General features: G+C 39.3%; 2 protein-coding genes across 4 annotated transcripts; one reads left to right on the top strand and one right to left on the bottom strand.

Moving 5' to 3' along the window:
• Positions 1 to 62,805: 62,805 nt before the first annotated feature.
• Positions 62,806 to 85,560, bottom strand: EMB (embigin). 2 transcript variants are annotated; one of them, XM_030969009.1, is made up of 10 exons: positions 85,326 to 85,560; positions 80,423 to 80,506; positions 77,376 to 77,450; positions 75,133 to 75,292; positions 73,782 to 73,870; positions 70,285 to 70,409; positions 69,074 to 69,350; positions 68,365 to 68,398; positions 66,575 to 66,643; positions 62,806 to 63,967 (listed from the first exon to the last, which is right to left on the bottom strand). In XM_030969009.1, exons 1-9 carry the CDS (start codon positions 85,408 to 85,410, stop codon positions 66,607 to 66,609), a joined length of 966 nt encoding a protein of 321 aa, XP_030824869.1. In that variant the 5' UTR covers positions 85,411 to 85,560; the 3' UTR covers positions 62,806 to 63,967; positions 66,575 to 66,606. The 2 variants fall into 2 exon arrangements, with proteins under 2 accessions (XP_030824869.1, XP_030824870.1); XM_030969010.1 differs by lacking the exon at positions 68,365 to 68,398.
• A 33,977-nt stretch (positions 85,561 to 119,537) lies between these two features.
• Positions 119,538 to 239,724, top strand: PARP8 (poly(ADP-ribose) polymerase family member 8). Of its 2 annotated transcripts, XM_030968227.1 has the most exons (27): positions 119,538 to 119,905; positions 120,592 to 120,646; positions 175,099 to 175,136; positions 180,084 to 180,173; positions 181,545 to 181,615; positions 183,976 to 184,053; positions 188,622 to 188,716; positions 191,988 to 192,048; positions 193,097 to 193,187; positions 196,009 to 196,075; positions 197,415 to 197,540; positions 198,067 to 198,171; positions 199,722 to 200,286; positions 202,536 to 202,589; positions 202,693 to 202,788; positions 214,949 to 215,041; positions 220,951 to 221,076; positions 222,700 to 222,765; positions 224,042 to 224,109; positions 224,415 to 224,463; positions 225,178 to 225,290; positions 225,460 to 225,532; positions 226,460 to 226,529; positions 228,555 to 228,631; positions 229,590 to 229,659; positions 233,114 to 233,198; positions 233,827 to 239,724. In XM_030968227.1, exons 1-27 carry the CDS (start codon positions 119,815 to 119,817, stop codon positions 233,927 to 233,929), a joined length of 2,676 nt encoding a protein of 891 aa, XP_030824087.1. In that variant the 5' UTR covers positions 119,538 to 119,814; the 3' UTR covers positions 233,930 to 239,724. The 2 variants fall into 2 exon arrangements, with proteins under 2 accessions (XP_030824087.1, XP_030824088.1); XM_030968228.1 differs by lacking the exon at positions 198,067 to 198,171.
• The last annotated feature ends 48,634 nt before the right edge of the window (positions 239,725 to 288,358 follow it).

Here is a 288,358-nt window from a genome sequence, read left to right as displayed (position 1 = left end):
TTACTTGCCTAAAACATAGTTGTGCACTAGGATAGCAAATAAGAAAATAAGGATGGAAGAATGAGAGATAATAAGGATTCCTGTAATTACCTTAGCCCTTATGTAATGTGGATTAGAATGAAATATTAAATAAGTATATTACCTATAAAACTTTATTATTATCTTATATATCTGACACCAATTATCCTATTTAGAAATAGAATATATATGTAGCATGGAAACATGGCTTTTATTTAGGCTTAAATTTACATATATAATTTATATGAATTAAGTAGAACCTTTTATAGCTGAACAATCATAATTTTTAAAATAGCTGTTTTGTACTGATGAAATTATACTTACTTATTTGCAGGGAGGATGTGGTTCTTGGGGAAATATATGAAATGAGGTAAGGAAAAAATAAAGTGGAATTATAGCAGAGGAAATTGTTCCACTCTTACCCCATTTCTATAGTGTTCATGGAGAAGCTGAATGGATGAGAATATATGTAGCAGATCACCTGAAGGTCGGTCACCTGGTATGCACAGGACAAACAGAGGATTGGATGCAGCCAGATGGGTTTACGAAGGGCAGGTCCTGCCTGACCAACCTGATCTCCCTTTGTGACAGAGGGTCCGGGTTAGAATGTGAGGGAGAGGCTGTGGATGTTGTCTGCCTGGTCTTTAGTAAAGCCTTTGACACTGCGTCCCACAGCATTCACCCAGACAAAACGAGCTGCTCATGGCTTGGACTGGCATGCTCTTTACTTGGTAAAAACTGCCTGGATTGCTGGGCACAGGTAGTGGTAGGGAATGGAGTTACAACCATGTGGTGGCCAGTCATGAGTGGGGCTAGTCATGTTTAATATCTTAATGAATTGTCTGGATCAAGTGCACCCTCAGTCAGTTTACAGATGACAGCAAGCTGAGTGGGAGTGTTGATCTGCTGGAGGGCAGGAAGGCTCTGCAGAGGGATCTGGACAGGCTGGATCATGGGCCAAGGCCAGTGGTGTGAGGTTCAACAAGGCCAAGTGCCAGGTCCTGCCCTTGGGTCACAACAGCCCCAGGCAGTGCCACAGGCTGGGGCAGAGTGGCTGGGAAGGACCTGGGGGTGCTGGTGACAGCAGCTGAACATGAGCCAGGCTGTGCCCAGGTGGCCAAGAAGGCCAATGGCATCCTGGCCTGGATCAGCAATGGTGTGGCCAGCAGGGCCAGGGCAGGGATTGTCCCCCTGTGCTGGGCACTGCTGAGGCCACACCTGCAGTGCTGTGTCCAGCTCTGGGCCCTCACTGCAGGAAAGGCACTGAGGGGCTGCTGAGAGTCCAGAGAAGGGCAATGGAGCTGGGGCAGGGTCTGGAGCACAAGTGCTGTGAGGAGCAGCTGAGGGAGCTGGGGGTGTTTATCCTGGAGAAAAGGAGGCTCAGGGGTGACCTCATCACTTTCTACCACTGCCTGAAAGGAGGCTGTGGCCAGGCGGGGTTGGTCTCTTCTCCCAGGAAACCAGTGATAGAATAAGAGGACACAGCCTAAAGCTGGGAGGCTTAGATTGAACATTAGGAAATATTTCTTCACAGAAATTCTTATCATGCATGGAAACAGGCTGCCTAGGGAATCACCATCCCTGTGGGTATTTAAAAGATGCATAGATGTGGTGCTTAAGGACATGGTTTAGTGGTACACTTGGCAGTTTTAAGTTTACAGTTTGACTTCATGATCCTAAAGGTATTTTCCAATCTAAATGGTTCTATGATCCTGTCATTTGAAGGAAAATTCTGCAGCTTCTGGATTTTGACTGAATAATGGAATCAGCATTCCTAGTTTTAAAATCTAGAACAGGATAGTACAGATTCTAAATACAGAACTGTCCACATCTGCTTCATATAGTCTCCTGAACTTTTTATTTATGAAGAATTTAATACAATAAATTAACATTGCAGTATCATATGATAAATTTAACTTTTTTAACTTAGTAACTAGATGCTTTAATGTGTCAATTAGCTCTCTAGAATCTGAACTACTTTGCAAGGTTCAATTGAAGATTATGCTAGATTTGATATCTTGCCAATTGTGACTGCTTTATATTTTTGAGATTTCACTTTGTTCAAAACAACTCTCAAAACAGTTAGGAAAATCTTTAAGATAATGTTTGAATTTTAATGAGTATTCTGGGAGCCACAACTGTCAGTAAAATCCAGCCTCTGAATATCAATTTCATTTTGATCAAGCATTACACCCTAAGACTGCAATTTATTCCATAACTCTGAAGCAGATGCATCAGTGTGATCACCATCTGCACCAGGCAAGATTTCAAATCAATACTATTCTTTTATACTTTTTTTCTTGAATGGGAGAGGCCTTTGTTAATCTTATATCACATTGGAAAAAAAATAATCTCCTATGCTATGGAGCTTCATCTAGCATAAAAGGAAAACAAAATATGAAGCTCTTGGGATATTGCCTCAATTTCTCTATTGGTGCATTCATAAAACAAACTGTTGCAAGAAGGAGAAATAAAAATGCTGGGAGTCTGTCCTACACTTAGCAATTATCTAGATAACTTATACAAATGCCTCATTTCCATTCAGACTAAAGAACTAGTCTTGAAAGAGTTAACATAATCAGTTAACTGTCACAATTTTTGTAGGACCTGATTCTGAAATTAGCATGTTGCTGAAGACCTAGGGCTGTACAGTTCTGGCATTCTGTATAAATTGCAAGGGTTAGCATGTCAGAGTGAAAGAGATGCTCTTAATGGTAGTAATATTGACAGGTTTTTACTCCAAGGCACTTCTGAAGTAAGTTGAACAAAAGTGCATGATATTAAAAGAATTGATTATGTTTTTTCCAAGTCCTAAACTACAAACCTGACAACCACATTTGAATTTAACCTGTATTGGAATACTTTGTTAGATTTAGTGAACAAACAGAGAGAATTTGTTTAGATGTGGCCTCCATTTGTAGGATTTGGACCCTGATTGACTACTGAAGGAAATCCCTAGCTGACCTTACCCTGTGGGATACAACTACGGGAAGTATGTACACCTTTTTAAGCTGCAGTTTATCTGTTTCAATTTTGTGCCAGCAAAATGAAACTATAAAAACATAGGGGAGGTCACCAATAAACCAGGACAAGCAATCATTCAGCTCAGAACCTTGTTTCTGAAAGTGGACAGATGAGAATTGCTAGAGCAGAACGAAAGAACAAGGGTATTTTTTCCTGCTTTGTCTCCCAGCACTGAAATAAAAATATTTCAAGGGGCTTAGTATCTGTGTGTTTTATAGACTTCTCTTCGGTGGTTGCAGCATCCATGATGTCATGCCACAGCTAATTCCTCCACTCAGCTACACTCTAGGAAAGCAACTTTCTTATGCTTTTCAAATGGAAAAGCTCAAAACTGATAAAAATACTTTTACCCTGTCAATGACAGTAGGTTCTCTAACTGAGAGAATCAATCTCTAACTTGGCTAGGAAAGAGTCTTGAAGGAAATGGGCAGAAAAGTGCAGCTGTTCCCTGCAGTGATGCTTTGGTTTTATTTCATCACTCATGTGGAAAGTTGATCTGTAAGGGAGTAGTGAAAAAAGAAGACATAACTATAGTTCCGATTCATGTTTGGATTTTGTGGAGGGCAGATTTCTTCCTCTATTCTTACAGTATTAACGGGGAAAAAAAAGTCAAAAAAGTCTTGTTTTTGTTAATCTCCAGGCTCCTTTCTTCTCAGGGAAAATACTGTTTTGCTTTTGATTGTGGATGAAAATTTGAGCTCTATCGTATGTGTGTGCTGGATGCCTTCTAAGGGCAATGGTTTCTGTTATCACATGGTATTTTTCAATAAGCTGCACCTCAGAGGTGCTCAGCCTGAGGCATGAAAGTGTTGCACATAACCTGCTGTGACTTGGCTGACCTGTCATGAAGAGCAGGGGAAAGACAGAATTCTGTAATACTTGAGAAACAGGGGAGCTCTTTTACCATAATGTCAGCCTTTATTTCTCAGCACCAGGTGACCAGCTTGGACATCTCTAATATGAATTAATTTAGTCTTATATTAAGAAAAAAGGCACAGACTTTAAACCTGGCACATGCACAAGGCTTAACAAAGATAAATGTAAATATATATATATTTACTGGGGACAAAATAATCCTGATCAGCAATCTAGGTGGGTGCTGTGTCTCAGCAAGCGCTGTGCAGCCCTGGGGTCCTGCGGACAGTGAGATGTACAGGAGCCACCCTGAGGCTGGCAGCAGCAAGGGCCATCCCCATCCAGTGCTTGTAGCAGGGGCACAGGCAGGAGGAGATCGAGGAATGTGATGGTTCCCCTCCACCTGGCCCTTCCTGGAGCTCCACAGAGAAAACTGTGACCAGCTTTGGTCCCCTCCAGCTGTAGAGATACAATTGGAGAGAGTCAAACAGAGCCCCACTGAGGTGGAACATGGTTGCAGTCTTACAGAGACTACAAGGTAGTGGCAGAGACGATGGAGGTACTCTCTTCACAAGAGTACAGGATGACAGGACAAGATGCAGCAGGCATAGGTTGTTTCAGGGATAACTCTGTCTCTATATAAGACTTTTTTTCCCTGTGAGAACAATTAAGCATTGAAATAGACCCCACAAAGTGGAATGGGTGGGTTTAGGCAATGTGAGAAGTAGCCATGAAACAAAATTTTTAGGTTTGATTTGGTTTCTGGTTTTGTTGCAAGCAAAGAGAGAAACTGAAATGAGGCATGAAACCCAAAACCATCTAGGACATGCTAAAGCAAATCTGCGTTTTGTTCTTTAACATGGTCTCCTGAGAGTCTCTTTGTGAAGGAAAGCAGTCAGACTTAGGACTTCTTATACGAGTTCATATGAAGTGGCAGTACAAATAGCTATGTGCAGTGTTAAGCATTCACTACTACAGATTTATTTTATATTTTTGGCTAAGTTTCGTAATGTACTGTTAAAAATCCAGGGTGTTGTTGTTGTTGTTGTTGTTTTGGTGGTGGTGGTTTTGTTTTTATTTTTGGAATTTTTTTGTTTAATTTGGTTTTGTTTCTGTCTTTTAATACTCCACTTCTTGTAGCTTCTCTTCCTTGATTTAATTCTCTTTATCATCACATCCTCAAGTGGACTATAAATGACTATATTAGTGCTTGCCTTGATTATTTATCTATTTTTTTAATTGCCTTAACTATATATTTGTTTGGGTAGAATAGTTATGAACTTTGCATTTTTTTTTAATTTTAGTGCATTTATGTACTCTCTCCCGTACTTAGGGAGAAGTTCAGATTTGTTTACAGCAACCCAATTAAAAAATAAGGTGATATAGTTCCTCTTCTTCCTTGTGTGACATTGATTCACATTTAGTTCATGTGAATAGTGATAAATTGCCAACTTTGAAACAAGCAGATACTTCCCATCAGAACATGTTTAATGTAAAATTTAGCACCACTACTTGACTCAGCAGACTGAGGCTTGAATGTGAGTCACAGTGAACTTACATTTCCATCACTGAGTTTGTCCCCTGGTACCAAGGTTGCATTACTATTTTATTGGGAGAACAATTTCAGACTCTTGGGGTATTAATAACACTGAACTCTCTTTAATGTATTTTCAGATAAAAATTCATTGCTAAAAGACCTCATGACTTTGGCCCGTCACCTGCAAAATGTTCGCTGGATTATTGCTGCGGTACAGTGAACTGTTCCAGTTGAACAGGTAAAAAAATGTCATAATCAAGAAATCAGACTTTTAAGAGGCCTTCTCCACACTGCAGATTACCTGCAGAGCCTGTTAGTCACACTAGCTGAAAAAATGCTGAAAATGGTCTGGCTGTAAGTATGATATTCCTTAATTGTGAAGTGCTGCACCCATTTGTCAGCCATGTATTCCTCAGTTTAATAAATTCATCACCTCATTTGATGTTTCCAAACTTATTCTCTATTCACTATTGTTATCCTCGTCCTTTGAACAGCTGTTGAAAAATTTAGCCTGCCTATTTTTGTTTGTCCTTTTTGCATGCAAATAGCGATCAGTTTGATGTTTGGGGAGAAGGGTGTGTGTCTAACCATTGGAGCAAACACACCTACAACACTCTGAGGTGTATGGAGCAGGAATTAAGACTAAATCTGTTCTCTCTCAAGGCTACATGACTTTTATGTTTGAAGCATGAGTCAACAGGGTAACTATACCTGTTCCATCCAGGGGGAACTGTGTACTGCTAGAAAAGACTACAAAGTGTAGCCAACATCATGGCAGGCTACATTAATCTACCCCTGGTTCATTCTCTAGATGCAATTTTACACATGGAGAAATAATTCCATTTCGTCAAGGTGCATGACAAATCTTATTTTTCAAGTTTCTCGAAGATAAGGCTGCATCCTCCAGGTCGCCCAACAGGACACAATTTGCTCCCTGGTTTTGGTTAAGCATTCTTTCCAATATCAAATCCTTATATTTCTCAGGCTGCCTTCACCACTTACATTTAACCTGCTCTGACATACAGCCTTGTCAAGCAGCCAGAGTGCTGTCTCCAAGAGTGTTCTATGTATTAAATGTTTTCTGAACACTTTCTTGAGCTGTTTCTTTTCTGGGCCTAATGACATTTAAAACTGGATCTGTTTTTACTCATTTCCCTTGCTTCATCTGCTCCGAGGGACTCATCCTTCTGTTTTAGTTTGTTGACAAATGTAAAAATTCATTACATGGGTTCTTGATTATGATTTTTGTCTTCTAATGTCCAGATTACTTGTCCTGTTCTTTTTTGAATTATCTTAAGGCTTTTAAATATCTACTATGGCTGTGACTATTAATTGATCTGCTCTAAAGCGTGTTGATAGCATTATTAGGTACTCCTAATAATCACTCTAGCTGTATCTGGGGCAAGACCAAGAAGCTGAGATCTTTTTAAGCTGGGTTGCAAGTCCCTCAAAAGCAAACTGGAATATTTCTCTTCCTTGCCCTATGGCTATCATCCCAAAGGTTTTAAGTAGTGTTATCTTCTATTTTTAGGTATTGTCTCCAGATTCATAGAGAGAAGAAATGTGGATTACCACCACTTTGGATGACATGCTTTAGAAAATGCTGTGATGTATTAAAGCTTACTAGCCTTCTTTAGGGCTGATTTATCTAAATACCCAGTTGCAAATGTCACATTACTTCGTGGGAAAATTCAGAGGTTCAAAATAAATCTTTCACTTTTTCAGTTCTTTGGCTTTCAAAAAATAAGGTGTGAAAATACAAAATGTGGATCAAATACCACTCCAATGTTAAGTGAAAACTCAAGTGTTTGGTTTTCTTTAATTTCTCCTCTCTCTTTACTATATTTAGAGAGTTCTATCAAACAAATGAACATATATTGAGAGAAGAAATATAAAGGAGTTCAACTTAGTTCTGAATCAAGTCATTCTGACCATTAGAATTAGATAGATTTCCCGCTGTGTTAAAATGAGTTTAATGCCGAATGCTATCTCAACAGATTAGATGGTAACAGACTGAAATTATCTAGGTCTTTCCTAAAAGAAGGGCCCTAATTCTACTGCTGAAATCTTGGCAGTACCCATGGGAATTGTTTCAAGAAGGAGATCTCTGCTTCTATTGATGCTCCTTGCTTTTTGTGTGAAACCTCTCAGACAACCTCTGCGTCTTGCTGACAAACTGCTTCTAATTCTGCCGTGTAACTCCTAACTGGAGCAGGGCAGGAATCATTCTCCCCCACCTCTCTTACTGCAAATACTAAACACTAGATATGCAAATTTTTTCTAGGCTTCTTAGCAGCAGAGATAAGAACAAACCCTCTCCCCTGCTCTCAGCATCCCTAAGGAAGTGGGGTGGAAAATAGATGGGAGGAGAGGATGGGGGCTCTTGGCTCAATTTTTTGCACTACTCCCTGTTTTCCTGGGAGTAGTGACTGCCAAGAGGACAAGTTACTTGTTTCATTAGCACAGTGGGAGCAGTTTGCAGGATGTCTGCTTGCCAGTTTTCTCACGTAGTTGCTGGAGCTGTTATCATTTTGCTGCCCATAGTGACACAGAGTCACCTTACTTGTGCTCCAGGCAGGCTTCAGGGAGAAGCAGACACATAATTTTTTATAGTCACTTTGTTAGGACATCCCACAGGTTGTTAGTGTCAATAGCAGCCCCAATTAACCATGTTTTCTATGGCTGCTGCCCTGAAGGCTGGAGTAGCAGGTGACTTCCCTGCCAGCCCCAGGCTATGATCATAGCTGTGATACAGCTGTATCTCTGGACTATCCCCAGCTTTCTTTCACAGAATTGAACTTATTCCCATACGGTTTGGTTTTTCAGTTTTTAAAATAGTAATGTGTATAATAGCTTAATAAAACTTGACTTCTATATCTAGTTTAGACTTTATCTTCTTTCCTGAGGCTAGTCTACTGTGGGAATCCATAAATCAGAGGGTTTTGGGGAAGCTGCAGGGGACAGGCTTAGAGCTAAGCCGTAGCCATGAGATAGGTCAGCAGAAAAATTATGTAAGTAGAAAAGCAAGGACAAATAGAACAATGGTCTTTGTAGTAACGCTGGTCTAGAATAAGTCCCTAAGCTGCAGAAAAGTTTATCTAGTGAGATGTTAGGAAGTTCTAAGCTTAATAATGGAGCTCTGTGCATTGTGTTTTAAGGCTTACAGGCAAGTATTGTATTCGAAATAAGCAGACATTGTTTTAACCGAAGTACACGTGCTTATAGGTTAGATAGAACTACTGTCAATATGCTTTTGCTTTGTGTGATTGGTCAAAAAACTTATAAACTAAGTTGTAACATCAAGTTCTTTGTCTGCTGCCTGGGATGTGAGCTGATGGCATCTTCCCATTGTCATAACCATGTAATGAGAGTGATGCTGGAAAATAAATCAGCTCAAGATGTGTTCCTAGCAGTGCTGTCCCATTTGTGATTTGTACATAGCCCTCAGCTGGCAATACTTTACAACTAAAAGATTGAATCTCACATGGGTTGTATTTTGGGAAGTATTACTCTGGGTTTGTCCTCTTTCTTATTTTTTTCATAAACATTTCCTGCTGTCAGACATAAAATATTAAGCTAGATGGACCTTCACTGTGACCTTGCATTGCTGTACAAAATGTTAATGAATGAAAAAAGAACATGAGATTTGATTATCAGCCATAAAACAGTGAATTCATTGGAAAATTGATGGAATATAATTGATATTCTAAACACTTTTATGGGTATGCTGTCAGATTGAATATTCTAGTTAAATCTCAGTTTCCATGCATGGAAAATTATGGTAGAAAGTAATATTTATGGAAGCAGTACTTTTTCTTTATTAAGCTAGATGAAAAGACAACTGCAATGTTGTCTTGGATTGTAGTGTCCTATTAAAGGTACCATCTAAATTATAGTCTGGTTCAGAAATTTCATTCCTCTCAAAGAATATAAATCTTTAAAGAGATTTTTAAACTAGGTTCTTAAGCACTCATTTCTTTTTCTGTAGATTGTTATGAAATACAAGAATATAACCTGAAAAGAAAGGACGAATTCAGGTAAAATAAACGCAAGGCAAAGCTGAGTTGTCAAATATTTAATTCCTTACTGTGTAGAAACATTTCCTGACTGAATTCCAGATATTGCACATATAGGTGGCATTTACTGTTGCATCTATATTACACCATATATATTATATGGTCTGTTCACCTACATGCACTCTAAGAAAAATTAATTCTTTAAATATATTATCCTTTAAGTATAGATCATAAAGCGTATAGTTCATAAAGGGTATAGTTCATATGATAGTTAATAAATCTAGTTTAACTAGTCGGTGCTCATTGGTACGCATTTTAAACTGCTCATAAATGCAATGCTGGCTCTGGTAGATAGGCTTTAAATTATTGAGCCTAATAGAGGAAGGTTCAAAAAGTATTTTTAAATTCTTGACTTCTTGCAGGAACTCTCATGTTTTAAATAGTATCAGTTTTCTGATACTTGGTGTCTCCATTAAATGACAGAAATGTCAAAAAAATCTTTAATTCTGCTATTAAATATAATCATCTGGACTTGTCTGATTTCTTACACTGCTGTAACAGCCAGATACATGGTCACTGCTGTTAGGAAATAAAGTGTTAATAGCTGCAGGTGAGCTACAGCTCAGAAAGTGAGTGGAAGTAGTTGAAAACTGTCTGCATTTAACCTGTAATTTTCCTGCGTTAGTAAGTAATGCTTGTAAATCAACTTTTTAGATGCTAATATTAAAGCAACCATAGCCATTGTTTGCACAGTAGAATTAAAGGTTTTTGAACACAAAACTGTAAATCACATATCTCTCTTTCCCCTTTTTCCACAAGTCTGTGATTTTTTGGAATTTCTTCCATACTTTTGCTTAAGTAGTATAAATAATTTTAACATAACTCTCAAAGGATGTTGTGAAGTTATATGAAAGTAACAAGAAACCATAACACTCTTTAGGTACACCACTAAGCAGCCTGCTGCCTGTTGCCATAATCTAGTCAAGACCTCTTTCCTACATGTGTGCAAATGGAATTCTGTGGGAGCACAGTCTCATTTTAACACACTGGAGGTACCTTTAAGGAAAGGATGCTAGCTACTGAAACATTTTTTTGTAGCTAAATAATATTCTCATTTGATTTCTATTGCATGGAAATAAACAGGATTTCAACTAGAACCTGTAGATGGTCTACACAAGTGGAAAATACTTGGTTATGTAGCACAACCTGCTCTCTGCAGGCATTTCATGTGAAAGGGCATTTCATGCCAAAAGAAGTGCAACTTTTCTTGTCTTGGAATTTTTTTCAAGATACCAATATCTCATTTCCCTGTTTCTGGTAAATGTTAATTTCTGCTTGCCATTAAAGAGCAAATACACATGCTTCTGTGAAAAACAGCCATACCTCTTCCTTGCAGCATTCAGGTCATTCACTTTTGTCCCTTAATTTGGTGATCCTGTGCTTGCTCAAGTTGTGTAGCTGGGAATAAAGTATCTTGCCAATAACAGATGGTGGTGAATGGAAATACAGAATGTATTTCACTGAATCATTTGTTCATTAGTTACAGTTTGGATACAATTATTCTTGACTCCAGCATATCTCTTGGGAATCCAGTTTTTCATTTACATATTTTTCACAAAATTCTCCTGGGTTCCTGTTAAAAACAAGACAAAGTACTCTGTAAAAGACATCTACATTCAAGCTTATGTGACAGGCTTTTTTAGATGGTTACTGAGAATGCTTACCTTCTGTTTCTCCATGGTATACACATACTGAATTAATTTTCCCATATCAAAAGAAAGATGAGAGTCATTGATCACGCTTGATGATGTTAGGGAAATCCCCAGGAGATAAGTTACTTCACAGTCAAAATACAGGACTGTTCTACAGATGTTTTGCACAAACTGTGAGTATTTCAACTTCTGAAGTTAACCTTTATTCACATCATCAATGTATCATGAATAAAACATTCTGTATCACTGCTTTGTAACTTTAAAAAACAAAAAAGAAAATAGAAAAACATAAATATTGAATGGTTGCCCAAAACAGCTGATTCCCCCATCTGCTACAGATGTATGAATCCTGCCAGCTCTGTTTTGATTTGTACTGCAGCTCCTGCAGTAACTGAACAACTCCCAAATTAGGAAAACAGTAAGCACATGGAAAAATGCAATGGTGGTAGTTTCTCCAAATACAGACAATTGATACAAATACCTTAGTTTTTAGTATTCTCTCCCTTATTTTGGGCTGATTCAAAAGATTTTTGAGGACTGTTGTTTTTAATCTCCTTTTTCTTCTTTCTTTTTTCCTCATTGTGTCCATCAGTTCTGTATCCTACTGTTGTAAAGTAGCAAATTCAGAAAGAAGAGATTTGTCTTGCAAACAGCTCTGAGATTAGCAATTTTTTTTCAATTTTTGCAATTATATTTTATAATGTTTTTATTTGATTTTTGATATAAAATTAATCTTGCTATATCACAAACAATTTTTTAGGCTGAAAAATTACTGCAGGAACTAATGTTGCTAATGGACATCATCATCATGGCGATGATTTGCTGTGGTTTCATATAACTTTCATGAAGAACCTTGAAAAATTTTTAAAGGAACTTATAAGAAATATTTTATATCTTCTTATATGAGAAAACGGCATTATTAGTTACTGAAGTGCTATCATAAACAATGAGAATATACATTATTGTGTTTGGTAGTACATGTTGGTACACCAAACAACCGCAGGGATGGACACAATTACCACATTTGTCGTTCCATGAAGACTCTGAGGGATGTGAACAGCTGGCAACCACTGGGGCTGTCCAGCTCCACATTTTGGCTAATGTTTGCTTTCCTGTTCTTTGCCTTTCTGTGCTCTTGCATGGTGCACAATAAATCAGATGTCTGGGATGAAGGTGTGTGGTATCTTTAAATTCTCAGTGCCTCCTTAGGCACACAATTGCAAACTGCATAAAGGAACAAAATGCACTGGAGAGCAAGCTTTGATCCTGCCAACTCTCAGGACTTTCTGTAATCCATTAAATTAGTCAGCTGTTCATTCAGATAGTTTATCATAGATTCACTGAATCTTTTAGGTTGGAAAAGACCTTTAAGATCATCAGCTCCAACTCTTAATTTAAGACCGTCAAGCCCAGCATTAAACCACATCCCTAATGCCATATTTCCATGCCATATTTACATTTAAATACCATCATGAGCGATGACTCAACCCTTCCTACAAAATTTTGGAGTATGTGACTCAGTATGAAAGAGAAAACAAAAATGAGTTTGAAAGGGGGATGTACATATTAATGTCCTGGAATTAATATTTTTCAACAAAGCTTCCAATCATCAACAACTTTGCTTCAGAATTTCCATGAGGTCCTTGCTTCTCCTCCATATAAATGAATAGCAGGAGAAGACTACATGGTTTTAGAAAAGGATATAAGAAATATAGAATGCCTTAATTAAATCACAGCTTGTTAAAACACATTTTATGAAGACAATATTTTAAATCTTGAACAATTTTTATGTGCATCTGCAAATAAAATGCTTGCTAATAGATCCTTGGCATATTTAAGTACTTGCTTCTTAGTCTGTGACCCTAAATAGTACTGCTTCAGGTTTCAGTAATTCCTTGGTGAAAATGGCTAAGAGATCATAACACCTCATGTTTTTATTTGTAATATATTATCCTTAAGTATTAGACTGACTCAAATGCTAATTAATTTATTTGTTATTCCATTCTATTACTGTATAACAGCTCCAGCTCATCAGAACATACTAAACTCATGGTAGGCTTACGGTTACAGCTCTGTATGAGACAAAATTTATAGATACATAAACTGCATGAATCTTAACACCAGAAATTTCACATAGCACTAAGCCATGGTTTCTCAAGGATGTAAAAATTATAGGATACAAAGTATATTCATATAGATAAATGCCATGGAAGTATTCTTTTATCATACTTTAATCAATACATTCATCATAATTGAATTAATGTAAAAGCTCAAGTTCTCTTCAAAACTGTCTGAATATTCACATTGCTGTTACTGCAACTGCCCCGTTGCCAAGCTTTTCACCTGGGCAGTGGTCCAGAACAATCTAGAGTGTACCCTGCACCACACAATGTCTGTTCTGTATGTATTTTGCTTAACTTCTTCCTCAGAACAAGTATATGGGTTTATGGGGTTGTCTTGAAAATAGAATGAGAGATAGCTTGAGAGAATGAAAATAACTTGAGAGAACAGAGAAGTAACAGGCAAATTCTGGGCATCACATTCAAATTGTCATATAAAGTCATATAAAAAAATAAAATATTGTTTAAAATTATGTGAAAGACTCCATTTTTAGTACTGATTTTAGAAGTAGATTTTAAACACCATCTCATCTCATCTCATCTCATCTCATGTAGTCAGGCTTTTAAGCAGCATTTTTTGGGGGTAGTGGAAAGACAACAATGTGTAACTGGGACTTTATTGAAGTTCAAGAGACAGACCATAACTCCACAGTAAAAGTCAGACTATGACAAAAGGCCAGCCTGTGGGATATTTTCTGAATGACAAATACAATCTTATTAATAGGTAACAATTTTCAGGTTACAGTTACAACCAAGCGGTAGTTTGACCCCTTCACTAATGACAGAGTGTCTTGTGCTAACTAATAGTGGATGATTACTGATCTTTATCTGAATGACTAAGAAGAAAGTTTACTCAAAATTACCCTATCCTGTCTACCTGAGTATTGTGCCTCATGTCTAAAGTAGTATTTAACATCTCTGTTGCCACACTAAACTTCAACAGATGTGCTGATTGATCTTAAGTACCATGCGTCCTTTTCCTATGATGTGCTGAAATGCGTAATAATACACTGTTTAAGTACACCACATGATCCAATAACATGCAGTCATCTTATCTGAAGTGTCTATTCCCCTAGAAGTCTTCAGCTGGGACAAAGAGCCACCCTTCATCTGAACAGTGAGGCTCAGATTGCACAGGAGAAAGATCCTGGCTCATTAAATTTTTTTTTCATGTATATGTAAATGCTGTATTTTCAGGACCTGAAAATATATGGAATTATTCAGAGCTGTTGGTAGAGGGAATGACTGATGATTTAATTGGTCTCTTCTGTGTCTAATTCTTAAGACTTCATTAATACAGATAAAAATATAAATTAGGAAATATGAAAAAATGTATTTTTCACTCTTGTCTTTTGTTAGTTTTAACTTCTTTGTCAAGGGCATTAAAATTTCCTAATTTTGATAATTAAAAATAGATGTTTTAATCAAGACCTTATGGGCAGAGTGAAGGTGAAAAAAGACTGAATTCATCCTTTAGTCTTTCTCCCCACCTCTACTTCAAACCTGTTTTTTGTATTCACTCTAACTTGCAGATATTTTAAAGTCCAGTAAAGCTTTTCCATATGAAAACCAGCGGAAAAATATTATTTATCTAACTCTGAGACTCAAGCTCAGGAAGGAATGTAATTATTATTCAGTTTTTAGATATAAGAATAATTTTCTTGCTCTTAAGGAGTTTGCTGACAAGTTTAAGAAGTAGAACAGCTACCCAAGTAATGCATTTTCTTAGTAAACTGTCATTACCTGTCTCATGTAGCCAGATACATCATCTACTTTTCAGATTTTTTGAGCATATTTATTCTCTAATTTATCCCAATGAATAAAGCCAGCAGCTATACAATTGTCATTAAAGCCATCCCTTTTTTGTCTTGAGTGTAGCCTCTCCACACAATTCATACACAGGGAGCTACTGGAGAAGCATGCTGTTTGATATAAGGAGTCTGAAAGAATCTGTTGTTCATTTTAAGGAAAACAATTAAGATTTGATTTGTTTGTTTTTCTTGGTGGTTAGACCTCTATGTGTTTATGTGGGGAGTTTTGTCTGCTTTAATTGCATATGTCTGTTTATAGATGACAAGTCAGGACTATCTTTCTGTGTTCTCTGTACTTCACAGTGAAAAATCTTCCTATTATTTTTTTGAGCACCATTGATACTTTTGGGTATTGTAAAACAGGCTTCATGAATCTTATTTTTTATTCTCTTGACACTTGCTTACAATAGAGATGGAATAATACATTCCTCATTTGAAATGGAATGCATGTCCATTACATTTATTTCACTACTTTTGAACACACTATATATTATCCTGGTACTCTTATGTTTTTTGCATATAGAAGATGGAGTCATTATGGATGGCAGTGTCCTTTCTCTGACAACATCACAGAGAAGGCAGCCAGCATGTGCACTGTAAAATTTAGCTTTCACTATCATTTCCTCAGCAGTATGATTACTCTTTGCTTGATGCTTTATTACATATTCTTCAGAAAGAAAGCCATAGCATACTGTAACACTGTAATTTCTATGTAAATGGGAATTATCTTTGCAAATAAAACCAATGTTTTAATGTTTAAATGCTGCATAAGGCACCAAGTAGAAAGTTGGCAGATCCTTCACTATTTTCCCATGTTAAATATTTTCTTTATTCTTTTCATATGGAATTCCTTCAATGCTTAACCACTCAGCTTTTAATTTTATTGATACCTATATGTGCAACTAATTATCCTCGTACATTGTCAAACAGGCCATTACAGTCATGAGTCTGCTACAGTTGTGAGTATTGTTGAGTTGTCAGTGTTCAATCAAACAATCCCTTTCATTTTTAATACCCGAAAGCTCTAATTAATATCTGAAATAGGGCCTGTTAATATGTGCATTAGTGACATATGTGTATATAAAAACATAATATAAACTTAAAATAAAATTCCTGTGAGTTATATAATAACTTCAGATAACTTCAACTATTGAGCCTCACCACCTAGATTTTTGAGCAGTAATTATTATCATGATCTTTCTCTGCTGTTCAAAAGAGGGAAAAAAAGAACTGAGGATCTGTCTCCCATTTCTAAAACAGAACTAAAACAGAGCTTGACAGGTTCAGAACTTCTGTCTGGTTAGGATCTTTTATGTGCTGCTACTTTCTGTGGCAGGAACAGTTCATACTCATTTTTCTTTCCTTTTGCATGTCATCTGCATCTCAGAAAATATTTCTAGCATTTTTTGTCTACATTAATATCACATTTCACAGGCTATTGCAGAACTGTATTCTCTTATAACTGTGATTTAATATGCCATCAGCCTTTTTTGTTCCCATCACATTTTTTCTTCTTCAATGCAACAAACTATTCACTTACAAGGAAAGTGTGGGGGCAGTACATGCCTATTGCTTGTCAAAAAAAGGAAAAGGAAAAGGAAATTAATACTGCCCAGTTAACTAGGAAAAATATGTAGAATTTATTTCCAGGACATTACCTATGGTGAGAGAATCTTAAACTCTACCATATCTATCCTGTCTTCTCATGACTTGTGACATACAGGACAAAATATTCACTCTGGTTTTGCACAAATGCGTACTGCTTTTAAGGTGGTGCTATTCATACACCTATTTCACAGAGCAATACTTAAATATTTCAATCTCCATTTTTAAGCCTAAGAACAAGAGTAACACAATCCTCACTGCTGTGCAAATACTCTTTTATGTGCTGGTCAAGTGTAGTTGATTTATATAGCCCAACCTAGATACTTCACTTGAAGAAAGAGTGAGCACAATCCTTCCTCTCCACCTCCTCAGACATCTGACTGGGACAGTGAGGACCAGCTCTGTACTGCTCTGTTTCTCTTCAGCATCATGGATAAACACCTACTCACACTGGTAAGTAGACAAACAAAAGTACCACAATGAAGTGATGGAAACAGCCAGTTTTTATAAATGCTTCTCTTAGAGCAGAATGTTCTTGCTGTGTCTGAGAATGCAGAGGACAAAGAGGAGTTGTTCTCTTTAGAAACCTGCAGAGCCTACACCCTCTAATGTCTTTGAATAACGTGGAAAATGAAATGGGGCCTTTTGCCCCATTTCAAAACACAGGGTGTTTTGAGCCCAGACAGATATATCAAGTACTACATTGCCAGAGGTCTTTAGACTGCTGCAAAAGCAAAGAGTAACGAGTACAGAGTACTCAATAACCGGAGAGTTTGTAGATGTCCCAATTTTTGTAACATTCAAGGTCAGCCTAGTTGAAGATGTATGTAGCCTGATCTAGTTGAAGATTTCTCTTCTGGTTGCAGAAATATTGGAAAAATAGAAGACGTTTACAGGTCCCTTCCAACACAAACCATTCTAAGACTTCTCAGAAAAGTGAGTTGGAGATGCACTAGATACCCAGAATGTTACCTTGCAATGCACTGACTTGCAGTCTGCAGGTTGTGTGGCATTCCCACCCCTCAGCCAGTGCTCATACCACATCAAGATGTAAAGCCTCAATAAACATGTGAAGTTCTTGCCAGGACTGAGACCCCACCAATCTTGCCTGAAGCTTCCAGTTTTACCAGTTTCAGACTGGCTTAATATGTGAATTACATATTAATATAATTATTTACAGCTTAACGTAATTAATTAGAGCTTAATGTTGTAATTCACTTGAGCTAAATGACTAATTTGCAAGGCTTAGAATGTGCCAGAGCAGCCTGATTATGAAGCCTTAAGCTGTTCTTTCATACAAAAAATGCAAACAGGTACAAACAAGTATTAAATCTATTTTACTGTTATGTCCTGTAAATACTTCTGAAAACATTGAGAACTGTATGAGTATGTAGGCTTCTTGTACAACTTGCAGACTGCTGAGTGATGATTAGTCTCTATGTCATTAAAAAAGCTTGTCTTTTCAAGGATCTGAAAATACTCTGCAGAGCACACGTATAGAACATTAAAAAAAATTATTTCATCAGCCTCTCATGGGATAGCATGTAAGGAATTTTGTATGGAGATTAAAGCATGGTTGTCTTTAGGAGTATGGTGTATTCCTGAAGAGTACCAAAATTCTAAGAGAAATTGTCAAACTTCCTTTGCTCTTGTTTTCAGAGTCGCTGAGTGAGTTCCAATTGCCTGTCTTGCTGCAAAGCCCCTGTGTCTAAGGTAAAGAGTACATGAAAGGCAAGATCATTCCCTAGCCTTCATTTCAGTGTACCCATTCTCACCTGAAACATAATAGTCTTGCCTTGTCTAGGTTATGTGATAATGTATTCTGGTGTTCAGTGGTTTTGTGCTACAGCAATTGCTGCATCAGCTCTTCTAGCCAATTAATTCCAAATAAATTCAAATGTTTGTTTTCTTCCTATCTCACTTCTGTAGCTGGAGAGCACAGCTCTGACAGCCTTCTTGAAATCAGAGCATTGTTCCTTAAATCATAAGAACAAAGCTTTCAGGGAAGAAGATACGCCAGAGCCACAGCAGGGATTCTCTAACCTGAAGTGTTGGTAGCATTAACATAATTGAGCTGTTTCTGAAGTTCACGTGTCTCAGCAGAGATCTGGCAGGCACAGCTGCCTGTGGGCGTCTTGCAGCACTGCTGCTGAGGGAATACATGCCAGCACATGTGTTGTCTTGCCCCGCTGGACCAAAACCAGTTCTTTAGCTTAAGTGAAGGGCTGATGTAATTCTTGCTCTCGGATTTTGAGGAGGCACGTTTGGGTCATTTTCTCAGGTTTTTTCTGAAGTAAACCAGACTAGTCCACTATAAAAACCCTGATTACATCATTAGCTTGCAGCATTTATGGACAGTTACTAAGAATGCACAGTGATACTTTGTAATACTATGTCCTCTCAAGTATTCAAGAAAAGTGAGTCTTTGGGGTAATCTCATGCAATTATCACATACAGTTAATGTGGATCACAGGTGAAACATCAGTCCTCCTTTATCAAGAGTCTCTGCGGTGAGTGTAGGAAGAGAACCATTGCAAATCAGGTACAGCTGATAACCGTGAACATAAATTTCTTCCATCAGCTCTCAGCTGCAATTATGATGACCCTTTAAGTTCATGGAACATACTGGCAAGAGGAATTTGGTAAAACCACATAAGCATCCAGAAGTGGAATACTTGGAATAAGAAGAATCAACATTTGCTACACTTCTTTAGAATGCCTATTTTTTTCCTTTCTGTCTAACAGCAGCTAAAAGGATGAGAGACATAAGGAAAGTGAAGAGAGACTTCAACTTGAGAGACACTAGGGAAAAATTCAAAGGCAACCATGTGTGCAATTTCTTAATACTGCAGTATTAATATTCATATTGGACAGTTGTACATGAAATAACTGTAATGGCCCGCTTGTGTGTCCCATAAGCAGCTAGCCCCTCTCTTTATGCAATCACTGTAAATCAACATGCCAATTAAATCCAGAGCTGCAATCTGTTATTCCATCCTGTCCATCCCTGGTCTCAAATGTCTTCCTGAAAGCTGGTCTGATCTGCTGAAGATAACCAACAACTTTGACCAGGCATTGGAAGGGTATCAGCCATGAACATTTCAGTTCTGATATTTTTAAGGATTGTGTTCATAGTAATGAATATCACATCAGCATTATTGTACTCATTATCAGCTTTATTCACTGACTACTTAAATTTGCTTGAAAGAATCACCTATATTTCTGGGATACATAAGAAAAAGCCTAAGGCTGGATGTAGCCTTTTCAAGTTCTGCCTTTTAAATAAATCCATCATTAACTCACTGCTCTTCTAAAAAATAATAATAACAAAAAAAGAAAATCGAAGTGGAGCTTTCAGAGCTAAGATGATTTTCCTACTGCACAAATATACTGAGTTCAGAACAAAATGAGCTTGTAGGGTCCAACTGAGCTTGTTGAATCAAGCTACATGTATATAATTGTCTTCAGGAGAGTCTTGAATATCACTAAGCCTCAGATCACAAAATACCATTATTTTTATTACAAAATCGATGTAGGAAAACTTGCAATTTTCTATTCTTTCCAGACAAATTCTTTCTGAGATGGAGAAAGCAGTTAGCAAAATCGTGTGGACTCCGAAGATCCTAAAGGTTCCCTGAGCAACTACATATACAGTGGGGAAACCCCTACCCCTAGGTCCTGAAGCATTTACACATGTGATGTGGACTTGGACCTTCTTCTGTAAAGAAATATGTGGCCCAAACAACAGGCACTATTGCTTTTTGGGGGAGAAAGGACTGATGCTCATAAAGAAAGAAGTTCTACTCTGCTCAGCGTAAATAATGGTCTTTGATCTTAAACCAATAACCTTACCCTAATTTTAACAATAAAAGCTTTCAATGCTTTCATTTTTACATATGCAAAGGACATTTTTGTCCTAAAACACTTCTGTCTTACTGCCATTCAAGTAGCAAAAAGTATGAAATAAAATCTTATTTCCAAGCCCTTACAGCTACAGTGCTTGATACAAATGGGAAAAATGCAATTTTCTGCTGATCTTCATGAAACAGTGGGAAGCCCTAGGAAGATCACTTGGTCTGAAATTTTTAACTGGAACTACAGGTGGAAAAGGAGTTTGAAACTTTTAAACTCTTCTGCCTCTGAGTAGCCCCTTTGTCTGACATACCTGCAAGATTTCAGCTCTTCAAGTGAGTTTCAACTGTCTTCTTAATGTTTAATATTTAATTGATCTTTTTAAAGGTAGAAATCTTAGGGTTTTTAAACTGTGAACAACTGTAGGTAAACAAACATATTTATTTGCAATAGTGTTGTAGGATCACAGAATAGCTGAGGCTGGAAGACATGTCTAGAGGTCAGCAAGTTAAATTCCCCTGCTCAGGGCACATTTTACTAGTGAGTCACTCATACTGCATCTCCATTATTTTTTGTTCATTCTGGCTTGATTTTTTCAAGAAAAAAAAATTAAAGGTTTTAAATAGTAGCACTTCTAATGAAACCAGACCCTTGTAAAAAGGATACATGAATTAGAGGAGAATGAGACCCTTATTAATGAGCTCTGCATGTCTTGCTTTTCATTACACTGGACTCTGTTAATGAGATTATTTTGGTATCTTTATTTTGGATTCATGCTACAATGAGTAGTGACAATACTGTACTAATTGTGTGAATAACAGTATCAATATTTATTGTGGTGAGTAGTATCAGCTTTGCAGTTGCTGAATTTACAGCCCAGCAGCTCAAGGACCTGTCTGAGGTTAATTTGAAAGCAAGCTGAGGTTGTTAGGGCTCATATTTAAAGTAAACAGAAGTGATCCTGGACATCTGATATTACCTGTTGTTTGCCTTGTACCTCCTGGCATGAAGAAGTGGACTTTGCCAGAGGATACTCTTCCACTTCTCTGTTCCTGAGGCTTCTCAGGTCACTGATACTGTTGTCAATAACAATGCAATGACATATTTGGTAGGATGAGGATTTTAAATGCCCTTTATTGTCCTCTTCTCATCATAAATGTAAAGATATCTTATGGATCAATTCCATCTCTTTATGACTGTATGGGTTGTCTTTGCTTGTACACGGTATTCCTGGGAAAAACAACAACAACCAAAAAATAAATAAACAACAACAAAACACAAAACCCAACAAGAACAACAAAACAACACAAAAACCCAAACCAAAACAAAAAACAATGAACAAAAACATCCACAAAACCCCAAACAAACAAAGCACCCAAAACCAAGCAAAACCAAACAAAAAACAAACCAACCAAACAAAAACCCACAACAACAGCAACAACAATAACAACAACAAATGAACACCCCCCAAAAAAATCTCAAAAACCCAGTAAGAAATCAACAGAGATGAATCACCCTGGTCTCTGGTTTGGCATAACTCTTGTGATAGATACGAAGGACTGTTTTTAATATTTTCCTCTGTTGGATTCTGAACTTTAAGCTTAGGTAAAGTACAAAACAAGAAAAATTTTCAAATACCTAATAAGGATTGAAGTTTTTAATTTTTATTTCACCTTTGAAAGGTGAACACTATTTCAAACAATTAATGGGGACTGTGAAACATACAGACACTATATGTTTGTTAAAGAAATTCAAACACAGTGACAACATCCATAAGCTTGTTTCCTCAGTTATTTGCTTTCACATTTCTATATGTATAGGATTATATTAAGTAATCTGAGAGTAGAGCTTGGTTTCAGCACTTTATTTTTCCATTTCTTAGCTTTTCAATATATTGGTTTATCTGCTGACTTGATTCAAAAACCAGTTTGTATCTATAGGTGCTACTGTCCAAATTTTTAGGCAATTACACTTTTAGGCAATTACATTCTTAACATTTACTGTGTTCATGATCCTTTGTACTATTTCAGAATGTTCAACCAGTATATGTCCTATTTTTCTTAAAGAAAATGACAAGACATTTTAAGCAACAGCATCATTATATTCGAGTTTGCAGAATTTTACTTAAAAGAAGCTTGAGAGTTTAATACGGGTATAGTTACTCTTTTATAAATAATGGAAAACCAAAAAAGAAATGGAGAATTGAGAATTAAGGGGCAGGAAGAGGCTCACAGTATTGACCAAGATAGTCTCGAAGGTCTCTTCCAACTCAAACTGTTCTATGAATCTATGAACTTGCCCTCCATGGAGGATTTGTCAGGTAGAACCAATTTTTTAATTTTTACGTTTTTTTAAGCCTATCATGTACTGGTGTGTAGGAAAAACTACCCTCTCAGCTAAAATGCAATAATCCCCCCCAGTGGAAAGCAAGGATTACAGAAACTGTTTATAAGTAGTGCAGTTTTAGCTGTATTGTTGAATGTTATCAGTAGTGTGACATTAGAGATTTCCCAACAAGATTGTAAAATATTAATGGTTCGTTAACTGAAGAGCAAACCTTGTTCACCTTGTTCAGAATGTATGTTTTGCCAGATAGGATAAGGTTTAAGTACCAGTATTTGATATTTCAACTTTTTTATGATTACAAAACAAATGAGACAATCTGAGGGGAAAAAAAAAACCACACAAAAAAACCCACAAAAAAACCCCACAAAAAACCCCAAAACAAAACAAAACAAAACAAACAAACAAAAAAAAAAAAAAAAACCAAATTACTGTAAGATGTAGATGTGACAAATCTTTTTAGGCTTGAACACTGCACATGCACGGATGTCTTGTACAACACTACTGAGGTTGTTCCTTACTTAACAACACAAAAGTACTTAATATTTGAGAAAAAATCTCTAGTATCAAGGCACTGGGAAAATGCCTTGGGAAATCTTTAAAAGAAGTTCCAGGCTCTGAATTAAAGAATACTGGAGATAATGTTGAGCCTTTAAATTGAAATCTCTAACATCTTGACAGAAATATCAGAGTGGGTAAATATTTACTTTGAGTAAATCTACATAAGTACACAGCTATGACATGCTTCAAGTAGATGTCACTGATCTAGTTTTCTTTTACCCTGTCTTCCAAATCAGTAAATAAAACATTCTTATGATCTCCACTGAATAGGAAAGGGATAAAAGGGTGAATACTGGTCTCAAGAAAGCCCTGTTCCTTAGGGATTAAAGGCTAACACGTTACGGTGTAAGGGCTGAACAAAGCTTCTTTTTCTCTCTGGGTCCTAAGCCCTTCCAGTTAGGTTATCTGGCATTTAATGAGTAACCTATCAGTTTTCCCCCTGTAGGAGTACTGAAAGATTGTTTTTCACACAATTTTTGTGAGTTCTATACTGTTTCCATCAGCTGTGGCTGAACTTGGCCGGCGTGTTCAAAGGTTGTCACAGGATTTTGGATACACATTTCCACAAAAATAATTCTCATAGGAAAACAAAACAGTAACTTTAATGAGTAAAGAGGTCATTGCACTAGCTATGACACTCCTGGTGATGGAAAACACTGAAAGAAAACCCCCCAAAAACCCAAGTTAAAACACGATAGAATATCTATCTACATACCAGAGTTATTCCAGATGAATTTACATTGGTACTGATAGTACTGGTTATTAAACATTCTTCTTTGGATTGCTAAATTGAACTAATACTATTGGTTATGACAGATTGCAACTGACCAGGACTAAATCTACACAAAATCAAAATACTTCATTAAAAGACATTCTATTGGATAATTCATACTGTATTCACAGTATGAGATTTTTGGTCAAGAATTTCCATCATGTTGGTAGTACATTTTTAATTCATCACATTCAGCCCACCCCTGCAAAAAAAAAATTAAATGTAACAATTAACCACAGAAAATTTTAATTTAGGCAAATTTTAAAGTTAGGTTAAAATGAAAGTCCTCTGGATCTAACCTTAAAAGTGGTGAATGAAGTTAACTATATTCAAAAAATTTTATATATATCTCATCTAGAATGTGATGTCAAAGGATGAACATAAACAGTGCTTAGAAAAGTTGATGATGTGGGACTCGTTGCTGTCAAAAGGAAAACTGAAGCCCTGGGAATTATGCCAGACATGAAGTAAGTGTAAGAGGAGACTGAGTTCTGACTGTCTGTACATCCTGGGATGAAAGAGCTCACATTAACAAACCATGGCTATACCTCTGTAGGACAGCTTTTCCACAATACAAGCATTAGCACCTAATCCTACAGTGAGGAAGATGATGATTTACTACTTTCTTTCTTGCTGGTGTTTTCGTTCTTTCTTTCTTTCTTCCTGCTTCCTTTTAAAGGGTCTCCCTGTTTGTTAAAGTAGGCTGTTATAAGATCTTTGGATTGTACCTGAGGAAATGTGGGTGTTTCTGAACCTGCAAGGCTTGTGGAATGACAGAAAAGACCCAGTTCATCACCTGCCTGACTCTGGTAGAGTGAAATTTTGAGTGCTCTCTTTCAGCAAGAGCCACAGGCTGGAGGCACAAACCTGGCACTGACTCAGTGGACATAATTTGCCACCAGTCTCTCTGATGGCAGCTAGAAAATAGCCTTTTTATCTTGCTACAGCTCTCAATGAACAGTTAAGAACTGACTTCCTGCCCCAGTTTGACATGCCTGTGGATCAACTCTGTAGCTTGATGGTTACTGCTATTCCTACCTATTTACTGTTCTGCTTAAAGACAGTGGAACAAAGGGAGGGAAAGTGCCCCTAATTAATATTAGAGAAGTCTGACTATGAAAATTTTCTAGCTATTTTTCCTTAAATGGTTATATAAAATAGTATATGTGGATAACAAAGTTTTGCAAGACTGAAACCTACCTGTTTCAGTCAATTTTGATGTTGCTATCAATTTTGATGTCTGCCACTTTTAAGAAGGTGGCAGAGGTACAATGTTATTGAGGGAAATCAGTCCATTGGAGCATTGTGGTCTCAGCCATCTTGTTTTCTTCAGGCTTCCTTCATCAGTATGTGCTGTCACTATCACCAGGTCCTGATCTTCTCGCCAGAATTATTTTGTTACTGATCTCATTCAGATTTCCTGACATCTTGAAATATATAATTAAATTCTGTAGGTATGAAAACTAAAAGAAACCCCAATATAGATAAACATGAATATACCAAAATAAATGTAATTCATCAAAAACTTATTTTCAGACTACTATAACGTGCTAAAATGGGCTAAAATGGGCATGTATTTGAAATTGGCATGATATAATTAGCAGGACACTTCAATATAATTGGTGTCCTTATGATTTTTGCTGATTTCATCATAGTAAGTTAAATTTTTATAATTGCCAAGAGTAAATAGAAAATTAATCCTAAAAATTATGATGAAATGCCTCTTGTTCTATTCTTAACCTTCAAAATGTTAAGAGAGAAAGAAGTTATCAATTATGTTAAGGAGGTTCTAGAAGACCACGTATCTGAACACTTGCATTATTTTTGCAGAAACATTTTTATAACAGGTTCTTTCTCACTCTCTCTCTGTATACTTGCCTATGTGTTTCTCATATTCAGGGATTATTCAGAATTAATCCTATAGAGAAATCAGCACTCTGGAGACTGGGTTTGTGCAGGTCAACTTTCAATTTTAAAGAAATTGAGACAGCAACTAATTGTGACAGTACAGTAGCATGTGCTTGGGGCTTTACTAAGCCCTCTTGATGACCTTTTGAAAAGCACCATGTGATTTCTCCTGAATGCATGATGAGTTTATCCTAATTATGTGAGAAATTACTGAACTACTCAAAAAATATTTAAAATATTGTCCTGAAATTGACTGCAGAGAACGCTGATGGGTCCCCAGAAATAAAGCTTTTGAAGTTGTTACTTTAAGAGTAGAGAAATTTGACAGAAAATAAACCCCCTTGTAGATTGCTTGACCTAATTCTCTTAGAATGCCTTTTTTCTAGACATTCTTAAGCAATGAAATAACAAGAGTTCCAAATTAAGATAACTTATTCAGTACAAGGAGGTAACATGCCCACTGGAAAACTGAAGGCTGAGAAAACCAAACAATTTTTGATGAGGTGTGGAAATAAAAGTCACCTCTAACTGAAAGTACTAAATACTCAGATAATGGATATTTTGTTGGTAAGACATCATACTCTATTCTAATTTTACAGAAAAATCTGTCATTTCTTAAAATTTCTCATAAAACTGAATTTTAAAAAATCGTATTAAAACCTCTGAGATATTTAAGTGTAATTTGTTTACATAATCACTTTTGGTATTACATAGAAGAATCCCTTTTTTTAAAGGAGGCCTGAAATTCAAACAGGAATTTTCATATCAAACTAATTTCAGATTCATTGAAGGGATCTTGACTTACTTTACCACTTTTAAGCTTTGAAGGAGATAGTAATGTGTTTGCAAACGAAGTATTTCAGCCTGAAAACTTTAATCCAGTCCTTCTGCAGTTTTTGTTTATATTTCCCCTTCTACCTGCTCTTAATAATGTTTTGAGATTTGCATAACTTTTCACAGCAGCACTGGCTGATAACTGATTTTATTTTTTTTTCCCAGTGATAAGAAATGAATTAGCAAAACTTCTGTGCTGCTTTGAAATAATATTCCATTATATTTTGCTTTGCTACTAATTACAACTGATTGTAATTTCAACTGGATTGAAAAACAGACGTAAAACACTTATTTTTCAATTCTCAGTTTTATGTAATTACTCTTATTTGAAGCAAAGAAATGTAAATTAATTAATCTATATTTTGTTCTTCACAGACTACAAAGAGTAGATAATACATGCCTTGTGCGTATATAGATGTGCAAATGAGAAGAATTCTGTAGACATTTGGAAAGATTACCTGTCCTTCCAATGAAATTTGCATTTACTCAGAAGTCTTGCCTGTGTGGTATGCAGCTTAGCCTTTCTTATGGCTTTATGGTTCAGATATTCAAGAAATAGTATGAAAACATTTACACAAATGCACATATGCAATCTTTTGTTCTGCCTTTTTTTTTAAATCCTACAGCTCTGGGTCTATAATTAATTTCTGGGTCTATAATCATGATGTAGGAGAAACAGTTTCACAAAGGACATGTGAAGAGGTGAGGTTTTTTCCAAGTGAAATCATAGAATCACTCAGGTTGGAAAAGAACTTTAAGATCATTCAAATCCATAACTAATACTTTGAATTTGAGCACAAATTTTTCTATAAAAAATCTAAAAAAAATCTTTAGGCTTTCCCTTGAATCTAATTTTCTTCACTAGAAAACTGCATTGGTATCTAACATACTTCTAATGTGTGTCTGAGTGGAAACTGTATCAGGAAACCATGGAGCTGAATAAAATTTAAGTACTGATTTTAATTTGTTGTATTCCAACACCCTATTTATGTATTCCTTGTCAGATTAACACCTATCTTGTTTATCTTGGGAAGAACACAAGTCTTACAAGATACTGTGGCAAGCAATAATAGCACTTTCTTACATTTATTCATGTGCAGATAATCTGTTCCTCAGCCCCTAAGCTTTTTCATGTTAGACCTGACATTTATGGATGAAAGGTTCCCTTTTCTTTTGGTCAGCTTTCTCTATAACTGTTTTTCCTCTTAGGAATGCTTATATTCTGGTGACATCACTTCTGCTATCTGCCATGCAATCTTTCACAGACATTTTTTAAATGCAGAAAACATGGAAAGATTTTTTTTCTAACTTGGATGAGCAGATTATACAAACAACCATACTAGGAATTTCAACAGTGTTTTAAATTATCTCATTATTTCAGCAGACTTAATGTGAATCTTGCAAAACTGTGTGTCACTTCAAAAACAAAGGTTTCCATGTCTGTTTATACTGTTGCAGAATAATATTGACAAAAGTGAAGCTCATTAATGTACTCCAAAGCTGTCTCCCTGGTGATGTGAACAGATAGCCACCTTCTTTGTCTTCTGCATTGCAAGGTGATGGTTTATTACTCACAGGGAAGTGCTTTTCCCCAGTAGTCTGATGGAGATTGAAGTTCCAAAGCTGGTGGATTAGACTGGAGAGATGCTGCAAACTGCAATGTTTGATGTCTTCTAAGAGGACATGGCACAAAATCTGTTATACTTCTTTAACATTTAGTTCAAAATTTCATTACTCTTTCTGTTCTGGGATAGTAACATTTGGTTAGTCTATCAGCCAGGCTAACCAATTTTCTTTATATTATCTCTCTGAAAATAGTTCCATATTATTCAAGAAGGTACCTGAGAAGCTTTTTCTGTAAGCACTGGGTAAAAATACATTTACAGATTGCTAAGACTGTTTTTTGGGAACTTAAGGAAATGCCTGACATGGGTTGTTAAAAGTAGTATGTGAAAAACACCTGGGTATTTAAATGTGAACTTGTCAAATACAACATGGATCTGAAAAATGAGGGATTCTGTACATTAATGGAGCTAGAAGATAAAATTATCCTACATCAGTGTAGTAATAAAGGAAGACCAACTATGGCCCATAGAGAATGAGATAAAGATAAGATTTTGTTTAAAAAGTTCTGTGAAAAGACCTTCAAAAAGTATGAAATTAAAAATAAAGACACTCCTTCCACCAAAAAAAAAAAAAAAAAAAAAAAAAAAGAGAAAGGAAAAAAAGGGTCAAAGGGTCAAATCTATCCAAACAAAACAGTGGTGCTATGTAGAGTTGGCTCACAGTATCTTCTTCTATCCCCCAAAAATATAATTTAGTTGAGAAAAAGACTGAAGGAAGCAACCCATCCTACTAATCTACAGTGCACTTAAGGAAGAAAATTATTTTTTAGTTCTTTGGAATATTCTATTTGCAACATCTGCTTGGATAAAATCTGGGGGTGAGTGTAAAAACTTTTATTTTAAGGCTCAAATCATCTTCAGGACTCTCAAGACGCTTTAAAAAAAAATAGAGGCACATCCGTCTCTAAATTCTAGCTTGGACTTCTGACACCACTGTCGTGCCAAAGAAATTTAGTGAAAAACAATAAATGACAAGAGCAGGGGAGAAAACATTCTGTTCTTGCTTGCCTGGTATCTCTGTATGTTTTCTGTCACTATGAGAAATAGTATAAGAATCACCTCAGTCTTTCTAATCCCACTTCCTGAGACGGGCTATTGTCTGTTTCATAATAAACTGGTTCTGACCTGAGATGTGGCCTTACATTTATACTGAATGTCTTTTTTCCTTTGAACTTGACAAGATTTCAGGACAACAGTACAGACACTGAGAATCTAGTTCTATATGCCACCTCGTCTGAGAAAATTGATTATTTCCGCTCCCACAGTTAGAGAGACAACACGTAGAGGAGGTGGAGTCCTCCCAAAAATGAAAAAGATCACAGATGAGACCATGAAGCTCTCTTTCCCCCTAAAAAAAAAAAAAAAAAAAAAAAGAAAATAAAAAGAAAAAGTACCATCTTTAGTATGTGGTGATGACTTGAATACATTTGAAACTTGCTTTATAGTTGGCAGAGGAAGACGGGATGCATTGAGGTTCACATTCTGTTTTGTGAAAATACGCATTTACTCCAAATGTGATCCTTTAGAAGACGCTGCACCCAGACTGCTGAGCTGCCAAATGAGAAACAGGTCTTATTGAATAGTATGCAATAATTAAACAGTACGAGGTTCTATATTAATATAACTGAAGGTGACATAAACAACAGTGATAGCAAGTAGAGAGCAAAAAGTAAACTATGTCCTAACAGAAGACTCATGTTCAGCTCATAAGGATATACATCACCTATCACACAGAAGCAATAGATAAAAGCTTCTGAAATTGCATTGTTATTAGATGACAAAAGGAGGATAATGCCAAGAAATCCAGGATAGTGTCTGAAAAAAAAAAAAAAAAGATGGCTTCTATTTGGAAATGTGGTGCTGATGTCAGTTTGAAGCCCTTGATGGGTTGCCAAGGAGAATGACCCAGGACAGAAGACACTGAGAAAGGAATTCAAATTTCCTGGAAACATGAGAGACATACAAGTAGATCTATATGCTGTTGCTACATAGCAAATTGGAAGATTTTTACATGCTTTCTTTCTCAAAACCCTCCTGGGGTTAAGTTCATAAAAATTTAACAATATAAAAGGAAATAGATCAGCTCCTTGGTGTGTGTGTATATGTAACATGAAATATTATATTTCTGGCAGTTCTTATTCATAAAGCAACACTATGTTATGGTGCCACAAAGAACTGTCCTGCTCACTGAAGGAGGTAACTCGTCTATACAGTTGTCTGACATGCAGCATCAGGACACAATAATTTTGCACCTTTCAAATTGCATTGCAGAAACAAGATCTTTTCTTTGAGTGCTTTCTAAGGTGTTCTTTGAATATTATCTGATTGCCTTACAATAAACTAATAGATTTTTCTTCCTAATCTGCCAAAACAATTGGAAAGTGTCATTAATTTCCAGACAAAACCAAAGGTTAAAATGAGTTAATTGCCTGTGACTATATCTGGAAATCAGCAGACAATTCTCTGAACTGCTGAATATCAGTCCAGTGCCTTAGTCATTTTCTTTTCCACAAGAAATTTAAATCTTAGAAAATCTGAGGAATTCTTGTAGATTCTGAAGTCAAGGGAGTTTTCAATGTTATGGAAAAGTCACTTTTCTTTTTCATGGAAAATTAAAAAAAAAAAAAAAAAGAACAGACTCGCCCTTTATAAAAAATTCAGAAAATTCTCACTAAAGCATCTTTAAATCCTAATGTGACTGGATTTGGAGATGCCAGAAAAATCCATAGTTTATCTAAAAATTACCAGGTGCTTGAGCTGAGATAGCAACATCTGAGAAAACTGGCCTAAATATATTTGCACATTGTGTCCAATGTCCCACAGTCAACAGTGCTATGAGCTAGATCTGCCTCTGTGTTCTTCTAATGACCTCCCCAAAGAAAATGAACAGGCATAGAAAAGCAGACAGATCTTTATTAGATCATAAATTAAATTCATTAGCTTTTGTTATAGAGATGGCATAAAGAAAATTCAAAGGGAGTAAATGAGAAAAGAAATCAAAAGACGTTATAAATAACTTCTCCACTGCCCATTCTGTCCTTGCAGGGCAAATACTTGATTTCTGTCAAGGTTTTTAAAACTCAGTAGCTTTCTTTTTTTCCAAGTTCTGCTCTTTTCTCTCTGGTTGTGGACAACTTCCTCCCATGAGGTCTGGCTATTTGCAGCCTATTCCATAGCCCATAGGGTGTGCACCAGCTGCAGGCTCACACGACTTTACAAATGTTCTTGTTTTACTTCTTCTGTTCTAGTACTATCTGAAAAAGAACCATTTCCCTCCCTCCTTTAGGAGGCTCCTAAACTGACCAACTCTTTGATAAATGGCCAACATTAGTTCTGTGCAAGAGGAATGAAAACCATTGCTACCACTCTCTTCATAGTGGTAGCAATGCTGGACAGGTATTTGAATGAACCTTTTCAGACTAACTTCTTACGGAGATCATAATATCGTGGTCCCTTCAGGGCAAAACACAGACTCATGAGAGCTGCTAATCAAACCTAACTATTCCATGCATTAGGCCTGTGAAAAAAATGTGCTTTGCTTGAACAGCATCCAGGACAATCGAAAAAGACTGAAGCTGTCTTTCTTCGACAGGGTAAAGGGTTCAATCAAAAGGGACTCATGGAATGGATTTTAGGAGCCAGTGATGAGACCACGGGTTTGAGGAATGGGGCCTGCTGTTGTAGAGAAGTGTCACAGAAAGGCTCAGAGTGGTGTGCGTGGATGATGGCAGGGGCTGTTTCAGTTCAAGGAATCAGCAAGATGATCCATCAGGATGAGGGCTATCAGCTGGACAGTCTTGTGGTCTCTGGATAAGCAGGATTTCAGGACCATCAGCCCAGCTGCTCTTCAAAGGGCTTGGATTATGTGGCCCTGCAACAGAGAAAGGGGAGGATGAAAGCAGAAATGCCTGCTCTCCTTCACCACTTTGAGGAACATGAAAAAACCCCTGTAAAGAGCTACAGTGTATTTATAAGGGTCTCAGAAAGGAGGCCTGGACGTGCAGCGGAGGCAGTGCCAACACACTAATGTGGAGATGTACTCTGCCCCCAGGGCTGACCACAGATTCCCCTGTGCTCGGGGGTTTTGTGCCAGGAAATCCCGGTCACAGATGCCTGCTGGGCAGAGGTGCTTGAGGAGCCTGCACTTCTGGCACCACTCACTGCTTGGCTGCTCCTCCCAGGCCTCCTCCCCCGGGCTGGGAGGCTGTTCCTCATGACATACGTGGACAGGACCTAGTGCTGCTGAGGGGATCTGCTCTGGGACCTCTTCCTGGCCTCATTTCTCTGGTGGCAGGTGGAAGCTCTGTCCTCTTCTTCCCTGTCATCAGATGGTGGCACCTGCCACATATGATTGGACACATATGAACGACAGCCTGCAGAGAGGGCATGCAGCTCTCTGGGCCATCACTGGACACAGCCAAGGCAGCAATGACGGAACCACAAGCAGGCTGTGTTGGTCCTTTCTCCTGGACAGATGGGGCATGGGTCGTCTTCTGATGCCTCTGACTGCCCTGCCTGCTTCAGCTGGTCCCTGCTGGCCATCACGGCAGAGCACACTCCTCCAGAGCCTCCTCAGCAATAGACACCATAGCTTGCAAAGACAGATATGCCATATATTAGGCTTACATGATACTGAAGGGGAAAGTAGGAAGAACCGAAGCAAGAGGTGGGACAGGGGCATTCCAGGTCTCCCAAAGACTCCTTTCTTCTTGAGAGCTGACAAGCAGCCACAGCAGCAGCAGTCCTGTGGGGAAGACAGCACCAAAGGCTGCTCCCCTCATCTGCTCCCCCAGACATGCTGAAAACCAATCCCAGTTCCCCAGCCTCATTCCCCAGCTTCCAAACAACCACCACGACTTTACCTCGCAGGACCCTTCCTGAAGGAGGCGGTGCTCTGTGAAGACAGAGAAATTTGCTGTCTGCCTTCAATAGGGCTTGTAGCCCTGGGACAGCAGCTCAGGGGGACCCACAGCAGGAAGGGGTGGCCTTAGCACCCAGAGCTGCTGATCTCCCAAAGTCTAGACTCAAGCCCAAGACCAGGGTCTTGCTCAGGTGTGCCCACAGGTGCCCTGAGGACAATGTGCCAGGGCAGTGGTGGGGGCTGCTAAAGAGCTGTGAGGCCATAGGCAGTCACAGGTGCTCAGTGGTGACATTCCACAGGGGCTGCCTCTCAGCTGCTGCCCTTTGCTGGTCACAACAGCTCCAAGGGGAGTCAGTCCTTCCTTCCCATGACTTCTGCTATTGTCACATGGCACTCATTACCTTGTCTCGTGTGAGAGACTTAAAACCTGAAAGGGTTATTGTAGTCTCAGACACTTCTCAGGGGAGAACAGGAATGTTACTATGCCAGTGAGGGGAAAGTGCAGTTAAAAAGATGGTCTTGCAGAGACAGGATAGCACTTTTCTGGGAAAAATTCCTTATCTTGGGTAACTATCTCAAAAACCAAGTTTGAAACAGCATTGCACTTGTGTATCTGACCAGGGAAAGGGAATTGAAACCAAGAGACTCCCCAGCCTCCTTTTGAAATGTTCCAGAATAACAAAATGTGTGTGGGGGTAAAGACTGTTCTACAAATAGCACAACTGAGAGGGGCTGTGTGTGCACCCATCATCCATGCACCTATCATCCAGATGAACCACGCCAGAGATGATGCTGGAACCCTGGGAGGTGACCTAGGTCTTATCTCTGTTTTCCTATCTTTCCTTCTTCTTCTCCCTAAAGTTTAAATCACTGAATCATGGGCTGTTCCGTCTGATTCACACAGTTCAAAGTTTGAATTGCTGCTGCTACAGGCTCTTCCAGAATCATTGCTGCCATGTGCTGTTCAGAAAAGTTTAAATCTCTGCTGCCGCAGGCTGTTCAACAATGTAAATCGTTGCTGACAGAGACCATTCAACCTATCGTAAGGTTTAAAAGTTGAAATCATTGTTGCCATAAACAAAACTTTCTAAGTGATTGTTTGGCATGGTTCTGCCATAACTTCACCTAAAGGTATCCTGAAGGTCAGCTCTCTCAGAAAATGCAGCCCTGGACTGTGCTCTCCAGACCCAACATTTTGGATTGGCATCAGGGTTAGGATACCACTTTTTGTGCTAAGAGTCAAGAGCACCAGGTTCCTTAGCACAACACCTTCTCTGAGAAGACCCGTATCCCAATGAGCAAGAGTACCTGCAGGTTTTGTTAGGGCCTCCCCAGAAGTTCCTACAGTGACAGGCTTTGCACTCCCCAGCTGCAGAGATTAGAGGCTCACCATGCCTGGCCTTCTCCCCTTGTCACGACTCTGTCCTGTAGGTACTGCCATGATTCACGGGCAGTGGCTGAATTTCCATCTACTGAGTGAAGGCTGAGATGGGGAAAAGGAAAACCTTCAGTCTCTGTGGTACTGGAGACTGCCTTAGTCACCATCCAGCAGAAAAAGCTCATGAGCAGGCAGAACAGGCAGAAAGTGGAATGGTTGAGTCATCATCAGACATGGCTAAGGCTTTACGGGAATTACTTGGAAATGAGACAGCCTTTCCCATTGGCTTGCTGCTGAACTGATATGTAGGGACTGCCAGCCACCTTGGTGGAATCATTGGACAGGGGAAAAATACTAAAGGAATAGTTGGAGAGGGCTCATTTCCTCCTTGAGGAGGAGAGAATAGAGTGTCTAACTTAGCATATCCATCTAATGACTTACAAAATATGAAAGAATTACACTCCATGGTGGAAGATGGGGCCTGACTGAGACAGCGACTGCCACGAACAGCGCGGGAGATGTTCAGCAAGCCACCATATGCACCATCCCTTATGCCCCTAGAGATCTAGCTAAAATACAGGAAAAATATTCCCAGGGCCTCCCACGAATCTGAAACCTAATACGTGAGGATGATGCCTCTCACGGTAGGAGACAGCATCCTAGCGAGGCAGGGCTGGGCAGGATGATTAGACCTCGTGGAGAAGGTCTATCCAAACACCTGCGGCAGGCCGTACCCTGGGAAGTGCGCAGAGAGCAGGTGCCTGAGCTGACGGTGACCGAGTGTGTGTCCCGCCATAACGCTCTTTCGGAGCGGGCCCGCAGGGTCCGTACCGCGGGCAGGCCCTGCCCACCGCCTCCGCCCCGCTCGCAGGGCCGGTTCAAGCAGGCGGCGGCGCTGCTCCGCCGCTCGCCCCGCCCGGACCGCGGCCGTGACGGTGTCGGCAGCCCGGAGCGGGGCCGGTGCTCCCGGGCAGGCCCGCCTGGAGCCGATGTCGGCAGCCCCGAGCGGGGCCCGTGCTCCTGGGCAGCCCCGAGCGGGGCCCGTGCTCCTGGGCAGCCCCGGCTGGGTGTCTGGCCGCCTCTCGGCAGCTCCAGTCCGGGCAGCGGGCCTGGCCGCGGGACAGAGCGGGGACGGGAGCGCACGGCGGGCAGAGGGAATTAAAAATGCTGAGCTTCCCGTCCAAAGGTCGCCACAGCCTCTTCGGAACCATCTGCTCGATGATAATTAATTCGTGGAAGAAGCAGTTTCTGATTTGAAAGCACCCACAATACCTTTTGCTGATTCACTTCCACAAATCAGAATAAATTGCCGTGAAAACCTATTGCTTGATGAGTGTTAGTTTCTTTAGTGGGGAAAAACATGTCACGTAGTGTATGTACATTATTCCCCAGAGAAATGAAGGCTTTTTGATTCAAATCCATACAAATCAATTGTATCAAGCATGCACATATTCCTCCATCTGCCAAAGGATATGTGTAAAATGAAACAAAGATAGATAATAAATTCACATTTAATATCTGGGTGCAGTTCCTATAACATATTGTTTTAACTATTTTAAAACCAAGTATTTTGATGGAGACTTCCAACACATCTGTTTCAGTCCATAAACACCAGTTAGGGATCCCAGACCTGGGAATCTTTTGTTCACAGGATTCATTCCTCTCATCAGGAGATATTTCAGCTCTGTGCTGCACTTCCAACTCATCTCTATCTCCTGATTTCTGCCATGGCTGTGACCTTCGTCTTCCCCCATTCTGGTGTTCCCCATAATGCAGGTTTTAGACACACAGCTCCACAGAGTTCTCTCTTCCTTACTATTTGTCTTGCAGGTGAATGTGGAAGGAAGTCAGAAGGAAGTTAAGTAGGAGTGCCATAATGCTGAACACCATTAATGAGTGCCATCCATCAGCCATTGTCTCTATAAATCAGAAACCGTTCTCTGTCCCTCATTGCCCTGATTTTTCAGAGTCTGAAACACCCTCTGAAGTCTGAGAATCAATCAGATGACGCATTCAGCAGTCATTACACTGTTCATATATGTAAGGATTTCATTACTCCAGCCCACAAAAGGGACTCTGTGACAGACTCAGGTATGAACTGATCTTTGCTGTCTAACAGTACTTCAAGGAGTCACAGCCCTAACTAAAGCTGCAAGCAAAATATAAAAGATAGAGCAACTGTGAGGAAGGAGATAGGGAGCATGTCTGGTTCTGAGAGACATCTCTGAATAAGGTCAGAGGAGGTCTGTGTTTCCTCAAATATAGGATCAAAGAATCGCGAAATTGTTGAGATCAAATGGGCTGGACAGTTTACATCTCATGATGATGGTTTGTAAGGAAGACATGTTTGAATAGTTTGTGAATTGATTTTTTTGGAAACTGCTAAGAGTATTTATGCTTAGGGCAACTCAGTACTTCTGCAGCTGTGTCCAAGTTCTGGTGATGACATGACTACTACAGCTGCTTCCTCTGAATTTGCCACTGAATATACCTTCAAAATTGGTTTTCAGGCTTCCTCTTGAGCACAAGATTACAGGTGCTGCGCCTGTGTTTCCTTCACAGCTCCAGCCCATGGCACAAAGCTGTTATACTTCCATAGCAGTCTTCATTCCAGCATACAGTCCAATTTCTGGGCTCTGAAGTTTTGCTGCACAGAATGGACAAGAGAAGGTTGGAAGTCATCAAGTCTAGTCTCCGTGCTCAAGCAGGATCCCCTAGAGCATGTAGTTCATGATTGGATCCAGGCAGCTTTTGAATGAGGGATACTCTATTACTGCTCTGGGCAACCTGTTCCACTGTGTGCTCATCCACACAGTAAAGTTCTTTGTTGTGTTCAGGTAGGACTTCCTGTGTTCCAGCTTCTGCCTGTTACCTCTTGTCCCATTGCTTGGCACCACCAAGCAGAGCCTGGATCCATCCTTTTGATATGATCTTTTCAGATACATATAGGCATTGATGAGGTTCCCTCTCAGCCATCTCTTCTGGAGGCTGAGCAGATGCAAAACCTCAGCCTTCCCTTACAAGGAAAATGTTCCAGTCTCTTATCAACCTATGGGGAATCCACAGGGCCAGCACACCCTCAGCCTGCCAGCTACTCACTTTTGTGCACTTCAGACAGTAAGACACCAACAGTGAGTAAGAGGCCATTGCAGCCTATGGGCATGTATTTTACTAAGCTAATGACTAAAGGTTAGCACAAAAGTTCAAACAAAGTTCTTCTTTGGCCTTCTTAACCATTTTTTGTTGTTATCTCCTCGCTTGGGGAATTTGTGGTGACATTCTCCTCTGATTCTCACTTGTTTGATGAATTTATGATATAATCTTGTTCTCACTTGGCCTCCCTGAGGCCTTGATTCTTAGTTCCTGCTGGCAGTCCTGCAGAGATAGGGTGTATTGTGCATATGACAGAGGGGCTGGGGCGCCTCTCTTGGCACTAATTCCAAGATCTTGCTGGTTTAGGAATGCTTGCAACAGTACCTTGGCATAACAGAAGTTCATCTCAGAGTCTTCTGAGACAGCTTGTTTGGACAGCTTTTGAGGACTTTCAAGGATGAAGATGCCACAACCTTCCTGAGAAACCTGTTTCCATGCTCCTTCATGCCCACAGAGAAAAAAATATTTCCTTCTATTTAGGAGAAACCTGTATTTCAGTTTGTGTTCTATGCATCTTAGCACACTGCAAGGGAAAGAGTCTGGATCTGTTGTCTTTGCACCCTCCCTTCTGTTCCATGGAATTCTCCTAAAACTTATGTGTTGAGCAGTCTGAGCTCTCTCAGCCTTTTCTATTATGAGAGATTTTCTATTCCTTTTATCATCTTAGTGACCATCCTTCAGACTCCATCTCCAAAATGTACATTTCTCTCTTACACTGAATTTCCTGAAACTGAACATGGTGCCCTCACCAATACCAAGGAAAGGGGAAACATCATCTCCTTCAGTCTGCTGGCAACAATCCTCCCAGTCCATTCCAGGACACTGCTAGCCTTGTTTGAAGCAAGAGCACATTGCTGGCTTATGCTCAACTTTGTGTCCACCAGGATCTCAACATCCTTTTCTTCAGAGCCAGGATGAGTCAGCCACAAAAGTTCTGCGCAGGGCTATTGTAGGCTGACAGGGGTCACTGCCTCCAGAACTGGGAGAGACTTTGCAGGATGTGAAGCAAGAGTGTTTGGAGTTGCACAAATGTGATGGAGGGATGTTGTGAAAATTAGTGAGACTCATCCACAAAAATTATTTGGGAAAGAACTGAAGGCAAGAGGAATGGGATGGGGCAGTCTGGATAGGAGAGAAAACAGTGTTGGAAGAGAGGAGTAATTGTAGATTTATAGGAGGTTTCAGACTGGAAATGATGCCAGGAGGTTGCACCCTGTGTAACTATCTGCTCCAACCAGCATCACTGAGGAGGCCACACCATGTGGCTCAGGGATTTTTCAAGTCTGGCGCTGAAAATCTCCAGGGAGGCAGATTGCACAGCCTCTGGGCAGCCTGCACTACTCTGGGCTGTCCCCAGGGGAAAAAAATAGTTTTGTTTTATGTCCAGTCTGAAGCTGTGTTATTTTAACTTTTGCCAGCTGTCTCTTGTGCTGAGAGTTTGGCCTTGCCTTCGCAGCATGCAAGGTTATAGGTAGGAGATGGCTGATCTGAATTTCCCCCAAAGCCCTTCATCTCCAGGCAGAACAGGCTCCAATCCTTTGGCTCTCCTTGCAGAGCAGGTGGTCTAGTTCCCTCAGCATCCTGGTGGGCCTCTGCTGGGCTCCCTTAATCCTGGCACTGTCTTTCCTGAACTGGAGACCCCAGCTCAGAGGACACAGTACCTACATCTGCCTTAAGTTGTGTGGAATTGAAGGGGATCATAATGTCCCTCCTGGAAGCTGTGCTCCTATTCCTCCAGTGCTGGATACTGCTAGCCCTTCCTGCTGGCAGTTTTACAGTGGCTCCTCTGCCACTCCTCTGCAACCCAAATGGGTTCTGGCACCATTTGCAGAACTGTTTTCCAGACTGACAGTGGGCAGTGCTTTACACAGAATAAGCTTATACTGTTGAACTGCTTGAGGAGTTATTTCAAGACCTGGCAATCTTCTCAACAATGTCTTTTAATAAAGCTTTGACCAGAATAATCTTCAGATCTTAACATTTTTTTATGTGTATCTCTGCTATGATATATGTTCACGTTATAATGATCAGATAACTGAGGGATCATTCACAGCCATTTAATCCAACCCTGGTTTACAGCAAGATGTACTTCCTCATGTTAGTATCTATCTTACTAGGGGCCTTGTTCAGATGTGTTTCAGCTATCTCCAATGATGAATTGTCTTTAGTCTTTCCTCTTTTTTTAATTTTTTTTCCTAGGTTTCATCCATCATTGTCTGTTCAGGGCTGCATGCAGAAGCAGCATGGCCAAAAGGTTGAGGGAGGTAATTCTGCCCCTCTCCTCTGCTTTCATGAGACATCACCTGGATTAATGTGTCCAGCTCTTGGCCCTCCAACATAAGAAGGATGTGGAGCTTTAGAGTGGGTCCAGAGGGTCCAGAGGAGGCCAGAAATCACCAGAGGGATGGCACACCTCTCCTCTTAGGAAAGGCTGAGAAAGTTGGGATTTTCAGCCTGGAAAGGAGAAGGCTCCAGGGAGACTTCACTGTGGCCTTTCAGTACTTAAAGGGGGCTGATAAGAAAGATGAGGACATATATCTTATCAGGGCCTGCTTAAATAGGACAAAGAGTAGTGGTTTTAGTTAAAGGGTCACCTCCTTTCCCCTGCTAGCTGTGCTCCTTTTGATGTAGTCCAGGCTTTCTGGGCTGCAAGTGCACCTTGCAAGCTCACGTCGAGTTTTTCATCAACCATCACTGCCAAATCTTTCTCTGCAGGGTGGTTCTCCATCGCCTCTCCTTCCAACCTGTAGATATGTCTGGGATTGCTGCAAACACTTTATCCTGTTTGAAAAATGACTATTGGAAACTTAGTAGTTTCTTTTTTTGAGTTTTTTTTCCCTTATTTTTATTGCTTTGAGAAAATAAGAAGCCTAAGTTAGAAAGACAGCCAGTGAAGACTTACTGCCCCCAGGTGTCCACATGAGGATTCATTTGATTAGGAGGCAGCAGCAATATCCTTTACCAAAATATCTTTCTTTTTCTGCCTAAGAAATCAGATTTTATGCTTTTATCATAGATGTCCAAAGACTTTCACTTTATTTTCAGATGTAAGGTATCACCACAAGGACTAGAAATAGATAAGTTCAGATTTTGGGCACTGAGCAAATACATAAGCTGATTTTTCTCAGGAAAATTTTACTTTCTGTTTCAATTTGGAACAGGCAAACTTTTAATAAATAATTTGCATACAGCTAATGATTTTGGACAAATCAAATTAAAATCTTACCTAGCTTACTTTCAGTAACTAAGACAACAAAATTGGGGATTATTCTCAGAGGAGAGACAGGGTGAAACATAAAAGCAACAATGAAGGAAGCATAGTTTTCATCCCTTGAAGAACCATAGCACAAAAAAAACCCAAAAGAACAAACTAACAAACTGACTAACTAGCTGACTAAACCCCACAGAAATACAGAAAATAAGATATTCTCTAAAGGCTAGAAAGGTGATGTTCCTTAATCTGCATATCCATTGACTTAATTCTCTGGACATGACACTTCACACATTTCCTCTGAGGCACATTGGTCACTGAATAAGGAAGTACTACTGTGTGACCAGAGCAGGTCGACTCCTGGTGGGATCCTGTGCTCTTTGGAAAGCTCATAAAAGTTTGATTTTAATGGCAGCTGCCTGTTAGTACCTCAAGATTCTTTCATCTTCCCGATGTGTGTCCTGTTACGATTCAGTAAGCTGAAGTGCCTTTGCTTGGTCTCATGCAAACTTTCAAAAACTACTTGAATATTTATGGCTTCTGTTCAACTTTGTGCCCACCAAGATCCCCAGGTAGTCTCCTGAAAAGTAATTTTCCAGCTATTAGGTCCCTATCATATAGGAGTGTAGGGAAAGAAAACAAAGAGCTTTTAATTAGAAAGGAAAAGACTATTCAGTCAAGGCACGAAAGATGTAATAATGTTTCTAAAATGTTACAAGTAGCAGAAGCACAGTAGTTTTGCAGAAGAAATTGTTATACAAGCACTTGTCTTAGGGAAAAAAGCTGATGTTGCTATTAGGGAATCGATCATGTATATTATTGGTTAGCAGACAGCTGAACATACCAAACCATTTGTCCTTGGTGTCTTTCCATCAGGAAGCTTGGAAAATGCCCAGTATGCAGTGCATGATTGATGTTTTTGCCCTCTGTACAGAGGCAATAAATTTTTATATTTGGCATGTGTCTTCTACATTTTTATGAGCAAATCAGCATAGATTTTCTGACTGAATTTGAGATTTGCTGGTGATTTTCATGTGTCTGTGTTTGTGTGTGCACTCACATGTGACTTTTTCCTAACCTGTACATGCAAAAGTTAAAAATTATTCTCTTTGCTTTGGCAATTGCTTTGATATGTTAAGGAATCCTGATGTCAGAATTACATAATCTATTGATGCTTTTGTGAAATGGTTTAGAGGACAAACTTGTTCCCAGCAAGATAGCCAAGTAGATTACCAAAATCTTTTTTCAGTGATACAGAAAAATGTAGACAGATTTTAAAATATATATTTAATTATATTTTTACATATTAAATTTATATTGTTCTTTGTTATTAAAAATAGCTTATTCAGTTATGAAAAGGGAGTTAGGGATGAAACAGATAAATATAAAGCAATTCATACACCTATGCAATACATTATCTTAACTTGATCATTTTATTGTTTAACACAATTATGTCTGCAACAAGTACTTCTCTTACACAGTTTGCCTCCAGTACCAATTGCTTGTTGCAATATGTAACACTTTTAGCATAGTTTTGTAAGATTTTTTCTTTTCCTTCAAAATGATTTAAAAATACCTGTATCCTTAGAAAATGTGATTGTAAGATAAAGATGAGTATAATCTAGACACTATGTGAATTTGTGACAAAAGCTCTGTTAATATTTAAGGTGAATATTTCAGAATACTCATGACACTATGTAAAACCTTTTTTTTTTTTTTAATAAGGCCATATCTCCTTATTTCTCTTGAGTGAATCTAACCTGGATTATTCAGAGTTGATCTCTGGCTTTTCTACAGCTTTTTTGTCGCCTGACATCTTTCCTCCTCTTTCTTACATATTTTAGTTCCTATGTGTTCATCTTCACACTTAATATTATAATATTTATGTTATTGCATTTTTAAGTTTGCACAGTTTTTCTGTATTTCAGAAATATTTTTAGTTATGCTGTCTTTCCACAGAAAGCCTTCAGCCTTAACAGTCTATTTCAGTATTGCTTCTTTTAGCAGAAGCTTCAGCCTGTTTATGTTTGAACATTAATCTGTTCAGTGTAAATCATGGTAATTCTATTTCAGTCTATTAAGGGGATACATTGACAATTAATTATATTGTTATTATATTTTCTCCTATCAGACAGAACCTTTCAATATAAATTGCATTGTATGTTATTTATTTTTCTTCAAATAAATAAACAACGACAGTGGTCACACCTAGATTATTTACCTATTGCTGACCCCTGAGAAACTATGGGAGAAGAATTCTTAATTTGATATGACAAATAATTGATATTTTGATATTTTATTTGTCATTTAGCCAAAATTCTTTCTGAAGTGGCCTTCTCTTTGCATTTTTTGTGGTAAGACTATACATGTCTTTGCAAAGACAAGTAATCATCAATAATCTTCCTCTCAGATTTCTTACCTCATAATCTTATGCTTCCAAAGAAAAGACAACATAACAGGACAGTCTTATTAAAATACTTAGTTCTGAAGAACTAAGCACACTCTATCTGTTCCTCAAAAACAAGACAAAAAATATGACTCAGTTTCTATAAATCATAATTCTTTAAACAGGTCTTTCATTTGAAGTAGTTTGCTTCTGCTTTTGAGTTTGAGTCACACAGTAATTCTAAAAGAAAGACAGAAAAAATGTAAATGTCTAGACAATTTGCTGCCCTAGTTGCAGAACTGTAAGGAAAGATAAAATTAAGATTTACCCTTTCTTTGGGTTTTTTTGCAAATAACATCAAAATACTGTCTGCCCCTCAAAGTGTGTAAGTTTAGCCTTCATGCTGAAAGGAATTAAAATTGAAAAAAAGAAATTGAAAAGAAGACTTAAGCGTTATGTTTACAATCCTTATTATATAACTTCTCCACTACCTTTCAATCTGTAAGAACTATCTGGTTACCCAATGATTCAGTAGTGATATATAAAAAGAAAGCTCTGACATAAACCTTTCTAGGGAGGAAAGATCTCCCTCCTACTGAGATAAACTTTATAAGACACAATGTACACTGTAGATAGAACATAATTTTCAACTTATTTGCTTTATTATTATTTCAAATTTATTGATGTTTTTGCCTACCATTCTCAAAAACATGCAAGAAAATTATGATGCATTAGGCCCTGACATTTATGACCCTTGGTAAGTTAATCAGTGCTTTTGCTCCATGCCTGTCTTGGTTTACCCTACTTAGTAATGGAAAACAAGAGAAAATCAGTCAAAATTAATTACTATTTACTAAACTCCTGAGTTGTTCAGAATTATTTGAGGGCCCAAAGAGCCCATAAATGTGAAACACAGGTTATCAAAACGTTTTTCTTTCTTGAAAGAAATAACTGTTTGAGAGAATGAGACAGGCAAATAACCACAGAACATACAAGTTTATGTCTCAGCAACTTCTTCATCTTTTGACAAAGCAATAAATCCTGGCAAATACAGAGGAGAGTGAAGGAGAAAGGAATGAAGACTGTGTAGCAATTCTTTGGGGTATAATCCCAGTGTTCATAACTAAAGGTCCTTCTGTTTCAGATATACCATCTTCATGTATTTTTCTTGGACAAATATTTGTCCGCTTCTTACAGATCCTGCATAAGCTTTTAACATCTGCGGTATCCCGAATCAAGAAATTTGAAAGCTCAAATGCAATTGCCTAAAGTGACCCTGGAAGAAACTACAAACAGTTGTTCTGTATTTGCCTTCTTTGTACCACTCATAATTCAACTTTCACATATAGGTTGCCAGCAAATCCTACTGCCAGCCACTTGTGGGCCTAAGTGTAAATACCTCTCCTGAAAATACTTTCTTACTGGTAGAAATCCAGAATGGGTGTACCAGGAAACAGCTAAGTAGCCTGAAATTCTCCAGCCTGTGGAGAAGCATATGGTGAGTTTGTGCAATCAGGAGAGAGGGTGAATTGTGTGAAAATACAGTACATATTTTCCAATGTACATGCTAGAAAGCATTCAATGAAGCTATTGTGCAAAGGCTGAGAACAAACCAAAGGTGGAGGTATTTCTCATGATGTTCAATTAAACTATGGGACTTTGCTGCCATGAGCTGCTATGGAGGGAGAAAATTTGCATGGATTCAATAATTTTATGATCAAACGATGGGAAGAAAATTGTCTGCAAGTTATTAGTACAGAGGCATTGCTAGTAAGCCCTAGACCTGCATGTTTTTGAAGGTTACAAGGGCATTTGAAAAATCTACAGTATGCTCATTCTGTTCTAATTTTTCTACTTAGGCATCCACTGCAGCCAGGTATTAGAGCGTGTATAATGCATTGGATGGACCACGGATCTATGCAGCCTTTGGGATCTGCACTCTTATGGGCTTGCTTTGTCACTTTAGTTTCTCTGTCTTTACTTTCTCTAAGATATTGCAAAAATGAAGAAAACATAAACACTGAGATTAGCATCATAGTCCTTTATCAGGGACATCTTGGATGATGATTGCCTTCTAAAGGCTGCAGAATTTTTTGGACTGTTGACCTCTAAAGTGGGCATACTCCTCCAGCTGATGCAGGAGCTGCCAGCACAGTTAATTTGAGTTCTCTTAACTGAAAAATCCCTTTAGCAACATGTGCTCCTCTCTCTGCCAGGTCACTTGCTTGTGAAGCATAGATGCTGACAGTAATGTCTTTGAAAAAACCTGCCTTTGGAATTACTGCAGCAAACATTGCCTTTTCTTAAAATGAGAATTTTTCACAGTAGAATGTCTCATCTGGCAAATACAGCTTGCCATTAGTATTATTTCTACCATGATTTTGAAGCAAATGGTAACATTTTAACCTATCTAGCAAGAACTAGAATATGTACAAATCCAGATACAAATGCTGTTTCTCAATATACAGAAAAATCCCTTTTCTTTCTACACACATAATAGTAATACTTCTTAGGTTTTGCTAGATATTTTTGTAGGTATTTGTCCTTTTTTTCACCTTTAGCTTTCTACAGAATTATTTGCCTAGCATTTACAATTCCAGTTGAATTTTTCAGGTAGAAAACTACATTTGTAAAATGCTGTGAAGCCATGAAGCAGATTTTTATGTTATTATATCTTCTGAAGTTTGTATGGTGATTCCTTCAGTCCAATTATTGAACATAACTAAAGAGAATAACATCTGTAAGCATTGTAAGTGTTGTATCATTGTCCATTTAAAATTAGATCTCTGATCCTGTAACTATAGGCACCCTAAGTGTAGTAGATCCAGGCCAGAGAGGAGAGAATGATAATGTGTAGGTACACATGTGTGATCTGATGCCTGAAAGCTTGAAATAAATGTCATTGTTCTAGAAATAAAGGTGCATTTGAAAGACTTGGAGTTTTTGGGGGGTTTTTTGGTTTTTTTTTTTTTTTTTTAATTCTGCTAACCTCACTAATGAGAAGAGGAAGTGGTGTGTGACTATCACAACTGAGGACTGATTTAACCAGCTGCTGTTAAGAAGGGTGCCAACCCCTCCGCATGGGTTTTACCCCCATTACTCAGATTCTTCATCAACTGATTCTGTAATGCAGCAGTCTTCAAAATTTTTGATCACACACTCCATCATTAAAATTATTTTCAGCACACTCCCTATATATTTTTTAATGTTATTCATATTTACTGTTTTACTATTATGCATACTATAATGCATGCACAAAACCAGAGATTTAAAAGGATGAGATTAAGATAAATTTTGAGGTGCTTTTCTAAAATCTCTTTTATTGACAACATAAAAAATCTGCAAACCGGGACTTTCCTGTGCATGCACCTCACCTTAGAGACCAGTGAATCAGTTCAGACACTTTAGAAAACTAATGCTGCAAAAAAAAAAATTGCTGTATGAACTCCCTGACTAATCTTCCTGAGAGCTCACAGGACACCTGAGGGATCAGGAAGTGTCACATTAGAAACAGGGAGTTGTGACCATCCCAATTGTAGCAGCTGGGACAACAGAGCCAGAGCATCATCCCCTATGTAACTGCAGTAGCCCAGAGTCTCAGGCTCCCTTCCATGTTTTTCTCGTTTGCAAACTGGTTGAGTTAACCCTTCTCAGGACAAAATTACCTGTATGGCACCCTATGTTATGATTATTGCAGCCTTAGTCCTTGAACCCTTACTTCAAGGAAGCTTGAATGCAGATTTTTTCAGCCACTTCAAAAACAAATTTACCCTGAGACTAATAAAAGATAACTTTATGTACTGAGCTCCCTAGAGGAAAAAAGTGTGCATTACAGACTAGTTTTAAAAACATATAATAAATATTTTCTATCAAGGTAAAGGTTAAGAACATCATTACTCATTGTAGAACTAGAGTTTAGGGAGGCTCATTTGACTTGTTTCTATCATCTTTATTTTTGTCTTCCTGCACAAAGAAACAGACAGCTCTATATATCATCCTTGAAGCCAGAGCTCCTCTTTCCCTTCTCCCTGTACTTGCACGAGGTTTCTGCCCAGCCCCAGCAGTCAGGGACAGAGACATCACAAACAAATGTCCAGGACATGGCATTTCCTCACAGGAGCACATCATGTCCCAGCATCCCTCCACGACAGCACATCCTGGTGTCACAGCTCCTGCTGCCTTCACAGACAGACGTGCAGGCAGCTTGGACCTGCAGGAGGGTTTAGCACTCACAGCACCGGATACTGCAGCGGCTCCTTTTTGTTGCATGCCTCAAAGAAACTTACAGGAAAATTCATTGTGGTGTGTTGGGAACCACCAATACTTCCATAGGGCACATTAAGGTTTCTGCTAGGAAATACTGAAGACTGATACCTGGAAACTTGCTGCTATCATATCCAAAATGCATAACTGCAAGAGCTGTCAATGAGATGAACTCAGACATCCATTTAAACTAAGTTAATCTGTTTAATTTGGGCAGAAGCAAATAAGGGAAAAAGAGCCTCTGCCTTTGGGAACTGACACTATCCACAGTCTAATTCTTCCTCCTGACCTGTAATAAGACATATCTGTTCTTACTGTCCTATCTACATTGAAATAATATGTTTCCCATGAAGACAAAACTCCATTTTTCATGGACTAGAAAATATAATGGTGAAATGGACGTACGAACAGCAAAAACACAGACAGACAACTTGATCTGGATATTTAGAAGTATTCTAACTGAACCGTTTTTGATGAAATGTATTCTCTCTCAGCTGATCATACTTCTTTGATTCTGCAGTAATAAAATAATGTCCTTGTCCTCATATTTCAACTTCCTGTCACAGCTCATCCTTTTCAGATTCATTTGGATTGAGGAAGTTATCAATCCTGTGGTGTAATCAATGTACCCTCCTCCTTGCATCTGTCAGTGCTACCTGAAGTGAGTCTCATGCATATTAATGCTGAAATTTTATTAAAGCTTTTGTACAGAGAATATGATACCTGGTGGGACACTAAGGAAGAGAATATGAGACATCAGGACTTACAAGAAATAGTGGTGCAAGTGACAGAATGATGGTGAAAGTCCTTTATTCATTGCTCAATTTCTGTTTCTTGATGGAGAGACAACTGAACCAAAAAAAACCCAAAAAACCAAAAACCCAAAAAACCCAAAACCTCAAGTCTGTGAATCACTTCAGCTTCTCTTCAATAAATGATTACCAATTTGATATTTCCCTCTTTAATTGCTAATGAATCATATCAAATATTAATTACCCCTCCTGTATATTAGGCTGGACATCTGTGAATCAGTTACAAACATACTGCTGCAATATTTGATACTGCTGTAAGATCAGGGTCATTTTGAAAAGCGGTCTCTGGGGATGAGGAGGAGTTTTTCTGAACTGCTGGTAAATTGGAGAAGACAGTAGAAATTAGAGTGATTTCATTGGTTAGGTCAACAGAGAGAGGTGGCTTGCAGGCTGCACTCCAATGTCTATGCTGCCTTCAGGTCTGTCAGCTAAAATTAATGATTCACTGCAAACTAGAAAGGACTGTTTTCTGTGAGCTGCTGGGGGATAAAACAGCTTTGCAAGGTCACATTCTGTGCACACTGTTCCTCATTAACCTCCGCCTGGCCTAATCACCAGTGAAAAACAAAATCCTCATGTAGACATATGATAAAAAGCAGTAATATCTGATTATATTTGGGAGACCAACAGGAGGTCAGAGAGCTTATTCTATGAACAATGTATTTAGCAAGATAAGACCTGGCAGAGCAAACCTGGGTTTTACTGGAATTAATGAAAACAAAATATTAATATGTTTCATATCTAAGGACAGAGTATGATATGCATTTCTTTATTTAAAAATACATATTTCATATGCATTTCTTTATTTAATAATACATATTTGATATGCATTTCAGCTTACTTTCTTAATTTTCCACTATTCATCAATATTAGCTACAAAGAAATATTTTCTGTATCTAAAGTGATAGACATCTAAAATATCTAAATCATTAAAACTACCACTTTTTTTGTTCTACTGAGATTACTACAAGAGAGTTTGTAATAGGAGGGAGGAGAGGAAAAGACTCTGGCAGAGACTTTCAATTCTTTGCTAGAAAAGAGTATGTTTTGACCTTTATCCAGGATACTCATCCCAAACCAAATCAAAAGCTGTATTCAAAAAAGTAGACACATTATGTTTTCATTTCTTCCAGAAATTTAGACATGGTCTTTAAGATCTTCAGATAGGAAGGGAATTGTATATCCCTCAAGGGACTGAGAAGAAAGCACATAAAGCAAACTTTAGAAAAAAGTCCATAAATACTTTAGAACTAGAGATCTTGAAGCCTTAAAAAAGCCCAAATAAAGCTAAAATAATCAAGAATTATTTTAAATGCACATGCTTAGTAGAAAATATATTCTGTTCACACACTATAGATTGACATAATGGTATTTCAAATACACATTCTTAGCCAACAAACTAGAAAATGTATATAGCTCACATGATATACATCGGTATAATGATGTTGCCCAGTTGTCAGCAAATTAATCCAGGCACTGAACACACAGTAACAGCCCATTTTCCAGTGAACTCAGACAGCTGCAAAGCGGCCACATTTTTTTTTTTTGGCAGCCCCTGAGTGCTGTCTTTCCCAGAAAGGGAAGAACTTCCTGAGAGCTCATCAGGAACTTCTGGCTTTCTCAGTTTACAGCCTCCCTAGTGGGATGCTCTGGGCTCTAAATATATTTTGATTATGCTGATGGGAATTTTTTATTTAACCTATTGTACCTTATAAAATATATTACCTCATTGTCTCCAGAAAAGTAATGAGAATCTGGTATTTAGTATGACGTGTAAGAGCCATGCCTTCCTTTTATTTTTTACACACATTTTAAGATTTGCATAAAACATTATTTAAGATAGATAGTGAATTACAAGAGGTTCCTGATATCTTTTTAACATAGGTATGAATAAGAGAAATAATCTGCCACTCCTTCTATCACAGTGGAAAGGATCAAACATACTAAATGAACTTTATTGTTGCTCCTAAAATGAAATATAGGGAGCCATTTTGTTGTGATGTATCACAAGTGAAAACATACCAAGCAGTGATTTTCTGCATATATTATTCTTGTTACATATTTCTGCTTTTATAGAATTACTGTGCTTGCCTAATGCTTCATTAACTCCATTCTAGAAGGTCATGTCTTTTGTACTGGCACAGCACGTTGTGTTATAATGTTGGAAGTTATAATGTTGGAATAACACAGCAGTGTTATTCACAGTGATTCTAATAGGATCTGACAGGGAGAGTGTGTGAAGGCTGTGCAGAAGGTGATTATCTAAAAACTGCTACTCCACAGAACATTTGCAAGGATGTTTGCATAGATCTGCTACTCACAGAGTGTTTCTTTTGAATAAAATCTGTGATGCTGGAAAACAGTTGTGGAAACAAGTAGAGCCTTGCCAGGGATAAAGAGATCTATACCTTTTACTGCTGATAAAATCAAATGTTTCAAGCATTGCATCCTTGTCCTTCCTTGTTGAAAAAAGCCAGTGAAGAAGAGGTGGCCCAGATTCATCCTGGTGCTATCTTCCAGCATTTTACTGTGAGGCTGAACTAGGGGGAGTCCTTTAGCCCAGGCTGCTTTACGGACAGAGGGCAGCTTTATGGCTACATTAACTCTGAGTTGCTACTGGACACATCTTTCTCTGTGTCTTCATGAAATCCAGATGGACTAGGATAAATAGAGCTGGGAGGCTGATTGAAGTGCCCAACATTAGGAAAAAAACCATCAGGTCTGAGAATTCACTGCTGTTCTTCCCTCCCACTCACTTCTCAGTAACATTGCTGCCTTTGGTCTCATGCTCTCCTATCATCTATTAATTGTCAGAAGCAGTACTGGCTCTTGCAGTTTAAAACAAAACAAAATAATTCAGAAACTTAATTCTTTGAACTGAAGGCAGTCCTATCTGCCGTGATGAACATGTTGCCAAATGCTGGCAGAAAGAAAACTAATAAATGGTGAAGAAATTCAGGGATATTACCTAATTCTGGGATAGAAAACAGTAACATTCCTTAAAAGCACCAGGAATGAGAATGCTGGGTGCACTTGCAGTATGAGTGCCATTTTGTGTTTGCTGTCAGGAGGCCTAGCTGAGAGCCTCAGATTGGTGGCTGCAGCCACAGTGCTCAGGGCATCCCTGTGCTCAGGGTATTCCTATGTTCAGCACATCCCTGTGTTCAGCATATCCCTGTGCTCAGGGTATCCCTATGCTCAGGACATCCCTGTGCTCAGACATCCCTGTGCTCAGACATCCCTGTGCTCGACATCCCTGTGCTCGGGACATCCCTGTGCTCAGACATCTCTGTGCTCAGACATCTCTGTGCTCGGGACATCCCTGTGCTCAGACATCCCTGTGCTCAGGGTATTCCTGCGCGGCCGCGGCTCTCGAGTCGCGGGGCTCTGCGCACCGACAGCAGGTCGTCCCAAGCCGGCAAACAACGGTGACAAAGCGACACCTTCCGGCCAAAGGTAAGATTTGCAGAACGCCCCAAACACTCCTGTAGTTCGGGTAGTGCAGGCGTGGAGAAAGACCAATTATTGTCTCTCCTGCAGCCTCTGTTTTCTTTTAAAATATTGGTAGCTAATTGCTTTCCACCGATACCATTCAACCGCCTAATGCTGGCAATCGTAATACTCTACGGCTGGTATTTGGCCAGTGATGTTTTCGAATTGGGCTGAACTAAATAAATCAACGTCAATCATTTTTTTAAGTCCCTTATGAATATTCATTTAAAACCTAATGAATATTCATTACTCAGGGGAACGAAGAATGTGAAGCTCTCTGGAGATATGTGGCAATGTATCATCATTACCTTGTGCCTATGTGGCAGGCACAGAAGTGTTCCATGTGACACACACTGAACTTCTCAGGCAATGTGGGCTTCCACAGATTGTGACAGAGGTGCCAAACACCAGCATGCTGTTTCTTTCAGAGTCTGAAAATGGAAGGACAGGTAAGGCTGCTGAGTATCTGCAGCATTACAGGATTAGCTAGTTCATAAAAACCTTCTATTATTCTTTCTATGTACTGAATTTGCTAGAAGTCTTCAGAAAGTCTGCCCTTGGTTGAAATGCTGCCTGTCATCATGGCCATTGATGAATAGAATTGGTGGTGAGAGCAGGGGGAATAGAGCAAGATGGGGTTTTGGTTGGTTGACTCAACTATGTCAGTTCTGTACCTTTAGACCAACTGAGAGCTTATGAACTACCATAACATAAAAATACTATTCTTTTAAGCATGACCTGGAACTTAATAACTCAGCCAAATGGCTTCAACTTGACTTGTAATAAGTCAAGGGGTGAAATAAAATAGACTAGAACCTCATTTTCTCCTAATTAGTGTGGTTGGGCAGGTCAGTAGTTAAAAATATTCCCCAAAAGAAAGCAATCAATGTTAGCAGTATATTGATAACCAAGCAAGAACATGGCCATGTTCTGATTGAATATGTTGATGCTTTGCTATTGTCCATAATTTTAACCAGGCATACCTTACAGATCTTTCCCTTTGGAGATCTTCAATTATTTACCAAACCACTGTATGGAAACCTCACTTCCACTTAGGATTTTTTTCAAATGCTGTTAATATTTCTGCTTGCAACAGAAAAGATTTCTGTTGTATTCTTTTCAGCAGCAATCTCTGTCTGTGGTTGTTCAGTAAAACCACTGCACCATGTCTCATCATAGGCTGCATTTTTGCCTTCTAATCATGTTTCTGTGATCCCTTCCTTTCAGTGGTGATAATCAGTAACTCTTTATAGCTAAGTGATACTGGACTGTTTCAATAAGAAATTGAATGACAGCATGTGCTATCAGCTATTTCTTCATTGTCATTAGAGCTATAGCACTGAGAAGGAAACAGTATTTTTACTTCAGTTATCAAGTTTTGATAAACAGGACATAGAATTTCTTTCATTGGTACTTTTTGTTTAATTGACCAGTAGTTTAAATAAATAATTTCCTGACAAATTCACATCAAGTGTCATATAATGTTTCCTGACTGGCTTCCCACTGTTAAAATAACTTTACAGCTGCCTCACTTGGTCCCTTCATTTTGGGGTACAGAGTTTACCATGTAAACTTTCTGTAGCTTTCAGCATTTTGCTGCAAGAATTTTCTTTTCAGAGGTTGGGAGTCACCTGTTACTCAGGCTCCTGGTGAGCAGGGAGAAGGAATTTTTGTAACCTTTTTACTATTGCAGAAACAGCTCTTCCATTTCTCCATAAGAACAACATCAAGATTTTTTTTTTCTGAGTAAAATAATTTAAATACAGGCTACACTGGTCTGTGAAATCATTGGATTAACAAATGAGTCAACAGAATTACACCACCAAATTCAAGCCTGAATCAGTTTTTTTATATCCAGGTGTTTTTTGATGTCAGCAATGACCAAACATGTTGCACCAAAGCCTTTAGGTGCCTTTACTCTGATCCAACTCTAATCAGATAGGGCATAAATATATACCTAGTTACAAGGTATGCCTTCAAAACAGTGTGCAATGTGAGGTAATTTGCTTTTATGAATAATTTTATTAAAGGAAATTATAATCTTGAATTTCCATTTGTGAAGTACACAATTATGAGAAGTTTATTTTGCTTTATTTCCTCCCACATATATAGATAATTATTTAGCTCTTTTTGTGCAGATTTAGCTCTTTTTTGATTAATAGAGAGGCAATCATGAAAATTTACACTATATGATGGACCAAGGATCAATCTCCCAGCTTGACCTTAAAGTAAAAGATTAGATTTCATCCTCTGCTAAGATTTGTGGAAGAGAGATGAAAAGCAAATAACAATGTAGCATCTTACAATCTTGAATCTGACTATATTGCTGCTTCATCTTGCATGAAAAGTACATACTTCCAGAAACACCCCAAATCTTGAAAATTACCAGTGGCAAATAGGGATTATTTGAAAAACTATAAAATCCCAAAAGAAGCATATTTACCTATTGCCAACTATTGAAGGATATATGCTTTAAAGAATTATATATTTTCCATTCAATGTTTTCAGCAAAGGGGGAGGAATTGTATTGCTTAAATAGTTGTTCTCATTACTTAGGCCTTTGCCTTTTTGACTCCTGCTAGAAATTTACAGTAAATTAACTCAGTGGGCAAGAAGCTCGATAAGTTTATGACAGTTGTATAGTTAAAAAAAAAGATATTTTTGCCCATTTTTCCAGGCCAGTGTTGGAAAGGAGACCCAACCTGGCAAAATGTTGTTGTACTGGGTCTGGATGGGATGAGTCAATGTCCTTCACTGCAGCCCAAACAGTGCTTGCTTCAAAATTGTGGCAGAACAGTGTTGATAACACAGCAGTGTTTTGGGCACAGCTGAACAAAACTTGCACAGTGTCAAGGGTTTATCTTTTGTGCTCTGACTCCCCAGAAAGTAAACCCAGTGTGGGCAGGCATTAGAATGCCACCTAATCAGAACAACTCCCTAACTGACCAAAGGAATTTTCCACCCCAGAGAGCATCTTTATCTCCAAAAAACACTCAGAGAAAATATATGAGATATGGCAGAGGACATGATATTTGTCCTCTCAAGCAGCTGTTACACAAGCTGAGGCCCTGGTTCCCAGGAAGAATTTGGACATCTGCCTACCAAAGGCAGGCTTCCCCTATCATAGTGTCACTGTCCTGATGCTAGAGTGGCTTTGCCTGCCTTCCATTTCCTCCATGTCTCACAGAGAACCAGAGGGAGTGAGCAACTCTGTGGGTTTTTGGCTCTTGGCCAGGGTCAAACCACCCCCACAGCCAGCTACCCAGCAACAGCAAAAGCACAGACCTGGGGCATGTACCCCTAATACAGCTCTTCCAACCTAAAAAATATAATTGAGGAAAAAAAAATATAATTGAGGAGAAGAAAATCAATAGCCTTTCAGTTGTCTGTTCTGAAATATTTATTACTTCTCCCCATATGAAAAAGCCCAAAGTACAAAGCAATAGGGGTGAAGAACCATACTTACACTAATAAAACATTGGTGCCTTATTAAAGTATATAAATTATTCCTAGATCAAGCAGGCTTTTTCTATCATTTGTTGATGCATCAGTAAAAACTAAAATCAGGAGACATGAGTATAGATGGTATATAAAGTAAATATAGAGTATATAAATGGTTTCTAGATAGTATTTTTCACTAGGAAAAATTTAAAAATGGACAAACTGTACCTTAGTTTTTCTCGATCTAAATAGTCTTTTAGTCCTAAGTAGTGACAAACAGTCTTGAAAAAAAAATCTGTATTATGAAGTTTTTTTATAATTATTGCAGCATTAACCCTGAAGTAAGGGAACAAGAAAAATTTAGCATGCTTCTGCTGCCCTTAGCATAGGAAAGGGTATGAGAGTATGGCAGGCATACAGTGATATGCTTCAGGGATATCTGCACGATTTGACCCATCCTTGGATTAGACTGTCCTTGAGACAAAGGCTCTAATCAGTACTTAGTATTGGCAGACTTTTCATTTGTGAATTTACATAATTACTTTTTAAGCTTGTCTAAGCTTTGATATTCATAATATGCTGCACCAGTTAGTTCTCAGTTTAATGACATCTCATGGGAAAACTACAACCTAACAATCTGTACATAAACCATCTATTGTTTTGTTTTTATCAACTTGTTATCTGCCACCTGATCTTGCTTAAAATGTTTTTCTTCTACAACTCTGAGAACTCATTTTCCGATTCATAACTATCAGTGCTCTATGAGCTCACTAAGCACCCTTCTTGATTTTATTACTATGTTGAACATCATGGATCTCAGTGTTGATCCCGGCACTTTATTCACATATTTCTGTTTCTTGTTAAATCAACTGTTGTTCTAGAATAGGTCTGTTGCTTTTTCCCTGTGTATTTTCAGACACTGCTAATATGCGACCTTGTAAAAATATTTTTGGAAGTTGAATACACCATTTCACTCTTTCCATGAGTTTACGGTTTCCTTGAATAACTCCTATACATTTGTGTGGTGACACTACTCCTATACTGACTCTTCCTCAGTGTACCATCTATACTCAAGTCTCCTGATTTTAGTTTTTACTGATGTATCAACAAATGATAGAAAAAGCCTGCTTGATCTAGAAACCATTTATATACCTTAATAAGGCACCAATGTTTTTATTAGTGTAAGGAAGGTTCTTCACCCGTATTGCTTTGTACTTTGGGCTTTTTCATATGGGGAGAAGTAATAAATATTTCAGAAGAGACAATTGAAAGGCTATTGATTTTCTTCTCCTCGATTAAATTTTTTAGGTTGGAAGAGCTGTATTAGGGGTACATGCCCCAGGTCTGTGCTTTTGCTGTTGCTGGGTAGCTGGCTGTGGGGGTGGTTTGACCCTGGCCAAGAGCCAACAACACACGGAGTTGCTCACTCCCTCTGGTTCTCTGTGAGACATGGAGGAAATGGAAGGCAGGCAAAGCCACTCTAGCATCAGGACAGGGACACTCTGATAGGGGAAGCAAAGGCTGTGCATGCAAGCAAAACAAAATCAAAAATTCATTCACTACCTGTTTTCAAAGCCTGCTCTTCTCTTCTCCGCACATTTTTCTTACAAAAAATGCCAGAAAGCCAGAAGCAATGTAAAACGCTTCCAAAGGTAGGGAACTCTGAAAGGTTACAGGAAACAATATTCAGAATACTCACTAGTAGTTCATGTAGTCTGCACTGTCAAAATCTGAGGCATGGTAGAAGCAAAAATCACCTGAACAGCTTTTAAGTATCGTATCTTACTTCCTCATGATGACATCTCAGAGCATACAGACATGTGCAGATCCTTCTGTCTAGCCTGATGGAACAAACTGATCCCACAGCTCTTCTCCAAGGTTAACTGATCTGACAGAAATGCTTTTATTTACTTCTCCAAAAGCAGGCTGTGCTTTTGCATTGCACTGTCTAGGTAGTGTCTACATATACACGGATGCAAAAAGCCCAGAAGAACTTTTTCATATGCTCAATGTATGGGTTAAAAGGGTTAAACCAGATTTGGTGAGGAAAAAGGAATAGCTTTGCTCAAAGTGACCCTGCAGCTGGGAATTCTAAAATTGACAGTGTGAGAAAACTCCCATTTCCTATGCCTACTGTTGCTCATCCTTTGAGAAGCAGAAATCACGGGGAGAGATAAGATATTCAGACATGTGGAAAGCCTTCTGTTATACAGGGGAAGGCAGCAGGGCACCCCCACTGTCCGCTAGGATGAGCTCAGTCTGATGGGGGCTGTGTCCCTGTGTGTCTCTGCTGCCTGGTCTTGTTACCAGGGTAATGAAATAAGTCTGCTCTCTGCTTTTTGTCAGTGGTTTAATGGTTGTCCTTCAGTATTTGTTTCTGTCAATTCACACACTCAGTTTTTCTGAATGTGTGGTTGTGTCTTCTGGGATTTGTATGTTTTTCTTACCGCTTCTTTCCTTCATTCCAGAGTCATAAAAGTTAGTGGTTGCAGAGATTTGTGTGAACTCTCTGAGCAGAACTACTGCACCTGAACCCGTAAGTTCTGACAAAACAATTGCATGCAAGGGCTGAACTATGTGGTAAATTGAGATCAGCCCACCAAGAGAAATACATCACTATAAAAAATGATCCTAATTCCCAAGTTTTAAAGAGTAACTGCATTCCCTTATTTTGTCTGACAATCTTAGAGGGACTGCAAGTAATGCAGAGGTTAATGTATTTAAAAATGTCAGACATGATTACCAGCTCTTTATCCACAGAAACAGAATTAAAGTCAGTAAACAGCAGTTGTTCTGCAATATGGAAAGGCTATTGCTATTTTACTTGCACTGGGGAGATGTTTTCTTTCCAATCCAGAGTATGTGTTTGAGCTGTCAAGAAGTTTGGCGTTTTTAAACAATACTGTTCTACATGTTTTCCTTTATGATTTCTGGAAGTAGTCATGCATTTAGAAGACTCATGACCCTTAACAGCAAAGGATACAAATTCCCTTATTCTCCTCTTTTGGAAGAACTCCAAACTTCATCTCCGTCTGCTATAATTCTCCATTTTCTACATGATGCTTTTTAAATAGCAGATTTTTAAAAAAGAAAATGAAGAAGTATTTAGTACTTCAAACACATAGATTCATTTTTACTCTATTGTAATAACTTATTGACCACATGCTCTTGGCTGCACATCTACCTCTGCTTAGGATTTGACCATTTATTCATAGGGGTTAGCTTTAGTCCTTCCTATTTTTGTATAGACTCGCCCTTCTGTACAGCAAACTCCAAGTGGCAGAAAGGCAGGTAATTGTACTCCGTCCTCTTCCACAGGTCATCCTGCCTGGTAACCGTCCTCTGCTGGGGGGAACAAGCTCACAAACATTCAAAACAGCTGCCAAAAGAGGGACCAAATATACACTTCCCACTGTGCAGATTATTTATCTCATTTGAGCTCTTCTGGCAGAGAGAACAATGAGCAAGGATGTGTTACTTAACACAGCACAAACAGTGAATGTACTTAACAAAATGTCGTATTATGCCTTGGATATCACAGAAGGTGGCAACCTATGAAAAGCCCTTAGGTCTTCCTTCAACTGACAGCTGGAAGGAAAAAATCAGTGTTTAATTCAATTTCCAAGAGCAGAGATTTATCTTCATGGGAAGACAAACACCATGTAAATGTGTTTTGATATCTTGTGCTTCATTAAAGAAATAGGACTGATACAGGGTGATACTCATCCTGCTTCATCCAGATTCTATTTAGGCTGCTATTTTCTGCTGGAAGACACCCTTTAGCACCATCTCCCATTAACAGTGAAACACTAGATGCAACACTAGATGTAATCTGTATGTCCAAGTTACAATCTAGGATGAATCTAGGCCAGATGCAGTGTGTGCATTTAAAAAGGAATTACTTAGATTTTATTTTATCTTTAGGAATTTCCATCTAGAAGGTTACAGATATAAGTAAAGACAGTTGGGTAATCAAGCAAATGTGCAGTCTTGGTCTAAAGATCTGAGGGTATGGAGAAATAAATAAATTTTTAAAAATTTACATAAGAGGGAGTTTGATTTTGTTTCTCTATGACACCAGGCATCAGATCACAATCACTTTATGGTTACATTTATTGAAATTATTTTTAAGTACACTTATCAATTCATACTATTCATAACTACCATCCTCATTATGTCATATATATCAAACAGGGTATTTCCATTTGCTTAAGTAATACAAGGGAACAGTTATGTGAGCACAGAATTTAAAATCAGAATGTAAAGCAAGGCAAGTGTGAAAAAAGCATTAGGCTTAGTAGCCTTTTACTAGACAAACAAATTTTGCTGTCAAGTTTCAGAGGAAAACTTTTAACAAACATACTGTGAAAACCAAAATTTACTATGGTAAACAAAGGTCTTCCCTCAAGGCACTGTTAACTTTTAATATCTATCTGAAAATAATTCAGCAAATTAGTTGATAGAAATATCATAAGTAATAAAAACCCACAAAATCTCTTTGGTTAAATATAAAGCTGAATGCAAAAACAAAGCAGATCAAGTTTCTGTAAGGAAGTTTTTGGGCAGAATTTTGGGTATGACAGAACAAACATTATACAACTACATAAATGAACTCAATTGCCAACAGTAAATTTTGACAAATCAAGACCTTCCATTAGAAGTTGTAAAGTTTGGAACTTGGTGGTTTATTTTTTCACGAATAATTATGCACATTCTAGCATAATGAAGTAACAAGACTACAAAACTGTTAAACTAGCAAAGAAGTATTTTCTAAGCATGTAACTTCTAGTTCTCTTATGAGATATCTCATTTAGCTTTGCGCTTTCATCTGTCCAAGTGTTCAGCAATGGCAGATTCTTTTCAGCTGTTGTACAGAACTTCCTACACAGTCTGAGTGGTACAACTGAAAATATGTTTTCTCCTACAGATTCGCATTCAGTCTTCCCTGAACATGTCTAATTGTAAGTCACCTCAGCTTCTGCTGTCTGTCCCTCAGGACCCTGCACAACACCAAAATGCCATTCCTTCCCATGTCCCTCAGATGTCCTCATCTGGTTGCTTCCTCACTATCCACACCTTCCTGTTTCAGAGGAGCTTCCAGCTAGAACTGAATCATCATGCAGCTAATTGTGGTCAGACAACACGTACTGGGTAGCTCAACACTTAGGGTGCCATGCATCTCAAAAACCACCCCTGCCCTTAACGTACCAATCAGCTTCTTTTCAATATTCATTGCTCAGCAGTCAACTGTTCCAAAGTTCTGAGGCGCAATTTAAAGGCAGAATATAAACCTAACTTTTTCTGGCTGAAAAAGACTTAAGAGGCACACAGATGCTGATTCTAGTAGCAACATCAGTACTGATGAGCTGTCCCTCTCTTCCCCAGGATTATGTGAGTCAAAGGAACCACAGCTAATCAATTTTGCTGAACAACTGCAGGGTAATGCTTAGGTCTCCATACTAAAGAAATATTAATGCAGTTCTATTTGAACCCCCATCTTCACTAGGAATTTGGTCTCACAGCTATTTGTGTCTACTTTGGACCTAAGGGCAGGAAGAATTTGCAGTGTAGCAGCTTGAAGTGTTAGGAAACAGGCCTTCAGGATTCTTTTGCAGATTTCAACCTTTTCCGCTATGAAACTGGTAAGGCTTTTGCTGGTCTAAAATCCAGTAAAATATCCCCTCTTGCAAGGAAAGATTTTAATCTTGGAAGACAAAATTTGCCTAACAGCTGCAGTTAAGATTCAGTCTACGAATGCAATCCTCTTAATGTTTTGTTATTAAAACTAATTTTGTGGATCCTTACACTTAGCTCCAACTGCTGTTTGAAAGAAATTTCACAATTGTTTTGGATCTTATTTGGTATCTCCTGGCTTGAATGAAGTAAAAAAAAAATCACTGCCTAGAGTTTTAAGGTTTTTTAATGTTAGAAAGTTTTGTTCTATTCAATGCTAAGATCATAAAGCAACTACAGCAGGAATGTTTTGAACATACACAACACATACTTCTCAAAAGATAAATTTCAAGATTTCCAGAGCTTCTTGCGGTAATTGGAGCAAGAAAGCAGAGGTTATGCCACTGAAGTTGACCATTAATTATGCCAATTACTTAATATTTACCATTTAATATTATTTGTTCTTTCCCTCCATACGGCAGCCCAAAAGGATTTAAACCTAGGAGAATATGCATAGAGTAAAGCCTCTTATGATGAAAAACTACTCACCAACCTAAAAATAAACACCAATCCCTTAGAAAAAGCAAGGAGAATATGGTAGAAGCAGGTCAAGGCGAAGCCATAGTTTCAGCAGCCAGTCTGACCAAGCTTATATAGTCCTAAAAGATGTAAGATGTGCTGCTTCTAAAATCCATGCTTAATCCAGGTTTTCCCTGCTAATGCAAAAAAATTATCTGTCTGTATAACTTGCCTATACTAGCCAAGACTTTACCGCCCAACTGCAAGATCAGGTAGGAATGCTACATGGAGGCAGAAAGATTAACATTTTTGATTAACTGGCAGGTTTTTTTTTCCAGACAGTATCTAGCCTCATTTCCATTGCAAAATATACTAATACTGCTCTATTCAGAATGTAATTCTTAGCTCTCTAAAGTAAGACTATCTTTTTTACTATTTAACTGCCTACAGGAAACAAATTACTACAAACTCTGAAATGTGCCAAAAAATTTACAAATGTTTACCAGAAGTAAACGTTTTAAAACTGCCCACATTTACTTGCTGCAATAAAAATATCAATTGTATCAATGAGAAATTCATATAAAAAACTGTAGATGCATTCTGGTTTTAATAGTGCATAGAAACTCCAAGGCAAAATACAATAAACACAGTATCTAAGCAAGGGGAATCTTTATCAGTGTTCACTCCTTACAGTCAATCACCCAATGCTTTTATAATTCTCATTGTGTCTTATTTGGACCTTAACTTGTAGTTCTTGAAACTGGAAAATAAATTATGAAAACAAAAAAGCATATGTCAGACTGGATTTTATCTCCTATTTCCAACAAAACAGCCAATGCTAGGATTTCTGATATTTTTCAAACCCCTAAGAACAGTAAAATAGAAAAAAATCAAGGAAGGAAATTAAATTTGGTTTATCTATTTTTTTTTACCTTCCTTTATGTTCAAAGAAAAATGACCAGTACAAAGAAGTTCTGTGTATTTTTTTTCTTCTTTCACTTTCTTATGGAGTCTGCAAGCGCTTCCTTTTTCCTAACATTTTTATGGAGAAAATATATTTTTCTGAAGACTTCTTCCTCTCAAAATTGAAGCTTTAATTATGTCAAGCAAAGTCAACTGATGCAACCAACTGTCCTCTTATTAGATAAACATTTTCAATTGCTGAATGCATAATGTTACTAAACAGTATTATGGCAACACACTCTTCTAAAGTGATAGACTGTAAGTCATTAACAGCAGTGTTAAATTTTTTGTGTAAGAGTAGTAGTGGTATGTATTCATGCTGCTTCATCCCATTATCCTGAAAATATTAGCTGCTCATGACCCACTCTGTGCTTTGCAAGGAGTATAAGAAACAACAGCTTGCTGAAAGAAGCAGAAGTACCAACTAGACAGTGTATGATCGGAAGCTTATATAGGTATATTCCTGAAAATTCAGCACTCCATATAAATTATAATAACCAAACTGATTTTGCAGGTCCAGAGAGTGCAGTAAGTTTTTCAAGCATAAGGAATTATTGCAGTTTTAATCTGAGAAGGTACTGTATCCCCAATACTTCTTTCATCAACTGAAATATCTGAGCTGTATGGTATCTAAATGTTTAGCCTATTGAGGACTACAATATAGAAGAACTAAGAATGAAGCTAAGATAAGTTAGAATGAAGACATTTTACTATTCAGAGTAAACTGCAACTCTCTCAATGTTTCATTTTAGTCCTGATAAAGATTCCCCTTTCACCATTTCTTTGGTAAAAGCAGCTGCATCACATTTGCTTCATCAGCTAGTAAAAGGCATTTTCTTGAGTGGAAATACTTTTTTGATTGTACATATCATCCAGTTTTCTAACAGTCAGATAATATGCCCACTCTATATTAACCATTTTTTCAGTGAATACAAGACTAGCTCCAACTTGGGAGATAAAAATCAAACAGATCAATCATAAACCAACAGCAAGCCTAATCACATAAAAAACACCCTGCTAGTAATAAAATGTTACAGATAAACATCTAAATACAATATATGATATTATCATTGGTATAAAATGAGTAGTTTCAGAGCTATTTTAAAAACACCTTGTTTCGCAAATGTAGAGAATTTTACTTCAAAATATAGTGAATGTTTAAGTAGCTGCATACATCTTCTGTAGCTTGATGATGATTTCCACTTCTATTGGCTTAAATCTCCTGCAATAAAAAAGAACAAACACATTTCATTATAATACAAATTCTGTTATTTTGCTGCTTAGCATTTTCCCATATTGTCTGAAAATAAACTTCATTCTAATCAATACATCCATTTTTTTTCAATGGTCCAATGGGCCATTGCAGAATTGTTTAGGTTAGAAAGACCTCTACGACATCAAATGCGACGATTAACTCAGCACCACCATATCTAGCAGAAATCCATAAACCTAAGTGCCACATCCACACACCTTCTGAGCATGGTTGAGGATTCCATCACTTCCCTGGGCAACATGTTCTCGTGCCTGACCACCCTGTCAGTGAATAAAGCTTTCCTAATACCAAACTAAACCTCCCCTGATACAACTTGGTATTTCCTCCTGTACCACCACTTGTTACTTGAACGAACAGACTCTTCCCCACCTTGCTACAACCTATTTTTAGGGAGTTATAGAGAGCAACTGGAATTTATCATTTAAAGACATTAAAACTTTTGACACTGTATATGAAGACAAAGCAGGTGATTCTCAGAGAGGAACCCTTATTTATTGACTCACTGCTGTGTGTCAAAAGAACTTTGTAAGAATAGAACCTCAAATTCCAAAATAAGATAAATTCTTGTGTGCTGGTTTTGACTGGAATAATTTTTTTCACAGCACATGCTATAGGGCTAGGTTTGGATTTGTGCTGTAAACAGTGTTGATAACACAGTTATGTTTTAGGTATTGCTCTTAGGTGCTTACACTGTCACAAGGCCTTGTCCTCTCCCTCGCCAGCAAGGAGGCTGGGGAATACAAGGAGTTGGGAAGTGACACAGCCAAAGCACCTGCCCCCAGCTGACCACAGGGATTCTCCATCCCATAGGGCATCATGCTCAGCAGGTAAAGCTGGGGGAAGAAGGAGAAATGGGGAAGGGACACACATTTAGAGTCACAGCACTAGTTTTCCTGATTAACCCAAGCAGCTATTACACATGTTCAAACATGATGAAGCCCTTCTTTCCTGGAGACAGATGAACACCTGCCTACCCATAAGAAAGAGTGAATGAAGTCTCTCCTTTGTTTCTGTGTTCAGCTTTTGTTCAGCTGTCTGTATCTCAGCCCCTACGCTCGCCCATTTTTACTCATCTGATTCTTACCCCATCCCACCAGAGAGTAAAGGCAAGTGGCTGCATGGGGCTGAGTTGCCAGCTGGGATTAAACCTAAGAGAACAGAGACCATATAATCTTGGAAAACATTTGTTCTGGATAATTTTCTGAGTTGTAACTCTCTTTATGTGAACTCCACCTGACATGTTTCCTTCTGTTCTTTGGTAGGGCAACAATCTTTACTCAGGTAGATGGCTTCTGGTAAGGATGAACCAGCAGCCACATAAATGCAAAGTCATTCACACCTCTCTTCTACAGATCAAAGGTTGAGGTGCCAGACACAGAAGAGAAACTAGTGTGTATGGGACTGGTCCTCAACTGACAGACTGCTCTGACAAGCACTTTCAGATGGTGTAAGTAGAAACAGCCTATAATCAGACTGTGAAGAGGGCAGAGAATCAGGAAATTCATTATATAGCTTTCATGGCACTACACATTGGAGGCCTGTGAGCCTACCAGGGCTGTGCCCTGGAAGGGTACATCATAGGCTCTGCGAATTCCCCTCAAGTTAGGGTGGGAAGAAAGGAATGGTGGGAGCAATTATGCAGATTAAGTTATTCCATATAAGGTTATGTTATGAACCTTGCTTTCTGATCGGTTAGTCATGTGTTCTATATAAGATACGGTTTCTGTTTCTCTTTATTTATTGGTTCCCTGCCCTCTGTATTTGTGCCTGCCTCATTTTATGGTCTTCTGGACTAGCTCCCTACAGCGTACAGCTTATGTTTTTGCTGTGCATTTATTGTTAGCAGGCCTTTTATTTTTCCTTTATTAAACTTTGATTTTTGAGCACTCCAGTCATATTTGTCCCTGTTTTATTTACTGCCATGCTCACAGCCAATCCCATCCTAGCCTGCACCTGCCACCAGCAATGAGGGTTTGCTCAGCGTGTGTGATGCAATGTACTCACAGGCTGGTTCCTTCTTCTACAACTACAGGTTGCAGTTGTATTACAACTCACAGGCTGGTTTCTTATTCTGCAACTAGTCCTTTCAATCACAATCTATTAAGCCCAGTCTTCTTTCCCAGACTCCTCTATACCTCTCCAGAACTTTCGCACTTCCCAAGTGCTATTACAGAGGATCCTTCCTTCATAAACTCACCTGACACCCAAAATACAGCTGGAAGGACTGGGATTTTGAACACAGCAGTACCTCTTATGCATTTCAGCACCTACCCTCGCATTCATGATCAGGTCAAGCAGGTTTACCTGCGTCCCATTTTGAAGACTGCATGGGTTAACAGAACTAGTAAATCACAATGACAATGACAACACAATTGAGTTAAAATTATTTGGACTTGATTTCTTATTCTACTGTTTCTTACTTCACCTAAGCAATGATTTAATTACTATGCTGCCCCACATTAAAAAAAAGGACTGGGATGGCAAACCAGACTTCTTTGTCCTAGTATTAGGCTGCTCAAGAGAAAAGTAAACGCTGGTCTCTCATCTCTTACTTACCTTTAAAAGGAACCTTCACGCTCTGCATAGAACTACTTGGCTTTCTCAGTTACGTTGTCTCCTGATTTACTGCAAGAAAAAAAGGGTAAATTCCAAAACTGAACAGTAAGACAGCACAATCATTCCCAGTCTCCTTCTAGAATAACTGCAACTAGCTATTATGCTGTACATTACAAAAGAGACTTGAATTAAAAGTTCTCTTGATAAAAAAAAGTTTGTGATTCACTAGGCTCCCACTTAAATACACTGCTGGATGTGACATTTAATTATAGCCTCATCAACCAAATACAGCTGTATTAGTCATCCCCTGACATAACAGACCAGACGTGTTCCTTTGGAGCCACTCTCTGGTACACAAATCCATCTTCTAAACAGCCACAGTTGAAATAGCTTTCAGTTCTTTAGTCAGGGAAGTACATAGTTAAATAAATTTTCCTCGTATGTGTTTATCTAAGAATTACACAATAAAGATTAAGCAGCTGTAGAGAACTACACCCCACATTGACAAAAACATTATTTTAGTGAACTATTCTGTGTTACCATCCTAGTATTTTCAGCATGTTTACGAGAAGCAGGCTGTGCAATAAAGACAATTTTTCAATTTTCAACTCAAGACATATCTCCAAACATTCAGCAGTATAATATAGTATTATATTCCCAAGACATACTCCCACTTTATACTGTAATTTAATTAGAGCTTTAAGTCTGTTCAGATAAGTAGAAAGTAACCAAAATATCTTCTTAGCACTTAAAAAAGGAATGAGAAAGTGAATACAACAAAGGAAAACAAAGATCGTTGCAGAAAAAAAAAAAATCAAGGCAGGAAAGAGATGAAAGAAACGGTCAAAAGAAAAGGGGAGACAAACACAGCAGGAGAAAAGGGAGCAAGATGACAAAAACTAGAGTAGACTGGACACATATAAAATGAGCTGTTGGGCAACTTTCCTCTTTTAAGAGGTAAACAGGTTAAATAAGAGGAACCAGACTTCAGGGGACAGGCAGAGAGACAAGTGTAGCATACTTAAGCAAGCAAGCCTGAAGAAATACATAATCCTAAGGACAGGGGAGCCAGCATGGGAGCACAGACTCTGGAACTGCAGAACAGCAACAGAAGTGCCTACACCTGCTCCTTTGGTTGCAGCAGCACAGCCCAGGAAGCCCAAGGTACCACCATAGTGTGAAATTTCCTGAGAGGTTGGAATTAGCCGCCAAAACAGCCAACCATGCCAGCTCCCAAGATGCCAGCAACTACAGGCTTAGATATGAGAGTCAGGGCTTTGACCACATGCAAAGTAGAGAAATGTACGTTAACATGGACAAATACACTTTGGGGGGAAAAAAACTGCCACAAACTGCCAAAACAAACAAAAAACAAAAACAAAAAACACCCCAAAAAAAACCACAAAAAAAAACCACACAAAAAAACCCAGGGCCACTTCTGATACACCTTCACCTGGAAATTATTTCTATGCAGTTATAGTCTTCTACTTCTAGAATGAGCTAATAATGAGGACACATAGTGCTCTCACAAAAAGAAAACCACAAAAATCCAAAACCAACACAAAACAAACAAACAGAAAACCACCACCAAAAGAAAAAGTAATTTTAAAATCAACTTCCAAGTAGAAAAGAAGTGGAATTAGGAATTCTTAAGGAAAAGAATAAATCAGTCTTTCACATTGACCACCACCCCCCTTGCCAATGGGAGCAACAACAAGGTATAATTTTGTATTACACAAATACACATAAGAACAAATACTGAACTACAGTATAGGAACTTTTTTGCTTACAGTTGCTCAATTTGGTCAAACTCTTTTCCACCTCCTGCAGAACAAAAGAAGTACTATATAGAAGTATCCATTTAATAAACAATACAAAATTTCTTGTTTAGTACCTTTAGTAATTGTTTAATCAGAACAAGATGTTATTTTTTTAGTTTTCTTAAATATTTATTTCAAATTACCTTGTTCATCTATTCAAGGCAATCACCTCCAAAGTGGTGAAAAAGCTTATTTTGATAAGGTTTTATTAGTCTGATTTTAATACAAATCATCATTTTTATATACATAGGTTTATACATTTCTGTATTTCAAAATCTAGATAACATGCATTTATGTCTGTATTATTAGACACATGCATTTCTCCTTCTTACTATATGTCTCTACAGAAACTTCTCCCATCAAGGCTACCAAGAATTGATTCCATTTCTAAGCATTCTCCCAAAAATTACAGCCTCAAAATTCTCTTGTATTGTAAGGGAAAAAAACCCCACAACTATCAAAACTGTTATGGATAAGTATTGCTTAGTGAAAGCTCTTTTCATTGCAGTGTTTTAGATGAAAGAATTTTCAGAAACACAGATGTGAAAATGACTTAACTTCATATATGCTCCACTATAGGTCTTACTTTTCTACCTTTGGCTGTAATTTCAACAGAAAGCTAGGAATTAATTAAAAAAACCCAAACCAACCAACCAAACCGCCCCCCCCCAAAACTTACCTTTTGCTTTCCTTTTTGAATACACCTCATAGAGGCCAATAGTAGTTACAAGAATAGCAACTTCAGCCACAACTGCTATAAAGGGTTTGAGAGGTTCTGCGATGGACAGAACTTCAAATTTAAACTTCGCTTTACTGGGCCCTAATTCAAAAGCAGCTTCACACCAATATACACCAGAATCTGCCCTGGTAAGCCTGTGTATCTCCAAACGGCTTGTACTGCCAGATGTGCTCAGAATTTCATACTTGTCCGCAGGCAAAAGCTTATCAATGGAAGCCTAAAAAAAATACATTGCAAGTCTTAATAATGTAATGAAGAGGTATTTAATCAAACAGTATCATCAACATTCAGTTCTGTATAGATACACACAATGAGTTAGGAATAAAAGGCATTCATGAAGCACCATTACCCCACATTAAAGGGAAGGGTTTATTTTAGCTGGACACCCTAATTCCTTCTAAACTCACTGGAAGAAAATATAAAGTTTCAGTGGGCAAACTGTCTGACCTGTTGTAGTTTATTTAAGATGAGATAAAAGGCACCTTTGGCTCTATTCACTCTCCAATGACAAAGGCATCCTTGGCTGCCAGATCTAATGCATGGATTTCACCACAGCACAAAACATGCAGTTTCAGGAAGAGGGAGCTCTCCTTCACTGGGAAATATACTGATACTCTTAAAAAGGTCAGTGCTAGTCTCCAGCCATATTAAGGAGACAGATCTCTTCACCTTCTCTCAGTTGACAGTGCTGCCCTCAGAAGAGGGCTAAAAGAAAGTGTTTTAGGAAGCTGCGCTTTCTAGATACGTCATAAGGCAAAGAAATAGAATTACTTGTACGTGGAGGAAGTAAAGGATCCTACAACATCTTACATGTGAAAGCATGTCCTGCTGTAAGATTATTTTTGTATCCAGTAGCAAGATTTGAGTAGTACAACTAGTATAAATACAGTAAAAACAAGTCTCTCAAGACTCACCTTATTTGGGAGTATGGCAAAGCCTTTTTCAAAAAGAAACATACAAGCCAGATCACAAAAAAACACATCTCTAACAATGAATACTTGTAAATATTACAGATTTTTTTTCCATTTCCATAAAGATTTCTGCTAAAGTTAATGGAAATGGAATTTGTACAGCTTGCAGTGAACCACGAAGTATCTGTACTTTTTTTTTTTGTCACACTGTTTTGCTTGCCCAACAGAGGGAGATCTTACCAGCTCGGTTCCATTGGTCTTATACCAGTTCCAACCCTTGGCATGGTACTCAGTGTTACAAACCATTACACCTGTATCTCCTATATAAGTGATTATGGGTTTTTCTCTTCCTTCAATGGGTGGTACTAAGAACAAGGAGAAAAAAAAAATCATCAAGTGAGAGATACAGATTTTCATTAGTGTTACAAAGAATATATTTAGGTATTCATTTATAGTACTCCATTCACTTTTTCTACTTAAAGCCCTCATGATTCTATCATTTATGAGAAGTTATTTTGGGCAGCTATTTCAGATATATCATCCGTGCAGAAGACAAGTGGAATCCTGTTTTCAGTTGCTGTGTGATCTTGTGAAGTTGCCAATTAATACCAAACGTCAAGTGAAAAAAAATCAGACTGTGATTTCTACTCTTGCCCATTTCCTCTTTCCCTTCCTTGGCAGCTGCAAGCTACATGCTTCAGTCCTAGTACACTAGAAACAAACATATAATTTTCCTGCAATTTCACTCTTTCTGCAGAAACTGCTAGAAGTCTATTTCAGCCACAATGAGACTACATAATGGCATCTGACAAGTTGTACATACAGAGAATGTTTCTGTAACTGAGAAAAAAAATGCAGATTGATACAGCTTTGTAGTTAAACATTTTCTGAGCTGAAGCAATGACTTTTGGGTGCATGCCAATAAAAAGGACTTTTGGTCCAATCTTACTGAGGACAGAATACAGTCAACAAGAAACAAGGCATCAGTCTTACTTTAGAGCTACTTGTCCTAGCCATTGTCACTGCTTGTGCCCACAAACTTCCAAAAGCATGCGCCCAGAAAGGCTACTGAATATATTAAGACTATCCTACAGATACTGTTAAGAGCTTAGCAGATGCATTATGCTGAAGTATCTATTTCCACTTCCTTCCCCTCTTTATTAGGATGTTTACCAACAGGCCTTCCACAGACTCACTCATTGGAAATTTTACTTCAAGTTTCTTTCGCTGTACTTTTTAAGTACAGATCCAGTACATACTTCAGATTTTATGGATCACGCTAGACTAAATAGGCCAAGTATTTGCTTTCAGCAGTTATAATGAACAATTTGATACAAGCTAAGATTTTTCTTGTCCTCACCCCTTCTTGACTGGTGAGCACAAATTATTTTTTCCCCAAAGAAGTCTGCTTCTCATGTGTATTCAAACTTATGTTTCCTATACAGAAATAGCTATGAAACCAATTTGTTAATAAGAACACTGTTTTCAGAATTCGCTGCATCATACATCAAGACTCTTTACTAGTGAAGTTCTCTCAATGAGCATATTTTAATCATTAAACACTATAATTTTAAAGAGTACTGGCAGTGTATCTTCTCTGCTGCCATTAAAAGGGATGACCTCCCTAATTACTGCTGCAATCCCCCTTGCAATTTAGAGTAGAAGACATACAAGCAGGTCAGGATAAAACAACCCTATATACCCAGCACGACAACCTTATGCGGCAGTCAAAGAGATTTTAGCCACACTGGTGAGTGACAAAGGTCAGCTGCAAGCATGCCAGCAACGTATGTGACCACATTAGCCATGATTAAGGATAGGAATATACACTTCAAATTCTGGGATCTGGCTCTGTAACAGCTAATCCCTGAATGCATGCAAGGCTTGTGACAGGTATTTTTGCAAGTGGATTACACACCAAATTTCATTACAAAATACTTCTGCTGCACACACAAAGCCAACTTTTGAAGAAACAAATATATAGGTGTCAGCACCAGCATGTACACTAGTCAGATTTCCACACAGTGTTAAAAAACCAGAGCTATTTCACGGTGCCCATACCTCAACTGCAGCTTTAAGGATCAACAAAGGGCAAATAAATTAATCTATTAACCCTTTAGAGGCTAGCAGTACTTCACAATGTTTTGTAACACCCATTAATGTCCTCTGTGTTTATTAACTGGAACTTTCTGTAAATATCTCATTATTTTCTGCAAACCTGAGTAAAAACATTACTCCTCAAAATCTGAGGGGTTATGCCAGGCCAGGAATCGGGGGGGGAAGGAGATGTAACACACGCAATAATCCCTGACTGCCTTGTGGAAAAGATATTGCAGTTAGTTACAGCAGTGATGACTGAAGCCACTGAGTCTATACCAACACATTACTCATCTTTCAGTTTGAAAATTGTTCTCCCTGCATTATTGACTGGAAGATTCAAGGACTTCTCTTTCCCATTTCCTGCACTCTTGCCTTGATCTTAAAAGGATTAAGCCAGTACTTTTTATGGCATCAGAAGTGGCAGCATTCAACCATCAGGCAGCAATTTTCTCATCTTCTTATAATAAATCAACCAGTCCTATGCACTGTTCTGGAAACGATGACTTTCCTATTGAGTCATTGCTGCCCTTACTGTAATAGTTATCGTGTACTTAAAAAAAAAATTTCTGTAAAAAATTCTTTGACTTTTTTCCATCTACACTGACTTGGTTAGCTATTTGACTAAACCTTACCCACATGCTGACAAGAAAAACACATAATTATTTTTTAGAGATTAAAAGGCCTGAATAAACTACAACCTCGTCTTTATTCAGCACTGCAATCTAGTCTCTCCTGGCTGAAGGTCTGAAAGCAGGTATCAATGTCTGATATTTGAACCCACGTGAGTTTCCTTAAGTCCTATTACTGGATATCCCACTGAACAAAGGCAGCTTGCAGCTTCAGATTTAGGGAGACCCACTCCCTAAGGTTAGGTAATGATTTGAATAGTTAGGTTTTCTCAGAGCCTGTTTAGGGAAAATGTCTCTATATCCGCCTTTACGGATGCTTGCCTTGCTCTTTGCAAAATCTGGATGGTAGGAATAGAGAAAGGATTAACTCCCATTAGAGATACTCATAAGCTCAGCAGCTTGTATTATCATTTCCACATATCTTCCATTCATCTGAATTTCACCTACTACTGCCAGGGTAACATTATTGGAGAAGAAAACAAAACAGAAGAAAGCGGACTCATACTGCTCACTGAAGTACACTAATTGTTTGTCTAAGTACTATTCTTATAGTATTACAGAATAAAAGCACTAAAGCAATAACGTAGTGTTTCAGAAATACAAATAAAATTTAAAAAATCCTGCCTCCATTTAACCAATCCCTGCTTCACTTTTAACACCTAACCTCATACTCAAATTTCAAATTATTGGCTCTTTTTGAAGAAATTTATCTGAGACACCATCCTGTAATCTCAAGCCCCAGAAAGTTAAGTGCTTTCACATCTGGAGAGGGAAGGGGAAACCAGTTAGTCAAGAAGGGTAAAAAACAGACTTGTATGCTCTTTTGGTTATCAGAATTTTTTTTAAAGGCTTTTAGGTTTTGACGCAAAATTCTTCAATCCATGCTAGAGAAATAACTTTGATAGTTATTCTCACTTAGCCTGACTGTATTAGCCATTACTTATCAAATTACGTTGCAATTTCCATACTGTCCAAAAATGTTAAATAAACACAAATCAATTAAATTACCATGCAAATGAAATGTAGCACTGATTTCTTTTTCAGCCTTCAGAAAACAAGTGTAACTTCCCAGGTGGCTCCTTTCTGAGATGGTCACTCTTAAAAAAAAAAAAAAAAAGAAAAAAGAAAAAAAAGAAAATCACAAATTTTTTGTTGCACTACAAGTGACTACTAATTAGCATTCCAGAGAAAACAGTAAGAATTAGTAATGGAACAGAGAAGATACCACCACTGAGACACAAGGATTCAGGTTTAGTGCAATGCAGAAATGGTGTAATGTTTTTAAGAAAATAGAAGAGCACAAACACACTTTGGATCATAAACAACATTTTCACCCTTCATGCTGACAGAAGGACACCTTTAAGCAGCATTATCTACAAATTACTGAATTAGGATATGCTTCTTAGTTCACATGGTGAACCCATGTCTACATAGGGCCTCAGGAAGAACAAACCATTTAAGCAATCTTTTCAACACTAAATAAATAAATAAATAGTTTTAAAGAGCTTTCATCTAATGAAGTCCAGCATCTTCTCCACCAGCAAACTATACATTTTACTGTCACTTTGAAAAAGATTTATGTGTCTGTGTATATGGATTATCAAGAAACTGACAGTTATATTCTCATCATATTTTCTACAGAAAAAGAATAGAAATAGATAGGTAACAATAGATGAAGATAGATTATAATAGATAACTAATAGACAATAATAGATAAATAGAAATTTTCTCTAAGTATTACTGCTCTTATAGCTATACAGAAATCAAATGGAGACCAGTCAGTTAAAATGTGTAATTGGCCTAATTCTTAAGAACAATAAATTGTATTGATTATAGAAAGGCTTTTACAACATATTTTTGAGTTTCTGTAGAGGTCTGAATGACTTAAGAAAACCTTCAAAATATCTTTACTGGAAATCTCACTTCTACCTTTTGTTACCTATGAAGGAAAGAAAATCACCATTGATGCCTTCCAGACTCTTGCAAAAGCAGCAATGAGGTGGAAAAGAGCATGTGGAAAATGAGGGAGTGGAAAGAGAAATTGCTAAAATATTTTAATCTCAGACTGATTATTATTTCACTTACCAAACAGACTTACTAGAGTTTAAGGAACTGCTTCGTTATTCTATGTTCATTTTTAAAAACAAATTATGTGCACTAGAAGAAAAATAGGAGCTCATCTTCCAGGCTTGAGGTGCCTGCAATCTTTTTCCTTTCTGACAGGAGATTATTCTCTGAATTTTTGATTAACCTCTGCATTTTTCCCTTTTCTAATATACATGTAACTAGTACTGGGCACTGTATATAAGATGGTAACTCATTAGAATCTGCAAATCACAATGTAAAGAATGCTACTTACTGGATGGTCCAGCTGTTCTGAGTTTTACTGGTGTGACTGATTGTTTCACTTCCCTTTTTCCATGTCACTTCAGGATTTTTCAAATTGGAATTCTCATCTAATTTGCATGTAAGATCAACTTGAGTTGGACTGGCCACAGAGATATTTTTTTCAGACACACCTATAAGAAGTTTAAAAACACTTAATGAAAAAATGTATTTCCTCATTCTAGGTAAAGGAACTTCAGAAACTGCATTTACATATGCAGCATTACAGGTGGACACAGGTGCTCTTTACACTCTCCAGGGCAAAAAAGCCCCTGCAAAATCAGAGTTTCACAGCAATTTTCTTAACTAATAACTGAGTTAAAATACATATCCCTTTACAAAATAACACACTCTGAATTTGTAGGTAAACTTCCTGGAAGGCTCTAATATAGAAGCATAAATACTCATTTCACTGAAAGCAAGACAGACTTAAGCTTTTACATGATTTAATCCAAACCAACAAATTTTCAGTATTTAATATATATATATAAAATTATATTAATGTCAAAAAGAGTAAGACATAAGGATCTGTAACTATTTGAATCTTAGCCAGTTGCAGATTTTTATGATACAGTGAGATCACAGATATATCCTATTGCTGAGGAAGCTATTGATGAAATCTGCAATCTTAACACAGTCGGATCAGGCCTTTCATGCCAACAGTTACTCAAGCTGATATCAAACCCTCTTCAAACCCATTTATGGCCGCCTTTGCCTTCCTGGCAAGACAGTAGAATCACAGTAGGAAAATATTACAGTACAGTAGAAAAATCTGTCAGTTTTTTGCTTTTTATGAGTATAGGTTCATAAGCACAAAATAAGCTATCAACAGCAAATATTTCTCTGATCCATAGAAACAGCCTCCTTATAAGAGAACACTCTGGATGTTTTACACATTAGTACTGACATTTTATTTCACAACTGGCCTTTTCATTCATGCCTTCTGGATAGAAGTGTGGTTTGTCATCTAAATACTCCAAGAAAATGTATTCATGCCTCACTTCAATTCTAGATGTACCCTGTAGTATTTGGTGGTCAAAAAACTATAGGTGCTTTGCACAGCTCACATTCCTTCCAAGAGAAAATGAAGTTTTAAGGTACAGCTCACTGACCTAGTAATGAAAGTCATACAAAGCCTTTGCAACAGCAAAGTCTCACTGGAGTGACAGCACGAGATCCAGAGTAAGTGAACTTTGCTGGGTCTGGCAGAGGCATGTACAACCTGAAGAACAGCATATTCAGAACTGCAAGTCCTAGCCAAAACAATTCAAATCTGTCGAACTGGAGATAAACTTAGAAGTGCAACACCTCAGTCTTCCATTGCAGAGCAACATCAGTCACTGAAACTCATTTATTAGGGCAATTAGGCTGAATAAATATGAGCCAAGCATAACTCAGCTTGTGGATGTTGTTTATGATCGTAATTTTACAACTGGAATTGGTTCCGCAGCAGCAGAAGTTTCACAGTCAGCCTAATTACACAAGCTGAAAACAGTATCTGTCCCTTATGAAATGATTTTAAAACGTGAATGAACGAAACATAGAAACGGATGATGTTGAAGATCAACCAATAGCAAGACTGATGCCTGGGGCATCCCTGTTCTAAGAGTGCAGATACCAGAACAGGAAACAGACAGTATTTTAAGTTTCCTGCTAGAAGAAAATGCAGCATAAATGCTGCAAAATTACATCCTTAAAATATCACACCAGTACTTTGCAAATCTTCCAGAAATACTTCAGTTAGATCAGTTTCTTCAGCTATCCAAGAAATTAATTCTAGACTATTGTTTGGCAACTGGGAACTTCATATGTAGTTTAGGAACAGGTTTATTTTTGCTGTTCTTCACACTTCAACTCGTGCAATGTTGCTAAGCTACCAACTGCTGTTCAGCAAGTACTCTTAGTTTACGTGGTCTCTCCACGTGGATTCATTAGTGCAAAAACACTATTGTTTCAATTGATTTGGAGGAAGAATTATGAATTAGTTTTAGTTTTAATAAAAGTAGGAATCTAATTCTCCACTGCAAATTACCAGAACAGAGAAATTAATAGTAACATAAATGTATTACCTTTCACTGGACCCATTACATGCTCACTGTGAACATTTTCACTTTATCGAGAACTTGCCATTCTAGATGCTTCTACAACTCATGTGTAAGTTTGTGAGTAGTCACATTCAATAGAAAATAACTGGAAGACAAAAAGTAACACACTCACCAGGTAGGACTATCACATACTCTGAGAGATCAATGCTCTGCTTGTTTCCTGGCTTGAGCTCTTGTGTGGCAGCACCTGGACATAATAAGGTATGGGTGGAAACAAAGTTAAGTTATCCTATATAAATAATGACACAAGGACATGATATGGTTTGGCAATTATTAGTTATAACAATCTTGAAAGGAGAAAACAGACCTTGTCAAGGGCTAACTACTGTGGCCATCCTTTTATAAGCCTGTCTTGGCAGCGAGGGCTGTGGAGTTGCTGTTACAGCAATTATGCTGTTAGATAAAGGTTTCTAGCTTTATCATAATGTTGTGGTTGTGAATGTCAGTATCTAAAATGTCATCGCTGTTTTACAGCTTGACTCAAAAAGTCACCTGTAGCTTACATACAAGACTACATCAACGTTTAAATAGTTCTTGAAAAAGTAATAAGCTTTAGAAAAATTTTAAAAACCCAAGCCAACCAACCAACACAACTCGCCCAACAAAAAAAGCCCAGAACAACAGAATGCTGCCATTCCCAAAGCTTCTACAATCTAACAACACAGCCAAGAAGTCAGAGGTAGACAATCTAATCTAAGTGCTGCTTTAATGAATTCAGAGGCAAGAACACCTTGTGGTCAACTGCAAAACGGTCAAAGACTGTCACTGCTTCTCAAAACTTCTCATATAGAAGGCAATGCCCTTCTACAAAGAAAGAACACCGATATTAACCATCATATGGATGACCTAACAATGTTCTTCTCCTTTTGTTAGGAAAACCTACATGTACAAGGTGTATGGTCACCAAACTTCCTTTTTGGTGAGGCTGTGGATCACACACCCTTCAGAGAATATGAGATCTTTAATAAAGATCTACAAAGCTTGATAAAGCAACTCTAAGCACAGTCTGTTCCCATCATTTGTTCTCATGCATTTCAAGAACACAGAAAGAAAGCAAATTAATAAGCTGCAGCTCTAACAGATGTAGCCCAGCTACAATAGTCTTGTTTTAAATAAGGTGATGAAAAGAAAGAAATAGATTTCACCACCACCCCAAAAGACACACTAAATGCTTTATGCCACACATGGTTGGAAAGTATTTTTATTGTCAAATATTTCATAATGCATTGCAGAAATATATGAACAGTAGTTAGAGACTGATTCTGCCTCGTCACACAGTATTGTAAGAGAAAATTATTCTGGTTTTCATAGAAGGAAAGGGGCTTGATTGCATCTGCCATTCATGGATTGTAAAGATTCCCAATCACAACTGAGAAGATAGAGGAACTGGGCTACACTTTTAGTCTTCTCACTGAGAGATGCATTGGGTGGCAAAACTGACCACTGTAAAGTAGAAAAAGCATCTCTGAAAGCCTACATCTCATCAGAATGACTCCTTTTCTTCCCTTGCATAAAATGAACTCTCAGGTAAAGATCTTAAATGCATGCTTCTGAGCTACAGCTGAGAGGATCTGGCTGTGCTGAAGGAGGCCCCTGCTAGTGGTTTGCATCTAAAGGTATAAGCAGAGGTACACCTGCCTTTTCAAGTTGTCGGCCAGTTTCAGAAAACATCCTCTCAAGCTCATAGCACAAGGAATTCTGTGCCACTGGCAATAACCCTTCTCCTGGCTTGTTCCACCTGCATTTTCATACTTTCCCTCAAGCTTCAATCAGTTTAATTAAAAATAAACCTGTATATTTAGGTGTTTTGTATGGAAGAACAGAACTTCAGGCTATTTAATTTGGTGTTGTTAACAGTAGGTTGTTGTCAATCTGAACTGACAGTACAAAATGGCCTTTTAAGCAGAGAAATCAAAGCTGTCTTTAGCAGTAGACAATAGTCCTGTTGGCTCTAGACAAGAACAAAACAAGCCTTGATCTCTGCCCCATGGAGAAGTAAACTAGTCCAAGTGTTTGCCCAGGAAATAATAGCAAGGCTGAAAAGTTATGGCAGATCTTAGCCTGCCTGTGTGCACAAACACTCGGACAGCATGCCAGGGTTGTCACAGATCAGCTGAGTTTATGTCAGTCCAGTACACACATCATTTTCACAGAAATCCCTCGCAACGATACATTCAGAAGGCACCAGTGCTAGTTCATATGGTAGATCTAGCCAGAAAAAAAACTAGACAGCCTTTGAAGTGTCTTGCAACAAACAGGATTTTCACAATGACTTTCTTCCTCAATTCACGTATCAAATGAAAATTCTCAGATGAGGTCATACTATATGAAACATTTTCTGTATTTCAAGTATGTCTATGTGTGTTTATGTATGTAGAGAGTTATTGAATCTATTAGCTATTGCACTCCTAGTTCTCACATTGTGCTGAAAAGCTCAAAGATGAACACCAGATAAATACCATTATCTCATTAAAAACCCCAACTTGTAGGTGAAATAACTTGCCAGAAACTGATCGAATTCACACAGAAATATAACTTAGCTCATGTTTGATTTGCACTAATCAACATGAGCTTTGGGACAGTACTGAAATTCTGATTCTCTGATCTTTATGGAGAAATAAATAGAACCAATAATCATTGGTTTCCTGTCCTGCCTGGAACTTATTCTCAGCTCCCTGTTAAAAATACAATTAATGTATAAGGGACAACAGACAGTTTTGACACAGCCATAATTAAGAAAGATGAAGCTAGCAGGCACAGTGATGCAAGGGTCTTTTTTATACCTTTCACTAATACACAGGCATAAGGAGCTCCCATATTAAAAACTTAAAGGCTAGAACAACATCTCCCTGCAGTGGCACAAGCTGGGCACTGCCTGACGTCCAGGGTCACTGCTGCTTTTAAGGCATATATTCCTAAGGGCAACAGGTCACGAAACTGGTAGTTGCATAGCTTTTTCCAGTTCTGGAGACACTTATGACACTCAAGCTCTTGCAGTGGCTTTAAAAGACCTAGCTGCTGTATCTACTTCTGCTTCTTCCAGAAAGTCACAATCTTATTTCAAGAGACTTAAGTGTGAAAATGTTGACTCTGGATGATAAACAAGTATCAATAGGAAAAAGGACTATAGTTTTAAGCGTACTGAAATAAAACAATTACCAGATGATTCATGTCCAGTCACGGACACCTTAGTCACAGAATTCACCTGAGTCTGATTGGAATCTTGTGCTGTCATAGCTGGATCTAAAAGAAACAAAACAAAACACCAGAATAAGTTTAAAGAAACTTTTGAGTTAGAAAAAGCTACTTCAGGAAAATAATCACCTCAGCCTTTTTTCCCCAATTTCTGAGCATACACATTAAAAAATACACAAGAATTGTTTTTTGTTAGCTCACTTAAGGCAAGAGAAGATTAAAGAATGGAGGCAATATTTACTTGATCTCTAATTTCTGTATAGAGTTATTTTCTTGCAGTTAGCTTACAGGCTGGCAAAGCCACTCCTCAGAATGTTCCAGCAACTTCTCAAGCTGTACTCACATCCTTTTTGTTCATAGGCTTAAAACACCACTTATGCCACTGACATTGGTCAATTACTCTTAATACAGATTAGCAGATTTTCCAATAGAGTACGGACTTCATTACAACTTTACAAATCTAGTGTGATGAACAAGCAATGAACATACCTCCTTTGGTTCCACTATCACCACCAGTAAACAAGAGAAAAGACACCTGTATCAAACAGTAACTTCAGCATCTCGTACTAACAATTATTTCCAATTTTCCTCAGTACCACTGCAAATCTGATCCTCCTCCTATAATACAGTTTTTACAAGAGCCATTTAAGACTCTAGTCTGCTTTGTGTTCTTGACTGGAAAAAGAACAGCAACGGAAGAGGCAAAGGACCTGGTTAGTAGCTGTGTCACTCTTTTAAGAAAATCAAGATATCTAGATGTTTTAGAAGAATGGAAGCATGTCCTCATTCCTTTATTCCCACCTTTGGGTGAGAGAGCTAGTGTTTATTTGGTACTAGCTTCGCTGGCAAAAGTATTCCAAAACATATTTTAGTGCCATAGCACTCAGAGAGAGTTGACTCAGTCACATAAAGAAAAGACATGTATCTTGCATTTGTAATTAAAGTCTTTGGCAAGGGGGTGGAATTGGGATCATGATCTCTTCTGGACATCCAAGATAGCAACAAACATGCACAGATCACAAAATCCCAGAACATTCTGAATTGGAAGGCAAGGCTCCAGTCTTAAGTGAACTCTTAAGTGAACAGTAAAAAGCTGTGTCACATTTTAAGTGCATTCAAACTTGAGAACCACAGGCCTTCTGCAGAAGGTGAAGTCAGCACTGTGCCATTTCCTACAAAGGAACATTTGAACTAACACTCCTACCCCATTTCAGCACCTACACGCATAGACAGCCCATAGATTCTCCACTGGCACCTCCAGCACAGTTACTCTATCACAGCCATGGCTGCTTACACCATCTGCTGTCTCAATCTGCCCATACTTCATACTTCAACCACTTTGGACCACAAGTAAAACACAGTAGTCAAAAGATATTAAAAGAATTAAACATTAGTGGTTCTTAACAGCGGCCCACTTTTTTTATCAGTCCACAGGTCCCACAGCCAGCTGTTCCCTCCCAGCCATTCAGTTAAGAAAAGAACTTAAAAGATCTGTTCTGAAGATGTGCTGGCTTATGAGCCAGACACTAAAAAGACTGAGTCTTATTCTTTGCCTGACAGAGGCATTGAGCAGAGAGAGCTATTATTTTTCTGATATTCATAGTACAACTGAAGAAAGATCTCCACAAATTTTTGTATCTGCAGCATCTTGAGGCGTTCTAAATATGTCATGGATCACCTCCACATTAATTAAAATCCCTAAAGATGATAAATTTAGAAGGTGCCAGTGCCAAGCTGTACAGCAGCTCTGTTATCTCTCTGCAATGAAGGCAGATAACCCTCAATGTGGTTTGCATACTAACAGGGTTCTCATCTTGGCTTTCTTCCTTAATTCATGTAGCAAGTGGAAGAAGTCAAGTAGTGTTATTTTTGTCACCCGTGCTTATGTATCGTTCACCTTACCTGTCCACATGTCAAACTACACAGAACAGAGATAACACTGCACCACTCTCTTCCTCTCATATATACTTAGTGAATAGCACTGGAGATCAGCATGGGCCAACACTGCACCTTTAGTGCCATCCAGCCAGGCAGCGATGTAAGCAAGTCGTGTGCAGTAGCTTCTCAAACTATTGAGTCATGGCTGCATGCCTTAGCCTGCAGTAGTTTTGCACTAGATTTAATCAATAGTGTGGTAGCTTGTAGAGGTCTCATTTCCTTGATTTTCATGCAGCAAGGAATAGGAAAGACTATGATATAATGAATTTAGTTTTCCACATTACTTCTGCTTCATATGGCAGTTGGTGTTTTGGGGGCAAAAAGGTACGGATGTACCATGCTTACTATTACCAGAGTAATTTCAGGCTTAATCTACTTGCTCTTTTTCAGCCAGAAAAGTAGTTGAGTAAGAAATGACTGAAATACAATTTGGTTTAATTTAACATCTTTATTTTACTGTTTAATTTAATATCAAGCATATACTTTTTAAGATCACATGCATTCATCAGTAGCATCCAAAACCATCCACCAGATGGTGGATGCCTCATGCCCCAGAGACATCAGAGAATCAACATTAAGGCCTCCCAAATACCCTGATAAAAGCTGCTCCCTCAGGTCAAACCAGAAAAACCCAACTTGGAAGCGAAGTCTGTAAGGAATGAGGTGTTTTCTATACTCATAGCTCCTTGAATTCTTCAGGAGCAGAAACTGACAGATGAAAGTGAGTGGTGGGACTGTTTGTCCTAAATCAATCTGGCAGCACTTGCTGCAACTAAACTAAGACAACCACAAAGGTAACCCACACAATGCAGCAAGCTCTGAACAAGTGTTCTGACGCTTAGTTAGAAATTACCCTTAAATCAATGAAAAATAAAAGCAACAGTTTAGATTTTTCCAAAACAAATAATGAAACAGTTACATGACCAAGATAAGAATAACAAAATAAAGATAATCTTCAAGATATTATCTCAAAATACAAATCTAACAGGGCTTTTGGGGCATCTGCCTGACCAGCTTGCAGACCACGCAATTCACCTTTCTGCAACTCAGTCTCTGAGTGCAAGTGCTCTCTCTGCTTACTTTTACTGTAGGCATTTCTTTTGGATGAAGCTCCCTCACATCTCCAAAACAAACAGTGAAGTTTCTGGACTTCACTGGAAAACAGTTTGAAGTTTTCCTCCCTTCAGGCGTCATGAACTTCCTTTTGCTGCAGCTGTGTAGAGTTCCTGTGCTCAACTAGCTTCATACAGATTTAATTAATAACCAATGAAAGAGTAAACTACCATTTTTTCACTTAAAGAAGTCACAGTATGATGCCTCCCTATCTAGTTCGTACAGCTGTAAAAACATTTAACAGAAGTCTGGAAAACAACACCTTCACTCTATACACATGAAAAGTACTAAAGCTAGTGGCTTATTTCTGAAGTCTGCTCTAAACCACGATACCCCCGACTATAGGAAGATGGTAGATTTGCGCAGTTTTTGGAAACGTAAAGAAGGTTTTGCTGTTTGATTCACTTGTTTATTTTGTTTCTTCCCACGAGAGGCTTTCATTTCATTTCACCAATGGTTTTACATAAACTTAAAACTGCTTCAACCACCATCAGGTATGGGTTTTGGCATTAACAGCTATCAAAATAACTATCTTATGGCAATTAGCCACATGCTAACTCTCATTACATTGCTACAAATATCAGACCATTTGCACTCAAAAAGCTCCTCAAGTAAACTGCTAGAAATGATGTCAAGTTCTGCGTGTACATCAATGCACATGTATTTTAAAGAAGACTTAAGAACTACAAAGTAGATTTTTGTCTGTGTACATACTTAAATACTCATTCAAACAAGACTTGAGAAGTACAAAGTATGTTTCTTCTCACATTATGTGAAACTACTAGAAATTTTAGAAAAGGTAACATCACCTAGCACTACTGGTCTTCTTGGTACAAGGAAGTGCACCAGAGGCAGAAGAAAACATACCTGCTCGTATTTCACACACTGAAAATGCAGCTAAACCACACTGAGTTCAAGTCACAGCATTGATGTTGACATACAAGTATGTACATGCTCAAATACACAGGACAGAACTCTTGGCCATGCCAAGATCTACTGCAAGAATCTCACCCTGGACAGCAAACATCAGCCATCTGATAATTCCTGCTATAATCATTTCCTACTAATCTGCAATGCCTCAAAAAGAAGAAAAAAAATGACAGAAATCCAGTAGTTTTAGGCATAAGATCGTATTTCCTGAGAAAGAACGGGCCTGCTCCTGAACTGCTGAAAGCCTCTCGAGGAGGAACGGGGCCCAGAAAGCTCAAGCCCCTCTTTCTTCATAGATTTTAAATCCTATATTTAAAAACACAAAAACAAATCCCAAGGAGCACCCCTCATAATCCATGAGGCACACTGACACCTTAGTAATGTAATGTACCGATCTGTCCGGGGGTGGGTTGGTTGTTTTGCGTTTTTTTTTTTTTTCATTTAAACACTTTACTCAGTAAGGACACGACAGAATCAAGACACAACACCACACCTTCCCAATCCTGTACCTGTGAGCCAATAAACCCTTCTGTAAGTGAGGGAGAGGGTGCTGAGGCTACGGGACGGCTTATCGCCGATACGGTTCTGCCCATCTGCGGCCGCCCGGTGCTGGGGGACAGCGAGCGCGGATCCCTGCTGTCCCAGGAGAAAGAACCCCTGAGGGAGACAGGGACGCCAGGAAGGGTCGGGGTCGCTAAGAAAAAGAAACGCCTCAGCCGCACACACAGGCAAGGCTGAGAGACGGCTGCCGTATGGGGCAGCGCTACGTCCCCCGAGAGCCGGGGGGGATGCTGCGGAGCAAGGAGGACCTTTGCTCCCAGGCGGTGTCCGGCCCTCCCGACACGGAGGGCGGAGGGGACCTGGCCCGGGGAGAGTTTACAGTTACCTGCAGGGTTCCCGCCCGAGAGGCTGGTGCAGAGCAGCAGCAGCAGCAGGCGCACCAGGCAGCGCCCGGAGAAGGTGGCAGGCATGGTGGCCCCGCCGCGCTCCCCTGCCTCGGCCCGGAGCCGCACCCCGCGGGTTGCGCCACCTGAGGAAGCCTCAAGCGGGCCGGAGCAGCTCTGCGGGAGAGCCGGCTACTACAGCAATGACGGGGGTCAAATGCAAAGCAAAGCTGCTCCAAATTCACTGGGACGAAAAAACAGGAAAAAAAAAACGCCAGGAAGGCGCTGCCGCCACAACCGCTGCTTTCCGCGTGACAACGTGCTCCGCAGCGGGCCCGCCGAGCTTTAAGTGGCGGAGGAAGGGCGGGGGCTCCCACCGGTGGCTAATTGGACCGAGGCCCTGGGGCCTGAGCCGCCCCAGAGACCCCCGGGGCGACAGGAGGCTGGCGGGGTGGGTAGGGACGCAGGATCTACTTTGGCCCAGAGGGGCGGTGGCTGCAGGACCACCTGGGCCGGAGCAACGCTCAGCGGCAAACGGCTCCGTGAGGGCCTGCGCGGGGAAGATTGCTTCGGGCAGAGCCTGTCTGCCCCTGCTCTTTGGCTGGTGATCTTCTGGAGAGCGCAGCTTCGAGGGTCACTGCCTCCAGAACAGCTGGGTTATACTGTATGGGAGCTGCGACTCTTTTGCATCCCTTTTTGTAAATCTCCCAGCTTGTACAGCAGTGATGCGGGAGCACAATTTCTGGCAAGCTCCTCAGGTTTTCGATTAGGGCTAAGTGAAATTGTTTACACTTTTTTCTATATGCGTGTGTGCTTACCTAGTAAGCCCACTCATATGTGTGTATATATATATTTATAGATGTGCGTTATATGCATTTCTGTTTATTGCTTGGTAAATAACTGAATTCTGATAGTGTGAAATGAACTCCAGCAAGGTGGCATTCTCTGAAAGAATAAGTTTGTGATGGGGTACTTTCTGCTTCTTCCTTCTTGTCAAGTTCAGCTAATGCAGAGGTTGAGTTGTGTGAGGTTTGTATCACTACAAAAAGGTCACTGCAAAAAAAAGCCTTTTTGTCATTTTAGCTCGCCATGCTGACAGAGCTGTAAGTGTTTATGCAGAATAAATGCCCTATGTGTTGATTTTCCAGCACTAGACGTGTTCATGCTTCCATCCCTATTTTCCAAAACCAGTACAGTGACCTTCTGAATAAAATTTTCTTTCATAAAGACTCCCAGTAAATACAACTAATGGCAAAAGACAGGGAACAGGACTGTTTCATTAGGCCCTTTGCTGTGTATTCAGGTGTAATCACAATGCAATGTGCTATGAGGAGAGACTGAACCCCCGCCATGACTGTTAATCTGCCAGCCTGCTAAAATGCATGGAGTGATGGGATTCAGAGAGAGAATCCAATTCAGACAAAGCTGTTTAGGAATGGTCGATGATCTTCAGCTTTTAATAGGAAAAAAACTGGCTGGCACTTGAAAGCTTTTTATCTGAACCAGTTAGGACTGAAGAGACTTATCTCTTGGTAGTGGGGGAGGGTGAGGGAAAGGAGAGGAGAGAGAAGGGGAGGAAAAGAGAGGGAGAGGCAGAGGAGAGAGGAGTGTCAACTGCCTAAAGATATGGAAGGACTGGTTTATAGTTCCAGTTAGCTCTCTCTGGAATGGGTGAAAAAAAACCCTTTATATTAACTTTATTTAGTGTTTGGGTATGCAGCACCTTTTGGTAAGACAGATTTTATCCAGCTGCAATCAACATGGATTGGTTGGTGGAAATACATGACTAAACACTAGTGACTGGCACAAATGGATCTGCTAGGGCAGTCCCATCTAGGACATAGCTGTAGCTTTGTCAGCTCTTACTAAACGGAAACTGTGAAGGTTCAGATGGAAACAATTTGTTTTGTGTGACTTGGTGTTTAGTCTTGTATAGGACTGGACTGTTTTTTTCCGCCAAGTTAACTTTGGTGAGCGGTCAGAAGACATGATGAACATCTTTACAGGCTTTCATCTTAGCTCTTCTCATCTGCTAATGGTACATCCCACACTTACTTAATGCTGAATTGAAAGAAAATAATTATTAAACTGCTGCTGAGAGAAATGGTTTTACCTATACTCATGGTATGAGGTACAGAACCCACAAATGAAACAGTTTGAGAATGCAACAGTAAAGAGAAAAGCAAAGGCAAGAGGAAGGATGGCAGAAGGAAGGCAAAAAAGAAGCAGAATTTAGAGGAACTGGTCAAGCAACCAAACAGCCCTCTGAGGGTTTCCATGCTCCAGTGCTTGCTTTAGCATTATAATATGATTAGATTAGACTACCAGATTAGATTACTGACTGAGAACTACAGCTGTATTTGGTTAGATCATTGAACGAGTGAGATGTTTCAGAAATTTTAAGGTTAGTGATAACAATGGTAAAGTAGAATATTTGGGATATTAAAAAAAATCAACTATTAGCTTGCATTTGGAAACATTGTCTGGCCACTAATTAGAAATTTCAGGAAAAGTATTTAAATTTTACATACCAAGGTCTAATCTACTCCATTTATTCATCTGCAGTGTATTTTCCTCATTTCTCACTTGCACAGAGAAACTTTGACTTATTCTTACATGGTAGTTACTTGGCAAATGTGACACTTGTTTTGGAATGAGAATTCAGATGTTGCATCATACTCTGGCACCTTATATTTAATAAAATCTCTGATACAGGGAAATGGCTTGTTTATTCAGCTGATTCAGGAAGATCTTTGCTAAAAATTTTCATGGCAAAAGGAAAGTAAATTAAACTCTGAATACTGATACATGCTGATTATTGGCTGAAAAAAAAAATGTGGATTGTAATTTGTACTTTTACAGCTTGTTTTCAGTAACAACCAAATCCTGTGTTCTCAAAGGCCAGTCTTTGGCATTCATTTATTTGTTTTAAAAACTGAAACAGTAAATTAATGAAAGGATGTATGTGATCCAGCAGTTTTCTTGGTTGGAGGTTTGCTTTTTATAAAATCCACTCAGATTGTGCAAAGGTAACTGATGTGTATGTCAGAAGAACTGTAAAAAAAGAAGGAAACCAGCAAAATGGACTTAAAACCATTTAAGGTGGAAGTTGACTTCAGGGACGGTGCTTAGCAGATTTCAATATCTGAAGCTGAATCATCAAGACCTTATTAGACTTTAGATAGTTTTTATTTTTTTATGGGTATGACATTTTTAATCGTAAAAGCATGAAAATAAACATTAGTTAATAGGAGGCACAATTTAGAATTACTGTAGAAATAAGTCTTGCAGGCTCTCCCGGAAATAATTTTGCATGGCCAGGAGATAATGTGTTACTAAACTGTGGACCACTATCAAAAGGATGTGCTGAAATAGATGTTATGCAACACAAACGTTGGGGAATTAGTTCTCCATTCTGTTGTAACACTTAGATTATAATAAAATTTTTAGAAAACAGTGCAAAATGTGCATGCTTCTAAGGGCCAAAGTAATATACTGAGTGCTAGTACAAGACTACAAAGCAGAATTTTATTGTCTCCTTTAAACATTTATTTTTTGCTTGCTCTCTTTTAAGGATTTAACTAAACAGAGTTCTTGTCTGGATTCAAAATTACAGTTTATGCAATCTGCATACTCTGCAGCTGCCTTCTCTGCACTGTCTGCATCCTTCTGAGCGGCTGTAACTCCAAATATCTCCTGCTACCTCCTTGAAGACAATTTTCAAGATTAAGCATGTAATCTCTAATGAGAATTCTGCCATTTGTCAAATGTTTAATGTTGTGTTCTACGATCAGAGCTGTACAAGAAACAAAAATTGGTGCTATAGTGCTTTAGGATCATATATTTTGAAAATCCTAGGTTGCTGCCAGTACCAATTTTTGAGATTGTTGATACTGATTATCGATACTGTCAATACTCTGTTGTTACTGAGGGTAACAGGGTTACTGTGCAGGGTTGCAGATTAGGCAGTAAAGGCTTTGTCCACATGGCAAACCCACCATCATAAAGAACTGGCATCTAAAAATTCAAACCAGATTTTGGCAAAGAATTCTTTCTGCCTACCCGTCCCCTGCTTTCTGATATCTGAAAAAATTTAATTTTTAAAATGGAAAATATAATGAAAAAACCAGTACTTTGTTGAAAACACAATTTAAATTGCAGCCATTATGTACAGACAAGAAATGTCTACAATCTGTTAGTTTAATATAGAATTAAAGTTCACTGTGATACAAATGGATGCCACCTCATCACAGGGTTTGCTTTGCAAGCTGTGCTTCAAAATTTGCAGAAGATATTTTAAGTGACTCAAACCGGATCAGACTTCAAGAGAGGAAGGGAGGCAGTATCCTTCATTGCAGTAATATACATGTCAAAAGTAAGGCAGCCTCTAATCAGAATGCAAATTGAGAACAATTACTCTAATTGTAATTATGATGAAGGCACACAGGTGAGTCTCACCTACTGCTTTAATATCAGCATGAAGATCACCTTTGATAAGTCTTTCTTTATCACAAACTCTCCATTTTCTAACCTTTCAAACTTTTAAAAACAGCCTGTCTTCTGTGGCAACAATAAAAAATCATGAGAATTTTATATATAATATAAATTATAAATAAAGGTATCCTCCATTCTGCTGCAGTACTTGCTCAATTATCACCAATAAGCAGGAGCACTAAACTGCCTGAAGAGCCAGGCCTTACTTATGTGATTGAATTTGGGTACCTGGGGCTTAGGCTCTGGGGTAGTCAATGTATGAATGCTTTCTGTTTTTTGAGGGTATGGTGACAGAGTGTAGACTTTTTCTCATCCAAATTATGTGTTTTATGGTTTTCCTGGGCTGGGGAGATTTTGTGACTTGTTTGGGGTTTTTTTGTTTGTTTGTTTGTTTTTTTAAGTTTACAGAAACTCAGTTTCATCTTTTGTTTTATTTTTTTTCCTTCTTTTTTTTTTTAATTTGGAAATATGTTTGTAATTCTGAAGATAAAATCTGAAGATAAGGCAGCATAAAATAAGTAACAAGTTAAGTGGCATAAGCCTCCCTGGTGGAGAAAAGTAATCAAGTTAAATGCCAGTCCATTTATTTATGAACAAACTTCAGTAAACTTTAGAAAGTCTGACAGCATCCTTTTATTTAGAACATCTTTTCCTTTAGTTTTTATGTATTACTTTAGAAGGGGAAAAGAGGGCTTCAGTGAAAAAAAGTGAAGAAAGCTATGTATCTAGAAGTATTATTTGTAATTCCAAAACCCTGAGATTTTAAGCAGATTCTATTAGTCTTTTGCCATTTAATTATTTTGTCTATTAAATGAAAGCTATGCTTTTTTTTATGCTCTAATGACAGGACTTCTACTCCCAATAAGGGAGCAGAAATAAGAAAGATGAAAAAGGTTTGAAAACCATAAGACAATCTTCAGCACTTTTACTGACGATGGAGACATCACAACCAAAACCAAAGAACTGAAGTTAAAACTTTGCAGAAGGCAGGTAAGAAATGCTCCTGTCCTCATCAGCACAGAGGCACAGCTCTCAGCCTGTGTGCATTGGACATACCTAATAGTAGAGAATCTCAATGAATGTGCATATTCACTGTCCTAAATTTTAAGAATACATATACATGATGGTAGAACAACACCATCCAAGACAGCATAAGCAAATGTACCCTGGATTTTCCATGTTACAGGAATATATCCATGCTTATTGTACCATACTCTTCCTGTTAAAGAGAAAATTCAGTTTTGAGGCTTGCTAGAATGATAATTCAGGTAGGTTTTAGTTCACCCAAATTCAACATTTGTGTAACAGATATAGAACTATTGAAATACTCACTGAAATGATGCATACTTAGAACTGAATAGTAGTATTATGTACAGTTCAGAACTGTAGCAGTACTGTACAGTTCAGAACTTAGTACTTTTAATAAAAAGAAGTATGTTGGTTCAGAGAGAGGTGGTCTTGGATAATTATCTTCATGTGAGAAGGAAAGCATGATTTTAACACAAAACTGTCTGCAAACATTTCTAATTCTTTGCATATGGGCTGTTTTCCAGTCTGCAAATATCTTGTTTGGGTTAGTAGAAAAATACCATGCAGCAGAGTTCAGACGAAAGAAAGCCATCTGAGCCTCAATATTAAGGAAATTACTTGCCTGCTGCTGTAAGAGTGGTTATCAGGACTCAGGTTTTGCATGCCAAGAATCTGTGGAATACTTATTTTTCCCTTGTTTGTTTTTGCAGTCTGAATATACATCAAAATCCTACTGTTTTTCTGGTGCCTAAAGTGATATGTACTCTGTACTTCTGCAGGGGAATAATTTTCATCCAGAGGTGTAAACCACTTCATTAGAAGCATCCAGTGGGATCAATGAGAGGAGCTCCTCCACTATGAGTCATCTCATGTATCTTTTTAGTCCTCTAATTACATCAATTTTATTTGGTAATATTAGAGTTAAAATGGATTTTTCAGCTGAGATTATGTCACACCAAAAGAGTTCAAAGATGAACTTCTGAGTGTGACTTTTTAACAGCAGATTTGTTCTGCAAGGCATTTCCACAAAAGATTCATCAGGGTTATATTACAACTTGGGTAATATTTCCAGAGGCAAAACACATACATACATTTAGAAGTGAAAGTAGCCTAAAATATATTGGTGTATAGAATGTGAATTTCAAAGTGAAAAAGAATAATCATAAGTAGTTTTTAATTTTAGTTATGATTCAGCAATTGTTAATGTATTTCCAAATACTTCTGGTCTTTGTAAACTGTGGGAGAATTATACAAAGATAACTTATCCTAATTGAATTTTACCTTTCAATATAAAAATAATTTAAAAATTATTAATGAATAGAAGAATGTGCACAGCATATCAGTAGTGAAAAATCTACAGAGCTAATATAAATTTTTCCAACAATAACTGAGACCAACTTATCCTGGCTGATCTATGAATTTTATTTCCAGTTTTGTAAACCTCAGAAATGCTAGGGGGAAAAAATGGCATATTTTCATTTTTCATTGTTCCTACTTCCTCTGTAGTGTGTTTTGCCTTCTTTTGGTTGTGAGAGTTACTGGAACCAATACTTAGAGTAGTATTTCAATTTCTAGTGTAAGAATTAATGTACTTTAATTATTGAATTTTGATTGATTTAGCCACAAATTAGAGTTAGTACCACGAAGACAGTCTTCTATAAGAAAAAAAAATTATTTGATATTTAAATAACTCATATAAGAACAATAAATTGTATCTGACAGTGGTAGGGCTTTAGAAAACATACTGCTAAGGGTTGCATAGTTACTTACTGAAAAATTGTGTTTCAGATAAAAATGCTAAACATTCTACTTTGATGATATTGGGTCATTCTGACTTATCTTTACTTATATTCCTCACGGGGTTAAAACAAGTCTGTCAGACGGAAATGTGATCTCTCCATGTGGAGCCTGTTCCCATGCTTGACAACATTTAATGTGTTTGTCCTTACATCAGCCTCGTGAGTAGTGTGAAGTCCAGTGAAACTCAAAGTGGCTCACCCGAGATAACCCAGGAAAAAGGTTACATTTAACTATTCTTTTTAGTTTTTTCTGCACCGTGCCAGGTTATTTTTGATTCCAAGGATAAAGCTGAGTAGATAGAAAAGGCTACTTAGGGTGCACTGAAAAAGTCAGAGACATTCCCTGCTGACCTTTATTAGTCTTCTTTCTTTTAGGAGAGAGCACACCATGCCCTTCGTACAGACAGCATGTTTGGACTTGGTTTGGGAAGGATGAGAGCTGCAGTCTGCAGCAGGTGAGCACCTGTAGCAGCAGACAGCTCTGTGAACACAGCCATTTTGATGAAAACAAATGTTTGAGCACTTTTATACATTGGCATTGTTGGAAATTAGATTCCAAGTATGAGTGATCCAAAAATTGCTGTTCAATTTTTTTTATATGCTAGGACTTTTGTAAAGAATTTTATTGTTTGTAGATCTCTAGGGGCTTTGTGGTTACAGATCTCGATTTGTAGCTAGTGTATCAACTACAAAAACTGCTTTCCTTTTAAGGAAAAACTTCTTACAGAGGTGTCTTTTCTAGGTTTACGAAAAATACTGTCCAGCTTTACTGTAAAAGTGGTGTGCCCACTTCTACATTTTAACTGTCTTGGGATTTTCAGACCAGAAATAAAATTTCAGTTATAGTTTCGCATTGATACACACTTCTTTTAAATATGCTTGAAAGTTTCATAAAATTATTTCAAGCTTTTCATAAAGTTGTAAAGACAAAGCTTATTAATTCTAAATTACATTGAGTCTTTTTCTTCTCTCAGTTATACCCTCTTGAGGATGGTGGAGCTTCACAAGTATGATGCATCAAGCCAGGGGCAGTGCAGGTGTTAATTACATTTTAAAAAGTAATAATTAAATAGTTTTTACTTCACACAGAGACCACGAACTCCATGCAAAAAATTAATTTAATTTAGGAGTAGGAAAGTGAGAGAATAAATCTGGATTGCAGAAGGCACTGCCAGAAATCTGTGACTAGAGTGGTTGGAAAATAAATGATACTCTTTTCACACACCTTTTTTAATCACTGTTTCATTTAATCTTGATAAGGAAGGTTGGACTAGATGTACTTTTAAAATTCTCTTCCAAACCAACCCATTTTGTGATGATTCTGTATAGGCATGGATAAGCCTGCATCATCTAGTACATATCAGTTTTATCAGTGCAGTATAATTCATCACTATTCTACAGCTCCTCTGCAGCCTTATCCTTGAACAGTGAAAGAGAAAACAGTTCTCAGGTAGTTCTCATGACAGTGCACTAATTTTTCCAGCTGTTTTGTACTGCAGAAGTTGCTCTGCCCACTGAAACTCTGTGAATCATGTATTTCCCTCCTAGTGGGAAAAAAAATGACCCATCCATGGCCCATGAAAATCTTTGCACTATTTAACAGACCCTCAAAGCATGCTGTGTAACATCTGAGGTAGAAGCAGTACAGGTGTTAGTTACTACTGGAGAAACAGAGAACCTTGCAAGGAAAGGGCATCTCTATATGGGATTGTAACAAGGAATATAATGTGGTCCATAAGGCACTTAGTTTTATTTTACTGGCCGAACGAGTGATGAATATGCTGGTTTTCACTGCAATAAAGTTAAGTTTTTTCACAGTAGCTGGTATGGGACTGTGTTTCAGATTTACTGAAAACAGTACTGATAATACACAGATGTTTTAGTTATCACTGAACAGTTCTTATACAGTATCAAGGCCTTTTCTGCACCTTACCTCATCCCACAAGCCATCCTAAGGATGTCTGAATGTCTGCCTGCCAATGGAAAGCGGTGAATGAATCTTTGTTTTGCTGTGCCTGTGTGCATGGCTTTTGCTTTCCCTATTAAACTGCTTTTATCTTGAATCACGAGTTTTCTCACTTGTATTCCTCTGATTCACTCCCCCATTCTGCTGTTGGGGTAGGAATGAGCAAGCAGCTCTGGAGCTGAGTTGCCAGCTGGGGTTACACCATGACATAACCTTTCAGGTACCTTATTTCACTTCTTTTTATTTTTTTATGAAAAAAGTACTTTTTTCATTAAAAAAAAGATACCAGAATAAAGGGAGAGGGTATTGCTATCTATGTTTTCCTAAAACACATACTGTCTAACATTGTGAACATTCAAAAAATCCACACTTGGAGATTTTCAGAAGAGAAACTTTTCAAAAAGAGACAGGATCTTGTAATGGCAACCTGAAGCCAGAAGCATCACACTTTCCAATTCTTTGTCTGCCAAGTATGCAGCTTATCTGATTCACAGTATGACTGTCCACATTTAGTCCTAAACAGAAATCCTCTGTAGTTCAAAAAAATTAAAATTCTGGGCTTTTAAAAAAGGAAGTAAAGTACGAAAGGGAGATCTCTCACAAAAGGGCTGAATTTCTCTGGGAACTGAGCAAGCATTTCTCTAGAAGATTTCTACTGAGAACAGCAGGGCTATCAAATAGCAGTTTTATGTCTCTTATTCAGATAAGGCCTTTGTTCAGTGTTTGCTACATTTTCCCTCTTAAAACAGAAGCTAGAGAAGGTTTCTAAACTGTACATTTGTTTATTTCACTCTTGGTGTTATCTATCTGCAATGGCTTTTGCCATCTTTTATGTGTGTGCATGTAAATATTATCTGAATGAACAAGTACAGTCATCAGTTCTAGTTCTTATTGGAAAAGATGAGATAGGAAATGTGAATATCATCCCTAATGCTAAGTTTATACCGTGGGGTTTTTTTTTAATCACTCTTCTTCCTTTACAGACCTAGAGGGAAAATGCTATCAGTAGAATACATTTAGAATGTGAACTACAGGCACAAAAAACTGCCTTGTTGGAAATGTGCACAGTTTTTCACAGAGTGAGGTAGCAGTTTTCCTGTCAGTAGGCACTGATTAGAGACCAGGCAGGAATGTACTTGGGGTCATACTGAACAGTGGTTTGTGATTTGCTGTCCTATTAGCAATGGTTGAGTCTTGCCCAAAGTCCATGTACTTTTGGCATGGATGAACTTGGACTTGTGTGCAGGTTTGGATTTGTATCTGGAAAACAGTGTAGACATATCTAAACGAGTCACGTTTGTATAAACCCCAGCTAGCAACAAATATGCAAAACAGGCTTAAATTGAAACAAAAATCCTTTATCCAATGCAAGATTATCTTTTTGAATGATAATGACAAGTCATTCGTTTTCTTTCACTGATACCACTAACTGCCCTGGGGCACAACTCTGCAGGAAAGCAAACCTCCTTTTTCAGGTTCTGCCTCATTATCCCTAGATAACTTCACTGCTGATAGGGATATACTGACATGCAGGCATGCAGGATTCAGTGACGAGAGAGAGTACACGGATATTTAATTTTGGAAGGAAGGTCATCTCAATTCATCTGGAAGATAAATTGATTTTTATCACAGTCATCCAGTAAACATTTTTAAATCAGTCTTTATTTTTTAATTCAGTAAGCTCTGTCAAACTAACAAGAAGTTTACATAGCTGCAGCAAATCAGTAGTGGGTTAAATTTGTGTATAATAGATATCCTTTTTTTTTTTTTTTTTTTTTTTTTTTTTTTTTTTTTTTTTTTTTTTTTTTTTTTTTTTTTTTTTTTTTTTTTTTTTTTTTTTTTTTTTTTTTTTTTTTTGCATTTCTGAACCTCAGTTCTTTCTAATGAGCTAGCAGAATACCCTATTCATAGATTAACAGAATCCTTTAGGTTGGAAAAGACCTCTGAGATCATCAAGTCCAGGCCTTGACTGATCACTGCATTGTCAACTAGGCTGTGGCACTGAGTGACACTTCCAGTCATTTGTTGAACACTGCCAGGGATGATCACTCCCTGAACAATCCATTAACAAACTCTCTGTGAAGCAATTTCTCCTAATGTCTCAATTCCTTTTGATGTCCAAAACTGGCACACCATCTTGCCTTCTCTGTTTATGACACAAATGCATATTGGAAAAGAGTCAGCCCACTTGGGATAACTTGATCTCCCCCTGATACTTGTAAATTGTGTCTCTCCTGAATTCCAGCTCCAAGCAACATCGCAGTGCCTGACTGCAAACATCCCTACAGCCAGGCTGTGTTTGGACATGACATACCAGCAGGTTAGGATCCTGGCACTCATAGCTGGTTGGATCATACTTACAGGCACTGGGAACACACTTTTAAACTGTAGTTCCCTTGTTTGTGTTTGTCTTTGAAACTGAACAGAAATTCCTGGGACTACAATGTATGGTACTATTTTAAACAGATGAGGATCTGATGGTGTTACAATAAATAATGTACTTTTTGTGCGTAGTTTTCAACCATGTTTGGAATCCTGTTGTTATTACATTGGACACTCACATATTTAGTCACTGCATCCTTTCATTCTAGAAGCTATCTTCCTCCAGTAATAGATTTTAAAGGCATCCTTCTTCAAAAACAGATCAGCAGCCCAGGATAGCTTTATTTATTCTGAGTGGCTTCTTCTTTTACGTGGGACCTGTTTTTAAAAGTGCTAAAATTGTCCCTATAGACTGCAGTGTGCTTGCACTCCATATACTGCAATAAAGTTTTGGCAAAAGAGCTCAGAATGCAATAAGAATTTGTAGTGCCCTGTATAAAGTACTGAATACTTCCATGAAGATAACAGCATTCACTTATGCTTAGACAAGCTCATTTTGACTGCTGACTTGTAAGATGAAAGGAGAGGTCCTCATTCTCTGTTGACACCTAAAGAACTGTATAGTTTCAAATGTAAAAAAGTGTTCTTGATCCTTGTTGGCAGATACTATATGCCTGGGTTTTTTTGAAGATTTGTTTTTTTTGAGTGAAAGATTTATCTCTGGTTGAGGTAAATCATACATACATTTAGTAAAATGCCATAGTTATACTATCAGTGTTACTAGTAACTCAATTTTACTGACAGTATTGAATCATAGAATGGTTTGGGTTGGAAGGGACCTTATAGATCACCTAGTTCCAAACCTGCCATGGGCAGGGACACCTTGCTCTGGACCAAAGCCCCATCCAACCTGGCCTTGAACACTTCCAGAGGTAGGGAATCCACAGCTTCTCTACCCAATCTGTTCCAGTGCCTTCTCAGCCTCACGGTAAAAAATTTCTTTCTACTATCTAGTCTGAACCTACTCTGTTTCAGTTTGAAGCCATTCACGTTTGTTCTGTCACTGCACACCCATGTCAAAAGTCCCTCATCAGTTCTCTTGGATTCCTTCACCAGGAACTGAAAGACCACAATAAGGTTTCTGCAAAACTTTCCCCTCTCCAGGCTGAACAGCCTTATCTCTTGGATACCTTCACCAGGAACTGAAAGACCACAATAAGGTTTCTGCAAAACTTTCCCCTCTCCAGGCTGAACAGCCTTATCTCTTGGATACCTTCACCAGGAACTGAAAGACCACAGTAAGGTTTCTGCAAAACTTTCCCTTCTCCAGGCTGAACAACCTCACCTCTTGGCCTGTCTTCATAGGAGAGGGGCTCCAGCACACTGATAACCTTGGTGGCTCTCCTCTGCTCACTCCTGCAGGTCTGCATCCTTTGTGGGCTGTGGACCCCAGAGTGGATGCAGTGCTCCAGGGGGGCACTTGCAAGGGTAGAGCAGAGGGGCAGAATCACCTCTTAGCCTACTGCTGCTTTTGATGCAGCCAGGCTGGTTCTCTGGGCTGTGAATAGACATTTCCTCCTGACAGCAGGATGCAAGATGATGAGCGACAGTTGTGTGACTAGATCAAGAAGTTGGAATGTTTTAACATGATCTGTGTGATTTTTTGCTGTTATTTCTGATTATGGTTATATCAACTCAACTTTTGAAACCATTATTCCTCTCTCATGCCTATTATAATAGTAGGTTAGATGTAACTGTGTTAGGTGAATTTAAAACACTTAGAAATCTGAGAGAATGCTGAATACTGAATGTGGCAAAGAGGTCTTTTTGTTGCAGTCAATACAAAATGAGATGGCCTTAAAAACAATGTCTTTATTCTTCCTTGTAAAGATTAAAGTGCATTATTTCAAACTCTTGAGTGCTACAGTTAATCCTAGCATATGTACTTAAATGCTACTGAGGATGTTCCTGTAATCTAGTAATTAGTAAAGCAAAGCCTTAGTTGTCTAATTTTAGTTGATAATTCCAGAGTTCTAATGATAGTGATAAATGCATTGTGATAAATTGCAATACAGGGGCTCTTGGGAGCTTTCATTTCTTTTAAGGAGGAAAAAAATGCAAAAGTCTGGGTCAGATGTTTAAAGTTTGCTTGGTACAGCATCTTGAAGTTCTGGATGCTTCATGTTGTATACAGCATCTAACAAAAAGGATATAGTGGGAAAGGTAGGGAAACCATTTTTGGGGAAAAAAGTAGTTGTGTATCTCAGTATTTCTTGGTGTGCCTAATTATTTCTCTTTTTTTTTTTTTTCTCTCTCTTGCTGTGTCTGCCCAAACCACCCTGAATTAAATGTTATCCACGTATCTCTTCATGGTGAGAAAGGCTGAGACTTGATAAAATTGTTCCTTAAGATAGGAGTCATGTCTTTTCTCCTGTTTTTCTTCGACTACATTCTCTCTCTGTTTACAATCCAATTGTTATTTTAGATTTTGCCTCAGTTGTTTATTTCTTAAAAGCAAGGAATTTATGCACTCCCACACATAAACATCTGCTCATCTATCATTATGCTGAATTCAGTACTAGAGTCAGCAGTTTGCATATGCTTTTATGCTTGTAGTCTCATAATTTTTATCCGCTCAGGTCTCACATTCCCTCTCTCAGGGATTGTCTTTATTCTTCCCTATTCCTCATGTTTGTTACGAGACTCTTCAGTTTTGTGTTTTTAATAGAGTTCTGGCTGTCCTAGGTTCAGAATGCTTTTATTTTTGTACTGTCTGGTTTTGTGAATTTTTTTCATTGTTTTGGTAGCTATGCTTTTACAGACACTTTAGAATATTTTTCTTAAGGAAAAAGCTAAAACAAACCTGCCTTTGTCTCCCTAATATGCTACTTAAAATACATAATCAGATAATGCATGCTCAAGGTAGGAGTTATTGATACCAACATCACAACTAAACACTTTCCACATTTATAATTAGAGCAGATACAGAGATGTGTCCGAGGGATTGACCCTAACCTGAGTTGCTTGATAAGTGAGAAACTGGGAAATGACATCTTCTCAATGTCCAAAGTGGAATAAAATCCCAAAGTTGGATGGCACTGAAATGGTACTGGTTCTTGCACCACGTCAGGCTCCAACCCCACTCCTGTCTCTCCACCTCTTCTGAAGTAGCTTTCACGTTTGTTACAGTATAATTAAAGATTAATTGGGTGGAAGAGGCAGACTGAAAAATGGCATGAATCTGCGGCCACATGGTCACTGGAGAGTAACTGGAAATACTCTAAATCCCAATTGCTGGTGTTAGTCCCCAAATTTCCCGGCTGGCGGGGACAGCACACGGCCAGCAGTCCTCGGGGGCAGCGGTCGGCGGCAGCGAGCAGCGGCTCAGAGGGAGAGACAGGCTCGGCTGGACCGCAGCCTAAGGCAGCGACCCCCCACGGCACTGGTGGGAGGCTTCGCGCCTTGACCCTCAGAAAGAGGGAAAACCTGGCCACCAGAGATGTCGACGGACGAGAAAGAAGCAGCAGGCGACTCTCTGTGGGGAAGGGTAGGGTTTATTCCAAGGTGCAAGGGAACAACTGATGGAAAGGAAGCAGGGAGCGTCTGCCAACAATTGCTGGGCGCAGCCAGCTTAAATAGTAGAGGGAGGAACCAAGGGGTACATTGCCGATTGGGCAGGCAGATAGACAGGCAGAGCATGAGACCACCGAGCTCCCGAGATGGGAGGGAAATGGGTGTGGTTAGGGTCTGGGAACCAGTCACAGCCCAGCCAGAGAAGAACCCTCTGGAAACTGGGCCGGGCTGGGTGATGAGAGACAGGTATGGAGGGGAGGAGGGAGGGAGGGCTGACAGGGCAAAGTGAACTGTGGTTGGCCCCTGTGGAGGAGAGAGAGGGAGATTGACAGCCTGGTCTTGGGCGCCCAGGGGAGGGACCAACTGGGGACAGAACCGTCAAAAATGAAATAGGGGGGTGGAACATACCAAACAAACATACATATAACTGAACCCGTACAATCATCATGAACATAAAAACGCACACACCGCAACACCCAATAATGTACTTTGTTCAGTAACAGTTCTTTAAACAGCACCAGGTATCAATTTTTTTATTTTATTTCATATTTTAAGTTTTATTTTTAGAATGAAACTATTATCAGTGGATGTCAACTCATGTGTTTCCTGTGGTGGAAACATTTTTCAGCCCTTTGATGGGAAGCAAAAGAAGCCCCATAGCAGGGGAAGATGCTGAGCCCATGCCCTGAGGTGTTCAAGGCACTCTGGGTAACTCCAGCACCTCTGAGTGCTCCAGTCATTACATAAGCATTTCATCCAGTGACACTTTAATTAATTACAGACCGTGAAATACAGACCAGAAGAAGGGCCTTGTGACATTAAATCCCTTTGATGTTCCAGCCCCTGAATCTCAGGTGTTGAACAGGGACTTGGCAGTGGTGAGTCCTCACCACTGAGGTGAGACCCGCTCACTGGGCTTCACTGGGGGAGGAGAACCCGGAGCAGTGTCTGTGCCTCACAGGAGGGTCCTACCTGCTGATCCTTACCTCTGGCTCCTGGGGCTCACTGCAGGGCTGTTCCCCAGCTGTCCTGCATGGAGCTGGTGTTAGCAGACTGGCTGCCCTCGGGAAGGGAGCTGGTTCCTAACAGCGCTAAAATCCCACCCTGGAACACAGAGGCATGTGCAGGAGGATTATGGTGCAGTCTGACTGGGGACACTGAGAACCTCGGCACCATCAGAATGAACGGGTGATACACAGAACCCTTTTGAGTGATGCCTATCAAATGCACAGCCCGTGGCACTTCGTGGCATTTGGCTGACTGCAAGGTAAGGTGCCAGTTTAGACAGTGCTAAACACTGTTTTCAGGCTAAGTAGATAATTCCTCTCTAAACACCTACACAAAGGACCTCTCTCTTCCCTGGATCTGGCCCAGGTTTATATTAGCTGTTGTTTGATGGCTACATACTTCCTAAGGGTTACATTTTCTCTAAAGGAGACACACACTAATTTATTCAGAAAAAGTAATCTTCCATTGCCTCAATACAGGCACACTCTTTTATTATTGTCCCTGTGAATCTCCTCAAAACTGAAGTGCTTTTAAGTAGTTCAGTCTTTATCCTCTTTTATTCTCATTCAAGAAATTCTGGTTTTGATAACAGTCAAGAATTTTAGTTTTTCATTTCAGCTAAAAAAAAAAAAGGTCAAAGGAGAGATATAGTAGTTTTTATTCCTTTAATTATGGAGGTATTTCCTGACATGGAACAGTGAAATCTGGCTAAAAACATATAATCAAAGAAAATTAATTTTATCTTTTATTTTACTGTTTTAGCGATTCTTGAAGTAAAAATACACCTCTGTGTACGATTTTGCTCACCCACTACTTTTAAGCCTCAGTAGGAGTTGCTCATGTTGTACAATCATCAGCATTTTGCCTATATTTTTATGCATGCAATTTGTCACCAGTTTATGCCTCTTAAGGCTTGGCAGTGATTTCTTAAAAAGTCTCTTCTAATTGCAGTGTTCAAAGATTACTTTTTTCTTCCTGAGGCTCCTTGGTAAAAGACAGAAGAAAGCATAGTGGCAGAAGTATTATAAACTAAAGCAGATGGGATTTTGGTTTTGTAGACTATAATGAAGCTTGCACATAAAGTTAATTGTCCCATAGCCAAGCACATTTCTTGAACTATGATGAAAATCAACCAGATATTTCCAGGAGGAAGGATTTTCACATAATTTAAGAAAGTGTCAGTAAATAACATGCAAATAAATAGAATCATTCCAAGCTGGGAAGAATTGGGGAACTCAACAAATAAGCTAATGCAAGGAGTTTGGCTGGCTGATGCTTTTGAAGATGTCTAGTCCTTTCTGATGACCATGTTTAAAATACTCATGTAAGTCAGAAACTTAAGTAAGTAATGCCAAGTACTGAAACATCAAGATTAAGAGAAGCATTGAATGGACTCATCCTCAGTCACTTCTTTTGGGAGCTGTCAGTAGCTCAGATTTGACAAATATATCATGTAAATCAGATTTGAAAAATATATTGTGGTCATTTGAGATTTCTCCATTGAAGGTGAAATAAGCTTTATCAGTGCAAAAATGTAAATGCCTTTTCAGATCAAAAAGTAGTTTGAGCAGGGTTTTTTAAATGATATCTAGTGTAGTCTTCTGTTCTTATTTGAATAGAGAAAACTGTTTATAGCTCACTATGGAGAAGTAATAAAATATGTGCTACCGTGACAGACTAAATGGTGGTAAACTTACTACTTACCATAATTGGCTGTAATTTTAGGGATTAAAAAGATGCTATTAGACCTGAGAGGTTCTGAACAGGCATCAGAGAATATTACTATAAACTACAGAGGCAAAATCAGTGTCTTTGGTGTAAAACAATAAGCATGCAAGACCTCTCTTGCTTGTTTTTATTAATTTTTTTATGTTCTTACTAGTCTCTGGACTGTCTTATCTCTTTCCCGTTTTTTTTCTGTCAACATGTTCTTAGATTATAACTCTTTGCCATGATATGTATTTAAAACCTAGTATTTTTTTATTGATTCTTTAGGTATGCGCTGTAAAATTGTATGCAACATGTACCATGAACCTTATATAAAATATAGAAAGAGTTGCCAGCCGTAAGTCTTGCATGTGCAAGGAGATAAAGTGTTCATATCTGATTATGCTGCCCTTCATCAATATTAGTGGAACTCTTATTATAACCCAGTAGTCTACAGTCTGTATATACAGATGGCTCTTTATTAACCACAAAACAGTAGTTTACAACAAATCCACCTACTTGGTTTTGCTTAAACTACAAGTGGTCATGTTTATGTTTTTTTCAAATACTCAGGAATGTTTTTTAGTTTTCCCCAATACAGAAAATAACACTGAGTAGTAATGATCTAATTCTGTGGGAAGAATTTTTTGAAAGAGGAAATCTCGTGTGCATATGGGATAGTAAAGTAATATCTGGAAGATATGTACAGGATCTGGAATCTATATGGGGGGAAGAGGGCAGTTCCCAAAGGTGTTTCCTTAAACTGAGATATGCAATCATACTGTTTTTGAAAGGTAATATCCTTTTATCAAGAAAATACTATTGAACTAGAGGAGATTCAGATTCCATATGGTCCTCCATTGTCTATAGGAGGCTTTGCTTCCTTAATCTCAAAGCACAGATTTAGGCTGTAGCCATACAGAGTATTTGTAGGTTCTTTCTGCAACAATTCATCCAATGTATTTTCTACCAGCCTGGACATTGTGTAACTGAATTTTCTAGGCCCTTGTTTTACTGTATACTTCAGCTGTATGAACTTCATGCCTTTCAAAGGAAATCTGTCATTGCTTTTTGTTCCCTGTTCCCCATCCCTACTCCCACTGTTGAAGGAAATCTCCGCACGATGGAGTCCAAGTCTCCTGTATGACTGGTGCAGAGCTCACAGCCTGGCAGACAGCAGCAACAGAAGAATGCACAGAACTGAGGGTGTGGCAGGCAGAAACAAACAGGTAGTCTGGGGACACCTCCAGCCCACAGCAGTGAAGGAAGCTCTGGGTACCTCATGACTTTTGCAACTAGTCTGAAAGGGGAGATTTGGTTTCAGAACATTGGCACGCACTTTAGTAGGACAGGCATTTTGCCTCCAGCTATAGAGAGAGTAGCTATGGGAGTCTACAGGAGCCTTATCTCTACAGTTACTTATCCCCAACTCTACCCAAATTTTTGTCATGTGGTATTACCTACAGGAGTGATCAGCAAACTGCTGAAGAGACTAGGGGAGTGCTTCTTGTCAGAAATTTTCTAGAACTCAAATTTCTGCTATAAAAGTACAGTTGCTTAGGGAAAAAAAAAAAGTGAGGTGACTTTTAAATTAAAACTAAATCATCAGCTTCTGCTGTCTACTTGGTTTATGTACCTGCCACATTTCCTTTCTTGTTCACCTGTTGTGTTGAACCCCAAACACACACTTCCCAAAGCCCTCAAGTTCCCCCATGTCTTAGAAGACTCCAAGAAAAACAAAATTGTACCAATCAACCTGATGTGCAGTCCTAGAACTGAAAGAAGATGTACAGCCCAAAAGCAATTTCTAGCTTTCAAAAATAATGAATGTAAAAGGCCTCAGATATCTAACTGAATAGTACTGATTACATACAATTAAAGGGCTTACTCAGATGTCTGTTATTTGCTATGATCTCAGAGACAGATAGTGAGGTGGGATTTAGCAAATCTTTTAGTAATGGGATGAAGTTATGAAGCACAAACTTTTCTACCAGCTATGTCTGTGTTGCGGTGCGATGTAATAGCTGTCTGGATGTAAATGAGAAAGTAAACACAGAGAATAATTAGAGAAAGCTGCAAACAGCCACATAAAGAGTTTATTCTTTGTACTCACAGTGTGAAGCTTGATGCCAGTACACTGTCTTTACTGTTAAAAAATATTTCAGGATAATGTGGATAAATTGACTAAATTCTATAGCTGAATACTGCAGCAACCAAAGAATGAATACAAGTGCACAGGTCTCCACACTCATTTATTCCTGAAGAATTAGGAATGCTACATTACTTCCTTAAAATGTAATAAGGCCATAGGACAATATATAATTTTAAAATGTGAAGAATTTAATGGGGCATTTGCTGCTAAAGAATTTTAGTTTCTGAACTTGTGATAAAATGCTTTATAGCAAGTATAGCAAGTAACTATGCCTCTTTTCTCCTGCAATATTTCTTCTGAAACTATATTCTTCACAAATGATGTTTAGAACCATTTAATTGGGTAGTGTTGCCACTCCTCTGTAGATAGGAAGACAAGTGAGTGACAGTCTTAACAATGTTTGCTTCCATGGATCATCCAGTGGGAAGCTCATGTAATCAAAACAGCTGGTACCTATTTAGGTGAGACAGTGATATTTGTTATTCCAGACTGAAAGGAGGCTAGACTCAAGGATCTGTGCCCTCATAAACTGGAACACACGACTCAAGGATCTGTGCCCTTATAAACTGGAACACACGGATCTGTTCCCAGACTATCTGAAAAATACAGACTGATGTTTACATTATGAGGACCATTCCTTCCTGGGTAGTTTGTGTCCTTTCCCACTTGGCTGCCTACCCATCTCCAGAGTCTAGCTGGTCTGATCACCTGTGTGTTAAGGAGGTAACTAGGCAAGTTACATGGCCGCCTGTTTTCTAAAACCTCACTTTGTGATGAGTTAGTTTGTCATCACATCAAATGTTTCAGCAGTACAGCTCAGCTGGTGTTTTTTAGGACTGAGGTGAAGTGACATATTCTGTGCTTCAGTAGAAGGTTTATATTTTAGACCACAATGTTTATGTTCTTGTGCAACGGGTCAGTAGACTGCTTGGCTCTTATCAATGTATGCACAATGACATTTGGACTTGGGAAGTGTCGTGGTTTGACACTGGCCCAGCGCCAGGCACCCACAAGAGCCGCTCATTCACCTTCCCCTGCTACAGCTGGGCAAAGGAGGGAGAAGGGAAAAAATTATCAAAGGCTTCCTGAGTGAGACAAGGACTGGGAGAAATATATCAAAGGCAAAACAGGGTCAACTTTAGTTGCAAAGTGAAATTTATTACTAACAGAACCAGGGGAGGATAATGAGAAGTAAAATAAGCCCATAAAACACCATTTCCCCCCAGCTCCTTCCCGCTGCCAGGGATACAGGGCAGGGGAGTTTTGGTCAGTTCATCACCAAGACTTTCTTCCACTGCTCTGGTAAAGGAATCCTTTCCCTGTGAGGCCATGGAGTCCCTCCCATGGGAACAGTTCTCTGTGAACTTCTCCACTGTGGGTTCACTCCCAGGAGCAGCAGCCAAACCACACCTGCTGCACTGTGAGTCCCTCACACGGAGTGAAACTCCTCCCAAAACTGCTGTGGTGTGGCCACTCTTCCAGGGGGTGCTGTCCCTCAAGGACAGGCTGCTCCAGCCTGGAAGCTGGGCCCTTTCTCTCCACTGGGTCTCCCATGGATCACAGCCTCCTCCATGCATCCACCTGCTCCTGCATGCGCACCTCCCCCATGGGCTGCAGGTGGATCTCTGCATCCCCCATGGATTCCCACAGGTTGTGCATGGATCTCTGCATCCCTATGGATCCCCATGGGCTGGGGTTGGATCTCTGCATCCCTATGGATCCTCGTGGACTGGGGTTGGATCTCTGCATCCCTATGGATCCCCATGGACTGGGGTTGGATCTCTGCATCCCTTATGGATCCCCACGGGCTGCAGCTGGATCTCTGCATCCTTTGTGGATCCCCACAGGCTGCAGAGGCACAACTGCTTTGCCATGGTCTCACCTCACTCACCTGGCCTGCAGAGGAATCTTGGCACCTCCTCCCCCTCCTTCTCCACTGACCTTGGTGTTTTCCAGGTTGTTTCCCTCACATGTTCTCACTTCCTTTTTGCTGACTAGAAGCTGAAACGTTATGACTTTGTTTTGATTTTCTTGACATCAGGGTTTGGCTCTGCTGGACACAGTGAAAGCTTCCAGCAGCTTCTCACAGGAACCACTTTTGTGGTCCCCCCACTACGAAAAACCAGGCTGTGCCAACCAATACAGGAAACTTCTCAGGGTAGCTACAACTGATTGGTGTGGTTTGCTCCATCCAGCCTGTCCCCTCTCTTGAATCAGCATGTTACTTTGTGTACAGCTTTGCAAAAACCCATTTCAAGAGTTGATCTAGTTGAAAATCGCTTTTTATGTATATTTGATTTTTGGTTTCATTCTCTGCTTCAGCTCACTCTTTGCACAAGGTCAAATGGTACACATAGGCAAAGGTAGAAGATAAGTGGACAGTGGAAGCTTGACCTGAACTGGTGAAATTTCATCATCATTTCAGGAGAGGAAGTGGGGAGGGAAAGGAAGAAACTGCCTTCTATACTATGTTGTAGTGGCTGTTGTTGACATTCACATTCAAAGTTTAGTCTAGATTGGTTTTGGGTTTTTCTTTTATCTCTTTATTATCTTTTTGCATTTGCTTAAAAATAATGCTTAAAAATTTTGTATTTTACAGTGATTTTGATTGATCATATTTTGCCCCGCTGGATGTTCTAGTTCAAGCAACATGGCCTTGAGAATACTAATAACTATGTCAATCAACAAGTTTCTGAAAATTAAGGATTTCCAAATTCCAAAGGTGCTCAAATTATGCCTAATTTTCCTGGACATTTTTCTTACTTATTCCTTCTCAGTAGAGTATCAAAGTGGTATATGAACAATTGCTCTTTCTATCAAGTAACAGAAATGCCTTCTAAGGGAGACTTTATTCTGGTTAAATGCATGAATAGGTTATTTTTTTCCCAGCACAACATAATCTTCTCCTTCATTGAATAATGTGGCTTGTGCATTCACTCCACATATGGGAAAGTAGATCTGAGTTCCTTCCTCTTCAGGAGACAGATTTATGGTCCTGAAAAGAGTGGCATAAATACACAGCTCTCAGATGAGTGCATTTGCTCTGAACTTGTGAAGTTGTCTCTCTTTGTCTAAACCAAAACATTGAGCAAGGGCCTCAGGTCCTCCTGGGGGATTTCAAAACAGTGGAGCTGAAGGTTCGCTGCTTCTCTGTTCCAGTCAAGACAGAAAGAAAACCAAACCTGGATTCTGCCAAGTATTCCAGCTAGGAGCTGATGGAGTTTTCTAGAGCTGGGGTCCTTTGTTGAAGCTATTTCATCTTCTGTAAAATATTTACACGCATGTCAATAGGCATTTCATAAATGCGAGGCATTGACATGAGGTCTCCTAAGGCCTTGTAATCCTGTATAAAATTATGTTACTTCATAGGGCAATGTTATGAACTTTAGTTTTTCCTCAAATGCGTGTCCCAAAACAAAACTTTTTGTTTCAGGCTTAAAAGATCAATTTTTTGTTAAATGGATCAGAACTTCTCTATATCCTTTTTCAGTCTCAAGAAGGCGTGACAAAAATAAGTTTAGCTTGATAAAACCCAAATATGATTTACCTTTTTTATTGATTGAACAGCAAAAGTCTCAGATGAAATGACCCCAGAATACCAAAAACCATTGCCCTGTCATTTTCATGAATATATGTGTTCTTCATTTAATCACCTTTCTGTGGACATCCGTTGAGTACTACATTGCTTAAAAATAGTTCACTTTAATATTTTTAATAATTTATTTATGGTATTTTTTTGTGATTATGTTACATAATACTGTGTCTTTCTAGACTATGTAAACAGAAAAGAATAATTTGCTGTCTCAATGTAAATGCTAATACTGGTACCAGAATTATCATGTCTATGCATTAGATGATATGTATTCATATCCTCTAATACAACAATCCTGCTGAATATTTTCTAAGATAAGCAAGTATAAGGGGTAGGATTATAGTCAAGGGAGGAATTTGTAAATGTCTCCATGAAGATTTTTTCCCACTATTTATTCAGCACTGTTCTTGTGGCCATGCTTAATGAAATGCAGAAATCAGACCTGAATATTTTAGAAGTCTATCCATCTGTATTTCTCTTTTAACATTCTCTTTTCAGTATGAAATACTGTGCCAAGAGCTACATTTGTGTAGTTTACGGAATTCAGGTTATGTAGGAAGATGAAAATCTAATTTAATAAGGGAAAAGAAAAAACCAAAAAAGCTGATAGTATAGAAGTGTCCATAGTGGCATAGAATAAATTCACAAAGATAAGAAAACCAAGGTAAATCTCCTTATGTAACATTTTATCACTATTTTACACACCAGACCTCATACAGCATATATAAAAAACTAAAATAAAGACAACAATGAGCATATTAGTAATTAATGCACGCAGATGCAAATGCAAAAAGAAAATAGGCTGACACATTATCAGCCGATTATTTTCACCCTTGAAATATTTCACAAATGTATATGTTTTCAAGATTTGAAAGAAAAAGAAAACAAATAAGAAAAAATGTATTTTTATATAAAAATATAAAACCCCTGAAGTTTACACCTGGAAATCATTAATAATGACCTAGTACAAATTGTGGCTGCTTTTCTATACTACTCCCACATAGCAAGAATAGTATAATTCAGTTAGACTGTTTAGACAACTATATACTTTATGTTGTGAATGTTAAAATAAATTGGTCTTATTCTATGCAAGCTTTAGTATAAACACACTGTAAGCTCTGTAAAACAACCTTGTCAGTCACAAGACAGCTCATCTGCATTTTATAATATATTTAATTAGTGCTTATGGGTTTTAGATGGGACAAAGTAAAGACAAAGTTCAACCAAAACAGATGGAGCTACAATAGGATTTGTAAAATGGGTTACTTCACTGCTGGCAGCCTAGATCTCATTTAAGAGAAAGAATCAAAGCAGAGCTGAAAAAGAAAAGGAAAGCTGAAAAGGTCACATAGAAGACCTGAAAACACATTTAATCCAGAAACTTTTTTTGCATGTTTTTCCTCAATACTTTTGTGGTTTTGAATTAATATGATGCCCCTCTCTCTGAGCTAAGGTAGAGAAACTGCCTACAAGAGTGTATCTTTACTTTTAAGATATAACCATGGTCTTACTGCATGTTTTGTACATCAGGGAAATAATGGAGAAGGTAGATAGTACATACCCTGCTGTAGGCTTTTCTTCATTAGTGGTTGTGCCATAGAATCAGAACCATAGAATGGTTTGGGTTGGTAGAGACCTTAAAGCTCATCCAGTTTCAACCTGCCTGCTACGGGACATTTTCCACTAGACCAGGTAGCTCAGAGCCCCATCCAGCCTGGCCTTAAACACTTTCAAGGATGGGGCATCCACAGCTTCTCTTGGCAACCTGGGCCACTGCCTCACCACCCTCACAGTAATGAATTTCTTCATAAAATCTTATATAAACCTAGTCTCCTTTTCCTGTCACTACATGCTCTTGTAAGTAGTCTCTCTCCATCTTTCTTGTAGGCTCTCTTCAGGTACTGGAAGGACACAATTAAGTCACCTTCTTATCTTCAGGCTGAATATTCCCAGTTCTCTCAGCTCTTCCTCACAGGAAAGGAGCTCAATCTCTTCAACCATCTTCGTGTTCCTCTTCTGGATTGTCTTCAACAGGTCCCTGTTCCTCCTGTGCTGGGAGCCCAGGGCTGGCTGCAGTGCTCCAGGTGGGTCTCAGCAGAGCAGAGCAGAGGGGCAGAATCCCCTCCCTGCCCTGCTGCCCACAGGCTCTGGATGCAGCCCAGGACACGTTTGGCTCTCTGGGCTGTGAGTGCCATGGCTGGGCCATCTGCAGCCTCTCACCCACAGCACCCCCAAGCCCTTCATATCCCAACTTCCTTCCCAAAGATATTAATGAATCTTTACAATAAGCACACTAAATTATTTTGGAATCCTTTTCAAGAATGTATTGTATTTATGAGGGCTTGCTTTTAGTATTAATTTAAATTAGATAGATAGATAGATAGATAGATAGATAGATAGATAGATAGATAGATAGATAGATAGATAGATAGACAGATAGATAGATCTATACATACTATTACTGGAACAGGCAAAGCATCACTAGATTTACAGAAAATGCCACCTTTTTTCATACGCTTTTTCTTAAAAAAAGAAACAAAGTATGGATGTGGCACAACTACGACTTGTGTTAAAAACCTAATTAACAATTTAATTTTAATTCATAACTTATCTTGCTTGCATCAATGGGACTACTCATTGTGAAAGCTCAGATATGCTTTGCAAAAGCCTGGTCTTCATTAATAGTTAATACCCATGGGCATTATAGAAGCAAAAATACTGATTTTATGACCATTAAAAAACCTGAATTACCTAAATATTTCTTCTTTTCCAAGTAGAAGCCATCCCACTCATTTTCTTCCAGTTATTAAATTTTTATTAATTTTGGTTTTTACCTCCCCTTCTTCTCTTTCCCCTTCAACATTGTACATTTCCTTGGGACAGATCTTTTTGTTTTAAATATTCCACATTTTCTTTTTATATTTGCTATACTTGTGGCAATCATGAGCATGGCTTCCAGACAAATTGTCTGCATAACTACCAAAAGACATGGTCAATGTGAAGAATACTTTACATGTTTGGCTGTGTTTCCTAACAGCTACAGAAATAAGCAAAACCCCACACAATGCACTCTCTTCGTTATTTTAATATAATTGGCTGAGCTATTATTTATAAAGGAGAAAAAGCAATCTTAGCTCCTGCCACATGACGTAACTGTTCTACCAGATGAGAAACAACCATAAAAGACGGCCTGTAAACAGCTGAAAAGATAAAACCCTTAGCTGTTGAGGCACTGGATGGAGGACTGTGGGAAAGTGACCAAGGAAGTCACCCTTATGGAGTCTGAAAGTTTGGCTGTTGTATACAAGCTTGGGATGCTTTTGGTAAGAGTTAGATGAGACAGTTGCATACGCTCATTAATTATTGTAAATGTCACTTTCTTTTATGTTTAGTTCCTTAAGATTAAAGAGAGCCTTGGTTTAAGAAGACTGACTGAACATTGCATTAACTCCTGGTTCCAATCTTCTGAAGGGAACAAATGCAGGCACCCAAATCTAATTATGTCTGTGAAGTTAAGCAAGGTTGTGCAGCAGTGGTTGAGCAAACATTATATGACTTTGCTTGGGTACAGGAAAGAGTATAGCTGCAGCAGCACAGAGGCTAATCTTCCCTCTTCTTCAGCCTCTCATTAGAGTTGGTCAGAGATCAGTACCCCACAGCCTGCAGTGTAAATGTGACACGGTCTACTGATGGAATTAGTCCTCAGTTTCTAAGGGTTAATCTTGCAAGGTGCTGAATGCTTCCCACCCTATCAATTCCATCTAAATAGGAAATACCTGACAATCTTTTTAATTTGGGGTTACAGATTCTTAGTTAAGGTGAAGCACAGGTTGTCTGCAATGGAGTTGTTACAGAAGGAAAGCATCAGTACCTGATAATAGAGGGTGACTTGGTGAATGATATTTACTATATCAGAAAATGGACTTGTTATTTTTAGCGAGGTATTTTATGGTTTGAGTACTTTCTGGCATGACTATCTGCTATTAAGAAATTGCAATCTGGATAAGAGAACAGAGTAGATTGTTTTAAGGTTTTTAACCATGTGTTTGCTCAGAAATTGAGAAATTTACAATGTAGTAAATGCTTAATGCTGCACTTAATGACACCAGAAATAGTACAAATTTCAGGAATTGTGTACTCTTGAGCCATTCACTAAACTTCTGGGACCAGTGTGTCCCTGGGAGCAGTGTGTGAACTGGGAGCAGTGTTTACAGGTCTCAGGGTCATAAATTCAGCTATTCTGTGTGCATAGCAAAGCCATCCAGGTTCCCTGTGAAGTGACTGGAAGCAGTAAAGCTCTTGGGAAGGTTATTTAGAAGAGTTGTAAAGAGGCATAGCCTGTAGCCAGGTAAGGAAGGGACCTGAAATTCTGCCTCTCCCCTGGGTTTATCTGCACCCCTGGAGACAGGTGCCTCAGATTGATGGGAAGGCTTTGTTATGCTCAGGCAGGAGGGCAGACCTTCAGCACTGATCACTGCTCGGCCTTAGGCTGTAACTGATAAGAGGCACAGTAAGCTCAACTTAATGACAGTCTATTACACACTCAGGACTCTCAAATTCTAGAGAAATATGCTACCTACCCTGCTGCAGAGTAATCGAGAATTGAGGCCCCATCACTTCCATTAGAGAGCATTGCCTTTGTGCAGCCAGGAATGCCCACGACTTGTAGAAACAGCAAGGTTACTGGAAAAAGGCAAATCTGTTTAGGAACTGGCAGGTACTTAAGGGCTTCCCTCTGGACTTGACGGTGACTGACATCACAAAGTTGCGTATATAAGGTTTTGAAACATTCCTGCTTGCCTTTCTTTTAAAACTCCAGTTTCTGTAAAAAATGTTCCATTTCAGCCCTTCTAATGCGAGCTGGTTATGCAGTGAGATACCAAGAGTGGGCTGCAAGAAGGATATTGAATGGATGCACAGAAGTTCAGAGTTGAAAAAAGGGAACAATGAGATGCACTAGGAAAAGAAGGGTCCTAATTGTGTAAGAGTTAGTGAGGAAAGGAAAAATAAATAGGGGAAGTGAGGCAAACAAGCAAAGACTGAAAGCTGAGCTGATAATAGTGAAGGAGGAAAAAAAGAAGAACAAGTTAAAATCATCATTACAAAGTATAAAACTAAGAGTTACAATGAAATGTGGTGTCATTTGGGACTCTAATTGCATGCTTTACTAAACATTGCTAGGAGCATTTATCATGCCAGAAGCCATAGGTTTAGCTACTGTGGGCCTCGGTGCCATCTGGAAGGACAAGCACTCATTCGAATGGAATGTTAGCGATCATTGCCATAGCAATTCAGAGCAATCCACACTACATCTGTGTGTAGGACCTGTACAAGTTTATGGTTTTTTTGAGGTGACTATTCCGGCTGTTTAATATACACTTTTTAAAATTAAAAATAAATACAGTTGTTTTGGACTAATTGAAAAAATAAGGCTTAGTCCTCTATCACTTCAATGCTTTTCCCCCCTCTATTATTACTGAAATTTTAAAAAAAGTAATGTGAGAGTTTTTACTCCCTAAGGTATGAGACAGCTTAAAATAATTCCTAAAAACTTACTATGTGGATGCCATGGGACAGAGAAACGGCAAGCGCTTCTCACAGCGGCTTGTGAGAATTTTTAGGGAGTTGTAAGGACGTGATATATATGTAAAGTTTTGTTTCATATTGTAATTGAAGACATTACTTTTTAGAATCAAAAATATTTGAAGTTTTTATTAAGAATTAAACCAATACTTTAGGTCATGTTATTAATTACATTTTAATTTTTTTTAAAGGAAATTACTTTCATCAATGAATCAGTGCTAGCTCACTCCAAAACTCAGTGAAGATGCTTTACTTACAGTAAAATTCAGTCTGAAATCCTATTAAGTTCACTGTGTTAGTGTGTTTTAAGCCAAGTATCACAGACTTGCAGTGATGACCCAAAGAAGTCAATATATTTATAGCTTCACCAGGAAAACATCACTAAGGATTGTATATACATAGAGTGCCATTGACTTCTTGGATGGACAGCAGTAATGGTATTAAGCACAGCTCACTTCATATCTCTCTTAAAACTCATACAGGCTTAAAGAAAATTACATAAACTCTGAGTATTATTACATCATTACATCTATTACATCAGAATATTAAAATGTAGTTGCTAATAATGGGTGGCTAGTGAAAATTATACCAGAGATGCTTTTATGCCATGTGTCACTTCTCTGTTGGCATGAACAGGTAAGTGTTGCCCCCACATCTCTCACACCTCAGTGCTATGTTTTCAGGATAATCACAGAACCAGAGCATGGGTCAGGCTGGAAGGGCCCATAGCAAGTCATCTGGTCCTCCCTGCCCAAGCAGGGCCATCCTAGACCACATGGTACAGGATTGCACCCAGATGGTTTTTTAACATCCCCAGTGAGGGAGACTCCACAACCTCTCTGGGAAATCAGACTGCATTTCTTCCTCATGTTCAGGTGGAACTTCTTGGGCATCAGTTTCTGCCCATTGCCTCTTGTCCTATTGCTTGGAACTGCCGAGCAGAGCCCGGTCCCTGCTCTGACCCCTCCCTGAAGCCACTGACATTGATGGAGTCCCCTCACTTGTCTCCTCTCGAGGCTGAACAGGCCCAGCTCCCTCAGCCTGTCCTCAAATCCCTAGGGAATTCGATAGCCCTGAGCTGGATGTGGTGCCCGGGCTCCATGTCCTTCTTGTCCTGAGGAGCCCTGAACTGGGCACAGGTCTCCAGATGTGCCTCACCAGAGCTGAGCAGAGGGGCAGGATGGCCTCCCGGACCTGCAGGCACTGCTCTTCCTAACACAGCCCAGGATACCACTGGCCTTCTGGGTCACAAGGGCACACTGCTGGCTCATGGACGGCTTGCTTTAGAAATTATCATCACTTTATTGTGTTTTATGCCTTAAGAGTGGAATGGTTTTGATCCTTTAAAAGTTCTACCCCTGGAAGTCACTGTCTTCGGACACCTCTGAGTTTCACTCTACTGGTGACTGGCAGGTATTCCTGGACCTTGGAGAAAAATTAGAGGTTTGGTTTGGTTTGTACTACAGCTTTATTTGGAGCCTACAAAAGTGGAGAAAAATATTTTTTGCTCTTTTGGAGTGTCGATGGCCATTTTGTGGTTTTGGATTCTTTTTCTAGCCTCTGCCCTTTTGAATGCTCTCCTGCACTAGAGATATTAGACAGATGACAAATACCTCTGCCCTGAGTTGTATATATTCCCTACAATGGCAAGCTTTCAAGTTTGGGTTTTTTTTAGTTTTCCTTAAGACTTCTAGTGTGTGTTTATATGTCACATGAACATGTTTAGAAAAACATGTAAAGAAGAGATGTGGGGAAAGAATAGGGTGTCCTGATCCTTACTGAAATATTTCTAACAGCTTTACTAATAGGTGGGAAGGGGAGTTATTTCTGGCATAAAATGAAAGATATCTACTTAGTCTAAAAAAGGCAAAATGCATTTATGAGCAGAATTTGTCTGACCTATGCATTTCCTCTCAGTCACTGTTCACACATTACTCAAAACACATTCACTGTGTTGACTGTGTTGCTTCTCTTTTATTTTCCTGTGTTACATTTTGGACCAGTCTTGTCACATAAGTTTTCTAATCATGTACCTCCATTAATTTAATTTCTTTTCACTTCATTTACACCTCTGTAAATATTTTCAGGTTTCCAGGAGCACTAACATAAAAGTTATTTGTGTTTCTTTTTTACTTAATCAGTTCAGTACAATATAACTGAGCTGAGCTGAGCTGAACTTGGGACAAAACTAGAAATGACATGAACCAGTTTTTAAGACTGAAAGCAACTAGAAAGACACATCCTGAATTCACTTGAGCCATGACCATTACTTTCAAGGCCAACTGTTCTATTGCTCATGAAACTACTTGTAAAGCTCTCCAGGAAGTTTCTTCATGGCTGTATGTTTCTGCTCCAGCCAAAACCAGCACAGGGGGTACATCCCCTGTAGAGAGATTAAAGCATGCACACAGATACCTTTGCAATAACACTTAAGGCACCCGTATGCCAACATCTTGTCAATCTTTACAAATTTAGGGATCAATTCTATGGATTCACCTTGACTTTCCAACACCTGATTTTCAGTATTTTAATAAATGGAATGATCTCATGCTATGATCAAGCTTTTCCTCACTGAAATCAGCAATTGCTGCCATAACTGCTGAAGTAATCAGGTAAATCAATGGCCAAATTGACTTAAGAAAATAGGAACTTAAGAGCCACTAACAACAACAGCAACAACAACAACAAAAATAGAATAAATAACTGTACTTGCAGACTTCTTGTTCAATCCAGTTGATGCAGTCAAGCCAAACATACGAACTTTCTTGAACATGGTGTTTTTAGTTCATAGATGACTTTTCAATTCACTGTTACCAAACCTATGAAAACAGTCTGAGGCTTAAAAAGGCCATCAAGAATTGTGCTAATTGACATGACACTGAGAAGAACCCTGTGGTTAGAATAAACTGTAAGCAGAATTGTCAGCATAAATATCCTGCAACTGGCTAATAACCTCTCCCTTTCCTGATCCACCTGGGAGGGATAACAGAGACCTTTCACTACAAGGTTCAGGACCAAAATCCCACCAGAATAAATCAAATTCTGATTTAGTCTTTAAACTGTGATGAAGGGGAAGGCAGCAAACATGGCTGCTGATATCCTAGATGGAAGATCTAGAAAGACACCTCAAGAAACAGCACTTCTTAACCAATATTGCATCACCTGACAGAATGACAGTGTCTTACCATATTATACTGTATTTTGGACTATGGTGACAATTTCTGTATGCCTTGGAAAAGTCTTGCTGAGTAAAATCATAGAACACATAGAATGGGGTGGCTTAAAAGGGACCTTGAAGATCATCTAGCTCCAAACCTGTCATGGGTTCCAGAAAAACTTTCTCATATAAATGTCCTGCAGAAATGCATTATCCTGGTGCTCTATCTGCTTTACCAAAGCAAAAGTTAAAAAGTATAAGCTTTTATGGTAAGAAAATCGATTCCTAACTGTATGTAAGTTTTATTCAAGGACAGACTCACATGAAAAGCAATATTGTACAGTTTCCACACTGAAACTCATCTGGAAGTCTCCCTTCAAGATAAATTATTTTATTAAGAGGCAGGAAGTCATATCACAAGATGGATTTAAAGTTCCCTTCTACTCCCTCCTATAGATAGAAAAAAATATGGAGTTAATTTTTCATAAAATACTGCTTGTGTTCTGTGTTTGAAATCAATAATACAAGATTAATTCAGACTTCCTAAATGAGAAAGAAAACCCCACCCACTATGAATGAATAATCCATAGGAGCTGTTTAGAGCAGGGTGAACATAAAACCTGAATTTTGTGAATATTCTTTCAATTTTATATCAAACCCGTTTCTACTACTTTCAGACTTGATTTTATTAATCGTATGTATTTCACTGGGGTGGAAGAATACCCATTTTTGGGGACTTGATGATTCCTTCCAAGTTATATTATGGTCATTACTTGTTCTGGACTAGAGCCCCAAGCCTAACTTGGATGAGCGCCCACTGCTAGGGACTGTACTACCCGAGCCCTCTCCCGAAGCCCTTAGGTCTGCGAGACAGTTTTGCTGGAGAATGAAGGGAAAGGAGCGCAATTAACATCGCGGTGGTCACAGAGATCCTCCTTTTACTGTTTCCATGGGCACGCACACCCGTCGACAGGTCGGAAGGGGAGGCTGGCAGGGGACGGCACCCGGCCGAGATGGGCTGCCGGGCTGTCCTGCCGGGAACGGGAACGGCGGGGCACAGCCCTGCCCTCGGCCGCGGGAGAGGAGCGGGGCCCGGCGGCGGGAGAGCCGCAGCCCCGGCAGCGCAGCCCGGCCTCTCCCGGGAAGGGCGGCGCGGGTCGGCATTCCGGCCGGGAGCCCCAAGGGCAGCGGGCCCCGCGGGCCGCAGCCGCCCTTCTCGTCCGCCCCGCCGCCGGCCTTGCGCAACACGGCACTGCCCGCTTCCTCCCGGTGCGGCCGGGGAGCCGCCCCGCCGCCCGCAGAACTCCTCCTGGCGTTTCCCCATTGCTCGGGAGGCGGCGGCAGAATGTGCCCGGGGCCCGGGCGGGCGGAGGCGAGCGCCGGCGGCAGGGCCGGGACCATCGCGCCCGCCGCCGCCTCCCGGGGCGCCCGCACGGCTCTGTGCATCCGCCTCTTCCTCCCCCCGCGCCGCCTCCGCCGGGGGAGCCGGCGGGGGCCGTACGTGCCGGGCCGGGAGCGAGGGGAGGGTCTGCGGCTCGGCGTCGCTGCAGCAAGCGCCGGCCCCGCCGCGCCGCCAGGGACCGAGTGCGGGTGCTGCCGCCGGCTCTCCGCGCTGTGCTGCTGCTGCGCGGCGATCGCCGCTGCTGGCGGGAGGGGCAGGGATGTGAGCGGCAGCGGCCGGGTCGGCTTGGCCCCCCCGCCCTTTCTTTAAATTTTTTTTCCTCCTTTTTTTTTTTTTTTCTTTCGCCTCCAAAAAAGACCAAACCAGCCAACCAACCCCAAAAACCCAGAGGGCGTGGGGGGTGGGGGGTTGGGGGATCCCGTGTCGCCGCCGCCACCCTCCGCTGGATCCATTGTGAGGAAATTGCCATTCGCGGCAGCGGCGGCACATCTGGGCGGGCGCATCTGGGCAAACAACATCGGCTCCCGCCGACAGCCTCCAACGTCCTCCAACCGGCCGAACGGATCTCACCGGGCCGCCGGAGAGGCTCCTGCTCGTCAGCCCCGGGCTCCTTCTTTCGGGCTGAATCTTAAAAAAACCCTGGCAGCGCGGGGGGTGGGGTGGGGTGGAAATAAAGGCTGCTATTTTTTTCCCCTGGGATTTATTTCATGGGGATGTGTTCAAGACAAGAGAGGATTCAGAAGGATATTGACGTTGTGATCCAAAAGTGCAAGGCGGAAAAGGACTGCCTGTTTGCAGGTGAGTTTGTCCCCGGGCGCCAGGTTGGCGGCGCGGAGGCTCCCGTCGCCGCCGCCGCGCCCGCCCCGGACCGCGCTCCCGCCGCGCCCGTGCCCTTCGCCGCCGTTCCCGGCCGCGGGGCCGCTCTCAGATCCCGTCTTCCTGCTCTCCTTCCGAGGGCATATGAGGGCAGAGGAGACCGGGCGCCGGCCGGGAAGGGGCGGGCGGGGGGGGGGGCGGCATCCCGAGCCGGGGAGCGGAGCGGCGGCCGCACGCAGCAGCCCCGGAGCGCTGGGGCGAGCCCGAGCCCGGCGCAGCCCGCGCAGTTCCGCTTCGCGGCTGCTCCCGGGCGGCCGCCCCCGGTGCCCGGCCCCAGGCCGGGGCACGCCCAGCCGCACACGGGGCCCTGTCCGTGCCAGCGGCCCCGCGGGGATCGGCGGTGCCGGTGCGGTGCCGGCGGCCGCGAGCCGTCGCAGGAGCCCGGCTGTCGGCTGCCTGTTGCCGTGTGTGACAATGGAATTCCCTGCCGTTGCCATAGCACCGGGCACTTGTTGCGAGGGGCTGGGGGGAGATGCTGCATTTCCTCTGGCTCACCCGACTCCCTGTCCACCGCCCCCGTGTCGGGAGCTGAACGCTGCTCCGTAAAACCTCGGCTACTTCAGCCGAAATAAAGACAAGTTGTAATAAAGCAGGTCTTTGTCTTTCAGATTTCAGGTACTCAGATTCCACCTTTACCTTCACCTATACTGGAGGCTCCAAAAGGTACTTTTTTTTACAGTAATGACTCCATTTCCTGCTGGCAGTAAAATGCAGTGGTTCAATAACGTGGCAGGTTTTTTTGTTTCCTTATCTTTTGCAAGGATTATTAAATCATCAGCCTTCGTGCAAACGTAAACTGAGGAAGAGGTGTGGAGGGAGGTGATGAGATAGGTGATCCTAGTCGTCAAAGGCTCCTTCCTTAGAGTCCAGCTCTGTGAAGTTTTTGTCTTTGTTTTTTTCCTCAATTTATGTAGAGACATAGAATTCCTGCCATATGTAAACCTAATAGAAACATTGCAAAGGCATCAATGTATGGTGTAAAGTTAATTCATGTTAAAAAACTGGGAAAAGTTAAGATTGTGATAACAAATAGGCCATATTTCACATCAGCAGCTTACTTCAATGCATGAGAGCCATATTTGGTCCCATGGCAGATGCAAGGCTGTCTGCAGTTGACCAAATTAAATTCCTGAGACATTAAATGAAATGTCAGTATAATCTAGAAGGCTAAAAAAATGTTGTATTGAATGTTTAAATACTATTTTTAAGTGGATCCCAGCTTGTGGTCATAAATTGGATTGTATCTGTACACGTTTTCAAAATATATTTCACCATTCATTCGTTGTGCTTGTCAGTTTTCAAAAGGAAATGTATGTAGAAACTTGAACACATTTTTCTGCTTTCCCTGATTGTTAGTTATAAGGTGCTAAAATAAAAGTGAATGGTAAGTTGGTCTCTTTTAGATAGATTTTTAAAATTTGATGTAGCAAGAAGTTTTGCTTTTATTTTTTGGTTCTTTTTTTTTTTAAGATAATTCAGTTTCTCTGGTATCTTTGTCATTTATTTTTCTTTTGCAGGGTTAATCACATTAAAGTACTGCATTTTTTCATATTCTTTGCAAGTGAACCTGTCAGTGGAGGCAGCACTCCCACAGCCATCGATGCTCCCTCTGTGCATACTTTGGGATCTGGCTGTAGGACCAGGCTCCCAGATGGTCCCCAGGCCCCCAGTGTTGCTCAGAAAAATGTTTTCCCACCTCACTACCCTACCACTTCCTACTAAAGGAAAGGACAACTTCTTTCATTTTCAGTGAGGTAGAATATTTCACCCAGTATTTGAGAGAACCAATATATTTTTGGGTTGGTCATAGCATACTTTTACCTTCAGTATTTTAATATATGCTTTGTTTTGGTGTGGTTTTAAGACAGTTTTGAAAGGATTGATACTGAAACACAGGCCTCACGTGACATAAGCACCTTAGCATAGGTATGAACTCACAAAACCTGAAAGGTGTGGCTGCTCACTTTTGCAAGCAGGGCCTAGCTCTGGTGGGCTAAGGTGGTAAGGAGGGAGAGGCATGTTGGTTGTCATGAAAGGCAAGAAAAATGCAAAATCATAAGTTTTGTTTCAATAGATAGAAAAGAGAAGAACATAATCAATAAAGCACTGTCATAGCAAAGCGTAGTATCAGTTGGATAAATGTGATGAATATGATAGGAACTATCTGCCATGTTTGTAACCCTAAGATAATGAAACCACAAGTTATGTAAGATCCCAGCCCTTAAAACTGTACCTTTCAGATAAGGAAACAAAAAAGGGCGGATGCCAGAATTGTAAAAGTATAAAAGCCAGTGTAAAATGAACCACAGTCAGACATGCATATGGAGGTGCTAACCCCTGCATGTTCTCTTGGCATCAATAAAGATGTGTGCTTTTCTTTACACAGCAGTACCTGCTGTGGAGTAGATTCCTTGGAATCAATACAGTAAAAACTACTTAACAGAGAGACCATTTATCATTTCACTAAAATGACTGAATTTGAAAGTTGCTTTGAACTGTTCTCTAAACCAAAGATCATAGAAGAAAACAGGAAGTTAAACCCGTCTATTGTTTCCATTTTCTGAGCTGAATAAAGTGAAAAGCCTAAGGGCATAACTGATGGCAAACAAACTGGTTTATCAATGTTGAAATAAAGTGTTGGCACTTGCTCAATGAGAAACGGAAGAGGGCCTTACATTCCTCAGCCTTGAATTTAAACAGGGGTCAGCATTTGCTTAGGAAATTGATGGCTGAAAAACAGTCTCAGGACCTTGATGATTCAAACAGAATTGAGAAACAATGATAATGCTTACAGAAATTGGTTGAAGTGGGTTGTTACTTAGAGCACACTCAAATTCCACTTTCCTCTTCACATTTTAAGCACATTAAGAAAGTGTCCTTTTAGAGGAGGGTTTCGTGTTCTCTGTGTTCCCTCCTTGTTTGTATTGTGATTTAGGAAGTTGTTCTGTTGTATTACTGGTGTACAGTGGTGTGCTGAGTGGCAGGTTTACGCCATAAGCTCTCATACATATGTGTAAAATGAAGTGTGGAAAATGAAAGCTGTTCAGGAAAAAAACTTCAGCTTCGTACATCAAAGGTGTGTGAGTGGTTTCTTCTTAGAGGAGGCTCTCATGGAGCAGCAGCAGCTCTACTGCAACACGTGCAGCATTTGGGCAAGTCTCCAGTACAGGGTCAGCAGCAATGGCTTATACATGGTGACAGTTTAGGAGAGCGCAAGGTCATCCTAGGACCTTCTTTTTGGCCTTTGGGTATGAGCTTTTTCTTGCTGACACTGCTGCAGCTGTGCTCTTCCTGGGTGGTAACACCATCTTCTGGTTTTTGCACTCAGGAGTTGTCCCAAAATGATAAAGCCTCTTTAAGATCATGATCATCAGCCAGTGGGCCCAGTGACTTTTGTTTTTCCAGTCCACAGGAGCCACAAGCATTAGAGTAATGGGCAGAGGAGTGGGTGTTCACTGAATGGATGTTCAAACCAAGAAAAGGTCTGAATGAATAAGAGTAGAAGTGGTGTGTGGGAAAGATTAAAGTACTTTAGTGGAGGCAGCACTCATTATTAGCCATGCCTGTAACTAAGAATTTTTCACGCTTTGTTTCCTTTAAATATTTTTTTTTTAGGTCAGTGTGTAATACGGCCTTGGTTTAGCCATGGTGGTTACATGGAAGAGCTGCAGTCCTTGAAAAAAGGCAGTTTGTTTGAGAAGCAGGATTCTTTGGCAAATGATGATACTAGCAAGTTTAATATCTCTCTGGGTTTTCCTCAGCATACTGTAGTTGCCTCTAGTGTCCATTATGTTTGTTTATCAATGATCTTAAATTTATAAACCCAGAGCTAGATTAACAGTACATCAGGGTAAGTCCATGGAAGTCCGTGTACCAGTATTATTTCAGTTATTATCAGGACCTAAGATTTATTTGTGCTTTTTTTCCTTCAAACTGCTGAGTTTATCTGTGTGAGATTTTTTTTCTTGGGACCAGCTTTTCAGGTTTTATCAGATTTTTCCCTTGTTGCTTGGATTGACTGAACAGCCTCTTCCTGCTATTTGAAATATTAAGGTAGTACATAAGCATGCTGCAGATCCATCCAAATAGATGTCTAATGCAGAGGACATTTATTATTGCTTATGTGGACTTAACTTGTAATCCCATAGTAAATTAGTAGTAGTTCAGACAGTCCTTTTAGAGTGTATTCCTTAATGCACTGTGTTCACACTTCCAAATTACTAGATCTGTTTGTCACTGCAGAGATGTGACCTGTTTCAGGAAGGTTGTAATTAGCAATTTATTAGTAAAAGCATGTCTTCATGCATAATGTGGGCACTAAGTAGAGGGCAGATTGTTTATCAATTTAATATGTTTTTATTTCATTGTCAGAAAGCAATAAGTAGCTTGATTTCTTATAAAAAGAGGTGTTCAGCCAGGTGCTGTGACTGTGCAAGATTTACTCTCCTTTAACTATATCTAGAAGAAAATTTAAAAATTAGTATTTTTTTTCTGCAGGATCTAAAACAGATATTAAATTGTGAACATGTGGAGTTGTCAATTTTAAAAGAATCTCTAGTTTCCTTTTTCTGTCCCTGTATGAAACACTGTTCCTCCAGAAACCAAGCAGACTGAACAGATCTGCTGATCTGTCATCTTTCAGATAAAAATGCATGCTGCCCTGAAGTTGTTTTCAGTTTATATGTCATTTGACATGCTTTACATAGAAACAGTGCTTGGTTGTCCTGAAAAAAGATATTTTCTCTTTACTATTTTTTCCACCCTGCTCTTTTTTTTCCCTGAGGCTAAACAAGGACATCGTATCAGTCCTGAAATATTTCTTCATTCAAATACGTTCTTAACTCTCATTGGCAGTGAAGGACAATGACGATAAGGTTGTGCATGAGAACTAATAATGAGATCTCATACTGCAGCATATTGCAACTAGGTAACACCTGAACATGCAGAATAATTTTGCCAGCAAAGTACTCATCTCCTATTCCTGCAGTGGACTTACGTTCTGCCTTCTGTACTTCAGCACAGTGATTGTAACAGTGGCAGTTCTGAAAAAACAAGGAAATTCTGGTCTGGAGTACTTGTTTATTTTTGCTTAAAATAATGACAGTTTGTTATCTTACATGGTTTTCATTTTGAATATTTGGCCTTTTGTGTTTTATTCAGGAAGTTATTGTAGTATCAGACACTCTCATGTAAAATGAGGAGTTACTTTCCATTTCACGGTAGTAGTGGAGCATTTGACAGGTAGGGAGCTGTGCCACTGAAAGAGTGACTAAATTGCTTGTAACTTTATAGCTAGAGATGAAACCGCTGTCTGAAGTCCTAGCACATTACATCCACAAGATGTTTAAACCACTTGACAATACATAGGTGCAGATAACCTTTTCCCCCTCTTTTATGGTATGCTCTATTGATGCTTCTGTGGATTTATAAAACTGCCTACATGAGAGATTCCATTTGGTGAATAATTTTGAAATTGTGGTGTAATTCTGATAACACTGAAGTCTTTGGTACACAAAGTTGTAAAGAAAAGCATGTTTGGGATAAATAATACATATCTTAATATTGATGTTCACTTTATGTAAAACACAGGAAAAAAGAGACAACCGAAAAACAGTTTTTAAACTAAAACATAAAATTGTGTCCATCAGAAAATCCCCAAATGAAGGACATTTGTTTGGTTGCTTTTCTTTATTTCCAAAATCACGTAGTTTTTCCAAAATCAGTGTCTTTTGGGTTGGGGTCAGCTCCTCTGTCAGGTTTGTTACATGGCAGTGTGCGTACTGGCTGTGCCAGGATTGGAAGGGCAAGGTTGGACTGTTCCTTTTGGAAACAGTGGTAGCTTACATAAGATGAAAGTATGGCTTACGAAAGTGGGAACTTGATTTTAATGGAATCCATTGCCCTGACTGGTCTTAGTTTAGATGTAATTAGTTTTATGCAGAGCCTAGGAAGGGCTGGTGCAGGCACAGTTCATCTCCTGGTGCTGATGGCTGTGTATGACTTTTGTGTTCAGGTTATTAAGTAGGTAATTACATTCATAAAATCTACTCTTGCAGTAAGAGAGGGGTGAAAACTAGATACACACCTTTTACCTAGCCATCTGTTAGTGGCTGATTCAAAATACCTGGAAATTTCTACATCTTTCAGTTTTAAATTTCCTAAGAAATATGGCTTAAAATTTTTTGCTATTACTACACCATTTCCTACACTGTTTCCATGAGAGAGAAGTCTGTGGTATGAGATGGGAGTCTAGTTTAGCTATAACATGTCAAGAATTTTGATTTTCATTTTTTCACTAAAGATTCTTTAGATCGGGTAATCTTGAATACAGCCTTTGGTACTCGAAAATAGCAGTTTTGGGTCAGGCATTACTAAAACTTCAGTTTTTAAATCTCTCTCTAAGACAAGTGTTTTCCATTCTATGAGCTTCTGTTAATACACCTTCATTCTAACTTTATACTACTTCTAATATTGTCTGCGTGCAGTATGTACGTGAAACCTGTCCATACATTCCTGTAGACAGTTTTTTGTTACATGCTGCAAGAAGTTCAGTAGATGTGATTTAACAAATTACTCATCCTAGAAAGAGATCTAGTAGACACAATAGTAAGAGTGCATCATTAAGGCCAATGCTAAAAGGTTGTGAAGAGCAAAATTGCCACTGCCATTCCATTCATGTGATACTGAGCCGCCTGTTTTGCTGGGTTTGTGTCTGACAGCTCCTTCTTACCTTGCTGTTAAAAAATCTGTCTGAAATTAACTTTGTCCCCATCACTGCATCATGTAAGAAACATATACTTCAGGGAGAGCATGATCTTATGGAGATCCTGTTCAGGTCTGGTGAAGCAAATTGCTGACCTCTTTCAGCTGCCTAACTGTACTGATACTAAGAACAACTGCTTTAAATTGTGAACCCCTTCATTTCCATGAGAAAAATGTGGTTTTAGGCATTTAAATTAATGGTCTAGTTTTCAGAAGTGTCAAGCTGCCACACCACATAGCAGTCTTGGTATTAACATGGGTTGTTTAGCATGTTTTAAAAGCATCACCATTTTTATTGCAGGTGTTTTTGCCATAGAGATGTATGCACTGTTTTTTGAATGGTTTTCCAGCATGGAGTTGGGGGAAGTGCTTGAACGTCTTTACAGAAAACAATTTCAGTGGCTTCTTGCTCTACTTTCATCACATATTTTAACATATTAGTACCTAAAAATAAACCTGTAGGCTGTCACTGTTAAAGTGTTAATGTGGTACGACAAATAAATTTGAAAGCAGAGTTCACTCTGCCAAAATTAATTTAGATCATTTTCCTCTATATTGGGACTAATGCCATTTCTGCCTTTTCCTGTTAGTCTCTACTAATTTCCCATATATTTCATTGCTCGTAAATAAAGATCTGAAGATACCTGTTGGTGTACTTTTTTCCATGGATTACTTAGTGTGTAGAACGTGAATTCTCATTTGAGTCAGCGTTGAACCACTCCTGAGTCAAAATTGTTTCAGCAGCAAGAGTGAAAGTAAATTTAAACTTGCTGGGAGAGTTCACTTAAAACTAGGAAAGGGATGAAATGTGAGTAAATCTAAAAAATGTCCAATGTATAATTCTGTTTCAACATTAAATAAATCCTGTGGAAGAGGACAATTTATGTCCTCCTTGCTATGGGAGGGTAAAGATTTTTACAGGTATTTCATGGAATATGCCTCACCTGAGGAAAAGGAGCTCCTTTTAAATGACATAAAATTGACTCATAAGGGTAAACCTATTGTCCCATGTAGCAGTAGCTAGAAAGTCTTACTGAAAGAAGAGAGCCCTAACAAGGTACAGAATTAACATCTCCTTCCCCTCAGAGCCCCCTGCATGCTCACACTAGGTAGCATCCATCCCACTTCTGTGGGCAGAAGAGCAAGAAAGTGCCTTGAGTAAGGAAAGGGGGCAGTTGGTTCTTTCATAAGTCAGAGTCCTCTGGGAGTTTTGCATCAGAAATTGTATTCCCCTACTGCTAGGGCAACCAAGTTAGCCATGGTCTTGCACATGCTCATGCAAGGCAGCAGGCAGAAAACAGCCTTGGTCCAGTGCTTTGAGCACCTTTCTGTAGCTTGCTGGAAGGCAGAGGATCTGTGTGAGCCTGCCTTGTCTGCTCCTGTCTGTCACAGAAGATGGTGGCATATCCTGGCAATTAGGATGGAGCTGAATTGTTCTGAGGGAGAGGTCTGTAATGCTTAGTGGGAGCCTGTCTGGAGCCAGGAATTAAGGGCAAAGAGGAAGCTCAAAGAATCTAGCTAACCCTTCAGATGTTTCCTTCCAGCCTCAAGGCATTGATCAGAAATAAAAAGAGCAACAGCATGTCACCTGGATAATGAAATATACTGTTTGCCAAAACAGAGTGCAAAAAATGGTCACATACCATTTGTGGAAAGGAGTGTGTAATTAAAGGATAAATTCCTTTCAGATTGTGTAGCATTCTGCATTTCATCTTGTGCAGGCTCCTATCTTCACATCTTGTTGCTTTAAATAAGTGTTCCATTTTAAGATTGTAGAGAAGAATTTTTTCACATTAAGAGCCAAGCTAGAAGAGAGCATTGCTTTGCACCATTAAGATGTCATGCTTCTGCCCAAAAAGGTGTTTGTGACAGACACTGGTTTCTCTCAAGTAGAAAAAAAAGTCTGTGGATTAGACATAGTATTTCAGGTAATTTTAGCTTTTCAGCAAATGACTTTTTTTTTTTGTGAGTGTGTGTGTGTGTGTGTGTATGTGTGTGTAATCAATCCCTCATTCTTGCTTATTCTTCCTTAATGCTGAAAAAGTCATCTTGGATAGGGAATTCTCACCCCAGAATACTCACACACACAGTAAAATATTAAAATAATTAGGATGCTCTTCTGTCAGTCTGGAGTTGATAAAGGTGTTGAAACCAGGAAGAATTTCATTGTAATAAAAGTACCTCTTGATAGTCAACTTCTTGATCTGATTTCCAGCTATGAGTCTACAGTAGTTCTGCTGATGTGATGAGGCTCACTTGTGTGCACAGTGATACTGCTGAATATTTGGCTTTGTGCTGACTACTCCTAGTGAACAGTGATTTTTTTTTTGTATGAGTGGGGGAAATTCTGAAGACCAGAATTCTGTTTTCTGTCACCTTTGCAGGTGTTTTCTCATTTTTGAGTACTTTTGTGGGTTGGAGAGCTGCAGTCTGTCCATGGAAAAAACTCTGTTTCATGCATGCTTACCAGGTTGCTGATGTTGCTGAGGGCATGGACAGATGGGCAGTTGTCAAACTTGTGCTCCTCCTCTGTCTTTCCAGCCTTAGCATCTGAAAACCTGGTTGTCATAGAGTCATCTTTTTAAGAATGTAATCTTCTGGGACACATGAAAAGCCTCTTTATCATTCAGTAAGAATCAGTATCAATTGTTAAGCTGAGTCTGGAAATGGTTCAAGATGTTTTTGTAGGTATAACCCATTAGTTGAAAGAGAATTGATGAATTCTTCTCAAGAAATTCAGTGAAACAAGTTCGGTGAAAAAAACTAAAAGGATCATACTGGTTTTGTCTATACTGAAAGTGTGAAATCTGGTCATTTCAATATATATTTTTGCTACAATGGAAACATAGGAAAAAAAAGTTTTACAGTATTTCAGACCAAAAAAACGTGATGTTCAGGTATTAAAATCTTCTGGAAAACCTACTTGGTTTATATTGTAGAGCAGAAGTTATGGGCACTATCAGTAGTCTTCTGTTACAGACAGGGACTTACATGAAGTAGTTTACTGTTTTGATGCAGTTCTATGAATTTTTCATGAACTCTTTCATACATGGTTGTAGCTGTAGTAGAGTTACAGCTGAAAACTGAACATGCTAATTCTGCTCTTTCAAGAAAGTATAGTGTTAAAGAATTATTTTGCTGTGAAGACTTTTAACCATTCTGTAGAGAAAGCTTTTTAGACTTTGCATAAAATTTCAGTGCTAGGATTTTGTAGGCTCATGCTGAAGGAGGACTACTGTTTTATCAGTGGGTGACAGGAATAGTGAAGTTGGATATGTTTAAGTGGCAGCAGGGGAAAAATAACCTTTGCCTTTGGTATGCAATCCTGCTTTCTACATGTTCTCTGCACCAGATTTAGCTGTTGATGGAATTTTTACAGAAAACTTCAGTGTTGATTAAAGCATTAATAAAATAACATGGGGTTAGCACCTACCAGTTCAGTTTCTGTTAAACTATTTTGGTGTGTAATCTGAGGACATTTACAGTTCCATGTTTTAGCTGTTCCATTTTATTTGTTCACTCTGGTATTCTATTTTTAAATGATGAGTTGTGAGTGGTTCTAATGCTTCCTTGGTTTTAGCTAGATACAGTGAATTAGAAGAATTGCATTCTCCCTGTGAATCACAGATGGGGAGGAGGCAAGTACAGGGAGACTCCAGGCTCTTTTTGTACCTGAATTTACATCTCATTCATAATCATTTACTTGCTATGGTTTGTCCCTCTTATGATGAATAATTGCTTATTATGCTGTTTCTGTGTTTAATTATCAATGATTAGGTATTAAAAAATATTACTTCACTAAAATGTATGCCTTTATTTAAGACATGAAGAAACACATTCATTCTGCAGTTCAGCAGAAAACTGACCTTTGCCAAGGGCAGCAAACATAAAGAGATATGTTGGGTAAATATATATCTTCTATATCTAGCTCTGTCTGGCTTCAAGGCAGACATGGATGTGTGGAAGATGCTGGCCTCCCAGGGGGCTCCTAAGTATTAGGCATTGCTGTCCGTGAAGAGAACAGGAGTTGTAGTTAAATGAGTCAGGATGAAAATTACAAAAGCTATGTTTTTATGGAGCACATAAATCGATCACCATTTGGGGTCAAGAAAAGCTGGCTAACAGTCTTTACTTATTTCACCTATTAAAAAGTCACGATCAGCCAGCAGCACAGTGAGTCAAGTCTTTGACTGGAAGATCACTGTGAAAGGTTGCCTGTCCTGTGTGGCATGGTGATTTCTAAAGCACATTTCCAGCATACCTCAGTGTGTGTGAGTTGCAGAGCTTTTGTCATAAGTACTGAGCAGATCGTCATATATTGCTGGCATTAATGAGCGTTTTGTCCTTCTTGTTACTGCTTACAACATATTCCTGTCTTTATTTTATTGCAAGTTAACTTCTCTGTTGTACTTTTTGTGATGTAACATTATTACCATATTCTCAGCTAATTTAAATTGCCAAATTGCCATGGAATTTGGTGAAGTCATGCCAATTTACAGCGTTGCGGACCTGTCTATAATTGTATTCGTCTAGTTAAGGAAGTGTAAGTAGAGCAAAGCTAAATATAAATGTTATCTTCTTTGACTTCTAATAGAAAAGTTTAGTATATGCATGATTAGTTACATACTAAAGTGAAATTACACATTATTTGTGTTTGCATTTAGGTGACAAGTAAGGACAAGTTGCATCGAGGCTGATAAAGTGAGATACAAAGTATGTTTTTTAGGAATGGCTTGTATTGAAGAGGGGACAACCAAAATGGTGCCGAGATGCCTGAAGTGATAGGGACTTGAGATGTTCTCCCACAAAGCAAACAAGTGTTCCCAGCAGTGTGGCATTTGAGTCTCAGATTTGCATGTGGTGCAACTCGTAGGCAAAGTCCAGGACACCACAGTGGTCTCTTTGTCTCTTTTTTGGTTTTTAGTGCTAAGGTGAACTTGGCAAAGCACTGACCAGTTTGTTTATAATGTTGGTGGTCCCATGGGATACCCCTGGCACAAGGAAGAGTTTATCCCGCAGAAAATACCCTCTCTGCACTCCCCCTTGGGCAATAATGATGACTTCAGTCTGCAGAAGTTAGAGAAAGTTTGACACGAACTCTGGCTATTTTCATTTTGTCTGTGCCACTGGGGAGCATAATCTCCTTGCAATTGTCTTCCTATTTCTTCCCAACGTGTAATTTTCCACCTTCTTTCTTACAGCCTTTTGTTTTCCAGAAGTGATTTATTCTAACATATATATATATAGCATACTGATTACTGATTTATTCTAACAAAAACTTCTGGTTGTTGTGTTCATATTGTTGAAACAGACAGACAAAACAGACATGAAACGGTTACACAAGTGTGCTGTGAATGTTAACAGCACAGAGCAGCTCTAGACCACTCATCTCCCAGTTCTTTTCAGTTTAGATGTAGATTCTGAAACGCTTGTTTCAGTTCTTCGGAAGTTTCACCAGAATAACGGATGTTAGTTGCTGTGTGGCTAGGAAAAAATCCCCCAGAAATCACTGCTGAAGTAATTTCAGCTGCTGCCTGAGTTGTTTGCTGGTTTAGGTTTAAAAGTCCTTTTAAGCTGGGGTGTATTTGTGATTTCTGTTGCACCTAAGTAAGTCTAAACTTAGATGTTCAGCAGTGGTACGTATTTCAGATCTTTAACTGTAGATGCTGCACAGGTGTTAGAGTGAATTTTAGCTTGAACCAGTAGAAGTTGCATGCTCTTATCATGATGGAAATTGTAAAATAGAATGGCAAAGGAAATGAACCCAATGTTGCTGACATGGTTTTCCATTTTTCATATTACAGGCTCCTTATGCTTTAACAAGCAACCTCTGTAGACCTTTGTGAGTCTCTCTCCAGTAACTATTTTTTAATTCTGTTCCCCTAAATAAAGGCAATTTGATATTTTGATCAGTAACAATGTATGCTTCATTAGGTACATGGTGCTCTTAATTGTCGCTTTGGATACTGAAGGTGTTCACTCACAGTACTCACTTTGGTGATCATGACAAATGTTATTTTCTTGTATTTGGTCAGTAATAGGACTGCTTGATAGTTTCTTTTTATTCACTGTAATGTTTGAGCTTTTCCTTGGTTGGATTCTGATTTGATTTATAATAGTGTAAGTCACAGATGAATTACATGTCCTGTAAGTGGAGGCCTGATAGTGGAGTTTCACTAGTGTGAACTGCATGCCTTGGGTATATCTTCTTTAAGGGTCAGGCTTGAAAACCAGGTTTGCCTGTTGTGCAGATCACCAGCCCCAAAGGCAGAAGGTGGATGAGGTGTGCCCTCCACACACAGGACGTGTAGTGGCCAGGAGATCGGCTGGAGGGTGTAGCAGTGTGTACAGCTGGAGGGGTGAGCTGTGGAAATGGTGAGAGCGTGAAACTCCTTCCTGGGCGTGCGCCCTCCCCGAAGGCTGCTCTGTCACACCTCCCTTAGGGCACTGCCATCCACCTGCAGGGACTGTCTTTTTCAGAGCTTTCAGAGCAGGACAGAGAGCTGCCCCAGGTGAGCCCTGCTGTCTGTGGAACAGAGCCTGGCAGTCTGCCACAGGAGCCCGCACTTCCAAAAGACTGCTCTCCTCCATTCCATCAGGGCAAGAGGTGTCAGGATCTCTAGCTGGTCAGAGTGACCCCGAGAAAAGTTCGAAAGTCTCTTTTCCCAGCCCGGCGCTTGAAGAAGGAGTCAAGGCTCTTCATTTCTCGGTCTCAAGGTTGTTTATTTTATCTTATCTATAAAAAAATTTCTCCTGCCCTGCCGAGGTCAGCTCAGCAAGACAGTTTCAGGCACTCTCCGCCCGCTCCCAAGGCCGCGTCGTCTTTTGTACTACAAATTACGTATATCATATTTACTTTTACCTTCCAATACCTATCACCCATGTTAGACAGTGCACCTATATTCTAAACCAATCCCCAAGTGCCAACATCACAGCAGAAGATGGAGGCCAAGAAGAAGAAGGAGAAAGGCTGGACACACCCAGTTCCCTCCATCTTGCCTCCTGAACCCCCATACCAAAAAACCCAAAATCTTCTTTTCCAGCCCGTGATAATTTCACTATTATTCTACCTAAACTGTTGTGGCTTGCTGATCTTCATATAAGGTTGGTAATTTGCTCCATGGGTCATAATCAAAACCACAGGTGTCTTGGGCTCCGTGACAGGGTCTCTGAGACCCCTAGCAGGGGTCCTGGTGTCCTGGACAGCCAGAGGTGTGTCCTGGGTCCTGACAAGAGGGACTTGAGGACTAGTGGCAGGCTGGCAGATAGCAAAACCCTGCAGGGCTGTTTGGTGGAAGTTGGGTCAAGTAAAGTAAAAATTAACTTCTAAACAATAGTATTGAGGCTGGGGGAAATGTTTTGTTGTCAGCAAAAAGCTTGCCAGGCAAATAGAAGGAATTCTGTAAGTTCAGTATCAGTGAAATCTGGGAAGAAAGGAGTTGAAGAAGGATCACAGACTCTTTTTATTGTCTGTTTCCCAGAGGTCTTGGAGTCCTTCAAGTTAAGCATAAAATATTTGCTACTGAAGAGGAACTATGCAGAAGGTATCTCTTTGGCATTGCTAATCTTATGCAATATCTAGCGTGAACCAACCTGCAGCACATGCAGCCACTCCAGACCATATCCAGTGTGTGCATACACATTGATTTTTGCAAGTGGTGTCAGCTTTCTTGTTAGCATTCTGTCCTTTCTCAGAGGATTTATAGATCTGAATACATCTGAGCTCTTCATAATAAGTATTTTTCCCCTTTCATTTTTCTTTTCTGGTTCCAATGTGTGTGGTTTTTTTTAAATACTCATGTAAATGAGTTTTGCCCTTCATTTCCCTGGTAAGTTGTCACAGTGGCCCTGAGGCTGGCAGAGGTTCTGCAACATTGCTCAGGGTGTTGCTAATGTGTGGCTGAAAGTAGAAGATCCTTGTCACAGGAAGAGGTTCACTGTTTCCTCTTTGTTGCTGCTGCTGTTGCATGAAGGACTACAGAAGTGAAATCAGGAGGAAGTAGAGCGAAGAAAGACCACAGGTCGATATTCAGCTCTGTTACACCAGTTTAAGGTGCAAGCCTGCCTGTGTGGGGAAGGCATCTTTATTAAAGAGATTGTGTTACACAGCAAAGACAGAGTAAGATGTACTTTCCTCTTCAATTAATCTATGCTAAAGGACAATAAGGACAATGAAAATATCTGTTTTCTGATTATCTGTTTACCTCTTATTTTCTTTGAGTTATTTTAAATTTACTTTTAATGGCAGTAAATAATTCTGGCAGGAGTTTGAAGCTGGATGTATTACGTGCTATAGCTGTGTTATTTCCTTAAGAGATACAATGCCAGGCTTTGTATTAATTTAATCTGAAGAGCTGGGCATGACTAATACCACACTTCGTTCAAACTTTCTACCTAAAATTCAAAAAGTAATATTTTATGCATCAGACTGATGTGTATTCAAGGCTCAGACAGATAAAACAGTTGAGCTGTTCTACCTCTAGTATCCTTAAGCTCCTTGTTGGGTGCAGCCCATAGCTCTGCAGTGGCACATTATGCCAGTGATGGAGACATTAGCTGCTACTGAGTGAGAATCCTTTACAGCTCTCAAACTTCAGTGATTTCAATGTCTAATGATTGCAATATGCTTATGATGAACTAACTACATAATATACTGTACTGAAAAAATGCTTGGTTGGTGAAGTGAAGGCTGAGTGGGCTGGGGTGATGTTGGAACTTTCCTACCTAGATTGTTTCAATTTTGAAGTCAATTGGTCAGAACTGCTGAGGTTTTTATTATTGTACTTGATAAGTTTCAGGAGATTATCACAGAAACATTTTCATTTTGCTGCTGATCAGTATGTTGATTGAAACAGAATATATAAAAGGCTTCTTCATTTAGCCTGATCCTCTCCACCTCTGGACTATGAAAGGAAACTGATAAGATGACATAAGTTTAACTAAAGAGAAAGCACAGTTTAGTTTCTTTTATATGGTCATTTTTTACCTTTACTATTCAATTTTTTTCAGTTAAAGTTTATTGCAGTAATTGAGGAAAATATTTAACTTCTGGCCAAATTTAATTTAGAAATAATCTCATTTATAGTTTAAATTGCTTTGATTATTTCTGTAGCTGCAATCAGCTGCATAAAGTTGAAGCAATGATACTGTCTTTATTTACACTTCAAGAACCTAACCCAGTGTATCTATGTGTGGATCTTGGCCATCTATCTAGCTAACCACCCCCCACCCTGCCTTATGTTTAAGCGTAACACGTATGTGTTTACAGAGGCTCAAAGTACTCTCTGATTCCTTAGTATAATTTTCATCAAGATTGACCATATCACATGGTCAATGCCATCAATAGCATTTTGAGTAACTCAGTTCGCATTATTTCATAACCAGCTGCTTATTTCATAACCAGTTCTGTTTAGTAAAGTGGCAAATGAGCCTGCAGCGGTGTCTTACAAAACAGCATGGTAGAAACATCCACCTTTTAAAATAAAATCTAAAACTTTATTTTCCACTGACAGTGAAGATGGATGAACATGCCAAGCAAGTGCCCGTGTACTAGTAAGAAGGCAGTGGGACATTTGGATCAGAGAAACTTACACTTGTCGGTCTTTTGAATAATTTGAAAAGTAACTTACTCAGGTCTTAGAGCACCTGTCTCGTAAGGTGTACTGGAAATCTTCCTCTGGTTTCCTGTGCCTGGAGCTGGCAGTACAGGCACCCAGCTCTGGCTGGCACTGTCGGGGTGCTGAGGAGAGGCTTTGCAAAGTTGTCCAGTAGGAAAAGCTGACAGGCTTGTGTCAGGACTTGCACTCCCAGGGAATTTAGGTAGGTACTTAGCTCCTGTCTAGAGTCATGTTGTGTTGATGCCATGGGACAGAGAGAGAGAAATGGCAAGCGCTTCTCACAGCGGCTTGTGAGAACTTTTAGGGAGTTGTAGGGACGTGATAAGTTGTCAAGTATAAACAATCTGCAGGTAGTGTTTTTCTACTTTGTCTCTCTGTTCTTTTCAAGGACAGTGTGTGAGGGAGGTGTTTTTGTTAGTTAGCTAATCAAATAGAATGTATCATATCACTAAATAAACCGCGTGGTTATCTTGAATAAAGCCTTCTTTGCTCTTTCTACAAAACTGCCTCCCTCCTGTTCCTGCGGTGTTCTCACTGCAAGAGTGACAATGTAGCATTAGGTATCTGTGCAGGCCTTTTTTGTTTCAAAATATGTCTAAATGTTTTGTCCTAGTGGTTGCCCTCCATTCACTGGTGTATCTGATCAGTTCCCAGGGTAGAGGTGTCAGGGTGCTCAACTGTGAGACAACACAATCCAGCTCCACAATTAGGCTGTACCAGCATGAAAATAGAGCCTAAAACTTTCTTAAAACCTCTGCATTGTCAGGCCCTTTCTCATTTTTTACCTTTTACTATTTCTGAACTTTGGTCTCAGGATCCTAAATCCTTCTGTAAGGATTTTTGGGTGTGAATAATTGTGCGGGGCTGCTTGGATGCTGGCAGCTTGGATGAATGCTTTGGAACAGCAACATAGGTGCTTGGTGGAGACAGCTGGTTAGGAATGGAGATGTCAAAGACATCTTTTTAATGAGCATTCAGTCTTTTGTCTCCTGGGTCGTCTCAAGAGTTCTCTTGGTGAAGTGAAACTCAGCTGAGTCAGTCAACATAGGTTCCTGTATTTTTCAGTGGGATTTTGCTCTAAGTCCATCTTTTAATACAAAGCAGTTGTGAGATTTGTGCCTTACTGTGGTGTTTTGGGTAAAATGACAGTGCATGTCCAGCATATTCTCTGTGTGAGATTCAAGTGCCCCTGAATTGTGACACCAGGCCTTTGACATCCCAAGATATATTTCACAGATGACAGAATTTTCTGGGTTGAAAGGGACGACCCACAAACATGGTAGAAACATGCTTGATCCACAAGGATCATCAAGTCCAGCTCATAAGTGAATGGCCCATATGATGATTGTATTTAATCATTAAAGAAAAATAAGAGTTGATTTCCACCCCCTCCCACCAGTAAAGTCTGTGCATTGTGATCTCCAAATCTATATATCTCATTCTACAGCTTCACCTTAGGCTGCCTTGGTACAGTGTGGTTTATAACCTGTTTCTGCTCTTTTGTATTCTGCTCTTCTGATAGTATGTTTTAAAAAGATTAGAGATAATGGAAGAGAAGGTCTGGACGAGCTTGTCTTTCACAGCTGGGTATTGCACTGAGGACATAATGGAGCTTATGAACTCAATCATCTATACTGTATGAATGCATATAGTTGCATTCAGGTATTTGAAATTAATGTTTAAAGTGGTGTCTAGTGGAACGGGGAAAAGTGACATACCATTGCATCAGCATGAATGTCTGTGGCTCTTGATGAGAAGTGCTGTTCTACCAATTTTAAAACAATATGATTATGCGGGTCTTGTCCTAATGTAGCTTTGGTGAATGTCTCATGGCTCAGTGAATGCTGTTGTCTTGTTACAGAATCTACAGATGAAAAGGTTTAGCGACATTAGGGGGGTGTCCCTGGCTTTACTGGAATGCTTTGGGATATTTCAGGAATAATGATCTTTCGTTGCCTTTCATGTCCTTACACCTTTTGGCAGCTAGGCAGATTGGAAATCTGACGTGGCAGCATGGCTCAGGCTAGACACACAAAACCACACAAAAAGTGCTCAGGTGGGTGTGCTGGAGCTGCCTTACTGACTGGGAGCCAGGTATGGGTGCATAGAAAGGGTTAATCAGGAGACAGCCCTGGAGAAACCGAGGGAAGGAAGATGCTGGCTATTAGTAGAAAGGGCAGGGGGAGTGACAAGGAGATAAGCATGTGATTTGGAAGGGGAAATGGAAGGATAGGTGTGAGAGCTTGAGTCAGAGAGAAAATGACGCCAGTGTGAGCATGTGAAGAAAGACGGTGTCTCAGGGAAAAAGAAAAGTAACACCCTTGAGAAAAAAGGAGAGGAATGTATTATATTCCAAGAAAATGTACCATTCCATATTGATAGGCTAGGAATAAAGGGAAGAATAAACTTTGATGCTTTAGGGAGAAAATGGACTACACAACAAGAAAACAGAGTAAAAATCAGAATCTGTAAGTGCGTATGTATTTAGTGCTGCTCTGTAGGATAAGACAGGTTTTATCAGCATGTATAATGGAGAGAAGTCTGTATGGATAGATACCTGGAACATCATCTTTCTCTTAATGTCATGTTCTTGATCTCAAGCTTGAGGCCTCCAGGTCTGGCAAATAAGTATATATTTTTTCCATGTGAGTAAAAGGAAAGTCTTAATTAGTCTCATTCTTAGAAATAATTGGCCCATTTAAGATTTTGCTTTTTTAAAAAAAGAAAACTAAAGATAATCTGTGGGAGGATGTGCCTCCTAAACATTACAGTTTGATAAAATTGTAGGATATTTTTAATGGTGGCCATGATCAGATTCAAAATTGGATTTAATTTAATTTGTGTCCCTATAACTTGTAAGTGTGATTGCAAACTGTAATATAATCACTAGATCTAACTCCTGGCTGAACTAACATTTTCATTTCAGGCAAACAAAATTGAGTTAATTATACAAAGCCATTTGGATGTATATAGTGTAGGTTTCTTATTAAAATACTTTACTTTCTTGTCTTCGGTCTGAAAACAAAATACTTGCATATTTGCATGCATAAAGTTGAAGCATTTGTAGTGTTTGTAACATCTGTCAGTGGGATTTTAAATAAGGACTGTAATCTAGATTCACATAAATTTACTCATATAACAGGTTACTGCAGGGAATGATCAGATAATGGTTTGCAATGAGGCCTGTGGTGATGCCTTAGGATTTTAGCTTTTATATTTTTCCTGTGTTTGTTATGCTCCAATTCTTTAGTGTATAACACTAAAATCCATATCAAGTGTTAGCTACTGCTTTCCCATTTTGGTCAGACAAAACAACTCCTCTCTAGGCCTGGGAATCAAGGACTCTTCACTCTCTCAGGCCCTGAGAAATGCAAACAAAAATGACTTGGTGGGGGGGAGCAAACTTGAAGTAAATTACTGCATTACCTGAAGCTGTAATTGGAAAATTAACTCCCAATATGCAAATGGACTGAATTTATAAAAGTGTGAAAACCTGTGACCCACCATCCATTTTTGGGTGTAGCCCCTGGGTGGGCTCTCTCTGCCCTAAATGTACCTAAAGGCACTTCAATAAGTATTACTGCTTTTTATGCTCTTAATTTTGTCTGGCCTCTGGTTTTAGGTAGTCCCAAGAAGGCACCAGCAGTAGTACATGGGAAATTTGGTGAACCACATGGGGTGTGGGTCTGTTGCTGGTCTGTTATGTGTATTTTAAAAGAAGCTATCACAGTATTCCAAAAGTAACACCTGAAACAAGCCTGGTTATCATTAAAAAGATGTTATCCTTAGTGGTTTTCAAAGTTCCTTCAAAGCTGGAGATGCACGGTCATTCTCGGACCTGCATGAGTTAAAATGGAGAAGGGAGATAAGAAAAGCACATCTGGATGTATTTGAAATTTTACATAAGTACTTGAAGAGCTGCTGTATGAAGTGATGCTGTATGAAATCCAAGCTCACAGCATATACTGTTAGGAGCATCCTCCTTTTGGTGTCCCAGCGAATACCATGGAGCAGCTCAGCCCCACAGGGCGCTGCAGTCACTTGCTGGCCCCAGCCAGAGTGACTTGGGGTTGGCTATGCTGGCTATGCCCTCTCCTAGACTCTTGCCCACCCCCACCACTTTCTTGGTGCTGTATAAGCTCTGCACGGCAATACCTAGAAGAGCCCTGTGTTACCAGCACTGGCTATAACAGAATCATGGAATGGTTTGGGCTGGAATGGACCTTAAACAGCATCTTGTTGCAAGATGGGTAGGGACACTTCCCTCTACATCAGGTTGCTCAAAGCCACACCCAGCCTGGTGTTGAACACTGCCAGGGATGGGGCATCCACCACCTCTCTAGGCAACCTGTGCCAGTGCCTTACCACTCTCCTAGTGAAGAATTTCTTCCCAGTAACTAATCTAAACCCACTATCTTTTAGTTTGAAGGCATTCTCCCTGTCCTGTCCCTATCTGACCATGTGAAAAGTCACTTTCTGTCTTCTTCATAGACCCCCTTCAGATACTGGAAGGTTACAGTGGGTCTCCCCAGAGCCTTCTCTTCTCCAGGCTGACCTCTCAAATCCCTCAGACCCTACTCATATGAGAGGTTGAGAGGTGCTCCTAGCCCTTCTCTGGACCCAGTGCAGCAAGTCCAGATCTTTCTTGTGCAAATGGGTCTTCAACATCTTTCCAAGGGACATGAATTCCCTGTTGATATTTTGCCATCTCCTTGTTGCAGTCTCCTTCAACCCTACATGAAAGAGTTGTACTGGTCTCTGGTCACATACCCAAAACAGCATTGTACAAGCTATTGTGAAGAAAATTAACTCAAGCCCAGCCAAAATCTGTACAATGCCATACTTTCATATGTACAATTCAAGGAATAGGTAACACATAAGCTAATAGGATATGTGTCGGTCTGCACTGACACTGGCATTTCTGGGAGTTTCTCTTCCTCCAGGAAGAAGGAAATAATTTGGTAATTATTCACAGCTCAGCAAGTCCCTTTCTGTCCTCACTAACGGCATGTGAATTGTGAACTTTTTCCTTGGAAATCAATAAAGTTTGGAGGAATTATAACAAAGCAAAAAAAATAAACTTCTTTCACCTTCTGTGCTTTCTTTCCCACATCTTAGACTGCAGATCAGTGATGCTTAATTGGAACCATTGCTACATATCTATTTTTGCATAAAATCCTTAAAATGTTTTAAAGTGCAATTGAAGCATATTAAAGAAATTCTTGTATCTGCTCCTAAGATTGCTTTAATTTCTATCCCTCATGTTTCATATAGGTCTAGCCACTAAATCTGCATGAACTTAAACTCTGGTGAAATGAGACACCAAGTGCGCTTCTCTGGGTTCAGGGAAATCAAGTCAGGTTGGGACATCATTGTGCATTTTATTCTTCAGAGGATTTGTACACGTGACCAAGAGCTATTTTCCTTTACTGATTCACTTTAAATTAAATGTTACATAATTTCTGTTCAATAGACATAGGAAAGGATATGTCTGAGGGAGAATATTATTTAATTCAGATCTTCTTTCTTACTTCAAGACTTCTGGTAGAAGCAACCCAGAGATACATAGTACACTTGAAGGAAAGATGATTGACATTTTTATGTCATATATTTCATCCATCAGTGCTGAGACACTTCAGAATTAAAATACATGGTCCCATTATCTGTTTATGTTTCCTAAAGAAAAGAAGAGTGTCTGATATGCATCTTTAGAGCATTGACAGGCTGTGGGTTAGAGACAGCATCTGTCTCTGAAGGTAGTGTTGGGAATATCAACCCCCAGCTCCCATCCTTTGAAGAGTTTGCTGTTTTCTGCAAGAGGAATAAGGTGTATGCAAGTGGCAGCTGCCAGTGCTTTTCTTAACAGCATCCCTTCCAAATGGTTAAAAATCTGCTGCTGAAACTGCATGATCGGTGAGGTCTGTAGGTAGTCACATTTGCAGGCAGAGCAGCAGCTCTGTTCCAGCTGTGCAGAATGCTGTATCTGAAGGGGAGGGAGGGTGTAATGGTCATGCTCGTAGTGTGCTCTTTGCTTGCATAGGAATCCCAGATGTATATTTCCTGTACCAAATGTTAAATTCCTAACGTTTCTCCCATTTAACCATAAGTGCTCAAATTCTGCTGGGAATGTGGCCTCTGTCTATCTGTAGATAGATATATGTTACCAAGTCTTTGGGTTTATAAAATACTGCACATATTTGGCTACTCTTCCTGTGGAAGCTGAGACCCTTCTTCACAAAGTAGTTCTCAATATTGGATACTTCTCCTTTCATGAAAACTGTTTCTACTGCCATGTTTTCTGCATAGAAGGCATTTTGTATTGTAAATGTTATTTTGGATAGAAATAGAAAATAGCGTTAGAAATACTTTGACAGGAACAGATTATTGTATATCCTAGAGATGCTCAGAATATGGATTCAGTTGATCTTCCTTAAAGAAGTGAAATGTTCCCAAGTTATTATTTTTTCCTTTCATAAAGAAGTCTACCTGGTCATCCGTGGTGGTTTTGAAATGCACTATTGTCTCACCTTTGACCCAGCAGTGTCTGACAAGTCTCCCTAGCTAGATCAGGATCTTTCAGACACGCAGTTTCTTGGCCATGTGCTTTAATTCAGAAGAGGCCTTTTAGAAACAGGTCAGATGTGGTACTAGCTTCAGCTCTTGACTGGTGTGAGTCCTCTTCCAAAAACAAGGTAGTGGGGGTGGCAGTGAGAAAATGGTAAACCAGGACAGTGAGTTGGATTCCAGGACAAAACAAGGAAAGCAGCAGGGCTGCTGTTACCTCTGCTTGGTACTGTACAGACAGTAGGAGATGGTGCTTGGGTCATATAATAGTAGCTTCTGCCTTTCTTTGGGTTTTGTAGAGGCTGCCACTCGTTTTTTCATTTCCTGTGTTCCCTGGGAATGGCCACTCTGTTGTGACCCTTCCACATTTGGAACCAGCTAGTCTACAGGTCATGGAGCACCTGCTGATGCCTCAGACTCTGCACTGCTGATTAACATCTGTTTCCAGACCTTCATTACCAGGGAATTTTTATGCTTTAATAGGTAGCTGTCAAGTGAGAGGTGAAGAAAGCAAGTAGAAGGTAGGTTCAACATGGGTTTCTTGTCTCAGTTTTGCTTAATTTAGCCCATATGATACACAGGGGGTCACTGTCTTGTTTTCTTTGCTGCTGTGAACATCCTGTGGCCTCGAATCAGGGTCAGGCTCTTTGCTGATGTATAAACCACCTTCCCAGATTCCAGGCTGATCTTGAAACTTGGAGCTTGCTGGCTTGCTGGAAAACCCTACTTCAGCCTGTTTTTGGCTTGGCACTTCTGTCCGTGTGTCCTTCCCCTCAGTCCCCAGAGAACGCAGAACACAACATTGGAGCCTGGACTCTTTATGCTGTTTGCAAATTATTTATTTCCAGACTTAACACTTTTCCCAGAGAAATCAGAAAAGCCATTGTATGTTGAAGCAACCATGCTCATTACTTACTAGCTCTTAATTACTGTGTTGGCTATTTTTTCTCCCTGACAAATTAGTAGTTGTTATTTCTCTTCTTGTAGTGGAAGAAGCACAGGTCAGTGTATTTTGAGAGTGAAAAGCAGCTGTTAGACATAAAAATCAAGGCAGTTCATAAAGGCAGAACAGAATTCTTATATTTTATGCACACAGATTCACCCACAGCACTGCAGACAGCATTTTCAATTTTCACTTGTGCCCTCTCCTTCTTTCTTTACCATTTTTGCCAAGCTTTCAGTTTTTGTGCATTTTTTTTTATCTGTAAAAAACTACAGGCTTAAGATGCCCAGTGCAGATACTCCTTTTTTCTCACACTGTCTCTCTTGCATGTTGTTTCTGCAGTCTTGTCCTCCTTTGGATTTTATGTGCCTACATGGAGACTGTAAATTTGGATGGGGGTACTCTACAGTGCTCACTTCCTCTAGCTGCAATAATTGTCACCCACACAGCAAACCCCACTCAGAATCACAGAGGTCCTGGGTCTGTAGGCTAAAAGAGAGGCTGAAACACTTGTTGGGGAAGATGATAGCTCTGTGTAGCAGTTTTGAGGAAGGCAACTATCAGTTTCAAAGGCGTGTATGGGCAGGACCTGTGTTGCCAGAATTAATGTGATGAGCACAGAGGATGTGTAGTTGTTTACATGGTGACTTCACAACTGAGATTTGGCTGAAAGATTACTATGTTCTAAGCAGCAGAGTTCCTGTTTTGTAGCACATGAAGTACAACTGTGTGGGTAAAATACTACTTCTCTTTTTTTTGTGCCTCTCTGCTGTCATATCGTTAACATTTGTGTGGTCACACACCAAATGATCAGTCTGGTGAATTCAGTTTGTTGCAGAAAATATTTGTTCTCCCAAAAGGAAGACTAGACTATATGCCTGGTGGACAGGCATGTTTTAAGTATCAATTAGTACCTCAATTTCATCAGTATTGCATGGGAATAATTGGATTTTACTTCATAGTACTATTCTGAGATTAATTAGTTCATTTTGTTAATACAAAACTGTTATAACTAGTCATTGTTATGATATCTGAGGTTCAGGCAGCAAAAGCAGTTGCAATTTCAGCACCAGATGATCTCAGCTTCTCAAGCTGAACTCTGTACTTGTGTGCTGTGGCTATTGTGAGAATTGTAAGGTAGTCAATTTATTTGTCTAGCAAACTGTTTCTTTTTCTTTTTCTTTTTCTTTTTCTTTTTCTTTTTCTTTTTCTTTTTCTTTTTCTTTTTCTTTTTTTTTCTTTTTCTTTTTTTTTCTTTTTCTTTTTCTTTTTCTTTTTCTTTTTCTTTTTCTTTTTTTCTTTTTTTTCTTTTTTGTCTTTCCTTGCGCAAGATTTGCACTCCTTTTTTTCTTCAGGAATATCTACGAACTACATATACAGTTGGTACTTTAAATCTCTGTGGAGATGTTCCTTAGGACCTGACATTTCAGGGCTTAGATTTTGATGACTTATAAGGAGAAAATTTCACAGTTCATGCTTGTGGCCATGCAAGTTATTCTCTCAGGGGTTGTGACATTCCTTGATACATCTGAAAGCTTTTTGTTGCAGTTTTGATACCAGATGGGGAAAACATCTTCATAACCAAGATGGTGTCTTATGTGTACAGCTCCCCAGATTGGAAAATTTAAGGCAGATAATGCAAATACAAGGTTGAAAGGAACGAAGTATTTAGGGAAATGTGGGTGCAGAGTCTTGCAGTTCCAGAGTGTGGTTTCTCAGTGTGTGCAATCCAGCCTAACCCCAGACTGCTGCCCAAAGGGAGCTTTTTCATTATCTGCTGGTAAAGAGGGGTATGCAGCTATATTAATTCTCCTTCACTTCCACAGTGCCTTGATTTGCTAGAGAACTGGTGATTATGGCTGCACAGTTGTTATATGCAGTACAAGGGAGAGATTAAATAGGTTGCTGGTTCTTGGGAACAGTGAGAGTGATGAAGGGAGAGAAGGGAGACTCTCTTGTTGGTGGCAGCCCAGTGTTTAGGTCAAATTAACCACAGTACAAAACTGCTCTCTTGGGTGTCTAATATTTAATAATATGTGAGATGTTTTAGTAGCACTGTAACTCGCTGCCCTTGCTTGCTTATGTCCCCTGTCAGTCCGACCATTTCATTCTCCCTTGGTTTCAGCTTGCTTTGCCTCGTCTGTTATATTTATATATTTGTCACTGCAGACACAGCTGTATGCCGTACACATTCTCATGGAGAAAGCCATGAGCCTCTTGCCTTGCTGCCCTGTGGTCTGGTTTGGATTTCATTAGGCATACACCTTCTGGTCCCTCCGATGCCCGGGATGTGATGCCCGCTGTAACATCTGCTCCTTCAGACTCGTGTCTTTGTGCAGAGAGCACGTTCAGACAATCTCTCACTGTCATGCTGCAGCAGCAGGACCAGGCACGTCCTTGCAGCACACAGACCAGTTAAGGATTCAGGAGCGGTGCTCCCACTAGGCTCTGGTTATAGCTGTTGGGGTGAGAATTAGCTATCAGAAAATTTTCATACGCTTCATATTAGTCACTGTAGGGCAGCAGTGCTGGTATTACGATTTCCAGCTATTTGTTTGTGTTTGTAAGGCAGGTAATTGTGATAACTAGGCAGGCATATGAAGAGAGAACTGGGAAAGAGAAGGCATATTTTATTGATGTGCTTTGGATTTGCCTACTTATAATACTGCTGAGAATGGGATGGACTTCCTGAATATAATGTGTACTGGTGAGAGATCTGTCTGGAGCTTTGAATATAAGATTGAAAAGATTCTATAACACTGAATCCAGCCTATTTCTGAGCAACTCTTTTGTGGTAATCCACTTGGTAAATGTATAAATCTCCAGAGAGAAATTGGTGACATTGGGATATAGTTTTAGACACCTTCCTTTTAATATTAGATTATTTTCCAATTTCTGACCACAATGTAGATAGTGAACCAGCATCTCTCTTGTTCTTGCAAAAACATATTCCTTTGCATTAAATAGTTGCTCTTCTTTTTGCAATTTTGTCAGACACAAGCTACACTCATCACTGCTTTGTTTTTGCTTGGTCTCCCTGGTTAGATCCCTCTACATCATTGTTCAGTTTGGAAATGGCTGTGAAGAGCCTGGTACTTGACATCTTATTTCAGACTGAAAAATAAACTCTGATCTTTGTCTTTGTACTTTGGGTTAGTGTGTTTTTTGCTTTGGGTTATTGTGTTAGGGCCTGTTAAATCAGTAGTAAATGTTTGTTAACTGCACCTTTGACGAGTGTATATGATTAAATGAAAGTGACTCCTAAATGAGAGGGTTGTAACTGAAAGACATAGCTCCTTGTTCATGGCTGCTTTTAATTTATTCTGCTCAGTTTGAAAGAATTCAGCAGTTTAAAAAGTGGCAGCCGTTAATGCTGTGGCATCTTAGTGTTTGCATTTTCTGTTGAACCATCCATTCTTAGTATAAGCAAACAGTGTAAATGCAGGAACTTGGTGTTCCTATATATGTATATATGTGTATATATATATATATATATATATATAATGTAACATTGTGTAACATTATTGTTTGTTGGACCTGGTTGTTCCATTCTGAGAGCTAATTTATAATACAGTTTAATGTATTGTACATCCACATACAGTAGGAGTGGAAGCAGGAGCCTGTGGAGAGAAGTTTCTCAGTACTTTAAAGAAAGTATGTCTTGCACAGGGTTCTGCTAATAAAAATTGGATGAAAAATTTATTGTGGTGATTAAGGGCATGGCTGTCCTTTTAGTTAAAAAATGGAAATGTTAGGATAAAATTAAAACAAGTGTAAGTATGTAAGAATACTTGATAATCTGTTTTTTTAGTTGGTTAGTTTTTCAGACATTGGTGGAAAGTCTCAATACATGGAATGTAGACACAGCTCCAAAATGGCTGTAGAAGTGCTTCCTTTTATCACAAGGAAAAAAAAAAAAAAAAAAGCTGCACTGGCATTTTTTTTTCCTTGGTGTCTATTTTGTACTTGCTTCTGATACACTATGCCTGATAGACCTATAGTTGAATTTATATTTGAATTTATATTTACAGGTTACCAGCTTCTCCTTTGCATATTAAAGAGCGCAGTGTACCCAGCTGCAGACTGGGCCCTTAGCCAAGACTCTTTTCACATGTGTGTGACTTTCTGCAAGGGCGTGCCTTCATTTCTCAATGCACATCTTCAGATTAGGGTTTCTGTATAACACAGATGTAATTCTTTCTAACGTCAGCTACTTGCTTAGAGCAGATGCTCCAATGAGTGGAATTGATTGAAAGGTGTATTATTTAATATAACTCCCTCAATATAGTATTTTATTCTTTCCTGTATTTCCTGTCTCATAATTGAGGCTGTGATGTTTGATTATGGGAACAGTGAGTGTTCAGAATAAGCTGTTTTTCTCCATGCATTCTCTTCTCAACTGTTCTGTTTTACTCATGGAAAAATAACCTGTTTTGCATCTCTGTGCATTTTAGAGAAAGCAAGGATTACAAATCTCTTTTGTGTCTTTCAGATACCTGTATTAAATCAATAGGTGCTCTTGCCTTTGAAATCCATTATTTCTGGACTGTTTATTGAAGTGGGACCATTTAGACTGCCATACTCTATCATGTGGTGCACTGCTGTAGTTTTTCTTTCAGTTATGCATTGCTGTGAAGATAATTTAGCATTGTTGACATAGTCTATACTTCTGTTTGAATTTTGTCAGTAAAATATTTCCATGTGTAGAAAAATTCATTAAGAAAGGAATTTTAATAATGCATGGAAAAGGTAGGGGTTCTGCTAATGAACAGACTCCAAAGCAACAAAACCAATTATTCAGCTAGGATCCATTTAAATGTATCTGTAAGCAGGCAAAATGTTAAAGTTGTTTGGAACTCTGGGATGATAGTATTAAATAGCCTTAATAGCTTTGCTCTAATATAATTCAGTTATTATGGAGACAGTGGGATTTGAGTTGTGTGCTTGATTTCCTTCTTTGACCAATATAACCTGTGTTCAAAGTCTTAGGGGATATACCCTCTGTATCCTTAGGTTGTGGTGAGATTCCTCTGCTTGCACTAGCATCATCATCATCATCATCATCGTTATTATTATTATTATTATTATTATCAACAACAACAACAGCAACAACAGTAATCACTGGCACTTAAATGGGAATTGTTAATTCAGTGTCCTAATATGAATTAGGAAAAGAGGGAGAATATTCATTTCATACAGAAGTCTGTGTGTTCTCTAATGAGGCTCGTGCGTCTCATCCCTGTTGGTGCTTGCGTGTAAAGACTCTCAAGCACTTGGAAGTATAGCCCAGGGAGGATTTTAATTGTCAAGTGCAGTTTTCAGCCAAATTTTGTTTTTGTTCTCCTGTGAAGAGGCAAAGAAGTCCCCTGTTATAGTGATGCTGATGTCAATCTTAGAGGGACTGACTAAACTGAGGGGATGGAGCGCTACTAGGTCTCCCTCACAACTCAGGTCAGTCCTGCTTTGCCAAATACCTTGTTTTGTTTTTCAGTCATTGGCATTGACTGAAAACTTTTGCAGGTCTGATCTTACTTGCCTGTCAGTTTTTGTTGTACAGAAATAGTCATGCAAAGCCATTGCACTTCTTTTCACTGTTTAGTAGATGATTATAGCTGCTGTAGTGAAGCTTTATCAGTGATTATCTGCAGGAGTTTGAAAAGATTGTCTTAGTGCCTCCTACCAGAGCATAGCATATGACTGCTGAATTTTATGTCTGTCACCTCTAGGTCATGTATCCTAGCAGGATGGAAAATAATTGAAAGGTCCAGATCAGTTATCTGTCCAGTGTATGTAGGCGAACCTACATTAAGGTCAGAAAAGGCACGTCATTATATGCCTTGTGTATTTGCCACAATATTGTGTAAGTCCTGGTATGGCTATTCCCTTCCTGTTTGCCTTCAGTAACTCACATCTAAATCCACACATTTTAGTCCAGTTTTTCTGTGTATTTGTGTGTTCAAATAGTAAGAGACCTTGATTGAATGAAGGTGTACTTTGCTTGGATAGATAGTCTTGAAATATGTATCTATGAAAGACACAGGGAGCCCCATTTTTGCCTGAGTTAGTTATTGCTGAAGTGTTTAATTTAGACTCTTCATAATAAAACTCACTTAAAGTGATTTTTAATAAAAAAATGTGTAATCATAAAAGTTTGTAAACGTTTCAGTTCAGATACTGGCCTAATATTATGCCTTTTCTTCCTTACTGTGTTGTTGGTAAGGAAATGACAAAGCAAACAAATGTCACTGTTCTGGTGACCCCATGACTTTTACTGCTGCACCCTTTGCGCTTGGTCTACCTGGCAGCTGAAGGCAGAAAAGTTTAAATTTCTTATTTCAGCCCAAGACATTTTGCACTTAGTCTCCTGTGAGGCTTCTGTGCCTTTTGTCCCTCTAGTGCTCCTTTTATTATCTCTTTGCAATGAAATGTGGGGTTGGTTGGTTGGTTGTTTGCCTGGGGTGATGGATCATGTGCAAGAGAGACTGACACTGTGTTAAATGTGGGATGCTTACTCTGTTCAGGCCACAAAGGACATAAGGTTTCTCAGCTCCAGTTTCCAGAATTCACTAAGGCTATATAAATGCATTTCAGCTGTAAGATATTTGCCATTTTGATTAAAAACTCATCTGTGTGGAGGGTGTGTTTCTCACAGAATTTTTTGTTCTTCTGGAGACATGATTTTCTATGGTTAAATAAATGATGGGGAGTTTTAAAATCCATTCCATTTTGCATGATAAACTACAGCCCTTTTACAGCTCTGTGCAGATCACGAGAAAAGAAATGGATGTAAAGAGAAGGTGAGAAAATAAAATGCAGAAGAAAATTGGAAAGAAGTGGAGAATCTGATATGCAAATCAGGAAGAAAGATTTCATAGAGGAGTGAGGGAAAGGAGAACTTGATAATGTCATTATAGTAGAATGAAATGAAGTTTGTATGTATGTTATTAAGTGATTAACATAATATAACAAAGAGAAAAAATGACTAAGTAATATTAAAGCAATGCAATTTTAAGTGCACAAATCCTTAGCAAAATTAGTTTCGGTAATTTAATAAGTAAATGTGTACTTTAAAATTATAAATGTGAACTATTAAAAAAAAATGCATTGGAAATCTTCATTTTCTACAAAACCGGTAAACTTCTATTTGCATGGCCAGCAATGGTTTCCTAATGTTATTTTGTATTTGAAATTCAGTCTTTAGAAGCTGTCAAATTAATGCTACCAGATTATATTTTTATGCTGAAAATATAGTAACTTACACATTTTTAAGTTAAAATTAGTTAGTCCTGAATTTATTGCCACTTTATGGGGATTTTTTACAATATAGAGAAGCAAATTGGCATGGAATATGAATAGTATTTTTTTGGGCTGCTCAGTCCTGAGAATTAAATTGGTAGGTGAAGTGACAAACAAGTATTCTTCTATATGCTGGCTGTGGGTGGCAGAAGCCGCAAGTTGCCCAGGCAAAGCCCAACTGGAATTCTTCTCATTGAACCAAGTATTGCACTTCATCTAAACATCATGTTTGAACTGAGGGAGAGGGACAAGAACTTTTTTCTTTATTCTTATTTTTATTCTTAAAAATAATCTCCAACACCCTGACAGGATTGTGTGCCGTGTTTGCCATTGGGTTCTTCTGGTTTTCTTTCTAATGACTTCCCCCTTTTCCTCCTATTAATCATTGTGAAATACACGTCAGCAGAGATGTTTCTGCCTGACTTCTGACCTCACCACATCTAAATGGGGTGTCAAGGGTGAAAAGTTTATTTCTCTGCAAAGGAGATAAAAAGCTATCACTGAAAGTACAGGATTGTCATCCTGATCAGTTTGAAATGGAGGGGATGAGAAATCAGCTATTCTCCATTCTTATTTGTGTGGGGTGTAGGGGCATGAACGGATTAAAAAACCCCTCTGAGATACAGACGTGAGGATCTTTCATATTCAGCAGGAGGGTTCTGTTCTGACCTGCTCTTAAAAGAAATAAGTATAATACAATACCTTGAAAGAATGATAAATCTTTAAACCCTGTGCAGACAAATAGTGTTCTTCAGTGATAAATTGTTTTGGAAGTTCTCAGCTAAGGAGAGATTTGTTATGCCTGCAAGTATTTCAGATGAGTTATGACTACTCATGACTAATACAAAATCTGGACCCCAAATGAAGACATAGTTGGTCCAGTGATGCCAAGTTCTACCAATCTTCAGAAAATAGTTGTCTCTTATCTCTTGTTTAGCAGAGGGTAAGTGTTTAATTATTGTTTCTGTACTACAAATTCAAACAGATACAGTCTGTGTTTATAGCTGCAGATTTACATGGTGGATGTGTTCCATTTATTGTGGCTTTATTCCTAATCCTGGGAGATACACGAAGGGTAATTTCTTCTGTAAGGTCAATATAGAATAGTAAGTCAAACTACATTTTCTTGGTTTAGCACCTGCATTTGTCAAGATTTCAGAAATTAAAAGGTTCACCAGGAGTGATAAGTGATAAGCCTCCATATATAACAGCTGTCAGTGCTTTGACTGTGTCAGGAGTTTCAAGAACATCATGGATGTGTTGGAAATGCAGTGAACTTAGAAAGACTTAGTACTTCTGGTTTATATTGACTTACAAAGCATAGGACCCTTTGGGGTAATCTGAATTTGGATAGCCTGCTCTGTGGAGAGAGTAGTATTGCCTGTTGCCACACCCAGAAGTATTTATTTTCAATGCTTGCTCCTTCCATGGTGACAAAGAACAAAGTATACTGGCCTGCCCCTTGTCTAGCCTTATCCTCTCTTGTCTGTGGCAGCCTTAGTACTTCTGATGCACTGTTTTGCAGTTTGGAACTTCTCATGTGCCTCTGTTGTTTCTTTACTGCTGTTGTTTGTTTGTTTGTTTAGTTTTGTTTAGTTCCTTCATCATATCACACACAGACATTAGTCTGTTTGGTGTTACCCACTTTGAGGACTGCATATAGTAAGAAGTCCCTAGCTTATTCTCATGTTGGGAAGTCTGGGAAGTAATCTATGGATGTGTATTTGGTAGTGATGTGAGAGACAAAGAGTACAAAAATGCATCTTGAGATCTGTGCTCAGATCAGCAGTCACTAGGCTGAGGAGTTTATGCACACAGGACACTGATTATTCTGATTATTCTGTCTGCATTTTTAGGGCTGCTCACGCAACTGCTCCCTCAAAGCACTGCTCTTTTGGGTGTACCTGTGCTTGCTTCTGAACATTTTTGTCTCTGCCTGAAAGCACCTGTCCTCTCTCTTTGAATGATTGGACTTTGATCTTTCCCCCTTATAAGTGTAAAATCTCAGGCTGGAAGACTGTACTATCTCAGAGAAAGATCTATGAACCATGTCAAATATTTATTATCAAACAGGTTTAGCTGGACGCCTGTTGTTTTCAGTGGTTCTAACAGAGAATGGACTTGGTGCTCTGTAATGTTTAAACTTGAATAAATAAATAAGTTTATCTAGTAAGTAAAGAGAGAACATGGGAAGGAATTCCTGCATTGTCACAGACACCCTTAAAAAGTAGTGACTTTGCAACACAGTAAAGCACTAGAGAAAATTGTCTCAAAGTAGTAAGAGGTACTTCAGTAAAATTAATGTATATTCTTATTGCATTGAAAATGAGCATATGTGGCTTCCCTCTTAAGCTAAGTATAAGGCAGATCTTGATTTATCAAGAAGTGTAGGACCCCTTGGGGTAATCTGAATTTGGATAGCCTGCTGTATGAAGAGCTTAACTTTGCCTCTTGCCACGCCCAGAAGTATTTCTGTTTGATGCTTGCTCCTTCCACAGTGGCAGGGAGCAAAGTGTACTGGCCTGCCCATTGTCTAGCCTTGTCCTCTCCTGTCTGTGGCAGCAGGGAGGCACCCCGGGTGATGGCAGAAGGGATGCTAGGAGTGCAGGATGCAGCGTGGCTCTCCAGGTTCTGCTGCAGGGATTACTGCATTCTGGAGGTGTTTAATAACAGGGGTACTGGAGAGCAAGATGTGCCCAGTCCCTCTTATTAACTACCATCTGATGAGCTTTCTGATCCGCCTTGAGACAAGCTCCTTCTGCACCCCTTCCAGACAAGCTTCTTCTGCACCTTTTGAAACAGAGGTTTCAAAAAACCTCTGTTTTTCTGTCACCCTTTACAACTCACTAGAATTTCATTATAGTCACTGCAGAATGCTTTGCCATTGCTGGGAAAGACTCTGAGCCTGTGCTGCTGAGAAACCATGAGTCAGCTTCCTCAAGGGAAGGAGGAGGAGGCAAGGAAATCTCCTTTTATGATGAATCTTCCCACACTTCCTGCTGTTTCTGTTTTGGGCACCCTGGTTCAGAAGCTGTGGGCTGTTTTCTGCCTGGCTCTCAGTGTGTGAAAATTGTTCCTTCCCTAAGAGGGATCACCTACTTGTCCTGATATGAGGTGACAGTATCCCACGCCTTTCCGCATCTAGAACAAAAGGGATAATCTTTCATCTCCACTCGAAGTGAAGCGCAGTGTCATGGGGGAACTAGGGCAGGAGAAAGCCCTTGCTGAGCTCTGTAGAGTTTCAGAGTCCAGCAATGTTAGAGAGGTTTTCTGAGTCACTCTTTACTCTGAGAGGCTGTTGTTTAGTCTAATCCTGTGGGATAAATATATTCTCATTAAATTCACAGGGACTCACATCGTAACTTAACTAAGGTGTGACTGGATTTACAACACTTAACAGCAAAGAGTATTTTTACAAATTACATACCATACATTTGTGTAGGTTATTCAGTAAAAAGCCCCACTTCTGCCTCTTTGCTTGGAAGGTCATATTCTGAGGGTGAGCACAACAGTGCTGAAATGGTCTTAATATAATATAATTCTGGATAAAAATGATGACAAAGAGGTAACAAAACAGTGCAGTTCACTTGCTGGAAACATCTTGCAAGTGCTTCAATTATATTTCATGCTCGAGTTGAGAGCTGCTACAATAGTGACAGGAGGAGAAAAAAAGAGTTGCTTCATTTCTTTTCTCCCACCCACAGACATTTCTCAGTGTGGAAAATGAGTCATCAAGAAGAGGTATTTTTATTTTGCAACAGACATTAGAGAAATGTTGATCTTCAGACAAACTGTGTGTCAATTGATGTACTAGGCAAGAGGTCTGATCCTGCTTGCACAGATTTTATTTCTGTTGGAACCACTGCGAAGTCACAGCAAGAAGCAGCCAGCAGAGACTCGCCAGGATTCACAGTCAGCTCAGGTGTGGCTCCCGCTGTGGCAGCAGTGTGGCATGGCTGATCTGAGGACTGGGCCAAGTTGCTGGGGTGTGAGTCTGCTTTGACAAAACTGGGGCAGATCCTCAGCAGAGGCTGAGGTCCCAGGCCCCTCTGCAAGCACTGCCCCAGCCCATTGGTAGTGGCATGGTGGGTCTGCCAGCACAGTGCCTGCTTGCCAGCTCTGCCTCAGCTCTGTCAGGCCAGGGACATCTGTTACTTGTGGAGATGCAGACTGACATATCACAGCTTTCAAGAAGTTTTTTAGAAGTCTCCTGTTCCTGTCATAAGTGAAAAGTTAGCATCAACTAAATCATGACGTGGCCTCTTGGTTTGAGAATATAATAATCTGGGATGTCTGGGCATGCTGCTGTTTGCCATCTGAGAATTTGAGCACTTAATCTGCGTTTAACTTGTGTTTTATTTTGGAGTGGAAGGTTTCAATATAATGTGTAACAAACATAGGGATTTTATCTGTCATTGTCAAAGCATTTTGCAGAAGGGGAAGAGGAAACTTGAGGCTCAAAGCCATGTAAAGGAGTTAATCAAAGTGATCTGCAAAGCGTAGACCTCATCCTCATAGTTTCTCACTAGACCACACTTTGATTCCTCTAAGCTCTTCAGAGATGCTGGTGGCTCACAGGAATGTAAAGCAACAAACCTGCAACCACAAACTAGTATTTCTCACACCCAAACTAGTATTTATCACCCAAAACATGTTTTTCTGGCAAGCTAGTGTTACTGTTGAATTAATGTTTTTCCCTTTTACTGCCTTGTACTTTGGTTAGTATTTACTCTCAGATACCAAGTTTGCACATGTCTGGAGAGCTTTCTGTGTACTTCTGTCTGGGGTTTGCACAGCCAGGTTTTGGTAGCAGGCAGACTACTGGGGGGGCTTCTGTGAGAAGCTGGCAGCAGTCCAAGATGAATGCGCTGCTGGTGTATGCTGGGCTTATCAGAAAAGGTATTAACACCTCTATGATATTTAAGAAGGGAAAAAAAAGTTATTGCACAGATGTAATTGCAGCCAGAGAAGAGAGGAGTAAGAAGATGTGAGAGGAACAGCTCTGCAGGCCAAGGTCAGTGGAGAAGGAGGGGCAGGAGGTGCTCCAGGTGCCAGAGCTGAGATTCCCCTGCAGCCCCTGGTACAGACAGTGGTGAGGCTGCTGTGCCCCTGCAGCCCATGAAGGAATCCAGGTATTCAGAGATCCACCTGCAGCCTGTGAAAAAGACCTGCAGTGAAGGAAGTGGGTGCTTGGGAGAGGAGGAGGCTGTGACCCCATGGGGAAGCTCTGCAGGAGCAGGGTCTAGGCAGACCTATGGAGAGAGGAGCCCATGCTGGAGCAGGTAGGATTTATGACCTGTGGGGGACCAACTCTGGAGCAGCCTGTCCTTGAAGGACTGCACCCCATGGAAGAGAACTGTTGCCCATGGGATGGACTCATGTTAAAGAAGTTCATGGACAATTATCTACCATGGGAGGGACCCATGCTGGACCAGGGGAAGGACTCCTCTCCCTGAGCAGTGGCAGGAGCAATGTATGATAAACTGATTGTAATTCCCATTTCCCCCTGCATCACTGTGGTGGAGGAGGTAGACCCTTCCTCCTAAGAGGAGGGAGAGGTGGAGGAAAGGTGTTCTTAATTTTATTTTAATTATCGTGGTCTGATTTTGATTAATAATGGAATTCAGTTAATTTCCCCAATGTGAATCTGTTTTGCCCGTGATGGTATTTGGTGAGTGATCACTCTCCCTGTACTTATCTCATGAATCTTTCCGTACATTTTCTCTCCTCTCTTGTGGAGGGGAGCGATGGAGAGGTGTTGGTGGGTACCTGGCATCCAGCCGGTGCTAACTCACCATGATAACAGATTTTTGGAAGTTTGTGAGCTATGTGAGCTGTGAGGATTATAGTTAGGATATCCTTAACCATGCTTTGGTGGCTATATAGTTCTTTTTTGGGTATCACATAAGGAGTTGACACTTACTTGTGTAAATCTACTGTGTCTGCTAGTAGCTGTCAATGGTGGTAGCCTGCCAAAGGTGAGGCTGACACAGCTTGGTGTCACTAAGTCCAGCAGATAGTGGGGTTGGGCATGTATTCCCAATAGGCATTGGTGCAGGTCTACATCTCTGTATGACTGCCCCCCATCCTGCTCACCAGCCAGGCCAGCTTGCTGTTCATGAGAAGCTTGCTGCTCATGCTTACCCAGTGCAGGGCAGGAAAACAACAGTTCTGGTGGCACAGGGCCACCCTCTTTTATTCCCTTGTCCCTCTGTTTCCCCATGCTTGTTGCTATTGCCCTGTTGATGTTTTGTTGCCTTCCTTTGGTCCTTACCATTGCAGGAGTTCAGGAGTTCCCAAGTGCATTTCCCAGGAGCCTGGTGAAGTGTCCCCTGCCCTGGCAGTAACCTTGCAGTTTGGAAGATGCTGCAGGAAACACCTCCGAGTGACCCCTGGTGCTGGGTGTCAGCCCCCAGCCATGGAGCCAGCAAGCCCTGGCTCAGCTGTGGCTGCCCTGGGACTGCCCTGGTCAGAGCAGGCTGCTGGCCTGCCTTCCCTGACTGGTGTCGCTGTGAATGGACATGGTCACTCGACTGGCCAGCAGCCTGAGCCCATTTCCAGTACCTCTGTTCAGAGCTCCCCCAGGGAGCTGCTTGTTGCCACCAGTGGCTTCAGCTCTAGATCTTGTCATAGGCGTCCATGGTGTATGAAAGCTGTGGAGATTTCCCTCAGCTGCCGAGTTATACTGACTCATTAGGCTGTTTCCATATGTTTTTGTCAGTCTATTAATAACTTTTATAATAACTTCTATTAATAACTTTCATTTTTTCCTAGGCAGAACTGAACTCCTTGAACCCTTGCGTTAGTGTATTTAAATTGTGATTTGAGTGCAAACTGAATTTTTTTCCTCCTTTTTTTTTAAAAATTTTCTTCTTCTTTGGCTAGATCTCTTAATGGATTGTAGGGGAAACAGCTCGCTTGCATTTCTTTTCACTTACTGAGACATCCCCTTGCCTGATCCTCTGTGCAGCTTTGTAACCACATGGAAGCAGTTCTTCCCTGTGGAAATGGATGTCAGGGCTCCCATTGGGTTTAGGAAGAGCTCTATTTAGAAATGTAATTGCTAGGCGTTCCCAGTTCGTATTACTCTCCATGTCTTTTCAGTCTCACATGTTCTCTGGGTTAAAGCATACCCTCTCCTTGCCCTCCTGTTACAGAAGAGGGGCCATCAGGGTGTTCTCAGTTCTGTCTTTAAGAAAGGAGGTTAATTTGTCTCTGTGGATTTGAAAGAAGAGGTGCAAATAGAGAGACAAAACAACTTTTGCCTTAGAATTCTGTTTTTCTGGGGTCACTGTAGGGATTGCATGACCCTGAAGAGAAGAATGGAGTCCTGTTAAATACTTCATATGCCTAGACATCCAGTTGCCTGAATCAGCTGTACCCTTTTTTTCATATTCAGATTTAGGTTTAGACTGTAGTTTCTGCTTGCACAAATACTTTGATGAGAACAAATACAGCTCAGTGGAAATGCATTGTGAGAGTAGTTGTTGCCTATGTTTGCTTACTTTATTAGGCACATTTACAGTATGCTGCATTTTTGTTTCTCTTCTGATCTAATAAAGTAAAAATAGTACATCAAATTAAATTAGCTTCATTCTATACTTAGTAGTAGATGTAGTGTCTTGCAGGATCTGCTTTTTATTTTTAAAACAAATCAAACAAATGAAATGCAGTTATTTCCCAGTAATTTCATTTCTTTCTAATTATAATTTTCAGAGGCAAGTGGTTTTGATATTAGAAAGATTATGCTGATGTTCATTAGGTTAGAATAACATGGTGAATTCACAGAAGGGGAGGAACAACAAATTGTTTGAAAGATTGAATTTGAATTACCGTAATTTCTCATTAAAGCCTGGATTCATTAGTGAAGTATATCAAACAAGAGCAATTTTCTTTCTCAAATTTCAGTGTGATCTGTGTTGCAAAGAATGTTTACAAAATAAATGGAAGTAATTCTATAAAGCAAAGGATTTGTTTTTCTTTAGATTAAAGTCACATAGTCACTCTGTATGATCTTTTTCTTTCAGTTTTGCTTACCAGTTTTCTATAGCATTGCTAGATCTGTGAGCTCTGCATTGGCTTTGCTGCTGCTGCAGAGCATTTGGCAACGTTGGGATGGTGGCTGGGGAAGTGTGCTCATATTCAGTAAAGTTTTGTGTGATTGCATTGTCCCAATTGCAAGAGAGGTATAGCTATACCTCTTCTCCCAGTGGAATTGTTCCCATTGTCTCTTATGCTATTTACAGACATAACGTTAGTAAAATTTCAATCTTTTAAAAAATCAAACTGGTTAGTACACATTTGGCTCTCTTTGCAGTTTAGCAAATGTGAGGACAGTAATATCCCCTTGCTCTGAGAAGTAGTGGCAGTTGCATGATCAGCTGCCATGACCTGATGTTTAGTGGAAGTTTGGTAAAAATGTACAGGGAGTGTTCCAAAGGTAAAGCTCAAAGTCTTTATTTTATTGAAAATGCAGTTGCTTCTTTGTGAGCCTTTTCATTCTTCAGAAAAATGGAAGTGGCAGGGTTTTGCAGCATGTGGAGGAGCAAAGATGTATTGTCTGCATTATGTGGATTTTCATTGCATAATGTACTCATGGGTGGATACACCTAGCTGAAGTAGGCAAGTGGTAGATGTAACGTTCTGGTTGGGTGTCTGATGACTTCAAAAACTGTAGCAAAAAGTCAGTCAACCTACCTATTGGGAAATGGGTAGTAAATCACCTACTGGCATTGAAAGTATCTGTGTTTGGCAGGAGACTATCAATGTGAAAGACTGGTACCCTGTGGATAACAATAGTTTTGGGGTCATTGAAGAATGTGCTGTGAGGAAGGATGGTTTCTATCTTGTAGAAGAGATCTTTTGTAATCTATCACAGACTGTCTGTGGAGCTTACACGATTCAGTGTCATTGCTGAGTATTTGTTTCCCACTCAGAAAACAGAACCATCAAGGAAAACACCTCCAGTATCAAGACCAGCCAACAACACAGCGCTGAGAAGCTTACAGCCAGACCACATCCCATGTGCCACATCCATGTGCACCCTACATCTCCCCAGAGATGGCAGCCCCACCACCCCACAGGGCAGCCGTGGCTTTCCCATCGAGGTGTTGTCCCAACACCTTTGACAGTGGTGTCCCAACACGTTTGATAGTGTTTCCCCAAGGGCAGAGGCCCAGAGAGAATGCAGCTGAGAGCAAGAACAAGAGCTGTGTCCTCTGGTGGTCCACCAGCTACTGAAGTTGGGAGGAGGAGGGGAGGAGGAAAAGTTTATTTCTGTTCCCTTTGGCTCAGAGTTTTGAATCTGAGTAACTCGGGGTGAAATAGTCAGGGGTTTGTGTGGTGGTGGTTGTAGTTTGGGTTTTTGGGGTTTTTTTGTAAACCTTGAAATTTATTTGCATTTACTACTAACTCCATTGTTATTGAATGTTGTTAAATAAAGCTTTTTGATCTGATTGAGTAATTTAGGCTAAATTTTGTTTGACTTTTCCTTTGAGCACTGAGGATCTTACCCTGGAAGGTGCTAAATAACTTTATGCTCCCACAGCCTTCTCAGTAGGAGCTGAGAGCACTGCATTGCCCCAGGAGGTGGCTGGATCTTCATGAGGCCAGGTCACACACAGTCTAGCATAATTTAAGAATAGGATGAAGGTTTTCAAATGTGTTTTAGTTAATACGTCATGGCCCTCCTACAGTAATAGTTCCTGTGGCTTAATATATCACCGTAAGTATTTTGTTTAATAGTAAAATCTTGCTAAATTTTTCAGGCCCTTTGTTACTCATGTTCTTTTGTGAAAGAAGGCTGCTATTTTTCCTTTTAATTTTGCTGGTGCAAATAAGTGGTACTGCTTTACTCTGTTCCATTTCACCACAGGCAATAATTTCAAATGGTTACACCACTTCTTTTGGGCTTAATGACACTATCGGATGATGGAAAGTGAGTGACCTTTCAAAATGGAGTGAACTATAATCACTCTGCCACTGAGTTCCTGATTTTCTGTTCTGGAAGGAACAGCCCCCACAGTAACCTTCTAGCACCTGAGGGGGCTGTAGGAGAGAGGAGGGAGTTTATTGATCAGGGGCTCGCGTGACTCACATCACCAGTGCCTCTGTAATAAACAGTCCTGTAAGCAGGTGAGCAGTTTTGACCCATGCATGTCTGCTTGTCAGTTTTCCAGGGGAATTCATTGGAGATGAAAATGTGGTGTACCCACCCACAGGTGCCAGTATACTTGACACTATATTAACAATACTTGTGCCAGTATTACCTGGAGGTTTTTTCATGTGAATTCTCTTTCCTCAGGACCCCAAGCCTCAGATTTGAAAAACAGCCTTCACATGTGCTGATACTTATGTTATTTGGGCTCTTCCTACTTTCAACTACTTGCATTTGGGTGTTTGTATGTTTTGTGTGTCCTGACGTGCCTGAGATGACACTCTGTATCTTGGTAAAACTGACCCAGATTTTAAGATGTACGTGTCTGAATCAGATTTTTTTAATCTCTATATTTGGGGTTCTCTGTACAATGGCCTCAGTAAAAACAGGATGACGAGCACTTAAAGCTGCATTACTGTTTCCACTGATGCTTTCTGTGGAGTCTGGGCCACTGCTAGCTGAGCAGTGTGTGTGGTGTCAGTGAGACATCCATCTTCGGTGTCTGATCCTTTCTTCTTTCATTCTGTTGGTTAATTGGTTTTGTTCTCTTCAAGCCATCTAATTTTTCTTTACATTAAGTCTTCATAGCTCTGTCTTTATTAAAGGCTCTGAGGAGATCTTCAGATTAAGAGCTCTGTATTAGTGAAAGGCTTACTGGTCTTAATCTCACATTAGTAGAAGACTGACATTTTCTGGCTGTGTTTGCTTTCATTCTCTAAACTTACTAGAAACATTAATAATAGAATGCCTGATTGCAAAACTTACATTTTGCAGGTTGTTTCTCATCTTCTGGATGCTTTTCATGCTTTGGTGATAATTTTGGTGGGTGAACATGCTAACTAGAGCAAAGAGTAAGGAAGAGATTAAGGGAGAGCATCATATTTGACAATTTTAAATTGCAAATTTGCTCATGAAGAAGCAGACAGAAGGATAAACCTTCACTTTTTTCCTGGGAGTTTTGCCTATGAAGTTTCATGGGACCAGGACTTCATTGTGTGTTTTAAAAAGCATGTACAAATTTTAAATACCTTAGCATGAGTCCTGTTTTGCCATTTTCTCAAAGGTATTTAAATGCTGGCCTCATAAAAGGTGCTTAGGTAGCCATATCCCTTTTCAGATACCTAAATTTCTTCTGAAATCTGCAACAGAATGGAAATTTTTGTACCTTAGTGAGTACATTGCATTATCTAAAATGGTGGGTATGTACTGATGGTATTTTCAAGGGAATATGAAGTTTAGTTTTCTAACTGCCTTTTCTGCACAATTATTGTTGACCAATTATTTTTAAAATCTGGACTCTAAGCCCCTTTTTTCAAAACTGCTGATGGTTCCTGCTGATTTCTCTTGGAAGTGTAGTGGTTCAGCACACATGAAAGGTAAATCAATGACTATAAGGCTTTGTAGTTACAGATCGCTTTTTGAGAAAGTGTGCATTTTTTCTTGCTGGGAGGCATACAACAAGACACAGCTGGGAATAGAACTAGCTCTGCCTTTGCAAGAATACAGGGGCTTCCTAAACCAGTGCTTCCTCTGGCATGTAATTAGTTTTTTGAGAAGGCAGGGATCTAATTAAGACTGGTAGAGAGTTTTTTTAATTTTATCTTTACAAATTAAAATGGTATTTAAAATCTTAACTACATGTTTGGGTAGGGTGCCAGTGTTACCTGTTGTTTTTTGTTCTATAGTTTGCTTAGCATTTTCTGTAGGAATGTCTGCCAGGCAATATTAAAAAATGGTGTGTTTGGATATAGTGTAAAATTAATATTCTATGAACAGTCATGCATCTTGAAGCATTCTTTGGCTCAAGAACAGCCCATATATTTAAAATTGTTCTTTATTAGATGAGCTGCTACTAAATATAGCTACATTAAAAAAGAAAAAAGTTCAGTATGCTTCCTATTGCTGTCAGGAAGAAGAAACAGATTGTGTGATATTCAGGATTAGCTAAAATTTGTGAGAAGGTGGAAGAAGTGTTTCAGATCCTCGCCAATGCTGCCACTTCAAATGTATAAAAAGCTCTTGAACTGAAATTCCCTGCTGCTGTTATTCGGCACCCTATTGAAATATAGTACTGGGTTATACTTTGAATTTTTTCCCTGAGTCACATTGAGAGTTGTCAATGTCGTGTTCAACCTACAACTTTGCTCTCTGAGCTACTAGCGAGAAAGGGAGGTAACGTTTTGATCATCAACATTTTACTCATGGAAATTAGCAAAGGAAACACCGTTGTTAGTAACCTTGCCATTGCAAAATTTTTCCATTAATTTTACTTAAACTCCATCTCCATCCTGGCTTTAAATGGTTATGTGATTTTCCCTCTACCCATTCCCTGGAAGACTAACCCAAAGTTTAATGGGGTTCTCCATTTCTGATACTCAGTCAAGTTATACCTTCTCCCCTAATTTCACATGGATATGGCTTGCCATTTTTCCCTGGGCCGTTGTATAAAAATTACACCCATCTTCATACTGGCATACTGCAGAAGGTGCTGCAGCAGTCATCACATTTCCTACCATGCTTGCTCAGTTATTTGCCACACTCTGTACACCTGGCTGTCTGGACCCACATAAATATTTTTGATCACTGTCCGTTCTTCCAGATTTGTGGTTGTTTCTTGATGATGGCTGTATTCCCCTCAATTTACTGACATCTTTCTAATTTTAAGGACACCAGGATAGAATATTGTGTTAGAAGTGTATCTGTGCCCTCAGACTGAAACCCTCATACCTGAAAAGAAAGAAGTAAAAAAAAATGTTTTCTTATAATCTCCTACTGAATTTTCATTTTATTTGCTGTTTGTGAGAGCATGCTCTTCCACAACCATGGTGTAGTGGCAGAGATAGGTATCCCAGTGAGGCTCCAAGTGTGAGGAATGGCCTACTCTGCTTTTCATGTCGCACCTTTCATCCCTGTAATTCTTGGGTGTTTTGGGCAGAGGAGACAAACTCCATTGGCATTGCCCCAGCCTTGTAGCCCATCCTTTTGTGTCTCTAACCACAGAAAACAGAAAGGTTTTGACCATGTTAGTGTAATGGGACAGGAGGATGAGCCAACGCTTCAAGTTTGTAAGCAGTCCTTGCATCTGTGAGCAGGAGCAGCAGCTGTTGCCTTGGATTTAAATGTGTGCAGGATATGGGTCAGTGCTGTACCACAATCTAGTCATTTTCAGAGGTGCCGGACTTCACCTTAATGATCTGAAGATGGGACTCTGTGTAACTGTAAGCAACAGATAAATAACTGGCTGTGGGTATGCCAGTGGTCCTGAATTATGTGAATGGATTATATTGGCATAAATGAATTACTATGGACAATTCCACAGGTAACATGTATTAAAAATCTTGCTCTGTTGGATTTTGTCACGTTGAATGTGTGCACTTTTGGTTTAGAATGGTTTTAAAAGCAATAGTTTGACATTCAAGTAATATGTTTGGAAGTTAAATATTAAATTTGTGCTAATGATAATGGAACCTGAAAGTATGGAAAATAGAGAAAAGAATAATTTTAGTTCATAAATACAGTATTTCAGCTGTACTAAGTATTCAGGGCTGACTTTAGGGGGAAGGGGAAAAGTTTGAGTTCTGTGAGATATATCAAAGAATGGGTAAGAAAGAGTATGTAAATTTGTTACTTTTTCCCTGCAAGCAGTGCCTACTGCACACTTCATTAGATAAACGAGCAAAATGCCAACTAATTAATGAATGTGTAGAGTGTTCAAAGAACAATGCCTTAGACTTTCCTCCTTTTCTGAGCACTGCATGCAAAGGAAAGGAGCCCTTCTGCTTGTCAGGGATATAATGAAGTTAAACAGTGAATATCTCCAGGGATTTTTATGTGGGCTTAATTTTTGGTTTTCATTACTGCTAAGATGCTGAAAATATAAAATTATCAGGTAAAATTTCTTATGTCAAGATTCTGTCTTCTTGGATAGCTGTAACCTGTTCAGTTTGTTGTTTGCCTTGTGCTTTGGGTTTGTGGTCATTTCGTTTTTGTGTCCTTTTATTTTAGTTTTGAAAAACAACAACACAAAGGCTTTGTACAGGGGCCGGACAGGGTGTTACTCTTCAACTGATCTGAATTGAAAATGTGATTATTTGAATTACAGCCATAGGACCCTCAAAACAGGTTTCTAGTAGGAACAATGTGGATTAAGCCCTTATGGCTTTAAAATAACTCTTAAATGGCTTCAAAAAGAGCATATCACAGTGTCTTCTGACACAGGGCTCTAAAATTAAAACGTGGAAGCTCAAAAGAGAAAAAAACTTTCTTCTCAAAAACCACTCCCAAAAAACCACCCACAAAACCATGAACGGCAGCAAAAAAAACCCTGAAACCCCCCAAAAACCCAAACTAAAATAAAATCAACCTCTGGAAAGCACATGGTGGAAGAAAATGGACCCCATGACGTAAATAAGGTGGTCAAAGGCACATGATGCTATGTGATGCTCTGGCTGCTGCTGAGCTGGGCCAAGAATTTACTGTCCTGAGGTGTTTTTAGTGCTCTGTTTCCTGAGGAAGACTGAAATTGGATGAAGAGCTAATGGGGAATACGCAGGGAGAATTCAAACCCACAGGATCAGCAGAGAGAAAGAATACAGACCGGAAGTACAAAATGTGCCCATGTTGGGAGGAGGGAGCTGCACCTGGTCAAACAGGGCAACTTGACAAACAGGAGGCTTTAGTAGTTGTCAGTGAAATGGTCAGATTCTGGTACAGTCTGATTGTGGGGAGCCTGGTTTTGCACATGTAGACATACTTGTGTCACTGTAGGACATGAAACAACACAACGCAGACACAGGACTCTTGAAGGTAAAAATAAGAGCATTTAATTTTGGACTCCAACATTTATAGATTTCTGAAAGTGACAGTGGATTGGAGGATGACGGTGCCACCTCTCCAATGACACTGGACAAACTAACAGACCATCAAATTTCTCCTGCTCCATAAAAGAATGCAAAACAATAAGTTATTTACATAAAGTACGTGAGAAAGTTCGTTACAAGAATGCAAACATCAGAATGCTTAGAAAAACTTAAAAAACCAGAGCAACATACTTGAATGTAACTCCTTCCAGAATGACACACAGCACATACTTTTCTCCCCCCCTCCCAAATGTTCCTGATTTGTTAATTTTACTTTTGAAAGTCCCCTCATGTTTGCTAAAGTAATGATCAATCATGTAGACTTTGATGTAGTTACTAGAAGATTTTATGCCCTCTTCATCGGAGGCTTTGCTAAAGGAGAATGTTGAAGCTGCAGTTTTCTGTGCCCCCTTTATTTGAATGACATGCTAAATCCAGCAGGGCTTTGTGAGTAACATTCCCCATTTGATTCAGGTGCAATTCAGTTTCATGAGAAGACCACTAGCTCAATTATTCTTAGTGACAAATGCAAACTATAATAATTTTGACTCACTGACACTGCTCATCTCTCTTTGGAGTAGTTCTGATCTGTCATCAGTAGATGTGCCTGGGACTTTTCATATGTCACCACACACGCATATTCTCCATCATCCAGAGGAAAAGATTACTCAGAATCACTTGTTATTCTTTTCTGTATAATTGCTGGTGCATCATGGGGAGTTACAATGTGTGGTGAAAGGGGTTTGTGCACAAATTTCAATTCTTTATGGATATCTGTCTACATCTAGCAGCAAAAAATAGCTGTGACTAATGCTGGGTCATCAGCTGTTGGATCACAAGGAATACAGAAACTCACTGAACTGAGGTGTTTCAGGAGATCTAAAGTGGCCTGAACATCTGTAAAAAAATTTGCTGAGATGCAGACATGTACATTCAAAACATTTTAAAGGGTACTTCAAAAGGTGTTTAGAAATCCATGAAGATTGTTTCAATAAAGAATCTAGAAAATGGTATGGATGTGAAATAGTTGGCAGTCCAGTTGTGTAGCAATATGCAAATATTAAGGAAAAAATAAAAAAGGAAAAAAGTGCTCAAAAAGATTTGCATCCTTTGGAGTACATACTGAAATTTTTAGTAAAGCAAGGAGGTACTTGTTTCTAGAAAATTACAGAAGTGTGGTAGGGGACCAGAAGTCTTTTATTTTCTGTGCAACTTGCCTGTAATCTTCTTTGACAAGTACTATAGTCTCCCTTGGACTTCAGTGGGATTTAGTTCAAGTTCTAAATTCTGTAAAAGAAAATAAACCAATCTTTAATATTGTGAGATTATTCTTGCTGTGCTTGACTGACAGTCACTTTTTTCATAGCTGTGCAAATATATGCATGAAAACCCAAGTCCACCTCCTTTTAATTTTTGTCTCATTTGTGGCTTCTGGTGCTTTCTCCCAGAATATAAAGTTGGTTTTCGCTAATCATTAGTCTATTTAATGGAATTAGTTTTAAAGTCACTGCTTTAAAAAAAGGTGGAAGTCCTGCACTTTGGTAGCTATTTCCCCATGTGAAAGAGCAAAAACCTGTATAATTATTTGTATTTAAAAAAAAACTTCTGCAAATTTTTATTTCCAGAAGCACGTTATGAGATAGGCTCTCTTGTATATTTCTAACTGTCATGATTCTAACACTGTTTGTCTGTCAGTGTGTTTGGAGATACACGTCACTTTGTAGTTAGTGTTTTATGCAACTGAAATATTTACTTAGTGCTGTTTATGGTTTTGTCACATTACTGAGAGTGTATTGTAAGGGCATCGTGAGTGAGTGGAGTGCAGCACACACTGATTTGTACTGCCTAAGAGTATTCATTGATTCACTAAGTTTTGTGAACTTTTTTTATTGTTTCCCTCAACTTTAGAAAGGCTTTGGCCACTGTCTCTCCCAATACCTTCATGGCAAGCTCAGGGAGTGTGGACTGGATGGGAGAACAGTGAGGCTGATTGAGAGCTGCCTGAACAGCTGATCCCAGAGGGTTGTGATCAGTGTCACAGTATCTTGTCACCAGTGTGTACTCCAGGGGTCAGTACAGGGCCCAGTAGTGTTTAATGTCATCAGGGGCTTGGAGGAGGAGTAGATGCCTCCCCAGGGAGTTTGCTGATGACACAAAGCTGGGAGAAGTGGCTGATACCCCAGAGAGCTCTGCAGCCCTTCAGAGGGATCTCAACAGGTTGGAGAGGTAGGCAGAGAAGAACAATCCAAAATTCAGCAGAGACAAATGCAGGGTCCTGCACCTGGGGGAGGAATAACCCAGTATCAGTACAGGCTCAGGGCTGACCTGCTGGTCAGCCTCGTCTCCTGTGGAGAAGGACCTGGGGGCCTGGTGTTCATGAGACAAGACAGTAGTGTCTTCTTGTAGCCAAAAATGACAATGGTAACCTAGGGTGCATTAGGAAAAACACTGTCAGCAGATTAGGGAGGTGATTCTGCCCCTCTTCTCAGCCCTGGTGAAGCACATCTGGAGAGCTGTGCCGAGTTCTATGGTCTTCAGGACAAGAGAGACATGGAATTCCTGGGGCAGGTCCAGTGGAAGATGACAAAGGGACTGGAGTATCTCTGTTATAAGGACAGGCTGTGGGAGCTGGGCCTGTTCAGCCTTGAGAAGAGGCAACTGAGAGGGGACCCCATCAGTGTCTGTCAGTGTCTGCAGGGAGGGGTCAGAGCAGGGACCGGGCTCTGCCAAAGGACAAGAGACAACGGGGCAGGAACTGATGCACAGGAAATTCCACTTGAACATGTGAAAGGTCTTCTTTTCTGTGATGGTGACCAGGCACTGGAACAGGTTGCTCAGAGAGGCTATGTAGTCTCCTATAAAGGAGATGTTCAAGGACCATTTGGACACAGTCCTGTGCCATTTACTTTGGGGTGGTCCTGCTTGGCCAGGGAGGTTGGACCAGATGACCCACTGTGGTCGCCTCTGGTCTGACCCCTGCTGTGATTCTGGGATATGTAACAGAATAATAGCACAGCTGAGGTTTGAAAAGGCCTCTAAAATCATAAAGCTCAACTCTTAACACATTACCACCATGTTCACCAGTAAACCATATCCCCAAGTGCCATATCCGTACACCTTTTGAATACTTCCAAGGATGGTTGATGATTCCAACATTTGCCTGGGAAGTCTGTTCCAATGCCTAATCACTCTCTTAATGAAGAAGCAGAACAAAACTTGTGTTATATAATTGTAAATGTACATTTATAAACGCATTCTAAAAGTCTCCATATTTTTTTTTCTGGAGACAAAAGTGAATGCCAGCAAGTGTTGCTTACAAAATCTGCCAGGTAAGAAAATGCAGAATGCTGCCAGGGTTCTGCTTTTGAATATGAGCTTCAGTAGACCACTTCCTCAGCTGATGTGTGCTGAGTGAGATACAATCTTTTAAAAGCTCCAGAGTGGAAATCAAGATTATTTTTCTATTGTTTTTTTAAGAGCTCCACTGAAATGTAATGAAGTGTTTCTCAGCACAGCACTCATACATACCAAGTGATGGAGTATCTTGCTAATTTACTTGTTCATAATCTATTGAAAAACCTAACATTTATCATTCACTCATACTTGTGGCAGTTGAACACACCACATGGAGAGATTTCATTAAGTTTCTTTGTCACAGCTGTAGTATTTTTTGCTTATTTATCAGTTGTTGTTAGTTATTTTGTTCGTTCTGTTTTCAACATAAAATGAAATGGTTGTCTCCAACCATTTGGTGGTGTCCATCAAACAGGAGATACTTTTTTGCCATAGAAAATTGGTGCTTCTGTCTCTTCTGCTGTTATTTGCATGCATGTAATCTACATACAAATTGGAAGAAAGACTTGACACTGGTGTCTTTTGCAGTGTGTTTAAACACTAGTTTTGAATTTTACTTCTCTTCACATAGTCTAATTCACGTGAGGTCAGTTACAAAAAAAAAGGTTTTTTTTTTCTTTTAACTAATCTAGTTTTTTGTGTAAATAGTGTATCTAGATTTTCATCTGGTCAATTCCTTAATGCCTTCATCTACCAGTTCTCAAGGCACTTCTTCAAAGGTCGTTTATTTCAGAAATGCAATTTGAAAGTTTTGTTTGGGTGCAATCCCACAGTTTGTCTTCTGAAAATCATAATTTCTACCCTGTATTTGTAATGTGATTTATTGTCAGGTTATAAGATTTCAAAGTGGATCTCAGAATAGAGTGTTGAGAGTGGCTTGTGTTCATGGTGAAAGGCTGGTCGGAAGTAAAGCAATATGAATGGTCTGGTTTCAGGATCAAATGCTGGTCTTACTGAACATTCATGAAATGTTGATCTGCTGTGGCATGTTGTGTGCAGATACTAAAAATGTAAGAATGTTGTCAGTTTATAGCTAGTAAGCAGTGAAAGACTACAATCCCACTTGCATCTTCTCAGCTGGATCTTATTCCTTTCTACAGTTTCGCCTAGAAAAGAGTAAAAGCATGATGTGTATATGATGTTGTACTTTTAAAAATATTATGTAGATCGTTAAAGAGGTCCTTTGGCTCAAAGCTGTCACCAGCATAATTTATTTTTTCTTTTTGTATCAAAGTTTCCATCATATTTTTTTATTTCACCAACTTGTTCAAAAGCTGACCCTGGCGTATAATCAATACCACAGCAGCATTGCATATTTCAAGTTTATCCATAGCTTGCTTTGCTGAGTTTTAGTATCCTTCTTTAGGTATAAAATTTTGCGCTGATTGCATTACATCATTGATGAGCTAGATCTGAGACCTTGATGCATCATAAACAAAATCTCTTCTGAATTCTGTAGCTTTGGATGTATTATGGTTAAGTCCTATTTACTCTTTCTTTTGTATTTTGTTATAGATTGGCATTACCATCAGATTCCACATGAAAAAAAATCTTGTTTTCTTTCTTCATCAAGTTTGCAAAAAACAACATTAGGACATAGAGATCTGGCTCTAATAGAGATGACTAAAACTGGAATAGAAACTAGATCACAATTTCCACACTTAATAAGGCAGTAAGTCAGTTGTTGCCATGGGACAGAGCTGGTTCAATTGTCATAACTACTCCATAGGCATAAATCTTAGACTTGCACCAGATGCTTCACACTATTCCTGCTGTGCAAAACAGCTGGAAGTTCAGCTTAAAGGATTTCTTTCTTAGAGAGAAACAATGGGTAGCATGGAGCTGAGATAACCCGAAACTGACGGGAAGCTGCATCCCAGAGACAGCATCACTGTTATGGCTTTAGGATGTGTATCTGATTATGGGATTCATATCATGATGGGTAAAACTGCAGTTCAAGGCTCAGGAAGCAATCTTACAGATGGATATAGGGAGGTGAAGCTGGTTGGTTTCCTTTTTATGAATGTGCTTTGCTGCAGTAACTTTTGCTTTGCTGTCTTTTTCAGTTCTCATGAGTATTTTCCTTTGCCCTGGAGATGCAGTTTTGGGGTAACATTTTGCCTGGTAGTATAATCAGTTAAGACTTTCTACTCCTTTTTAACTAGCTTTGAGAAATTGTAGTAATGTCAGATGAAGATGAATCTGCTTATTTTGTATTCAGTTGGGAAAGATTAATTTAAAAAATAGCAATTACATGGTGCATACCCATCTGGTTGATGAATTAGTTCTCCAATGGAGATGAACTCTTGCATAATAATTTTTCCGTAGAAGAAATAGATATGGTTAAAACACATTGGAAGATTCTTGCAATGAGACCCCTGTGAGTAAAATTGTTACTAAGCCAAGGCTGTCGATGTTAATATTATTTCAAGCAATGAGAAGCTTACATTAAAAACATGAAAGATGACAGTTCCCACTAATTTCTCATGTAGTACTTTACTATTTGTTAAATAAAAAAAAAAAAATTACTAGGCCATTTCGAGTATGAAGCTTGTTCTAAGCTTAAGGGTTCAGAAATACATGTATTGCAGGACGTCTTCTGTAGAGGGTCAGAGTAAAACAGAAACAGCACCATCATGGAGGCTTTGTTTACACCCAGGAGTTTAACTGTTCCTGTAGCTAAAGCAATATAACTGAACGAGCAATGGTGAACGTGTTTATGGGAACGGGAATAAATTATACTGCTGTAAGCTGTATTTAGTAACTGCAATAAGGGTGTGCTGAGGAGCTGCATTGCCAGAAGGAAAAATCATTTCCCTCACTGGAATAATCATGTTGTACTTCTATGTGAGGGCCAGGCCTAAATTAATTCCAGTTGCATTTCTGAGTTCTTAAATGAAAAAGCTGCTTCAAGAAAGGCTTTCTTTGGATCTGGGGGGATTTGACGCTGGGAGGTGTTGAACATCTGCATCTTCACTGAAGTCTGTGCTGTTTAAGGTGCTGTAAGTCATCACGGTCGTGTGTTTGTGGCTTGGCTATAAATCTTGTTAAAGTCAGTGGGAAAATGCTTGGGTGGCTGGAGGACAGGAACCCTTGGGAGACCTTTGTTTGCCTGGCATATCTTGTTCTCTGCCAAATCAGGTGTGCAGGCAGTAGGAAGCAGTTTATCCTGAGAGCAGAAAAATGTGCTGAAGGGTGACCGTGTGTGACAATCACAGAGGAGAGCTCAGATAAAAATCCAAGTTTTGTTTTGTTCAGTAGTTTCATTTCCACTTTTTGCTTCCATGATCCACACATAACTAACATGAGCTGACAAGCTGAAGCAAAGCACTACCACCTCTCTCTGGGGGAGGTGGAGTGGATTTATTCTCCCCGTTGCTGGATTCACTGGGCTCTGGATCAGATCCCAAGTTTGAACAGTCAGGTCTGAGACTATTTCTATCTTGCATTTTCCTTAACCTTTTAATTTATTCCGCCTCACAAGACAAACAGTATGTTGTTTGGTTACTAGTTTCCGTTTGGCAGCACCACAGTTGCTGCTGGCAGAGCTAACCACATGATGAAGAAAAAGGAAGAGAAAACTCAGTTCCGTCAGGCTTCTGCACATGAACACATTGACCAAGCAGAAGTTAGCTTTGAAATCAAATCCTGCTTCAAAGTTAGGTTAGGTTGCTGATGTCTTTTCCCAGCTGAATTTTGAGTATCTGCACTCAAGAGGTTGGGAAATCCTTCAGTCCCTGTTCTTGTTCTCAATATGGGAACAAACCCATACCCAGAAATTCTGGAGGCAGCAAAGAGGTGTACAAGCAGCCAGGCTAAAAAAGTAAGGCTCTTTCAGTACCTCTTTCAGTAGTAGAAGGAAGAAGTTATGGTTACAAATGTTTCTAAAAAATGGGGTTTGCTGAGAACAAGCATGCAGTCAAGTTCTTAGTAATTTTGGGGGATATTCTGGTTTTTTTTCTTTATCATAGAGCAAAATTCTCTATATATGACTGCACTGAGATATAACATTTCCTTATTTTGGAACATTTCCTTATTTAAAATAGTGATACTATACATGGTGACAGATTAATTAGATTTAAATAACCCAGTCCTTACGAAAAAGGCTCCAAGATGAGGGGATACAGATGCTGCCTATTCAAAATATCTAAAACATAATTAAACCAGAGAAGTAATAAAATGTTGAAATTTTACAGTGATGGGATTTTAATCAGCAGTTGTGTGGCAAAATCCATGGTCAGCTGTAATAAATGCTCCTTCTGCTTCAATTTATGAGAACATTTGCAGCTGTTGAAGAAACAGGCATCTTTGTGTCTCAGTCAAACAATACATAAAATATTCTAGAATAGATGGTGTGCAGAAACAGGTGAGAGAGCTGTGTGTTAATAGATTGACTTGCAGAAGGAAATGTGAGGGAATTTATTGCCTCTTACGGTCACTGGATTGTGAAAGTGGAACTCATTTAATGGAAATCCTTGAGAGAGAAACATAAAAAATCATATCTGGCTTCAGTTTCTTGTCTACGTGGAAGCTGTATTCATGTCATTTAGAAAGATTGTATGAACCAATTTTCAACAATTTTTCAGCAAGTGCAATCCATACCAAACTTTCTTAAGAGCACTGTACTATCCTGCTTGCTTAACTCACTACGGACATGAGCCCACACCATATATTATTTAAATGTGTAAGTTGACACAGTATATAGGATTTAGAATTGGAGAGAATATGAATTATACAACAGAAACCTTTCAGTGTGCTTCATAGTTGAATGTTTTTAATCTAAAAATTAAGATGAACACTAAACTTAAAACCAGACGGACTTGGTGGGTAGTTAGATAACTGAGCAGCCCATCACGCCTATTTGTCCTGCTCTCAGTAGTGACTTTAGTGAAGATCTCCCTGGAACATAGGGAAAGCAGATGTGACTGAGCTGCAGAATCAGGATGGTGGTTTTGAGTGGCTGTTTTCTGATGAAACAGGTTCAGGGAATCCACGTAGTGAAGCTGCTCTTCAGTGTGACTGTGGCTCTCTCAAATTTTAATTTGAAGACAAATTGATGAAAAAGTACAGATACTATGTAAAATACAGAGTTTTGATGGAAGGAAGGAGCCCAAGACATCCAGATCCTTTGGTGAAACTAACAGAAATGTCCAACAATGAGAAAGGCCTCCTTCTGAGTCTTGAGTCAAATACAGAAACCAGATAGAGGAAAAACTGGGCTTTACTAGTTCTCTAGTTCTGATGTTCAAAGAGTGACCTTTTTTTTTGAATCAGAAGTGAAGTGTTACTCTAAAGGGAATATAATGCAGCCTTGATACTTCTTTTAAGAACACTGAAATCAGGATATGCCAATTTAGCAAAGTAAGCTTTCAAAATGGGCATGATGTTTTTTATTTTCAGCTGAGCACTTCAAAAGCCATCAAAATAGATGTTACCTTCTGTTCTGGAAACTGTCAGGAAGCTATAAATAAGCATAAAATAATACAGGAGCAGGAAAAAGTGTTGTGCCAGCAGTTAATGTTGTTGTTTCTAATTTTGTTGTTGTTTTTTTTCCTTTTTTACAGTGTGTCCTATTCAGTACATGTCTCTGAGGACTACCCAGGTACAGTGCAACATCCTTGCCTATGACACATGTATATATATACATGTTACCACAGTTTGCTATATTCAAATGGGAATATCTGAAAGGGTGTTGATGTCTTCCAGGTGCATCTTGTACTAATCATTTTCCATTAGTTAAGATCATTTTCACAGTCACTTCTCCTTTTCAGGTGTCATTTATCATCTGGGTCAGGGTGAGAACACAGCTTCACAGGTTGTAGCTTGGGGTGCTGGTGCCAACAGGGATAGGAGTGAGAAAGTGCCCAGCTTCTCTTTGGCGTGCTGGATAAAGCTGGATCTTTGAGGAGCCTGAGGAGGCTGGCGCAGGGCCAGCAGAGCGCTTCTGCTGGAGGCGTTAGCGAGGCTGCTGGAGCTCTCCAGGTTAAGCCTGCAGGCTCTGTGCCTCTCGGGGTCAGCCGGAGCCAAGCACTCGTGTGCAGCAGCTCTGTGGTAGTGCTGGCTCCCAGAGGGGCTCCCAGCTGCTCAGCACAGCCTCCCCTCAGTGCTTTGAGCTGGGCTGGCAAAGGTGTTTGTGTAACCATGTGGCCAGTCTTGATGTGGCGTGTTATTCATAGGAAACAGAAGCAGGTGAGGACAAAAGCAAGTTTTCAGAGAGCCTATTTCCCCAATTTCCTTCACAAAGACACTGCACAGGTTCTTCAGGCAGCACAGGCTATCAGAAGCAGAAGAGCGAAGTGGGGATGACAGGTGCTATGCAAATAAAGGTTTATGGTAGTACTATTGGACTGCACCACATTGTGCACCTGTGATTATTTAACACTGTAAGTACCGTGAATGATGTGAAACCCTCTGCCCTTTTTTGATCTTTATCGGTAGCTTTTCTGAAATGTTTCTCAAAGAAGTATTGTTTCTTTTAGAAACTCTAAAGAAGTGTGACTTTGATCTTCTTCACTGATAAGCAGCAGATTATGTGTCATCAAAACACCAGTGTTTGAAGCAGATAGTGAAAGAAATCAACAGTGGTGCCAAAAAAATGGGTTCTGTGAAAGAATGCTAAAACCTCTATTAGATTTATTTTTTTACCAGTAAAAACTGTGGAGGGGAATATTATTAGTCTATTCAACATTTAGAAATGGGAGAAACTGAGATTCATAAAATGCACAGTCATACCAGTGATAAATGGATTTACAGTCACTGCATTGAGCTGACGATGAACAGAGGGACAAATAGTTGAAAAAAATCTTCACCATGTGTTTCTTCCATTAAATATCACAAAATTTGACCTCTGGGAACTTCTAAGTAAATGGTAAGCTGAAGCACTGAACCAGCAGCAGTTACTTGCACAGCACATGGGAGCTCATTTCCTGGCCAACTCTTCTGTCTGATAGACCTCAAAATTTCCTTCTGAGTGTTATTTGCAGCATGTCCTGGTAGCCTACAAGCTTGAGTGGCTTTAGTGTCCCTGAAACCTGATGAATATTCTGTGCCATCACGCCCTATATTTTAAAGGCAGATAGCAATTGAACATTTCGCACTGTGGTTAGCTTGGAGCAGAGAGTAAATCAGTACATGTTTACTGATTAAAATCCAGCCCTTCAGGCCTTTAGAAGAGCTGATTTCATTCACATCTCAAGCTTTGGCAGGATATATGTGTGCTTTATGATGATGATATGTTCAGTGTGTTGGGAGCAATAAGGACTTTCTGCCATTTTGCAGCTTTGATCATAAAACACTCATTTTGACTCAGTAAGCCCAATTATTTGTCACCTGTTTTTGTCCTAAATTTCTAACCTAATGTTATTGCTGACTGTGTCTTCCTTCTCTGACATGTGTCTTAAGGAAGGTTTCAGGGACATGTCAGGGTGTGATGGTGTCAAGTCTGGGAAGCTCTGTGCTGATGTCCTCAGCTGGAAGGTGTTCTTCAAGTACTGCTGCAAGGTGATAGAGTTCAGAGCAGCATGTGCTCTTAAATTAAATTTCTCACAGGATAAACCTTTACAGATTAAGGTTTAAGTCCATTAGTGCATAGCTACAGCAAACTTTTATCCTGTGTTGATTAAGACTGTGTAATACAAGAGTGGATCAGATTTGTAAGTCCGAGACAAGGCTGTCAGGGTTGATCATCAGATAAACTGCTAATGTGTGCAATAAATATATGAAAATAGGTGACATTAGGCCACGATACAAGTGATGTAATTCAGCTAAATGCTACCACCAAAAGTAAATTTTGGATACTAAATGAAGAGCCTTGGGTAGTATACACACTCCCACAGCCTGCTTTGCTGTAATGTATGCAGCATCACCACTTTGGTACTGACAACAGTGTGTAGCTGTTGCTGAAGTACTTATTGAAGCATCAAATAGAAGCAGCTGGGTTTTAAATTGTACCTATGGAAGCCGTAATGTGATGTGACAACTTTCAATAATGGAAGGTGTTTGAAGGTTTCATATTTAAGAGTGGAAGCTAAAAATGTGCTTACAAAGGCAGACTGAGGACTTAACAGTAACAGTGTTGAGACAGTATTGTCTGAAAGTTACATATCCATTGCTGGAGTTGTGAAAACATAAAAGTTTAGAGCCAGGTAATAACAAAGTATCACTGTAACAATTTTCTCGTACCATTGACACAACTGGAGAAAATAATCCTTCTAAGGAGCAGTTATAGAATATAATGTCCATGAGTAGACTGAAGTCCCACTTACATGAGTGTATCATGACTCCTGTGGGAACCAGCAGAACAGCGAGCATTTTGCTAATGAATTTATGTTCAGAATGATTTGTGTTGGCTGAGAGAAACTTGTAGAACTGCTGTAGTCTTTTATCTCAGTGATTTGTAGGTTACACACCTTTTTAGATCTCAATAGATTGCAGCAGAGATGGAGAGAACCATCGCAGTTTGCTGCATCCCTCTGCTAGGTCCAGGCACTATGTCCCCCAGTGAAGAGGATAAGTAGTCCTAGGTGACAAGTGTTAGAAACAGGTTGTTGAAGAAAACAAATCAAGCCATTGTCTTAATTTCAAGTCTCATCATATCGATGGAAGGAAAAAAAAAACCAAATAGCTGCCGAATAGCAAAAGAACAAAACCAACTTGGCAGTGAAAGTCATATTATCCAGCTGCCAAGAAAGAATGACAATGGACATAAAAATGTAGTTAAATCTATAAAACCTGTAGCTGAGCAATCCTTTTTCCGTATATGTATGTCTGTTCTGTACAGAACACACTCTGTTCCTAGTTTTCTATACAGCAATAGGCTGTAGCACAAGGATTTCCTCTCTCCTTTGCATGTATGTGGTGTTAGGTCTATTTAGAGCCAAATGATGGCCTCAGTTATCTCAGCTCATTAGACTCCATAGCAGTAACTTACACTCCCAAAACTGGAAACAGATGTGCTTGTGTTGTATGTGCAAGGTGGACACAGAAGTGATGGTGTCAAGGTGGAGAATGCAAACAGAGTCAAGGCAGAGCTTCTTGCAGAGGGCAAGCTGCAGCTGTCCTGTGGCTGTAGCTCACAGGCCCTGCTGCCAATAGACAAAAGTGGGAGAAGGAATGAATGCTGACACAAGGGACCCCGCTTAGTTCACACGATGCCATGGCTGTAAAACACGTCCCCGTGGCCGGTGTGTAGCTGAGCAGCCCCAGACTGATGTTCTGCTGTGCCCCAAGGAGTGCAGGGCTTGGGCATCTGTGGTGTTGGCCTCCTGCAGCATTTCCTGCACACAGCCTGTGTGTGTGGAGCCAGCCCCAGATCCCTCAGATTGCCTTGCTGGACAGCACAGGAGAGGGAGTAGGCAAAGGTGTGGGGCAGAGTCAGACCTGGCAGATGTGTGTGTGTGGCAGAATGGCTGTTTTGCAAGTGGCAGCCAGGAAAACCCATCTGTGTGTGGGGTGCAGCTGCTGCCCTGCCCAGCCTGGCACACCGTGCGTGGAACAGCCCCATGCTCCCTCTTGATAAAGGTGGCCAAGAACTGCTGTGATACAAAGGATGATAATATTGTACTTTCCTCCCAGTTAATGTTAACACCTGCAACATTTCACTGGGAGCACTCAAAGGCTTTGAGGCTGCAGCAGTATGCCTAAAATTGCGTGTGAGTTCATGCATGTTGCTGGTGTGGGACACGAGTGTTTAAAATTATAATACGTAAGTCACTTTATTTGTGATTATCCTAATTGTTGGCCTTTCTGCTCTAGAGCATAGGTTTCAATTCAGCCCAGACCATTAGAAAACAAAGTATCATTGCTTTCATAAGCAGTTCAGCAGTACATGCAAAATTAACTCCTGCTGCTTCTTGGTTTTTGTTAGGAAACATTAAGTTGGAAAGAGAAAAAAGAAACCAAACCAAAAAAACCCACCAAAAAACCCAACAGACACACTCCTTGGTCTAATCCCTACATTTTAAAAGAAAATTTGGTGAAATAGTTATAATATTCATACATACCAATGTTTAGGTTAAGTGGGAGGGATTTCTTTTCTCCCTGAATCAGGTGATAGAAAGGTTTGAAGACACTTCAAATAACATTGTTGTGACTAGGCAAGGCAAAATGAGGCACAGGTATTTGGCATAATTGGCAGGTCAACACCCTGCTCTCAGTGCAGCTTTCAGTCTGCTTATCAGATCTAGCTTTGAGTTTTGGTCAAACATAGCAAAAAACACAACAAGTATTGGCTTTGGGAAAGGCTGGCCACCCTAAGCCCTGTGGGTTGGTTCAGAGCAGAGCTTGGTGTGACTCACAAAAGCTATGACATCACACTCCATGGTTTTGCTTTATAAAGTTTGGGTCTGAATCTCCTGTACTTATAATATTTTTTCTTTTTGTTAACAATTTCAAGGGATGAAATCCAAACACACCAGGAAGGTGGTAGTGCTCAGCTTCCCTAAGCACCTGGGAAGTGGTTCCTTGTGACAAAAATCTGGGATAGGAAACATTGGAAGGGGCTGACAAAGCACAATGGAACTTCACCATGCAAAGTGTTTTTCTTTCGTAGATAACACTTATGTTTCCAGTTCTGATAACGATGAAGATGTGTTAGTTACAACAGAGCCAATTCCAGTAATTTTCCACCAAATTGCTACAGGTAATCCTATATCCACGGAGTTTTATCAAATTCATAATTTTGGAGGAAAGCAAGGATGTTGTCTGAACTTAGAGGGAGATATGATGTTAAAGGGTTCAGCTGTACGGTTTGCTATTTTCTCTGGGCTTGTTTTAGTAAATTCTCCAACATTTCAGAATAGAAGAAATTAAAATATTTCTTCTGGGGATCACTACAATTGTGTGCAGAATGTATTTTTTGCTTTTAATGTCTTGCAGCCTGTGCTAGAGCAATTCCCCTTGAATACAGCTAGGGATGCTTAATACTTTCCAATTATGAGTTTTCATGATCACTTGCTTGAAACTTCACTAAATCTTCACCACTGCGGATGAAACAGTCTGTAACTACTGCTGCCCCTGGTGAATTATTTCAGGAAATGGTTTAGCTGTTTCACTAAATTCCACTATAGAAAAATGATTTGTTTTTTCCCAATGATTTTGGGGGCCCTTTCATTATAAATTATTTCCTTATTTTCAAAAAGTACTTGATACATGAAAGGGTATGATTGTCAGACATACAGACACGCTTATATTGTATTTAATAAAGATTTGTTTATTAACAAATCCACTTAATGGAGACAGTTTAGATTCTAGTAGACAAATTCTCTGATTATTTCAGGCTGCAGAATAAACTGCACAGAGCACTCTTAATTCTGGCAGGTCTTCAGATGGGAACACTTGACTTTGTATATTATTATTATTATTATTATTATTATTATTATTATTATTATTATTATTATTATTATTATTATTATTATTATTATTATTCTTGACTTTTTTTGCATAACAGAGAATTATTTTGAATTCTACTGGGGGACCAGTATGATCTTCACTCACTATCTCATTAATACAGATGTGAATCAAGAATAATCTTACTGAAGTTATTTCAGGGGCACACAAACACAATCTTGCTGTTATCATCAGAAGTTTGTGATAAATTTTACTTGCAAATATTTCTTTACTTTGAAAAGAAATTAAGCCTGTAATTTACAATACAGTAAAAACCTATCTTTTATATGGAAGATTTTGTTTTCCTGAGGGGTTTGATTTTTCATTCTTTTATAAATTATATTAAATTAATGAATGACACTAAATTGTAAATCACTAATTGGGAAAAAAAAAGTCCTAGATGGATCAGCTGAGTTTCTATTCACACTTTAAAAAAGTCTTCTGGGAAGTAGAGGCTTCCTAATTTTAGATTGTTGCATTGTAAACTCTTTGATACATTTCATATCTGTAACTTTTTGTTCCTTATTTGCTATACTACTGCAACTAAGAATTCCAAATCTGCATATGCAAAACTAATTTCATTTTTTATCCACACTATGTTCCTTATTTTCCTTTTTTTTTTAAGAATTAAGAAAAACCAATGATGTCAACTATTGCTTATCCATAAAGTCAAAATTACAGAGGGAGAATGGAGAGGTATGTATTTCTTGTATGCATATTTTAACAGAAATTATTTTAAGGAACAAAAGAAAATAATAGAATATGAATGTTTAACATAGACTTCCTATCAAAATGTACTTATTCAATCTGTGCATGTTTACGTGTTTTAGAAGATTACCATATTTCTCTGGGTTTCATAAATGGTTTAATCAGCGATTCACTTAGTTGGGATAGAGATTCTCCTCCTACCCTAGGAAATATGTTTTTAGTGTTTCATTTTTTGTCCAACAGTATTATAGACTCTTTTGGCCCTAAATATATGGCTCTCCTGGAAAAGTAGACACTGATTCCATTACCTTTCAACCTACTCTGGCACATAAGACCTCATCTCAATTACTTCCTCCTGAGTGCTCCTTCATATATCCCCCAGCAATCCCACTGCAGACTCTAGGCCTGTGTGGGACTCTTCTCACCATGAGCAGGGTCTTGAGTGTTAGGGTCTTCCAGGCATGGTGGCATTTGCCCTGTGCCTCTTGCGCAGCTCTCTGACCAATCTCACTGAGGAGGAGGAGGCACAAAGGTGAAACCCACTCTTGGTGCTTGGCCGTGTCATGGCCTCAAAGAAGGCACCCAAAGGCTCCTGCCTCAAGTGGGGGATTGGGCATTGTCAGGACTTCAGGTGCTTCACCTAAAGTCTTCCTTTGGTCAGGGTGGGTGCTGAGTTTCTTAGCCTGGAAATGGGAGGTAAGCATGCCTGGATGCTATGTGTATCGGGTTTCTTAGTGAATGAAATGTCATTTGACGTGAAAAGCTGCACTGAAAATACTTTGTTTCTTCTGCCTTATCATTGTATTCAGTGCTCTGTGAACATAAGAAAAACAAGTGTGGGAAGAATTTACCCATTTCCTCAAAAGCCTGAAACATAGCTTCTGTGGGATTGAGTTTGAGCTTCTGTTTTGTTTGTAGTTGAATCAGGTACTTAAATGCAAAAGTACTGAGAAAAACCCCTTTATAAAAAAATTTGTTAATACTGATGATTTCTGTTGGCTAGACAGTTCAAGGTTTGGTTAGGATATGATGGGCTTGTCACTATTTTAATGTGAGAGTTCTGTGTGGGATTTTTGTTCAGTTGATTTCTGTTTTGAAACATACTTCCCTCTGAAGTAATTTTATTATAAAACAAAGAAGGCTATAGTTATTTTATCTATTTTTAGTGAAGCAGAAATTATTTTTCATATCTTGACAGAAGTTGCCATGAGGTTGGGTAAATACACCTTTGCTCTGTATGTATACATACAGTGAATAGAACAGGAATATAGAGGCAGAGGTAGAAAAATGGGATTACAATATCTGACCACAGAAATTGGTGATGTGTGTATACATACTGACTGATTTATGGCTGTGGAACTTAAGGGTAGCTTCTGCTTTTTTGATTCATATTTCTGATTTCTATTCCATTATGGTATGTCCATGTAGAACACGAATAAGAAAAAAGGGATTAAATATGTTACGTTCAGGTTGAAGTGAAGAATGATGATTTTACTAGGTGTTCTTTAGGGGCTACTAGTCACCATAGGGCATAGAAATAACATATGCATTGTGGGAAACAAGAATTACTCTCTCAAGCAATTACATAATTATAAGTAAAGGTTCTAGTGGTGGGAATCAGAATATAGCATTTTATCTCATGCTGAGTTGCAGTCAGTACCAGGATCAGATCAGTTTACTTGACATTATTCACAAAGCAGCCTATTTGGAGGGGGTTTTACTCAGGTAAACATAGGACTCTCTAATCCTTAATTTTTACTGTCTCAGAGAAGAGCTACTCAGAAAATTAAGTTTGAAACTTTCCCAGCACCAGGATGGAACTTCTGTTAAAAATAATAATTAAGCAGCAGAGTGTCAGGTTTTCACGGAAGGAACATAAGATTTTCCATGTTTGGACTTGTTTCCTGAAACTATTAGGATTTAATTATAAGGATAAAGTAAAATAAAATTGTAGTAGATTGCTGACACACCAAAAGATCTATGTCCAGAACCAGTCTTGGTGAGAAAGTTAGTCTTTGTTTAGCAAAAGCACAGAGTGAAGTATCCCCACAAAGTCTGCTGAATTTTCCAGTTCTTTAAAATACCATGCTGTGTTTCTAACCACACAAGTATTATTTCTCCAACATGTATTCAAGGTGTTTTTATGTACCCTGTATTAGGTGTTTTTTTCATGTGATAATTCATTATTCTTAAAATGAGTGCTCTGAAAAAATTATACTAAAAGATCTCTTAAGAAAGGATGCTATGAGCTTATTCATAAAAGCATAATTCCTGTAGTTACATTCAGATCTGTACATGCAAGGTCAACATATTGTTTCTATCATTGTTAACTTTCCTTTTCCATTAAGGAGTCACGACACAGCAGCACAGTTGAAGAAGACTCTGAAGGAGATAATGACTCTGAGGAATTTTATTATGGAGGACAGGTAATGCAGGAAATTTTTTGCACAAGTTCCAGGAAAGTAATATTTGAGAGTTCTTATGTTCACTCCATTACACATTTATAATATTTATTTTCTTATGTTTTTTTTCAGTGTTGAGTAGAGTGGCATGTGTATGTATGTACATAGCATTTTATGGCATAAATATTGAATGTGTTCAAAGTTATAATTGCAACATTTTCAAAATAACATCACTTTGCTTGCTTTTGCAAAGCTATAAAAATGGAAAAAGCAAATACCCCTCAGCTTGAAAATAGAAGCTACTTGCTTACTTCCAGGAAACAGATAACCTGACTCTGTAAAGCTTTTACCCCATTATTAATACAAATGGGAAGTCAGACTGGATCCAGATCTGTTTCCTTTCTGGAGAATTGCCATTTTTTAAAGTAAAGAGCACTGCATTTTTATGGTGAAAATCATTATTACAAAACAATTTTGGTCTAGGCAATAGTCCATTCTTTTTCTGAGCTCTAGAGTAAAATTCACCTTGAAAAATGCTGCATATTTTAGATGATTGCACTGCTCTGTGTCTTTCCTTCTTGTTCCCTCAGCAGAATTAATTCTTACATTCTCTTGTGTATTGGGCAATAAAATCTTTTCATGCCTTTTTCTTTTGCAGTGTGCTTTGTGCTGCTAGTCTCTTTATTCAGATTTCTCTTGTTTTTTAGCTTCAATGTTGCCCCAAGGAGTCATTCCTCGCTTTTGTTTATTAGAAGTGTTTATTTCAATGAACACTTTAGTGAATTACTGTCGCTGTCTGTGAAGGTTGTCCCTTACCTCAGCCTTGAGGCTGAAGCCATCCGTGCCCTGGGTGCAGAGCCAAGGCTGCAGGAGCACGGCAGCAGTGCCAGCAGGGTGGGTCGGTGCAGAGAGCGTGGGATGCTGATGAGCAGGACATCGCTGAGCCTCCTCTCCTGCAGAGCCAACAGTGCGGTGGGGCTAGCACACAGAATCCATGTTGAGGTGCTGTACAGTTAAAAAAAAACCAAACCAACAAAACCCCACAAACAAACAAACAGTGCTATGCCCCTGAAAAGCTATTAAAAGTTATATTGGAGCTTGAACTGAAATTATTTATTTTCATTGTTTGAAATAGCCAACATGGGGAATTGACTCATGTTCACTTTAGAAACGACTGCAGGAATTGCCTCCCTTCAGCTGCTGACTCCTACAGTCCCATGCTGGGGAGTGCTGGGGAGGACCATACACATAATTCACTGCAAAGAGAGATGTTTTATTGTAGTCTGCCTGAGAGGAAAAAGCTTCTGATCTTGTCCTGTAGTGATGAGTTGTGTGTACTTGCTTCATTTTTCAGCTCTGAAGGAAGGGCAGTAACCTCAAGGTGAAGGAAAAGGCAGAAAACAGCTGGGAGTGCTTATTTCTTGAACCAGGGCTGATACATTTGTTGAAGGATGCCTGGCAGTGCCTGAATGAATTAATAAATATTAGCACTGCCTGTGAGATACAAACACAGATAGCAGTACAGCATTTTGCAAGGTGTAAAAGACCTGTGTAATAAACAAGACTGGTTAGAATTTAAGTGCCTGATATTAAAATGGAAACTAGATTATATTGCATTGTCTTCACTATGAGGTAGGACATTTAATTGAAGGAATAGTAACTGGCAAAAAAAATTAAGACTGCAATAAAAATATAATATCAGTTGATTATTACAGTTTTGTCTATAAAATATCCATAAACAAAATACGGAAAAAAAAACAAGAAAAGAAAAAAGAAGGCATCACAGAAAGTATATTTAAAAAGAGGAAAAAAGGACATATCTAATTTAAAATTTCATGGTCAAAAAGATAAAATCTAATGAAGATATTTAGAGTTAAAAAATAACACTGAGGACTCAGAAAATAAATAGGAAATCAGGTAATGAGCAAAGTCTGTTGAAAGACCAAAAAGAACAACCCGTTTTCAAGCAGAGGCATTGTAGGAGTTGTCAAGTGAGCACCAGGTGTATTGGGAGACAAAAGATTTGGCCATATGCGTGGGGAACACACAAGACAAGCTCGTTCCTGTGAGACAAGTGCCCACAGAGAGAGGGGGCAGAAATACTGACTTTAACAAATAGAGGGGAGAGATGCCAGTGCAATTGTGTGCAGTACAGTTGGGAAGGATGGAGGTCAGGATAATTCTTAGCATTTCTAAGTGGCTGCAGCTGGAAAGGCAGGAGAGCTGCTGCTGATGAAACAAGGCCCATGGAAGATGGGAAGTGGCATTTGATGGGCAGTGTAAAGAAGATGCAACCTTTTGCTTGTAAATTAAATGTTTGTATCCACTTCCTAAGCACCTGCTTGTAATCCTCCCTAAGGATTTAATGGATAAATACTTTAAAGTAGCTAAGTGGTTCAATAGTCTAAGGCCTATTGATTTTCAATGGGATTTAGGTTTGTAAATCGCTTAATCTCCTTCTAAAAAGCAACCTTTTGTAAAATAATCTGAATAAGGTCTCAGATAAAAAACAGAGACTTTCTGAACATAGACCTTTCAGTCACAGCAAAATTACCAGATTTTTTTAGCTTTTATATTCACTTTTTCTGCAACTCTGCTAATTCTTTCTTTGAATCACTATCTTCTACATTTGCAAATAAGAACAGAAGATGAAAACAGAAATACTACTGCCTTTGGCTCTCTCTCTGCATGTCTCTTATGCTTCTGCTACAAGACATACTTGAAAATGCAGAAATACAAAACCCTGACAGCCTCCTCTGTGTACATCAATATGTCTGTGGCACTAATTCAGGGGTGGGAAGTACCATACTGTGGTCTTAAAATTTGCCAGAACACTGTTTTATTTCCTTTTTGAGTTCATAGCCTCTTACCATGAGAAAATAGATTAGAAAAAACATTATTTTAAGCAGTGTGGTGTTCTGCATAATGTTCCTTTTGTATTTTACTATTATTGAAACATAAGACTGATTTAAAAATCTGGTTTAGGACCAACAAAGGTGGCAAGTGCACCGCTGCTGCGATTTGTGAAATGATTGCTGTGCTTTCTTTGGAAGCAGGACAGCAATTATTTACGCATCTTTAAAGAATTCTTCTTTCAGTAATGGGCATGGAAAAAGGATTGGTTTCCCCCTACCTAAAGTGAAAAAAATTGCAATAACAATTTTCTTCCCATGCTCTTCTACTTGGAAAATTATTCTGACATGCCTGCCCAAACCAAGGAAGGATACTTTTTTATAATCTTCTGGTTATGGATAACATTTATATCTCTGACAAATACATGTTCATGCCATGCTGATGAATTTTGTGCCTCATACTTAAAGAATTCTAGGTTTAAGTCCAATCAAATTACTTTCTGCTGATTTTCAAACGTAAAAAGGTGATAATCTGATTATTATTTTAATACTACTGACATTTAATTAAATTGAAAAACACATCTCTAAGTATCAGAGCTGTAAGTGTCATAGAACTGGTTTCCCATAGATTTGAGTGTACAAATGGAAGAAATAGTACTGCATATGGATGTGGCTCTGCAATAACAAGAATTCTCTGCAGGATTCCTGTATAAGGTTATCTATATGTGTCGGTCTAAAGGGATAAATTGCATTCTGCTGCTTTGCTTTCTGAATTTGTCAAAGCTACAGACCAAATCCTATGGTCATTTCTGAATCTGTTCAAATCTAGGCAGTTCATTGACTTCTGTGGAATTACTGTCATTCTAATTGCTCTAAAGACATAGATTTAAGTTCACACAATCAGGATCATTTTGCTTGAGAAGAAGGTAATAATAGACAGATAATGAATAGATTGTTACATGCCCAAAGAGGTATTTTGGACCTTGTAGAAGGTAGAAGTATATTAATTATTCTGACTTCATACAGTCCAACCAAACTATTTCACAAGTTTTGCTTTTTGGTGTAAGCACAAACATAACTTTTTCCATTTTTCATGTAGAGTTTGAAAAAAAGGGGGGGTTGGTGTCTAGATGTATACTTCTTTATACCTGCTCTGGTGTAATACTTAACACAGGAAAATGCTCTTTTAATTTTATTTTTTTCATCTGATATTATTGCACTGGTGGGCAGAATGTAGCCGGTGAGTAAGCTAAAAATGTAATTTAGATGCTGGGGTGCTGGGTATGGAGAATAGTTTCACGCTTCTCTTGTGCCCAAGCCTTTCTGTGTCTAGTATATATGAGAGTGTGACAACAAAGCAAGAGTGAGCAAACCCTTGTGCTGCAGTGGTTGGACTAGGATGGCAAGACTGGGAACTTCTGGTTCTTACCCTACTTAACATTTTTAAAATACACAAGTGTCCCAGAACAAACCCTGGGACAAAATAGGACAGATGGATGAGTCCTTTGCAACTTCTCTTCCCGCAAACAGGAAGAGAACCCTCCAAACACTTCAAGGCAGAGGTGCCTGCTTTGAAAATCTTACTGCTTTAGCAGATGAGGTGGCCTCGGGGCTTCAACTTGTCTTTCTGAGTGTGGCATTAAAGAATCTTAATGCAACGTATTTTACAGAGAGTAAATAGTCCAAATCGGGTGCCAGAAATGAAATACAGAACTCCCAATATTTTTCTTTCCCCAACAGGTTAGCTATGATGGAGAACTTCACAAGCACCCACAGCTGGAAGCTGATTTAACAGCAGTGAGAGAGATCTATGGACCTAATGCAGTATCTCTCAGGTATGGCACTGGCCTTTCTGTATTGTGGAATCTTGAATGTTTTGGACTTTGAGTTCTCTATGGACCTTCCCTGACTGCCGAAGCACAAGTCTTTTCTGGTCATCTCTGCATGTTGTGTGACAAAAGGAGGGAGCATTGCAAACCAGCATCAGTGCTGGGTTTTTGGGGGTTCTTTTGTTGTTCAGCATGGTTGCAAGTAGCTGTGCTGAGAACGGCCCTCTTCTAAAACATCATTGTCTTTAGCAGTTCTAGTCAGGCAGCTGTGTTTTGTTGTAAATTACTATTCAACATTTCTCTAAACCCTTGTTAAACTCTTTTTCTGTCATATTCTATATTTTGCCCTGGAGGGATGGATGCCGAGAGGAATGATAAGAGATTTAATAAATACCTTCCCTAGGGAACGACTGAAGGAATTGGATTTGTCTGGTCTAGGAGAAAAAGAGAGAGAGAGAAGACACAATAACAGTTTTTCTTCTTCAGAAAAGCTGTTTGTAGGTAGAATGAGTGATCAAATACTCTGTATTGTCATCATGAGAGAGACAGTAAGAAGCTAGGGTTTGATCAGAGATTAGGGAAGTTTTTAGATTGTGGGGACCTAAAGTATCCTACACAGGGAAGCAGTAGAACCTTGGTCAGATGTGAATTGCTAAGAATAATTACACACTACTTTTGTTGGGCAGATATGAATGTGCATGATTCTGTCATAGGCATGTCACATATATATTTTAATAAGCATCAGGTATTTTATAACTTCATTTTCCATCAATGTAATCTTAATCATTCCATAAAAATAACAGGTAGGTAAGATGTAACAGACCTGTCCTGCATTGCAAGGAAAATATCAAAGTTGTCCTACAAAACAAGTAAGAAGAAGAGAGAACATACCTACAGCTGGGGTGTACTCTACCTTTTCAAATTAAATGGAAATTTATCACACGTCAAGAACCTGGGGAATCGAAATCTAAATAGCTGTATATAGGTTTAGGAAATGAATAAATGTTTATTCACTAAACTGATAACTATGAAATTACTTCAAGCTCCTAAAATGGAAACATTATGTGTAACCTTTTGGAAACTTAAATGCATATAGTTTATTGAATCAGCTGTTTCACTGGAAACACTGTGGTTCCCTTGAGCTCACTCTATAGAAAGTGGCACCCGTGGCTACTTTTGGCATGTGTAAAACTTTCATGCTTTGTCCACTCTATTGCAGCTGAAAATATTTACAAATTCTTGGAAATACACCCTACAGCTTTAAGTGTTCATTTTCATCCTCCTGGTGCAGCTCCACTTCTCTAAGAAGAGACAAATTTGTCCGACAAGGGTATCCACTGAGAGTGGATATTTCCTAGACAGTGTACCCTCCTTTCAGTAACCTTTTCCTGTCACAGAGTCAGTTTTACATGTAAGAGTGAAGTTTCTGTATCTGCATGCTTTTCACCACTGCCCTTAGAAATCTGGCCACAAAAGCCCGAGAAAGTGATCCATCCAGCTGATCTCTTTACAGTGCTTATTCATTTATGGGCAGAGGACCCCTGGGAGCTTCAAACTCAAGATGTGTTGATGAAGCTATTGTAGACAGCAGATCATAAGATGCAGGTGTTGGAATAAAACATGATTTCCTCCTCACGTCAGCTTGGGAAATTAAAACTAGACTTAGCATCATGTGCCTAAAATCCATCTTCTAGGATAGTAGTGGAGTGCAGGCAAAGGGATTTCAAGTGAATATGGAAATGTCACAGTTAAAACTAATTTTTATCTTATTCATTCTTGACTAATCTTTCTATTCCATTAGTTTAAACATTCCTTAATTTTATTTATAAAATTATTCTTTTTTACAGCCTTTTGAATCTCAGTTTTGTGAGTAACACCAGCCTGCATTCATAAAAAATTACTTCAGATAGCATAACAATGTTTGGATCTCCTGGAAAGTGAACAAAAATGATGCCACTGATGGGTAGGGTAGTGGCTAAGCCATTCAGTATCTGGAGAGCTTCCCTGTTTCAAAGCCAGGTTTTCAGTGAGCTGTAGGAGGTCACCTCTGGGTGAGGTGACACTGGAGCAGCACTAAAGGTGGCTGGGAAGTCTCCTGTAATACAGGAGGTCCTGTCCTGCTGTTCACCTGCCCTGTGTGTGCAATGTGTGGGCAGACCTGATCTAGAGAGTGGACTTGACTTTCCCCTGACCAGAGAGAACCACTGGGTTGCTGAATTTTGGTGGAAGGGGCTCCCTTCATCAAACTGTGGAAGAGCTCAAGCGATTTCCAGTGCAAACTCAGCCCTACCCCAGCTAAGAGGTCACTTCGGCAGGAAACAATTACATTTTACTGTTTCAAAACTGCCTTATTGACTGATTTATGCACTAACTGCTGCTCTGCACTTAGTCAAGTTTAATAGAAAAGCATGGAAGTCACTGTGACAAGAAGCAGAAAAATGGGGTTTTAAAGTTAAAAACATCCTATTGGCTGGCAACTAATCTGCGAAAATTTGAGAGTACTTCTACAACATTGTCCACTTAAGTAATGTAAATGAAAAGGAAAACAGATTTTTGTTTAGGTGTGTGAATATGTATTTTCTAGCTCTGTTTTTCAGAAGTCTTCAAGTGCATTGAGGGAGAGCAATCAGAGTGAGTCAGAAAATAAGAGGCAGAAAAGTTGCAGTTTAAATGTAAGATTGCAGATGGCAATGAAATACCTGTTAAATCTGAATCTTGCAATACTACACATAACAGATAAAAAAGGTAACTATTGCCTGTAGCACATTACAGGGCAGTCTTTATTTTTGACAAACAAATGCTTGAATATATGTAGCAATTCCCCAGGTATATCATGCCATCCTCTAGGCTATGTTGTATTTGTCTACAGTGGTTTATCTGAAGCCTATTCTTAGGTTACTGGCTGTTAATCTGAAATACTTCTGAAAATTATCAAGGGTTTTCTTGTGTCATAAGTGGGAGTAGCGTGCGACTATTAATTTTTCTTCGTTTATCTGTGCAATAAGTGAGACAGAAATACATAGCAGCAATGGAGAGATATTTTGGGGAATCAGTGGAAAAGCAAGCCTGTTTAAGCAAGATCCTCTGAAAAAAGCTTTTAAGTGCAGGAGACGGTCACCCACTGGGAATATTGATCTAATCTATGTAAATGTGTATTTTATAACTATTCTGATTTTACAGATAAGATAATCCTTTATAAAATCTTCCATGTTGTAAGTACTCCTGGATTGAGGAGTATCTTAAAGAGCTCTAATGTAATGTAATTATTTCCTTTCAGGGAATATGGAGCCATTGATGATGTAGATATTGATCTACATATTGATGTTAGCTTTCTTGATGTAAGTAATCTAATCACAGAATTACATAATGAACATTCATACCCATTTAATTTCGCTACACATCAGACTTTCTAGACAACCACTGATACTGTCCCTTTTTTTTGGAAACTTGATCTTCACAAGTGGGTGTCACATTATTGATTGATACACGGTGGAAAGGTTTTCTTCCCTTTTATGACCACATTGTTAAAATGCTGTGTTAGGCTTTTACTTGCCATATGTGTATTTCCTTCCAGACATTTTTTGTGAATGGTAAATGTTTTAATAAATATAAACGAAACACCATTATTTGTATGTTAACCTAGCATGAGTCAGGAGAAAGCACTTTTTACATCCTGAAGGGAGGAGGACTCTGTCAGGAGCGCCCTTGTACAGTGATTAGAGAGAGGGTTGACTGGCAAAGGGACAGTACTGCTGTTTCTTGCTGGCAACGTGGCTTCTCTAGCTGTTGTGCTGTCATTCAGCTTCACACTTCCTCACCTCATCTGTGCAGCAACTTCCTGGCCTCTATATAAAGAACAAAAATGAGAACTTTTAAGGTCATCATTAGCTTCTGCGCAGATATGTCTTATTTTCAGACCCACACAGCACACAAGACAGTTACTGAGCCTTACTAAATTTTTAAGAAAATCTGTTCATAGCTTTAATTATTTAGACCAGTTTTAAGAGGCTAAAGTTTCCTTAGCCCTTAGTTATGGGGCTAGTTTCTATTCTGGTTTTTTTTTTTTGCTCCTTTACTTCTCAGCTTTGAAGCAGTACCTGTTGGTAGATGGGGATGTCTCTGCCTGTACATGCAGTGCTGTGTATAAATCTCTGCTTGGTTTAAATGAGCTCAGCCAAGAACTGGAAGTAGTCTGACACTGCTCTTCGGGGGGTGTTGATGTGCCATAATTTGTCCTGAGTCTAATGTGTTATGTTGGAGTAGATGCTAAACAACTGGGTGAATGGATGGATGGTGTTTATGGCAACCCTAAGGTAGACTGACAAAAAGCAGTAGTTCCTCACAATGGCTAATGTTGTCTGTTGTTTTCTTTTTGTCTTATGCTAGGAGGAGATTGCTGTGGCCTGGGATGTAATTCGCACAGAGCCTATAATAGTGCGACTGCACTGCTCACTCACACAGTACCTAAATGGTCCAGGTTGGTCAATTTTGTATTATTCTTGTGCCCTGTGTGGTGTCCAGTCAGAGCCATGGGGCAGACACTTATTCACTACCAAATCTTTGATCCTGCTTGTGCTCACTTCTACTGCTGAGAGGAGTCCTATTGATTTGAAATTAGGCTTACATGTATTTGCATGGCTGGGCCCTTCCTAGTGACACAGGCATCTAATTTAAAGTTTCATAGGTTGATTTTCGGAACTTGTTTTCCTGACATCCTTTGAGATGCAACTGCTTCCCCTAGGAACCAGGGTTAAGTAATAAAGATTGAGAGTTTCTAATATGTGATTTCCTCATTTTTGAAATCAAGCATCATCTGCACCGATAAGATATGACTGATAATGAAGGCATACACAGACCTGTGCAGCACATTAACATGCCCTTCTTCATGCAGCTTTAGAGAGTCAGGCCATGGTAATTGCCCTTTCAGCTTCTGGTTTCTACATGAGTATGTGAACTCTGGAAATCTTCAGATTTGAAAGAATTTTTAAGTGAGTAAAGTTTTCACATTAGAGAAAAATGGCCAAGCTCATGAAGAATCAACTGATTTTGAAGATTTGGAAGCATTCATAAACGAGTCAACTTCAGATATATGTTTACAGTGCAAGTCAGGCTCAGTTTGGATAATAGCTTGCCCAGCCTTGGAGACTTGCAGTACAGGCTGTCAGTTCATGCTTTTATCTGTGGGAGAGCTCTGCCTCTGGAAAATGAATAGATATTTCAAGTCCTGTTTAGCAAAATCTGTCCCAATGAGCTATTTCTATAGGATATGTTGTCCAACAGTTCTAACTATAAGCTATATTCTGTTCATTCAAATAAGCATTTCATTATACCAATCTTTTTTTTCCCCTTGACTGTGGTCTTTCTGTCTGTGGTTTATTACTTCAATCATTTTTGTTAATATACAGATCTTAAACTATGCATTTGCAGTAGCAGGAAGCAGTGTTAATGTTCAGAACATTCCTATCAAAATGTAATTTAAGAAATAAAGAGGTGCAGCAAATATGAGCAGGTGAGGTATATAGAGCAGCGTGCAGTGAGAAATGAGAAGTAACAAGAATATATATATTCTGGATCACTGGCAAGGTTGAGGTGCAAGCACCGTTCCCAGTGCTGCAGCTGGCTGCTTGTGGGAGTGCCAGAGTTCTGAGAGAGGCAGGAGCAGGGCCACAGGCAAGAACTTTGCTGACGTTGGCTTTATGAGTTCAGCTGCTGTTGCAGCCATGTCTCTTTATTTACTAGCAAAGCACAGTGAGATCCACCATCTTTTGTGTTAATTTTGTGAATTCCTCTTCTGTTTTCTTGAGAATACAGAGCCAAAATTTTGTACTGTATCTGTTTCTGCTGTACTACATTCTATTGATTGAGAAACAGGAGCACATTACATTGCAAAGCACACTGGGGGATATGAGCACCACCCTGTAGCTGTGTAATGTACTGATTTTAGGTAGTTCTTCTAGTTAATAGCTTGTCTCAGTAGCGTCTGCGTGGGCAGTTTGTCCCTCATGCCTTAGAAACTTGTCTTAGAGAGGATGAATCAGCCAGTGGAGGTATTGGCATGTCTCAGCTGATTGTGGAGTCTAGACAAAAATTTTGGTCTAGATGTCAGATTTTAAGATTGCTGATTGTAGGTGTAATAATACTTAAAGTATTCCCCATCCCACCAGCCCCCTGTAGTGTGTCTGAAATTTGACAATCCAAAGATGTTGCTATACTTAATGAAATCATTCATCCCTTTTGAAAAAAAATCATTGGTTTGTTTTTAAAAGATGAGTTTATGTTTGATGTTATTTGATTAATAACATTAGAGGAGAACTAACTACTGACCTTTGAACTAAGTAAAATTGCATGGCAAACTTAGATATATTGTATTTTATTATCAAATTTAATCTATTAAAGCAAAATTTGAGTACAACTTGGATATTCTGAATAAAATTCTGCTGAATGGTCAAATTAACATCAAAATATTGATTTTCCATTTCTGATAAAATTTGAACAAACCCCATTTTTTTTTGTTTTAATTTCTTTTTGATTTTACCTTGGTCATTATCACCTTATGCAATACAAAGTATGCAGTCTGTTTATGCGTGTAATATGCTTTGGTTGTTGTCCTGCCTTGAGGCCCTGTGGCTGTCCACAAGTACTGGCTTCCATCTGCCACTTCTATCTAACAAATGTTATTGAAGGACTTTAGCAATGCCACTAGTTAATTTCCATCCTTTACCCTGTATGTTTGCAATTTCTGACATGAATATGGATATACCAGTGTTAGGACAGGCCTTGAGGAAATTTCAGGATGATCCTTAGCCACTGGAATTCGCGTATCAGGCACTTAGATGATGGGTTTTGATCTTGTATTAAAACACCCTCAGGAACAAAATCCAGATACAAATGAGTTCAGTTTCAGTCTGGACTTCCTTTGTAGCCACAGGAACTCTAGTGTGTATAGACTACTTACTTGGGCAAAAGTTTAAAATATTAGGTGAGATGAACTCTCAGTCCAGATACATTTAATCTGATGCTGCTCATTACTTGCATAATGTATATGTATAAAAAGACATATTTTTGTAAATAAAATAAGTGGGAAGAGATACATTTGGGAGAATTCCATGTGTAAAATTGTAAATTGTATTGGCTGAGGTTTCAAAAAGGGCCATTCCTTTCTTAATCCTTACCATTGCTTCAATTTAATTGTCTGTAGTCAAGCTCCACAAAGAAGAGGGTCCTGAAATAAGACTTACGTGGTCATGAGTTTGTCATTACTGCTGTAAGTTCACGTGTCAAATGTCCTTTTTCCCTAGTGCCAACTGTGGATGTATTTCAGATCTCTACTAAGGAAAGATTTGGGCTGGGACATCAGCTGAAAAAGTAAGTCTAGAATAGTACAAACCTATATTTATAGGCAAATATTGCACTCTCTTAGTTACTGGACCATGTCAAGTAGAGTAAAATTCATGTTGTCAGGTTTGTTGTTGGATTAAAGTATCTTGAAGTTGTTTATCTTTAAATAAAAGTCAATATTTGCTATTTTAAGTTTGGATTTGACAGCTGTTGATGAGAACCTGATTTGTGTTACTTGGCAGAGTTTTCTGTCACTTTGGTACCTTTTAGGAAGTAAGCTATAAAAGGTATAAAGACCATATCTAGGAATGTTCAATTTCATGTTCTTGCTTAGATGGTGAAGCCTCTGAAATAGGAGTCTTTTTGAGCCCCATGCATACCCTGAGGGGGCTATGCTTTCATGGTTGCCTCTAGGATATACCACAGAAATTAGGCCATCCATGTTTGAGGACAGTCAAAAAACCTGGCAGTTTCATGTGGTCATAGTACAACTCTTTTTAATACAATTTTGCTGAGTCATCTCTTTGCATATGCTTTTATACATGTGATAAATTTTTAAGTATATAGGCTTTAGTATCTCACCATTACAACATTAAGAAACCCCTGAGGAAAAAAAAATCTTGTTTAGTGTTTTAAGAAATTCAGTGCAGCTTTCTTATATTCTTACAAATGAAGCAAGTTATTAAAATCTCTATGGTACATGACTTTGAAGGGAAAAAAACCAGAAATGCTCCCTCAAAATGTTCTCTTAAAATGTTTTGCTATTTACGCTGTCTGTGATTTTTGCACCAGGTAATTACTAAAGGTTCCCATATGACATTTTCAAGAACATAGCTGCACAGTTCACAACTGAGCAGGACTAAAAATTCCCATGGGCCCAGTGGTCCCTCATGGCTATGGCAATGGGATATTTCTTTTTTTCACCAAATTCAGCCTTGATTTTATCACTATTAAGACCCCCACTGCCAGATTAGTCAGAGAACAAGGTTCTGCTTAGCCATGCAGATGCAGTAGCCTGTGGTCATGTGAGAGGTAGACCTCTGTAGCTGGATTTGGTGCCCTTGACTCAGTTTGTCTCTAGACCTCCATGATAGGGATAGTCTGCATAAGTTTTGCAGTTGCAGTGGTTCTTCACACAGACTGTATTCTCATTAGAAGTCTCATATTAAATTAGTTCTATGTGGGAAAAAAAGGGTTTTTGAGGAGCTGGGGCAGCCAGTCACTAATCCACATACATGACAGAAAATTTCAGCTGTAGAGTGAGAACAGTGCATTGTCACCTGTGTGTGACCACCGAGAGCATAGTATTAAAATGAGTATGTCCTGGCTGGATAGGAATACCTTTCTTTTCTATCTTAATTTGCAGAATCATGCAGACATTTGTTACACAACAGTGGAAGAACAGTAAAGAAAAATCTAACTGTACGCACAATAAGAAGGTGTCTGACAAAAAGGTGAAATCCCCTCTGCACATCTTTTCTACATTGCGCAGGTAATAGCAAGAAAAATGGGCTGTTATTACCATAAACTGTTCAAAATCCACAGCAGACCTCACAAGGTGAAATCTTGACTTTTCTCCACAGAGAAGTTCTCTATTTATATCTTACCTCATGGGTTTCCTGTCCTGATGTCCTTTACATGACATCAGGAGTGAACTAGGTACTGTTGCAGCTTCTAAGATTATTAGAAGCCAGAGCATTTCAGTGCCCTGCTCTCTGAAACAGCCTTGTTACAACTGGAACTGGAAATAAGTAGTTTTATTTTAACTTATGTTGGTATTTTTATTTTATCTTTACTTGAATAGCAAGAATAAAAATTCAAGTCATACATATGTATAGCATATGTTATGTATATTTTTAAAAACTTTGTTTTTGCAGCTCTTCTTTATACAGTAGTTTGGATATTTAGTTTTTTTAAACTGGAATGATCATAATTGAAAGAATGATTTTTAAAGATGCTGAGCACCCTCCCCTCTCCAGTATTTGACTACATTAATGTTTTCCACTTCTGAAATGCAGGCACAGAATTTCAAAGAGAAAAGGCATTAGAAAGCGTAAGAAAGAGTTAATGAATAGTTTGAATGAATTTGAATTTAATACGATTTCTGCCAGTTGCTCATACTCGTAAGTATATGTAGAATCAGGCTCTGATTTTACCTCTTTCAGGTTTGTGACTATTTACTTTAGTGTGTTTTCCTGATTATGGAGGGTTGACAGATCACTCCTTCGATTCAGTTACTGAATTTGAATTGAATGCTTCTTTGAATATTACTTCTTTTTGATGAATTTTACCTTTCTAAATTCAGAGTATGAAAAAGAGATAGAATACAGCAATTGCTCAGATTGAAAAAGGAGGGAATGCCAAAAATGACAAAACATTATTTGTTCAAAGGTAGAGGAGGAAAGACAGTGTTTTGAGTAGAAGTCTTATCCATTCCCTACCAAGCAATACACTACTGCCAAACACAGGCTGTAGCTTGGGGCTTGTTTTTATTCAGAATACAAAATCAGCCCATTCTTTTTCCTCTTGGTTTGGGAGCTTAAGTCCAGAGATGGCTCAGCCCAAGTGCAGGGACCCTCTCTGTCCCCGGGGCACCAGTCCTACCTCCCATCTGCAGGAGGGTGATAGTGAGCCAGCTGCTTACAGTGAATCAGCAGCCTCCACCTGCATCCTCCACTGTCAACACTTGCTAATGGGGTGGGGAAACCTGCCAGCCTCTCCCCTTGGGTTTTTACTTCTCTATTTGATGCAAAAAAAACCCCACCAAAAAAAACCCAACAATAACAACAAAAAAGCCACCCAACAAAACAAAAAAACCAAAGCAAAGCAAAACAAAACAAAAACAACAACAAAAAAACCAAAACAAAGGAAAAAACCTCCAAAGATTGGTGTTGCTTATAAAACATAGGAAAATGATTCAGCATACCTGTTACAGGTTCTTTGCAAGGACAGGGGAATGTGAACCTTACAGAAATGTGACAGTTTGTGTGAATGTTGTTTCATAAAAACCTTTTGTTCTTTACTTCCTGCGTTTGTAATTTCGGTCTCTCACATTCTCATTTCTCGTGGTACAGGGTTAGAATTTGTCTATAACCAGAAAGAAGGGTAAATTTGTCTTTCACAAAATGCCCAGATTATTAGGATGATTTTAAAATAATATCCTTTTCATCTGAATTAAATTTAATGTCTCCAAGTTTCACTGGTACTTCATTGTATTTTCCATTGGATCTGAGCATAGAATTTCTTATGCTGCTTCCAGAATACAATAACTTTCATGGGATCATGCTGTGATCATTACATAGAAAATACAGATTTTGATAAGGAAAATCTGTTATAAGAGGTGGATTTCATTTTGAAGATAATTTCTTGAATAATTGGTTTGTTTTGAGACACAGAAGACCTTACAAAAAGCTGTAAGGTCACAGGTCTAACTTCTACTTGAGTAGTTGATTGTCTTTTTGATTGATGAGCTCATGTGTAAATAGAAGTTGTTTGTTTTGATATTGGAAGATGTTTTGTATTATATTTGTTTATTAGAAGGCTGGGTTGCTTTTATCACTAGTGAAAAATATAAACCCAGGTGACTCTTAGGAGTCTTTACATCTGTGTGATCTTGCTTGATTTGCCCAGGATTTTGATTATTCTCCACCTTTTCCATGTTCTTTATGCTAAGGTCGCCAAGTTATCCTCCACCTGGCTGTGGTAAGAATAAATCAAAACTGAAGTCAGAGCAGGACGGCATCTCCAAGACCCACAAACTGCTGAGAAGGACTTGCTCTAGCACAGTGAAGGCGGAGGATGTGTGTGCCACAAAATCCCACAGAACCTTTGGCCGCTCGTTATCGAGCGACCCGAGGGCTGAACAGACAATGGCTCTCAGATCGCACAAACTGCTGAGCCGAGCTTGCTCTGCAGCTGTCAAGCAGGAGGAGTGTATCTCTTTAAAGCCCCATAAGGTGTTAAATAGGTCGTGCTCTGGGGATCCTCGATGCGAGCACAACAGCACCTTGAAGCCCCACAAACTTTTAAGCAGATCCTGCTCCAGTAACCTTAGAATGGAAGAATTGGATGGATTGAAGAACCACAAGTTGCTCAGCAAGACTTACTCCAATGCCCCTAAATCATCCAAAATGGAGCCTTTCAAGGAGTCCACCATGGCAGAGAGCAGGAGGCTCTCTCTTACCTCAGGGCTTATTGGTATCTTAACACCATCCTCATCATCACCTTCACAAGCTGCTGTGCGTAATATTTTTTTTGTATTCTGCTCATTTTCCTCCTATTATTTTCCAAATGTGCTATTATGCTTTTTGTGTGAAGGCATTAATACTTAGGATATATGATAGTGACTATATTAGATATACTAGGGGACAAGAGCAATGAAGTCAGCTTTTTAAGGAGGATTCAAACAACTGTGCATACACATAAACTTAAGTTATAAAATCAGAATTTGCTGGGGTCAGGACAGAGATTGTATGTGTCATGTTGAAATGCAGCTCAACACACAGCTGCTGGCCATGGGAAAAATTCAGTCACCCACTTCTTCCCGGCATACTTCCTACAGGAAGAAGGGAGAGTGTGCACTTCTGTGCTGCAAAATTAGGTTGGTTGCAGAGGACTTCTATAATTTCCCTGCTTGTTTTGTGGGGGAAACAACTGTCCATTAGATGGTTTGAGTGCCATGTCACCTCTCCTTCTAGTCTTTGCATCTGCCATCATCATCATCATCATCACCATCATATTGGAATGAGCTCACCCCTTGCACATTTGTGAAGGGTTAAACTTGAACCTGCAAATGTGTTTGGAGACATTGGAGGCCACACAAGGAACTGGGCTCATGCTGGCCCTCTTACTCTCCTCTGAGACATGATCAATTGGGAAGACAAAGGGCAGCATATACTCTTGCATTTAAGAGCTTTCAAAATCAATTCTTCTGCCTATACCTCCTTGAAGATGGCTTTTTACTTTAGAAGGAAGAGTGGGTTTGTTTGCAGTCTTTCAAGACAACAGCCTGTTTTTTGTGTTTGATGTGGGGAGAAGTGTTTAGAAAATAGTTCTCTCTACTCCCTTTGCCTGGTGGTACCTTGGAAGCTGATTCTTCCTTCAGATGCCATGCATATGTTTAAAATAGTTCATTCTAAATAATGAAATTATATTGAGTGCACTATGTTTCATGGTAATTTAGTTTAATAAGATTTAAGCTGTGCTCTTCAGATCTAAAGGCAGAGATACACTATCATAAGATCATTTATATGTATGCTGTGTGGTTGACTTATGTGATGTGCACAGCAAAATTAATTTAAGATGAGCCATCAGACTTTATTCTTGTTGCAGTTTAGAGGTGCACTTTTTTTCTGATTCAGCAGAGAATGTATTACCATAGCAAGACTTTTCTCTCCTGACATTAATAGGAAAAGTCCCTCTGGTTTTTTAAGATAATGAAGAGCTGACCAGGTTTCATTACTGATGTTATCACCTGATGATGAAAAAAGGCAAGCCCTGTTTGGCAGCCTATAAAACCTACCCATAATTTATTGCTTCAATGCACTTACTTTGAGAGGAGATCATCACATACATGGTCAGATGTAGTTTGACTTTAGTGGAAGGGCATCAAGAGTCTTATTTCGCATTTTATATGCAGGCATCAGATATATGGGTAACCTAGGTGCCTAACTGCAGTTTGAAGTCAGTGGAATGTAGAAGTGATGAATTAAGATACTGAGTTCCCTTCAATTCTCAGCTAAAATATGGGAGTCTCATATATGAATACAAGTAGGATTGTTTCCCAGAAGAAAAATGAAAAAGCAGTTAAGCAATTAAACAGGAGAAAAATGAAAGGAAATAACCCTATTAAAAAAACTGCCAAAGCACTGTAAATGAAGCTGATGTAACTCTACTCAAAACAATGTTTGATTGAAACAGATGTCAATCTGGAGGGAAGTCTGAACCTCACTGACTCTTGTTAACAGAAGTTACTTCTAATGTATGTTGTTGTGTGCTGAAAGAAAAATAATTTGAGTAGTACTGAGCATAAAGATCTGTTAGTGCAGTGTTGCAGAAGTGAGACCTTAGTACATATAAAATAAAAAGGTTTTCAGCCTTACTGAGAGTTATGGTAGTCTTTCAAGCCTTAACATGCAGCCCATATTTGGATAGGCAATATGTAGTGAAAACGCAATGGAAATTACCAAACTTCAGTTTATTAGGATGGAGTGAAGGCACTGTGTTTTCATTTGAGATTAAAGTTTCTCAGATGCTGAGATACAAATCTTCATCAGATTTCAGAACTAGGAAGAAATACTAGAAACCTACGCCATACTCAGTAAACAGTAAAGGGATTGATTATTTGTAATGCCTGGTTCACACAAGTGAGAGATCTCTTTAGATGGAAATTGTTTACATATTTACATGCAAAAACCTACAGATGCTTTTACCATTTCCTTATAATTAGTCTGCCAACACTGAAGTTGCCTCAACTTTTCCCCTGCAGCAAAATTATGGTGCAAAATGCATTCCAGTGCGAGACCGTGGCTTTCTTGTGCAGGTAGGATGTCATATCCTATTCATATATGAAACACTGTGGAGCATGAGCTGACTTTTAATTATTTTTAAGCAGATGCTGTTATTCTCATTTTCATTGTTCTCAGACTATTGAATTTGCTGAGCAGCGGATACCAGTACTGAATGAATACTGTGTAGTTTGTGATGAACCTCATGTGTTCCAGAATGGCCCTATGCTGAGGGTAAGTGGTGTGCTGGTAAAACAATGCATGTTATAGTGCCTTGAATAGCTGTAGACATAAAAACCTGTTGGAAAACCATTAAATTATTTCAGACGCGTTTCATCCTTATACTCTTTTGAGATGCAAAAATATGAAGCATATTAACTAGACTTTGCTGTAAATTTGGAAACAAAAAAGTCTTACAAGGAAGGGAGAGAGAAATTAGGCTTGTATCATATCACAGAAATGAAAAGGGGCATGTATTTCACTGAACACTATTGTGCTGCAGTAGTCACAGCCAGATGACAGAGAGAAATGCATTAGAGTGTTTTCCCAGTGCATTGGCATTCTTCTGAAAGCTTAGGGCACCTCATCCCTGAGCTTTTATCAAGCCATGACCACGGTATTTGCATACACTGGTGTTAATGCCAGCACTCTGCAAAATTCTTCTGACCTTGTTTTGCTCACAGGCTGCTGGAATGAGCCATTCTCAAACATGATAAAAAAGGCAGTAGAAGGAGCTGTTCTGTGAAGTGCCTGATCAGTGACCCAGTGCCTAGCAGTGACCCAGTCTAGGAGTCTAGGAGCACTGTTGTGGCTCAGTATCTCCAAAGTTAGGCAGCTCTTCCTTTCATTCCTCTATGATTTGGAACAGAATTTTGCCTGCTGATCATTGTAGCCTCTCTCATGCTGTTGGTGGAACAGTGGAAAAGAGTAAGATTGGTCATGAGAGACACACTGCCTGGAGCTGCTGGATCAGTGCAGCTTTGTGAAAGAGTATATTAACAGAATACAGTTCTTAGCTTTAGGGCTGGTCTTGCAGTTTAGAATCCTCTTGTTTCACCTGCCCTTCATCCAGTAGTGAAACAGGAGTAACCTAAAAAGATTAAAGCCGTGGAAAACTAACTCCAGTGAATAAATGGTTTGATAACAGGCAATTTCTCCACAGCATGGCCAGCGACTGCCCATAAGCTGAAGCAGATCTTGTCTGTGATAGTTCCATGGAAGTAAATTCAGGAGGACTATTGCTCTACCTGGTAGCAGAAGTCACCTCAGTGTCACTCCCCATGGCAATGACTGGCACCAGGGTCAGGCATTCTGACTGCATTCGGGATGTGCAAATGGGCTGTTGGCAGAATTTGAAAAAGCATATACATACCATACAAACAGTTAACACTGTTTAAGTCATGGTTAAACCCCTATAGTTTTGGATATCTAATCAGAGTTATTTTTGCCTCTTCAAGCTCATATCTATCTTTTAAAAGAAAGGTTTTCTGACAGGTTTATCAGTAGCCAAAACTGATTAGAAGCCTGTAAAAAGGCATCAGTTCCTCACTGTTTGTCTTTGAATACACTACTATGTATATTACCCGTTACAGAAAGAGATAAGACAAAATCAGTAATGTTGGAAGAGTGATTAAAGTTTGAAAAACATAATTATTTAAGTTATTGGAATTTATCTATTATCTATAGGTCAAAGCAAACAGTAGGATTTATTCTACTAAAAAGAACCAGAATGTAAAGTTATCTACTCTAAATGAAAAAAAAATCTAAATTCCTTCTTTCCCACCATAAAGATTAAAATCTCTCAGAATTACTCTTTTGTGTCTTCAGTTTAAAGGATCATTTTATAGCTATCTGTTTAAGAGTTTGTCAGCATTTCACGACAGAAGAAGCTGCAACCATCTTTGCTTCTGAACGTATATTCATCAGTTCCTTTGAAGTAGCATAACCTGACAAGCTTGGCAAAAACGAAAGAGTGTCTATTATATAACCTAGGAAAAATTAGATACCAGGAAGAAATCTAGCATACTCTGTGTATGCTTGAATGGCTCAATAAGCAATATAGAGCCATTAATGAGTTTGCACTTTTGTAGAAGGTGAGAAAGGATCTCAGTGTGAATTGAGCATTAGCTTGCCCTGGAGTGTGTTAAGGAAATTTATGTTTCATTCTACTGAGAGCTCTGGCCAGGGGCAGCTTGAAGAAGTCAGTTTGTGGGGTTTATATATACATGCTTCAGCTGAACACACACATACATGCATACATATATATGTGTATATAAATAACATGTGTGAGGAGAAAGAGCATTTTCTCTTTAGTACTGCTGCCAGAGTGTATCTCAGAAATTGAGTACTTTTGTTACAAGAATGCAGCAAGCTTTCATTTAAGTCAAGGCTGCATGCAGTGTGGCCTTATTGAGGATCCCTGACCTTTTTGTAAAGATTTCTCTCTTTGGGTACCACAGTAAACTCACCAGGTTTTGGAATGGTGGGTGCCTTGCCAGGGTGCGCTTTGCAAGAGTATCCAGATCTCATTTTCTACAGATGCCTGCATCCCAAAGGCATCACATGAAAGATTCTCTCTGCAGCAGGTTGTGTCACAAGACATGCCACAGGCTGTATAGTTCTGGGTCATTCACCAGTTTCCCCCATTAAAATTTAGCTCCTCCATACTGATACACGGGAGTTCTTGTCTAGGTGTGGGTATTCTTAATGGTGATTTTCCCTTCTACATTTTGGACCTTTTTTTTCAACAGCAAAGACCTATGAAATTATAAAAGCATAATACAGTTACTGCTTGAAAAGTTACTTTAATATGTGTATAGGTTTGATTTTCTGATCTTTTATGGAGTTTTATGCAGTTATAAAGAAGCCGCAGAGAAATTTGATTCTCTGATCCTCCCAAATGTCAGCCCGGTGCCTTTCCTGAACTATCATGTAGTTTATTAATTGTCTTAAATGCAGTTTAAAAAATTGAGCAATTGCCATCACACAACAATTACAGTCTTTTAAAACTGTGAAGTGCTAGGCCTGTTCACAAACTCTGACACTGTACATAGTTTTTTGTGCTAGTTGTTACTGACTTGGGAAATTCAGATGTCTTATCCTCACAACAGCTGAAGAAACCATCTGAAACTGAGAGATAAAGCTTTTTTCTTTCTGCAGGCTATCATTTTATCTTAGTTGTAAAGTATCTTTCAATCAATCTCTCTCAGCAAGCTTTCTTCTCAGTATTGTTTCATTTGCATAAATAACCTTTTCTGGGGGAGTAGTCTGGCTTTAATATCTATTTCAATTTAAGTTACTTTTTAAAAATCCTGACATCTTTTTTCCCATAAGATAACAACCACTTGATAGCAACAAGATGTTTCAATTTGTATGGCTTTATTTAGGCACTAGATCCACATGGCAGACGTATAAGGCTATGGAAGATTCTGTTGCAGAACAGCTGCATGACACGATTGAATATGTTTGACCTGATGATTTTAGAGTGGACATCTGTCTTGATGTCCAGAGCCCTCAATCTGATCATGCAAATGTTCCCTACTGGTTCAGGAATCCTCGTTGTACATTGAAATCTTGAGGTGTTTTTAGGCCTTCTTAGTCCTTTATTGAGGATAAATAAAGGGGCTGCTTTCTTGGCTTACTGAAGACGAATAAGTAAGAAATTCTTATATTTCTCTTAGGAATTTCTTTACAGAGCAAAATGAGTAACCAGCTTTCTTTTGAGCTCCAAAATTCCCCGAAATTCAGAAGACCAGACTTAAATACTGAGTTCCTCTGTGTACTCCACAAGTTTGTGTGTGTGGAAAACAAAACAGATTTGGTAGATGGCGTGATCTTAGTACATGCCCGAACCTAATACCCTCATGAGGAACTGCACCTGTATTACTGTGAAGGCGAAGAACAAAGGTTCTCTTGAATGGAAGAAGGAGTCTTGGAAAAGTACTACAACACATCATGGAGGTGTAGCACTCTTCTTTATAAAGGCTGATGGCCCACTGCTTCACTCCATCCACTTAAAAAAACCCAGTAGTAAAGTAGGTAATGTTTTCCCATAAGTATTCATACCTTCCCCGGATAAGATGGGGATGAATGAAAGTTCTCATCATAGCATGTTTCTTTTGTATTTATTTCAAAAGCACAGTGAGATCTAAGTATTATTTGCAGTGCACCAGAAGTTATAAAAGCCAAATTGGATGTTTAGAGATACACACTTATATAGAGTACCACCAAAATTGGAAAATTATTTGAAATCACTGCGTGGAATGATTTGCAGTTGTTCTGCAAAGCAGAAGAAAAATGCAGTGAATACACGGATCCTAAGAATAAAAAATATAATTTAAGCTCTTACGTAACATGGACCAATGCTATTTCATGCAGTCATTTCTAATGATGATCAGAATCCTGCATGTTTCACTTTTCACAGAAAGATTAAGAAACAGTTTTGAAATCATTAGCAAGTGTTGGGACTGCAGTCTGTACATCCAAACAGCTCCCTTAACTCATATGAAGAATCACACTGCATCTTCCTGCAAGGCGGCCTGGGCTACAGAGCTCTCAGGAGCTCTGCCATCTTCCGGAGTAGCTCCTTGCTCTGTTTTGAAAAAGGGGAAAGTTAAAGGTCAAACACAGGTTTGATGGAGGAGACACACAGAAGGCAGACATGGCAAATCTACTGAAAAAAGTAAGGGTCTCGTCATTTGAATTATTAGCGTCATGTTCCCTTTGTTTTCAACAGAGAAGCTGTTTAGATGAGTGAGAATGGACTATTATGTGTTTGTAAAAAATGGCTAGGTTTGGATTGTCTCAATAGCATTGTGGAATGCTTTGAAACCTAACATTTTCAAACAGTTGGTATTTCATTCACATCTGTGTTGTTTAAATAGTTACATAAATTATCCTGATTTCTGTCAAACTACAATATTAGATTAAATATTAAAAACTAACCTAGGAAAGTTGAATGACTTACACAAAACACATTATGAAATACTGACAGATTCTTGCATGGGGCATGTGTCTCTAGTGAAAAATTCCTGAAACTGGAATTTGTTTCATCCACTGCCTTACACTGGCTTTTGAAGATCTCCAAGAATGGAAACTACACAGCCGCTCTGAGCAACCTGTTACAATGCTTGATAAAGCTTTAGGAAAAACTTATTTTAGCTTTATCTAAAATTTTGGAAACGTTTAGATAAAGTTAGTCCTGTATGAGAGAATAAAAGTACTGACTGACCTCTAAAGGTCCTTTTCAACCATCTGATTTGGCTCATCTATCTCAAAAATGTATTTTCCAAAGCAGATTTAAGAATGTAATAAAGAAACCTAAGGATTATTTGGTTCAATGTTAGAAGGCTATTAACTTCTTTTAATGCTGTATGAAAGTCTTCCTTTTATTATTACTAGAATATTCTAGGGAAGGACTAAGTTGCATTTTAATAATGCAACAGTTTTGCTGCTGTAACAGTAGAGAAATAAGTTGTTTTAGGAATTCACCATATACTTCTATTACAAACATTTCATATAATGAGATCACAAGTCATTAACAAAAGTGGTTATTATATTCAAGGATCTGATTAAAAGAAGTGCAATAAAAATATGATATCATATTTGAAGACTAGAGTTAAGAAAATGTCAGTCCTCTCTTTAAGAAGGGCAAGAAGGAGAGGATCCAGAGAACTCCACCCTGGTCACCCTCACCTTGGTCCGTAGGAAGGTGATGAAGCAGCTGACCCTCAAAACCATTTCCAGGCACATTAAGGTCAAGAAAATCTTCACAAAGAGTCAGCATGGTTTCACCACTGGGAATTCATACCTGACTGACTTGATTAAACTTCTTTGAGGAAACGACTGGTCAGGTAGATGAGGGGAGAGCAGTGGATTTTGTGGATATTATCTGCCTGAATGTGAGTAAGGCCTTTGGCAGTGTCTGCCATAAGATCCTTTTAGACAAGTTGTTGATGTGTGGCCTAAATGAGGAGATGGTGAGTTGGGATTGTCTGGGCCTCGAGTGTGATGTTCAGGGTGAATTTTACTTAGGGGTCAGCAACTCACGGTGTACCCCAGGGATCAGTAGTGGGTCCAATCCTGTTTAGTACCTTCATTAATCACCTAGATGATGGTGCAGAGTGTATCCTCAGAGAGTTTGCAGATGATGGAAAAAATTGAAAGTGTGCAGTACTCCTGAGCAATGTCTGCCGTTCAGAGGGACCTCAACAGGCTGGAGCAGTGGAATGCCAGGAATATCATGCAGTTCAGCAAAGAGAATGCAAAGTCCTCAAGCTGGGGAGGAACAAACCCAGTCACCAGTGTATGCTGAGGGCAACCCAGCTGAAAGCAACTTGGATTGGGCAGGAAAGGGCACCAGCTTGGACAGGAGAAAGCAATGTGCACTTGTGGCATGGAAGGCTAACGGTGTTCTGGGCTACATTGAACAGTAGAATTGTCCATGTGTGTGGAGAGATGTGATCCTACCCCTGCACACAGCCCTGGTGAGGCCACACTGTGCATGCTCTGTGCTCCTGAGCACAAGAAGGGGTGGTGCTACTGGAGAAAGTGAAGTGTCACTGAGATGATTAAAGGGGCTGGAGCACATCACATAGGAGGAAAGGCTGATTGCCTGGAAGAAAGAAGGCACAGAAGGGATTAATATTTATATCCTGTAAATATTTGAAGGAAGGGTGCAAAAAGGATGGGGCCAGGCCCTTTAGGGTGGTGTTCAGTGGTAAGACAAGGGGCAGAGGATATAACCTGAAACACAGGAGGTTTCAGTGGAAATGCTTTTTACCTTTTTCACCTTTCCTGAAGGTGAGCATGGAAATAAGTTGTCCAGAAAGGCTGTGGTGTTCACATCCGTGGAGAAATTAAAAAGCTGTCTGTTCAGGGCAGCTGGCTCCAGGTGACCGTGCTTGAGCAGGGATGTTGGACTAGATGACCTGTGGAGATCATTGCCAACCTCAATCTTTCTGTAATTCTTTGATCTTATTCAGCTTTTGCATAGTGTAATTTGTAAAGCTAATGTCTATCTTGCTGTTCTGTGCCTTCCCAAATTCCTCATCTGCAAATACTAAGGCCATTGACAGAACAGTGTGACTGAATGAGTTTTAAAGACCTGTGAGACAATTATACAGGACAAAATAATCTTAGAATATATTCAATAAGGTAAATAAAAGACCATCTGTGTACCAGCTTTGTTTTTTTTAGTAAAGAAGTCTCTGTAGAGTGCCATCTTGTGTTGAAAGCTCAGACTGAGACCTCCTTTGAACAAAGAAAGGATTAGTAAAAAAAAATCAACAAAATTAAATATTACAACTACTTTCTTTGAAATTTGTACTGTGGTGCATACCTTCTGCTGTTTAATGTTTTTCCGATAAAATATGAACAGTAAAATGCCATACAGTAATATATGAAATACCTGTTCATATTATTTAGCTGTAAAAATAAGCACAGTCTGTAATTCTGATACATTTCTTCCATTAGTAAGCTTGAATTTTTTTTAATGTTTTTCGTCCCAAAGTGCTCTCAGTTATGTTTTATTTACTATGGGTGAAATCTTGACCTTGGACGATTTTGTTGGCTTGAAGAGGTCTTGGATTTCTTTGTGCTTTGAATACAAGAGTCTTAGATGCTACTGAAAACACAGGAGCATTGAGTATGCTGCTTAATCATGGGAAATTTCTTGAACAGAATAAACATCACTGAACTGTGGAGAAAAGTGTAGGTGTACAAATATGTTTAGTCAGACTGGAGTTAAGCCAAGATGCTTATGGAATTCCAAGATTTTTGTGGAATAACACTGTGGTCTTGCTAATTCTTATGCTACAAAATAGGCTAGTTTTATCTCTTTTTATGAAAAAAACTTCCAGCTACAATCTGTGTTTTAATAGAATAGATTTCAATTAATTTATATTTTACTGACAGAGTAAAATGACTGCAGTATAGCTTTTCCTGTTGCCAACAAGTTACCAAGTGCATCATGCCCATCTAGCATTCTATAAAGCTTGTTTGTTCACCATTTTTTTCTGTATCTGTGAAGTAAAAATATATTTTTTGAAAGAGTGTAAGATGCAGAAAAAAAAACCCAAAAAGCCCAGAAAATAAAATTTAAATCACACAAAACAAAGCCAAACAGAACAAGTGGCATTTCTTACTCAGCTGCAGACTACTCTCATCTTTCTTCAGGTTGTATCTGATCACCACTGTGGTATCTCCCATGTCTTTGAGCAGTGTGTTCCATGTAACACATGAATATTGAGAGACTATTCAGAGATTTTACCTTACAGTAAAACTAAGACTTGGCATGGTGAAAAGTAGGAAGCAGAACAGAGATTTGAAGTTCCATTTTTTCTCCTTGTCTGTTGCTTTCATTAAGAAAAGTAGGATGATCACTAATGGTTTCACCATCACCATTTATTACATTTGCTGTATGTCAGGCAGTGAGCCTTGCCTGAAGCATCTCATGTTAGATCTATAGTTTTTAGGTGTGTCAGTCATGTTACAGCCTCCTTAGTGTCTGTGTGATATCCCTGAGACCGCAGGAAAGGGTGACACGTTGCTCTGAGCACAGCTGCAGCACACATTAGAAAGTTGATAGATGGATACAGACGATGAAAGTTTCAGCTTTCAGCTTTTTCAAATGGAAAGAATGTCTAGAAAACATTTTAGGTAGTGTATTAGTCCAGGAACCAGAATATGTCATAGTGTGTAAGTAGTTTGTGTGTCTGCCAGTCTCAGTCGCTGCAGAAAGAAACCACATTTGCATTGTAACACACGAGAACCCTGTACTACTTCCACCACAGCAGCAGTTGGGTGGGAGCTACTGAACATGCAAAGAATGGGGGTGGCTAAAGGAGCAATCTGAAAACTTCAAGCATTCAGAAGATGCTCTCTGGTTCTGTCATTGTCTTCTGCTTCCAAGCATTTGCAGTCTCAGGTTAACTGCCCATGTCTTATTTTTTTCTGTTTTTTCCCCACTGGAATAATGATCCTTGTAACAGTGTTTCAGCACCCAGTGATCTTCACTTAACTAATAGTTCTGTGAAGACCAATGGCTTTATGTTAAGATTCTATTTTCAAGAGAAAAAATAAAGTCTGTGTGAGACCCTAGTAGCTGCTGTTTCTGAGAGGAATTACAGTTGCCTTGTTCAGGAAGCAACAAAGTCCCCCAGCCAGTCAGCTCCTATCCTCAAGGTGGTTGTTGTAATCTGTGGAACTGCGTGCACCTAGGATGAAATTCATATTCAGAAAAAAATGTTTAAGTGTTTAAGCCCTATTTTGTTGTGTATTTTCCCCTTGGATACAATGGGAGATAGTAATCCAAGAAGAGGTGATTAATCTGTACATATGTGGCTGTGAATCCCGCATCAGTAAGAACATAATCATTGAACATTTCATGTACAGACACAAAGATTTCTACTAAAGTTTAGCTTGTTGAGTGTTACATATAAATGAACCAAAGTGAGAGTATCCAAAGATGACATTTTAACAACATAGCTTTTATAATTGTGTTGGCGATATTCTTGTTTGTTTAGTGTGGCTAGGGACATTTTTCATATTTATGATCTGAGAAGATCTGAGATTAAGTCAGAACAATACTGTTCTCATCCCAAAGGCTTACATCCTGCGACAAGAGAAGAGTGGACACCATATAAAGGGAAACACACTATCAATATGCAAAACATTGACAGCAGAGTAGGAACAGCCTTGAATCCCAGTTTCCCCGTTAAGCTTGTGTTTTCTTTAAACTCTGCCTTCTAGAATTGATTTATTTACTTAGTTTTCATATGTTTTCATTGGTTCTAGCATGCACAATTGCAGGCAAAACTTAAGTAAGGAAATGTAACACTGAATAGGTAAGTCACAGAGTGCGACAAACGAGTCCCTGAAACATTTGCTTCCTAATTGCAAGCTGGTATTTTCATTTTGTAGGGATTTAAACAATGCAAATGATTGAGCTTAACTAGTGCCTGGAGTAGAGGACACTGAAATGGCCATACCAATGTCTCTTGGAATACATTTCTAACACCTGTGGGAAATTTAAGTTAAAAAGATCTTATTTTAATAAATTGAGACAGTTCCAGAAACAGAATTCAAAAGTACTTTTAAAATGACTGTAGGGTGGGCTAATAGGCAGCCAGATTAGATAAATGAAGACAGACAGTTAAAGTGTCCCTTTAGCTGCAGGGTTGGGATTCTTTTCCCCATTTTATTGTATTGATAAAATACATAGTGGACAGAAATCTTCATCAAAATGAGAAGAATTGTATAGATCCTAACAGAAGTATCTGTTCCACTTCAGGGCTGGAATTGTGCTGTCTTGCTTGTTGTTATATCTAGAGTTGTCCAGTGTCAGCCTGAGTTTAAAAAACGCAACCAGTGCCCCCCCACCAAAAAAAAACAAAAACAAAACAACAACAAAAAAATCACCAACCCCCCCTCCAAAAAAAAAAGGAAAAACCAAAACAAACACCTGCCAAAAAGACACAAAAAAATTTCCAATTTCCAAGTCACGCATAAAAGCAATGTCTGTTTTCCTGATTTCCTTCTCCAGATGCTCAGACACTTCTGGGATCATAACAGAGGGGCAGGAAAAAGAGAAATGGTGACAAATTGTGTGTTCCTTTACCATCATTAAGTTTCGGGATAAATTACTTTGCTGAGACTGTAAACAAAATTTCAAAAATAAATATCTTCTTACAAGTTTTCTTTATTACAAGCATGGCCAAATTTAGATTGCTCAGCTATTTCAGAGTTATTCCTTGTTTAGCAATAAAGAAAGTCTGTGTATTCTGTTGATTATGATAGTTGCCCCACTGAACAAATGATTTAACCATCTTCTAAATGTGGAAAACCCAAGAATAATGATGACAATAGATACCTCTTGTCCAGCTTGCCATGGCACAATGAATTTGATCATGTTTGGCTTCATCTGCTGCCTAATGCAATGTAACATGACAGATAAACTAAATCAAATGGGTGACATTATCAGATTTGAAAGATGATAGCTCTTGTAAAGCAAATGAAGTAAGACTGTATCAGTCCAGAAGATTTGAGATGTTTATTGAGGTCTTGAATCTTTGAAACACAGCAAATGAATGTTTTAAGTTCTGCAAAGCAAGTGACTGCAAGGATAACAGTATGCTTATTACTGGCAAAGATGTTGCCTGAAACAGAATTCGGCTAAATTTTAGGTTTTCTTTGTGTGTTTAATTAATTTTTTCATTTCTGCAAGTGCTTTGTAGAGGCAGTGGCTTGAACTTCAAAGCATACTACTACAAATGTTTTTGTGCTTGTTATGATCACTAGACTCAGAACTTTCAGTTACAAAGATGAGTTTTAAGTTTCAGTGAGCTGGGATTTAATACTATGCATTCAAATAAATAGTATCCAGGAAGTATTTTTTATTGCTTTTAGCATTGTCATAACAGGTTGTGTTTATTGGGTAGTTTTAAGGAAGGTTTTAATTCATATTTCTTTTAACTATTCGTTCATTTTGAATACTTGTAACAATTCATGATGTGATATTACTTGAGTCTTTATAAAGCTGGTCTGCTAATTATCTTTCAGTAAATAATATGGAGTTGCTGTAAGGATTGTAAACAGTTAGGAAGCCCATGAGGACATACCTATTTTCATTACCTAAAGCTGTGTTCCTACTTGTTTCTGCTTTGTTTGCCTTATGAAGTCAAAATGTTCCATTCTCACTCAATACGCAGTTTTCATAATTTTTTTTATTTGTGATGACATCATGAATTACTTTTTAATAGGCAAAAGCTGGTTCAACAAGAAGGGGGTTTTATTATTTAATACCTGAAAAAAGACTTGAAGTATCTTTATTTCTTGAAGTAAGTAGGTTTCAAAATACAGTGTTTTTGCTGTAAAAATGTAATGGATTTTCTTATAGTCTACCAATAATTTGTTTAATTGTCAAAAATTAAAAATAGCCTCTTCAAAAATTTATTTTCCAGATCAGATTTTTATGTGTGTTCTGAACAGCAGTGTAAGAAGCTTTGAAAAATAAACCTGCTCCCATTAGCTTCAGGATTTGTTCTCCATGAAGTTTAATTATGTAGGAAGTTTTCAGATAGATAGTTTTAAGAACATTTGAGTACTATGCCTGTAATTTTGGTTTTGTAACAGTGCTGGGATTTCTTTTAAATTTAGCCTTCTGAGTACTTATGACTTTTAGGGTTCTTCACTTTTGCTCTTCAGGTTATTAAAATGTTTCTCTAATGTATCTTCTTCAATAATTGATATGTATTAATTATTTAAAATTAACGTTGCAGTTAAAATATGAAGAATTAGAATTAATTGTGTTTGGGTTTTGTTGTAGCTCATGACATGCTAAAAGCAAGAATTCAAATTAGAACAGAAGTAAAATTAACTTTCTTTCTTTGTATAGCCCACTGTTTGTGAACGGGAACTCTGTGTATTTGCTTTCCAAACATTAGGAGTGATGAACGAAGCTGCTGATGAAATTGCAACTGGGGCACAGGTAGGATTATCTAATGTTTTTTGTAGTTTACTCAGTCCTCTCTGTCTCTTCCAGTACATGTTTTGACTTGTATGCACGATATGAGTACTGTTTGGTAAGTATTATTTATTTGTCCACTGTTACAGCTGTAAATGCACTGGGTTTATGCACGGTGTATTCAAATAGTACTAATGAGGTGTTTCCATTGTTTTGCTTCCATGTAATTAGAGTAACTGTGGTTTTGTGCCCTGTTGTATTCAATTAGGTCACCTGGGTTGTTAATAAAGGCAGCCATTGTAATTTGGAGATAATTCACATTTATTTTCACCTAATGAGCCATTACTACTCTCATGCAATTAATAAGTTACTTCCTGTTCATGGTCTTGGGATGCAGGGATCCACTGAGCATCTGTTGTTTCCATCATTACATAGCAGTGGGAAAGTCCTTACTGATATTGCCACATAGGGTTCTTTCTTCTTCTCAAGGATCAGGAATTTAATATAAGCCTGCTTCCTAACTCTAAATTCAGTTATTGATGTAGTTACAACCCTATCAGTATTTTCTTAAAGTATTTTAAATTACGCTTCCAAATCACAAACCTAATGTTTCATTAGCAAAAAAAAGTTAAAAGATCTTACGTTTAAGTTCCCTTTAAGATCTCATGGGAAAAACCTGCGCATCTTAAGGAAAATGCATTTGTGTCCAGTTTTCTGGTTACTGTTATTCTACATAGTAAGCAGCATGGGCTTTTTGGAAGAACAAACCTTCAGTTTATTTAACTTTAACTAGCACTAGTGAGTATAGTCACTGGAAATAAACTATTCAGGTAGGTGTCTGAATACAACCATGAGCATATCCTCAAAGGTAGAAAGTTGCAGCAATGTAGATCACCTTCTTCACTTGAGAATATGACTGGGGAATCAGAACAGCAGCTCTTCATCTGATGTCTGAAGACCACTGGATTTGTAATATCTAGATACTGAATATTGGGATAACAGTTTAGGTTTGTAAGAAATGGAAGGAGGTATGCAGATGAAGCCCCAGCTCTTCCGCAGCCTGAAGTCCTGTGAGCATTTAATTTTTTTAATTCAGGCACATGTTACATTGCGTGTACATTTAGAATCATAGAATCATAGAATAATTGGAGTTGTAAGGGACCTGTGAAGGTCATGTAGTCCTGTGCCCTGCCATGAGCCAGGACAACTTCAACTAGATCAGAGCCCTGTCTGACTTGACCTTGAATGTTTCCAAGGATGGGGCGTCTACCATGTGTCAGTGTTTTATCACCCGCAATGTAAAAGTCTTCTTTATAGCTAGTCTGTATCTCCCTCCTTTAGTATGAAAGCTTTACCTCTGGTCCTATCACAGCAGATTCTGCTAAAAAGATTTTCCCTATCTTGTCATCCTGCTTTAAGTACTGAAAGGCTGCAGTAAGGCTTCCCAAAAGCCTTCTCGTCTACAGGCTGAACACGCCCAGCTGTTTCAGCCTGTCTTCGTCAGGAGGGCATTCCAGTCTCCTGATCATTTTTGTGGCCCTCCTCCAGACTTGCTCCAACAGATGTTGGAGCTCTTTCTTATGTTGGGGACCCTAGAGCTGGACACAGTGCTCAGGTGGATTCTCATGAGGGCAGAGGGGCAGAATCCCCTCCCTGCCCTGCTGCCCACAGGCTCTGGATGCAGCCCAGGACACGTTTGGCTCTCTGGGCTGTGAGTGCCATGGCTGGGCCATCTGCAGCCTCTCACCCACAGCACCCCCAAGCCCTTCTGGGCAGGGCTGCTCTGGGGCTGTTCATGCCCAGCCTGTGCTGATAGCAGGGGTTATCATGACCCAGGTGCAGCACCTCGCCCTTGTATTTGTTGAAGTTGGCGAGATTCCCATGGGCCAGTTTCTCCAGCTTGTACAGGTCCCTCTGGATGGTTTCCTGTCCTTCAGGCACATCAGCTGCGCCACTCAGCTTGTGTAATGTGCAAATCTGCAGAGAGAGGACTTGAACTCACTCTCTATGTCATTAAATAGCACTGGTCCCTGTATAGTATTATTCCCACAATAGTATTGCTCCCTGGGGGACACCAGTCATCATCAGTGGCCATCAGGACATTGACCTCTACCATCTGGATGCAACTAGGCAACCAGTTCCTTATCCACAGAACTGTCCATCCATCTAATTGATCTCTCTCCAATTTAGAGATAAGGATACTGGGAGAGACTGTTTTAAATAATTTAAATGACATCTGTAGCCCTTCCCTTGTCAACTGTTGTGGTCACTCCATCACAGAAGGCCACTGGGTTGGTTAGGCAGGGCTTGCCCTCAGTGAAGCTGTGCTGGCTGTCATGAATCTCCTCCCTGTCCTCCACGTGCCTTAGCACAGCTTCCAGGAGGAGCTGTTCTATGATCTTCCCAGGCACAGAGGTGAGGCTGACAGGTTGGTAGTTTCTAGAGCCCTCTTTTCTACCCTTTTTAAAAATAGGTGCAATATTTCCCTTTTTCCAGGCACCTGTGACTTCACCTGACTGCCATGCCTTTTGAGTTAGTATGGAGAGTAGCTTGGCAACTTTATCAGCCAGTTCCCTCAGGATTCTGGGATGCATCTTATCAGGTCCCATAGACCTTTCTATGTTCACATTCCTCAGGGACTCTCAAATGTAATCTTTGCTGACAATGGGAAGCACTTTGCTTCCCTGCTTTCGGTCTTGAGTTTCATCAACTCAAGAGGTGTGTGAAGGGGAGACTGCCAGTGAAGACAAGCAAAGAGCTGTCAAGTTCCTTGCCCTTCTCATTGTCTGCAGTTACCATTTTCCCAGTTGTGTTCAAAGAGGGGTGCGCTTTCTTTGACCTTCCTTTTCTGTCTCATATGCCTTCAGAAATCTCTTCATAATTCTTTGCATCTCTTGTTGAGTTCATCTCCAGTTGCACCTTGGCCTCCCTCACCCCATCCTGACAAAAGCTGGCTACATTCCTATACTCTTCCTAGAATATCTGTCCCTGCATCCCTTGCCTGGGCATTTCATTCTTTCCTTTTAGTCTTACCAGCAGGTCTAGAATCATCCATGCTGACATCTTGTCTTCCTTTCCTGATTTCCGACACATGGGGATTGAGAGCTCCTGCACTCTATGGAAGACATTCTTAAAGATCTGACAGCTCTGATCTGCTCCCTCCTCCTTGAAAACAGTTGTCCAGGGGATCCTATTGAATAACTTTGAACAGCTGGAAGGTTGCTTTCCTAAAATGAGTAAAGAATTAGGTATGAGCTTTTTAAAGTTGAGCTGACTAAGCAGAGGAGAGGTGGCCCTGGCTAGCTCTCACTCTGTTTTATTTAAGTATCAGTGTTGCAGGCATGTGCAGAGCTTGCTGTAGATCTCTGAAGTACCTCTACATTTACAGAGCTTTACTGTAAAATTCTGAAGCGATTACAGCCTTAAGAGTGCTGAAAAGAGTTAGATAAGGGGTTTTGTCTGTTGTCCCATTGGACCTAGGTAGCTAAATTATGCTAAGTTTCTAGTGATAGCATTGCAGCCAGCTCACTATATGGGATCTGATTGAGCCCCCCATTCCTGTTCTCAGAAAAAAAAAAATCATCAATTCTAGAGTATGAATCACAGCATAGACTCAGCACAGTGGTTATTTCTCCAAGAGTCTAGCAAGCTTAGGCTGACTAGTAAAAGGTAGGTGTTCACATTTTGTCTGATTAATCCTCCTCCAAACCATTTTGTCTAATGAAGAAGCCTAAATACAGGTTCCCATCATTAGAAATCATATCCTGTTTTGTCTTTTGTGCTTTCAGCTAGTTTCCTGAGGTGCACAACCCTACTTTGTCACTCCGAATAATCCAGTGGCTTCTCCTTAATAATAAGTGCTTGTATTCTCTAAAACTTTCCATCCTGAACTCAGGTTGCCTTGTGTTAGTCATGTAGGCAAAATGCTTGAAAATTAGATGACTGATTTCTTGATAGTTCTTACTCGCTCTAAAGAGTCTCTTGAGAGTGAGAGGCCCTGTCTGAGGGATTGATATCAGAAGAGGAATTGTCATCAGCAAGTGTTGTCTTGTCCTTCACACAGCTATTTTAATCCTTACTTATTCAGTACCTCCGATTGAGGAGTTCACACCCAGTTTTGAGGACATCTGCTAGATCCACAGCATTTCCTATTCCCAAGGAATGCATATGCAAGGCTCTATTATAGGGTTTCTATTAGATTTACCTCCCAGTTTAAGTTGTTTTGCATTGCATCAACTCAAAACAATGATCTCAGGGGAAATCAGGTGTAAAAAAAAAAAAAAGCAGAGTTGGAAACAATCTAGGAGTCAACAGTTTGTTTAAAGGAGGACTTAGGGATGATGTCTGAGTAGAACTGTGCCAGTTTTAAGGCAGTGTCCCATAATGCAAATCATAAGGCAAGACAGCTTTGAGTCTCTGCATTAAAGGATCTGGGGACTCAAACAGCTCTTCCCTAGGAGTGTTTTGTGACAGCAGACTAAGAAGTGCTTCTCAGAAGCAGGGTGAACTCATGCTCAGTTCCACAGTAATACATTTACACAGGGGCAAGTCTGCTGCCTGATCTGGCTGCTGATCTCCTTTGTAAATGCTGGTGCATATGCCCTATTTCTAAACATTCATCTCACATACAGATTGTATGAACTGGAAAGTAATCAGAGAACAATTGGGGAAGGGATCATTATTTAAGTAATTTCATTTTTCAATATATGTGAGATATTTAGTAACTGGAACTAACAGAATATATTAAAACTGATGGAGAAAATTGTCCATTAATACTGAAGGAGCAGAGAAGGAGAATGGCAGCTATATGACTCACCACAGCACAGTTCTTTTTCCCCTTTCATCATTATTCTTATTTTCATTCTGGTTCTCTAAAGGACCGTAATTTTTTTCCATCCAAATGATCAGATACAATGACAGATGTAGAAAATCGTCTAGATGAATGTGAGCTGTGAGATGAGATCTGATCCATGTGGACTTGTGGGAGGAACCAGGAATACCTATTAACTCCAGCTTGTCTCAGCTTTTCCTTTCTTTTGTGGAAAAGTCATTTTCACACAGGAATGTCTTCAGAAGGCACAGAAAAAACACAAGGAAATGAGTTAATCTGCAGCTACTTTTTAATGTAGCAATTTTGGATTTCATTATGAGCTGAATTTACATTTCACAGCTGCCAGAGAGCTGCATTCTCTTGTTTTTGTTATTGCTGTATTCTATTTTTAACCTCTGAATTACATATTTTGAAACAATTACATGGGAATCTGTGTCTAAGTGGTGTATTTACTTATGTACACATGTCTATGTGCACATTACATGCACAATCCTGTGGGGAAATTGTGAAAATCAAAGATAATCAAAGAAGTGTTGTAATTTTGTATAGCAGGATGGAAAGAAGAGAATGCCCCAGTGTGAGCTGTGCAGATGACTGTTAAAGCATTGCAGTATTATGGGTTTAGCAGAAGCAATGTTTTCAAGTGTTTCTGTGATTACAGTCTTCAGGAGAAGAGCAGAAAGTGGTACAAATTTGACAGACTATTCCTTGTTCTTGAGCAAAGTTTTTACTGGCGTGTCTATACAGAGATACACTAATTTCACTTCCTTGGTGAATAAATTTGATACAGGAATTCACATGTGTGCACAAGATAAAGCAACACTTCAAGCAATATATTTGAAGTTACAATACTTTTAGGACCAGATACTGGTCCTATGTATATACACATGGAATAATAAGCCATGGCTGACCCCAAACTCTGTTGAAGTCAGTGAAAAAATTTGGTCCTGAACTATCTCCTGTGGATAACAGAGTTTGGGCAATATAGGTAACAATGAAATACAATATATCTATAAGGTGTAAAAAAAGGTGGACTGGAAGATACACTATAAAAATATTTATTTTGAATAAACATAATAAATATGTCTTTCTTTATCCCCAGGTAGTTGATCTGTTAGTATCTATGTGTCGGTCTGCATTAGAATCACCTAGGAAAGTTGTCATTTTTGAGCCATACCCTTCTGTAGTTGATCCTAATGATCCTCAGATGCTGGCCTTTAACCCCAGGGTAAGTAGCTACCTTTAATTATGTCATCACTTGGTTTTAGTCATACATGAGATTTCAAAGCAAAGACTTCTCATGAAGGAGTCTCCTTTATTATGTGATAGAGCTCCAGAATATAGCACAAGTGTGTTTTCAAAACATTGCATCTTTTATTATTGTCTCTGAGAAAGTACTTGAATATAGACTTGTCCTGGTTCTGGCCAGGACAGTGTTAATTTTTACAGTAGCCAGAATGGGGTATGGCTAAGACCCAGAGGTTATTCTGTACCACCTCACATCATTTCTTGGAGCAGGGGGACAGGAGTCTCTTCCAGGGAAAAGAGGGAAAAGAGTTACCATTTTACTTGGCAGAGGGAGCAGTTGGATGTTGTTTGTGGCTAGTTTTCTTATCTCATTGCTGTTTCCAGCTGACTGTTTTTACCTTGACCTGTGATCTTTTTCTTTGTGCCTCCCAATTCTCTCTCCCACAGCAGGTGGGGAGTGTAAGGAGGAGTGGGAAGAGGACAGGAGCAGTGCTAGTTCTCAATGGGAACTGTATATTGGAGAATACCATCCTTAAACCATGACAAAAGTGTAGGTTATGTTAAAGCCAATAAACTCTTCTAAGGAACAAATTCTGGATGCAAAATTTTATATTCTAAGTGTTTTTCTCTCAGTGTGCACATTGGACACAAAAAGAAAGATGGCCTTTGAGAGATAGAGGTCATGTAAGCCAGGGGATTTCCAGTCCATCTTTTCATTCTTAGAAGTGTCATTGCTGTCATCTCATTTTCTCATGGCAAACAGTTATTTCCTTGTATGTAATTTTATGAGATGTTAATAGGTGAGTTTTGTACAAGCATCAGTTTTGAAATAAAGAGAATTGTGCTTGCCTTACTTGCTCCTTGGGCTCCAAATGCTGCCTTTTAGGAATGCCCTCCAGCTGTGAATATTCCATCTCCCTAAAGCCATCTCCCCAAAGGCATAGAGGAGAACTCGTCATGTCCTGCGCTGGGATGCATCTCTCTCTTTCTGAAAAAGGCCAGCTAGCTAGAGTTCTTTGTCAGGAGAGGCTGAGGTGTTCAGTAATGTGTTGGCAAGACCCAAAGATGGGGAGCAGTGGAGCTGCTGTGGAGTGGTGGAGCATGGACTGCTCAGAGCCTGTTCACTCAGTTCACTCAGGTAGTGGCTCCCAAGCAGCAGGTCAGCAAAGATCAGGGTGAGACAGAGGGACCACTGAAGGATCTATGAAGTTTTATAGACCTGCTAGCAAAGGAAACACAGCTGTTTATATGCATTTTATTTAAAATCTGTTTGGGTCACTGCATTATTTGCCTCAAGAGCATGTTGTCCAAATAACTGCATTTAGTTACAAGTATTTGTTTAAAAATAATCTGATTTTTGGAGTGTTTTGGAGATCCCAGTGAAATTCAAAGAAGAAAGATCATAACAATATTTTTTCAAGGAATTTTTCTGGATGATAAATGACAGTCTGTTGAAGAAAGTTAATGGTTTGATATGTTTGAAAGAATTGTTTTGCCCAACATTTCTCCTCGCTTTAGTTTATACACACTCAAAGAATTCAGGTTTTTTAGAGCCAAATACTAATTCTCTTTGAACTTTTTTGTGTATTTTATGCCACATCAGAAGAAGAACTATGACCGAGTCATGAAAGCATTGGACAGTATCACTTCCATCAGAGAGATGACACAGGTAAATGTAAAAATATTTACCTAATTAATCACTGTTTCTAAAACTTGAAAGATGTTTATATTGCCTGCCAATGATGGGTTGGGAAGTCAATAGTATCATCTCTTTCCTATATAACTGTAATGATATTGAAATGTTTGTTCAAAATAACAAAACCTATCCCTAATGCCAATTAAATAAAAGTAATGAAGTAGAACTCAGATCTTTTGAAGTTTAAATGAGAGATAATAACAACAGAATGAGACATTGTAGTGAGGTACAATTACCAATCACTACCTTTCTGGAAATGTCAAAGCCAGAGACTTCACTTCCAAAGCAAAAGAAATTGATCTTGTGTCAATGTTCTGAGTAGTATTCTAAATGACATGATATTTATTTCTATTATAGCAAAATTCTCTATCAACTAAGTATAGTTGGGGACTTGGAGGGTTGGGTCTCTTGGGTTAACTGTCATTATTTCTCATGGTATATCTGGTGGTTGTATTTCTGTTTATTTTTATGTTCCTTTTCCAAACAACCCAGCTGATTATAAATTGTTGTTTAAATCTCTTCCATATATCTTGCTTTTCCAACTGCTATATAAATGCATCCTCAGAACAGTTTTTAATCTTGCTCTATGTATTAACAAAATACTTTGGGATTCTTGAGTGAAGAATATATAGAGAGGAATAAAATAAATTGAAAATTAAAACTCACTTTTTTTGTTAATTTATGTAACATTTTGTAAAAATTTTAAAAATCAGGTGTTTCTGTGATTTATTATGATGACTTTTAAAAATAAAAAATAATTACAGTTCTGCTTTTTCAAATGTTAAAATAATTCTTGACTAATGAATTTTAAAGGGATGCTTTGCATTGTGATCAAAATCAAGAACAGTTTTTAAAGAAATTATAATATGACATGGCACTTACACCTTGAAACAGTTGAAAACACCAAATGGACTATTTTGGGTTTCTTTGAGAGCCTTAATTTGGTAAAGTCCCAATTCCTTAATCAAGAGCCACACAAAAATAGATGTCTTCTTCTGTTCTTCCTATGATCACCAATGTTTGCTATAATATAGTCATTTTGATGCTAATTATATGCTTATTATCTTACTCTAGGGAAAATAATCGCTATATTAATTCTTGTTGTCAAAACACATTTATAACTCTACTATGCTGCATATCAGTAAAGCTGTGATTTCAGACTAATAATGTATTCATTTTAATAGATGAAATCATGGGCAATGTAACATAAAAAATTCAATGTAGAAATAACATAATTTCTCTTTTCTAGGCACCTTACTTGGAAATAAAGAAGCAGATGGATAAACAGGACCCGCTTGCACATCCTCTTCTACAATGGTATAAAGTTGATTCACATGAGATAATAATTATTAAATTATCATTTGTAATGAATAATCACTTGACCAGTGTAATGTGGTATAAGGTCAGCCTAATAATTAACATTGGTATTTTCAACTGCAGCTATTCTGAACTGTTTCTGGACCTCATCTGGGTCATCTGATCTCATTTTCTAGTTAATTTTTGGCCTACTTCCATCTGATAGGTTTAGAGGCCTGCAGCTGGGTGCTTTGTGATGGCCATTCATAACATATTTTTAAGTTTGGTTTGGTTACTACGTCTAATACATCTGTTTCTTATTTTAGGGTTATATCTAGTAATAGATCACATATTGTGAAGCTACCAGTGAATAGAGTAAGTGTCTGTGGGTTTTATTATTATTTTCTGATCTTTTTTATGCATTAGCATTTTAGGTGGGAGTTTACTAGCAAAATGTAGGTGTATGCATTCAAACGGATTGCATGGACTCCTTTAACAGACAAGGCAGTTTTAGGTCCTGATTTTTAGAAGCATGTGAATATCTGAAACAAGTCAAGGGAATAATGTTCATAAAAAACCTATTTGAGGTGCATACCTCAAATTCAGGTGTCTACCTTGTAATCATCTGGGCTTAGGTGAGAAAAACACCACTTTTTGGTTTTTTTACCATATAGAATATTAGATGCAGAATTGTACAGAAAGCAGTGCACACAAACATGCTGTATCAGGAGATCCACATATAAGTAACTTCTGATTAAGGGCGCAGTAATATGCAACCTTCCAAATAACCTTAATTCAAAGTCAGCTCTGATAGAATACTATGATGAAATGGTTCAGTTTAATTACTAAAGCCATTTTAAATTTTCCAAAAACTTCCATATGTTTCATAAACTGAAAGTCACTCTCTACTATTTGATTTCAGCTTGAAACTGTGGGAGTGAGACCAGTTTCAACTTAGTTCATGTAGTTATTTAGATGCAGTCATGTATTGTGTGGAAAAGCATGATACCTTAAGGATTGCCATCAGAGAATTACAATACTTTCATATTAATCAACTTCTATTCACATGTGCACTCTTATATTTGACAGCAACTGAAGTTTATGCACACTCCCCACCAGTTCCTTCTTCTCAGCAGTCCACCAGCCAAAGAATCCAATTTCCGAGCTGCTAAAAATCTCTACGGAAGTACCTTTGCATTTCAGTGAGTACATATATTCCTAATAACCAAAGGTTATTGAAATGCCATGCTATATTTTTTACTTCTGGCATTTGAGGTTTGCAGCTGTGAATCTACTGTTTTAAAAGGTTTCTGATGTAATTTTTGCATTTTATGCTGTGAATTTTATTGCTTTCTTTTTCATTTTATTCAGTGGTTCACACATTGAAAATTGGCATTCCATCCTGAGGAACGGCTTAGTTGTTGCTTCCAATACGAGGCTGCAGGTAAATAAACAAAAGAGATTTTAGCTAACCTGTGCACATTTGGTTACATACTACCTTTGGCAAGTTTTCAGGGGGTTTCATTCTGGTTGCCCTATATAGCTAGAAGAAGGGATAATTTCAAATATCATCTTGTTTCCTGTGAAAATTACTTTTCTGATGCAATTAAGATGAAGTAATGTTCTGCTAAAACGTCTAGAAAATCTCTTTGTGGGAATCAGTATTTCAGTTTTATGTTGCAGAGCAGCACCTCTAGGAGGCTTCGCTTGGTACTGCTTAAAAGCAGTTGCAAGTGAAAGTCAGAGCTGCCTAAACTGTCTTGGTGTCTTAGGATCCAGAAACATGCTAGAGTTACAGGAGTTGGGCTTGCAGCACTTTGTCTGCCTCTCTGATTTCTTTGGCAATGGAAGCATGAAGTGTGCTGGCCATAAGGGATCTAATGCAAATTTCTCAGACTGAATCATCAGGACACAATTATTGCAGAGCAAAGTAGGCACTACAGAGGGACTGGGGAGCTCTAATGCAGAGTATTTTAGCATTGTGGTTAGCAGCTCTCCCCAGAGCTGAGTCCATGTACCTTGGAAGAGGATCCCAGGGCATATTTGGTCAAGTACAGAAACACTCCTTGTAGACATCCTCCATAGTAATATTAGATTTAAAAACAGAAACCACAATTTTATGTATAAGTCTTATGTAAAATTTTGTGTGGGCATCTGGTTTTTTGTTTGGACATAATTTCCAGGTTATATATATAAAATAGTTTTATACTCTGGGCATGATTTTTAAAAACACTTCTTTGAACACTGTTAATTACCCGAAATAAATTAGTAAGGTGGGTAAGCATGTTAAGATATGATCTGTTCCTGTAATTATTACTATTTTATCCAGGTAACCAAATTAATGCTAAGTAATCACTCTGCTCTTTTTCAGCTCCACGGTGCAATGTTTGGAAGTGGAATCTACCTTAGTCCATTGTCAAGCATATCATTTGGTTACTCAGGTGATATTTATAGATCACTCTAAAGTTGAACAAATATAGGGGCGTATTTTATTCTGCTGTTTCTTCTTATAGCTTCGCTGTTTAAAACATTATATTCAATTTAATCTTCATTGACCATGATTCAATTTATTCCAAAAAGAGAATTATTCTTTTTTATAAATAATAAGAAAATGGAAAATTACTGTGTTAAACGCTGTCCTTATTTTTCAATGTGCTTAGAATTCTTAAGCTGTGCTTGAAGTAAATATTAGCTAATACTGAATGCTATATGTAGTAGGTATTGATGATTCAGCTGAAATCCAACTTTTGATTTTTGATTTTTGTCAATACCTGCCTAAGTTCCATCTAACTTTACCCATGAGTTCATGGTCTTTTATGACTTCATCTGACAAAACAAGTATTGATCAATAATGTTCAAAACTGTATATTTAAGAGTATTCCCAAGTATCACCATGTCAAGATTACATTAGAAAGTACAGTTTAGTGTGTTTATTTTAGCCTGAGAAGGAACATAATTTGTTCTACTATTGAATCCTAAAGTGAGTTGTGCAGAGTTTTCCATGTAAGAATTAAATAATAAACAAAAGCATATTAAAAACCAGACAGTGGATATGTACATTGAGAAATCAAAGGGATTTTAAAATACCATGACTTTCTTCTTTAGGTGTGTAGCATTTACCATTTCCTCACATATGAAAGTGCAGGTATATAGTTTAATGTGTGTTCATGTGCGTGTAGATGATTCCGAGAGTTTTGGTTTGCTTTCTGATACTCAGGGTTTCTAGCTCATGTTTTAGGAGCTCAGCTTTTTGAGCTACTATTTGAGGAACTTCAACATCAGTTATATCTAGATGCACTTTTAGCTTGTCAGAGATTACATGAGTATGAAGGATTCTTAGGTCTCACTAAATGTGCTGGTTGAAGTATCCTTATTTAACAAAGTGTCTTTCCTTTTGGACAATACTGCTCTGTCAACTTCAATGTGCTATTGCTCCTCTCTCTGCCTGTCTTGGCCTCTTCCATCCTGTCTCCTCCAGAAAGGAGGCTTGTGTTCCACTGAAGTGTATAATCCTTGATGCCAGTAAAAACCATGAGGGAGGCCTGCACATTCACATTGATGAAGGAGTCCTACACATTCCTTCAAAGAGTTAAGCTTTGCCATAATTCAGTCATATTTGCAAAGCACCAAATAGTGGAAGTGTTCAAGTTCAGGTTAGATGGGGCTCAGAGCTACCAGGTCTAGCAGAAGATGGGTGTCCTTACCCATGGCAGAGGGGTTGGAATGAGATGATCTTTCAGAACCCCTCCCAGCCCAAACTATTCCATGATTTTGTGAAATACAGGATGCTGGAAACTCATAGGGAAGCCCATAGTATCATGCAAAACAGGAATTTTATATAAACCAACATGAGCAATATGAATGAAATCTGAGGCAAATGTAGATGTTTCAGTTTCTGAGATGGAATTGGATCAATTGTGACTGACTAATAATTTAATATTTTGTGTGTAGATAAGGAGATCAAACCAAGGTAGATTTCAGAACTTAAATTGCCTATTCATACAAATTAATTAGACTTTTAATAAAATTCCATAAAGTGCTAAAGATGTATATCTAAAGTTCTTTCTTTCATGATTTTTGCCTTCACACCCACAGTAATCAGATTTTTACTTCAGCCTGAATAGGGTCAAGTGGACTGAGGACATGCTGACCTACAGCCCCATTAAGTCACCACATAAGAATATTCCTGATCTGAATTCAGTAGCATTTAAGCTCAGGTTTATCTGCTTTTGCACCTACTTAATGCTAACTTGACTTTGCTAAAGTCTTTGCAATACATGCAGAGGCACCTGTAATTTACAGGATTTATATTGTGATATTCTGTGACAGAGTTAACCAGCTTTTTGAGTGCCATGCAAAAGACAGACTGTGATTCTCACTGTACTACCTCTTCCATTCTCATACTGAACTCTGCTTTTTATGGTATTTACAGGCCAAGGTATCTTACATGATTTTAATATTCCTAGGGATGAACAAGAAGCAGCAGAAGGTGTCAGCTAAAGATGAACCAGCTTCAGGCAGTAAGGGCAGTAATACATCGCAGGTATGGTACATCAACCGTCTCTAGAAGACTTGTGGGATTTATTATTGGGAACTCAGTAGCTGAAAGAGAGGTAATATTTCCTTTCTGCAACTTACCACTATTATTGCATTGAATGAAATCAACAACTTCAGAGACTGCAAATATCAAATACAGTTCACCTGCTCTAGTAAAAATTTATGGAGCGTATTGCAGACCTTGTGCCGTTCTTTTCCAAGAAGAATTTAGGAAGAGAATGAAGATGAAATACAGGTTGCATTACGGCCCCTAGCAACCCCTTCCCTTCTGAATTTTAGACTTCCAGAACAATGATGCAAAAGAAATTGAGAATGATTATTGCTGGGAAATGAGCAGAATTTAACTTATAGCAAGTAATTCTTTTCTTTCTCACAAATTTTACGTGTTGAACCATTACAATTCTGCTGTATCTAAAGCAAACTCACAGCATCTGTGCACAGGGCTAAATTTCAAGAAACTATCTTATATCTGTCTCCATGATTAGTACATACAAATTACAGAATAATCTGCCTTTGAAGGTAGTTGGCATGTCCCAATAGAAGCTCTCAGAAGTAGGAAGGAAAATAAAATATCAGGGTAGTGACCAAAGAATTAGTGACTAAATTTACCTTTCTTTTCCTTTTTTTTTCCTGATGTTAATTTGTTTTTCAGTAACACTGATATTTCTGATAATATTTTTAATTTTTTAATAATTAGGCACTTTTGGATATTGTTTTTCTGGATAAAGGAGTTCAAATATCTCCTACAATAATGCAAATAAATAATAGGGGCTTTTTTTTATAAATTCTTTTACATTTAGAAATAAAATAGAGACATTTTAGGAAGAGTGCCTCTACATTTTTCATTAATAAATCACTGAAAATAGCAGCTGTCACCTTTGTTGCTTTTTGTCTCTGTTTGTTTTACTGCGCTAATTCTATTTTCTCACTTTTTTACATCTCAGTCCCAGAAGAAAGGACAGCAGTCGCAATTTTTGCAAAGCCGTAACTTAAAATGCATAGCCTTATGTGAAGGTAAGCTGAAAGCTCTTGTGAAGCTGCTTTAGTCATGGCCACAGGATGCACAGGTTACAGGCTGCAAATCAGTGGGTGCTTTAGTTGGTTGTTTAGGTAAGAAAATACTGGTAGGTGTAGGAGTACCTGCTCAACAGCTGACCTTTATGCTTCAGTAAGAACATTTCCCCTCTTTGAACAGAACCTGTAGCAGATGCTGAATTGTCATGGAATATCATATACATATAGTGACTGATCATCAGGTCTGTGTTTCAAATGTGATCCTCTTCCTAAACCATCAAGAAAACCAAAGTCATGTCCTTTATTTGTAGCACTGACTTCTTGCAAGCTCTTGACAAATGCTTTAAACACATGAAAGTCAAGAAAAAACACCTTTAATACAGAATTTCCAAAAAATTTTCACTGTTCAAACAAGCATATAGATAATCTGGCAACCAGTATTTTCTCTTTGTTTGCTTCAGAAATTTTGGGAAGTTAAAATCTAATGCTTGAGTACAGTCATTCTTGAAAGAATTGGCTATTCTGTTAATAATAGTGAAATTCTGTTAATAATAGTGAATTGGCTATTCTGTTAATAATAGTGAAACCTCAGCAGGTTTTAAGAACAAATTTGACATTTGAATAAGAAGTATGCCTGTAGTTAAGGGCTAGTCTTAGAAATTACATTAACCCAATTTGCCTATCATTTTGAGCATTTGTTTGTTTTAAAAAGCGAAAATTAAGAATGTGGAAAATGTAGTATTTAAAAATAGAATCTTTCAGCTTTATAGAAGTAAGGATGTGTCAGTCAACATGAAAATGCAATTTGAACTGTACAGAAAATACAGAATTTTAGTTCTAAAACTTACGTATGGAACAATATTAATTAATTGGCCTTTAATGCCTGAATTTTTAAATGTAAATTACATCTTTCACAAGGACTTTTCATCCATGTTTTTCTTTCCTTGCACTTATTAATGGATTACCAATTTTATAAGAGTCAATTTCAAATATTTGGTAAAATACATTTTGCAGCTTTCATATTCATTTCTCTGTGTAAGAAGGTGGTTTAGGGGAGATGATTAATAAAGATTTTATGTAAAATTAATTGCAAGAAATGTTTGTTAAAAATTGCAATTTATGAAAGAAATAGTATAAAAATTGAATATACATGCACTTACATTAATGTTAGAATAAAATAAACCAGGATGTTTCAGTACCAACTCAGAGCTGCCCAAACTTTAAGGCATATCATTAAGAGCATTGTTTAAATGCCTCTTAAACACTGACAGGTTGGGCACACCAACCACTCTGTAGGAAGCCAGAGTTTGACCAGCTGTTACGGTTCAACCCCAGCCAGCATCCAAGCCCCATAGCCACTCACTTTCCCCCAGCAGGGCTGGGGAGAGTCCAAAGGGTAGAAGCCTGAAAGCTCATGGCTTGAGATAAAGACGTGTTAAAAGGGAAAGCAAAAGCCCTGCAGGCAAGCAAAGCAAAACAAGAAATTAATTCACTGCTTCCAACAGAGCTGTTCAGCCATCTCCAGGAGAGCCTGGCCCCATCACATGTAGAGGTTGCTTGGGAAGACCAACACCATCTCTCCCCTTTCCTCCTTCTTTCCCTCACTTTGTATGCTGAGCATGATGTTGCATGGTCTGGAATATCCCTTTGGTCAGCTTGGGTCACCTGTCCCAGCTGTGTCTCCCCCCAGCCTCCCAGTAATCCCCAGCTTTCCTGGAGTGTGGCAGAATGAGAATCAGAAAAGGCCTTGGCTGGCTCTGTGTGAGACCTGTTCAGCAATAACAAAAACATCTCTATACTGTCAACACTGTGTTCTGCACAAATCCAAAACCTGCCCCCTGCCAGTCACTGGGAAGAAAATTAATTCTACCCCAGTCCAACCCAGCATACCACCCTCTCAATTAAGAAGTACTTTGAAATGTCCAGTCCCAACCTCCTCCAACACAGCTTTGAATCATTCCCACACATCCTGTCCCTGCATACCAGGCAGAGGTGCTCAGCACCTCCCTGTGCCCTTGCCCTCCTCAGGAAGCTGCAGAGTGGTGAGGTCACCCCTCAGCCTCCTTTTCTCCAAACCAGACAAGCCAAACCCCTCCATTAGTGTCCAGGACATGTTTTCCAGCCCTCCCACCAGCTGTTTCCCTCCTCAGGAAGCACTGAAGGATGTTCCCATCCTTCTCCACCTGCAGGGCCCAGCAGGCCCCAGGCGAGGCCGCCCCGTGGCTCAGCCCAGCGGGCCCATCCCCTCCCTGGGCCAGCTGTGCCCTGCTCGGTGCTCTGGGCTGGGCTTTGGCCGTGCCCTGCTCGGTGCTCTGGGATGGGCTTTGGCCTCAGGGCTGCCTGGGCACTGCTGACCCACCCTGAGCCACCCCTCTTCCATTTCACCCCTGTGCTTGGTGTCACTCCTTCCCAGGTGCACAATCCACCATTTGGACTTGACAAATTTCACTCCATTTAAGATTGCTCACTGCTCCAATCTATCTAGACCCCTCTGCAAGGCCTCTTGTACCTCAAAATTATCCACAGCGCCTCCCAGTCTGCATCATCAGCAAACCTGCTACTGGTGCACTCACCTCCAGCACTGATACAGAACTGGCCCTGGAATGGAGCCCTGAGGAGCACCTGTGGCACTGGTGAGGCCACACCTTGAGTATTGCGTCCAGTTCTGGGCCCCTCAGTTTAGGAAGGACGTTGAGATGCTTGAGCGTGTCCAAAGAAGAGCAACAAGGCTGGTGAGGGGCTTGGAACACAAGCTGTATGAAGAACGACTGAGGGAGCTGGGGTTGTTCAGCCTGGAGAAAAGGAGACTCAGAGGTGACCTTATCACTCTCTTCAGCTTCCTGAAGGGTGGCTGTGGTGAGCTGGGCGTCGGTCTCTTTCTCCGGGCAACAACAGGCAGAACAAGAGGACACGGTCTCAAGCTGCGCCAAGGGAGATACAGGCTAGAATTAAGGAGGAAGTTTTTCACAGAAAGAGTGATCAAATACTGGAATCATCTACCCAGGGAGGTGGTGGAGTCACAGTCCCTCGATGTGTTTAAAAAAAGGCTGGATCTGGCACTTGGTTCCATGATCTAGTTGAGGTGTTAGAACACGGGTTGGACTTGATGATCTTAAAGGTCTCTTCCAACCTAGAAATTCTGTGATTCTGTGATTCTATGGCTTTTTAAGTTCAGGTTTTAATAAGTGCATTTTTAAGCTTTCATTCAATTTAACAATTTTCTCCCATACATCAAACATCTGTGTTTTCGGAAAAGTATATTTTGGAAACAAGAATCAAGTTCATCTCCGTTTTTGTACTAGCAGCCAACTCAAAATCTGCACTGCAGCACAGACATGTAGAGGAAAGCTGCAAGTTCCCAAAAGACAATTTAAGATATATAAAACTCAAAATCTTTTAGAGCAGTGTTTTCCAGACATTTTCATCACTAGGAAATTTGTTCTTTCTCTGATAGTGATAACCTCACCTGATCTGCACAAACATGGGGAGATATGGGTAGTTCCCAACACGGATCACGTGTGTACAAGATTTTTCTTTGTGTGAGTACAAAGCTTTTCTTAACATTTAACTTCATACTAGACCTTTTTCTTGTGTTTCCTTCCACAGTTGTAATTAAAGTAGATAAAAGACATTTCTTCCTAATTCTATTCAGTATACCTTCATTTTTTATCTTTTATTGTACTTACTTGTGCTAGAAATGTACGAATAAGCTAGTGTCAGAAGTTTAGTAAGTTTAGTAAATGTCTTTAATACAAATGAACAGAGAGTTCATTATTTTTCCTGTTCAATGGCATTACTTCATGTTATAGTAAGTCTGTCCATGTATCATGAAGCACAATTTCTGTTTGGCTGTGCATATTTAGGCTGAGAAATTCATTAAAGGCTTCTTGTCTGTGCTGTGAGCATTTCCCTCTTTCACCTAATATTTGTCCCCTTAGGGTCCTAGTGGCTAATTCAGCCTCAGGGTTTCAGTGACAATGGCAGCCTTACCACCTCCTAAACTCTCCAGAGTTTAGGGTCTGCATATAAAGATGAAGCATAGCAGAGCACCTCAGTAGAAACATGTGAACATACAGAATAAGCACTTAGAGAATGAGATTTTTTTGATGTTTTACATAGATTAATTAAACACTAATGTGATATTATTTTCTGTACCTTTTTTTTTAGTTATGAAGATGGTCAAGTGGGTGATACAAGTATAAATACACAGGAACCAAACATTCATAAAGAGATTCTTCGAGTCATTGGCAATCAAACTGCTACTGGTTAAAAGGACCACTCTTATTTAATTGATGTGAAGCCTTCCTCAGTCTCAAAGCTGGATTTTGAACTGAAGAAGATGCAAAAAACTAATTTATTATTACTACACTAAGCAAATTAACCATTTGAATACTTACTGTTTTCTTACTTAGTATTTCGTATCTCATCAAAATACCTGAGATGATATCAATTAGCAACTGTAGGGGTGCAAAGTCTATTATTATACTAAAACAATTAATAATTAAATAGGCATTTGGGTTGCTCACAATAAGCAGACATTAAAAAGGACTTTTGTGCTGATATTTTTATACTAAACTTCAATTGGAAGTTTTAGTACTGCATACTGGTATTTTAAATTTAGAATGACTGAATTACAAGTAAGAGAGAAGATTTTATAGCGGAGCACCTGTATTATGCAGGATACTTTGCAATAAGTAAAATATTCTCGTATCAAAACACAATAAAAGGTTGTCTGGAATATGTAAAATTGAAGAGATTGGTTACCTGCAGCTGTCTTTGATTCTTTTTATTTTACTCAAATGCAGTTAGAATTTAGACTCAAAGGTGAAAACAACAATGCATTTTTTATTTACTGGGTGCAACAAAGCAAAATGAATGTGATGGTATATGTTCAGCTTTCTTTATTTTCTCTGGAACACTGTCTTACCCATTAAGCATCTCAGTTGTATTTTTTGAACTGTACAAGCCTCAGAAACACCTAAAGCTTTTAATTTTCTTTTTAGAATTTTTGGTTTTATATACTAAATTTTACAATTTCATTAGATCAACAAGGTTTTTTAATGTTTGCATCTTAACTTCAGTGAAATTGCTCTGTGATGAAATTTATCCACAAATTTTCAAGTATGTGCTGAGTTAAGGCTTTTATGGTTGAATTGATTGTTGGTACATAAGAAAATATATACAAATGCAAAATTCTACTGATTTTTGTCTTGGTAAATTAGTTTTATTAGTTAATTTCTAAGCTATAAGAAATCAATTTAAATATCTCTGTCTTTTAAATTAATTACTGTTTTTTCCAAGTAAGTAGGATGGCAACACAGATAGAGAAGGGTCCAGTCTCCAAGACAAAAAGCATATCCTGTGCCCTGATGAATGCCTTTGGCAGCCCTCATGGTGGTTATCCTGAAGCATCAATCACACCCTTGAATATGGAGAGCAGTTGAACTTTCCCATCTGTGCAACTTCTGTGAGCCACCTCAGAAAGCAAAAATAGACTGAAACCTCTCTTATGTTACTTTCATAATAAAGATACTAAAGCACCAAATAACAGCACAAGAGAGCACAGCTGTGTTTGTTTCTTTTAAAGAGAACTGAATTAGATATGCTGTAATGGATGATTCCTTCTTTCTAGTTCATGCTACACTCCTGTATTACTTGCTGCAGTTGAAGTGCCCTACAAGTTAACAGTGGTATTTGGCCTAGGAGCATACATGGGATGTATTTTAGCATTCTACACTTATTTGCTTTAGTGTTAATTTTTCTAAGTTATCCAGACTTGTAAAGCAAATTCTGTTTGCATATCCCCATTTTGGTGTTAGTTCTATTGACTTGCGCTCTCATTTGGTGGACCTCTAAATTAGAGAAACACTACTCCAGTTGTTGTCTTTCATGCTGGGACACAGGTTAACTTCTTGAAACAAAGAGGTTTCCAGAAATTTGTCTGTCTGCGTAACGACTGACATAGGTTGTGTGACTGCAAAAAGTCAATATAATTCAGAAATGGAGCTGAAACCCTGGCGTGACCATCTCTGTAATGGTGCTACCTTGTGTGTCTGAATCACTCTGTTTTGCCTAACAAAAAGAAACTGGGAAGCAAGTCCACAAAGATGTTCTATGATTATTTCCTGAGCTGGTAGCCCACCACTCTGGGATGCCTCTTGTAAAAAAGAACAGGAGAAAAGAGAGTTGAGAATGAGTGAACTGGAGAAGCCAAGTAAACAGTCATCTTCCCCGTCTCCTCAAGTTTATAGCAGGGTCAGAAATTAAACCCTTGAAGAAAGGAATCTGAAATGTAGCTAATGAATTGACCTCTGTTTGCATTGTGGGGTTGTGATCCTGGTCATGCATGGTGCCATCATAAGTACAACCCCAGGAAAGGGAAGAGAAAAATACATTGCTGCCAAATTTTAAGACTGCTCAGAGGTTTGCTTTAAATGGATAAGCCACAGCAAGGGACAATGTGGGGGAAAGCAGGACTCCAAGTTGTATTGAGGCCTTGCTGTTGTGCCTGTCTCAGGGAGAACTTTGGTGACTGACTTAAGAGGGGAGAAGGATAGTGAACAAGAGTAAAAGGTAGAATGTGACAAGCACAGGGGTTACAAACCAGTTGAAGAGGGCAAAACCTTTCAGGGAGAAAGGTAGTTCTGAAGGGACAAGATGGCATTAGCAGCTCAGGTCCCACGTGGTGCATGGCAGGAAAAGGGACTGGCAGAACCAAGCTGCAGTGTGGGGATACACAGCCCATAGCAGTATGGAGCAGTCCAAGCATGCCCCAGCATCATGCTTGGGGCAACTGGGCCACTTGAAAAGCTGTCACTAGGCTATAGTGCGGAGACATAAGCCTGGTGTCACACATAAACAGCAATTGAGCTAGAACAAAATTCTTTGGCCAGAAACTCAGTCACATTTTTCTTTACCCAGTATATTAATGAGAAACTTCCAAGGCTTTGTATTATTTGCAGGGGAATTTGAATCTTCAGATCATTTAACAAAGTATTAGTTCTCATTATTTTCAAAAGATGAGGGGAAGGAGGCATGTTCATTTGGCACCTGTTACTCCTTATATAGGAAACGCGAAAGCCAAAAGACTTTTATCACCAAGAACTGGAATGAAAAAGCCTGAGGATAAGATTTTCTTTGAAGGATTTTCTTTTGAGGTTTTATGCAAAGGTGGCAGTTGCATGTAGCCAAATGCTTCCAAATAACTTGCATTAACATGGAGTCCAGGGGATGAAAAATAAAAATCCCAGAGCAAGACCCTGCATTATGCCCAGAGCCCTTCCATTTTCCTTCCTTGCTTACCATGCTCACATAGTAGTGACAGACCAGTCATTGTAACTCCTGCTGTAAAAGATGCAGGCTTTCCAAAGATGGCTTTTAATCAAAGCAAATAGACTCCCAGGCTCTGCCATCTCTCTTGATAGAAATTTCCATGAAGTCATTGCTGTCACCATACCCAATGTGGAGCAACCAAGGGAGTTATAGGTAAATAACTTTCTAACTTCTTGCTACATCCTACAACCAAATGCAAGCCCTCCTCACAGTGGAAAGGTTTGACAAAAAAATTGTGTTAGTCCTTTGATGTTGCACCCTAATTATGAATTGCTGTATTTATGCTGCTGAGTATTTAAATATTGTGAAAGGAATCCAGAAAGATGCTTTTTAATCTTCCATGAGGTCCAGGCAAGTATTGAGCATTCAAGGGCTGAATTAAGCAATTTGAGGTATCTTCTTCTATGATATGAATCAACATGGCCCTGTTGTCTTCAACAGTACTACACTGCTTTGATAAATGAATCTTTGGCTTCCTATTACTTACCATAAAGTGGCCAGGTTGTGTAATATTTTGGTTAATGTTTTACAGGAACTAGTCAATGACACTGGAAATTTTTAAGATTAATTTTTTTCCTCTACAGCCCTTGAAAAAATTCTTAATGAAGCGGAATGATTTTAACATAATAGCTGTTGGTACTAAAAAAGCATCTGATGAGTTATGCTAAGATTGTCCTTTGTTAATAAAAATATAAAGTCACTCCAGATTAAGACTTCATGCATAGATCAATTAAACTTTGCTTATAATCACTTACTACTGTGAAAACAATTATCATAATTTCTACAAGGATAAATACAAAATAGAAAAAAAATCCAAAAGGGAACAACTGAATTAAGAGATTCATGGTTAAGAAGGAGATACTAAAAAAAACCCAAACCATAGGCAAATGCAAAAGTACTATCTATTACTTAAGAATTATAATAATTTAGACAAATTTTTTTCTTGGCTCTGGGAAATGAAAGTGAGATACAAAGAATATGAGCCATGACTCACCACATGCAGCCTCTGCTGGCAATGCTGCTGCAGCTGGAATGGCCTTGGCCACCCATTCTCTTCTCTCCTGTGGCACACAGCATCCTGTGGTGTTTTATTTGCAAAATTCAGGTGTTAATCTGGTGTCCGTGCAATTTCTTCATTACAAACACCACCTCAAGGTGAAGGATGAGCCTGTTGAGTAAACTGAGCAAGGTCTGTTGCTTGTAGAGCAGTTAGCATTCTGTGAAGCACCTGAAGTTGTTCAGAAATGATCTTGAATGCAGTCAGATGAATTTATTCCTTTAAAAAATTCCACTCAGGAGTGTAGTGACATGTGCTTCAGAAGGGGATAAATAAACGGGGATAAATAAAAGGGGATAAATAAAAATGGGAAAGTTTTGCTCCAAGCAGAGCGTCATTCTGTGTGAAGTGCACAAGGATGTCGCCCGGAGTTTGAATTTCCCAATTTGTGTTTGGAAACAGGTCTGAAAGCACTGACCTCCTCTGTCTGTCCTGCCATGTCAGTGTTGTACTCCTGCTCACTGGCTTCAGCAACAGCCACTGACAAGAGCTGAAGGAATAAGGCAGCTTGAACTGCTGTTCCATAGTGTTTTGATTGCATGCTCCTGCTAAGTTTCAGTCTGACACAGAATAGCTAGGATGTAAATTACTGCCCATTACACTTTGTGTTGGGATTTTGTACATGTACTAGGCATAAGGCTTTTGTAAAGGGGAAAAAAAATTAGTTTTTAGATGAACATATCTACTGTGTTAAAAACCTGTTGAGAAGATTGCGTTGATCATTTATCAAAAAGTCAGTAAAAATATTCCTTATACATAGACATTTAATTTAATGTTCTAAAAATAATTTTTGAACTTACCTAGTATATATTGTATCTTTGAAGTTTAACAAACAGCCAGTCTTTTATGTAAACATAAAATATGCCAATGTTTCTTTTTAACACCATAGCCTTTTTTTTCTCCAAATAAGTTTATTAAATTCTGTGCACAAAATCATACTGCAGCCTGCTATTTAGCCTATGGTGCCTTAGAGTTACTCAAATATTTAACAAAATGGAGATAATGTAAATACTGCCAGAAGATCACTAAGGCCAAATATTTTCTCTATTCACTTTTTACTGCACTTGCTTTCTATTGCTATTTAAGCCTCTTTTATTCAGCTTTGTAACAGCTATAGCATTGTAGCCAATGTAAATGTTTACCTTCAATAAATCAGAATTTGTTCAACAAGCACTGGGCATTTGGGCACTATTTTGAGAACTCTGTTGGAAGTTAAAACAGCCATCTAAGAATTAAACTGCATCTGAAGCAGTTTCTTGACTTTTGCTAATCTCAATGACATCTAAAAGTTATGCCATGCTTTTACACATTTTTGAAGTAAATTTTTTTTCATTGATCTTTTTAAAAACACTTAGATGAACAGTAAAACTAGCTTTTCTTGCTGTGTTTAGCTGAATGGGTTACCCAACTATAATAAAAGCATTATTTTGCATGTACAGTATCATAAAATGCATAAAGATGTCTCAAGATGCTTTTTATAATTGCTTTTAAAGAAGTTCTCTGTTTTTCTGTAGAGCTGTTTTTGTCATGAAAACACAGCAAATATATGACAAACTGTGTCATACTTTAATGTGGCTATGTTTAAAGTATAAATACACATCTGCAACTCATAAAATATGCAGATGTTCGTGGGACTGGTTATTAATTCAGTGAGTGCACTGTTTTTTTCACTGCCTGTGAGCTCATTTAATTATATGGGTGGATGTAGCTTGAAACTTTTGAAAGTTTTACCTTTTGTTTGTTAAATTTGTTATTTTGTGATTGCAGATTTTGGATTGAAAGAGTCAAAGTGGTACTTACTATTATTTTGACTGCTGTGAAGTGTGTTACACAAATATGACTGTCAGAGAGACAAAAAGACACATCATTGCTACTCTAAATGACTGATAGTTTGCCTTTGATTTAAGTGTAGAGGCTGGAGCTTGAATTCTCTAATAGAAGAGATATTCCAAATTTTGGGGATCTTGAATTTGGAAGCAGTAACCTCCAAACTCAAAAAAGAAGAGCTGAATCAGTGGGGAAGTCTCAGACCTCTCTAGAATTGGTACCATAGAGAGCACGAGGGACAGAATTTATATTTGCTTTGGTTTAATTTACTTCTTTTCCAAATGGCTACATCACAAGTTCTCTCCATATGCACCAATATTAAGTTTTCTGCTGTGAAGGTCTTTGGTATATTTTATTAACCTGTTGAAAAGTTCTGTGTGGGACCCAAGGGATTAGTAATCCAAACGGTAATTGACAGCAGTAAAAAAATTATTGCAATGGATAAGAGCTACAAATGCACACATTGCATTTTTAACAGGAGGAAGATCAGAGTCTCTTCTAAGAAAATATCACCATTGCAAAAAGGGACTTTAAAGGATATTAAGCCGTGTTTGCACACTTGACCAACTTCTCTATTTTGGAATTAGTGTGCAGTGCAGATTGAAATAAGTAATTTTGCACAGGGGTCACAGCCTAGGCCCCCTCCAAGAGGGATTTGTCCTCCTGAGGCAACTTAGATAGAGCTGCGTCAATTGAATGAAGCCAGCAGTAGCTGAGGGACAGCGCTCAGCACAGTGCAAACACTTTAAGAGAAGAAAACTTAAGGAATGAAGCAAAGGGCTCAGTGCCTTGCAAAAATCTAGTGTCAAAACAGATGAAAAAAAGAACAGCGCTTGGAAAAAATATTAAATTGGCATTTTTATTAAAGAATTCTTAAATGTTGCAAACATTTTCCATTCACAGTTAAGGGAGAGAAGTGTAATTCAACACACAGAAATTGAAGCCTCTGAACAGGGCAAAAGACCCTTTTAGCGTCAGCAGTTTGTAGCAAGCCCATGTGCAAGGCGTCAGCTATTGGATTCCAGCCAGTTCCAGAAAACTGGCATTTTGTGAGATGCTGAAGCTGTGGGAATTACACTAGCAGCAGGAACAGTGACTGCTGCAGAAGCAAGAACAGCACAAGTCTCCAGGGATTGGGTCTGGAGCAAAATACAGGAACTCCTGGCTTATGGTTTTCTCAACAAAAGCCAGAGCTTATCATCAGCAAAGCAATTCTAATTCATAACTTTTAAAGAGAAAGCTTTCCATTGTTTGGGAGAAATGAGAAGGAAAAAAAAGAGTAGTTTTCTTCAACCTGCTGTACTGTAGCTGGATAGTTCAGTCTAGTAGCATGTCTGGGGCAGTGTCCCACTGTACTTGCATGTAGCAGGTTTACTTACAGCGCTAGTTAGCAATTTTCTTAGAGATCTCAGGCAGCAGGAGGAATGTCTCAATTAGCTGACAGTTTCTTGGAGCCAGTCGTATATTTTATGTATATTCTAATGGAGTCTGTACAGGTAACATATTCCAGAAAAGGAATAGGTGGCTGATACTGTCCTTGATGGTTTTCAAGTCTGATCAGATTCTTCTTCCCATGAGCTGCTGAAAAAACAAATTTGCTGATTGTTTAAAAAAACCCCTTAATCTCTCCTGATATTTCCATCTCTCCTAGACAATAGCTTGGAGTTTTGGTGCATTTCTGTTCACAAACATCTACCAAGATTTATTCAGTATGAAGAGTTTCAAAGATGAGAGGAGTCAGAGGCCAAACTAATCGGGATAGGTATAAATGTAATTTGAATGTATATAGATGAAAATATGTAAGTATATATTTAAAATTTTGCATATATTTGTAGGAACGTACAGAACTTTTGACTCAAAACTAAGGATCAAAATTTCACAGTTTACAACACTTCTGAAAAATGCAGTGTATTACAAACAAGTTTTAACTTGTTTTTAACTAATGTGATAGGTTTTGGTAGATCTGACTTGTTGACTTTGTCAAGAACATGTTTTGCTAGAGGCTTTTAAATTTTTGCCTGTGGGGAATTCAGTCACTCCTCCTCTGTATGTGTTATCACGTAGCTGGCATGCTGTGCTTCATACGGTATTCCATATGTGTGAAATTGTATTATTCCACTCTGGCTTTTTATTGTCTTACGCAAACTTTGATTTCATGCTTGCCATTCTGGTCAGTAGTACATGAGTATCAAAAATCCCAAGATCTTCTAGCACCAGTCTCATTTCAGATTCCTCCTGATACTTTATGCTTTGGAACTTTGCAGCTTTTTTTTCAGCTGCATCTCTCCATTTTATGCCCTGGTTACAAAAGTTTTTGGGTAGTTGCTAAACACCTTGCTAAACCTGAGAGGTGGCACTTCTGTCTCTCTGAGAGTTGATTTATATTTTTTGCAAAGATCTCCTTTTTTTTTAAGCCTTCAGTGGTCTTCTCCACTACCAAAAATTACAAAAAAATTACAGGACTTGTTGGGGAGATGATTTTACTGTTTGTTATGTTGTTCAATGACTTCACATTCTGTATATCTATGCTAAGATGAGCTGAATTTCTGATTCTTTCCTGTTGCTTTAATTGCTCACAGAGCTAGCCTTTTGAAGAGCATCAGATATGAACACTAAAGGACAATACTGAGTATATTTCAGTTAAAATGGAAAAATATGCAGCCATGAGTAGTAAAAAAAGTATTGAAATTATGGTCCTTCGAAATACGAAAAGCATGTGTACAAACTATTAACTTGCACATGAAAACAAGAATGTGTGGCCAGATAGGTATGCCAAAAAGGATGCTATTAAAAGCTAAAGAGTTTTATAAATACTATTTCCTGTCATAATTTCCTTTAATCTAAGCACATTTGGCAATGTAAGTTCAAAATACTCCCTACCTGTACTTCTGGCTCTGTCTTTAAACAGGGTTCAAATTGATCTGCTGGTCTTTCCTTCACAGATTCTTCTTTTCCCATGCTTTTATGAGGAAAGCTTACTGGGATCTTAATTACTTTAAAGAGTGTTACTGATCTCCTAAATTAATCTGCCTGAAAAATTTCCATAGATTGGTTTGAAATGGGCTTTTTCATCAATAAGCTACCATAGGCATTTGCTTCCTTTCCATGGAGATATTTCTTTTATGTTTGTAAACCTCAAGTCTTGAGTTTTTACTTGAACAAATCTTTTCTTAAGGGGATTGAAAGACTTGATGGTATGTGTGCATGAGATTTATTATGAAAATTTTACTTTTGTCTTTGTAAGTGGTGTCTCAGTGGCCTGGGCAGCAGATTCTTGGTGTAGTGCAGCAATTTATGAATTGATCCCAGTGAGGACAGATTTTGATTTTGGCTTTTAGGGTATCATTGACCCATTGGATAAAGCTAAAATTCTGACTATTCTTATCAAATTCTGTTGTCTGTAAATTATGTTACTTTGTGTAAACTGTTCCTTTACATTATCTGCTCTGTGAATCTCTATTCATATATATTCCTGCCAACTCTACTATGCATGAATGCAAAGAAAGAAACAAAGGTACAATAAAGATGTGGTTCATGGTCTCTGCTGACTGGAAATTGTGTGTGGGTTCATGTAGGGTAAAATATTGCAAGGGGTCACTCTAGCAGTTCTGTGAGTTGATCAGTTGCCTTTCATGCCCATCAGTGTTCTTGGGCCTGTTCATTTTGCTTGTATAGGCACAGCCATTCTGGTCAGACTTGATCTGTTTGTTTGTCTGGATCAAGATCTTTGCTCTGAAGTGACAAAGGTGTTCCTTGGTAGAGGGTTACATTTGTTTGGGCACTACTGTGCTTGCTTTTCACTTTGTACAGTCTTCTGTGACAAAAGCAAATGCAAGATGGATAAAGGATACTATTATTTTGATTTGTGGCATTATTCCTACCTCATGAGTAAGTAAAAGTTATTCCACAGCATTCAGGCCTCTACATACACTTCAGTATCCACAATAATAGACTTAGATCAACAAGATTTTTCTCTGACTAGATAATATATATATATATATACATGCTTGTATCCTTTTTAATTTTGATATTTTCATTGCCAAGTAGGTCTTTGAATACAAGAATACAAGAAAGTGGGCACCATTGTTTTATATAGACAGAGATTGTCTAGACTTGCTAAGAAAGCTGAGCAAGTAGAACTCAGTTATGAACAACAATTTATTTCAGTGCTCTGCTAAGCAGAGACTACTGAATCTTGTGGGTGGTTTTATGAAAAAATGTGAGCAAACATCTACTGGAAAACTAATTCACTCTAATCAGAACAGATTCGGAACAAAGCTTCTTGAGGTGCAAGGCTTGTTGTTCAATATATTCCATCCCACCAGCCCCAAAACGAGGATTTGATTAAATACTTGTACTTGCTCCTTTTTTTTTTTTTTTCCCTTCCCTTTCCTTTTTTTTCCTCCCCACCAGAAACTTTCTCTGGGCAAATAACTATATCCAAAAACTTTTCTAACTGTAAAAGCCATTGCTGGCTATGTCAGTTTTAGGATGTGATTTCCACAAGTTAGACCCCTAGATTTATGGTGCTCTCTATGATTTTTATTTCCCCCCCACATTATGAATGTCTCATTCCTCTTGAGAGTCATAAAAACTTGAAAGGTATAGTAGCAATATACAATGCAGACTTCCTTGCACCCTCTTGCTGGTCTGCATAAAACCTGAATTGGGGTACTCATTTCCTGCAGTGATTAATCAACATAATGTGATCACTCGATGAAAATCAGGTTACAATAGTTAGATACTTTGAAGAGGAATGTTGGGCTTCAGGTTTTGGTTTCACAGAGCCCTTTCAGCATTTAGTGAAATTTATTCTTTCTCTTGTGATTTGAGCTCATCTCTATGTCTTTAATTTGATTTTATTTCTTTAGGTAAGCATGTTGAGTCAGTCGACTGGGGGCTACATAACTGAGGAAGCAATTTTGCTTATAGCATTGTTCCTTCAATGTCCATACTAGACCAAACTGCTGGTATGCAATGCCTTCCCAGTGTGTTTCTTGGTGGGCAGGGTTTGTCTTCTGCAGGGTGTACCAGGCAGTGTGCCTTAAAATTTGTCCATTCCTACAAATTCCCTCTGAACTGAGTGCTATCTTAGTTGCACCAGAAAGATGGCATCCTCTACCTTCTCCAACTAGCCCAAATGTATTTTACTTGTCTTGTGGAGAGAGACAAACAAAAACTTTTTCTTTTTTGTTTATCAGCTCCAGCGGCTCCAAAGGCTCACTTACAGTAGAACACATATTCTTGCTCAAGAAAACACTTAGTTCTGTTCTCATATTTTAAGCATTTGCATAAATTCTGTCTTGGAGCTATACTCTATTGTTGCCACAAAAAGTATCGGAGGGTCAGAGAACCCCTCCCATGAGGACAGGCCGAGAGAGCCTGGGGACGGTTCTGTCTGGAAAAGAGAAGGATCTAGAGAGACTTCATTGCAGTTTTCCAGTACCTGTAGGAGACTTAAAAGGAAGATAGGGAAAAACTTTTTTTATTTGGGCCTGTTGCAATAGGACAGTGATTAAGGGTCTTAAAATAGAAGAGGATTGATTCAGACTAGATATAAGGAAGAAATTATCTACAATGAGGACATTGAAACTCTGCAACAGGTTGTCCAGAGAGGTAGTGAATTCACATCCCTGGGAACATTCCAGAGTGGATGGAGCTCTGAGAAACGATCTAGTTGAGGCTGATTGCAAGGAGTTGGACTAGACAGCCTTAACAGATCCCCTCCAACACAAATCATTCTATGATTTTGTGGAGAACCTTTACCAGAATGTAATCACCTGGCTATCTCCTGGCCAATCTCTGAAGGCTGGAAGTCTGTCTCCTCTCTTTTCCCACTACTGGCTAGACAGTATTGCCTCTGTCTTTATTGTATACACGTACAGGAATCTCCCAGGAAAAGTGGCCATGGCCCTGGACCAGCATCAGAAAATCTGGCTTTTCTACTGGCTGTGTTTGCCATGTTACCAGACACACACATTTGTTCAAGTGATTCTTCTCCTGTGTAAGCAAGGTCAGCTGGTAGAAAAAGAAAACAAAATGTGTGAAGTCCCTGATGGACTTAGGGAGTGATACTTTTGAGATCTAATGCCAGTGTTGCAGTAGCAAAACTATAACAGCCTGAGCTTTCAAACACTTGTCAAACTCTGCTCACCTCAGTATGATCAGATTTGGATTCTCATCAGTGCAATGTGAGACGAATGCACTGTACCCTTTCCTCCACAATTCCATTAATGGGTGTGCATGCTAAATTCAAGTCAGAGCCTGTCTTCTACACAGCAGTCCTGAGAGAGATCAGCCGTAAAAAGTACAGAAAAGCATACAGTGTGTCATACCTAAGGGGAAATAGTGCTAAGAATCTGTAACTGTGAGGGTAGAAACTTCTTTCTGAACAGGAAAAAAAAAAGCCTTGTGTCAAAGACGTAGGAACAGATGGTAGTGATTTATCCTAAGTAGGATGTGGGATTTGGGTTCTTCCCTCTGTTCCAAGAACCCCTTTTCCATTATCCTCCTTGTGGTGCAGGGCAGCAGTTCTCAGTTCATAACTCATGGAAAACCAGGCACACCCAGCACACAACAACAAAAGAAGAAGAGGACAGTGGCATAAAACCACACATGTAATATACACCGAAAACAACTGAGACCACAAAGAGTGCAACTTTTACAAAATGCAATGTGTTCTTCAGCTTATAACACTAGTACAACAAAAGCAAATATTTTCTGAGTTATGTCATTGGTTGCATGGGCAGAGGGAGGAAAGTTCTTCCTCAGCAACACTGACAGTGCAAGCATTCCCTGAGGAAATCTGGCTCAAGCACTATGCTGACGTCCCATTCCTTCAGCCCTTCACTGTGGACTCGGGACTGAAAATCTCAGCCAACACCAGCTGTCAGTAGAAAAGTCCGGGAGAGAGGGAGGTTAATCTGTAAAAGGTAAAACCATAATTTAACAGAACAAGATCTGCAGAAAAGTGGGTGTGTGGGCAACGTGTTTGCTACCAGAAATACCAGCGAACAAATGGATTCCTGGTAGTGTTCAGCAGGTAGAGAAATGTGTGTGCCATGTTATTTTCCCACTCATTTTCCATATAAACAACAGGGCTATCTTTATTGTTGTCCTTTTCTCATAAAACTAACTCAAATGGATCATTCTCATAGGACTTTCTTTAGTCCTGCTTCTAAAATTTGTAAGTATCCTAAACTGAGAAAACTGGCTGCTCGAATTTCTATAGAAGACTGGATAGCAAGACATTTCCCAAAGCTCGGAGAAGAAATCAGTCATGTCAAAGAAAGGGTGATACAGCAGAGTGTGTCCCGCACAACTGGGTCTCTTCTTTCTGGTGGAGTAGATATGAAATTTGATTATCTCAATCTAAGTAAGCAAATCATAGAACTGAGTTTTCTACAAGTGATAAACTATATTTTTCTTTCATAAAAGCCAATGCCTTCTTTGGCAATCATTAATAGGGAAAAGAAGATGAAAAATCTCTGTTTTTTCTAAAAGAATATATAATTCACTTGCCTTCTCTGCTAATTGTTCGTAGAAGTATTTGCCTGCAGCCGCCCAGCAGGTATCTAATCTCTATAAAATGCTATCTAGTTCATGTTTTCTAAAGTTTATGTTAATATTGGCTTGAATAGGGATTTGTACTGTCATGGGCAAAACAGACTCATCTTCAGGATATTGATTGAATTTATTATTAACAAAATGAGAGCAGGGCAATGAGAAATAAAATAAACCTTAAAAAACACCTTTCCCACCCCTCCATCCTTCCCAACTCTACCTCCTCCCCCACAGCAGCACAGGGACACAGGGAATGGGGATTACAGTCAGTTTATCACACATTGCTCCTGCCACTGCTCAGGGAGAGGAGTCCTTCCCCTGGTGCAGCATGGGTCCCTCCCATGGGAGATAATTGTCCATGGACTTCTTTAACATGAGTCCATTCCATGGGCAACAGTTCTCCTCCATGGGGTGCAGTCCTTCAAGGACAGGCTGCTCCAGGTTGTAAATCCTACCAGGAAACCTGCTCCAGTGTGGGCTCTTCTCTCCATGGGTCTGCAGGTCCCTGTGAGGACCCTGCTCCAGCAGAGTTTTCCCATGGGGCCACAGCCTCCTCCCAGGCATCCCCTTGCTCTGGCATGGGTCTCCTCCAGGGGCTGCAGGTGGGTATTTGCCCCTCCTTGCACCTTCATGGGCTGCAGGGGCACAGCTGCCTCACCACAGTCTGCAGCAGGGGCTGCAGGGGAATCTTGGCTCTGGAGCCTGGAACATCTCCTGCCCCTCCTTCTCCACCGACCTTGGTGCCTGCAGAGCTGTTCCTCTCTCACATTCTCATCCCTCTCTTCTCTGGCTACAGTTACAACTGTGCAATAAATTTTTTACCTTCTCTAAATACATTATCCCAGAGAAGTTACTACAGTTCCTGATAGTGCTTGGCTTTGGCCAGCATCAAGTCCGTCTTGGAATTGTCTGGGATTGGCTCTGTTGGACATGGAGTAAGCTTCTGGCAGCTTCTCACAGAAGCCACCCCTGTAGACCTCTCACTACCAAGACCTGGCCAGGCACTAGACACACCCAATAATCAATACATCTTCTTGATTAGAGTAGGATAAAATAATTTATCTCTGTGAATAGCTGAATATTTATGTTTTTGTCTGTGAAATGTGCAGTTCAAAAATATGTAATGTTTCTACATATTCCTTCAGCATGAGACTTAAGTGATTTGATTCGCTTGGAATATGATATGGTTTTCTTTCCATGTTCTTTTGGTGTAAAAATAAGGGTTGTCTTTTCACTGAGATGTCATCTAGAGTAGGACTGCAGAAATATACCAGTTAAGGTTCACAACCTGGCCTATAACTTTCACATTTGTTTTTTATATTATTTACACTTTAGAATAAGGATTACTTTATAAGATTTTTTTAGAAATTTATTTTACTTGGAAAGAGCACTAGCAACAGTTTTTAAAAAATAAAGGTGTATATTGGCATGCCAGCAAATCTTAAATGAGTACACATTTATATATATTGAATCCTGGCAAAGAAGAGCAAGGGTTTTGCCATGGAAAGATTGGCCCTGACATCAGCATGAGAAGTACACATGAGATACACATACAAACCTGACTTGCCAAAATGTACTAACATCTCATGGGGTGACTAAAAGGTAGTGATATAAAATACAGCTGCTTCCAAGCACTCTCTGGATGGTCCTACCCCTGTGTTTCCTCTGATTTATTGTTTTTCTTGTCACACATACATAGGTGAAGTGATACATATACCAAAGGATAGGAAAGCTAGACTGACAGCAAAAGTGACTAAAACCAAAAATTATCTTTAGCTGCTGGGAACTGATATCCAAGGCATAAGAGTAGATATACCTGTTCATTTTAAACATTTGCTTGTCTGGAGCTTTTGCAGAGACCATGTACTTCCTTCTGCAGGTTTCCAAGGATGCTGATTTAGCCAGGTGTTCTTGTTGGAATGGTGGTAATAAAAATTATTTCCAAACACAGTGACTGTGGTATGTTAAGTACTTTGTATAAATAGGTGAGGGAAATCCCTAACATATATTTGTCTCTCATCTGTTTAAATTAGAAATGGTTGCTGCCTACTAGGATGGCCTCATTATGGCAATGCTTTGATTAACTGTAATGTCTTGTTCATGAATGAATATTCTTTTACTTAAATCTCATAGCTACTAATTGTGTCGGCTACATTAAAATTTTCTTACAATTCTTCTAAGGAAACTATTATTGTGTCTTTCAGAAAGGACAACTGAGGCAGAGGGGAGTAAAATTTCCTCTGGTGTGAAAATTCCAGCATATATGCTGTTTCACAGAAGGACAGTACATTCAGGCAAAAAATGTGATTAGTGCAAAGGTGGAGGTAGCAGTAGGCTGGTAGGAGGGACACCAAAGGAGGGTGCAGTGGCCAGCTTGTGGTTCAGGGCATCTGCCATGTCTGACACAATAATGTTTCATTTGTGGCAGAGATTTCTGTATGCTGGCACTGGGCAATTAAATGGCATAATTATATAGCCTAGCAAAATTCCAGTGTTTTCTCCTGCCTCCAGACTGAGCAGCAAGGGACCTTCAGAGTTTCTCTACTGGGGCACTGGCATTTGGGCCAGAGCTCCTTACCATTTATGAAAAGATACGATGCAGGTTCATGCAGCAGAATAGACTTTTCTGGCACATCACAGCAAATTTAGGTCCTTCACTAAAACATGTATTTAAATAATCTTTGAAATGACACTAAGGTCATCAGTTCTCATTTATTACTTTATTCCTAAATAAGGTATTGAATTCACAGAAAAGTGAGGGAATGAAAGAGAAAAGCCAGCAAGGTTTGTCCTTCCCCTCTTTTTTTTTTTTTTTTTTCCTGATAATGACCCGAAGGAACCATTTCCTCAGAAAAAGAGCCAAAAAGTCAGGGTTTGCCATGCAGTGGGTAGGTGCTGCCACCCGGTGAGTGGGCTTAGCTGCCTAGCAGTTGGCTCTGTGGGAGGGGCAGCGTATCACACTACTTAGGACTGCTTGCAAAGCGCATTTTCTGGTTATGCAGATAGAATGAAATGGAGGCAGCAACATTTCATCTTGAAAAGTGTGCTGAGAAGCAGCAGGAGACCCTAATGGAAGATGTGCAAACACAGGAAGAGGGCATTTCTTAGACTTGTTTTTCAGCTTAATTTATATATCAAAATAGTGTTCTCCTCTTGGCGGCACAGCGAGCCCCATGCACTGCCTGAATATCCATGTCCAGGCATAGACTGCTTCCAACTCCTTCTTTAGCAAGAAAAGATCTGCAGTCTGTCCAAAGATCAAGGGTGAAGTTTCGTAAGCATTTGATGAGTAGGAACCTTAAATTCCATGTTAAAACCCTTTTTGCTTAGAGTACTTCTGTAACTGCTTTACTACTTCAGCATATTGATTTCCAGCAGAACTGGATTTTTAAACTTTTATCATTTCTGGGTGCAAACATGGACCTCTGCAGCCAGTTAGGTGCTGATGTACATCATGATATCTGATTTCTTTTTGCCCCAGAAACAAGACTGCGCAGGAATATTTGAAAGAAAAAGCAACTTTGTTGGGAAGTAGCAGTTCAGTAAAGTTTAAGAATGCTTTCTGGATGCCCCATCAATGGAAATGTACAAGGCCAGGCTGATGGGGCTTTGGGCAACCTGGTTTAGTGGAAGGTGGCCCTGCCCATGGTAATTCAGTTCTATGAGTCTGTGCTCCTACGAATTGTCTTCTGTGAATTAATATTAAATAGAGACAAGCAGTACTGCCAATGCACAGCTGAGGAGGCTATGTTCCCAAATTTCTGTCTGCTGGGCAGTCAGCCAGCCCCCAGCAGTGTTAAGGATCTCTGCTTCCAAGGATACTCAAGGATTCCTGGGACTCTGTCAGGGCATTAGGAAAATAAGAGCTGGGGAGGATTTCAGGATGCAGATGGTCAGTGTCCTAGAATTGTACTACAGCACGTTGAGCTACCCTTGAGAATCATTGAAACTGCTCACCTTTAATGTTTTATTTTAGAGCTTTTTTGTGTCAGATTTTCCACTCTCATAGCAGTTCTGAAATGCTTTTATTTCAGTCTATGAAACAGGACTTCTCCTCAAAGAGCTTAGTGCTGAGTGCAAGCTCAGACTTTGAACCAGAAACTATTCTTGAGTTTGGTATGTGCCCATAAAAATGTTGGACCAAACTTGACCATCTAGGGTGCAGCTCAGAGCTTTATGAGAAGGACACTCAAGCACTGTAATGGCTCTGTTACTGCCACTTTTACAGCCAATACTCATGAGAGTTAAACTTGTGCCTCTGGTATTTCATACCTGATTAATATTGCACTCAGGGTGTTTTATTTTCTCTTCCTGCCTGCTCAGGTCTTCTGAGGATTAATTATACTAATCTTCATAGACCAATTAATATACCATGTTCTCATGCCACCAAAAGTCACTTTTTCTTTGGTTTTTCTGCCCCAATAGTAGTGTAAGTTAATATAATGTACCACCACCAAACTCCTCTGGAGCTAATCTAATTTGTGTTGCATTCATTCATAAGCATATTTCTAGCCTACGAAAAACACATTTCTTCTCCTACTACAAACCTCTTATTTTAAAAATATATTGTTTTTCTGGGAACAAAATAAAAACAACTACTCTGAGCTTACAGCTGTTTTTTGCACTGCAGGTTATTTCAACTCATATTAAAAGAAAAATATCTCCAAACTTAGTGAGTTGTGATCTGAGTCTCTGTTACCTCCTCTTCCATAGTCATCCATGCATTGTTTTGTATTCACCTTCTGTCCTGTACCTGATCTGCATGTGACAGCATGAAAAACATGTGGTATAGGTGAGAACTATTAAAAAAAATAAATTTGGAGTTACTGTTGTTGGACAAAATTTTTTCAGCTGCATTGCAGAGAGAGGCCTATTCTATTTACAGTGTTGACTAAATTAGTTAGGAGATAAATTGAGGTGACATAAAGCTGGTTTTGAAAAATTTCTTAGGAACAAAACCAGTAATTCTTGTAATAGATTTTAAACTCTGGTCCCTTTTCTCCCTCTAGACATTCTTACCACTGTTTCCTGCATAGTTCCATTTTGAAATCTGTGCTGATTTTTGAAGGCTTTTGTAAAATATAGCTGCTAACTCCACATGGTTCCATAACATCAGCTGCAACATGTTTGAAAGCAGTAATTGGACAAGTAATCCTTCTGGGGAAAAACAAATCATGTCTGGTTGTAATGGTCTGAATAGCTCTTATTTCCCATTCTGTGTAGTGTTTGTAATATTTTGTGGAAACAGGGAAGTAGATCTTCAAAAAAAAAAAAACAAACTGAGGAGTCTGGTAGGGAAAGATCAAGACAATTTTACCCCTAGAAGATGAACAGGATACAACATTACACTCATTTTTTAGCAGATGTAACCAATGGGAATGGGTTGAAGTTATCTGTAGTTTTAATCCAAAGGATATATGCTTTCCTAAAAGACAGCTCTAGGGCTTAAAAGACTTACAAGGGGAAACATAATGAGTTGTCCTGTGCAGGAACTGAGATAAGATAGCTATGTCTATTTTTCACAGTATTAATTATATAAAACTCTTCATTAGCCTTTCCCTCTTCTTATCTGGTTAGACAAGTAGTAAAATTGCTATCTCACAAATTTACTACCACAGACATCTGGATAAAAGTAATTGATACCTATTCAAATGTACAAAAACTTGCCCACTAGGGCCATTCCAAGTCCATTGACTATAAAGCAGAATCTTTAGGGGGACTGCAGGTATGGTAATACCAAAATTAACAAAAATATTCCCATATATATTTCCATACATGGCTAATTTCCATAGGTAACAAATTCTATAAAAGTAACTTAATTTGTTTTTCACAGGAGAATTTACACTTAATGAGACAAGGTTTTCCTCAAATATGAAAAAAAGGTGAGAAAATAAGCCATTATTTGCAAATTATTTTCAACAAGAAAGAAACTATGGGGTAATTGTGGATAGTCTTTTGAGAATATGAGGGCTGTATTCAGGGTCCACAAGACAAATTGAATTTTAGGAGTTACTAGGGAGGAGTTTCAGAGTGAAATCTGTAGTCTGTATACTGTTCAGATACTTAGCTCTACATATTTTACAATATAAGAATATAATTATATATAATTATAATTAGATATTGCAGGAGGATGGATATGTGGCTAGGTACTCCAAACAAAACAGGTTTTAACTCTTCAGCTTGTGGAAAAAGTATCCTTAAGGACAAAAGCTAGGTAAAGTTGGCACCGTAGAGAAGGTGAATAAAATGATTCATCATTATTATAAAACAAGAACCACAAGGCACACAATAAAGTATACAAAATCAAATGTAAAAAATGAGGTGCTTTCCTCATGACTCACAATGACATTATGAAGTGCATTGCCACAGGGTGTGGTAGAGGCTAAAAAAATAAATAGGATTAGATAGTTAAGAGAGGGTGAATCCATCAAACAATATGATCCTACTTCAATCTGTAGTTCATCAGATCATTGTTGTTGTAACCAGAAGTCAGTGGGGGTAAATCGGGAAAGAATCACAAATCTCTTTTCAATATAGGTGCTACCAGACTTTGCTATACAGACAGTCAACTGATAAAAACATGAACTTGTGTCAGGTCACACTTTTCTTACCAAGCTATACATTTGCTTTCAAATGCATCTAACTTTCTGGTGATAATCAGTCTTTACAATTATTTTCTTTTCATACTGGAGTCATAGCAGGAAGAACTATTTTCAATACACATGATATATCTAAGTTTTTCTGAGTTGTTTCAGAGTTGTGCTTTTATTTATAAATCTATATTTTACTTGTTACATAGTTTTTGAATGGAATGTAGAGAGGGAAACCTAACAGGTAAATGAAGGAAGCAGGTAGCTGCTGCCTTGATAAATTGATCTGGCTTTATTAGAAATGCTGGGTCCTGTGCACTCTTTGAAAACAATTATTTTATATGTTGGCTCAAAGTTTCATTTGATTTTAAATTGTAAAATAAAAAGAAAACAGATAGTATATTTCAGAGAAAATGAGTTCCTGAAGTATCATGTAGATATATCAGGTGTGCATCCATTAGGAGCAGGCTTCTTGGCAACTGTATGAATACAATTCCTTTGCTCATGTTTTTTATAATAATCTTTTTACAATAAAATAACCAGTCAGTTTCCAGTTCCTGCCTTTTAATTCTCCTTCCAGGTCTAATGTTGCTAACAGAAAGCAAGATCCTGACTGATTCACATCCAAATTTGATGTCTTCCTCCATCCTTTCATCTACTCTAATTCACTTCTTTCCCTTGTTTTATTTCTCTTTCCCTCTCTTCCCTGCTCTGTACTCTTTCAATCTCAAAACATAACTTGATCAAGTAAAGATACCATCATGGTATGCTTAAGGAAACTGTAAATATAGAAGTGTACACAAACCTAGGGGCTGCTTATCTGATGAAGTTCCAGTCCTTCTGCTCAGCAACACAGTGCCTGGTACTTGTTTTCAGCATTGTGTAAAAACCAAGCAGGCTTTGATATGCCTTATCAAATAACTGTTTTGAAAGAGCAAGCTCACATGTCTTCTAAAGACACTAATCCCACATTCACATTAAATCATGGGATGAGAGAGGGAAATTCAGACTGTAATTTGATATCAATTATATAGAGTATGTCTCAGTTGCACTTGGAGATAAGAATGTAGGTAGAGGAGGAGTTTGCAAATGATCAGGAAAATGGTTCAGGGTTTTAAGCCAATATTAGAGGAAGAGTGAAAAAACGTATTCTAAAACAACAGAAAACATGAAACAGGCATCATTATAAATTGAAAAAAACCTGATTCTAAATCTCCACATGAACATGCACAAACTGGATCCCAGCAGACCAAAATGAAATGTCTAAATCAGCAATGTACTCCTGGGTTTTCATAATACATACACAGAGAATATGCAACAGCAGGGTGATTTCAAAACTCTGTCCAGTCAAAACAATGGAAAATATTGTGAATGCTCCTAAGTAGCTGTTGCTCAGCTACTGCCAAACACCTGAGACACATTACAAAAAGGACTAGACATTCTCTGTTAAAACATGGAAAATATGAATGATTAAGATGGCAGAGTGCATTTGATCTCTGTAGCCTCAGCTGAAGTGCCCCAAGCACTGCCTGAAGTCTTGCAGGGCAGGAAGAGCTGCAGCATGCTGGTAGCTGCCAAGTCCTTGCCTTTGCAGAATTGTTTGTACAGTAGCTAGCACAATAAGATAGTTGTTGAGAGATGGAACAGTATATAATAACAGCATGACAATAAAATAATTGTAGTGTGCTTAAGTTTCAGAAGTAGTCCTTAAAGCCAGGAACAAAAATACTTACAGTTAGTATCAAATAATACCTATAGTAGTACAAATAGTATCATCAGTTTCCAATTCTCCTCAGAACACACTTATGCCTTGAGGATTTTAAAAATATCCACCAAAACACACAGTGACAAAATAATAAATAGCCCTGACAACCTAAAACAGAAATGGAGAGTTCTAATATTATAGTATGTGTCTTCCTTTGCTTTGGTAAGGACAATCACTTAAAGGATTGGGGTAATGATACTATGAACTTCAGTTCACATAAGACAGACCCTGAATAGTGTCCAATAAAAAATCAAGAATTGCACTACAAATTTCCTCCTAGACCACTGGAGTTCTAGAACAATAAGCTTTGCAGGTGGTGATGACTTCAGTAGTGATAGTAGATTTACCCACGAAGCCCCAAGCAGCTGCCCTAAGTACTACCATGACTGCTAGCACTTTACCTTCTAAGTTGCTGCACAGTCTATAATCTTGGAAAATACAGGAGTTTTCAGTGTCATTTCTGTGTCTTTTTAAAACAGTTGAATTTTCTTTAGAGAAAAGTAGATAATTCTGATAATAATCCCAAAAAATCTCATACTTTAGAAACACTGTTTCAAATTTTTTTTTCCATATTAATTGTGATTAGCTGCATTCATATCTGCACTACCTGGATATTTTTTAACTGTCAAAATAAGTTGCTAGTATAAAGACTCTAGCACTTCTTCTTTCTTTATATTTTTGTATTTCAGTCTAGCTGGGATGGACCAGCTAAATTGAAGTACAAATGCAACACTTCTGCAGGAAAATTGACAGTAGAAGAGAAATGCTGATAATACTGTCTCAGTGTTGACTGTATTCTGTAGTGCTGTTTCCTGTGTGGACCTCAGCTACAAATACTACAGACTTTTTTTTCTTCCATGTGGCCCACCAAATCTGCTTGGATTATGTTTTTAGTCCCTTAGGGTAAGAAGAAGCTTCTTCATAAAACCAGACAACCCAGCCCTGTAGGTTCCCCCTCTATTATTCCTACCCAGCAGTTTGCATCTGTGTATTTAACACACATCTAAGGCAAGCAAGCATAATTCTGCCAACATGAATAGCTGCTGATATTTTGTGATTCAATGTTATTATATGAGTCATTGTAAAATATCCCATTTTTCAGAAATCATCAAATTCCACTATCAAAGACAATATGATCTGCTTTTGTATTTATATATACATCCTTTGATAAAGCATTTACGAAACATCTCTCTAGCTCGGCTCATTCACTTTTGCAGAGTAGTCCATGCTCTATAAATCAGGTTTTATAAATCATTCTTATGTTCTGTCAACACCACTCACACAACAAATCTGGATGTGTCTGTAGTGACCTCCAGATCCTTGCTTTCAGCTGCTTTGGTTCCATAGGCCTGCAATGGGTAAGTGCCACAAGCCAGTAGAGGTTATTTGGCACACAGATGTTCTGAAATCTGTAACTGATAGAATTTTTATTAGTTTTTTACAGATGCTTTTGTCACAATGTTTTTTGTTAACACGTGCTCTGTTATTATCTTCTAACCGTGACACAATGTTCTGAGATGGTTTGATATGACTGTTTAGATACAGTTTATTCTCTGCCTAATACTTTTTGTACTATCATTTCTGTAATACTGATCATCACATTTGCTTTGCTTTCTATCCTGTCTTCCACAAGATTTAGGCTGTTTTGGCACTACTGATGTTTTGCCATTAACTCTGGGTGAGGCATACATTATGTGCAGCTTGGAAAGGAATCTAATGCTGTCCATTTTGAATTTTAGATTCTCTTACTGTGGGAGACCTGCAGCTTTCTGGAGTCTATTTCACTATAGAAGAAATGTTACAAGGCAAAATTCTAATTGACAAGTCTGGAAAATGTTGTATGAGACAAGAAGGTTTTTACCAGATGCAGGAGTCAAAGACTAACTTCTCAGATATTGAAGGTTGTGTGCACTGTCTTCATTGTATTTTCAAATCTTTACTTGGAACATATTGACTAACTTATTAATATACTAATAGGGTTTGCTGCACTTTTAGGCCTAAAATCTCTTGCCTAAAGGATTCTGCACAAATTTCTATCCTTTTAAAATACTATTATAACAGCAATGTAAGGTGTCATGGAATGCTGAAATGGTTTGGGTTGGAAGGGACTTTATAAATCCATTAAAGATCTAATAGTGAATAATTGCACAAAACATTCATTTTGGAACATTTGCAACAGTTAAACTACTTCCACTCTTTTAAGCTGTTTGTTAAAATGTGGACCCTTGAAAAATTAGTTTGGTTATGTCTGTCAATATGAGTTAAACTAACACATACAAAACATGTGCTTGTTGCTACGGAGAAAAGGAAGTCAATTTCACTATTCTGCTATGGGAGATGTTGCTTCTGTAATTTTCTTGAACACCTAAACATTTTGGAAGACTGCACTGCTCTGAATGGTCATGTGATGGTGTTCAAGCGTGACAGAACTGGAACCTGACCAAATTTGCAATGATCTATTGCCACCAGAAAACATCTACTACCCCATTGCATGGGGACTTAAACAAGAAGGTTTCTGGATCATTGAAAGCAGGTCATGCAAAAAGAAATTTTGCTGGCTGAGGCAAGTCAGGACTTGCTGAGTATGGTAATGTTCACAGTGTGGCCTCTTTGGTGGATCCCATGTTGACAAGTCTTGGAGTAACATGTCAATCACTTCTGCAGGAAACGGGCAAAATCTAACTTTGTGGGCTACTTCAAATGTTGACGATATTCATGGCATTTATTTTGGACGTCCTGTGTAACAAGCTCCAAAAATCTCTGCTGAGGGGGTCCTTTTTGTTTGCTCATTTTCATAAACTTATTACTGAGATATTTTGAGATTGATTTTTAGAAACACAGCATCACAGTTATAGTGTGATAACAAATCCTGACATTACTCTGTAATATTTCAGCTACTCAAGCTAGCAGTCACATATATGTCATTCTCTCAAAGAGTGCTTTCTACACTGCAAATGAATTGTCTAAAGTTATTCTGATGTCATGATATCCCTTCATTGCTCACAGCCACAAAGAGAAATTTCCATAGATTGATCTCTGTTCTTGTCAAGAAAATCAATTTCTGTGATTATGCAATGTAGTTTACTACCATCAGAGAGACTTTAGTGAAGTTATTTATGGCCCTGATGTGCCAGTAGATAAATATAAACTATTAAGTTCTGTGAACTGAAAATTGACCCAATTCCTTCCTCTTTTGCCATGAATTACCCTTCCCAAATGAAACTGGTTGTGGAAACCATTGCTTTTGACAAGTGAATTCAGAAAAGTGCGTTAATTTATTTTGCTTGTGTTTCTGGGTGTTACATGTCTGTAGTTAAAACTCTAGCAATTTAGTGTGAGGAAGTAGTTTCAGCTCTTTGCAAGATGTCACACCACTGCAAATGTGTGTGTCTTTTTCACCCTTATGACTTTTAGTGCTGGAGATGTTACATTTATAGCAGTTTGGAAGATGGCAGCCACCACTCCCAAATATTCCTCACTTCATAGTGGTGTCATCAGTAATTTTAAAAGTCATTCCCAAGGCTGCCAGTGACAAAAGTACCAACTGAGAGTCTAAGGAGGCATATAAGAGTATCTTCTGAAGAAAAAGCTGACACAAACCTGCCAAGAAATCAGGGCTGAAGGCTTTCCTTGCATAAAGAATAAACATTGTACTTGGTCATGGGGTTGTTTGTTCATTTTGGAGCATGAAGGAAATGTTGACATGTTCCCATGGAGTAGAGAAACTGAATTATGACTAGTGCCATCAAAACCAAAGGATTCTAAGAGCAAGGATGGAAAGATTTTCCTATAAATTGAGCAATCATTTTAAGAGGCAGTAAAGAGTGAGACAGTGTGGTGCCATTTCATGCCTCTAGAGGCTGCATTTAAATCTTTTATTTCAGTTTTAATTGCATTATTTCATGCATAATTTGCCTCTAAGAGGCTAGGACATTTCTAGAACAAATACTAAAATTTAGATTGCTTTGTGACAGAAAGGAAAAAATAGTCCTATAGCTGGTTATTTATTTCTTTGTTTAGTACTTCACATAATACATCACTTTTCATCTGCATCTGCAGTATATTATAAAGTAAAAGCTTTCTTTTTTATTTTTCAGAAAATGCCCTTGGTAGATGGTCCCGTGTCGTAAGAGACCTCCTTAAATAACAAAGATGTTGTCATCTGTCAGGTGCTCTGACTACTCACAAGATTATTGATCGAGATAAAAGTGTAAGACAGTTATCAGAAAATGGGAAACTGAATCAGAGGATGGGGAAAAAAGGGAAAATTAATTTACAATTCTTAAACTGAATCATTAGGACTTTTCTATAACATATCAATCTGGGGACCTGTGACCTATTCAAGGTTATTCCTAGTGTCAGCAATGAAAATAGCAGAACTGATTAATGGCACCAGGTGCTGTCCTGTAGTCTGGATTAGGTCTGAGGAAGAGTATTTTCAGATACCTTTTTAAAAAAATGCATCAATGCACATATCAAGTTGTTATTCTTCTCTGCTAAAATTTTAACATAAATTGGACCAAATTTTCAGTGTTTTTAGTCCTCTTTGTCCAGCAGTCAGAACAAAACCCTGCCTGTCACTCCTGCTCTTTGCCTCTCCTTGCCTCAGCATGGGAGATGAGCCTGAGGACTGAGGCTGTGCAGAGCCATGCACACAGACATCTCTGCCATGACCATAGAATTTTGAAATTTTTGTGACAATAAAATCTAAGTAATTTATACAATTTTTTCTTCTTGTCTTTTGCATTTGGATCTGTTCTGCCTTTCCAGAAGAGTATCCCCCTGAAGAATATTCTTTCTTAGGGTCTGACATAATCTGTATAGCTCCTGAGGACATCCAGGAAATCATCTAGTACTAGAATTCTGGTAATGAGTAGTCAGATTAATTTTTAGGTTAGTATGATTCCTGAGGCAATTTTTGAGGGTGTGGAGTAGTTATATGAGGTCATTTAATGTGAGTGGCATGTTAAGAGTTTATGTAATTACCTACTTTCTTCTGTTAGGGTAAAAAGGTAAGAACCTCTATAGAACAGAAGAACCTACTTTCTTCTGTTAGGGTAAAAAGGTAAGAACCTCTATAGAATAATCCTAAGCTACACACATTTAAGGGAATGAATCAGCATCTGGAGGTGCTGTTTGCAGGTAGGAATCATGTTGAATTCCAGGTGGGAGTTGGATGCTCAGCTGAGTAGTCAAAGATTTCAGCTGTATCTAGGCACCTTAATAGCATAAATAAAAACAATTAAAAGAAATTCAAAAGAAGTTGGGATCCAAGTCTGACTTTCCTCTCTTGAACCCACTGTGTACTTTGGTGTGCCTGGAGGCTTTTTAAGTTCTCCCTTTGACTTTGCAAATTTTATCTTACAGTTTATTTTTAGGAGTGAGCTGGACATTTTGACCTAATTTTTTTAATGCATTTGAACATCTTTCTACGAAGGCATGACAGAGAATAAGAAGCATTTTCCAAACCCCCAGCTAAGTTCAAGTAGCTTCATTAATGTTGTAAATCCAGTGCACTGGTGTTCTAAGCGCTTAGCTAGTTCTAGGTGCTTAGCTAGTTCTAGGTCTCCAGCCAGTAGAGAGCACTTGGGTCATGGAAAGTGCAGAACAAGCTTCTTAGAGTCTTAGAATCATAGAAGCATTACGGCTGAAAAAGGCCTCCAAGATCAATGAGTCCCACCTTTGAATTTTCATCAACTTGTCAACTAAAATTAAACACTTAGTGCCACGTCTAGTCTTTTCTCAAATATATCCAGGTATGGTGACTCCACCACTTCCATGGGCAGTCCATTCCAATGCTTTTCAAGACTTTTGGAAAAGAAAATCTTCCTGGAGACCAAGACGAACCTCCCCTGGCACAGCTTGAGGCCATGTCCTGTTGTCCTGTCACTGGTTGCTGGAGAAGAGGCCAACCCCACTTGGCCACAGCCTCCTTTCAGGCAGTTGTGGAGAGTGATAAGGTCTCCCCTGAGCCTCCTTTTCTCCAGGCTAAACACCCCCACCTCCCTCATTTGGCTGCTGCTCCTCATTTGACTTATTTTCTAGACCCCCTAGGTCACTATGTCCTCTGGTTCTTTGAGTCGTAGGGGTCAGTAGCTTTTATGCAGACTGAAAGAAACATTTTTGTTGTTGTTCATTTGTTGGGCTGGGGGTTTTTAAACTACAAGTTGGAACTTATGTTTAGTTTGGGAGTTCCTCATGATAAAATCAGAAATTATTATAAATCCTTCAGTATGGATGCACAGTTTGCCTGAGAAACGCTTGCTGGTTTGGAAGGGAGTTGGTGACAGAGGGGTTCTGTGAGGGAGGAGCAGCTGTACCAGTTTCTGGGAGCGGTGTCTCTGGGGGCGCTCAGGGCTGCAGCTCACGGCGGTGTCAGGCTCGCACCACCCCGCAGCAGCAGAGCCACAGCAAGGGGGAGCTTATCCTCGCGGGCAAGGGCGGTTGGGATGATTTGTTGTTCACTCTATAATCTTTCCAAATTCATTCACTCTTTCCCTTGGTTGGTTCACATGTTATACTTTGTCAGGCTTGCTCTGGCTTTACAAAGCAGTAACAGTTTTCTGGTCCCTCTTTTTAAAAAAAAAAAAAATATCGTTTTTACAGGGGATGTTATTGTAAATCAACGGCGACTCAGAGTATCTAAACTGAATCTGCCATGCACCCACTCGTGCTCACAACTGCTCACACTGCACTCATCTCTGATTCTCTCGTGACTGTCCTGTGGCAGTCCGACACACACACACACTTCTTGGCCCTGATAGGCCAAGGAAACAAAACATCTTCACTCTGGGTAAACAATCTCCATATTGCATTCTACTTTAGCACAACACAGGCACAGTAAGCGAGATAAGAATTGTGTTCTCCTTCTTCTCTGCTTGTCTCACTGCTTCTCTTCTCAGAGGATATGTGAATACCACAGGATGCCCCATACACAGAGGGTGAAAAATGTGCAGAGACGTGCCTTGATTTTATTTTTTATTCCAAATATAGTAAATTAGTATAATGCACCTCTCATCTGGCTATTTGCAGACAACCCCCCTTTCTCAAAATTCCTTTTTTGAGTTCCAGACCATCAATTTCCCTCATTTTCTTGGCTGTCATACACCTTCTCATACAAGAATAGCAAAAATTTGGAAAGATCCTGTGGAATGCTCCTTGCTGTGTCCAGCTCTAGCCGCACAGGACCTCAATGAATCTACTTGCTACTAGGCACAATTAAGTATATACATATGTGCTTTGCTTGTTCGTGAGTGTAGCATGATTTCAGTGATCACAGTGGAGTAATGAATGTAATTGTTTGAGAAAGCCTATTTTAAAATTAGCCGACAGATAACAGTGCAGATATAAAGAAAGAAATTATATATGGAGTGGAGCTAAATGTTGAAATCTAGGATGCCTTAAAGCATTTAAGCCAGTGCTCTTTATAAATGCCCTATATATTATGCCAGGCAGTGTGCAAATGCATTTATTTTGGTGAATATTTAGTATTATACATATCTCTGGGTTAAACAGCCATGTTAGAAGACACCCTGTATATACATATTTTGTTTATGAAATCACAAGGCCTTTCAAAGTTTATTTCCATTTTTTATGTTACTTTCAGAACTGATACAGTAAAAGAGAGTCAATACTTGACCAGAGCTTAAATAAGATTTTAATTTTTTTAAATACTGCATTTTAAATTAACTTCGACTTCCCCTTGTCTTTGTGTTTATTTGGTAAAGCTCACACTGTCATGACAGTGGTTGACAATAATAGATAAAGTGCTGTAGATAAAAATGAGGTTGATACATTTTACATGAAAGCCCTAAAGCAACCGGGTTTTTAAATCAACTATCTAGCTGGGATTGCTTTCACTTTCCTTTTTAGCACCTCATTAGGCTTACTGCAATTTTCCTGCAGTACTGAGCTACTGCCCCAGTCACAGTTCATTTTCCTCCTCTAATGTCCAATTACTCTGTTTACTGAAAATTATCATATTTTAATTACACAATAATTGAATTAAAATATTTCATTCTAGAATATAAATCAGCAACACAGAGCAGTGTCATGCTGCATTCTTTCTGTTACAGCTCTGTGGCATCCTGGGAAACAGCACAGCTGTCACAGCTTGCAGGGAACACCAGGAGAGTTTTGTGCCATCCCCTTCTTGTTTTTAAATATCACTGAGCGCCCTACAACATTCTTAGGCTTCTAATGTCCCAGGGCAGTAGCAGCACCTCTGCAGTGTGCCCTGAAATCCTGGATGAACATCCAGTTTCTTCTCACTGACACTGCTTTTGTACTGGGCTTCCTTTAGAATTGTGGTGCCTCTCTTTAGCACAGCCTCTCAGCGTTCTGCTTCCTACCTGTCTTCCCCAGCTCCAGACACCAAGGAAAAAGGAGTTTCAGCAATCTTCAGTACAAATTCCTGGGTTTTGCAAACGCCTACTAGCATACTGAAATGGAGAAAGATGTGAAATTATTAAGCCATTGAGAGCTACCTTACAAAAAGTAATGGACGTTCTTGTGTAAAAATTTCAGCGCAGTAATATTTGTGGAATGAGGACAGCTACCACATTTTTTTTCTTCCTCAAGGAGGAATATAATTATTCCTGTCTGGAACAATTTTCCTTGACATTAAAAAATGACCCCTGTCCCTTGGGATAAAGAACAATTTAAAAACTGGGATGAGCTACCAAGCCAAGGCCAGGGGTTGCACACCCTGATGAGGTAGAATGTGCGGTCAGTTCGCAGACTTCTACACCACTAAGTTTCATAGGCACAAAATGAACAGCTTACATTTGTAAGGCCTCTGAAAAAAAGCTAAAATGAAAGCTTTTGAAAAAAAAGTACTTAGGAGAAGCTCAATACCAGAGTATTTCAATGATTTTTTTTTTTTTTGGTAAGGAAAAAGAAAATGTGAACTAGAATGTTAAGTCCCTCATAGGAATCTCCACCCACTAAGAGCTTCAGTACTTGGATATACAAGATTCTGAGGAATCTCATTGTACTTTCAAGTTATCCCAGCCTTAGGCAAGACATGAACTATCACATCTAGATAACCCTTTCAAACTAGACTCATATTATGATTTGGTGAATAGGTAAAGTGTGTTATGTTTCATAATACCACTAGGCCTGACCAGGTTGTGTTCTGATTTTTCTACTCTTATATTCTTCAGTAAGGTAATTGTCTTTCTTTTTCCATATATTTGAATTAAATATAGGACAGAAATCCACCCCCCTTCAGAACAGATATACTTTCATTTGTGAATTTGCCCTCATTCATTTAAAATATTTGCCTTACTCAAAAGGATGTTGCCCTGCAGGACAGTACTCTTGACTTTATAGACACTAACTTTGGCTTGGGCAGACACCCTCAGGCTGCTAAGACAGCTAACTCAGAGCTAGGATACACCTGGGGTACGGCCAAAGATGCAAGATCTGCACAGTATGACAAGTATTTTTCTTAGAAGTGAGCAAATTCTTTGAAATCTCTGTTTCTTGTTGTAATCCAATCAAGTTTTTTTCCTTCAAATATGGCTGGGATGTAGAGGCCAGTAAGAATGAAGCAATTTACTGGCAGCAATCCATTAGGAAGGAAAATGCTCCTGTTTCCAGGTGCTCCCAGTAATCACAATACAGTCTGATAAGATAGAACAAGATTCACTAAAGAAGGAAAAGTCTTCCCATGTTACATGAATATCAGATCTCCTCAGGGCAGCTCCGAAACCAAGGTTAACTAGGGAAAATGATACTTTGTGGGAGGCAGTTACTATGGAGAAATGGGGTGGAATGCTGTTTCTGAATCTATAGTCTTCTTACATATACTTTTTACATATATATGACTCTATATATTCTTGCCTAATATGTACTTATTTATTAAACATACCTATTATTTCTTGTCAAAAGTAGGTGAGATATTCACAAAAGAATGCGAGAGCATTTGTGTATCAGAACCTCAATGCTTTTGTTGAACATATTTATAAAATTGTTTTTTATAATATGAGTAGGTGTTCTTTGACACTGGAAATAACTTAAGCTATAATCAGAGTAACTCTGCTGGTTCTTAATCACAGTAACAATGAGTAAGGATAAGAACTAAAGTTCTGTATGCAAAGTTCATTTCTGTACAGGATGTCAATACATAAAAAATATAAATTTTCCATCCATTAATGCCTTTGAAGAAAGAAAACCATTTTTTCTAATAAGTAGAGATTTTTTTTTCAGAAAGAAACCTATTTTATAAAACCAGATTACATCATCTATTCATACTATATATTTATTCATAATCCAGGGGATCTTTTTTGGGGGGAATATATGCTCTTTTTTATGTAGGTTAATGTAAGGTTCCACATTTATTAATTTCAGTTTGTGTAGAATACTTTTAATTTGCGATATAAATTTTGATGATTTTTGTCCTCTTTTCCCTTATTTTTAATCTAGGTGTCCATGATGGAAACAAATCCATAAGAATAGGTAGGTGATGAATAGAACTGCTCAGTGATTGACCAAGGCAGAGGTCAAAATCCAGAGTACCAAATCAGGACACTGCAGGGATGATTAGCACGCTATAAAAATGTTGACTGATGAGCCCCTTCTATTCTTAGACTCCAGCACAACACGACATTTCCTTAAACTGGGGTAATTGAAATAGGAGACTGTAGAGTGAACTTGGCATGTAGGGGAAGGTGCATGCAGGAAAGAATGGAACAGAAAGAAGTAACCAGGAGTGTTGTGATTAGGTGCATGAGAGGTATAGTGCATGATACAGGTAGTGGTTATTTTCTGGTACCCAGAACTGAAGTTAACAGGAGACAATCTGAACCTTAGTAGCTGCTAAGCTTCCAGTTGCATACATGACAGAAGATCTCCATACAAAAAAGAGTCTGTAGTCCTCTCTAGTGTAACATTTTAAGTCCCCCATGTACTCAAACTCACAAAAGCCATGGTTTCATAACTGATTTTTCAAAGGATTTTGAACTTCCACTGTACCAAGCAGCTCAGCTTCAGCCTTGAACTGCCCAGTAGCAGCCCCAAAAGCACAAGACGGGCAGGTGGTTCCCTTTTGGAAGGTAAAACCCATGTCACTAGCAATCCTGCACCTTGCTACCATTTCACTTGACTTCCTAGGTTTGTACGGCCACCAAAATCACCTCAGCAAAAATTACAGCTCTGGAAAAATTACTGTGAATTGCATTATGTATTCAGTTACTTTCAGGTTAAATAACATTATTAGTAAGTGGGTGGAATTACAGGAACCCCATGACTCTGATATTGATAATAAGGCAGAGACCACAAAGAAATCTCCGTACTAAGCTACATAAAAATCTGTCAAGAACTAGAACTTTCCAGTGCTACTGAGCTGGAAATCTCATTCATGACTGTAAGCATTGCTGCATCTTGAATTGACATTAAATTAAATAATACTTCACATGGCTGAGGTATTTATTCATAAAACAGAAGTTTTTGGTTGAATGTTTAATGAAGTCTTTACAGCGCTCTAGTCCTTCCTCTTGCTTTTTGGCACATAAGCCTAGTTTAAAAAGCAAAACTGTTTTGGTTAACCAGCATGTTATTTTGCCAAAGAGATGTATGGGTAGAAACAAAAAACCTTACACAAAAATTGCTGCAAAGAGAAAGATCTGTATTGTGTGGCTTTTGACAGATGGCAAGGGCATATTCAAGTATACTAATAACTAAAGGAAACTGGAAACTGTGCCTATGAAAAATATTGGCCTGCTACTGAAAGGAGCAGAGGTTGCAGAGAAGACTGAACACTCATTTTGCTTCAGTCTTCACTGATGTGGCCAGTCCTCTTGAATCCCTAGCTCAGGAGACCAGGAAGAAGTTCTGGAGAAAAGTAGACCCCACCTATGGATTGCATTTATTGTAATTTTTCTATTAATTTGTAACTCTGAAATCTCTCTCAGAGATAATGTGTGGGACTCATTTCTCCTGATGGTTTACCTTCAAACCAGCATGATTACTATTCCATCAGGCTATTCCATCTGTTCCCTTGGGTCAAGGTGCTAGTCCTCTTGCAGTTCAGTAGTTTTTTTTATTGATACCTATCCTGTAATCTTTAATTATTTATGCAAAGTGAAGCTAAACCATCTAAAATTCCTCAAAGATGGGATGAGAGAGGTCCATGTACAACTTTTCTTTGTGTCAAAGGAGATAATTCCATTTTTTAACTTCAGAAGTATGACTCAGTCTTTAAGTCACAGATTTCAGACTGTGTAATTGCATTCTGGACATATAACTGCAGCTGTTATGCTCAAGAGGCAGATACACATATGTAAGTGTATTACAAGCGCAAATATGTCTCCTGTAAAACTCCAATCCGGTAGAAATTTGTTTCCAGGGCTTTGCTAGGCAAAATTTCTCCTTCTATCCTTTGATTTGTGTTTTAAAATTTGGCAGAAAGCATTTGAAATTATGGTACAGAGAAGGCAAGATTAGAAGTGTTTGACAAATCCTCTACCATTTGGAGAGAAAAGGTATTTTCTGAGCCAAGATGGCTCTCAAGAAGAAAAAATTTATAGTTCTGTACTTGATTTGCTTTCTGTAAAGTATCATCCAAGCACACACACTTAGGTACAATAATCTGCAATGTAATGTACTGTTTTGTTTAGCAGCAAATAAAATGTGACCTCTTCACTTTAATGAAGAGACATCTGGAAAACTTCCCATAAATGCATCTTTTCTTGTAGACAAATGTAAGGAGAATACAGTACCTAGCTAATCAAGAACCTTAAGCAATAATTCAAAGCTCCTGGTTTTTAAATCATTACTACTGCTCTTCTAGTGACATAAAAAGAAAATGCTGCCAACATCACTCCTTAGCAGATAATAAAAAACCCTTAACAGTGGAAAATTTTGGACACAGTGGATGCTAACCAACATCTTTTAAGCAGGTGCCTGTCCCACTTGTGAAAATTACTCTCAGTGGGAGGTTTGGAGGTGCTGCTGCTTTGAACAGCCTCAAGAATGTTGTAATTGGATGACCAAAAACCTAGAACCAAATATCCTGACTGAGGATCCTTATGGCTCATATGCAGAGAAGAATCTTGTTTTGAGGTTTATATCTTGGTCTTCAAAAAATACAAAGGATAAAAACCTCCCAAAACAAACCAAAAATTGTTCAGAGTTCTCTGAAATGTGTTGGGATAGGAAAAGTTTCAACGTTTGGATCAATTTCTGACTCTACCCAAGACAATTTTTTGCCTTCCCATTTATTAAAATCCCAATGAAGCACGAAAAATTGTCAACTGTTTGACAGGTGGTGTGGTTTACCCCCAGCCAGCAATGAAGGCCCGCACAGCCGCTCACTCAGTCTCCCACCATTGGGCTGGGGAAGAGAATCAGAGGGGTAAAAGCTGGAAAACTTGTGGTTCAGCTAAGGGCAGTTAATATAGCAGGCAAAAGCTGCACACACAAGGAAAGCAAAGCAAAGGATTGATTCACTACTTCCCATGTTTTGGTGGGCATTGAGCCATCTTCGGGATAGTCGGGCCTCACCACAGTTAACTTGGGAAGACAAATTCCAACAATCCAAATGTCCCCTCCTATCTCCTTCTTCCCTCTGCTGTAAATACTGACCATGATGTCATATCTTTGGAATATCCCTTGGGTCAGTTCTATTAGTGTTGGTGTACTTATTTTACCTCAAAAAATGATGGAGAAAGAATAGGGGCAGGAATTCACTTCCTGGATCAAGACTGCGAAGTTCGTATGCAGGCAAGGTGTCACTCAGAATTAAGATTCTGTTCAGGGGCAAGCATACAGGAAAATGAATTTAAGTTGGTCCCAGGGCCAGGCAAGGTGGGTCAGTGATGGAGGAATAGGGTGGTGCAACCAGAGATTTATTATACAGGATGGGGACTTCCAGACTTGCACCAAGCAGCAAGGAAAGGAGAAACACGGTTCTGCTTCCAGCCAAACCCTGGCACTCTCCCTGACTGTTACTGACTTAATACCAGGTTCTCACGTACTCTGCCTTCAGCAGAGGCCCAGGTTTGATTTTCTCCCCACAGCCCCTGCAGGCAGCTTGTTTCCATGTTTTCCCCTCAACTGACCAGGCCTGTGCTGCCAGAGCTCAGTTCCCTTTTTCCTCACCTGCCTCCTTTTTAACCTTGGGAACGTCACAAAGGAAAGTGATGCTGATCCTCAGGTTTAGGAGGCTAATTCTCACTCTCTCTGTTTCTTTACATGTCCTAAAGTCTGTCAGTCTTGTCAATACAGACCAGCTTGGTCTCATGCCAAGGCCAGGAACACTAGGTGCCTTGTAATGAGCCTCACACATGCCAAGCGGATGGGTGGAGGATCAAAGTGAAGTGCTGATGTCAGGGGTGTTATATGTCTGACTCAAAGGCTTCAGCACTCAGCTCTGGGATGGTCACAAGCTAAAACACTAAACCACACATTATTTATTCTGCAATTTCTCAGAGCACCACTTTGTGTGAGAACATCCCTTTTGTACTTTGAAAGGGATGAAAGAAATATTAAAGGAGTTGTCCTTAGGATTCTTATTGGTGAGACAGACTCTTAAGGTAACTAGAATTCAATTATGTTTCAATGGTGGCTGTTTGTCTGGAGAAGATAGTGTTGATGCTGGCTATATGAAGTCTTAAGGTATAAGGGAGACTGAGTTGGCTCTTAGGCTGAGTTGGCATCTAGGCAATCTAGTTGACATCTAGTAGAATGCAGACAACTAGACAAGCAGAAAGAAAGTGCTGTAGCTTTTTGTATTTCTATTCATGGTAGAAATGGTGATGGGGTTGTCAGTTCTTTCACATATTCTGGAGATTGCCTAGGGTACATGACTTCCAAACAAAGCTTATTAGCTATTTACCACTCACAGCTGGTTTGATGCTGTGGTCAAATTTTTACTATAATCTTCTGCTTGTATTCATAAAAACCTTTTATCTGGGATACATATGGTACTTCGCAGTCTGAATATTTTAACATGTTGCTTTTAAAGATGCTGCTTGGTCTCAGTGCTCTCTGTAGCCCAAATTGTGTTTCTGGACTGCGATTCCAGAGCACTGCCTTCTCGTGTTGGTGCTTTTTTATGTCCTGCATAGACTTTGACTTGAATTTATACTGTTCAAGAGTTCTGGAAAGTTTTCCACTCAGATATACCATTTTGCAGCCCTTTTAGTTACTTTCTTCAAGGATTCAATAGTAATTTACCTTGAAATGCACATTTAGTGACTTGACCAAAAGGAACAGCTCTTTTCCTTCCAGGAAAATGGTTGCTTGGAAATACAACATACGGAATCAATTTGTATTAGTTGGAAGAGTTACTAAGAAATTGTGAGTTTTTTTTTTTTTTTAACACCATAACCACTCTGCACTAAACAGCTTTAACAGGCACACTTAGTGATTACCCCACATTTAAGGCTGATGAATACAAACTGTATTTAGGCATAGTTTTTTTACACTTTGTGCGAGTTTCACTAGGTCTGCTGTTTTTATGTACTTTTTGTGAGGGGAGGACTCACTTAGCCTTAAAGCAGCTCTCTGCAAATGTTGGAGTGCTGTGAAATTCAGCACAAGACAAAAAACCTCCTGTGGACAAACACTAGGACAGTCAGAGTGTCCTGTGCAATTTTAGCACCTGGTCTATCTGTAATTGGCACCAAAGCACAGACATTACTTACTAACTCAGTGGTGATGCTGTCAGCTCTCTCCTGTCTTCCTCCTAGAGACAAATTTGTAGTAATTGAATTTTCTCTTGGGTTCATAAGATCCTGCTCATATATGCATAAAACAAATCAAGCCTTACCTCACAGGTAATTCAGTGTTAAGACAGTCTATGAAAAAGCTACAGTTGGTGGAGGTACCATGGGTTTCCTTCTTTGCACAGCAACTCTTTTATACAGCAGTAACCTCCATCACAAGCATGTTGCAGCTATTAATGGTTTAATTTATATGCAAATATAGAGTTACATAATTGATTCTCTTCATGGATACATCTAGACAACAAAAAATGGGTGTTTTTCTCATTTTATTCTACCTGTGTCTCAGTTATCCTGCTGGTTGAGAAGTACGTCACTGGGCATAAAGCAATAAAGCAGGAACATTTCGACTTTTTAATCATCTTAAGACTGTAATATTCTGATTTTTTTTGTTGTTGTTTTGTTTTGCTTTTTTGTTATTTATTCATATGGGCAATGCGCTGATTTTGTTCGGGCTTATTTAAACTCCATAAGGAAGCTAAAAATAGAGTTTTTATGATGTAATTGTTATATCTCTAGAAATACCCTACCTGAGCAAATGCCACATGACAGGGATCCCTATTACCTTCTGTAACTCCCCACTTCATAGTTCTCCTTAGTTATTGACTCTAGATTTGGAATTACAAGAAATGCCAAGGTCTGCCCCAACATTGTCAAAAAGAGAAAGCTCAAAAAAGCCCATGAAGACACAAGAGACTTAATATGTCAATTATGATAATTAACTACAGGGGATCAAGTGGTTCTCAAAAAAGGTGTTTTTCATGCAGTTGTGATGCTATGCATAAGGCCTAAGACTTTTGCAGTTTTTGATGTCTTTTATCCTGAAATAAGAACCTGTTTTGTTACCCCCAACAGTCCCCAGGCAGGCTCCACACCTGCACAAACACAGGTGGCACTTGCCTCAGAAACTTTGTAATGTAACGAAACGTCCATAGCACTGTTGGAGGATACAAATGCAGACACTGCCATGTACTAAGCTGAGGTTTGATATTTTATGCAGAATAGCTTTGCTTCTTGGTAAAGGAAGTCTTTTTCTTTTCTCCTCATCTTTGCATATTTCATGGAGAGCAGATGCTCTGGGCTTGCGTGCACACTGCTTCCTTCTAACTGGCCTGATCCCAAGCACTCTTGATTTTTATGAAACCACATCCTTCTCAGTCTCTCCATTATGAGAGTGCTCTTGTCACTTCCTCCCTGTTCAGTAGTGGTTATCCTGCTGCACTTAGCTCCTGCCCCCACCTGTGGAAAGGTTGTCTCTTCATGATATGCTCTCTCTAAGTCTTGTTCAGGGAATTGTCTCAGGAGCAGAACTGACAAGACAGCAATGGAAAGCGGGTAGGAACCCCTGTGAGGATTCTCCCACAACCCTCTATCCCAGGATAAAAAAAGAGCGTGGATAAAAGTAAATGATGTAATAGCCCCTTCTGCCACAGAGCACAAGGTGTAACTAAGCCCTAGAGACATAAAATGTTGAAAATGCTAATGTCTTAGTGGACTTTTGAGACATCTTGATAAAAATTAGTGGTTAAAAGAGAAACGTTGCAGAGTGGAAATGTTGGTGATATGGGGCAATCCAAGTGTAAAGAGAGCAGGTAAGGCACAAGCTTGCACTTGACTTAAGCAGGTGTGTATGCTGAATTAATTTCTGCTGGAATAGCATACAAAACATCAGCTCTCCAGCTGCTGAATTTGTGAGGTATTTCAGATTGCAACAGATATGAAGCAAAGAGACATATTAATGGTTATTACGATTGTTAGTATACATGTGAAAGGTGTTTTTTAGAGATTTTATTAATATTTAATTTGTGAATTAATGAATAAGCCAAGGATGTATAATGCAAAGCATGGAAAAAAAGTTTGTTATTTCCATTGTAGTTGTGGTAGATGTGGCACCAACAGCTTTTACTGTCAAAATTTCGTCTCTATTATAATATCTAATAGTTAACAATCTGGTCACTTTAATTAACAATTTACCCATAGCCTAAATAGATTAATATATTATATAACTTTTAAACATTTACAAACAAATTTTATATAGACACATAAATGTATATGTGCACATATGTGTGATAGGCACATATATATTATATATACTCTATTTTCTTTTTCTCCTAGGGAACTGATGAAATGATCATACAAATAGTTTCACAGTGTAATTTTTCTTCAACAGCAGTTTCAACAGAAGGAAAGGAAGAAGTAGTAATGGAAAGAAAAGGGTCTGTTTTACATTTAATTTGATTGCTGGGAAATGACGAGTGAAATTTCTGTAGCTAATTAATTTTGTTACAGATGTTTCTAGTTCATATAGCCACATTCTGAGCAGGGGCAATTGCCCTAGTGCCATTGACTTCCCAGTTCCTTGTCCCCAATGAGTCAAATAAATGACTCCAATTTAAACGTGATTAGCAGCGACTCCTGCAGTGATACATTCCAAGAATCAAGGAATACATTCAAGATTTCCTAGACTTCTGCAATAATAATGAAGAAAACATTCACTTCATTGTTTTGTCAGCCGGGATCCTTGTCTTGCCTGTGGAAAGAATCTGTGTGGAATTTCTGGGGTCAATAAAATTCTTTATTTAAAAAGGGATGATGAGGGATGTAACAGGATGGATAAAAGAGCTATCAGTCTTTGAAGCACAGAATGTCATTTGCACTCATCTTGGTGACTTATTGGCAGTCAGTATGGCTCTGTGTGCAATTTACATGTCAGACACAAATTTTGCAGTACTTCAATGTAAGAATATTTGATCCATAAGTCCCCATGACCCATGGATTTCTAATAGTATCTGGAAATAAATATAAATGTTATGAGCATGCTTTGTCCCTATTTATGTATGAATCCCCCATCTAAGATTTTAGCAAAGGGTTAATGAAAGGACACAAATATATTTACTTAGTAGAGGAAGGCATGGCCTAAACTCAAAGTCCGCTGGATATGTACAGTGGATTGGTGACTAGTGAGTACTTCAGATATACCATCAGTTAGAACGGGTTGTGTCCTTTGCTTACACACTAATGGAAGTAAGAATTATGGCTTTTTGTTCTGCCACAGAAAGTAACCTTCTCAGGTTGGATTATACCAAGCTAATGATAACTAACCCTATCAAACTAATTATTAGGCAAGACAATCACAAGATTGTGCTGCAAATGTACTTAGGATACCAGTTGTGGTCTGGGATCCATTGAGACCTGGTTGCCATCAGGATCTGCACGGTTGCACAGTGATGCGTCTGGCAGGTGAGCTATAGCTTAAACTCAGCGATTTACCAGATATCCATCTTGGGCCCTGCTGGAAGTGACCAGTGACTCCTTATTAGCTTAAATGGCTCATAAAATGGGCTTGTGTTCAGGTCCTGGATTGGTAATTGCTGAGGAATTCTATCCTGGTACACATTCAGCACAACAGAATGGGATGAGCTTATGCACAGATGGACCCCTGGCTTGGCTGTGGTCTACAACTGGTTCTTCTGAAAGGACCAGCTCAGGGAAAGATTTAAGAAGCAGAAATAACTAATCTCAGACTAGTACAGATTCTATGGGTGAAGAGGCAGTAGGGGTGATGCTCCCTCTGCTCTTGTCCCTATCTTGAACTCTGCCCTTCATCAGAGTCGCATTTCATAACGCGATGCTGTGTGTTCCTCCAAAACCATGAAGGAGAAAACACAGCCTTGGACAAATGCTCCACTTGGTAGTAAGCACGATGTGCCAAATCTGGTCACCGAAAACGGAGGCAGAACAAAACAGCTTGCACTACACCTCCTGAAACAGAGGCTGTCGCGTTACGCCTCTCTTTTGTTTACACCGCTGCGCAGGGCCTCCAGGACCTACTCCAAAGAGACAGGCTGCCCTCAAGAGCCCTGCGACCGCCCGCTAAATCACGCCCCAGTCTCGGGCCGGGCAGCGGAAGCTCCCCGGGGAGCGGGAGGGGCGCGCAGCCGGCGGCGCTCGGCGGGGCTCGGTGGCGGCCCGCCAGGTGGCAGCAGGACCCCGCGGGACGGGCTGGGCCGGGCTGGGCCGGGCCGGGCTGTGCGGGCTGTGCCCGCCGCCGCCGCGGGGCCGCGCTGCTGCTCCGCCGCCCGCCCCGGGCACGGCGCTCCCCCGGGCGCCGCGGCACGGCCTGACCGACCGCGGGGGCTCCGCGGCGGGGGCACAGCCCGGAGCTGCTCGGGGAAACCGGGCTCAGGGGCGCGGTGGAGGGCGAGGCGCCCGGTAGTGCGGCGCAATTAGCGGTGTAACCTGCGCCCGAGCAGCCCGCGGTAAAGACAAAGCTGTATGCAAATCGCCCTCCCCTTCCCCATCTCCCGCTCCCGGGGGCTGACACCGTTCCCCGGACTGTTTTTAATGATACGGTACGCGGAGTAACTTGAAATTAATTACAAGGTTCCTGACTAAAAGGCGGGGGGAGGCGGTGTCATCCGATGGGCTCGGTACTCGGGGCTTTGGCCACCTGCTCGTGGCAGCGGTGGCCGCGCTGAGGAGGCTCCGCAGCCCCGCTCGTCGAGCAGCCCCGGGCCGAGAGCCCGCCGCGGAGAGCGGCCACAGCTTCGCCCGGCGGAGGTACGGCCCGGGGCGGCAGGGGCGAGGGCAGGGGGATGGGGGGCAAGGGGATGGATGGTTGCGGGCTGGGCAAAACCCGAGTGGGGGCGGTCTCTGCCTCTTTCCTAATCTGGAGAAGCGCTTTTTGGTGCGGAGTGCGTGTGTGTGTGTGTGTGTGTGTGTGTGTGTGTGTGTGTGTGTGTGTGTGTGTGTGTGTGTGTGTGTGTGTGTGTGTGTGTGTGTGTGTGTGTTTGTCTGTGTCTCTGTGGGGGGTTTGTAGGTGTTCTGGCTGGGGCTCCGAATTTTCGTCTGCAGGCTCTACTTTTTCTGAAGACCTACATGATTTCTTCCCCTAGAAGGTGGCTTGTTGCTTTCTGGCATATACTTATCTAACTCCCACCCAAGAAGATAAATGTTTCAAAATACTGAGAAGACATGACCACAAAAATCGCTGTGATGTCGGGAGGACTGGAGGATTTGAGGGCTAGGGAAATTCTTAAAAATACGGTAACTGGCATGAATGTTAGTTTCTGTAAATATATATGCTAAATACATATATAATACGGAGTTCTGTGTAAGCTAGTAACAGGAAAAAATGATAAGGGGTCTTTTTGACAGGACTTTTATTTGCATCTCTCCTCTCTCTCTCTCTCACATCTTTCTGTTTGTCTCCTCTATATTCTGCTTTTATTACAAGAAGTTTGTTAATACGACATGTCAATGTCGTTGACATGCTGCAACGTCGTTGCTGGCTTCAGACTGCAGCACTTTTTTACAAAACCAGACTGAAAAAATTTCCCCAAACCTCCACTTAATGGCACAACTGGTATGTATAAATAAAATCTTCATTATTTAAAGTGACGTGGATGTGGTTTACTCTATAGCCTCAGTAATTTAAACAGCACCTATCTCCTGCAGATAGAGCTGCTATGCACCTCTCTACTAGTGAGTTTGAAAATTCGAACCCGGCTTTGATTTATTTCCTCTCTATCAGTGATTAATGCGCCATAATTAGCTAATCTCAAAGCCATTATTTACAACCGGGGCAGACAAAGGGAAAAACTGATGATCCAGCACTTAACTCGGTTTGAAATTATGAAACTGAAAAAAAATGTTTAGGTCTCGTCTCGGAACCGGACAGCCACTCCGATAACAACAACAACAATAACAACGGCAACAACTTAATCCATTAATTATAGCTGATTCTTTTTTCGGCCGAGAATGTGCTTGTACCATCTCTGACTTTTAGAAAAAGTAAGCATCTGCTGTCAGTCTTCTGTCTCCCCCTTTGTCGCTGTCTCAAGGAGAGGACCTAAATCTGCGCTGCCCAAACGCGCGGGCGGCGGGCACGGGCACAGAGGAGGAAGCCCACGGCCACGGGGGCAGGGAGTGCTCGCTATTCCCCGCCGCCCCAGCCCCGCCGAGCCGGGTGCCTGCTAGCCCCGTGCTAGCCCGGTGGCAGCCCGGTGCTAGCCCGGCGGCAGCCCCGTGGTAGCCCGGCGCTAGCGGGGCTGGAGCCCGTGAGAACAGCGGCCGGGGGGCAGCGGGGCCCCCGCAGCAGCGGCCGCCCGTGGGGGCCGAGGTCGCCGTGCGCCGGCCGGGGCTGCCCGCCGGTGTCCACCGATTTCCTCAACGTTTTGCGTTAAATCCCGAGATTCTTCCCTTTCTCTTCCTTTTTGAGTGTGGGGATATGGCTTTCTAATAATATCTTAATCCCCCGACCCCCGCCAGCTCGGGAAGACAGGCAGGATTCGTTTGATCTGGAAATGAGAGGGAGTACGGGAAGTAGAACATCCATGAAAATATCAAGAGGGGAATGAAGAAATTTGATTAAGAAATTTAAAATTAAAAAACCCCCAAAACAGAAGAGAAGAAAAACAAAACCCGAGGGGTGTTGGAATAGGGGCAGAGCAAAGGTGCTTGGTGTGAGCAGGCGCTGATTGTCCAAGAGAAGTGGTGCAAACGTTCTTTGTTCCGATATGCCTTGTCAGGGGCGCACAAAAGTCATCCTTATGGCGAAAAAATATTAGCACTTTGAGAAAAAATACATGAAAAGGAAGAAGAAGAAGGGAAAAGAGGATCCATCAAACCCTCCCCATCCTGTTTATCCTTCCCGGGGTATAAAAACTCAAAAAACAAACCAACACAACATAATCTGTAACCTCTCCAGTTGATACTCGCTCTTCCCCTCACTCTCTACTCTTCTCTCCCTCCCAAACAAACAATGAATTAGAGATGATCGTCCCGTACCCGCTGTAATGCGGCGACACGGAACAAACCGGGAGGGACCGGGCAGAGGAGGGAAGTGAGGAGCTGCAGGGATGGACACCCAGGGATTGCCCAGGGACAATTCCCCTCCGACAGGGCCAAAATCTCCTCCTCGCTTTTTTTCTTCGTCTTCCTTCTCTTCTTGTCTAATGAAGGATTGATCGAGACATATGAGTAATGCCTGATGCTACTTAGCCCTGGAAAAAAAGAGTCCAGGCTCTGAACTCCAAAGAATTTTGCATGGGATTTTGGTTCTGAGAAATGCCCCTGTTTGTCCTAAATCCAGCCGCAAGGGAGGGGGTTGGGTGAGGGGACATCTGTTTAATTTGAAGCAATAAATACACCGGATCTGTGGCTGTTTGGGTGTTTCCATTTTTAAAGATGATTAATCCCACCTCCACCCCCCCTTTCCAATTCGACTGTAAAGAAATGGATTAGGAATGGTATCAAGAAGGATTATTCATTTATATCAGGCAGATGGAGCTGTACAGTAGGGTTTCAAAGAAACAAAGAAAATGGTTTCTAAATGGTTGTTTGGCATGAATTATTTGGTGGATTTGCAAACAAGCAAGGCGAAGCACTGTACAGCAAGATGTAGAGGAAACCCATCTGGCACCTTTCCCATCCTTGTCTGGGGCTGGAGAGGTTTCCAGACAGGTAGCGGAGGAGTCGCTGAGCAGACCCGGCCCGAAGGGAGCGGGCCAGGGAGCGTGAGGCTGCTCTTCCCTCCGGCAGCCAGGAGCCTCCCTCCCGCCTGCCCGAACTGCCCGGGACTCGGCGCTGGCCTGGACATTGCTGGCGATCGCTGCACCTGCGGGGCACAGCCGGACCCCTGCGGGCTCTGGGGCACCACGAGACAAGAATCCAGTGGGGTTCTGCGTGCCCTCCCCGCTTCCCCACCCACCTCTCCTCCTCCCCACCTGGCCCTCTCGGCTCAGCCGAGCTCAGGGCTGAGGCAGGAGGGGGGGAAAGGGAGGAGGGCAAACAATAAAGAAGCAACAAACTTTCGGAAGTGTTTTCATCGCGATCCGCCCCTCCGCGCGTTTCTGTTTCTCTCGGAATTTTTCAGTCAGCCCCGCGTTGAAATCTCCGGCCGTTTCAAACAGTTAAAAATGTGATTGACACTTATGTTAATAGTTTGTTTTTGTGCAAAGCGGATCTGCAAATTTCCAACACAAACACACTGTGTAGATCAGATGTTAGGTATAAAAATGGTTTATTGATTGAAATAATAGAAGCATTATTTTGATTTGTCCTGACATGCTGACTGATTTATAGATTCCTACTCCATTGATTTCTTCTTGTCCGGGCAAAAGGAAATGATCAAATCTCATGAAAATGCCCTGTTGTGCTAATTAAGAAGCTGAGGTGCATTTCTTTCTTTCTTTCTTTCTTTCTTTCTTTCTTTCTTTCTTTCTTTCTTTCTTTCTTTCTTTCTTTCTTTCTTTCTTTCTTTCTTTCTTTCTTTCTTTCTTTCTTTCTTTCTTTCTTTTCTTTCTTTCTTTCTTTCTTTTCTTTCTTTCTTTCTTTCTTTCTTTCTTTCTTTCTTTCTTTCTTTCTTTCTTTTCTTTCTTTCTTTCTTTCTTTCTTTCTTTCTTTCTTTCTTTCTTTCTTTCTTTCTTTCTTTCTTTCTTTCTTTCTTTCTTTCTTTCTTTCTTTCTTTCTTTCTTTCTTTCTTTCTTTCTTTCTTTCTTTCTTTCTTTCTTTCTTTCTTTCTCTATCTTTTTCTCTCCTTCTCTCTCTCTCTGTCTTTCTTTTTCTCCCTCTTTTTCTCTGCTGGGATTTACCAGATTTATTCTCTGCTCCATGGACTTGGTGCGTGTATATTTTTTTATCTTTTATACATCTGTTTTCACTTTGCACTTTCAATGAGCTGTAGCAGACAATAGTGAGAGAAACATCTGAAAATGCAAGGAGACAGAGTTGCATATGTGTTTCATTTCTGCGGGTTAGTCGGAGAAAACAACAAAAGGACACCTGGAGGGGGTGTGTGTGGAATAAAACACACAGTTACAAAGAGGATTGTGACCCTGTAAGAGGGAAAGGCAAATACAACGAAAAAGGACTGCAAAAAGTAAGGAAGAGCAGTAGAAGTGAAGCGGGAAAGAGTGTCAAGGAACTGATCCAGAGCAAGAAAATGAAGTTAAAAGCCCGTTCGGCTGGATGTTCCCTAACCTTTTTTAAAAGAAGAGTTAGAGGAAAGACATGTCGGTCTGGATAAACAAACTGGGAAGATGCACCTGCTGAAAATGTGTATCTGAACTATCTAAACAAATGTGTGTCTGTTTATCCATCTATGCATTTATATAGGGAGATCTAGAGCATCCCAATTATAATTGCAATCCTGCATCGAAGAGGTAAGTCTCACAATTTTGTCTTTTATGAACGTGGAATCAAATCCTCTGAGTATCCAGCAGCAGTGACATCCTAGGCAGTATTAGTTTGGCTGGACTTTCTCTGTTTGCTTGTTTGCTTGGGTTTGTTACCCTTTTTTCTTCTTCTTTTTTTTTTTTTTTTTTTTTTTTTGGTTGTGGAGGAAACAGTATTCAGTGGGAGACAACCATATGGGGAGGGAGGGCAATCCCATTGTCTGCTCGCCAGAGGATCTCGTTTTGCCCTGGAAAAGACGATCAAACGGAGCCAGGGTCCACTCAGGAAAGTAAAATGGGATGACGGGGGTAGAGAGAGGAGGGGTGGCGGGGGGAGGGAATAAGAGTGGGTGCATGTGGATTTAATACCAGTGAAAGTATTACAGGGGGATCAGATTTAGCGAGCGAGCGAGAGGGAGCTTTTGAACATCTGTCTAATGCAGCTAATAGAAGTGACATTAGTGATATTGGAGAGAGAGAGACACCACCGCCGATCGGGCTGGGATTACGGGAGTCTACCCAATCCGATTAGCCGCTGCCCCTCTCCTGCCAGCGGCCGAGCCCGAGCCCGGGCCCCTCCGCGCCCCTCCGCGCAGCCCCGGCCCCGGCTGCTCTCCCTCTTCTCGGCAGCCGCGGCTCAGACCCTCCGCAAAACCACTGCTCAAGGGCAGAGCCGCAGGTCGGCGGTGGCGATCAAGCCGCTCGGGTTTAATATTCATCAATACACCGCGATGAAATTCCACCCGCTCCCGAGGAAACCTTTATTCTCCGGCTAATTGTAATTTACAATTACGCTTTACACCTTAGCACGTAGGAGGTTAGGAAACAAGATTCTTCCATATAATTATTGTCCTCCTTAATCCTATTCCACTGCATATCACCTCGCACCGCAAAGTCCTATTGTTCCCTCCTACCCATTGTACCAGTCATTTAAACTAGTGCATAAAAAAATCCCAGTCTGCATAATTTTAGACATCACACCCACGCACGCCTCTGAGCCCGAAGCAGAAGGCATGAATGGGTTATAACTCCGGCAGGAGGAGCGGCCGGCTGGACCAGGCAGGGTCACACAGCGCCGGGCTCCCCTCGCTGGGCGGGCGGGCAGCTGCCGGGGCCGCCGCGCCAGGGTGCACTCTGATTTTGGGCGGGTTAATAGATATTTTCCCTCTAGTTTGCTTGTCGAGTCGACTAATTTAAAAGCTTTCCTTGATTCTAATAGCAGGCAATTTACACAGAAACATACACTTGTGAACTCCTTGCACCTAAGCAAGTATCTCCTGCCCACACGCACCATATGTGTGCCTCACAATCTTTGCTTAACCGTGACTGCAGCCTTCAAAGTAAAGTGCATCTCTCTAGCTCTCCAGTGCAGGGAAAATGCCTGCAGTTTGTACCTCCAGGCATTACAACATGCCTCAGCCCAGCGGAAAACAACACTGCAGCTGGAGTTCAGCCGGCCGCAGAGGAGTGTCACTGCCGGCAGCTCTGCCAGGGACGCTGCCAGGGGCTGCCGTGGGGCTCTCGAGTACTATCAGGTTCAGCCTTGTGCCTGACTCTTCACAAGCTGTTTTACCACCCAGTAGGAGCTACCCGAAGCATGACTCAAAGGCTGACTAGCATCCAACTCATGAATTACAGAAAATTGATGCCCTGCTTAAAATTCACAGCAGTGAATTTGTAACGTTCACATTTCTACGTGACAGTCATCTTGCAGAGAGATAACATCTAACAGCTCCTGAGTTTCCCCCTTGTAACACTGTGGAAATAACATGGCAAAGGCCAAAAAGTCTTTCTGTTGCTCATTCACACACAGTACACAGACCAGAGTATTGTGCAGCAGTTTCATGATTTATAGCACACCAGTATAATATCTATCTCTGAGAAACTACGCTGGTGGGTCTAGTTTTGTTTTGTTTTTTGTTTGGTTTTTTTTTTGTTTGTTTGACTGGCTGGGAGTTTCTTGAATAGACATTAAAACCTTTCTTATAAACTTTTCTTGCCCAGGTGATAAAATTTTACTAATCTTTCATGTGTACATATCAAGCACCAAAGCTGTTATAAATTAAAACATCCCAAATTTTAATAGCAACAATTTAGTCTGCATCAGCTTCTTAATTAGACATAGTTGGGGCAGAGAGCTGATACTAGAATTAGGAGCTATCACCATTAAAGAAGATATATAATGAGGCCTGTATAAAGTCTTGGTTTGCCACCCATTCATCTCTGAACCTTTGTCATTTAAACAAGGAAAAAACCCCCAAAACATTCTCCAGCTCCTAACAATCTTTATATTCCACAATCTTCACCACTTATTTTCATAACAAAAGTTCATAAACTTAACGTGGGAATCCAAATAGTCTTACAAGAACAAATTCAGTCCTAGCCTCAGGCCCTATGTTCATTTCATTCTTGTACTTCTGTCGGTTGCATAGTTGTGTTTCTTTTAAGTGACACTCTTGAGTTACTATTTTCTTATTAACGCTCTGATGTTCCTAATAAAACAAATAGCTTGCATCATCCAGGTCATTCTTTGTTCTGGAACAGAGGGTTTTATGCTAGGTGGATGTTGGATATATTCAGAGGCTGGCCAGTAGGAGACAGCGACAGTTAGGGGATTATAGCATGTCTCTACTATGTGCACGTGCAGTTCAAAACACTAGAGAATTTTAGCACAAATTTGTGCTTCTGTAGTGAGAAAGATGATCACAGTGTCTTGAATCCTGCTTTCTGGATCCCCAAACTTCATATGAATTATGTTTATAGATTAACATGAGGTGCCCTAAATCGATTTCCTCCATTTTAGTGTTTCATAATATTCCATTGGAGTTTTTTAACCATATATATTTCTAAATTTTAATCCATACTTAAAGTAATATATTGAAATAAAATTAATTTTGTAACAGATTCAACTTATAGGAAGAGAATGGCAAAAACATACACATCTACTATTTAAAACAATGCTGGGTTTTTACCCTGCAGTGGACAGCAAGAATTTTTTTCTAGTATTTTCCATTATTCTTACTAGGCTTTATTTATGCAGTGCAGTTTTTGAAAAATATGTCTAATACATTCCATATGAGCATGTAGTGAATTCCAAAATGGACCCACTCTGATGTAGAATAATACCCATTTTAAAGCTCTTTTGTGAAGTGCTCAAATTCCTCCTTACATCCCTGACACTTCAGAATGGCACATGCCTTGTACTGGAAACTCTGGGGCTGAGAAAATGAATATGATATTGAATATCAAAATATCAAGAGCAGAAACCACTACTCTATAAGCGTAATTTTAAATTACCAACACAGAGAGTACCTACATGCAATTGTCTGCAGATGTGACCAAGCCAGGTTGCAGAATCCTCTACTTAGATGAATTTTCTCATCATGAAAGAGGTTTTTCTGCTCCTATTAGCTGAAGACCAGCAGCATATAATACACAAATTCCAGAGTAGTCACAAGGACAAGTGGAGTGGCTTTTAGAGAATAATTAATTGGCAGATTGTCTTTTAGATATTATTACAGCTGTTCTTGATGATTATGTCAGAGGCCAAACCCTGGTGGGCCACACATTATTCAAATCTGGAATCAGAATGCTGGTCCCTGCTTGGCGTTTCTTTTGTAAGTTGGAAACCCTATCTCCTGTTTTGGTTTGTTTCCTTGTGACTCTGGTGCTAAGAACACCACTGCACCTGAGCTTTAAGTAAAGTGGTACTACATAAAATGTCACAGATTAGATAAAATATCTGAGGTAAAGCTTAGGAAAAAAATACAGAGAAATGCAAGAGGAAAGACAGAGAGAAAAAGGATGTCTTACAGGAAAAAAGGATATGATGAAAAATACGGATCAGAAAGAAGGCAGGGGAACTTGATATATTTTTCTTTTACCAAGCAGTATTTTCCAGTAATTCTTTGGAAGAGATAATTCTTTGTCACACCATTCCCTCTTGTCTCTTAAATATTTATGTATTCTTCAGGCTACCATGGCCAAGAACAAAGAGACTGGGAGACCTAAGAAAATCTCAACATAGAGAAGGAAGAGAACAGACTCAAGAAGAAATGACATGGTCTGCATTCTTACCCCTGCAGGATCATCTTTCAGTCTCATCTGTGCATCAATGCACATGCATACAGGCACACCACATATGTCCTTTGAACTGCTTCTCAGCAAATATTGCTTTAACAGCCAATTGTGCCAACATATCATATCAGTAACTCTACTAGTGCCAGGAGGGAAGAGTGAAGGACCGAGATGGAGGGGTATTATCAACATCTACATTTGATTGCCTATAAACCAGCCAGGTAAACCTCAACAGGGCTGTCTTTATACCCTACAAGGTGTAACGTGTTGGTAATCATGGCTGGAGTGTGTTAGAATGGGACTGACCACCTAATGGGGATGGATGCTTGATGGTAATTTTTTGTATCCTTTTTAAAATAAGATTTGAAGACTTGTGAAGAATGCAAAGCAGATGACATGGGTAGCATTTATCATTGCTGTGGGCAAGGCACTCTTAGGTAGCTGATGTACCCTTACTCATATTGCTCTGCTAGGACAACCCCTTAACTTGGAAAGTAACTGCTGCTTCTTGCTTACATTGGAGTGAATTGAATATACCTCAGTAAAAATCCATGCAGTTCCACTGGTGCAAGCCTGCTGTGTAAGTGATGTGAGAATCAAGCCCTATTTCATCAGCCATTGCAAAGGGATAATTTATGATTTGGGCTGCTCAGCTGCTGCCACAATGCTTGAGCCTGGGATCAATGGTGCTTAGAAATTAGCCCACCTTGTGCCACACGCAGAGGTGAAAAGAGGACTGGGCTGGGGTTTGTATTCTGTTAGCATCAGGGAGTGAGTGGGCATTTCTCACAGATTGTGGCATGGTGCAAGTGGAGGACAGCTCTGAGCCTAGAGGAGTTGTCTGGGATGCTAGGCAGTGTTTCTCCACCCCCTACTAGGCAGGCCATGTGAAACACTATGGAAGCCAAAATTTTTATTATTTACTTAGTGAAAAGGTGTATCAATACTTTGTGATGGTTATAGTAGCTGAAAACATGATCTTTGCTGTCTTGTCTGAACTCCTTTTACCTGCTTACTATTACTAGTGACCAGGGATAGCTTTTCAGTTCTTTCCTGGATCTTGATTTCACTGTTTGGATATATTCTTTTGAATGTTTGCAGGACATTGTATCTTCATCAACGAAAAGGAGAAAAGGAGAAATAAATAACAGAGTGAGAAGCTTGCTTTGCTGAGCAATTAAACTCTTAATTTTTGCAGTGTAATTCTGAAAATAGGTCTGGCTTTGCGTGCATTGGTCTAACTGCAATTTTAATTTCACCATGTGTCTAAATGGGGAAAGGATGACGAGGGGATGTGACACCCTTAGCAGTAGGACACAGCCATTCATTTGGAACATCATGATCTGCGCTAAAAAGGAAGAATTTGTTTTTAAGTAAATTGTGTTTTAGGTATTCCTGGGTTTTGGCAGGAGAATGAGGGGCACCCAAGTGAGATCATTGCAAGTTTCCCATGCCTCCCTCAGTTTGGGATTCACTCATCAGCAAATAGAAACCAAGTCTTGATTGTGGCAGCACTGCATATAAGTAACTGCTTGGCCACCCATTGCAAAAAATCATGTCCTACACTTTCTGCTGGTTTCATTCACACAAATTTCGACCCACACAATTGAAGGGAATTATCGGTTTCTAACAAAAGCCCAGGCATTTGGCAAAACAAAAAGTCCCATTTACTCAGGTATATTTTTAATCTGACTACCTTTTTGTTCTCTTAAATTGTTCTCTGTTCAGTACTAGTGCTATTATTTGACTGGAGAAATAGCAGGGCTTTTTTTGTTATTTTCCTGCAAATGTTTGTATCTTGAATGCTTGTGTCTCAGACATATTCAGGGGTTGACTTTGCCTGTTGTGCTTTCAAAATTCAGGAGATTAGCATTAAGCTTTGGCAACGATTTATGCTGTTATCAAAGATCTTTGGACAAATGTGGAGTTAAAAAAAATGAACCTGATGCTAATGACATATGTAGGCCAAATTCAACTACGTCATAAATCACAGAAAAAGTTGCATGCATTGTTGATCAGAGAGTAATGAGGCATATATTCTTACAACAGGGTCCCTTGTCTAAGGCTGGCCTTGAATCTGTAAAAAGAGGGTAACTCAAGCTGGTGTGTGCATACGTGGTGCATGAGTGTGTGCATATTGGGAAAAGTAAAGCTTTATCCCACACTGGCTGTAGGAAAAAGCCTTAATCTGGATTTACTTGTATTTCGTTCCCAGGGTGACGTAAAAGAGTCTTAGAGCCAATCTGTACTGCACAAGGCAGTCAGGTGCAGAGATGTGATGTGTGTGCTGAGAGCCAGAGAGCTCTGTGCTCTGTGCAGGGGGAAACCCTTGGCTCCAGTACAGCAGAGCTTGGCCCCAGCTTGTGGGGAGGGGCTCCACCAGTGTCACCCCCACACCAGTCCTTCTCCCACCTGCCTTCACAAAGCCATCACTTCTTCCTTTTGCCATCAGTGCTCCACAGTTTGAGGTCCTTGACCGGTTCAGTTTTTCACTTCCAAGCTCTAGAGGTAGCTTTTGGATACACTACTGCTTTCTTCTCTTCCTGGATTGTTGTAACCCTCCTAACCCACCTGTATTACAAGACTGACTTACCACCTTCTATCTACCCCAGATACCTGATGTTTCCAGAGCTTTCCTGCTCCTACCTGTGCAGTCCTGATGTGTAGAATGTACCATTCCCATTTTGTGACTCCAGCCTTGACTTACAAACCAGAAGAGGGGCATGTTCAATGTTTTCTCCTGATAAAAAACCTTCAGCTTGGCTGAGGCAATGAAATACTTATTTCTTTAATTAAAACCAACTTCTATAGTCACTGTAGAGCTTTCCCATTGCCCTAGCAGTGATTAAGACAGACACCACATGAACCTTCGAACTGTGGGCAAACTGCAGAATGTGTTAAGACCAGCAGATGGGTTAAAACTCTTTCCTTCTGGTGAAATAAAAGGCACAATTAAGTGTGTAGTTATGGAATAGCTGTAGAAACTAGGAGCAACAACTGGGGGTATATAGACCTGAGCAAAGGACTGTTAGAGGAAGATTGAGTGAGCCTGTAATAAGATGCAAATTGAAGCTGCTGCTACCATGAAAATTCTTTTCTGTCCATTCTTTCAGCCTTTTATTCACACCCTTGCACCTCTCCTCTGCTCTGTGCTGACCTGTGTGTTTGTGTAGTGCGCTGGCAGCTGAAACAGGGAACATCATGGCTAAAAATTACCTAGTGAAAAAATACCCTGCATTTATGACAGTAGTTCAGCTGCATAAAGTCACTGAATAGCCACCACTGTGAAGATACAGCTAGCAGAATCCCTGGCCCTAGCCTAAAATCCAAGGGAATAGGCAGTCATTTGGTGATCCGTGTGCAGGTGGGAGAATGAGAGAGAAGTATAACTCTGGGTAGAAGCAAGAAAAGGGCATTTCCAGTGCAAGGCTGACTAAGAAAGCATACAGGTGGGGAAACAAAACAGCTTTATGCTTCTGAGCTGTGTGATGCATTGACACCTCATGCCGATGCATGAACTTGATTGCAGCAATGGAAAGTTTGTTTTGTCGAATACATTTCCTCAGCCACAACAAACTATTTTA

Source organism: Camarhynchus parvulus, chromosome Z (genome assembly GCF_901933205.1).
Source record: "Camarhynchus parvulus chromosome Z, STF_HiC, whole genome shotgun sequence".
Taxonomy (NCBI): domain Eukaryota; kingdom Metazoa; phylum Chordata; class Aves; order Passeriformes; family Thraupidae; genus Camarhynchus; species Camarhynchus parvulus.
The sequence above is the reverse complement of the archived record's forward strand: the minus strand, read 5'-3'. Positions and strand labels throughout refer to the sequence as shown.

Excerpts from the sequence above, each read along its gene's own strand:
- EMB (XM_030969009.1), bottom strand. The coding sequence starts at position 85,410 with ATGCCTGCCACCTTCTCCGGGCGCTGCCTGGTGCGCCTGCTGCTGCTG. Across the intron at positions 80,507-85,325 it reads CTCGGGCGGGAACCCTGCAG|ATCCAGCTATGACAGCACAA; the intron begins GTAACTGTAAAC and ends TGTTTCTTTTAG. Across the intron at positions 75,293-77,375 it reads GTATGTGATAGTCCTACCTG|GTGTGTCTGAAAAAAATATC; the intron begins GTGAGTGTGTTA and ends AACTTCTTATAG.
- PARP8 (XM_030968227.1), top strand. The coding sequence starts at position 119,815 with ATGGGGATGTGTTCAAGACAAGAGAGGATTCAGAAGGATATTGACGTT. Across the intron at positions 184,054-188,621 it reads AATTTTATTATGGAGGACAG|GTTAGCTATGATGGAGAACT; the intron begins GTAATGCAGGAA and ends TTTCCCCAACAG. Across the intron at positions 228,632-229,589 it reads AGGGCAGTAATACATCGCAG|TCCCAGAAGAAAGGACAGCA; the intron begins GTATGGTACATC and ends TTTACATCTCAG.